A 208,362-nucleotide genomic window follows, 5' to 3' on the forward strand; every position below is an offset into this window, starting at 1 on the left:
TTCTACCCATTTCTGAGGAAACATACATAGTTAAAAAAGTAAGTTATGTTACAAATATGTGGAAGAACAAAACTAAGCCCCTTACAGCACAGCAGTCTTCAAAAGAATTCCAAACAAAATTTAAATCATTACTTAGGTAGTAAAGACCGTGTAAATGCGAAACGTTTAGAAAAGCAAAGATGAATGTGTTCAATTACGAGCGTTTCCTTTCAGCGGAGACTCGCGTCCATTCAATCGGCAAAAAGAAACTTATCCCGATACAAGAAACCTGAAGTAAATAACTTAGGTACGAAGTTGCTGGCGGTGTGTTGGAAAAACTCCCGTTTTCGTTAACGAGCCCCTATTTTAGAGGAGAATCGAAAATGGACCACCTTTACTGCCATCCAATAAATATTGCACAGCTCCGGACCTGGTCTTTTTCACACCTCACCGTTTTAAGGAAGTTAGGGCTTTACGGCGCAAAGTTGGGGGCAGATTAAGTACTGTTGCCTTGAAATATAGGGCCTGTATTGCGAATGGCCCGCACATAAAGACTCCTTTTTTATTGAAGTTCTGCAACTCCCGTACTTTCTTGATTTCCCGTCGCATTCAGTACATAACAATACGCTGAAGTCGGAAGGTCAACTAAATTTAGTTCACAACTTCTAAAATATTGTATTGCAAGGCCAAAGTTTAATTAAAATATACGTAAATGAATTGATTTTTCTAACTATACCTTTACTATTAAAAACATAGCAACACAAATGTTGAAAATAATTTACGAATGTGTTAATTCCATAACCGTCTTACCTAAAATACTCCATAACTAATCGTATAAACTGTCCAACTCTACATTGTAGAACGTACCTATTTAAAAAGTCCGTTTTAAAATAATAACTAAGTAAGTCCATTTATAAACAACACTCCTTTGTTTTTATTAGTTGAGAACGAGGGTTGAGGAGTCACCACGTCGTCTAGTGAATGTCCCCATCGGTGTCTGTGGCTGTAAGGTGCAGATAAAGTTTTTTAATTTAAATTTGTTTAGTTCAGCCGCGGAAATGGCAACATTGTAAAATTGTATTACTATTTCTATTTCGGAGACAACCGTTGTAACATTGTATAGTGTGACAAACTTATGTGTTCCGGTAAGAGCGAACTAAATTGATCCATATCTCATTACTTACTAATGAATTGTATATTGTAAATGATTAGATGGGTTTATTAACACCGCAAGAGCGAATTAACAATACGAGCAAACTTAAAATCTTATAGAATTAAGAAATATTAATCATTTATGTGAGCTGTCACCGGAACAGATAAGTTTGTGGCACTGTAACTATTTGATTTTGTAACTAAATTTCATACAATAGTTGAACTAAAGTAGAACAGTTGTACCGAGCCATCGCACACCATTCCTTACCTTAATCGTAGAATAACAAGTACAGTAGTACTAGTACTCGTTATTCTATGCCTTAATAAATAGGCATCCAAAAGGTATCTAATAAGCAGATATGTAATATGTGGATGTTCATGGTACTCATGGTTCAAACCATGTATGGCTGGTGTGCGAATTAGAACAGTTGTGCCGAGCCATCGCACACCATAACTTTTCCTTACCTTAATAAATAGGCATCCAAAAGGTATCTAATAAGCAGATATGTAATATGTGGATGTTCATGGTACTCATGGTTCAAACCATGTATGGCTGGTGTGCGAATTAGAACAGTTGTGCCGAGCCATCGCACACCATAACTTTTCCTTACCTTAATAAATAGGTACCAAAAGGTATCCAATAAGCAGATATGTAATATGTGGATGTTCATGGTTCAAACACAGCAGGCATGTATGTAGGAATGGAACATTATCATTTAATATTATTTGGCTTAACCGAGTGTGTGAAGAAAGAAAGAAAGCATCTATTGTCTATGAAAGGAAGTTTGACTCTATGAATGGAGGATTAGCAAAATGTAGTTGTGCTCAAATATAAATTGTATTAAAAGATGTTTTAACTGAAATAAATGTGATTTAGTGATTAGGTAAATCGAATTGGTTCTCATTTCCACCGCCTGGTCCCACATGTATGGTGGAAGATATCATTGTAGGAGATCTCAAAGGAGACCTTACATCTCAGCTCAAAGCCCATTCCCATAAATGCCTAAATAGCATCTCACCGAACGTATGTGATGCCTGCTGCGACCTGATTGAAGTGGTTGAAGCTCATACCTATTTGGGACTAACTATAGATGATAGATTTAACTGGAGTAAGCACATCGAAAGTGTCTGCAACAAACTGAGAGCATTCTTGGCTAAACTGTATGTGGTTAAAAATAGAATTCCATTTTCAGTTCGTCTCACGCTGTATAACGCTATGGTCATGCTATGGTAGATTCTGTTGTGTCATATGGCCTCAGCAGCTACGGCAGAACGTATAAAACATACCTGGACTCCTACAAAACTCATTGTTTCGCCCCAGATTAAACTTAAATATGATGACAACCCACCAAAACTCTTCAAACATTGTAACGTCTTACCAATTTACCAAAAAGTAGAAGTAAACCTCCTCAAGGAACAATTTTTCTGTCTAGACCACCTGAAAAAAGTATCTCACCCTATACATACACGAAAGGTCACACAAAACAAGTATAGCATGATTAGAGCAAACAATGTTTACGGCGAACGGCACTGTGCGTATTTAATGCCAAAACTTATTAATAAAATGGACCAAAATATTAGAAATCTAATTACACCGAAAAATATCAAGCACAAAATAAAATCATACTATATATCATTACTTTAACTTAACACTGTTCGAATATGCACCAACTATCTTGTATGTTTGGCTGATGGTTTATTATTAAACTACCCACTATTGTACTTATTTAATTAATGTGTAATATTGAATAAGTTTGTGTATTGTATAAAATATAAATAAGTATAATTAGTTATTAAGTACCTAATTACGTAGAATGATTCATCACGGACAAATCTCTGTGATTTTTGTGATGCAATGATATAAGTAATCAATAATTCTGTAAAATAATTTGATAAATAAATAATAAAAAAAAAATAATAAGGAAAATAATTCCTTACAAAAATAGTGTTTTCTTAGTATTTTCATTTTCAGTAATCCAAGCAACTGGTAGGTAATATTTTCGATCATTGCAATGATGTGAGTTTTCCCCTTTTTCAGCCATCTATAGGGTTCCATGTGAACTAAGTACTGAGCGACCAACGGATAGAACACGAACGTTCGTCCTAACCAAGAATTAATTAAATTTCGCCAGTCTGCCACCAGAGGGCGTTCCCTATCAGAAAAAGTTAAAACTACCTATACAAATAATATACACAAAAGTTTTCCCGTGTTGGAAATTGTATAATAATCCTAGGACATATTGGGTTTACATTGGTAAAATAAAATAGGGTTAACCCAGACATATGTGGATTAAAAGGTTGGTAGGTATTCAGAATGTTGCAAAAAGGGTATACTAAGCCGAAACTTACATGTGCTTAGACATAACATGCTGCACAACATGTAGGTTTCGGCTTAGTATACCCTTTTTGCAACATCCTGTGTATGCCAGGAAATCAGAGTCAATAAAATTGAAACTGTACCTATTTTACTGTGTCTCGCGCGGATCCGCGTTTCAAAGGATTCTACACACTCCCACTTGCAAAACCGACTGGTCACTGGAAGCTACAGCAATTAAAGTAGCCTAATGACTATACACTTTACTATCTAACGACTTATGTTGTAAGGGGCCGTCCATTAATCACGTGAGGTCGTTTTTCTCATTTTTTGACCCCCCCCCTCCCCCCTGGTGATATTTGGTGAGGTTTGAGACCAACCCCCCCTTCCCCCCCTGGATCACGTGTATTTTTTTGGAAGTCTATGTAAACAAAGGCAATTTTTGACTACAAAAAATATAGGTCATACTACAAATCGTAAAAAATTTTGCGCCGTCCAAAATATCGGTTCAGATATACCTAATATTTGACAAAAAATTAATACACGTGATGTCTAACGAGAACCCCCCCTCCCCCCTCGTGATGTTTCGTGAGGTTTTCAGTACCCCCTCCCCCCCCCCCCTTTGAGCTTCACGTGATTAATGGACGGCCCCTAAGTATAAAATTCTTCCACTTCCAACTTTAACTCCGCGTAAGTTTATTACTTTAACGCTATTATAAAGTATCATATGCCAGAATTCGAACTCACTACTTCTCGTAACTGCATACAAATTTTGGTCGTAATTGCTGGAAGACAAAAAATACATTCGTAACTAGTTACGAACGTGGTTAAGAGCTACTGAAGTACTGAGCTGAAAAACCATGGATGCTTTTACTATCGTAGACGTAAAGAAAAGTAGATAGTATAAATAAAACGAAATATTAAAGCATATAATTTCTCTTATTAAGTAGTACCATTTATTCAAAATAACAATTATAATCAGAATCATCAGCGTAAATGCACAAAATCTATTTACTGGACACTTTTTTTTTCAATTCCATGCACCTTATTTAACTTCTATGTACTTTATAACTTAAACGTAATTTTAAAAGGACTTTTTAGACTTACTGCTAGTTTCACAATATATCTCTGGATAAAGGATTATTATTTATTGGTTTTTAAAGCCATTCTGACACTCTCTGAAATTATTATTGCCAGTGACATGACTGTCATAACAGCACGAATTTTATCACACACATAACTTGGATCCAGGCATTATGAAACTGGCTCTTAATCTTTTAATTAACCAAATATACATATTATTCTAGCATTTAGAATTATATTCCTTCATCATAAGCTCCATCAGTCTCTGATCATGATAAAACATGGTTACCGCTTCAACCACGGAACGTCACTATTTGTTATGTAAAATCATTTCTTTATTTTTGAGTCGAAATCGTATTCTGGTCCATTGACAGCCTTCGCCGTGCGCCTCGTGAGGTACATCTTCCCATTCTTGGAGTAGTCCCCGTAGGGTACGTTGACCTCGTGGGCCACGTCCTCCGTCTCTGATGCGTCACCGCCGATGTCTCCGCACCGCATAAACGGTTCCTTTGCCTCGCACTTCTCAAAGCCATTCTGAGCTTTGACCCCATTCTTAATCCCATTTTGCACTTTATTGATCCCATTTCTTTCGACTCCATTCCTGGTCTTTTCGAAGGGTTCCGTCTCGTCGATTTGGGGCTTCTTCTTGCCCTTGTAGCTCTTGGAGTAGAAGTTGAGGAAGAGCACGAGGAAGATGGTGACGTTGATGGAGATGAAGTAGGTGAAGCCGGTGGCGTACTGGCAGCGCGGCGAGTAGTGCGTCCACACGCAGTACGACAGCATGATCAGGAACTGCACCTGGAACGTGAAGAGCCAATTATTAAAACTTGCTTCATAACATAGCTGTTTGAGTCACTAACCACAAACCTACGGTCGTCTACCATTAATCAAAACAGATTCAGTAGATACTGCATAGCAAGACCGATAGATACAGCAATTCGCCAATGACATAAATCACCGCACTTGGAAGAGGTGTATAGGTATAGCCAGCAGTCGACGATTGTTGCCTGATTATAAAATATGATAAACAACACTCACGAGCAATAAATATCGTGTTACTAATAATAATAATAATAATAATAACGTTTATTCCGTGCCATCGCACACACACAGAAAAAAAAAAAATATTCTGACACCCTGTTAAATGTACTTCAATACTGCAGACAGAGATATTAAGCCACAGTAATTTAGAGTAATTTGGTGCTGTTGTCTCTGGAACTTCTTCATTGGTCGTGAGAGTTTTTCATCTCAACAGCTACCTTTCTAACAACAATATAACCTCCCACACTCACCAGCTGCATAGTAGTGACGTACTTCTTCCACCACAGGTACTTCTGGAAGCGCGGCCCCAATCCCGACAGGAAGTAGTAGGTGTACATGACGACGTGGACGGCAGAGTTGAGGAGCGCGAGGATGGCGCCCTGCCCGCCCGCCGCGAACTTGAGGTACGACCACGCGTACAGGGCCATCGTGGCGTGGTGGTACACGTGCAGGAATGTCACCTGGGAGGAGAGTTTACTTATTAATTCAAAATCACCAATAGATGGTACACATTACATTTAAAAGTAGCTAAACTAATTGAACAGAAAATGTTTCAGTATCCACTTATAAGTAACCACAGCTAACAAGTATAGCAACATCAAACCTCAGGAATTTTAGGTCTATGTAAAATAGATTTAGGGAGTTAATACTGGGCTGTAATGTACGGGTCTGTGTCTGTGTCACCACGTAACTCCAAAACAGCAAGGATTCTTAGAGTTAGGTACTCGGAGTTGTTGTTACGCTAATTATTCATCAGGTCTACAGGGATGTTGCAAAAGTTGGAACTATAGTAAGTAATTAAAAAATGGACTAATCTCGTCATCAAGCTGAATCCTTGTATCGTATAAATACCACTAAACAAAATATTAATATTTTATGACGCACCTGTTTGTCTTTTTTTCTTAATATAAAAAATACTGTGTCTAATAGTTCTGTGAACTTCGCAAAGAAGTACCACCAGCCCAGCTCCAGCAACTGAAATGTAAATAAAGTTTTATTTTAATTTCCATAACGTTAATGAACATACACGATGTACAAAGACGATCACAATTATTATTATTACCTTATAGTTCTGTGTATTCGACGGATAGCGACAACCTGCGTATATGATCCCATCACGAAATAGGTTCAAATTTAATGCCTGCAAAAAAATTATTTATTTTTATAACATTACAACTTATACAGGGTGTTGCAATACTCTTTTTGCAACACCCTGTAGAGCTTACGATAGTAAACATTTCATATTTTTAAATAATATCTTTCTTTATCATCATACATGATCAATGTTCTATCTTATGCTCCTTGGATGCGGCCCTACTCCTGTGTAAAAAATAAATCCACTACTACTAAACCACGGCGCAGTACAGGTACAACACAATAGGCTACAAACCCATCTACAAAAAGACCAATCAAAAATCACCTTAAAACATATCATAACAGAGAACAGCACTTGCACAGCGTTGTAATACGTGAGCAGGTTGTACATCTTGAGCGGGGGGCGATTCTTCATCAGGCGGGGGCCGATCCTGATGACGAGCAGGTAGCCCAGCACCACCGACAGGATGGGCGTCGGGCTCGACATCATGAACCATGAGTCTACTAAGGCACCTGGAAAAGGAAAGAAGAATTGTTAATGTGACGGCAGCCCCTCTAGTCTTGAACTGAGTCTGTCAAGCGTTCTCAACATGAATTTTGGAATTTATTATTTTATTCTCGGTGGGGGTGTGAGTACCTGCCAGTAACGTGCCCTCTCAAATATGGAAACGAATATGTTAATTTAGAATCCCGAATCCCTGTTTCTAAAAGCTTTAAAGAGATTTCAAGGGCCATGTGTATTGGTTATGTTTTTTCGTACTGCTGGCAGGTCTGAATTGTTAAGATAAAAGGTAGATAAAACTACGTTATAGGTACTTACTTTTGCCAACCTTAAGGGAATCCAAATAACTATCAACCTTTTCGAGGTACGTCATTTTGTGTTAGATTCCTGAAACAAACAAAAGTAGTTTTAATTATTTAATAGTTATATCATTTTCATATAATTTCATTGTTTCGCAGAAAATTTATGACTTATTTCAAGGTCACTAGATGTGCCAAATAAATCTTTTTTAATTCTTAAAAGACAAATACGTAGAACCAGTAATAAGGTTATGAAACTCATGAAGCAGTGTTATTATTCTGAAATCAAACTAAAATGCCATCGACAAATAAAATTAGTCAAAACCTTAAAACCACAACATTCACGTATGGTACAGTCTGGGACATAGAAACCTGACCCCTCTCAGAGCGATGATGCTACCTAGTTGCCTTGCTTTCCAGGACATATAACCATAAATCAAACCCGCTTTTTAAAACATCTAGGGATACCAACATATTGTGTTATGGATCTACGGATACCAAATAAAATAATTATTATAAATATTATGATTGTCACATACAATCAGAATAAAATAAATATATAAATAAACCCTCGCCGACTAACAGTGACCGTCAATTTCACACCGGTGCTTGTACGGTCAGTAGGACAATCAAAACGATTCCGTCTCAATGAGGGCCAGCCCTTTATCCCCACGCATTAAGGGCTATTCGCATCTCTGACACTCGATGATAAATTGACATGCTAACTGTATCCTGTATTATGGTTGCATTCAAGAGGTTTTGCTTTGTGCAGGGCTGCTTCTTGATGACCAGCGTTAAATGTAAGGGCTTGTTCTGAAAGTAACGAGAGATTTTGCATTTTATCACTCTTGAATCTTGATCACAATCGGAATCGATTGGACATCAGGAAGTTTATCAAATGAGTAGATTTTCTTCAAAGGTCTGAACCGATTGTCCTAAAACATGGCTATTGACACTCGGGGCTCACTTACCTATTGCCCTAAAACAAAATGTAAATATGTTCAGCCACGTTAAACTTTTATAATACCCCTCTTTTTACGCCGCGGATAAAAAAATCCTATACCTACTTTTTATCAGCTTAGTCTAAAAGAAGATATTTTCCATGTACTATAACCATTAAAAGGTCATACCATAATAACAACCGCTGAGCTGAATAGAATCAGAAACTACAATAATAATAATAATCCTAACAGTAATAAACAGCATAGTGCAATTGTAAGACACACGAATAAAACACAGCCTTAGAAAGAGGCTTTGAGTGAAAATTAAACGGAACCGTTTCGCTCAACACCATTTGATTATTCTCACCGAGTCAGCTATCAATAGGTCGTCCATGTATAAATATGTCAAGTTACTAACAGGTGCACTTTAGAAAATCAAAGTTGCATGAATGAAAGTGGTTGGTTATTGTGATTACAGCTAAAGAGGGGTTTATTATGCCCAGAGGGAAAGGTTAATGCCATGGGATTTCCAACGTTATGGTATTGATCAAGGAAATGTGAAGTGTACACAATGCAATCCAACTATCAATTCATGAAAACGGAAATGGAAGCTATATTTTATAAGCGTTGTTTAGTTTAATTGATGTAGGCGTTACCTTTATCTAAGCACAGAGCAATCTGTTCGATAGAGATTATCAATCGGTATTATATGTATTTATCATATTATATCATATCATATGAACGTCTTTGCCGTCGGCCCATCAGACTCTTTCGTGACTTTTCTGTAAAGTTTAAATTTTCTAACATAGCACTTAACTTACATCTTTGAAATTAATAAACGTCGATTATAACTCACAATCATTAATTAAATCACAATAGATGAGCTGAAATGTTGTTAGTTTTTTTTGTTTTATAAATAAACTACCTCACCAATAACTTTATCAGAATCACAAAACTTAATTTTAGTGAGTAAGTAGTTATCTACCTTTAATAGAGACAAATGATAGATGGAAAATTATTACGATATTAGGCCCAAATTGATAGAGCTAAATATAGGGACTTATTTATAGACAACGAAGAAATAGTTATGAATTTATTATAAATAGAACACCACTGTTTTATGTAGGTACATCATTGTGTAGATTACTGAAAGCTGAAGCCCACGTCATCTTCATTCGATGTTATAACACCTTGTCTGGTAGAGATTGCTTTAAGCAATAAGACCTCCTTTTTTGAACTATTTTATATACCTATAAGTTGTGAAATTGTAATGTTTTTTAATGGTGCAAAACATAGAGTATTCTATTCTATTCTATTCTACCTACATACATGTATATATAGGTACTTACTATATTTATTTAAACAATTTGTGATTAATGATAATGAGTTTTTTATTTTAGTAAAAAAGGTAAAAATTAAAATGAAGAAGGATGAGTTATGATTATGAAATTTTCAATCGATTAATTCGTCGTGTGCTTTACAGAGATTCGGGAGGATATTGAGGTTTTTTTTTCCAAGAGTTGTGAATATTTAAAAAACACATTATTATTAGTTCCCCCGTGTAATTGTTTGCCTCCCTTATATTAAATTTGTGAGCTATGCAGCCGATGTATACAGGGTGTTGCAAAATTGGTATACTAAGCCGAAACCTACATGTGCAGCATGGTATATCTAAGCCCGAAACTAAAATCAGAATTTGGAAATTCGCGAAAAAAAATAATATTTTCCATAGTAAAAAGTCACAAGACCAACAAAGTTTCTATGAAAAATGAATATTTTTTTTCGCGAATTTTCAAATTCTGATTTCAGTTCCCTTTTTGCAACACCCTGTATGGTTTTACTTTTTATTAAAATGGTTTTATTAACCTATTGAACGTAAAAGGAAAAAAAGTACGACCATTTAATAGCTATTTTTCTAATTAAGGTAAGTACCTACTTGCTACTAATCTAAAAATAACCACATAAAATATTTATTTAAATATTGGACACGCAATTTCAGACTGTATACTTATGCTTACTACTGGTATAATAATAAAATATGACCGGCTTAGTAATACCAAGACCGGGTTTCATTGTACTACATTCGTGTGCTTAAATTGAGGTTATCTCTGAAAGGTCAAGCGCCGGAAAAAGCTAAAGACTCCTTGCTTTGTTCCATGCTGAACTTTCGATAGCCAGAAACACCATGGATTATGAGCCGTTCGTCCTACGCGTTTTTCAGAGTTAAGACTGCGAATCTTTTTTACGTTCCATGCAGAAAAAGTTGACGCAAAATTTCAGAGTCACATGGTACCTGGTAGTACGGTGGCCTGCGCCTAAAAGTATACAGGCGGAGTTTTTAAAATAGCGATCTCAAGCTCACATGCTGCTCAAGCACATCCACATAAACACCACTGCTACACACATCACACACAACACGTCCCCGGATTTATAACAGATGTAGCTGGTCCCTTCATCATCAGGGATCTATTTTAAAAACTCCACCTGTATACTTTTAGGCGCAGGCCACCGTACGTACTACGTATATATGTTACTGTAAAAGCCCGAACAACGGTAAATCCTAAGATTTACGCGTAAAACCTAAGATTTACCCACTCTTAATGGTAAAAGCCCGAAAGATTTTGCGATTCGCACTTTTACCACTATTCACTTGGTAAATCTTAGGATTTACATTAAGGCACGGTAAATGTTGAAAAAGCCAGGTTATAACTTATAACCTCCGTAGTCGAACAAAGCGTCCGTAGTCGAGCGGGCTTCAGTGATCGTAACTGATCACTGAGGTTTAGCAACAACCAGCATGGTCAGCCATTGGATGGGTGACCGATTTCAAGTGGTTCTTTTCTGGATGCTTTCGTGCTTCGGACGGCACGTTAAGCCGTGGGTCCTGGTTGCTGCTTCGGCAGCAACCAGGACCATACACGCTTAACGCCCTCCACGCAAACGAAATGTTCACTGTCCGATTGAACGATGATAAAAGCTCGTACTAGGCCCCTGTGTCAAATTGGAGGAAAATCAACCTGACAGTAGCATAGTTACTTACTTTTATCTAAATATCATTAAAAAAATTGCTATGGTATAGATGTAAAGAAAATCTTTGGATCTAAAATGTGAAAAATCGCACAATGTTGCATCGTCGATCTCAACAAACATTGACGTCATAGTTTCGTCTCCACGTCACATCACGTCAGATGGTCAGGATTGTAATTAATGCCAAGAAAGATTACAGTACAGAGGGTTGCCAATTAATTGAAGTAAAAAAATATTATTACGAACTCTGCTTTTTATTCACGAGACCAGTACCCGTATCACGAAAATTCGAGCTAACGAATAGAATCGAATGCGAGTGCGACTATTGTCAACTTGACAGCACTTTCGAACACTTTTTACCTTTCGAATGAGTTTCGAAAAGAATGACCACAGAGTACATAATATTATTCTGACAATTACCTATGGAATGATAGCTGTCAAACTTTCGCAAATCTATACACCGCCATTTTGTTGTTGACAGGTTGACAGCACTTTCGAATAGACTATCGAATAGAATGTGCTGCGTTTTTTCCGGATCGCTCTACAGCAAAGTGAAATAAGCAAATATTTTCTACTTATGTAACTAATGTACCTCCTTGTAAGTTTTTTTTTTTTGCATCAACTAAATTTAGCTTATGTAACAGTTAATTGGTACCTCCTATTAGGCAAAGCCTATGGCAGGAGGCACCGCCCCTTCCTTACTATGTATACATTGCTTATTGATTTTGATTTTCAAAATTCTTTATTATCAATAAGTATAATGGTAACAAAACAGTACAACTAAAATATTATACTATTTTATGACATTGTGGTTTACACACTTAATTAGGCTGCAGACACCTTTGTAAGTTTACAAATTATTTGACTTAATGCTATTTACATCGATAAGTATTTTAGTGACAGAGTAGGAATGAACTAACTAGACAACAGTATTTTAAATGCGTACGATCTCATTAGTGTTGAAGACCATTTTTTGCCGGAGATGACATGATTACACTAATTACTTATAAACTAAGTAAATGACACACAAAACAGCTACATTACATAGCGTAAAGATAGCTTTTTAAGCTATTTAAGATGTGAATTCCTACGCATTCTTACGGCGCATCGCGGGTAGTGTGCACAATATTTTGCGATACACACAGTGGCGGCGAGCGTGAGTCACCGGCCGGCCAGTCCAGTCGCCGCGTAGTGATGGGGTAAGCGGTAGGTACCGTACGTGTCGATGTAAGGTAGCTCGTTGATATTGGTTTTGCCTATTGATGAAACCAGACTATTTGTGTGGCAAGAATTGCTATCATAAAATTTACGTGTTAATCTTAATATGAATTCCCGCAATAAAGGCAACTTGATTTTAATATGTAAGTTACGAAGGTTGGTGTAGAAGGGCGTATTAAATGCAATTTTAACGGCTTTGTTTTGGATGACTTGAAGGGCATCATAGTTTGTGCTACAAGTACTGCTCCAGACAGGTGCAGCATAGGAGAGGCAAGGGCGTACTAATTTTTTGTAAATGCGAAGTTTGCTAGTGGCACTTAGGTTGCTTCGACGGTTCAAGATTGGGCTGAGGGAGTTCATAGCGGTCACTCCTTTGTTTCTTATTGTGGAACAATGTTTCGTCCAGTTCAGTCTCTTGTCAAGTGTAACGCCTAGATAACGCACTGATTTACTCCATGGAATAGTATGGTCACCAATTTTAAGCAGTTTAGCAGGCTCTTGCCGCTGACGAGAGAATATAATTGCTTCCGTTTTGGCTTCATTCAGCTTAAGTTTCCAACGAGTGAAATATTCACGAAGACTATCTAAAGATAGCTGAAGGCGATCAACGATTAGTCCAGTGTCTTTGGCTGACGTGAACGAGGCTGTGTCATCCGCAAAGCACGCTAGGCTAGTACGAGTTTGGATCGGGATGTCATTTACATACAGCAAAAACAGATATGGTCCTAAGATTGAGCCCTGTGGTATTCCTGCTGGAACCAATCTGGGAGTGGATTTTGTGTTATCACCAATAGAGACTGAGAACTCACGATTTATAAGGTAAGATTTTATCAATTTTACCAGTCCTAAAGGGATGTCACACTGGATTAGTTTATGAATCAGGCCGTCATGCCAGACAGTGTCAAATGCCTTTTCAATATCTAGCAGTATCATACCAGTTGATTGTTTTAGGTTTAAATTATGGCTTATATGTTCAGCGACTCTGGCAAGCTGTTGGGTAGTAGAATGGCATACTCTAAATCCAAACTGCTCGTTTTTTAAAAGATGCTTCGTTACTTGCATTAGTCTTGAGTAAATGATGGACTCAAATAACTTTCCGAGCGCCGGTAACAAGCTAATGGGACGGTAGCTACTAGGGGTTTTTTCATCCTTACTAGGCTTTTTGATGGCTATTACCTTAGCGAACTTCCAGACCTTAGGGAAATAGTTTAAGCATAGGCAACCATTGAATATCTTTGTCAAGTATACAACAGCTTTTTGTGACAAATTTTTAAGCAGAGCATTGTGGATATTATCGTCACCAGGAGACTTGCGTCGCTTGAGGTTGCGGAGGAATTTCCAAATATGTTTGGGTCTCGTTGGTAGCTCTAATTCTGTCTCGTTAAATGAGTCAAGTTTAGCAATAGACTGTTCAACCTTAGCCAGGACCTTGTCGTCTGTCCAGGACAGGGTAAGATTCATATTCGCGTAAAATGAATCCGCTAACATTTCAGATTGTTCCGACACAGTTGAGGCTACAGTTCCATCTGGGGATATCAGCGAGGGAATAACTGTAGGCTTTGACCGCAGTGATTTTGCTATGCGCCATATGTCAGAGCTAGGATTATCAACCTTGGCTAACTTGTTGTTCCAGATTCTATCATAATGTTTACGAATACTGTGTTGGATTTCAGTGTTGAGAACATTTATACGAGCACGAGTACGTCTTTTAGCATTGAGATCAAGTGAGTAGAGGTCCTTACGCCGAAGATTGTTCTTTTCCCTGATAAGTTTTTTGATATATCGGGGAAGTTTATACTCCTGATAGTCATTTTTGACCCCAAGAGGGACACATAAGTCTCTCGCCTTCATAATGGTTTGATGGAAAAACAGAATAGCCTCGTCAATTTCAGATTCAGTTTTGAATACCTTAGATGTTAACGTTAAATTTTCGTCAATGAAGGCTCGATATCTAGCCCAGTCGGCCACGTCGTACCTGAAGAAAGGTTTGGGTGGTTTAAGGCAGGGTGAGCCTCCGATGGTAAAGAAAATCGGCAAGTGATTAGATGACAAAGCAGGGACAGCAGAGATGTTGCTCAATTTGTTTATGTTTAGAGCAAGTGCAAGGTTAGGATTGGTGGGAGTATGGTTAGCACGATAGTGCGTCAGGGTTGGTGAGCTTGAAGCATGAATAACATAATCATGATTAAGCATATGTAAAAAGAGCATCCTACCGTGTGCATTGTTAGTTCCTTTGATCCAGTGATCGTGATTTGCGTTGAAGTCGCCAACTAATAAGACTCGAGGACCTAGGCCAAATAGTTTATTTAAATCATTGGCAAGTAATGGAAGGTTTGGTGACTGATATATAGATACAATAATATGGTCTATCCCTGATAAAATTATTTTGATAGCAATAGCTTCTATGTTTTCTATCTTGGGTATGTCTACAACCGAATGATGGATGTTGTCTTTAATAAGAATAGCTACGCCTTGCCCACGACCATTCGTATGCTTATCTTGCCTATAAAATGCAAAACCGGGGAAATTTAGCTGTGATTTTAGAGATAGTCTGGTTTCGCACAATGAGATTACATCGGCACGTAGGGTACTCACCGCTAGGTCCATTAGCTCATGTCGTTTGCTCCGCACTCCATCGGCGTTCCATGAAAGTATTCTTAGCTCTTGTGGTTCAAACATACTGACCAAGATGGGTAAGCACCAGTATGACCTTATCTACCATTGAGGTACAAGTTGTGAATTCATTTTTCAGGTTTCTAATGATCCTGAGTATGTTAAGCATTTCATCAGTCGCTGCGTCATTATCCTGTATCAGTGATTTTTGTTGCGGTAATGGTGCTTCTCCAGCCGCGACGTTAGCCCAGGATCTTATGTTGTCGACGGTCTTAAAGTTTCTTACAGGGTGGGAATTAGACTTGGCTTCAGCACGTTTCTGCTCAATGCGTTTAACGTAGGCAAGACGAACACTGCATTGACGATAGTTGGCAGGATGGTTTTCGTTGCAATTAACACATTTGGCAGGTTCAGTACGATCCTTCTTCAAACATTCGCCAGCCGCGTGAAAATCGACACATTTCACACAGCGTATAGGCATGTTACAGTTTCTAGAGGAGTGGCCGAAGCCCTGGCATCTGAAGCATTGGGTACCCAATGAACGGTTCGGCTTATATTTAGCCATAGTTATCACGCAATTTAGCAGGTATTTGATCTGGCGAAACTTATTAAAGTCGGCCTCTGCGGGGAGTTGTATGAGAAATGGTGGGCAAGGTGACTTCCCTGGTCTGGATGATTTTAACATTGTAACCTTGGCTCCATTAAAACCGAGAACTGCCAATTCTACAGCTATTTCGTTTTCTACGAATGCCGGTAAGCCGCGTATCACGATTTTGGGGGTCTTCTCATCTTTGCGAGAGTACGTCACGTATGATGCGTTCTCGTTTCGAAGACCTTCTTTAACTGATTGATGTGCTTCTGTAGAATAGCACTTTACAGCAACTTTATTCATTCCGCGATACTGGAGGTGAAATTTCTGGGTGTAACGTGATATCAAGGTTCTGATAGTCTCATGTGTCCAGTCTTGTTTGATTTCCAATACTATCGGTGGTATGTGTCCTGGTTTCTTCACAGGAATTGAAGCTTCTTGAAAAGGTTTTGAAGCGGGATCGTCTTCAACATCAGTGGGCAGGTTTCTGTAGCGATTTGCGGTACTGAGGCTTGGGTCCGGCTTGTTTCGATTTTTACATTGCTTATTAAGAAATACGAGTAGTGTTAAGTTTACAATTGTAATGTATCATATTACAATAATATACCTACCCTTGAACCAATACCTATTAAACATGTTACTTACCATGATCTTAATCAAAACCTACATATAGGTACCTATATACTATCCAGTCTAAATCTAATAAATCACCGATCAGACGCCGAGCTCAACCACGTTTATGTACTTCCTTACGTTCGTTCCTGAGCTTCTTTATCTCTGCGGTGACGTCATCGATTTTCGATTTAACCTTCAAAATGTCCTTGAAGGTAGCGATAAATCTACCCTAATAGCTCCTGAATAGGTTCACTTGACATTTGCATGGCGCATTATACTGTGCCTGCTTGACCTATGGTCAACAAATTAAAGTAGTAGAGATTGATTGCATTCTTTATTGATTACTTTTTACCGGCAACTAAGTAAACAATTCTGTAGCTATAAACTGGTACATATAATCCTACGCATACATTGGTACTCAGGCAGCATTGTCACTCTGAGAGGGGTTAGGTTTATTTACCCCTGACTGTACAGCCGAAAAGTCACTCGGTTCATAGTAGTTCATGTTACATTCCTTTTTTTCAGAAGTTATCGGATTCGAACATTGAGTATCACCCGAGTCCGCGTTGTTCTATGGATTCGAATGTCGAAGCGAACATTTGAACGTTCTTAACAACACTTTGTGGAATAACTTTATGACGGTATCACTACGAAAAAAATACTTTTGAAGCACTGCTGCGATAACCCCGATTTTGTAGGTATCGTTAGGGGTAATCACCCGCTTTTCGCTATACATTTGTACTCATGTGATAGGTCGCGTGCCGTATCGTCGTTTTTGAATGAGTTTATGTTCATTCATTAAATGAGCATTAAGATTACACATCTAGAATCTAGATGTGCAGGTTTCCTCACGATGTTTTCCTTCACCGTAACAACGATGATAAACATTTTACTTAAATTCTAAATTAGGACCCGCATCTCTGGCGTGAGAAGCAGGCGCTTACCCGACTGGGCTACCACCGCTTCTTCCATAAGTATTTTATAATTTCACTTATTTTACAGTCGACCGAATGGCGTAGTGGTTAGTGACCCTGACTACTGAGCCGATGGTCCCGGGTTCGATTCCCGGCTGGGGCAGATTACATTGGGACTAACATAACACTCTGGCGAAAAGTGGGTGCAGCAATGCACCTCTGCCTACCCCGCAAGGGAGTACATTAGTACAAGGCGTGAGTGCGTGTTTTTTTTTTATTTTTTTTTTATTTTACAGTTAACACGAATTAAGTTTGCCGCATTGCGAAAAATATCCTATTCTGATCTAGTTTAGGTTATTACGTTGCATGATACTGAATAGCGTCGAAAAATTGTAACAATTGTTATTTTGTAATTTCAGTTTGAAAGGGAAACATGCAAACAAAATAAATGTTTTTCTTATATACTTATATAAAATAATAATTGGGGATTCAGTATGTTGCTTGCTTAATGAGAAAAACTACAATCAAAAACTCTATGTTGAACCGCTCTACCTCGAATTCGAAATTATTAGTGTGTCGATTACAAAAACTGAAGCTGGACTAGGGTTTCCCGTGGAATCTGAACATCCAAACCCAGTCAGATAAACTGTCAGTCGCTAACTGCCCAGGGTGCGTAGCACGTATATCTATATCTATGACCGGTGATACAAGGGTCGTTTCATGCAGCCTACACAAATACAGAGATCTACGAACAACAAAGATAGATACATAACTATTTTAGATAAACCAGAACCAAACACAGTGCTCATTCACAAATGTTTGCTCCTAGGTTGGATTCGAACCGGCGAAGTATGTAAGTACATAATGGGGTGGAGGTGGAACATTATGTCAGGCAGTGTCACTGATCTACTTACCCGTCAGCTGTCAGCTAAGTAGGCGATCACCCCACTGCGCTGACATTAGTGCGGTGTTGGTGCGGTGCAGTAATGGATATTTGATTTGTCATATTATAACCTCTTCAGTAAGACTGTTCACTGATTCTCATAGGTATTTTTTCGAATCGTGTTGGTGATAAACTTTAGAACTTGACGAGGGTTTGTCATCGTACCGAGAAGATTGCCCAGTCAGTGGCCCAGGGTGTTCTAGACTTATGTAAGGAACAGGCGCTATGTTATTGAAAAGGGGACGGCCACAAGTGCCTCATTCCCCACTGTGACCTTAAAGATCTATTGTGAATCCAAGTGACATGTTACTCGGATCTTTTCGTGCACCTCTATGGGCTACTAGTAGTTGTTCATAAACGCTAAACTGTCGCTAAACTTAAAAGACAACAGTTACAAACTACTTTTATTCATTTTTAAAATGGTAATAACGTAGCATAATTTGAAATATACCAACATTGTGGACGTATTTTTGTTTGAGAATCACATTTATGGGCGCCTTTAAAATAGATCTCCTGCAAATACAGAAACACATTCTGATCTTCGGTGACTGGACAAAGACGCTGGCTCCGGACGCTACATAAATAAAACATGACAATAAAAGAGCGAAAAGTCTTGGCTGCAGCAACTTACAGTGTATCCAAATTTGTCAACATAGTGAATAAATTATTTGAAAAACCACATAAAACCGAGGGTAACTTTTCAGGTTTTCAAATCCCAGCCGTGTCAGATAAATTTGTTCAAGTAAATACATTTAATTATTCCCTCGGGTCTGTGGTGTTAAAATGATTGTGTTATGTATTATCTCCAACCTATGAAGAGTTACTGTGGATGCTCCATCTAGGATACAAAGGACACTAAATCAAGTAATTTATTATCTACAACCCGGCTGCCAAGCATTGATATTATGGGAATAACCTTCCAGTCTTGGATGACCTAAGTAGGTAAGTACTAAAATACTTGCACTGGACTATTTTATAGGCTGTGAATGTGTTTTGTTTTTTATCAGACTCAAGCACAGAGTTTCAAACAAAAAGGCAGAAAATTTTAAACCCTCGTGCAATAATATTGTATGTAAATGACGGAAGTGTGTGTTAAACTATTGTAGCATTACGCCACTAGATCGGTGTTAGTAGGCTGGCTTGAAAATAACGCGCCATTCTGTATAGTGAGCCCAATAACCTATTTATTCTATAATTTAATGCAAGTTTGTCCCAGTTGAAGCCCTAAGTTGAAAGGTTTCACATCCGTTCAGCATTCTGAATAAATTTTCAGCTGTCTGAGTCATTATTTGTTGGTAGTTACAACTATTGTATATCACGATAGATACTTATAAATGAAAAACAAGTAGGAACCTATCAATAATTTTAACCCTCGAAAAATTTACAGGCTTTAAACTTGTAAATTGGAAAAATTTCTAAATTAGTCATTTTATGACCTACTGTTAAATAATATTATTTTAATAAGTTTGAAACACAATGATCATCATCTTTACACGACCTACGTTTTGAATTATGTACCAATGCATAATACTTTTGGCTGGTGTTCAGCGTTCCTTCTGTGAACTAATTCAGAAATAGATAGCAGCTTTATTAGCGGTAGTCTAATGTCAACGAACTGTAAGTATTGGCATATTCAGCTGTTTCAAAGGGCCGTTCATAATCAAATTCATTTACAGTACCACAAACTTATCTATTCCGGTGAGAGCTCACGTAAATGTCAAATATTTCTCCATTCTATAAGATTTTAAGTTTGTCTGTAGTGGTAATTCGCTTTTGCGGGTTTAATAAACCCTAAAACATCTTATCTATATCAATATATAATTCATTAGTAAGTAATGAGATATGGATCAATTTAGTTCGCTCTCACCCGAACAGATAAGTTTGTTACACTGTATTTACATCATGGTGATGAAAATCTTGAAAAAAAATATTTTTCAGCGACATTCAAGGAATGGCTGTAAAAGTAGGCAAGTTTCATGGATAAATACGGAATCATTCATTTATTCATACAATTTCGTGGTTGGAATAACTTTCCAGGAGATGTTTTATTTTACAATATCAGAATGCTGAAGTATTTACTTCAGTATACGGATGGTTTATTTGTGAGAAAGTGAGTCCAAATAACGTTATTCCATATATATTTACGTAAATATCTTTTTTTGAAAGAAACATCCAATACAAGTTGTTTTTTTTTCTACATCTACCGACTGCGTTTTAGTTGGTGAAGCTTTCAGGTAGTGGGCTGAGGTTTCATTTCCAATTTGTTTTTGTCCAAATTTATCAGTTTTATCACAAATTCATAATTTTATAATATCTGATTGTAAACTTATTTCCTTTGCAACTTTCACTTTGAATAACTAAAGTCAATATTAGCTGCCAAAGCTTTTTTGTATAATGTTTATTACTATTGCTATTGCCTATATGGAAAGCAAACAATATAAAAAAGTTTAATTGTTAGTCACGCTAGAGTACGATCTCCGTTTGTTTTTGTATGTTCATAAGTAAGTTAATATTCTTTGTAAACAATATTCTATAAAGAAACCACAAACTATCTCATATTGGATGGCATTAAACTAATAGCATCGACCACACACAATAACAGCAATCACCTCGGATTATGAATAGAATAGAATAGAATAGAATATGAACTAAAACGAAGATCCGTTGTGTTTTTCACTGTTGTCATAATTTTCAAAGATAACAATTGTTTAGATTACCTAACAACATAAATCCCTAACAAATAATCACAATTTTAATACTCATCTTCTACATTCAGGTACCTAAGCTTTTAATTTCCAGTTCTACAGAAATGCGAATTATATATTTGCCAAGTTTTGTATTTGTCCCGTAATTGGTGACATAATCGGTTTATTTTCAGTAAGGGCTGATGTTTAATATCTCAAGGTCGTCGCACCGCCGCCCGCCCCGAGCCGGCCCAAAATGTTTACATAATACAATACTGAAAGGAACACTGATTTTTCACATAATCTAACGATTTTTTCTCTACCGACTGTTTACCTAACTAAAATAAAGTCTGCACTAAACTTTTCCCAACTTGAAAAGTGCGAAAACTGCCCAAATTTTCACAACAAAACAAATTACATAATTTATTTTTCCTCCGAAATTCACTGCGGCATTCGAAACAAAAAAAGCACGATTGGTTTAAAAAGTACTGTGTTATTTGTGTCACTTTTTTGTCTATTAATAGTAGTAGAGAAGTGCGTGAAACTCACCGATTCCGGTCGTCGTGGGCTGGCTCGGGCGAGCGGGCGCGCTGGCTGTCAGTCTCACACTCACTAGTCGCCGCCACCACTGCAGTGGTATCGACCCAGGCGTACGCTTATAATATAGGCTAGCACGGCACGCGATACACCTAGCCACGGCTTACACTGAAAACTAGCACTTTTTCTCAGATCTATGTTTACTTAGACGACTGTTACGAGTGTTCCTTAGGTAAGATAGAAAATATATTTGCAAAGGGTTGTAGTTTTTTTCCTGACTGTCTCCGTTACGCCGCTGCCTGGCGCAGTGGACTTGTTCATTGAATTTTACAGAAAAGGAAATTAGAATTAATGTGTGTTGATACTTCATATGGTAATAGTATAAAGTAATGTTTGGGTTCATTGTTCTAGTTGCATAATGCGAATGCTTCTATAAATTAAGTTTCATGCTGCATCAGGCACTTTTCCTTTGTTTTGATTTTTCGGTACCTACCTACGCAATGCTGCGTTTTTTTTTTACATTTAAGTCAGAAATTTTAAGGGGGCTCATTCACTCTGAGGTCTTTTGGAAGTAAATCCCGCTATTTACACCTTCATGAATTGATTGAATATTAACTAAGTAAAATATTTAACCTAGCAGCCGACAGTAGGACATCAAAGAAGCATGTTACAGTCAGTTTGCAAGAGATTCAATGCGAAATTCGAATACATGAATTAAGACTTTTTTATGTTACTAAAGACACGTTTTTTCTCGCTAATTTCCAACAAACTCTTTATAAGTTCTATGAACAAAGGGGAAACATTTAAGCAATGGCGAAGCCAGACGAATATGATTTTCCAAATTTATCTTTGATCTGCTATCAGTGTGACCTATCTGTGATTGTTGTTGACAGATATTAAAAAGATTATTCTCTCTATCCCCAGCAAGGCGGTTGGCAGTGACGGCATCGGCCGTGACATGCTGCTTCCGATTCTCCCTTCTATCCTTTCTTCTATTACCTCTATCATCAACTTCTCTTTATCCTCAGGCATGTTTCCCACCCTCTGGAAATTGGCCTTCATGGTTCCCGTCCCAAAAATTTCGAGTCCTGTTGAATTTAAACACTACCGGCCCATATCAATTCTCCCGTTCCTTTCAAAGGTACTTGAACGCGTCGTGTTGCGGCAGTTCTCGAATTTTCTCTCCTCTAACAATCTCCTAAACCCCCTTCAATCGGGATTTCGTCCATCCCATAGTACTTGCTCTGCTCTAATTAAAATTACTGATGACCTTCGTAAGGCCGTGGACGATAGCCGACTAACCCTCCTTACGCTTCTTGACTTTAGCAACGCCTTCAACTGTGTCGATCATGATATCCTCTTGTCCATACTCCGTTCTCTTAATATGTCTGGCTCAGTAGCCGAGTGGTTTTCTTCCTACTTGAGTGGTCGCCGACAGCGCATCCGGTCCGATGACATTGAATCTGACTGGTGTGATGTCACAGCCGGCGTGCCCCAAGGCGGTGTCCTTTCCCCTATCCTTTTTTCAGTATTTATCAATACGCTTGTATCCGTTCTCAAGTTCACCTCTTACCACTTGTACGCTGACGATCTGCAACTGTATGTTTCCTGTGGTCCCGGTGATGTTTTGGAGGCTATTGACAGGATGACTGCTGATCTCGATGCAGTCAAAAATTGGACAGCAAACTACGGTCTCCTAGTTAATCCCTCTAAAACCCAGGTTATGTTTGTTGGCAGCAGGTATCACTTGGCTAGACTGCGAAACGGCCCACTACCACCAGTAATCTTCGATGGGGTTACTTTGCCTTACTGTGACAGTGTTAAAAACCTTGGTCTTCATATCCAGAATAACCTGTCATGGGAATTGCATGTCTCAGAAATTAGTCGCAAGATCTATGCCTCGATGCATGGACTAAAACGGTTGCAGAATTTCCTGCCATACTCGACCTAAGTTACGCTAGTCAACTCCTTGTTGCTCCCTATCATTGACTACGCAGATGTGTGCTACCCTGATATCACCGAAGAGCTACTTGATAAACTCGACCGTCTGCTCAACTTATGCATTCGCTATATTTTTGGCCTGCGTAAGTATGACCATGTCACCGATTTTCGTAATAAACTCAAGTGGCTCAACATCCGTCATCGAAGGAATGCTCATATTGTTTCCCTAGTATATGGTATAGTCTATAATCCTTGTGCCCCCTCTTACTTAACCGATCGCTTCTCATTCTTTGACTTTACTGATCGTCCTCAATGGTCAAGTCGAAATTTGCTCTTTCGTACCCCAGAGCATAATGCGGCAGGGTATTCGGATTCTTTCACCGTGTCAGCGGTTCGCCTGTGGAACGAGTTACCATTGCATATAAGGCAATCGCACTCCATAGAAACCTTTAAGTCTAAGGTTCGTCTGCACTACCTCCAGAAACAGAACAATCAGCAGCAGATCTAATATATAGTTTATCTGTTTTGTTGTAGTTTGTAAGTGTGACGATGATATTATTATTTTTTGTTATAGTAACTATATATTTTATTTATGTATGTAGGTATATATATATTATTTATTTATAAGTATATTTTTTACGTTTATTTTATGATATTATGTATAAGTAAGTATATATTCTAGTTTTAAACAATAGATATTAAACAGAATTAAACTTTTCTCATTGTCTTTCGCACTACCTATCATTTTCTCCACAACGCCCAAGGTTAACTGGAAGAGAATGCTTTTAGCATTAAGTTCGCCTATGTACAAATAAATTTATGTGCAATAAAGAATTTAATAATAATAATAATAATATCTGTATCCACTTACACTACGAGTAGAACTTGATGTCGAAGGTACTTTAATTAAGAAAGTGATAGTATGTTTCTTTTTAATTGGGTGATACTGGCTGTAGTTGCAAGTGGCACCACACAAGGCACAAATTACTGAAACATTACGTTTGCATACTTGTAATTTGACAGATACGATCATTAATTTTATTCGATGTCAATACGAGTGGAGTATCTTAGAAAGATCATTGAGGACCGAGGAGAGTGAGGAGGGCCGGGTACACCCGAGTCCGCTTTCTTCTATGCCTTATTACTCTCTACTTTTCATATTGGCTGCTGTTGCAAATGTCATGACATACGAATAGCAAGCTCCTGATAAGCCTAGTTTAGGGTGTTTACAGTCAATGCATGACAGTCATTAGATTAAATCTCGATTTAATTTTGGCGCAAAGCATCCTATAACACATACACGTACCTTATACGTTTTAGAATACGCTATAGGTAAAGCACTGAAAAGTGTGTGACACGCACACACACACACTTTCCTCCTTATTATAAAACATAGGAACTGGTTATAGTTCACAGTTTTCATACATATCCGTAGCCTAAATCTGGCCCGAAACCAGAACTACCTTTAGTCCTCGTTTTATAATAAAGGGGTTTAGGTTTTTCACCTAAACTCGACGCATGATCCGAAGAGCTTTCTATACTCTATCAGCAGATGGCTGATGATAATGATCTTAACGAGAATAGCCACGCATTCCAAATTCGGCTACAATATGACAAACACACACAGCCTGTGACAGTCCCCTGCAGGGCAAGAGATTCCTCTTTCACTGAAGGACTTAAGGAGGGGCCCTTCCCGACGCTTGGACAGCGGGTTTGAAATATCAGAGAACACAAACATGCCCCCATGACGAGAGAACAGACAAGATCTTGAACTTGTTTGTTCAAGATTTGGATTCGGACCCGGAATCTTCAGCACAAGAGTCAATGTTTCTAACCAATGCACCTATGCATGAAGAGCTCTAACTGTGACCTACTTTCGGATGTGCGAAAGACTCATCCTGTATATTACTATTGAACCTGAATAGACGTTGAAGTGAAGAAAAAAGGAGGCTTATGTGTTTGATCGGCGGTATGTATTTTCTCTACGGCACCTTTTAACCGATTTTTATGATGTTTAGAACCTTAATATAGACCTTAAAAGCAAACAATATGATGGACCTGGAGCTGATCTGATGATGGAAACGGAATGCAGTCAAGGAGATATTACAATGATTTATTTAGACTAGTAGGACTTATTGATATATTTTACAGTTTGAAATTCACCCAAGAGATGCGGGTTCGAATTCTGGCGCTGACATGTAACAAAGAGATCTTTGAGTTTAAATATAATGTTTACCATCGCTCTTACGGTGAAGGAAAATATCGTGATGAAACCTGCATATCTAGAATCATCTCATTCAAAACGACGATACGGCTCGTGACCTATCAGACAAATACAAATGTAGGGGAGACCGGGGACAAAAGTAACAGCGGGTAGAAAGTAACAAAGACTCTGTGGACTTCCCCAATAGCCTTAACGTCCCAAGCGACAGCTGGTAGTCAGCATGCGATGCTCCCCGTGCTTGATATCATTTTCCGCGCCCGTGCCTCGGTGCAAGGTTGTTTTAGTGAGCATTTCGTGATTTTACACACCAAAAGTAAGTTTTTTGGTGTTTATTCATTTAATGTTTACGTAGAATTAAGATGCCAAGAACCATATGACTACCTATTTGTTAATTGATTAATTATAAGATTGATTTGATTGATTTTTGGAATTCTTTATTAAATAAATATAAATACAGTTGACACACAAAAAAAATACAAAGTGAGTCGACACACAACTTCAAAATGATTGTTTTTACCAGGCTAGGCACCTACAAAAAACTTATAACATGAACATGACCTAACAACTTAAATAACAATAACTGTTTTAACTTACTAAGCGGTTGCACTGTTTATTAATATTTATTACACATGTACTATTAGTTTTTTAGTTACATTAAGGCATTAAAAAGAAAAGAGAAGAGAATAAATAAATATTATTAAAGTTTTGTTACATTGTAACTTAGGGTAGGTACTTGCACAAAATACCAAACTGCGATCGTGAATCGTAACGGTGTAGTCATGTCACGATTCTACTAATTAATGAATTGAGAGTGAAGTTCTTAACTCCAAAACAAAACTATTGCAGATATTAGTTACATATGATATTATAAAGCTATACATTTAATGAAATCGGAACCAATATTATAATGCTAATTTATTTATATAAGTAATTATTATAGTTTTATACAATATAAAATTTTACCTACAGGATATTATACAATAACTTTCATTATTTATTATATTTTACACCTGCTTTTAGTATGAACAATAATGTTAGGATCTTAATTCTTATACCGTAAGCTATATCCAATATACATTAAGCAACTACCTAGCTAACATAGGTAGGCAGTTAAAATAGGAATAGTGGAATGACGACAGATCACGCGCAGTGCGTGTGGACGCTTTGTCTACTAGACGTGGAGCAATTATAAGATTGTCTGTAGCATGTCATACATTGTTTTCGAATAACACGTGCTGTTTTAAAGTTATGTCAAATGATATTTAAAAAATGGGGATGGGTACAAAAGTAACAGCTCGCGGCAGGACAAAAGTAACGAATTACTTACGTAAGTTTGCCATGTCACATTATAAATTTTTATTTTTTGTTGTTTTGATTAGATATTTGTGTCATAATATTGTATATTATGGCACAAATAAAACAACTTCTTATCAGTTAGTCAGTTTAAATGATGGATCTCATTTACAGTTTATATTAAGAAGTTTTTTTTAGTTTTGTCAATAAGTCATAAGTTTTTTTTAGTTTCGATAGTTTTTTAAGAAGTTTTCTTAACTAAATAATTTCATTGTTTTTTTTGTCCTTTCTTTTTAATCGTATTTATAACATTGGGCAGAATTTATGGGTTGTTACTTTCGACCTATGCCTTGTTACTTTCGTCCTGACCATGGGGTCGAAAGTAACGATTTCCCTTTTTTTTGAGGCTTTAGAAATGCTAAAATTAATGATGTATTAAGTAAAGTAATAATGGATATTTGTAGACTATATACGAAAGTTTTATGTGACTATATTTATTTTATCGTAAATGTTATTAATAACCAGAAATCAGACAGAATCTACAAACTGTTACTTTTGTCCCCGGTCTCCCCTACACCGAAAAGCGGGTGACTGTCACCTCTGACTACCCCTTCGGGGACTATAGTCGTGAGCATATTTATGTTTTTCAGCTTAGTAACAAATTCAGTTTTCTTTTATAAATAGGTAGTTTATTAACTTAAAACTTATTTATAATAATAAAAGTTTCTTACCACTAATTATAAAACTAAAATTTTTAGTTACAAACTATTTCTAAACCTATAATTATACCTATTACGACAAATAATTTGGTGCAATCGAATAGCTGTAAACGTCATTCAAATGATTTTTTGTTTTAAAAAGCGCCTATAATATTAAATCTGATAACTAATTTCGTCGATAATACCCAAATCTGCACAGATACTAGACATCCTTCTTTCCGTTGTTAATATTGTTTTTGTGGTACCCATTCTCGTGCCCCAGAGTTTTGTTCCCATTTTGAATTCCGTTCTTTTTTATTCCATTTTTGAAACCGTTTTCTTTTACTTTTCCGTTCGGTTTCGCGTCACCGTTGAGGTCGGACTTCTTTTGTTTTTCTTCTATCGCTTTCTTTTCGGCCTCGAGTCTGGGTTTCTTGATGTAGGCCTTGATGTAGAAGTCTATGAAGAGGATGAGCATGAAGAGGTTCTGTGGAAGGAAGACGGCGGAGATCCAGCGCGGGTACTCGCAGTCCGGTTTGAACACGATGGTGGTCATGTGCAGCACGCACAGGAAGAATTGTAGCTGAAATTACAAACCATGGTGTTAAAGAAGTTGAAGAATTATGGAATGTGAGAATCTGTAACGAAATTATTACATGTTAGATTTTTATCCACCTCACAATAAAGAAGGTCCTTCATGGACTGTTGTGTGTATAAAATAAGTCTATAAGAAACAGATAGAAAAATATTCCCCTTCGTGAACCTCTTGTACCGATTTATCGAGGTTTTCAATGGGAATCGTGGTTTTAAATATTCTGAATTATAAACTTCGAGTTACGGGTATGAATTGATTACTTACAATTTGCAACTGAGTGATGTACTTTTTCCACCACAGGTTGTTCTTCTTCTCGGGATAGGCTACAGTCAGCAGGTAGTACGAGTACATAACGGTATGTACGAAGCAGTTGATCACACCAATCAGAGTCCCGTGCCCTCCTGAAAACAATATTTACACGTACATGAATGATGTGTTTTTTTCAGTTGACGTCTGAACACACCGTGACCGTATAGCTTTAGAAGGGCCCGGTATAGCATACGCATCAGATAAACTTATATGCTGGATATTCACCTGGTGCTATTTCTGTGAAAGCTCTTTTCATTTTCTGACATTGTGAAACAGGTATTTAGTAAAGCGCTACTAAAACTCAAATTCAGTTTTGTATTAAGAATGATAGAATAAATCTAAAACTATAAATAGGTATTAGCAAATCACACGTGAGTGATATTGCAGGTGGTAAATTCGAGACACATATTTTCCAGATGCAATACAACACAGGGCGAGTCCCCATTCCTCCCGTACGGTTTTCCATATATATACTCGCATACAAAGTGGCGCGTCTAGAAGAAATAGACATGAAACTTTTGACAGATAATGCATGCAGCTAACAGAAAAAGAAAACCTATTTTTTTTTCGTATTTGTAAATTGCAAAACCCGTACTAGAGACTCTGGAGCACTGCGGTATGCTAAAATGTGGCTAAAATACGCTCACGAGCAATTAATAAGTTTCAGTGAGATATGGAACGACAATCAGGTGGAACTTTTTTATTGCTCGCGTGTTAGTTCATAATATTATGTAATAATCACCTGGATAATATGTGGCGGCTGCCCAGATCAGCACCACCATGCCAGTGTGGTGGTACACATGCAGGAACGACACCTGGTTGAATTTCTTCCGTAACACGAAAAACACCTGAAAATAAGGGGATATTAAATTTGAAAAAAAGCTAAAGAAATATTATTTGCAGTAAACAGAAGTTGACAAAATAAAAATGGCGACTTAACAACAAATATGAGCTAAATTTTTACGCCAAGTAGCTAATCTAGTAAACTAGGCGCGCGAACATCATCTCAGAGGGATTTTCAGTAGGTTTTTCTTAACCGTACACGTAGTGAAAATCAATGCGAAATTTGATGGTGCGTCACTACTAGAACGAATAGAACGATGTCAAAACTCCCACTCTGCATGCAGGTAGCACGCAGTTTGAACACTTTGAACCAAAGTATGTGAGGTAAAAGGATGTTCATCTGCCAAGCTTGCCAGCTTAGACAGCTTATGGTGGGGTCTGCGTAGTAGATTAAAAAATATCAATGTTACTTACTGTGTCTAATAAATCTAAAATTTTAGTTAAGTAGTAGAGCTGCACTATAGATGCTTCTCGGATGGCCTTGGGTGTGTCAGAGTAGTCTACTGGTTGACATATCCACTTGTAGTCCCAGCCCCAGCCAAATCTGATTGCCTGGAACAAATTACACACTTTTGTTTAAATGTAATAGGTATTATTTTTTCTTAGATTTTTTTTTGTATTTGTATTTTGACGCATAGTATGTTATAATTTGATTGTATTATAACCCTCTTTTAAATATGAAACTATAATAATATAAGCGATGTAACATGTAAGTAGGTACTCCATTCTTGTGATGAAATCAGATCGACCTAAACCTCTGATTGGCAAAAGAAATAGAGGAAGACAGAAAAGACGCTACATATCGACAGCACGCAAAAACTGGTAGTGGCTCTAGACAGATACACGTGGAAAATACTGGAGAAAACCTACCTAAAAAATCATAAAGAAAAAGTCGAGGGAGGCTTTTTTTCGTATTTGTTATATCCAAATTCGTACTATTACTGCGTATTATTAGTGAAACATATGGAAATAAATTTACATAGTATATAATTATACAATCATTCATCAATCAATCAATCATTGTAGTTCCTTATTAATTAATATCTACACTTCATATTACTAGCATTTTGTACTACCTACATAGTTTCTCGAAATTCACTAACCATTTATAAACCCACGTATTTTTCGCAGACTGACTTGACTACAATGATTGATTTATTGGCTAACGAAATTGCGCTCGGGGCCAATAGTAACTCCGGTGGAAGATATGTCGGTGAAGTTCGGAAGCAGATAAAAAATTGATGAGGGTCCGTTGTATACCACCCACCTACAGATTTGCTGGCTAATTTCTGGGAGGGTTTCCAAAGTTAACGTTTAATAAAGATAAAGCGTCATTACTTAATAATCCTTCAATTAGATTTTCCAAAAATCGATAAATGATAGACGGATACAACAAGAAAGAAAATAAATTACTCACTCCCCGTAAGTAAACATATTAAAGAAAATTTAGCCCGTATAATTATGTTGTATGTAATTTGATATGCAAGCGCTTGCTTTTAGCTGAAACCCTCAGTAAGTAAATATCAAAGATGGCACCATATCTGAATACAAAGTTCATGAAAAAAAAGGACACTTTATTTCAAGTTTCTTATTGTGACTAAAGAAATAAATTGCATATACAAAAAACATAAAAAAAGAAGGTAGGTAATGGAATTATGTCAAATACTTACACAAACAAATATGTAGGCACACAGTACGACCTGTATGGTATTATACACTATTAGTACTTTATCCAGGTTGAAGGGTTGTCTCTTCTTCATCCAGGCTGGGCCCCATTTGAACACGAACATAAGGTACATGCCCAGAATGAAGGCACCTTGGTACGGCTTCGCCACCAGAAACCATGATTTTGTCCTTGGATCTGGAAAGCGACAGCGAGTTCATCATGATGATCAACGAACCTTAACTGCGAATATAATTGGATTTCTCATTCTCAATCTGAGATGCCTCACTGGGAAAATTAAGTTTTTGTTGGCCAATATATTTTCTTACTAGAAGGCATATTATAATATGTCCTCCCTTTTATCTTCCCCTGCATTTCTGGATACTGTGCAGTGATAGGCAAAACCATCCAGCAAGTAGCAATTAAAGTTCACTGTGGAATAAATGTATCATGTCACCATGGCATGGCATCACTCTACCTGCTATTGGTGATCAAGTAAATAGAGAGGCAAAGAGTTTTTTTTTAAATCATTTCAATATTACTACGATTCCCCGTTACATTTGCTTTTACTAAACAATAGACAACAAACAATAGTTTCTATTGCGTTATAATTATCATTAATTAATGCTTGATTAAAAAAAGCATTCCTTAAAAGAACTTTGTATGAGCATTTGAATAAAATTCCTCGGTGGGTTGACATTTGGCACCAAGCATGTGCAAAGCATCGAGTGGTTATTTTGTATCGCATGTGAACGTCCTCTGTGAACTAGTAACCTCTAGGGCTAGTACTTGCTACTAATCAAGGGTTCTTGGTGACGCAACTCGATCTAATTTTATAGCTAAAACATTATTATTATTACATGGTTACAAAATGAGGTTGGTATTGGGTGGAGTAATGGCAAATTCTGGTATGTCCCATCTACATTAGTTTATAATTTTATTATAGATATTTAAAGAGTCAAGACAAAACAAAATTTTCGCTTTGTTTCAGCGGTCAAAGCTTTGCATCAGAATCTAAATCTAAAGGTTCGAATCCCGGGTAACACTTTCAAATTTGATCAGACAGAAAAATAGAGATGGATGATGTTGAAACGGCATTTAAAACCGTCGATCCTGCGATTCGAGTGAGCTTTTTCTATAAATACTTGATTGATCATCTGTTTCTGTTTTCCTTTGTGATAGTCAACAGATAGTTGACTAACCTATTTAGTTTATGAGTAAACCAATGACGTAAATCCAATTAATTGGAAGATATTAATAGATGAGTTGTTAACACATTATTTATGTTGGAGTACATCATACATGCATATTAGGCATACTAACATGCTTGCGTAATTATGTAGATATTGATAATATTATTTTTATGATCTGTAACATGAACCATGTAACCATATAATAATGGTTACAATTACTATAGTTACTTTTAATACACATGTTTTTAAAGATGAAGATGTCTTTTGACAAGGCTTTGATTCTTCATAATTATCAGTAAATTAAATCATCACATATAAGTTTTAATTATATATTTTACTCACCCGGCCATTCCATAAACAGCAATTTGTAGCCCTGATACGCTTTCCTTATTATTTCAGCCATTTCCTATCACTACGAGTGAGTATCCAAAACACTTAATTAATCTATTATTAAACTCAATGACTTGCTTTTTTATACTTTCAACCAACTACATAAGAAGAAATTTATATTTTAAAATTATTTTTATATGTATAAAAAGTTTTTTATATTTCTTCTCATCACTATTTCACCACGCTGGTATATATTATACTAATGTATGCAATTTAAATTAATTTAGTTATTGATAATTAAATAGGATCGCAAAACAATTTGTAAACTGCTTGTCTATAAGAGTTCTAGGGTGGAACTAAGTGTTTCTTCACTACGTTGTTTTAATTAAATCAGGAATGAATGCTCATAAATTGTATTAACATGCGATTGAAGGGTACCAGGCATAGTCAACAGTCATTGTATACAGTGTTCATCATGTTAATTTTCGGTTTATTCGACTTAAACTGGCTTTTGTATTTGGCTTCACTTCGTTAATAAGCTAGACGATTCATGTCATACATATATACGTCGAGAGATGCCATGAATGTAGAGTCGGTGCTTTAGATATCTTATAGGTTAGGTTTGCCAATAGACATTAAGCAACCTGAGGGTTTATTGGTCGGCCGAACCTCGTTATGTCACATAGACTTCCTGACCCTATAAATATTAATTTATAAAAAAATCTATAACATACAGGTGGAAAGACATACACCTACGACCTACATACATTAGGTAAGGCAGTGGGTAAAAGTGTGTGCATTAAGTGTGTGCTTTCATCGAGGCAAAATATTGACAAACATACGGAATCGTATTATATTCTATGTACATAATATATTTTGGTAGAAATATTCTATTCATGCCTACTAGAAATCAGTGGCACTACTGAATCTCTAATTTTAAAGTAAATTGAAGGACCTGAGTTTTGAAGAGTAGTAGATTAGTAAAGTATGCCATTATGTTGAGCCTCTTTTGTGTGACAATATACCATAGCATTATGGTAGGTACTACTGCAATTTTTAGCCATAAAACATAACAAAAAGTTTATAAAATGTTTTGACGTCTGACAGGTTTTTTCTGACAGATTTTATTGCATTAGTTCAGGTTTCGAATCCCGCCCGTGGCAAACATTTGTGGTGTTATAAAATTAAGGATATTTTTTTATGAGTGGTGGTTCGCATTTCTTTATATTACATACAATGATTTCAAAAGGAAGGATACGCCCGTCAGAACGTTTTGTCAAAAGAAAATGGCACCCGCGCGCTGGCCCTAATTTCATACAAATTATGATAGATTTATGAGGTTTTAGGGCCAACGCGAGGGTGTCATTTTCTAGAGCGGTTGGGCCTGTCCTTACGCTAGTAATATATAAGTCAATGATTACATAATACGTGCTATTCATTCATTCATATTTCGTGCAGACATTTGTTCTCTGGTCTTTGGTGTCGAATGTTTGCGCTATGTGATACCTTCAGCCCGCCGCCGCCGCCGGCTAAGCCTGGAGATTATGGCAAAAGCCCCGGAGTGTTGCAGGTGTGTCCGAAAAAGTTAATATTTTGGTATAATTGAAAGTCAGTCCTGTTTTATTTCTCAACCTGCTCACTTATGAAGCTGAAAGAATTTTAGACTTTGTTATGAGTTATTGAATTTGCATCTTTCACCAATCACATTGACGTATTTATCGCGCAAGGCTGTTTATATCTACGTCGATAATACTCGATAACGGTGCCGTGTAGAGGAGCCAGGAGCTTGACTCTGGAGGTACGGAGATAAACTAAAAAAACCTGTTTGAAATATCTCCTAACATATCCGCTGCAAATCTTAATTTAATGTCTAAGGGCTGATTTTTCAATGGTCAGATAAATTCTATCTGAGGGATAAACTTGTTCCTGTCATTGTCTTATACCAACCATACCAACATTCACATATGACAGCATCAGAATTATTCCTCAGATAACTTTTATCTGACTATTGAAAAATCAGCCCTAACTCAAAGAGAAAGAAGAACAGCATTTTTCTTTGTTCACCCGAGATAAACGTCATCTCGGCGAAATCTCGGCATTCACAGCTCCTTACGACATTCTATCCTTGAAAGAGACTGCAAGGATCGATCTTTGCATAGTTCAATGTCTGACTTTTTGTCTTACTATTATTATAATTGATCATAATGTATGTATTACTTCAATGATAAACTTTTGTTTTCAGTAGCCGTGAGAAAACAAAGACTCGTTGGATAACAAAGGAACATAAGTAGAACAAGGCATAAGGACACCAAATTTCGACATCCGCCTCTGAAAAAGCTACCAGGGTGATTCAATTAAATTCTTATTTGTTAACCTCTATGCAATAGATAAATTAAGAAAACCGTTGACCGCTAGGTTCATGTTCAAAAGTCTTTCCTAGCTAGATATATAAGTCAATGGTTTGGTAGCCAAACTTAGAAAACACTTCATTAACAACGTTTATCTGGTTAGCACTGGCTGCAGGCTGGAACCGCTGAAAACTGAAACCAACTTTCCGGTAGTTCGTGTATAATAAATTGAAACAATAAGTGTCTGCTACATAACAATTTAGTGTATCATTTTTAGTAGTATAACTATAATAATGGCTGTAATCCCCTCAGGAGACTGTACTCTGACTATACAGTCAGAGGTGACTTGCAAGCCAATCATTTTCGCTGGTACTCACATGATATGTCGCGAGCCGTATCGTCTTTTTGAAATGATATTCATAAATAAATGATGAAATAACACTTTTTTATTTTGATATAATTAGAATATGAAAATTGTGTTTAATCACCCGGGTTAGTAACTATAAAGAGTATTTATAGGTATGTATACTAAAATCCAATTAAAAAAATGTTTAAGCCCTTTCAAAAAGTTACATTAGTAGTATAAGTTTAGTGTAACACCTCAAATCGTTTTATAGTTGTAATAGTGATAAATTCCGAATTACCTGGTTAGTACTAACTACTTGACTGCGTTTGTTGAGTTACAAAGTTTCAAGATTCATTAATAAAGTGACATTGATTGTTATAAGTAATTAATTATACATTCTTCAACAATTCTTTTGATTTGGAAGTCAAATAAAAATACTTTTGGGGTCGCTGAACCCTAAGTCTACCTTGCGTTTAGTATAGATTCCTTGACTTTGTCACATTTGAGACCGTTTTTTTTTTCAGTAGAAAAGTGCTATTCTCTGAAGTAACCAATTTTAATTTGAGTGCTGTCAAAACCTTAAATTCCTTGTTTGGACTCTTTTTGGTGTTACGTAAAAAACATTTTCCACTGGCAAAATTTATAGTTCGACATCGCTAAAATAAGATTTTGTGCCTTCTCAATCGACATCAATGTAATTATTATTGTTTAAAAAGTTTTCCCGTGGGAATTCCGCGATAAAAAGTAGCCCTAGTGTTTATCTTCTTAAAAATAAAAACGAGAATTGTCAGTCTGTCCATATTTTCGTATGTCTGCCAAGATACTTTATCTCTATTAATTATATTAAAGTTCCTTTAGGGCTGTGAAAAAATCATCCGTGTTCTTCCTCACCTTTTCCACAGCTGACGTAGACCTCTCGCAAAGCTCGCCACTGGATTCAATCCAAAGCTTTCCGCATCCAATCTTTACCAGCCACTTTTTGCAAGTCGCCACCCCACGTAGCCAGAAAGCATCTTAAAATTTGCGGTTGTCCACTCCAAAACATGATTACCCCATCGTTTATCGGTTCTTCGACAGATACTGGTTACAGCCCACTGCCACTTAATTTTACTAACTCGGTGAGCTATGTTAGTCACTTTAGTTCTCTATTGCGGATGCAATCTTTCAGAGGGACACCAACTTTCCATAGCTCGCATTTTTTCTCTTTTGTTATTTTAGTGATCAATAAATACGTATCCTACTCTAAGTAAAACTGCGAAATTATAAAAATCATCAACTTTATTCGATTATAATTATCTGTTATAATAATTCTTATTATTCAAAGTCATTTTCATTATGTAACAGTGAGAATGCGACTATAAACAAATCGTTTGTTTCATAAAACTGAAGATGTATAGTATGTACCTAATGTAAGTATACCAAAAAGGTATATAAGACATGCTTTACAAAGTACAGGGCACAGATCTACCACAAAGTTCAGAGTAAGTTTGTGACAGATTTCAAATTTGCAGAGATAAATAGAATGTAGTTAATAATGCACATTCAATTGAAAGTTAGGGTACACTCGCGAGCAATGAAAAAGTACCAGTGACATACATAGCAACAAATTACTCCTCAAGGGAAAAACTACATAACTTTATGAGACCACCTGCAATTTTGAAGTACGTACATTTAGAAGCACATCAGAATATTAGCAACAAAATACGTATCTTCTATATTTTGTTTAAATTGGGGTCGTTTGGTGTCGTCATTTTGTTATTGGAACTTTTTCTTTACTCGTGAGTATCTGTTGCTTCTTTATTTTCGAACAGTACCTGCCATATCATCACGACCCATCACGTCCTCCCTGCTGGGACACGGGTCTCCTTCCAATGAAGTAAGGAAAGGTTTTAGACCTGTACCGTTCACTAACTAAAAAATTACACAAGTACCTAATGTTGCTTCTGTATTTAAACTTATTGTAGGTTCCGTAGCGTATATTACTATTTACATCCACTTCTTGCTCTAATCTTAACTAATAATATGTATAGGTATTATTCGATAAAACTTAATTTTAAGAGGTTACAAATGCATTTCCAAAATTTTATAAGGTCCTTAATATTTAAGTAATTATTATTACATGATATACATAATATTAATACTACAAATTTTGTGATGAATCTGGACCTAATATTCCTTACGTTATAGTAAAAATATAGCATTGGATCATTAATCTGATGACAACGGAAGCTACGTAGTACAGTTAAGTATTCAAAGATATTTTTTAAAATAAGCTGCCTTTAATACTGCTCTTCTTGTTTGTTGCATACAGACGTTAATTTGTTATTATAGGTATGGGCACTACACAATAAAATCGGAGAACCGTAAGCGTAACTATAATGATAAAACTTAATAAATATTGCGATCATGATAATAAAGATCAAGTGAACCGAAATTAAACTTGAGAATTGATTGACCAAAGAAAGTACAATCCACTTTTGTAATTATTCCAACATCTTTTACAATATTTTTTTTTTCTTTCTATAAGTGAATTTCAATGTCAATACAAACAAAATTCTTAAAAAACAGTTAAAAAACAGGCTTTATTTTTATCGTAAATTCCTTGACCATGTTATATTCTCATTGTCTTTCTTTAAAAAAGGATTCGGAATTCAACTGAATCTATTACTTAGACCGACATAGACGGATGACAATCTTAAAAAACATGATTTTAATGAACTTATAAAAAAAATCTATGAATTGAGCATTTCCACAGATCCCAAACCTTACGCACTCACACTTTACCTAATTACAACTACAACAGTACTATCTTATCACAAAATTGTATGAACAGTTAAGGTAAGCTAATTTTGCTAACAGTCTTTAGATTTGCCGTTGACGGTAACAGGCTTAGGGTCGGGTCTTGTGGTTTTGGAGTTCTTGATGTAGTTGACATAGTAGAACCTCCCGAACATATAGAGGAAGAGGCTTGCGTTGAGAGAGAGCAGGAAGTTGATGAACTTAGGGTAGTTACAGTCGGTGAACATCACCGTGAAGTTGTGGTAGAAGATTATGCAGAACTGGATCTGAAAGGAACGAAAAGAAACATTTTACTCGAGGTCCTTGATAGAAAGGATAAATTCAATCATTTATTTTATATCCATTACGGATCCTGCGATAAAGCTGAAAAAATTTGGGCCGTTATGTGTAATAATAATTAACTGATTTCTGCCCTGCTGCGGTGCCTGTCTTAACTACTCGACCACACGCATAAACCCATACAAATGGCCTATGTTATTATTTAAGGATTAGCTCCCTTTACAGCGGCGTCTGATGACGGCTGCTGATTACATCTTATTTTGGCAATGAATTTCCTCACTAAATCATAGCTATGTGACAGTAACATATGGCTATAGCAGTTGTCGAATTGCACACGTTAAATTCAGCAGCCATGCCAGCCTAATCTCGTCAAGCGTTACCAGCGTAATTTTTATACAGTGTTGGTCTTGTTCCAAGAATCATCGCCATAGTGAAATATGTTCGTAATTATCTCTTTCATCCAAAGGTTGCCTGGTAGAGATTGCTTTAAGTTTAAGGCCGCCTTTTTGTACAGTTTTTATTAAAGTAGTTTTTGTGTTATTTACTTTTGATGCAAATATACAGGCTGTTGCAAAAAAGGTATACTCAGGGGGTAATTCTAAACAACTTTTGTTCTACGAGAGTTGAAAATTCACGAAAAAAATTATCCTTTTCCATAAAAACTTTGTAGGTCACGTGACTTTTTAAATTTTTACCATACACTTTTTGTAACACCCTGTACAGTATTGTAATTGTATCGTGAAATATGTAACAGTTCTCACCAGCTGCAGTGTGGTGACGTGCCTCTTCCACCACAGGTACTTCTGGTACTGCGGGCCGAGCCCGGAGATCAGGTAGTACGTGTACATGATGATGTGGATGAACGAGTTGATCACCCCGAGCAGGGTGCCGTGGCCGCCTGGAACAAATAATATGTCATGAAAAGAATATACATTGCAGATTTAACAACTCTACGTTTAGATTGGTGCCGAACAGGATAGTGGAACTATTTTTCAGAACCTTTTGATGTCGCTTTACAATCTGCTTATTACATACCACTGATTCATACTCATGAGCCAAATTTTATTGTAATTTTTCAATATCCTAATCCTAATCCTAACTAATATTATAAATGCGAAAGTAACTGTGTCTGTCTGTCTGTCTGTCTGTTACTCTTTCACGCCGAAACTACTGAACGGATTTGAATGAAATTTGGTATACATACGGTCTAGACCCTGGGAAAGAACATAGGCTACTTTTTATCCCGGAATTCCCACGGGAAAACTTTTTAAGGCGAAGCGAAGCGCGCGGGAACAGCTAGTATTTAATATATTTTTAATAACACCTTTGCTTTCTCGGGATGAAATTGGATTTAATTGCATTTAAACAATATTTAAAATTATTTAATATGTATGTATTTATTCCATTAAATCAATTCGCAGGGTAAGGCAGTTCTCCATCACCATGTGGCGACATCTATATGAATACGCGCAAGCATAGAAGTCAAGATATAGATCCAGCAAAGAGATACCAAGGACGACCAACAGATGGCATGGAAGAGTGAAAGCAAAATACCAAATCCTACATCGCGGTATCTAAGAATTACAGCTACTCAGTATATATACAGGATCCCGACATGTAACCGTCGGGCAGTTGCCCACCAAGCTAAACCGCCCAGCTTGGTCGGAGGATCCTCCCTTTTCAATGGAGGAGTGGCAACACCTTCGCTCCTCCATATTGGTGACCCCTACAACCTGAACACGACCTGATGATGACCATGCAGAACAGCAGCAGCAGAACATCTTCCACCATGTCGATGACCTCACAGACGATCAGCAGACCTTCCAGCAGCTACAAGATGAAGTCCAGCAGTACCATCACCCCCACAGCATCCTTCAGCAGCCACACGAGTCAACCAGCATGCAGATTCCATGGGCACCGTGACCACCAGCTTGCAGCGGAAATGCACGAGCCTGGTCACACCCTCGAGCAGACAGACTGCAGCGACCTTGCAGTGCACTTCGGCCAGCCGTAGCAGCGTCGGTCCAGGGTCCACCTCTCCTGGTCGAAGAAGCACTGGGGCAACGCACCGGAACAGTCGTAGCAGAGCGATCCTTGCAGTCCACTTCAAGCCGGTACGATCGAGCGTCAACTCTCCCGGTTGAAGCTGGATTGGGGACATCGCCACGCGCCTAACCATGCACTACTCTTCAAGCCGGTACGATCGAGCGTCAACTCTCCCGGTTGAAGACGAAGTGGGGTTACGGCGAATGAAGACCGCAGATAGTCCTGAAAGGCGGACTAGCGGCAATCTGGCCTGGTGAACAAGACGTATCAGAAGCACTGAAGAATATCGACCTACGGTCTCGGGGGGGAGTGATGTGGCGACATCTATAATGAATACGCGCAAGCATAGAAGTCAAGATATAGATCCAGCAAAGAGATACCAAGGACGACCAACAGATGGCATGGAAGAGTGAAAGCAAAATACCAAATCCTACATCGCGGTATCTAAGAATTACAGCTACTCAGTATATATACAGGATCCCGACATGTAACCGTCGGGCAGTTGCCCACCAAGCTAAACCGCCCAGCTTGGTCGGAGGATCCTCCCTTTTCAATGGAGGAGTGGCAACACCTTCGCTCCTCCATAACCATAATACCTTCTATCACCTTCTGGCAAAAGCCTCTGAACTAAGCGACCTAAAGGGCGTCTAACTGGTATGTCCTAAGGTTCATCAGTTTTTTTAGCAGATACGACCATGACCATTGGCATTGCATTTAATTTTGCAAATTTGAAAGCTTCCACTTTTGTGGACTTACCAGGCAGGAACTTCGTCCCGATCCAGGCACAGATGGGCATCATGGTGTGGTGGTACAGGTGCAGGAACGAGATCTGCCGGTTCTTCTTCCTCAGGACGAAGAATATCGTGTCCAGCAATTCCACAATCTTCGCGAAGAAGTACCACCAGACTGCGGCTGCCATCTGAAATTGATACAGAGTTCACCGCGTTAGAGTTTCATTTTTGTTTAGTTAAGTTACTTAGTTACTTTGTCTTCTTGACAAATAGAACTTTGGAAAGTTGGTTGGTTTTTTGGCAACGGAATTTAGATTATTCCCATGTTTTATAGCCAGCTCCAGTTTTCCTGTGCTACATGTGGGTTTTTTGTTTGTTTTTCTATTACTTCGTTACTTACCCGGTTTGCTTTTGGAGTGTCCGAATAATCAACAGGTTGGCAAGAGAAGTTGTAGTCGTTCCACCAGCCGGCCACCATACCCTGAAATATTAAAAAAAAATACAAATTAATTCCAGAAAAAGCGCCTGTCTGTTTTGTAACAGCAATGAGTATTGACCAATACGTTGTTATAAGTTTTTATGGCAAGGCAAGAACGCCTTTGCCATATTTTTATCATTCAAATTAGTCATCAAATTATAATATCTAAGGAGGTTAAAACTCGTTCACATCACATAGGAGTTTACCAAGCTACGAACTTAGATCTTATTTCAAGTGTATTAAAGAGTGTAAGAGGTTATTTAAGATTGCGTGTCAGCCCTGAGCAAAATAGCCCCATCATATTAAGTATAACAATCAAAGTCCAAATGCATATTTTACTACTTGGATATTATACGGTGGACATAACAACTAACTAACCAATATAAAAAATATATATTTGAATATATGTGCGAAAGAATAGGTGTGCTGAAGGTCCTAAAATGTATGTTTCGTAGTAGAGCGGCTTAGCTTAAAAATTGTGCTACAAAATGGTTAGGCAGCTACGGTTCTACCTTTTTTGGCATAAGATTTTTTTGCCTAATCTCGTATTGCATAGTAACGTTTGGTCAAAGTCTCGTTACGCCGAAAATCATATGGCATAAATCTCGTTTAGTAAAAAGTTATTTCGCATAACATTGTTTAGCCTAATAATGGTATGGCCAAATCTTGAATAGCCTAATAATGCTATGGCATAGGTTTATACAAAGTAATAATATTCGTTTGGCTTTAACTTTGACGGAGCGTCTCCCTACATAGCGCAAACTGGTGCCTTGTATTATTTCCGCTGTTTGGAAAACGCTCCGCTCCGCTTCGCTGCGCTCCGCTTTGGTTTTGATGAACATGTGCACCTAACACGCTCCTCCTCGCTTTGCTCGTCGTCGCACCTATTTTTAGGTTTCGATCTCATGGGGTTTGTAATAATTATATTGGTCGTTAATTTTCAAGTTTTTGATCATACAATATCGTGATTTTCGGGATGTAGGAGAAAAATACCATAATTTGTACATTTACTACATACTTAATATATTATTTGTAACTTAATATAACATTAGGAGAAACAAGATTATACATAGGTATAGATGAACATAAATTTGAGCAAACGAAACTTAGGTGTTTAAAGATTGTGCCTAAAGAGTTTTAGACGAAACGAGCCTTATGCCACATAAGTCTTGGCAAAGTGATGGTTCGGCCAAAAAAGTTTAGACCATACGAGTTATGCGAAATGAGTTTTGGTCAATAAAGATTATGCCAGATGAGCGGAACCCGGCAGCTACACATTACCAATATTTTATTTTCAATGATTTTCTAATAAGTGGTAATTTCAATGACTTAACTTCAGACCATTTATTGATCTGAGTACTTTTGATCGTACCTATCTAGGTTGTATATTTTCCCAATTCGTCACTGTACGTAATACATACGTACAATGTTAATGTTTAAATGAGTTGGTTATAAATACAGTTTACTTGTCATGTGATCGTTAATATCAATGTGCGATTTTCCGGCATTGTTGTAGTACAACAGTTTACTTACATAGACATATACAAACATTTCACATTTGTGTAAATTTTACAAAGCAAGAAGCAAAAGTAACCATTTCAACCGTGAAAAAAACTGTATTGACCTTACCAAAAAAAGTTTGACACCCGTTTAATAGGTGATTATCATGGTGTATTTAACTATTTAACACATTACTCAGGTATTTGACAGCGATAATAGCCTCTGTTGAACCTGTATAGATGGCAAGGCCGTAAGTCTTTTACATAGATTTACTAAACTAAACTTCAAATCTATCTTCAACGCTGTGTGTGACACAACCAGGACCATAAACTATTAACCTCCCATGCTAACTTAAATTCTTCATCTTAGTACCTATGTCGGTGAGAGTTCCTATGAATTGTACCGTTTGAATAATTAATAAGTCCCTCCAGGAGGCTCCTGCAGGGCTAGCATGGGGCGCAAGACGTGACTAAAGTTTTCCGTCGCTCTCGTTGCCGCGCCATATGCCACGTGTTGGCGTGCGCGTCTTGCGGCGTGCTAGGCCTTCTCCATGCAATATGTTTCACCAGTACTCACCTCATAAACCAAGTAGACGCTCATCAGCACCTGCGACACATTGTACGCCACTATCGGGTACTTGAGGTCGTAGGGCTTCCGGTCCCGCATGTAGCGCGGGCCCACTGAAGTGCAGAAGTAGAGGTAAGAGATGAGGACCGTGATGAGGGGACCCGGGCCCGACATCATCCACCAGCTCTCCGTGCGGGGGTCTGCGGAACATGTATCATCATCATCATTACAAGTTTACAACCCATCACGTCCCTACTGCTGGGGCACTGGGGTAGGAGACCCATGAAGGAAGGGTTTTAAGCCTAGTGCACCACGCTGGCTTAGTGCGGGTTGATGGACAATAATACAAGGATATAAATGCTTAACTGTAATGATATTCTAATATGGAAAGGAGAAACGTGTAACAATATTATACAGGTTGTTGCAAATAGAGTATAGTAAGCGGAAAAAAAATTAAGCGTCCGTAGTCGAGCGGGCCTCAGTGATCGTAACTGATCGCTGAGGTTAAGCAACCACTGACACGGTCAGCCATTGGAGGGGTGACCAATTTCAAATGGTGTTTTTCTGGACGCTTCCGTGCTTCGGACGGCACGTTAAGCCGTGGGTCCCGGTTGCTGCTTCGGCAGCAGTCGTTAAGCCTAGTCAGAGGCCTTCGGGCGGCTTGAAAACATCTGACAGTCGCGTTGCCCACTTACCCGACAACTCTCTCAGCACAAGCTTGCTTGTGTTGGGGTCCACCAACCCGCACTTGGCCAGCGTGGTGGACTAGGCCTAAACCCTTCCTTCATTGGAAGGAGACCCGTGCCCCAGCAGTGGGGTCGTAATGGGTCGTGATGAAGTGGAAAATGGTCCAGATCCGACGGTAAGAATTAGTAACAACTTTTGGAAATTTTCGAAAAAAATATGTATAACTGCTACCCATAGTATTATTATTATTATTAAATTCTTTATTGCACATAAATTTATTTGTACATAGGCGAACTTAATGCTAAAAGCATTCTCTTCCAGTTAACCTTGGGCGTTGTGGAGAAAATGATAGGTAGTGCGAAAGAAAATGAAAACAGTTTAATTCTGTGTAATATCTATTGTTCAACACTAGAATATATACTTACTTATACATAATATCATAAAATAAACGTAAAAAATATACTTATAAATACATTATATATATATATATATATATATATATATATACCTACATACATAATTTAAATATATAGTTACTATAACAAAAAATAATAATATCATCGTCACACTTACAAACTACAACAAAACAGATAAATTATATATTAGATCTGCTGCTGATTGTTCTGTTTCTGGAGGTAGTGCAGACGAACCTTAGACTTAAAGGTTTCTATGGACTGCGATTGCCTTATATGCAATGGTAACTCGTTCCATAGTAAAACGTGTTTCTATGGAGAAACAAAACAAAAAGGTTCTATATATAGGAGAAACACAATTTTAAAAGTCACCGATCATAAACTTTTTAGAATAACCTACTTCTTCATCCTGTATAAACAACTTGCAAAAATGAGATACTTCGCCATTTATGACAAATGAAAAACAAAAAATATTCACTTTATACCCAGAATGAGAGCCAAGAGACTCGCGTGTTTATTTATGTACTTAAACAATAAACACCTTAAACATAATAAAAGAAGTAGTAAAATTATAATAAAGTTATTCATATAGTTTATAATTCCGCGTGTATAGTAAACAACAGCGTATAATGAGTTGAAGAGACAAGAAACTCAACCAAGCAAGTTCAAGATTTCAAGATGATGCATAAATCTGCCAAGGACTATCTATGTATACTTACGTGTGTAAATGTTGTGTCTTATTGTGCAGGGTCGGATATTCTAAGGTATACGTAGTAAGTATGTCTATATTATAGTATCTATGAAAGTGTACAAATATATAGGTAGATACACTACCTTTCTTACTAAAGCTGTCGGTAAGACTCTACTCCCGAAGATTTAGATGAAAAACTGAATAGTAGCATTAGCGGCATAAACACTAATCTGTCAATTTCCTCTGGATGTTTTTCTCCATCGTAAAATCTAGAACACCAGAGATAGAATCGTGATTCGTGACCATCTAAACAAACTGAATAACTTAATTATAAATACTCATGGTTTTACGTAGAACTAATTTTCAGCCCATACAAAACATATTATCTTCTTTTGATAATTTTCTTATGGAGTAACAACAAGGAAGAAATAATGAATATAATAATAAGAGTTATACGTGAGGATGTTCATTGATCAGTGAAGTGCAGAGTGCAGGTATGCGATCAATAGTCGGAGCCTTCCGAAACCGTCACTCATTTATCTCTTTACAACTAAGTAATTTGATTTTGGTCAAAGAAATTTCTCAAGACTAAGCAGACTCACTACAATCAATAATTTGTGGGTCGGCACATCTATTTCAGATTAACATTGACCTGAAGAATACTACACAAAATTCCTCCATCAAAGATAGATTATGAATGGATTTCTATGCCTTAAACTATGTCGCAACATTTATAATATCTTTTGTTGAATATTTTTAGACTATTTTCGGAATTTTGAGTAGCGGTGAATGTTTTTCTGCATCATAAGAAATTCATCAGGTATCTAACCGTTTATCCATTTAGGAATGCACCATAATCCGCAGCCATTGTTATTGACAATGACATAATGACCTCTCGGTTACACGCTTAACGGTTTGCGAACACACTGCACTTACATAATGCGATCGGGTTCCAATTTATCACTATGCGAGGTTTAGTGACTAAACTACTGATAATAGCTTTGGAGTTGACGAGTTCTCTAGGAGCGACCAGCTTTGGAACCACCATCGACATGTTAGCAATGAAGCAGTCAAACAATACCATTTGTTAGTCGTATACCTCGAAATCAAAAAATCCTTGTAGCTTTTCACCTATTCGCATTTCGCCGCGATAGCGTTTTTCGTTGTAGCGTATAATATCGGTAGTATATTTTGTTACTAGCATATATTTTTAACAGATTTTTACAACAGTAGCAAATTTTTATTGCGCATATATTTTGAATAGATTTTTACAACAGTAGCAAATTTCGATGTAGCATTGGGTCGCATATTGTTGTAGTGAACTGTATTAACCGTAACTTGGTTATACCATCATCAGCCTATAGCAGTCCACTGCTGGACGTAGGCCTCTCCCAAAGCACGCCACTGGATGCGGTCTAGCTTTCCGTTTTGGTTATACCACTGGAGGTAATGGTAACAGTAAACAGGTGGGCAGTTCTTCTTTTTAACCTACATAACTGTGTCTCCACCAGTTGTGAGGAAAATATCATGAGTTTTACAAATATTTATTTATTTATTTATATTTCAACGTGCATTGTACTAAAAACACAACGGCTGTGAACGTTTACAAAAATATAAATTTATATTTTTGTATTTAAAATTACGTTACAGAGTGGTAAATCCGCGTGACAGAGGTGTATTTCATACGAATCTTGGCTGTCTCCTGCCACTTCATCCTGCGTATATTTCATAATGTTAGAAAAAAAATATATGACGAGATAAAATATAAAATTTTATTTAAACTCCAGAAGATATTACTTATTTAGTAAAACAAAATATATATTTTTAAAATATTTCTGAACTATTTGAAAAAATTGTAAAAAAATTGTCTCTCACTACCCAATGTTTTAGTAGTTGGGCAGTTCTTCTTTTTAACCTACATAACTTAGTCTCCATCAGTTGAGAAGAAAAAATCATGAGTTTTACAAATATTTATTTATTTACTTATATTTCAGCGTGCATTGTACTAAAAACACAACGGCTGTGCACGTTTACAAAAATAGAAATTTATATTTTTGTATTTAAAATTACGTTACAGAGTGGTAAATCCGCGTGACGGAGGTGTATTTCATACGAATCTTGGCTGTCTCCCGCCACTTCATCCTGCGCATATTCGATAATGTTACAAAAAATATATATGACGACATAAAATATAAAAATTTATTTAAACTCCAGAAGATATTACCTATTTAGTAAAACAAAATATATATTTTTAAATGATTTCTGAAATATTTAAAAAAAATGTTGAAAATTTGTCTCTTACTACCTAATATTTTAGTAGTTACATTCTGTCACGTAGGTTGCCATTTAAAATATTAGTTTGAGCCACTCCTCCTTATTGCCATCGATCAGAGTTTAAGGTCTCCTTTTCCCCTTGGTAAGATTTCCCCTTTGAGATCCAGACACCGCGTATCGGCCACCCGCAAAGTGTGACAGGAGGTGCGTGTGTTTATTCGGCGACAGCTTCGTCACGTAGGTAATTGTTAAAATAAAATACAATTAAATTATTATTTTGTTATTTACTCATTGGTAATAACAAATACTTTGCAATCAACATGTGAATATTACACTTTATGTTACTGTTTAAATGCTAATCGACTTTGCAACACATTTTACCCCTCTGTCACACGACAAATCTGTCACATTCTTACGAAACACTCCAACCTGAGGAAATTCTTAAAAGAAAAATTGAAGAGAAACTACACGTTTTGGTTAAAGTAAGAAGCGAAAGGAACGTCCAATACACTTGCGCTGCATTAATAAAAAGTTTCGTTGGTGAAAAAGGTAATTTCGTGCTATTGTTCTCAAGAACAGACGATGAATGTGGTAGACTGTTTAATATGGTGGAGAATGATTTATGGGATGTTTGATGATAACATTAAAGTCCTTCCAGCTTCTAAGGTAATTAAAAAAGGAAAGAGTATTTTTTTCAAGTTGTTAGAGTCACTGCAATATTTTCGAAATATGGCTGATTAAAACTTTAACAAATTACGTAATTTTTCATTATGTTACTTAAATTTTAGGTTGCCGAAAATATTATTTGTGCAAATAAACATTATTTTATGAAGTTGGAACAAATTTGTCCTTTAAGTTCCTGAAATACGGATATTTCACTCTCCAGAGGTTCTCAAGTGTGATTTCATTAGTTATACTAATAATAAAGATATCTCCAGTAAATTTTTTGACTAACTTGAAACCATAATGATTTATATGTAAGTTACTAAATTATTATTTTTAAATAAAACTGTTTTATTCCACAACGCTGCCGCATATTTAATAGAATAACAACTATGTCACATCGTTTACCACTCTGTAACGATTGGTGTCTCCTGGTAGTCAACTTATTTTTGGTCGTTTATATGTTATGTTATAAATAGTGCAACTTTGGAAAAATCATATTAAATTTAGTCATTGATGTTAACGTCTATGCTGTTAATTTTTGACTGTAATTAGTAGCGAAAAAATATTTATAGCAAAAACAAGCTTCATTTTAGCTGAAATTGTGACAGAGTGGTAATAACTACTTAATAAATATTTTGTTATTACTAAAAATCCATTCCTTCATATGTTTTCTAAAATGGTATTTTGTTTATTAACGTATCAAAAAAGTTTCATTTTAATCGACGAAGACTATTTCGTTAAAATAAAATAAAAGATTCTGTGACGAAGGTGTAATTTTCTTTGCCTTATTCACGTATCATGTTCTGAAAATCTTGAAAAAATACTTAAACTTCGCGGCCAACCACTTTTTTCGATAGAATAGAAATGTAGCTATCATAAAAATTATAAGAGTTCACTAAAAAGCTAAAGTTATTTTTTTCAAAATCGGGATAATTTTTTATCCATTATGTAGCTTAAAAAGAAGAACTGCCCAGTTACACTCTGTCACGTAGGTTGCCATTTAAAATATTTGTTTGAGCCACTCGTCCTTATTGTCATCGATCAGAGTTTAAGATCTCCTTTTCCCCCTTGGTAAGATTTCCCCTTAGAGATCCAGACACCGCGTATCGGCCACCCGCAAAGTGTGACAGGAGGTGCGTGTGTTTATTCGGCGACAGCTTCGTCACGTAGGTAATTGTTAAAATAAAATATATTTAAATTATTATTTTGTTATTTACTCATTGGTAATAACGATTACTTTGCAATCAACATGTGAATAATACATTTTATGTTACTGTTTAAATACTATTCGACTTTGCAATACACTTTACCCCTCTGTCACACGACAAATCTGTCACATTCTTACCAAACACTCCAACCTGAGGATATTCATCAACGAAAAATTGAAGAGAAACTACACGTTTTGGTTAAAGTACGAAGCGAAAGGAACGTCCAATACACTTGCGCTGCAGTAATAAAAAGTTTCGTTAGTGAAAAAGGTGATTTCGTGCTATTGTTCTCAAGAACAGACGATGAATGTGGTAGACTGTTTAATATGGTGGAGATTGATTTATCGGATGTTTGATGATTACATTAAAGTCCTTCCAGCTTCTAAGGTAATTAAAAAAGGAAAAAAAATGGTTTTTCAAGTTCTAAGAGCCACTTCTGTACTTTCGAAATATGGCTGATTAAAACTTTAAGAAATTACGTAATTTTTCGTTATATTACTTAAATTTTAGTTTGTCGAAAATATTATTTGTGCAGATAAACATAAATGTATGTAGTTGGAACAAATTTCTCCTTTAAGTTCCTGAAATACGGATATTTCAGTCTCCAGAGGTTCTCAAGTGTGATTTTAATTAGTTATACTAATTATAAAGATATCTCCAGTTAATTCTTTGACTAAATTGAAACCATAATGATTTATATGTAAGTTACTAAATTATTCTTATTAAATAAACCTGTTTTATTCCAAAACCCTGCCTAATATTTAATAGAATAACAACTCTGTCACATCGTTTACCACTTTGTAACGATTGGTGTCTCCTGGTAGTCAACTTATTTTTGGTCGTTTATATGTTATGTTATAAATAGTACAACTTTGGAAAAATCATATTAAATTTAGTCATTGATGTTAACGTCTATGCTGTTAATTTTTTACTGTAGTTAGCAGCGAAAAAATATTTATAACAAAAACAAGCTTCATTTTAGCTGAAATTGTGACAGAGTGGTAATAACTACTTAATAAATATTTTGTTATTACTAAAAATCCATTCCTTCATATGTTTTCTAAAATGGTATTTTGTTTATTAGCGTATCAAAAAAGTTTCATTTCAAACGACGAAGACTATCTCGTTAAAAAAAAAAAAAGATTATGTGACGAAGGTGTAATTTTTTGTGCCTTATCCACGTATTATGTCCTTAAAATATTGAAAAAATTGGTAAACTACGCGGCCAACCACCTTTTTCGATAGAATAGACATGAAGCTATCATAAAAATGATAAGAGTTCACCAAAAAGCTATAGTTTTTTTTTTCGAATTTGGGATAATTTTTTACTCATTATGTAGGTTAAAAAGAAGAACTGCCCAGGTAACAAAAATAACGTTCGCCCTGTGACCTCGTTGTTACAGCCATACACTAACTAGTTTTGAAAAATTTATAAGCAGGAGATAAGCTAAAAGTGCGAAATGCATTTACAAAACAAAACTATAGAGGTATAGTAGTGCTTAAAAGAAATATCGCGATATGTAATAACGCATTACAAACAAATATCATATCTATCAAGGTGAAAAGCGACTACAGTGAAGATAGGCAGGAAAGTAAATCTACTATGAATTTTTCAGACGTATCAGAGTAAGTAGCGATCAAAAATTATACTACAAGAATAAAAATCTATTCAGAAATTTTGATATCGCGGCGAAATGCGAATAGGTGAAAAGCTACAAGGATTTTTTGATTTCGAGGTATACGACTAACAAATGAACAATACAGCTACTGATCATATATTCAGGGCCCGAGGTCTGATAAATTAGTAGTAGTCATAGATCTATGTCAATAGCATGGTGATTTAAACATGATCAAATAATCATATTTAACAATTATTTTCAACCAAATGAAATTTTCTGGTGTTTACATGTATACAATTTAGCAGAATTCGGGCACAGATCTATGCAATTTATGTCAGATTGCAATGGGCGATTGTTAATCATCATCATCAGGTACAGGGAAACATAGCGATGAAGTCCGATACGTACGATGACCAGGCAGATAAACCTTCCTCATTTAACCACCATCTGTCTAATTACTTCGAATGGACCAGAGGACGTCCCACACATTTGACTTCTTTACCACGCCAACGGGTATCGGCCCGTCAGATATAACTTATAAAATATAGATACTTGGATGAATAATTAAAACATACCATGTTTACCATACTGTGGTGTGTTTACCTACATAAACATGTAAGGCAGTAGTGTAAAATGTACAGGGTACACTCTATATAATGAGCAAAACCAGTTCCACCACACTCTCATTGCGTCAGAACCATATGAATGCGTTAATAATATTCAAAGCGTGATGTATTTTTCCAAAATGGTCTCATATTTTTAGAATATTTATATACCAATAAACAATAACAAGTATGAATAAAAATATGTTTGTCACAAATATTTTTACTGTTCTTGATTGTTCTAAACTTAAATAGCAGGATGTAGTACGACCTAATTTTTGTATGGTGTCTATTAATAAATGGTAAAATGATTTTTAAAGCGTGGAAATTATTTTAATTTAATGATACTAGTATTTAGATCTCCACAACTTTACTCAATTGGATTTTAATTTGGACAAATTCCACTTGTAAATGATACCTAATAATTCATAATCGCCTGGACTGGACCCTACTTTGGTTAAACCAACAAATGTCTAATTAAGTTGTTATAATTACCAACAAGATATTTGATTATAACGATGACTTAAATGATATTTCCTGTTCTATTAATTTAATTAAATCCTGAAGGCATGGCAGAGAGAATTTATGCTGTGGAAGAAAATTTACCTAATCATAATTTTACAAAAGTTACAGAACAAAAAGTTGTTCAGAATGACGAGCTAAAACCAGCTTACTTAGTATTACTTTTTACCGTGTATGTATTTGTTAAACATGAAAAACTCTCGCTTAACACGTACTTAATTCTTGTTCGTATAAAATATTTGCAGATCCAAAGATCATGATGACTCTAGTTAACCACGTAAAAGGCGTCAATCATTGTTAGCACATCCAATAATGTTGTTGACTGAAGGATTATTTAAACTTCTCTACCAATATTGAATCTTTTTGATTTTTAGACTATGAGTAAGTAAGGATTCATATACAAGGATATAGCTTGGCAGCGATTCAGTTCAGTTAAGTAATTTTGTTCTAATTTCCTACTTGTATCTAAGTTTCACAGTGACATTACAGAAGTTACAAAGCTCAACTGAAAGTAACATTATAATTGTCCTTATTTTAAGCGTGTCGGTGATCAACATTAAACTGGTCTAGGGTTTGTCACCGTGTTCAAAGGACTAGCCAGGGTGATCTAATGTAAGTATATTTCTATGCCTCAATACTTAGTTCCGAAACGATTGGGCAAATTCGCATAATAGGGTTTTCATTGGTGACTTCATCTTATTTTACTTTCACCAAAATTAGTGTGGCAGGATTATACCGCTGTGGTTCCTAAAAACTTGGTATGAATGTGAACTAAGCCTTAGGGTGACGTTTGTTAGACGCGGAGTTTACTCACTTGAAGTTGGTCATGTGTTTGTTGACTTGTTGTATGTAAGTACAACAAAGTGTGAGGAAGGTACATAATCTACAAAGTGAAGATGTGGTTTTCCCTCATGAAAAGGATCTTATGAAAAATTTGGATGTCATCAAATTCATCATATTATTATTAAAAGCCTTTAAAAACCGATTGTTCTGTTAGTCTAACTAATATCTTCTTACAATGTAAAGTCCGAATTCAGGTTGACTTTTTAATATATATCTAACTACCTAACCATTTTTAGATATATTTTTTTATGTACCTAGATAAATAAATATTTATAAAAAAAATATAATAAAATTATAACTTACCGCTGTTTCGGTCCATGAAACTTTTATACGAGTCCACAATAGACATGTTGATACCGGTCGGACCCCCTGGAACAAAACAAAATACAGCCATAATAAACAAGATTTTTTTAAACACTAATAATATTTTTCCTATTTTCCTTCCTTGCCCAGCAGTGGGAGTAGTACACTTAAGACTTCAAAAAAGAAGTTTTCATTTTCTTTTCTATATAAATAATCTGAAATAATGGAAATATAGAGCCAGTTATTGCAATTTTTACATTAATCATATACTTATGTACCTATGTAACATCTGCTGCGTACATAGGTAAGTACCTACCTTGCCTTATACTTATATTAACCTAAACACTTCTGGCTGGTTTCACCGATCTGTCACAGAAACTGTTGTACTTATCACAACGACTTTGCGATACTAACTTGGGACCACGATGAATTGATTACACAAAAATGCAATATTTACGAACGAGATCGATTTCTAAACAGGTCACATAGTTAATTATTCAACCTCATTAGTCGTGACATTCTTTTCGCACAGGCTGCCAATGAATGGACACATTGCACAGACACAATTAAAAAGATAATGGTGGTAGTTGAGCGGTACCTCTGTACTCTGTGGTATCTGATAGGTGAACGAAAACTTTGTTGAAGATTAAATTAAATATACTTATTACTCAAGTAACGGGATTGAATGATTCCTTCGTTATTATGTACCTAGGTATAAAGCCAGAAAAAAACATGGCAGGTAAATTAACCGAATTAAAGAGATTACTTAGTCCAAAATCAGGCATTTCATCTAGTTTGAAGACTTGTTAGCAGGGTGTTACTGATAGAATTAAGCACATTAACATTATAAAATCCTAATCCTAATCCTAACTAATATTATAAATGCGAAAGTAACTGTGTCTGTCTGTCTGTTACTCTTTCACGCCAAAACTACTGAACGGATTTGAATGAAATTTGGTATACATATGGTCTAGACCCTGAGAAAGAACATAGGCTACTTTTAATCCCGGAATTCCCACGGGAAAACTTTTTAAGGCGAAGCGAAGCGCGCGGGAACAGCTAGTCCTAACTAATCCTAATCCTAACTAATATTATAAATGCGAAAGTAACTGTGTCTGTCTGTCTGTATGTCTGTTACTCTTTCACGCCAAAACTACTGAACGGATTTGAATGAAATTTGGTATACATATGGTCTAGACCCTGAGAAAGAACATAGGCTACTTTTAATCCCGGAATTCCCACGGGAAAACTTTTTAAGGCGAAGCGAAGCGCGCGGGAACAGCTAGTATTTTATAAAATATCACCCATAAATTGTTAAAATACGGCCACCCGAATAAGTTGAAGTGTATGTACATTCTGAAGTAGTACGAGTATGTTTTTAATCTTAATTCTAGTGTATTTAAAGGAAACTTCTACCTGGTCGAAATATAATATAATATGACTGAGATACTATAGTTTAATAAAATGTAGAGATAACGATATTTAGGAACCTGTAGGTATTAGTGAATATATTATACGCTTCTTCTAGTTACTAAGTCTCCTTTTAAACGATTCCGAAATTATCAAAATTCACTATTTAGATTATTTTTTATATACACAGACCTACATAATTGAGACTAAAATAAATAAGGATAACAACATCAGGTATATTGCGGAAATACTCTCATTTAATCACAGTTTTGGTATTTTAAGTTTACATACATATATGGGAAACACACAGGTCACCGCCCCGTTCAGGAAATACCAAAGTTAATGAAAATTATATGACTTTATAATTAAAACTGTTAAAACTCTATTCGTTTTTAGTATTGAGCCAATGGCGTGAAAATATAGAATACTTACTAATAAATTAGAACATTAGCACTTGGTTTACACGATGTGTAGTTGGTACCAACAAGGGTACAAATAAGACCGAGATGCAAAACTGCATCACAAAAATTATGTTTATTCTATACCATGATTCATAAATGGAGAATTTATGTATCATCATATTCATCATGCACTTTACGCTCATAATAAGATAATAATTGCACAGGTTAATAAATAGTGTAACTGTTATCGTGACGCAAAACCATACCGGTAGGTAAGCTGAATGAAATATTAAGCTCTTTATTTAAGGTTGGCCTAACCTATATTTTAAACATGGCTGCCATATGCAGTAAAGTTAACAAAAATCATATTTATACTTTGTATGGGTTGGAATATTACCCCTGCTGTCCAGTCATTCACAATTTACCAATTTACAAATCTATTTTACCTAATTAATGTAATGAATTCAATTTGTTCCCGTTTTCACCAACTTAGACTCATTTACAAATGTGTAGTTACTAAACATAGACTCGCTAAACTTTCCTTGGTTCAATGTCACCCATATCCCATATTTTATATTGCAGCAGAGGTAATTAAATTCTTTCACAAAAACGCAATGGGAACTGAAATACGAAATCTATATCATTTGTATACTAACAAGTACATGTTCACCATTATAAAATTCATTGTGAAATGGCAATTTGTCATGTGAATACGAAATGTGTGTACGATTTGTTATACTATTTGTATTGTTCCTAGTTCCGTATATTTGTCTTAAAGATCTTTGAATCAAATAATCGAGATAAGTAGAGCTACAGACTAATAATACCAAGTCTATGGTAGAGCCAAGAATCTATCATCAAATTGTAACTTATAACATATGTAGCACATTTCGTTGGTTCAATAGCATATTTGACCGTCACTTACATAGAAATTTTATAAAAATATAAGCGCTAATTCAGTTAGCTGCCTGGCTGTAAGGGAGATGCAGCCTAAGAGCAAGAGATAAGACTGATGGTGAACTCATTTTGACCACTAAACCGGATCTGAATAATTAAAGAATGAAACTTTTGAATTTTGAGTGACTTTGATACTCAATACTTCGAGCTGTCGATAGTCCTCGTGTACAGTAAATTTAGTAGCACTTACATAACAGATACTATGCGCCTTCATAATGTTATAACTGCGCGTACGTGTGTACTGAGGTGTTTAATCTCTCCTTTATATAGCCCTTGGATCAATGTCTCTGCCATTGGGCCCACTCATTAACACATGCCTTAGTGTACAAGCTATGGACTGTTTTCCTAATTCGCCCTATGCAGCCTCGATTAAACAGTTACATGACTGGATTTGCTCTTGAAAATTTTGCTCGATACCAAGTGACGTGTGAGAAACCTATTACAGCATTGAAGTGTGATGTTACGGCTTGTTATAAAATTTACCGATTGTTAAGTTATTTATAGCAACATGAGAGTATGTACCGTCCCGTGAAGTGACAACAATATATTTTTAGTATGTTTCTAATTTATAATTACAAGTGTAGTCGTAAAAATACGTCTTGACATACCAAGAAAATTGCTTAAAAGGTCTTTGGAATAATGTAGTTAGATATTCCCTAATAAAGGGCTGAATCATAGCAAAGTGCAGGCAATTTGTAGTGTTTAAGTACTTTAATTGCAGTAACTACATCGCCTCGTGTTTGTCTCCATTGTTGAACAGATGTGATCTAAGTATAGAGGAGTCTCCTAAGAATGCCTTAATGCCTAGTTAGACGCAAATGATGAATTAGGCATTCCCATGGTTAGATAGATACATATTATAGGTGCCTACCTTTACCTACCTACTTATTTTTTGTCACTCTAACTCTAATGTAATACGACGATTACATAGGTTAGGTATATTGATAAGTTTTTTTAAATGTTTATACCTACATTTTGCTGTTAATTAATTTTACAAGTAGGTAGTACTTACCTACATAATATTATCATCGTCAGCTTGTATCCAATAGCCCACTGCTGGACATTATAGGCGCATCCCAAATCGTAATATTTTAATATTAATATTAATTCATGAATTCCATCTATTACTTACAATAGTTTTATCATTTGAGCAGAAAAATAAGGCTGTTTTGCCGGATTGGATTAGTTGTGCAAAATCCGTGTCAATTAATTATATATCAATATGACTCAAACAATAAATTGACAGACATTTTGGTATGAGATGTCTATAAAATCGCAAAACGACATAGCAATCATCTTAGCTCTGAGTAAGTATAGGTGTGTACATAACTACACACCTTAACATTACCAAGACTAAACCGTGATCCTACTGCCTGATCAAGTGACAAGGTTCTGGATCCTAAAGTGGTTTGGTCAGCTCCTAAAGTCATTGAACTGCATAACCCCAGGCATTCCAAATCCGAAAAAAAATACGAACAGGCTACAATATCCGATATTACATGACTAACACTTGTTTACAAACAAAAGAGCACTTACCTCATTATAAATAATAAATTTTTCTTTACCGATTTTCCAGAACAATTAAATTTATTAAAAGTAGAAAATAAAACTTCTGCAGAATCTTATATTTTTCCGTATTTTCCCACCGTTTACATTACGTTTACTCATCACTTACCTGAAACTTTCCTTTAGGGTTTGTTTCCATTATAATTATAACGTATATTTTATGACAATATTTTCCGTTCTATGACGATCTGAAGATATTTACTGAGTAGCTTCTATAAAATGTATACTTATATTATACTGTCTGTGTTCATTCATATCAGACACTATCATATTCTGTAGTGTAGGATTGACTGTGGATTGAAATAAGTAAATCAGTTGCTATTTAGGTACTGCCAGTTTCAATAACTCTATCTATAAATTGTTTAGTAAAGCGTTTAGCGTTTTCCTAAGTTTAATGCATTCGAGCACCAGTGTTTGTTTTTATCTGGAAATGCCTAGTTTTATTGTTCTGTGTAAATGACAACGTTTTTATTAAAATTAAAATGTATATTTTTATTAAATATTTAAACTTATGTAGTACCTACTTAGATACCTACTTTAGAAAACAAAAGTAAAAAGTCTTACTTGAAATCCTGAAATAAAGTCAGATTTTTCCATTTGTTCAAAGTTAAAATTGTGTTTTATCATGGTCACCCAAAAACTTCAATAAACATCGAAATCAGAACGATTGAACGAGTTATCAATATGCCTTCGGCAAATTACAAAACAGCGAGCGTTTGTAAACTGACGACGCCGTATGTAAACGGCGAGATCTTACAAATTGCCTGCGACATATATACCTGTCGGATGGGTTCTACCTTTTTTGGTCTAAGATTTATTTGTCTAATCTCATATTGCATAGTAACGTTTGGTCAAAGTCTCGTTTCGTCGAAAATCGTATGGCATAAATCTCTTTTAGTAAAAAGTTATTTCGCATAATCTTGTTTAGCCTAATAATGGTATGGCCAAATCTTGAATAGAGGATACACGGCTGGGGGTTTTTAGTCGGTTAACGCCCGACACTACCTGGGTCCTCTTCCCAGGTGTCCATGTGGATTTTCCCCCAGCAGTGGAAAAAAAAGGGAAAAAAGAAAAAGAAAAAAAAAAAAGAACAATATATATATAAAAGATAGAATATATATACCTATATATAAATGAAACTTCCTTACCGAGTAGAAAGTAGATAAAAGAATTAAAAACTATCTCATAAAAATTACCACTCTTCAAAAGGCACGGACATAAAGTCTGTGGAGTGATAACAATTTCTTAAAAAAAAAAAAAAAAAAAATCTTGAATAGCCTAATAATGCTAAGGCATAGGTATAATATAAATAATAATACTCGTTTGGCTTTAACTTTGATGGAGCGTCTCCCTACATAGCGCAAACTGGTGTCTTGTATTGTAGTCGCTATATGGAAAACGCTCCGCTTTGCTTTTGACGAACATGTGCACCTAACACGCTCCTCCTCGCTTTGCTCGTCGTCGCACCTATCTTTAGGTTTCGATCCCAGGGGGTTTAATGGCGTTTGTAATAATTATAATGGATATTCACTTTCGATATTTTGATAATTCAATATCGTGATTTTCGAGATGTTGGAGAAAAATACCACAATTTGTACATTTATAACTACTTAATATAGTATTTATTAAGATAATATAAGGAGAAACAAGATTATAACAATACGAACAATTTGAGCAAACGAGACTTAGGTGTTTCAAGTATGTGCCGAAAGAGTTTTAGACGAAACGAGTCTTATGCCACATAAGTCTTGGCGTAGTGATGATTCTACCAAAAAAGTTTAGACCTTACGAGTTATGCCAAAAGAGTTTAGGGCAATAAAGATTAGGCGAGATGAGGGGAACCCGTTGAGTAGGTATACTAATAACTCGGTATTAAAGTTTACAAAATGCTCGTTATTGTTCCGGGGTATATCAGATCTTGTTTTTTCGATTATAAAGGTCTGTTACCAAGTTAACTGCCAAAACACAAAAAAAACTTATCTGCCTCTTACTTTAAAATAAAACTGAAACAAAGACAAAAACCTTCAGAGGGCTAACTAGAGCTAAAACAAGTTTAAGATTGATATTTAACAGTATGTTGATCTCTCTGAAGTAACTAGTTTCCAAGGTTTAGCTCATCAGCAACATGGATAACTGCTGGTAATAACAAAAAATGCTATATTTTTTTCAATTTTAAAAGTTTTTTTAACTGTTAATGGTACCTATTTATATTTTTAAAATGCTATCGAAAATTGAGTATTTCTTTTAATCATTAGTACTCGTACAAACTTGTGTATTAGGTAGGTAGTTCCGTGGATTCCATTTTCCAAATCGTAATCGAAATTTGGATCACGATTACATAAAAGGCATTTCGCATAATTGTTCTTTTGTATTTAAATTATTGAATATTAATTTCCTTACATGGCATTATTTTCAAAACGCAGTGAACTTCCGGCAGTTTGTTTGTTTATGCGATGACACCGTAGCTCTGGTGATAGTGAACCCACTTCCAAAGCTCCGGTTCGACTCTCGCTCAGACATAAAAAAACTAATGAGTACCTACCTATCTATCTAAAAAAAAACTTACTTTATTTATACATAAACAAAACATTGAATTATCAAAAAAAAGAATTATCAGAGGACGTACAACAAAATGTATAGGTAAGTTTAACATAAACGAAACTACCAATTCCGTCGATCACAAATTTTAAAACACGCGTAGAATAAAATATTCGTAAGCACTAGGTAGGTATTAATTATGTTATTAACATCCGTGATGTTAAATCCACATAATTCTTGTTCAAATATAGGTAGGTACTTAGCAAATATAAAAATCTATAAAAATGCGTAATGCCAGAATTATTTGCTAATCTAAGATTTGGCGAGATTATTTTTGCCGTGTGATGTCTCTCCTTATAAAGACTATATTATGGGGCCTTTTTACAATCATAAACTGTAATATCCTTTACTTACAATAATAGATAGATAGATACTTATAAATACAACATCCAGAAACAAATGATAAAAACGAAACTATTTATTTATACGTAAAAAGTAAATTACTGACTTATGTATTTATATTTAAAAGGCGGTAGGTGGGTAAGTACTGACATGATAAAACAGTTTTTAAAGAAAAAATGTAATCTAGGTTGGAAGGTAAGTAGTAGTTAGTTACTAGAATCATCTCATAAAAGAATAGCTCTCATTGTTTCACATTGAAATCAATTACAAGGTCTATATTATTAGGTTAGGTCAGCCATGAACCTACAACATTTTCTCTGTGGCCACATTTTTATTGATTGAATTATTTCTTATAGGTAATAAAACTTCTAAAAACCTATGTGATATATGTAGAGAGCGGTGGTAGCTCAGTCGGGTAAGCGCCCGCTTCTCAAGCAAGAGATGCGGGTTCGAATCCCTGCGCTGACATGTACCAATGAGTTCTTTTAACTTAAGTACAATGTATACCATCGCTTTTACGGTGAAGGAAAACATCGTGAGGAAACCTGCATATCTAGATCTAGCACATCTAGATATGTGAACCCACCAACCCGCAGTGGACCAGCGTGGTGGGAAATGGTCCAAACTTAGGAAGGCAGTTTAGACCTTGGGGATATGCACAAAGGGTCCACCCGAGAGAGCCAGGTGCAGGTACTTACACCCCACAGAGAATAGAATAGGTAGTTATATTTGTAGTGACCTAAGAACGCTCAACATCACAGTCAACTGGGTCAATTTTCCTTGGCCTTACACCTGATACTGAGATCATTTGACACGATCGTCAATGGATCGCAGGAGGGTTACTCTATACTGACGGAAAACGAACGAACGAGCAGTAGAGTTTATTACACTTCAGTACCTCGGAATGAACCCTTCCCTGATGCTTTGATATAGGTACTTGAGCTGTAAAGCACGCTCAAAGTAGACCTACTCATTTTAGTTGAGACACATTGAGGAATGCCGCTTACTTCCCTCTTGCATTCCTCGTCTTCATCATCGACCGCATCGTGTACTCATAGACCTCTCCCAAAGACCACTACAACACTCGGTCCTCAGCCCCTCAGCCCAAAGTCACTAGTTCTTGGGCGCATGATATTCTATTGCCACTTCAGAACCTCTATAGTCTCTAACGAAAAAGAAAAAAGTTATGGTTTTTGTTCTGCATACATTATCCGTCAAAAGTGGAATGATAGTTTCCGCTAGAGTTTTTGACTGTCAAACTGCTGCTGCAGTACTAGACATACAGATGCTTTCATAAAACGTCTATAGTCGTTTGCAATAGAATCCAACAACCATGTAAACAAACCAAATTGTCACGATTACTCCGTAATCACATACATTTGACGAGCAATTATGAACATAGTCTGATTTCAACGAACGCACCGTTGTTTTCACATTATCTTCAACACGGTTTAACTTGTATTTATAAGTTAAATTTGTTAAAACATTTGCAACGTAAAAATTTCGAAGTATTTGACAAGCTGTCATCTTAGTTTTTTACTCATCGAACTCTATAAGTCATTGAAAAGTTAGTGTTGTTCGTAATCTGAAGTTATCTTTTATTTTTAATTTAATAAATTATTTTAATTTAATATTATTTGAATACAAAAAATTTTTTTTTTCAAGAGCTTAATATAATTAACCAAAACGAAAAAAGGAAGAGGAAGAAATGAAAAAGCTCGACGGCATTTAAGACACGGCAAGCGATGACACAGTGGTTCCATTTATAATTACGGTCACCGGCGACACTTCTGATAGTGATGATGACGAAGACGAAGATTTAAATTTGTTTTAATAAACACTTTTTTATATATAATCAGTTTTATTTTATAGTCTATGGCTTATATATTTAATCTAATTAGAACACTATGACATCACTATGGGCATAAACAATACGCTGTCAATGTCAGCCCGCCATATTTGTTTACATGATTGTTGGATTCTATTGCAAACGATTATACTCACTAATGTGGTAGGAAACCCAACCTTTCATTTGAGATCGAAAATAAAAAATAAAAAAAAACACACTGGTACATCATAAAAAATATAGATATTTCTGACGTAAATGATTATCATTTTTTATGCATAAAATAACTCTTATGGATGTAGATACTCGTTATTTACCGGGCATGTGTTAGTGAGTGGTTAATGAGTGTAAACAATACGCTGTAGGTATGTCTATTTACATGACACGTAATCTCACATAATAGAGCCGATATCGTTTAACAATTCATGACGTATATAAAAAGTCTTTAATTTTACATGAGATTCCCAATCTGTAAGACTGGATGTAAGTACTTAAATAAAAAAACTTAATTTTGGACGTAGAATTACGTACTTACGTAGAATTTAGCTGACTAAGTGCGTTTTATCTTTGTGGAATAGTCAATTATTAAATTTATTTAACCTAATCACGACTCTATCTCGTTACAATTAATGCATGATGGACTGCATGACGGCCATTTCGTTTCAGGAAATATAAAGTGAGCCGGTGGTTCAGTATGTGGTATACCCATTAGTTTATTACTTCTATGGGTATACCGCTTAATATGTTTATTGTTTAAACCAACAGTTTAAGAGCGGCCACTAATATCGCGTGTTCCAACTTAAACAGTGTCCCACGGCCTTGCCACATGAAGCAAATTCGATTCCCGGGTCAGCCACACTGACTATGTCAAATAATTTTAGTGCAGTATGCATTCTTAAAATGAAAATCTCGCAGCAGAGTGTGTAAGGTATGATGGCATAGCTTCCCTGGGACATCCTATATATACTTTATGTGACTGATAGGATAAGTGTCAAGCAAATGCGTATGTGTGGATATAAGGTAAGATTTTTCCACCAGCTATTAATTAATTAATAATGTATGATTGCATATTTCTCTTACAGATCGATATTAATTGTCTCTAGCAACTAATTATCTAATAAATAATTAAAGTTTATAGGTAGGTGACTAATCGAAAGAAAGAAAGATACATTTATTTGACACACTGAGACAGAATAATAAGACAGAAGAAGAAAAAGAAACAACAACAAAATAAAGAGAATACTCGAAGCAGATACAAGAAAGTAGATAACAGCAACCTCCATCTTCTTAGCTAGATACATTGACTTATATATTACTATTCACACCGGTATAACAACAGGCATAGTTTTGCTTGTATGGGCTAAAATCTACATGTACTTAACTAAGTATGTATTAAATTTTTATGTTCGAAATATATAAAATAATTAAATTTAAATATTATACAACAAAAAAATACGTTCCTGGAGTATTTAGAGAAAACTCTGATATGAAATCTTAAGAATCAAACTTTTTTTAAATATGTATTTCCGTCCAAAATGTACAGCCAACAAAAGTGGGAGGCTGGCTCGGTGTACGCATTATAGAATTCTCATGTTGTAAGATCAAGGCTTTTTATTGTCGTTTTGTAAACTAGTTCCTTAAATTCTTGTCTTTTTGTACTTGACATTAGTGCGAAAGTGTTTTTGTATCGAACTGGATTTTGACTCAGACGAATAAAAAGGTCATGTAGGTAATGGTTGAATGAACTGTTGAGTTGAGTACCTAACATTGTATTTATTATATCAAATTTAATATATAGAGTGTTCCGTTAGTCAATGATATGCTGGCAGGAGGTGATATAACTCGACATATTAAGCAACTTTTGTTTTTGATATTTTTTTTGCGAGTTCATTAGCACACCTATGTATAAAGTATATAAATATCACACCTCTCCCTGCTGACGGTAACTCTTGTTACCAAATACTAACTTCACACATGTCAATTACGTAAATCCAAATTAATTGTTTTACACACTGTGCATATTGTAACTAAGGTAGCTATCAAATATTCGATTCGAAAGTTCTTTTTCTTATTTGTTGTTAGGTATCTATACATTCCCAGGGCTTGTAGATACAATAGTTATGGAGGTATATTTTTTGAAAAAATATATAAGTATCGTAACCGTTAAATTATTAATAGTTTTCCGATCGTAGGAAGGTATGGTAGGAATCTCTGTTTATTAGTAGTTGTAAATAATAGTTTATGCTTACCTTTAGATAATTTTACATAGCACAGTGTTAATTATTTCATGTTAATATGTAAAAAATGGCATAATTATATAATTTAACGTCAATATCGTTTTTAATATATTTATTTATATGTTAGTAAATAAGAATATTTAGCGGAAGATCTACACAATCTGCTCTGGGTTTTGTCTTTTTTGGAGTTTCTTCCTTGTAGGTTCTAATCTCTGAATTTTCGAAACTTATCGTGAAAGAAAAACAAGATTAACTTTACTAACATACTGCATATTCATTGCTCTGTGATTTTATTGTAGTTTTCCTAGTAAATTAAGTATTTTTTTAATGGTTAATGTACTATGTAATATACTTAGTATGTATGCCAATTTCTTTTAAACAAAGGATGTTTTCGTACTCAATATTTTTACGGGTAGTTCCTCTAAGGATCGGTTCAATCTTCATCAATATACTATGCATAATTATGTTCTTATGCTAAATTATTAAATAAGTATGTAAGATTATATAGGTATGATGTAAATATATTGCATGTAGGTACAGTGTGTACAGTCTATGATATATTGATAAGGCATGCGCCTCACTACCTACGTTATACTATTACCATACTGCACTTTATCATAGATATATTTTATCGTACTTATCTTCTGCAATGCCTCTACACAAGATCATCTAACAAATTGAACTAGGAATCGCACATAAATTGTTACATGTAGTTACGTCTATAGGATTGGTACTTAGGTACCTTCCTACATCATTATATATTTTTTAAATTATGTTTATCATAGTTAACTTACAGGGTGACTACTTATTCGTATCGTGGCAAAAGCCATACCATTTGTCACCGCCGCATTGCTTGTTATAATCGTGGCAGTGGCAACACAAAAGCCAAACCAGGGTTTGTCAATTGTCATCAATGTGAAAGGATTTGGCAGCCGACTATAGGTGTAGTGGTTATAGTGGCCCTGACTGCTAAGCTCGGGTTCGATTCCCGGCTGGGGCAGATATTTTTAAAGACAGATATTTGTACTCGGGTCTTGGGTGTTGATCTGCCAGCAGTCAAATTAGCGTTAGACTACATGTAGAGCCCTGGAGGTACTTATACATAATAAGGAGCAAATGATCCGTCACTCCAGTAGGGTCCTATTGTGCACCCCAAAGCTCTTTACGGGTAACTAAACTACCCTCCGTTTGCATAATGTGGATAGTCGTGAGCTTAATGTAATGTAATAAAACATTACAAGGATCACACTTAAAATTACTTAACAGGCCTTTGTAGGATCCCTACTGGACGAAGGAAGTAGGAAAACATATTATTATAAGTAGGTATAAGTACTGTATTACCTCATTTTAAAAATGGTACGAGTAAGTAAGTACTTAGCTATTTCATAGATGCATTATGGTATTTGAGGCGCTAAAAACTGTTGATCTGTAGTTTTTGATGCAGGTATACCTAAGACCGATAAGATTTATATTGCAGTTGTTTTTAGGCAGTGGGTCGAGAATGTAGGTACTCGTATGGCACGGTATGAAAATCTATAGCAACTTACCGTTCATTTTGTAGTTATTTTTTCTCTTCACACAAAATACAAACAATACTGCCCGTTTGTAATCACAGCACTTAAGTCCTTATCATGCACAGTACACTGCTGCAATTAATTCCTTTTTTCTTAAATTACTGGCAGTTAATATTTATTTTCTATTTTAAAATTCAAATTTGGAATTATGGATATTCGCCTTCGACCGCGGTCTTCGAACTCCGGGTATGCGCGCGCACGATCAGTCGTTGGATTTAAAATGCATCGCGCGGCGCCCGCGCAGCCATAATAAAAGAATCAGACCGCACGCTGGTCTCACTCGATCTCGATAAACAATCAATAGACCATTGACCAATCAGCCGACGATCGGGATTTTAAATATCTACACTTCAGTGTTCTGGTCGGGTACATTTTGAAAGCAGTTTTCAGGAATGCATGCTGTTGTTTTGAAGGTCGAGCAATCAGAAGGTTTTGAAGTTAATTTTATTAACACGTTAATGTGTATTAATTTTTCAATGTTTGAAGAATACAATACCTACTTATATCTTGTTATTAAATTTTATGACAATGGTTATTTTATGACATAAACCTATGTTAAGAACCATATTATTATTATATGCAAATACAGAGTGTTACAAAAATGTTATAGTAAGCCGAAAAGGCTCGTAATTCTTAACATCTTTTAGAAATTGTAGGTAAAAAACTATAATAGATAGATATTTTTATTTCATATTATTTCTACACAAACAAGAACATCAACACTATACCTACTAACACATAGTGGCAATGACGGTCATATCGCTTGAGGCGATTTTTCCACCTTCCTTTTTTTAAGGTTTTTTTTCTACCAAATTTCTCTAGCGATCCGATCATAAGGCTACCAAGCCTTTTCATGGTCCTTCGAGCCGGATCCAGGTGAATGTGGTCACTGACCACACCACCCTAGTAGAGCCACTTTTTGAGCAGACACTATAGAAACCAGAGACGCAACGTCTCTGAAGGTGTCAACCAGGCGATCCGAAGATCGTTTTGGTTGGGATGGCTGCATCAGCTATACTTAACTACATATAATACGAATTTCTTTTTTAATAACTATTGTAACCTACATTGTTAACCAAATGTTTCTGTACAGTTAATTATGCCGAAAATCCAACGACGTCTTGTAACATTGCTCATACCAACATACCATTTAAGAAAAACTCTATAGCTACCATCTATATCTATACTCATTAATATGTACTTACCTAGTAAATTAAAGCCTGTAATCTTAGGTGCTAGAATAAATTACTTGACCACCGCAGGAGGATAATATTCTAGCTTTACAAAAAACGAACGAGAGGTAATACTGCATTTTTCGTCACCCATAGTGAGTCAGTGACCCATAGTTTCCTAGATAAATTAGAAATAGGTTAAAATAAAAAAAAAAGGAAAGCATTGTAAATACGTATAAAAATAACTTATTTTGATAATATCACCAAGGTCTGTTTATGTGTTTTTGGTGTCTTCTAGATCTTAATAAAGTTGTTTTTATCATTGATGCTAAATGCCAAGAATAGCACCGTATTGATTAATATTTATAACGCGGTATTAATTTATGAACTAAAACAATTGTGTTGTGTAAAACTAAAAATATGTTGGTTGACTCTACACAGACCTAGATATGTACGTAAGTAGGTGTGTTCACTGTACTACAGGGGTGAGCGGTAGTAGCTGAGTCGGATAAGGACCCGTTTCTTCGCCTTCGTAGATAATAAGACAAATTTAGATAAAATAAAAAAAATAAAATAAAATATGTTGGGACATCTCACACACGGCCATCCGACCCCAAGCTAGGCAGAACCTGTGTTATGAGTGTCGGACAGCTGATATATCTACACAAATACATAGATAGATAGATACTAAATATAAATATCAATACCCAAGACCCGAGTACAAATATCTGTTTTTAAACAAATATCTGCCCCAGCCGGGAATCGAACCCGGGACCTTCGGCTCAGTAGTCAGGGTCACTAACCACTACGCCATTCGGTCGTCGTGTTACGAATGTTTTCAGTCGATAAAAAAAAATCTTATAAATATCCTGAATTATAAGAAAATTTATCAGCCTATAGAGTTAGGTAGTAGGTACAACTACAAATCTGCCCAATTATTGTGATTATGATTCTACTCCCGTGCGGTCAGATTATTTTATAATTATCTAAAATTCATAAATATGAAGATTATTTTAATTTATTTAATGTGTAAGTGAATGGGATCCTTGAGAAGTCCCACTGGCTACCTAAGTGATTTAGAGAGGTGTCTTATACGATGATTGGATTTAGGTATGACATGGTCTAACGTGCTTAAAGGCTCGAGGCTCTGAATGCAACTAGGTACGGGCGTAGGCTATTGTAATAGCAACAACATCGACCCGTTTCGGTTGCTTTCACAAATGTAATAATTCTTAATAATCGCCCTGTAACATCTTATGTGGAGCAAAACTTCCTAAAGGCTATTCCGTTCGGATTGTTCGGGCCCAATAAATTTCGGTCAATTCACTCTTTCTTGAGCTCTGAATTTTCTTAGATACCTATAGTTACTGATCTCAGCGTTTCTACTCGCATCAGGATATTGAAATGACAATATAGCCACAATGGATTCACTGTGTAGGTTTATCTGCCTATGTAGAATAATATATTATATAATGTGATAGGACACCACCTTTGCCCAGCTGTGGGACACCTGTATAGATAATTAAAAACTAGCAAACTTTGCTGATCACGTAACTAAGAATAGACAAGTAGCCAGTAGCCACTACCCACACACACAGGGACCCATAGGTAGGTAGGTCTTTCAAACTTCAATATTATACGATTCTAATTTTTTTTTTTTTTTTTTTTCTAATTGAATTTATATATAAGTACCTAAATATCTACCCAGGTTGTACTTAGGTTGGGGAACCGGGTCCAGCCAGACTCGTCCCATTCCACACTCGACCCGGCCACACTCGACCCGAATTTCATAATTTCGATAAGGTTCATTTTTGTTTGTATTTTTTTTCTTATCGCAAAGTACAGTCGACAGAAAATGTTTATGGATTTCTTAATTGATTGCATATAAAGTGATTATCACTTAAATTTAAGAAATATGTTGACTAAACTAGCCTAAGTTTGACCTCAGTAACAGAGAGAGGTAGTTTACCCTTCTCATTGTTTTAGCCTGAAATAAACGGGTTATCGATAACAATGGTCAAGATTTGGATGGCCTGCATCCATCTCTTTCGCGCACTTACTTGTATTGTAATTTATACATTTGATAAGCAAGGGCTACTGCGAAGTAATTATAATTTTATAAACAGCAAACGGATTTTATAAAAAGGATTTTATACATATTTCATTGTAAAGATATTTTGTGTAACTGTGATTTTATCACACATAATTATTAATAGTTACTTATTTTGTTAGTAGGTATTTATTATTACTTATTACGTTTATAATTCAAAACATGTGTTACCTACTAATAATGTTTATAGAAAATGATAAATAAATGATTAAAAGTACAAATTATTACTTTTGTTTGAATTAATCAGCACATAAAACACCTAACTATAATTTCAGTAAAAAAACTCTTGTGGCTGACAGTACATTTCAACAAAAGTACCTAGACCTTATCGTATTTTAGAAATTCGGGTCGAGTGTGGCCGAGTCGAGTGTGGAATGGGACGAGTCTGGCTGGACCCGGGGAACGGGTCGCGGTCCACGCCATGCAATCGATCGTACGCGTTGGAGGGCTGCCAAATAAACAATAATCTAGACAAAACTAGAGAGGGAGCCATGAAGATACATCTGGAAAAATAGGCGATTTTCAATTAAATTTCACTTTGTAATATTTTACAGAGTTTGATGAAATGTACTACTAGAGGTAAGTACCTATATAATGTGCTAAGTAGGTACTATAACGTAAGAAAAAGTTAGAGTTAAACTTTTAAAATATAATAAAATATACTGCACATTATTATAATGGTACTTAATGGTATCATATGCTTTATGGTTTATGGCAATAACTCCGGCATAAACACAATGCCTGAAAAATCTAAGCTACGTCTCTGAAATATCTACGCCAGTACAGTGCCACAAACTTATCTGTTCCGGTGAGAGCGAACTAAATTGATCCATATCTCATAACTTACCTATGAATTATATATTGATATAGATTAGATGGATTTATTAAAACCGAAAGGGTGAATTACCACTACAGGCTAACTTAAAATCTTATAGAATCAAGAAATATTAGACATTTACGTGAGCTCTCACCGGAACAGATAAGTTTGTGGCACTATACGCCAGTATAAGACAGTCGTCAGCTGCAACGACCAACGACTTTTATAAAAAACCATGGTCAATAACTCAATAACCAATTGTGTTTTTTTCCTCTGTGAAACAAAAAAACAACAACCCAAGGATCGCAAATCGCAAAACATAACAAAATTGTTTACAATGTGGTAGAGAGCAAACAAATTTTTAAATTAAACATGTTTTTATATGTTAAAATTTATTATGGACCATGTGAAGATTTTTACACACTATCACATAAACCCCAAAAATTATTGGGTTTAAGAGGTATTTTCTATTTATGTAGGAGTTAACGATATTTTATGTAATTTTTATTACAAGTATAGCCAGATAAGAACATCCCAAGAATGGGAGATTTTGTTTGGAAGGTTGTCCGTATTGTCTATCAAAGGGAAGGTTCTATTAAGTACTGAGTTATTAAACTCTAAGTACCTGCTATATGTAACTTATTTTAAGTGTGTGTCTTTGTCTCACTCTATTTCTGTGCAAGAAATAAGAAGGGTGTAAGACAAAAAGCCTTCATCAGTCTAACATTCGACGCACCAAAATGCGCCGTTTTTCTCATAGAATTAGTGAGGTATACTATATCAATGATTCCAGATCAGCTCCTTAAACTTGGCTATCGTGTTGACTTGGTACCAGTGGAGTTCAGGAACTACTGCGTCTTGGAGATGTGTGGCTATGAGGTAAAAAGCCTTTTGGACGAAAGAAATAAAGAATAATTACACTGAATAGTACTTACATTGTGATACGAGTGCGGAAAGTGTGTACGCTGGTGTTTGCAAAACACGTAGTGGCGTCTTCCTAAGCTTGGACTCTTGGACCCACCAAGCAGGTCCACTGCGAGTTCATGTTTTAACACATCAAGATGTGCAAAATTACCTCACGACGTATTCCTTCACCGTATATAGTTGCACGTAGTATAGTTGTACTTAAATTCCTGTGGTGACCTTATTACCTGTAGTTCATAAAACTAATTATCTAATAACCAAAATGGACAATAGACGAGTAGGTAGACCTAAGCATAATATTAATAGCCAAATACATTTCCATAGCTCTCATCATCATCATCAGCCTAAATCGGCTATCGGTTCTTCGACAGATGTGACCAGCCCACTGTCAGCTCTATCTCGTATCTCTTTCAATAACCGAATGACCTTATTAATACCTATATACCTACCTATCAGATATTCCGCTGCAACATCTCCAACCTGTCGTTCAACACGTCCTGCGCGCCGGACCCGGTGTGCGCCCGCGCAGTCGCCGCCGTGGAGAGCGCCTCGCTCCGGCTGCAGCGTGCCAACACTTACTTGTGGCTACGGGACTATCTAGCTGAGGAGGTGAGGTCTTTGGCGTCATTTTCAGTATCATTTATCTTCACCTTAACTGACCCCTTAGCATGAATTTTCATCGTGAACGTGACGTGAAATTACTCGATGAATTTTGTAGGGAAATTTTAGTTCATATCATATCAAATCTTAGCGCTGTTCATATTTTCATACAAAATTACTCGATGAATTCTACTTCACGTTCACGATGAAAATTCATGCTAAGGGGTCTGATCAATGTACAGAAGACACTTAGGTCCCCTTGGCGCCAAACTGTGCGCCTCAAAGCAGCTGCACCATGCCAACCTGGCTATCTGGCTACCTCTTCATACGTTAAAAGAGGTGTTCTTGAGGTTTTTCATTTAGATAAATAGGTATAAGTACATCGTATCATGAAGAACAAAATCATATAGCTTTTATAATGATAACAAGAGGATTAGTCCAATACTAGTCGATATACCTAGCGTGCACGATTAGCGACGCGCGGTGTGACACAGTATTCCACCCGCGCCTCACCCCATACCACCATGGGGACCTAAAAGTGTCTTCTGCACATGGATCAGAAAAATCCGCTCTGCTCATCTCCGTCTTGTTTCATGTTCATGTGAAAAGATCTTCTTACGAAACCAACTCGGGCCCAAAGCGCACTGGCTCCCCAAAGTGGAACCCTCAACCAAGCCAGCATCCGTCCAAGATTGCATCAAGTGCTGCAGGATATTAACTTCTAAAAACAAATGCAATTAACTCTAAAATTTAGCGTCAAATCCTGAAATAAAGTCCAACGGTGAGCTTTAATAAAACAAGTATTATTTTTAGTCATTATATTGAAGTTACAAGGCTCAAGAATTCAGTCCGGAGACTAATTATAATTATTTACTTGTCTTGTTTCAGTCGCAATATAATAATAAGTTTGTTTGCTGTGGACTCGCTGTATTGTAACTATTTTAAGGCATTGTCGTAATATAATAACCCTCCTTACGGGCAGTTGGGTAACAACTAAACATGGTGCTAAACGAAGGTACAGCCTTAGTTCTCCTGTGAATCCTCACCAAATCTAAAGCTGTTTAACAGAATACAATTTTCGTTTCTCTATGAATAACAATCTCCTGATTCTACAATAAAATTAAAATAATATACTATTAGTTATCCAATAGCGTACAATTTGCTTTTTTGTAGAATCAGGCCAATGTTCGAAACTATGTAGCCGCTCTAAAGTTTGTAAATTGTATTGAATAGGCAAATTGTGAGCGGCTCTAGTACCTTCTTCTAATTTAATAATTATTATGTTGTAAACTTCGTGCCGTAGTCCATGTAACTTTAAAATTAGATAATTTTATTTTACATAGTTCTATTTTACATCTGAACCGAGCATAATTTGTATAAAACCCCCTCTACTCCCGTTGTCAATGGCGGTCCACTAAAGCTGCGTACAGACCGGCCAAACGAAAGCCAACGAACGGGTTTCGTTGACCTTCCTTGCTACAATCTGCCCTGTATTACGTATGATAAATATCCATCGTTGGGCGTTCGTTGGGCTGGTCTCTACGCAGCTTTAAGGGAACAGTGGCAATAACATTCAGTATCCACCGGTGGACACACGGTAGATCTTGGCAACGGGGATAGACGAAACCGACTAACAATAATTTCATAAATAATTATTTTAATTTATACAAATTGAAGTGATAATATCAAGTAAATACATGAATTAAAACTAATTTATTACAGATAATCTCCTGGGTTCAGTCGGGGTGCGACCGAGATATTAAGGTTATTATGCTAAACATATACTTCATTAACAGTGGTGTAGGTACATACATACGTAATAACTTGGACCATCTATACTTTTAAGTATATGGTAATAGCTTTTCATACATAAATGGCCATTGAATCAAACAGAGCCCTGTTTAAACATCACACCCCGTCTGCACTCAGGTTACAATTAAAAAGCAGGAATAAACAGAAACTGCGTTTCCGTCATGTGGCTACAAGTACTAGCCCTAGCCTTTGACAAAATAACGACAAAAAATCAACAAAAAATATTTAATGAAATATTTTCGTTAAACCGCAGTACACAGCCACTGGCATTAAATATCTAGATTTAACCTATTCCCGTGTATAATGTGACTGTGTGACGATACAAAATTAACCTTATTGCTTACACGCTTACATTCAATGAATAAATATCTACCAAACACTAGGGACAGTCCCGATACTATTCGCTTGCAGCCGATTGTGCACTCTTAGTACTATACCATATACACGAGATTTGATAAACAATTTCTACCCTTGTGAAGAAAAACGTATTTGGAAATTTGATCACCGCTATCTGGTTTGTTCTTTCCCTTCTGTAAATACCAAATCTCATGCTTGTCTGCTTATATCGGCAATAATGTGCCCATTTATACATTCATCGCCCAACAACATAAATACAAATTTCTAATACAAATTAAACCGATAACATTCCATTATTACTTATTTAATTTTTTCGTGAAACAGACGATGTCTCACATCCGGCAACCAATCGAATCACATTTCATATCTATGCTGTATATCACTAAGACCTATTTCACAACACCAACAACATTATGGCGATGTTTTAAGAGCTTTGTAGAATACTTATAAATAGGGATACTGGTTCTACCTTTTTTGGCATAAGATTTTTTTGCCTAATCTCGTATCGCATAGTAACGTTTGGCCAAAGTCTCGTTACGCCGAAAATCGTATGGCATAAATCTCGTTTAGTAAAAAGTTATTTCGCATAACATTGTTTAGCCTAATAATGGTATGGCCAAATCTTGAATAGCCTAATAATGCTATGGCATAGGTTTATACAAAGTAATAATATTCGTTTGGCTTTAACTTTGACGGAGCGTCTCCCTACATAGCGCAAACTGGTGCCTTGTATTGTTTCCGCTGTTTGGAAAACGCTCCGCTCCGCTTCGCTGCGCTCCGCTTTGGTTTTGATGAACATGTGCACCTAACACGCTCCTCCTCGCTTTGCTCGTCGTCGCACCTATTTTTAGGTTTCGATCTCATGGGGTTTTGTAATAATTATATTGGTCGTTAACTTACGATTTTTTGATCATACAATATCGTAATTTTCTGGATGTAGGAGAAAAATACCACAATTTGTACATTTACTACATACTTAATATATTATTTATTAAGATAACATTAGGAGAAACAAGTTTATACATAGGTATAGACGAACATAAATTTGAGCAAACGAAACTTAGGTGTTTAAAGATTGTGCCTAAAGAGTTTTAGACGAAACGAGCCTTATGCCACATAAGTCTTGGCAAAGTGATGGTTCGGCCAAAAAAGTTTAGACCATACGAGTTATGCGAAATGAGTTTTGGTCAATAAAGATTATGCCAGATGAGCGGAACCCAGGGATACTACCTAGATATTTCGTCGGTTCGAATTAGTTGAAAAACTTTAAAACATCGCTGCTTGCACAATCAAGAAATTTACTAACGCTTTCAGCACTAAAATTGTTAAAATGTGTCCCATCAAATTATTTAAAAAAACGTCTCGATTCTCTAAACAAATAAAACTTGTACGCAAAGCTAGGAAAGTGCAACGTTAGTATATCTGATGATCAGTTTACGTAACTATAGTTAACTATATTTTAGTCATCAAATGATAGGGGCAGTGTAGTAGCGTTGGATCGGTCCTTTGGCAATCTCCACTCACTCTATCGGCGCGTCAATCACAACCATCCATAGAATACTCACTATGCTATCATTACAGACTCTATTACAACTACAAGGTACTTAACGATTTAAATACTTTTTAATTAACAACGATCCGCGAACCGAAAAAAAAAACCTCCGTTAAAATCTGAAACCGTATTGTTTATTTACATTGCACTATAGACTACGAAACAAATTGTAATAAACGTGTAATGTCGATCGTACCCAACTTCGGACCGTTGCGATTGACGCGCCGTTCACTCAGCACTTGACTGGAGCGAGCTCAGCCGAGTAGTCCCGAGGGGCGCACGAACATTCCCGAACGCCGGGCGAACGGGTGTGAAGTGCGCGCGGGTCGCGACCGCTCGCTGCGGCGCCCGCGCCTCACTTCACTTGGCTCTTGATGTGTTGCAAGAACTCGTAGTATGAGAACGCCGATTCCACTCTGTCGTCCACGAGTCTTTCAGTGAACAGCATCCGGGATGGTGAGTTGTCCCTGTGAGAGAATTAGAGATGTAGTTGTTGACCAAATAGGATAAAAGGCGATAGAAAAAAAATCTCAGGATAAATTTAAAAGCATTAAAAGTGATGCACAAATCGAGTCACCTTGGCTGAGGTATAAACTTTATTTTATTTACTTTTGGCACATGCTGGACATTCATTTAGTGACGCTAATCTAGCTAACATCCTAAAAACAATCCTTACACAACGGTTTCAAAGCCTAGCTCTAGTCTTTGTCACCATTACTCTGAGAAGAAAATCGAGCAAAATATATCCCAACCTACTCATAAGACATAAGCAGTGCTTATTAAGCACACTCACCTCAAAACCAACATATTCGCCGGGTACGGCCGGTCATCGTTTAGCCTCTCTATAAACGCATGCAACACCTGGTTCCCGGGCGAGTCCAGGACCGGTAGTGTTCTAGACTCATCTGGCAGTTGGTTGAATGACGTCACTCCGAATGTGTCCGACAGGTAGGCGGGGCTGGCTCCGTGGCAGATGTAGAGGATTAGCGTGTCGCCGTCGTCTAGGAGGTAGGCGCCCGTTGAGTTTATTCTGGGGGTGACAAGATTGGTGGTTAACGGGTGGGTATAAATAAATAGTTACATGAAGAGTTATCACTCAGAAGAATCCGAAATTGACCGTATCAAGTACAATAAAGCCGTATACAATAAAAAACAATGGACTCTCAAAATCTTTACTAAATACAAGGCAACTTTGCCAGCTAAATGAATCCACATCAGAACACGTAGTACTACACATAGTACACATCAATCCATGACGCCGTGACAAAAGATTTCCGTCGCACTCACTCTCGAGACCGCGAGATGTAAGTGAGCGCGACGCAAAACTTTCGTCACTTTTGCACGTCTTGCGCCAGTTGTACCTCTCGGCAGTGAGCTGCAGGCGCGGCGGCTCGTCCTCCTCCGTGAGCTCCAGCACGGGGTACAGGTCGGGGTACACGCGGCGCAGCAGCTGGCTCAGCGGGGACGTCTTCATGCCGCACATGTCCGCCACTCGGTCGTCGAGGCGGGTCGAAGTGCCGGTGCGGAATGCCACCTGTGGGGAGACAGAAGGTTGTGGTTAGGTGATGGGTAGATATGGTGCCTACACTTATGAAAATACAGGTACACTTACAGTACCTACCTGTAGCCACGCATAGCTACTAACTCAAATTGCCCGGCACGGCAAAGCAATTTAACGCGCCGCGATGCGATAAAATAAATTTAATGTTATCCTACCGTATAAAACTAAGACAGCGACAGCCAAAATGGCGGATAACAAACCAAATGACCATAATCCTATAATATTATGGCGGATTCCGGTCTTACCCAGTTGAAAAACCAAAATATAATAAGAACCCAAAACGGCGGATTCTAGGCTATCATAGCCCGCAGAGCTAATAAGTCAGAATGCAACACACACCGAATGGCGGACGCATATCCAAAATGGCGTGTACTTACCCGCTTGAGTAGCGCCAGAAGATATTTCAATTTCAATTTCAATCCTTTATTGATAAATTTTACAATTTACACGTCATATTTTAAAGTAATAAAAAGAGGATACAGTATACAGTATAAAAGTAAAGACTTACAAGTATACAGACGTCACACATTATAATTACAAATCATAGTTACAAAAACAGTTCTTAACTATACAGTAGCTACCTCATTGGCAAATGATACATTAGTGAAAAATTCACTAGTGGAGTAACAGGCCATACCAACCAACAACTTTTTGAGCTTGGCAATGAATACAGCGTCACTCGGGCAGACTTAATGTCACTAGGCAGAGCGTTGTACACCTTGGGGGCCAGCACGCCCAGCGTCTTGTCGGACTTGGCGAGTCTCCTCGCGGGCGTGCACAGGCGGTGGCGCTGCCTAGTGTTTATGTTGTGAGTGTCACCGATTGTTTGTAAGCTATTAAGATTCCGTCTCGCATACTTCGCTACCTCTAATATATAGAGACATGGCGCAGTTAGTATTTTGTACTTTATAAACAAATCTCTTGCGTGATGGTCCCAGGTAGTCCCAGCAATAATACGAACAGCTCTTTTTTGTTTCTTGAAAATTTTATAGACATCAGCTGCATCACCCCACACGTCTATTCCATATGTTAGGATGGAGTGGAAGTAGCCGTAGTACGCTTTTTTTAAGTTTTCAAGTGATAAGCTAGGCGTTAGACGTGATAGGGCGAAGCAAGCCGATGCTAGCCGTCCACAGGCGAGGTCAATGTGTGCCGACCAAGTGAGCGCGCTGTCCACCGTGAAGCCCAAGTATTTCACTTGGTCAACTTGTGGGACAGGTTGTCCATTACACATGACATCCAGATCGTGACCTCTCACTCTTCTTAGTTGGAAGTGCATAATGTTAGTTTTCTCCACATTGAGAAGCATCCCATTCGCACCAAACCAATTAGCGAGTGACGCCATTACCTTGGTAATTTTGTCTTTTAGTTCGCAGTGACCCTCTCGCCAAATTCTAAGAAATCTCCACTCCAAAATACAATAACAACTATTACTAACCAGCGTGAAGAACGTAGAACCAGACGCGCACAATATGCTCCTATTCCTATTACTGATATACCTGGGAAAAAAGTTCAAAAAAGGGCCCCTAAGAAAGAAACTGAAGTAGCGCCTTCCGCTCCCGCTGCTGCGTCTACGGCGGCGCCCCCCGCTCCAGCTCCCGCTGCTGCGTCTGCGGCGGCGCTCCCCGCTCCCGCTGCTGCGTCTGCGGCGGCGCCCCCCTCTCCAGCTCCCGCTGCTGCGTCTGCGGCGGCGCCCCCCGCTCCCGCTGCTGCGTCTGCGGCGGCGCCCCCCGCTCCAGCTCCCGCTGCTGCGTCTGCGGCGGCGCCCCCCGCTCCCGCTGCTGCGTCTGCGGCGGCGCCCCCCGCTCCCGCTGCTGCGTCTGCGGCGGCGCCCCCCGCTCCAGCTCCCGCTGCTGCGTCTGCGGCGGCGCCCCCCGCTCCAGCTCCCGCTGCTGCGTCTGCGGCGGCGCCCCCCGCTCCCGCTGCTGCGTCTGCGGCGGGGCCCCCCGCTCCCGCTGCTGCGTCTGCGGCGGGGCCCCCCGCTCCCGCTGCTGCGTCTGCGGCGGGGCCCCCCGCTCCCGCTGCTGCGTCTGCGGCGGCGCCCCCCGCTCCAGCTCCCGCTGCTGCGTCTGCGGCGGCGCCCCCCGCTCTTGCTGCTGCCTCCACCACTGCATCTGAAGGATGGACTACCGTCCAGCACCAGAAATACAAACGTAAACCACCCAAAATTTTCACTGGATCAGGCTCACGTGATGAGAGTTTACAGACAGTTGAGCGAGTTAAACACATCCAAGCTTGGTCTTTCAAACCTGAAACTACGGTGGAAACAGTAAGAGACTATCTAAACAGAATTGAGAAATCAAATAACTACACTGTTGAAAAACGAAGCCTAAATACCACGAAACATGCCTCGTTTATAATAGGTATACCTGAGTCCCTATTTACCAAACTGACAGACCCTTCGATGTGGCCGCCGGGTATCAAGTTCGTGGAGTGGTTTCTGCGACGACCCCGTGAACAGCGGGGCCAGCCGCAGCACTAGATCCCCCCCGACCCCGCCGCCCCTGCAGCCCCAGCGCCCTACTAATGACGACGCTGCGACTGCGGACAGTACTCGACACCTGACACTGATCCATCAGAACATTAACAGGCTGGAAAATAAAACATTTAGACTAGAATGTGAACTACAACTACAGAGTGACGTCGATGTTCTCTGCCTAACTGAACTATTCCTAAATCCTAGTGAGTTGCCAAACGTACGCATAGCGAATTACAAGCTGGCGGCGGGCTACTGCCGGGCGGCGCGTGGCGGCGGCGGCGCCTGCATCTACGCGCGGGACTCGCTGCTCACCATGGAACGGAAAGAGTTCGCCGAACTGTCTGTAGAACTTCACTTTGAAACCTGTGCTATTGAGTGTGTTGGATTAGATGTGATCATAATATGTATTTATAGACCTCCTAAAAGCAACGAAACTGGGGATTATTCCATTTTCTTCTCGAAATTAAATACTTTACTTAGCCAGAATTCTGTAAATAATTATAAAATTATAATTATGGGAGATATCAACATTGACCTGCTAACTAAATCGCCAAATTCACAGAAACTAATCTCACAGCTCAAACAATATGGACTAAAATCAATAGTAAAATTTCCAACAAGAATAACTAGCAACTCCAGTACATGTTTAGATCACGTCTACACCAACATACCCAAGCCTGATATTTCTAAACTAGCGCCACTTGAACTTAATGTTTCCGACCACTCTGCTGTTATATTAACTGTTAAGACCAGTAATCAATGCCCTACAACCAGCAAAGTTATAACAAAGAGATTATTTTCTGAAAATAACAAATCTAGTTTCTCGCAAAGCCTAGACCTATATGACTGGGACACACTTCTTAGTAAATCTAATTGCCCAAATACTAACCTAGAGTCAGTTCTAAATGTAATTAATCACTTCTTCAATGTCCACTTTCCCTTAAAAAAATATCCAGTCCGAAAACATGTAAGCTCATGGGTTAATGATGATGTGAAGAAAGACCGTCACAGGATTCGCGAACTGAAGCGAGCGCTCATAGAAGATCCTGATAACGCCACACTAACCAACAACCTACTAGAGTCTGAAACATCTTACTTTCTCAGTATAACCAATGTTCGACGTAACTTTATCAATGATCAGATCTCACAAACCCAATCAGACATGTGTCGCAGCGTGTGGCGAGTCATAGCTACTGAGACAGGTCGAGCAGACCGCAAGGGCGGGGGCCCGCTGGACGTGCTCGTCAACTCCCGCCCCGGCGACACCGCCACCGAGCGCGCGCGCTCCGCGGCCGCCGCCCTCAACCAGTTCTATGTACAAGCCAACGATAATCCCAGTGCGCAGCCTGACCCTCCATCTGCCATTCGTTACCTAAACATCTATTTGGACAACAAAACTATTTCGAAGTTTAAACTTGAGCCAATAACATTAGCTGAATTATCTAAAGCTATAAAAGCTATTAAGCGGAAACAATCGCAAGATATCAATGACATGAACACCAAAATCTTAGATTACTTTCCACCAATTTTAATATCACTGTACTGCTCACTATTCAACAAATGCCTTACCGCCGGCCTCTACCCCAATGCCCTTAAAAAAGTTAAAGTACAACCAGTATATAAGGGCAAAGGCGAGATGCACGTACTAAAATACTTTCGCCCTATTTCACAAATACCTATTACATCCAAGATATTTGAACGTTTGATCAGTGACAGGCTGATGAGACACTTGCAAGACAACGCGCTCATGAATGAGCAACAGTACGCGTATCAGTGCGGCAAGTCCACTGTGGACGCGGCGCGTGACATGTTGTCTCGAGTGATGAGTCACCTGGAGGGGCGCCGGCAGGTTGCAGCTATATTTTGTGACTTGTCGCGTGCCTTTGAACTGGTGAATCACTCACTGCTATTAGAGAAACTTAAGGCGTATGGCGTTGAAGGCAATTTCTTCTCAATAGTCAGTGAATTCCTCCAAAACCGTCAGCAATGTACCAGTGTTCGTAACATTAAATCAGACCTAGAATATATCGGCGACAGTGCGGTGCCACAGGGCTCTGTAATGGGCAACAATCTGTTCCTCCTACTCGTCAACGACCTGACGACGGCATCGGACGATGCCGAATATGTCCTATTCGCTGATGACGGCTGTGTCATTGTTGCGGCAGACAAATTCCACGAACTAAAAGACAAAATTACCAAGGTAATAGCACAAGGGCAGGGCAATGATACAAGGGCAGGAGGCGCAGCGAGGCTGGCGCGTGAAGAGCCGAGCCCGCGGCGCCGGCCGGCAGGTTCTGCGCGAGTCGATGCGCCGAGAGAACGTCTATAGCCACCTTCATTATAGCTTCCCAGGCAGCAGGCTTTTAGGATTCAATATTATTATGGTGTCTTGCCTCGCAGAGCAAAGAATCCAAAATGGCGGATTTTACACTTTTATAGTGTCTTGCCTCGCAGAGCTAAGAATCCAAAATGGCGGATTCAATACTTACTATTTTATAAAAGTGTCTTGCCTCGCAGAGATAAGAATCCAAAATGGCGGATTCCAGACTACTGTAGTGTCTTGCGTCACAGAGATAAGAATCCAAAATGGCGGATTTTACACTTTTATAGTGTCTTGCCTCGCAGAGCTAAGAATCCAAAATGGCGGATTTTACACTTTTATAGTGTCTTGCCTCGCAGAGCTAAGAATCCAAAATGGCGGATTCAATACTTACTATTTTATAAAAGTGTCTTGCCTCGCAGAGATAAGAATCCAAAATGGCGGATTCCAGACTACTGTAGTGTCTTGCGTCACAGAGATAAGAATCCAAAATGGCGGATTTTACACTTTTATAGTGTCTTGCCTCGCAGAGCTAAGAATCCAAAATGGCGGATTTTACACTTTTATAGTGTCTTGCCTCGCAGAGCTAAGAATCCAAAATGGCGGATTCAATACTTACTATTTTATAAAAGCGTCTTGCCTCGCAGAGATAAGAATCCAAAATGTCGGATTCCAGACTACTGTAGTGTCTTGCGTCACAGAGATAAGAATCCAAAATGGCGGATTTTACACTTTTATAGTGTCTTGCCTCGCAGAGCTAAGAATCCAAAATGGCGGATTTTACACTTTTATAGTGTCTTGCCTCGCAGAGCTAAGAATCCAAAATGGCGGATTCAATACTTACTATTATATAAAAGTGTCTTGCCTCGCAGAGATAAGAATCCAAAATGGCGGATTTTACACTTTTATAGTGTCTTGCCTCGCAGAGCTAAGATTCCGAGATGGCGGATTTAACACTTTTATAGTGTCTTGACTCGCAGAGCTATGAATCCAAAATGGCGGATTCAATACTTACTATTATATAAAAGTGTCTTGCCTCGCAGAGATAAGAATCCAAAATGGCGGATTTAACACTTATATAGTGTCTTGCCTCGCAGAGCTAAGAATCCAAAATGGCGGATTTTACACTTTTATAGTGTCTTGCCTCGCAGAGATAAGAATCCAAAATGGCGGATTTCACACTTTTATAGTGTCTTGCCTCGCAGAGCTAAGAATCCAAAATGGCGGATTCAATACTTACTATTATATAAAAGTGTCTTGCCTCGCAGAGCTAAGAATCCAAAATGGCGGATTTTACACTTTTATAGTGTCTTGCCTCGCAGAGCTAGGAATCCAAAATGGCGGATTCAATACTTACTATTATATAAAAGTGTCTTGCCTCGCAGAGCTAAGAATCCAAAATGGCGGATTTTACACTATTGTAGTGTCTTGCCTCGCAGAGCTACGAATCCAAAATGGCAGACGCATATTAAAAATGGCGACACGAGTCCACGTTATTACCGAGCTAAGTAATCAAAATGGCGTGTGCTTACCCGCTTGAGTAGCGCCAGAAGATACAAGGGTAGGAGGCGCAGCGAGGCTGGCGCGTGAAGAGCCGAGCCCGCGGCGCCGGCCGGCAGGTTCTGCGCGAGTCGATGCGCCGAGAGAACGTCTATGGCCACGTTCATTATAGCCTCCTTGGCTTCCGACATGGAGGCTGACGCGCAACGGTCCACAGCTAGAAGGGGTTAGAGTGGTTAGCTGGTTAGAAAGATTGGGCCTAGATTTGATGGGATGCCCTGCGATAGGGTATTGAGTAAATTATCGCGAAAGGGTATTGAGTAAATTATCTGTCTCTACTTCAATGAAGGTAAGGTCGCCCCCTTTACGGAGGTCCTCTTCGCTCGCAATGGAAGGCTGGCATTAAAATATGAAGGTACTCTGGATTAAGGTTTTATTCAAGCACAGTTTATTTCAACAATTACACAAAATTTTAGGACTATAGGACTATGTTTGTATTTGTAACTTTAGACTATAGACGATATTTAAGTTTTTTTTTTATTAACTTACCCATTTTACTAAGTAGTCCTATGATACACTGTTGGTCGGCTGAGTGTAGTACATCAGGCAGGGTGGACGCTATCGGCAACGCTAGCGTGTGAACTCGTATCCTTCTTTCACCTGGAATCAAAATACAATGCTTTTAGTTAAAGTATTACAAGCGATGTGGACTTTAAATTCAGTATGGTAATTAAAGGATTCTTGATGAGAGACATTTTTATCTACTGTGTATTAGCCATAATTTGTAACTATTCTACCAGACCCTGTTGTAATAAACGGGCGGATAAACTGCCATACGGTTAATAAAACTTGTTGCGGACCACCGGCCTAAGGGTCAGGAGATATAAACATTGATCGCTAAACTACGGTAAACTCGCCGGATGGCTAAGAAAAAGTGCTGTGGAGTACAGACCTTAGGATCCTGCCAGAAGAAATTTTATGTGACACCAGATTACAGCTTACCTTTACTGCTAGTATACAGCAGCGCCGCCTGGAAGCACACCTGCTGCAGGTCAGTAAGGCTCTCTTCTATAGCGAGCTGCATGCCGAAGCCCGCGTCGGGGCTCACGTTGGGCAGAGACAGCAGGTCCGTGGAGCGCACGAAGAAGTTGCCGTGGAACGTGTGGATTGTTATGCCCCTGTGGGTAGGTTAGTGTTATTTATTTCATTTATTTATTTATTTATTGAGCTGTATGTACAATTTGATTATAATTAAACGACAACGATATCTAAATTATCTAAGCGATCGATAAATAGCAAGCATAGTAAAGTGATGAAGAGCACCATAGCGACATGTCAGTCTGTGCGATGCCGAATGGAGCTATCGCATATATTAGTAAATCGCCTTGAATACTGCAAAAACTTTTATGGCGAAGACTTCTAGCCAGCTCAACTTGAACGATCTTATAGACATGTAGCCAGTGGTGGCCAGATGAGGAAGACCGAAGACAGAGTGTTGAGGAACTATGTGGACGCCTAGCTATGTCTAACAGTGGACGATTATAGGCAGATTATTATAGGCACATAGGCAAAAGTTCTCATTACCTAGTGCACCGCACCCTCATGACCGCTTCAAAGCCGATCTTCCTGGTGAGGTATCTATTCAGCATCCGCTTGAGCTGGTCGGCCTGCCACGCGCGCGCCGCGTTGAACAGCGGGATGTGGTACACCGTGCCCGCGCTGAACTTGCTCATGCCGCCTGAAATGTAAATATAGTGTTGAAAAAGGATATAGTAAGCCAAAAGGGGGTGCCTGAGGGGGTAATTCTGAACTCGTACAACAAAACAAGTTCTCGCATTGCCTGAACCTCGCCCGCGCCGCGACTACGCTACGACTCCGCCTCGACTTAAATTCTGCAGTAAGCATCGACGTGGGCTGACTTATAAAGGTGAAAGTTTGTAAGCGTCAATTCACACGTACCACAACCACACCACGTCGCAGCGACAAAATGTGGTCAAGCTGTGGTTACGTGTGAATTGTGTGACAGCGGCTTTTTGCAGTTGCGTTGTGGCAGCGACAAAATGTCGATGTGGTTGCGTTGTCGCTGTCATTGCGATGTGGTAACCACATCGTCGTGTGCAGTTAATACGGAAAACAGGTTGCCGCGGTGCCGCCGCCGCGTGGCGGCGTTGCCGTTGCGATGTGGTTGCGTTGTGGTTGCGATGTGGTTGCGATGTGGTCGTATTACACAGGTGGTCTATAACAACGGCAAAATGTGGCACGTGTGAATTGGATTATTCATTGTCAATACAAAATATACGCCCGACCACACCGCGTGGTTGTGGTGTGCTTGTGGCTGTGGTGTGGTTGTGGTACGTCTGAATTGACCCTAAGTATGTGTGTGTGTGTGTATGTTTGTTACTTCGTCACGTCAAAACGGCCGAACCGATTTTAATGAAAATTTATATGGAGTAAGTTGATAACCTGGATTAGCATATACTTTTTATCGCAGAATTTCCACGGGAAAACTTTTTAAGTCGCAGCGTAGCTCGCGGGAAAAGCTAGTAGAAAATATAGTTTAGTCGTGCCTTTGCGTTAGACAAACTAGCTCGACATATGCACTGCCAGTGTCAGTTTTTCCCACTACATAGAAGCCAAGTTCTAATTCCGTATACACTCACTGAGCGTGCCAGGTCTGCGTACTGCGAGTTGAGCAGGAACAGGTCCACGGCGACCTGCGCGCCGCTGCAGTCCAGCGCCAGCCGCTTGTAGAAGTACTGCTGGCTACTGAACCATCTCTACAAACGATGCTTAACTGCCTTCCAAAGTGACATAACTAACTAGGTTCTAACAGATAAGAAATGCTTTAATATTAACTGCCATGAATCGACGCTAGAACATCGAAATGGTGCTTGCTTAACTACCTTCCAAAGTGAGATAACTTACTTGGCTCTAACAGATAAGAAGCGTTTTAATGTTAACTGCCATGAATCCACGCTAAATGATCGAAATGTGGGAAGCGTCCGTCGAAACACGAACTAGGCATAAAACCACGCATTATGCTACCCTTGCGTTCAAGTCAACCAAAAAAGCGCTGTATGTGAACTGTTTGCACATTATGACTGGCAAATTTCTAACTCCGTATATACTCACTGAGCGTGGCCAGGTCTGCGTACTGCGAGTTGAGCAGGAACAGGTCCACGGCGACCTGCGCGCCGCTGCAGTCCAGCGCCAGCCGCTTGTAGAAGTACTACCGGCTACTGAACCATCTCTACAAACGGTGCTTAACTGCCTTCCAAAGTGAGATAACTTACTTGGTTCTAACAGATAAGAAACGCTTTAATATTACCTCTCATATATCGACCCTACAAGATCGAGATGTGGGAGGCGTCCCTTGAAACAAGAGCTAGGTATGAAACCACGCATTGTGGTACTCTTGCGTTCAAATCAACCAAAATAGCGCAGAATGTGAACTGTTTGCGCGTTCATTCATTCTAGGGCCAGTGACAGATCTTCCAGACCACAGAAGCCAAGTTCTAACTCCGTATATACTCACTGAGCGTGGCCAGGTCTGCGTACTGCGAGTTGAGCAGGAACAGGTCCACGGCGACCTGCGCGCCGCTGCAGTCCAGCGCCAGCCGCTTGTAGAAGTCCGTGGCTGGGTTCAGATGTGCGACTTCTTTGGACGACCGCGCGTTCGGGTCCTCTCTGAGAATAATAACCATCATTTATGCTGTGATAGTTTATGAGATTGTTGGTTACTCGTTATCAAAACGATGATTTTTCATGAAAAATGGCATGTACCTAGTAAAAGTAGACTCCCTGGATAACACATAGGCATCCCCTGATTTCCGACGGGAATACCTTTTAAGGCGAAGCGAAGGGGGCTACCGCTGGTTTTATCCATATTTAAAGAAAGAAAGAAAGATAAAACTTTATTTGACAATGACAGCAATCATACTTAATTATATACACCATAATACAGAAGTTACGTATACATTTGCTGTCCGCCAAAAAGGCGTCCACTCAGCTATTGCAGCGCCCTTGGCCACAGCCAAGGACACCGCGCTGGTGTTTCAGTGGAGGCCTCTTTAGTATTTTAAGGATGAATAGAGGGATGATATAGCTGCGAAGTATATTGTCGAGTAGAAAAATATATTTAACTCTTGTTTACAGCGCGGTATTTTCTAAAGCCATTGGCCGAATGGATTTAAGATCAAATTTAAGTTGTGTGCTGTATTGAGGGAAGTGTTAGTTTACCTTGGTTGTAGCGCTCCTGGTCCAACATTTGGAAGACATGTCTGGAAAACTGTGATGCGCCCTCCAGTCGGTGCCTAGAAACAAGATATAATTATTTTAGAGAATAGTAACAATACTAAATGCATGGAGAATGACACGAATGAACGCTTGGGCCTTACAAAACTCCGGTAGTTGCTGGAAAATTGCATCCCTCATAAACCGTATGGGACTGAAGAGTAGCTATACTATGAGTGTTGATATATATCTGGCGGCGCGACAACTCAAAAACTCCGTGATGAGCTCGACTCTAGAATGTTCCTAATAGATAGCCAGCCGCCTGCCCTAACTATGTACCTAGCTCTGGCCCGTATTATCATGACCCTAACTAAAATGAATCCACCTATTCTCTTCCCTGCAGGAGAACGAAAAGTAGCTCTACTATGAGTATAGGTACATACCATGAGTTTGTAAGCGGCCTGCAGCGCGGCGGGCGCGGCGTGGCGGCGCGGCAGCACGCTCAGCAACTCCGTGATGAGCTCGCGACGCTCTAGAATGTTCTCTATAGACATAGCCTTAGGCCGGCACTAGCCATGCACTGCCCTATTTTGACTTGAGCCTTACATAAGGGCCCATACACAAAACTGCGAACTGTCGCGATGCGAGCTCGTAACACGCGCGATGCCACACTCTCTCTTTATTTGTGCGAGCCCTAACTCCGGAATAATGCAGCTACAAAAATGCATGTAGGTATCTTCCGTATACCTCCTACGGAAGTGAAGAACATCTGTACTATGAGTGTAGTTATATGCCTCCTCACCATGAGTTTGTAAGCGGCCTGCAGCGCGGCGGGCGCGGCGTGGCGGCGCGGCAGCACGCTCAGCAGCTCCGTGATGAGCTCGCGACGCTCTAGAATGTTCCCTATAGACATAGCCTTAGGCCTGCCCTAGTCATACCCTACCCCGTATTCGTTGGATCCGAACATAACTCCGTGATGAGCTCGCGACGCTCTAGAATGTTCCTTATAGAGATAGCCATGGGCCTGCCCTAGCATGACCTGCTCCGTATTGACTGGATCCTAACATAACTGCGGTAGTTGCTGCAAAATTGCGTCCTTCGTTTACCTATGGGACTGAAGAGTAGCTTTACTATGAGTGTAGTTATAAGCCTACGTACCATGAGTTTATAAGCGGCTTGAAGCGCGGCGCCGAGCGCGGAGGCGGGCGCGGCGGGCGCGGCGTGGCGGCGCGGCAGCACGTTTAGTAACTCCGTGATGAGCTCGCGACGCTCCTGCAGGTTCACGAGTAGTGACTCGGGAGACGGGAGGAATACGTCTGTGGAGGGAGGGTACATGTTAGTAAAGCACGGTGATTGTAACCTTCTGCGAGCGTGAGGGCACTATTTCTGTGCGCGAGTGACAAAGACAAATATAATATAAAGGCAATGACCGTTTTTCCCTGTGCTTAGCGACCGTGCTAGAGGTTTTAGAGGATGACCGTGACAAGTTTTTGTAAGAATATGATCTTGAAGTTGACGATAGGGATTTTTGGAGTGAACCACAAATGGAGGAGGATAAAGTAAAAACAAAATGACGATAGTTATATGAAGTGGACATCACATGACGTATGTCGTACCACACCATGTTTCCCTGAATCCTGATTGTAATACCGACAGCTCCTCTACCTACGGCTTTATAGATTGGCAAGTTGCTTGGCGACCCTCCTTGCGGGGTGAAAGACGCGGAGGGGACGAGGTACCCAAGACGACAGCGGGTAGCGGGAGGGTAGCGGGGAAGGGCAACGCGTGCACTGCATGTCATTGTTACGGCAGTCTCGGCCGCGCAGCCGAGGCGGCCACATGTCTTATATAGTCTGTCATAATTTGAGTGCGACCCACATGAGATCATTGATCCTGAGACCATTAGTCTTAGGATGAGTGTTGAGGCCTTTTTAATATTATCATTATATTATTATTAGGTATCTATAATTCGTCAACAAAATAACGTTAAAAACAACAAATCGTATAATGTCTCAATATAGGGGCTTCTTGTAGAACAGCGTACCGGATCAGTCATGCTACGCGGCTAAAGGTTGGTACTGCGCAGTCAGATACGAAAAAGTAAACAACAAAGACGAAGAGTCCATATGACAGTGCGTCAGTTGTCAGTTCTTGTAACTAGGAAAGCAACCAAAATTTATGTGATTGAATGAAAGTAAATGAGCAAAACACAGAGAAAAATTACAAAATTGATGAAATTTTGAAAGAAAATGCTCATATCGTGCTTCGCCTACCCCCATACCACCCGGAATGAAATCCTATTGAACTTGTGTGGCGGTACGTGAAAGGCGAGCTCGCAAGAACGTCGATTGACTCTAACTTAGATAAAGAGATAAAAGACTTAGAATTGCTTTTCTCTAATTATTCGCCTAAAAAGTGGAGAAATTGTGACGACCATGTCATAAAAAATTAAGACGAATATTATAAATCTGATAGAGTATCTGACGATGTATTGGACAGGTATGTTATTGTTTATTTATAATTTATTGTAAATTAAACATAAATTGGTTTTTGTCTTAGATTTATAATTGAAGTTAATGAAAACGATGATGAAGATGAGGATGACGACGACGATGAACAAGTTCAAACAGAGAGTGAACATGAAAGTGACATGGAAATTGATTTATAAAATAAAACACTTTTACATAAATAAATTCAAATTGGTAGATATTCTGAAGGTAAACATCCAAATTTTAATGCTGTCAAACTATAAATTTTAAGCTAAATATGACATTTACGGGAACACTCATAGAATAAAATTTTACTGACGTCAGAAATAGTTACAAGCTATCGCGAGATTAATCCGGGCACACTTTTCTACGTGTGTAGCATGTCGTGCTACCTCGCCCCCGCCACTTCTTTCACCCCGCAAGGAGGGTCGCCAAGTAACTTGCCGCATTATAGTTTAAGAAACAAACATTTTCAACTTCTCTATTTTAAATTATAGCCACAGCCACATAATTTTAGTAGAGCTCGCTCAAAACAACATTTTTTAACTTTTACCGTCAATATCCAGCACGGTCATCTCCTTGGGCCGCGTCGCGTCGTCGCTCATGAGGTAGTAGTGCACGTGCGCGGGTTCATAAGATTTTTTTGCCTAATCTCGTATTGCATAGTAACGTTTGGTCAAAGTCTCGTTACGCCGAAAATCGTATGGCATAAATCTCGTTTAGTAAAAAGTTATTTCGCATAACATTGTTTAGCCTAATAATGGTATGGCCAAATCTTGAATAGCCTAATAATGCTATGGCATAGGTTTATACAAAGTAATAATATTCGTTTGGCTTTAACTTTGACGGAGCGTCTCCCTACATAGCGCAAACTGGTGCCTTGTATTGTTTCCGCTGTTTGAAAAACGCTCCGCTCCGCTTCGCTGCGCTCCGCTTTGGTTTTGATGAACATGTGCACCTAACACGCTCCTCCTCGCTTTGCTTGTCGTCGCACCTATTTTTAGGTTTCGATCTCATGGGGTTTGTAATGATTATATTGGTCGTTAACTTTCGATTTTTTGATCATACAATATCGTGATTTTCGGGATGTAGGAGAAAAATACCACAATTTGTACATTTATTACATACTTAATATATTATTTATTAAGATAACATTAGGAGAAACAAGATTATACATAGGTATAGACGAACATAAATTTGAGCAAACGAAACTTAGGTGTTTAAAGATTGTGCCTAAAGAGTTTTAGACGAAACGAGCCTTATGCCACATAAGTCTTGGCAAAGTGATGGTTCGGCCAAAAAAGTTTAGACCATACGAGTTATGCGAAATGAGTTTTGGTCAATAAAGATTATGCCAGATGAGCGGAACCCACGTGCGCGTCGAAGCAGATGAAGCCGACCTGCGTGCGCGCGTCGCCCGGCAACTGCTCCAGGCAGCTCACATCATCATCATCATCAGTCTTCTATCGCCCACTCTTGGGTATAGACCTCCTTATTCGTACGCCAATTCTTCCGGTCCTGTACTGCTCTGGTCCACTGCTTCCCCGCAACCTTGCAGATGTCATCGGACCATCTAGCGGGTGGTCTGCCAACAGCTCTTCGTCCGTGTCTAGCTCACAACAACTACTAGCTAATTTCTACACTCATCGATTCAAGGATAATAAAAGTTACCGTCAATATCCAGCACGGTCATCTCCTTGGGCCGCGTGGCGTCTTCGCTCATGAGGTAGTAGTGCACGTGTGCGTCGAAGCAGATGAAGCCGACCTGCGTGCGCGCGTCGCCCGGCAACTGCTCCAGGCAACTCACATCATCATCATCATCATCATCAGCCTTCTATCGCCCACTGTTGGGTATAGGCCTCCTTATTTGTACGCCAATTCTTCCGGTCCTGTACTGCTCTGGTCCACTGCTTCCCTGCAACCTTGCAGATGTCATCGGACCATCTAGTGGGTGGTCTGCCAACAGCTCTTCGTCCGTCTCTAGCTCACAACAGCTACTAGCTACTGCCTACAGTGATCGATGTCAACGGGTAACTGCTCCATGCAGGCAGCTCGCAACATCTACTAGCTAATTTCTACAGTCATCGATTCACGGGGCCGATGGTCGTATCACGCTATATTTTTTCTTATTGCAATCTCCGCTGTTTCCGCTGCACATGTCTGTTGTCGACTTAGATAAATGTCACTATATTTCGCGCTTCGTCATAAATACGACGGTGTGAATTGTGAAACGCGCATTTAAGAGTTTATCGACGTTGATAATGGACCATGCTACCGGCATGGTTCATAAACTTCAGGAACTTTAAATCATTACTAAAAGCTCTTAATAATAGTTACCGTCAATATCCAGCACGGTCATCTCCTTGGGCCGCGTGGCGTCGTCGCTCATGAGGTAGTAGTGCACGTGTGCGTCGAAGCAGATGAAGCCGACCTACGTGCGCGCGTCGCCCGGCAACTGGTCGAGGCAGCTCACTGCTACTAGCTACTGCCTACAGTGATCGATGTCAACGGGTAGCTGGTTCAGGCAACTCATTACAGCTACTAGCTACTGCCTACAGTGATCGATGTCGCCGGGTAACTGCTCCGGGCAGCTCACTACAGCTACTAGCTAATGTCTACAGTCATCGATTCAAGGGGCCGATGGTCGTCTCACGCATCTTTTTTCTTATTGCAATCTCCACTCAACTCTGTTTCCGCTGCACAGGTCCGTTCTCGACTTAGATAAACGTCACTATATCGCAATTCGCTATAAATACGCTGTGATTGACGAAACACCCAATAAAAGAGTTTATCATTGTTGATAAAGGTCCCGTGCCGCGGGGCATGGTTTATGAACTTCAGGAACTTTAAATCATTACTAAAAGCTCTTAATAATATTTACCGTCAATATCCAGCACGGTCATCTCCTTGGGCCGCGTGGCGTCGTCGCTCATGAGGTAGTAGTGCACGTGTGCGTCGAAGCAGATGAAGCCGACCTGCGTGCGCGCGTCGCCCGGCAACTGGTCGAGGCAGCTCTTGAGCGTTTTGCAGAACACCTGTGAAATAATATTAAAAGTTATGATTTTGTTACCATCAAAAATCTCATGTTCGGTGTGTAACTTTCGGTCCTGCTCGGCCTAGGACAGTAGCACAAATGAAGTTGGAGCTCGATTTAAATACGCTAAATACGGTGGTACTGGGGTATCTGTGTAGATGTCGCAGCCGGATCGTGTAATCCGCCGTATTACATTACGGCTGGCCGCATTACAACACAGGGCCGCTTTGTAATGCGGCGTATCAACGTTTAGCCGGATTGTCATTTCAATACGTTCTTCAATACGGCGGCCCACGTTTAGCCGCATCGTACTACTACTGAATTGTAGGGTAACCATGTCCATACTAAGCATGACATTACAGGTGAAGGAATTTTGTAATCATAATAGAGTAAATATATCTGTTGTAGTTGATAGTTTGCAGTAAATACTCGTATGTAGCTATAATAATTTATTCCAAAATATATATGTCGCAGGCATCTGGTTTAATCTCCTGTTTGATTGAACCGCTAGCCCGTTCATTGGATGACGCTATTCAGTTGTATGACTAGGCCGAACGTTGATTGTACAAGCGTCACAAAACGTCCAACTAGTTAGTGGACTTAAAATCAGTCAGGTGGTGAATAAAACAAATATGGCGTCTAACAGCGAACAGCTGACACAAAAAGCACTTGTATTGTTATTTTTTGCAAATAAATTAGTTTTAAAGTGCGTTATTTATGTTAAAATAGTGTGACAACATGGATTTACCTATTATTACACCGCCGACGGATAGTTTCAAAGAAAAAAATGTGCTGAAACTGGATAATTATGAACAACAATATCAAGGTACGTTTATTGTTATTATTTAGTTAATTTGTGAGATGAGAGCTTTGTAACATAGTCTTTTTGTTGACTCTTGTCTGGTCATGTTCATCCTAACCAGACATTACAAAGTTGCTATACTATATCCCATTTAACGACTTGGCTGAATAACGTTCAGTCAAGACGTTGGACGTTACAGTCAACCACTTGACGAGTTGTTCTTTAGTCATTCAACTGAGTAGCGTCATCCAATGAACGGGCTAGCGGTTCAATCAAACAGGAGATTAAACCAGATGCCTTCGACATATACATTACAATTCCGTGACACTCTTGTTTTCACAAGTCAACGACTTAAGTCAGGCAGACAAAAAGGCATAGAGGCGAGTGCTCTTTCTAAGCTGCCAGCACAACAATATCATATGGACTTCCAAGTATCAAAATACTGTTCATGGGTACTACTCGGATTGTAGGATCTTCGGAATTATTATTCTTCATCATCAACATCACTTCTGGACGTAGGCCTCTCCCAAAGCACGCCACTGGATGCGATCTACAGCTTCAGCCAATCATAACCAGCCACCTTTCGCAAGTCGTCACCCCATCTAGCCTGAGGGCGTCCCACACTACGTTTGCCTCGTCGCAGTCTCTTCAAGATCAAATAACCTTTGCCGGCCACATTTATATTTTTTGACTCAGTAGTATTATCTGGAAATCCGCCGACCAGCAGAATCCATGGTCACTTTATCTGATTGATGTGCGTTATAACTTTTGTACGTTTTTCACTGTACCGCATTGATCGGAATAGAAATTATTTAATTTCACGTGAAAATTGTTCTTGAAGTACTGTTTACTAGCATATTTAACACGATTTCTTCGTTTTAATCATCATCAAATATCTGTATCCAACGCCATTATTGTTGTTATGTCAAGCAGCGCCACGAGTGTTAAAAATCAAAAGTAAAATCTTTCAAAGCGGCGGCTAATCTCTCGCCGTATTACATAACGGCCAGCCGTATTGAATGACGTATGATGTCGAATACAATCCGGCGCATTTTCATTCAGCCGTATTCAATACGTTTAAACGTTGATCCGCCGCATTACAATGCGGCCCTGTCTTGTAATGCGGCTAGGCGTCATGTAATACGGCGGGTTATACGATCTGGCTGCGACATAGATACTGTTATACGCCACAAAGACGGGCATTTAACTATTACATAAATTAGGTACCTACCGATAAATGAGAACTACAATTATATATAAAATGGTCGTCACTAAAATCGAAAATATCCGAATGATGAGCCCTTTATCTTAAAAATGGCGGAAAATTTACTAGTAGGTATGTATGTCAGGCTACTTGTCTGGAAAAGCCATACTTTGTTGGCATCACTAAAGTTCAAGTCAACGCTAGAATTACGTTACTTCTTGTGCCGCAGATTAGCTCTGCCGTGGCATTGAAAGGGATTTTTCAATACCACGGCATCATTTTAAAGCATAGCAATTTATGTCGTATTTCTGCAACATTACGGTTGAATATCCATTAATAAAAAATAAAATCCCTTGCCATGCCGTCCCGGCCTGCTTAGGCCAAAAGGCTACAAATGTCACTATAACTAACCTCCAGATACCCCGACTCTCTGGCCAGCTGGCTGACGTCCATGAGGAACAGGTAGACGGCGGGCTGCGGCGGCCGCAGCATGTATTCGGCCGGCGCTATGAACTCGATGGTGGCCGACTTGATCTCCGGCCGGCGCGACGGGTCCCCGTAGGATTTCGTCACCGGGTCGTATTGGAACTCTTCGGGCACTGGGGGGAGATGGTTGGTTGGTTATTTGTGGTTTTGATGGATAGGTTTACTGAAAAAGTTCTTGCTTGTCAAATACTCTTCAGAAGGCCTAGCCCCTTTGCCCCTTGCAAAAGACGTGACAAAAGTTATCCGTTGCACTCGCTCTCGAAGCCGCGCGTTTTGAGTCAGCGCGAAGCAATACTTTTGTCACGTTTTGGCGTGCTAGTCTTCCCCGTGCTCTTTGTGTTCTCACTCGAAAAAAATGACTTATATCCCAACGATACTAAGTTACTTATTAAACATGGCATTTCAAAGTACATAAGCCACAACATTGAACACCGGTGCCATTTTGCTTTCAAAATAGGGTTTGCTTGTAAGAGATCGCTCTCAGCGATAAGGCCGCCTATTGTTCAAGTCTATAAGTATGTTTTGTATGTCTGATTTAGGTGTTCAATAAAGTAATATTCAATTCTATTCTATGTTTATGAAAAGCGGAGAAACTCACGGTCGTTAACCCGGAAGCAGAGGTTGCACTTCCATCGCTTGGAGTCGAGGAAGTAGACGAAGGGGTTGATGTACGTGCGGCACGCGCGGCACCGCACTATCGACGCGCACTGGATCACCGGCAGGTGCTGTGGAGGAAATGTAGGTTGTTAGTGTTGAAATAGGGCACATGACAGGAGCATATAGGTCGGGCGCACCCTGGGCAATATGCGACAGTTATCAAGCGAACACCGGCTTCCTGGCACCATAGCGTGAACTGTGGTGACAGAAATCTGGGTCGATTACTCTTAGACCTATTTTAATTAGAACATACTGTGTGAGGCGTGGTATTGAAGAATAAATGGCAATAATTGTACAACATTCTGGTGTTTTTATTTTTACTTTGTTGTCCATCCACCACCCGCAACACTGTAGAAAATATACTTACAATTACTGGCCAATGTTTTTACTAAAATGTGCTACTCGTTAAATAAAGATAATGACAGATGATTGTAGCGATCGTTGAGAGGTGTGCCCAGAGTGAATGAGCATATAGACTGGTGATGATGCTGATTATCATGATTCATGATCATACCAAAATTTAACCCATAACTATGTATTATTTTAATTATTTTGTAACTCAAATCACAAGTCATTGTACTGTGTTGTGCCATATTCTATTATGTTATCAATGCCCGCACATACATTATGTACCTATTGTACCTAACGCCCAACCGTTCATTATTCTATCTTGTTAACATAGATAACTTTACAACGTTCCAATTATAGTAGTAGGTATCATCAAAGGTCATTATTCGAGCAAGCGCTAATTTCAATTTTGGAAAATCTGCAGATGTTCTATGCATAATAGGCTTCCGCTGCTCAGTTTCCCATAAGTACCTACATATAATAACTTTGGTAAACAACGAGTAATAAGCAAAACGCTTCCTCACAGGTCGCGATGTAATCAGGTGATCTATGCATACCTATACATTACATTTATCTTATTAAAATCATAACTAGGGTAGAATTTCTTTAATCAAAACGATTACTCTTTGTTAAATAAAACAGTAACTCAAATAAAATGTGATCTACGACTAATCATAGCTTACATTTAAATCCTTGAAGGGGTGGATGAGAATTCCTAGGGGCAATCTAGACTTTTGCAGGAGATTGTTTGTTTCTGGTATGCGGTTCACCGTACACCGGAACACACTGGAAACAAAAAAAAATACCCAATGAATATAAATTATAACAAAAATACACCATAAATGATAAAATGTTTCCGTGACTCTTTCCATCCATTATATTATACCAGATTAGAAAAGTGTTAGAGGAAAAATATGATTTCCCATCTAAAGCCTAAAATGTTTGAAGTCTCAAATATTTTATCTAATGAGATATTAATATCTTTCGACTATAACAAAGGATTAACTCTACAGCGTTAAGTTGTGACGTGATTTATTGCATTTACGTTTAAGATAACAGCCAATAAACGGTTGCTCTACATTATCAGTATCAATAAAGATTTATCATATTTATCAAAAAACATATTGCCAAACCATACTTGTACCACAGCTTGTATAAAATCCCTATACAGCTATCTAGATACATTTATATTATGTATGTATGTAAGTATAAAGGTAACAACGCACTTCACTCATTAAACTTTGATCCTTTAATTTAATCTTTATTGAGCTCAGTCCTACTTCTCACATTAAAATAAAATACAATATTCAAATGTCGTATAGTAGCTATTGCACTGGATAAACTATAAATATGACAACATTTATTCCATACGAATTCAGCATGCCAGCAGCTCACCTAGAGCATCGCAAATTGGATAATAAACCTATTCAATACAGAATCCAATTCATGTTCAGTTTGATGTGATTTATCAGTGGTACAGGCATAATTTCGAATTAAGTTTGAGTCCTGGGTGGTAATTCTTTCATAGTTGAATACAGCTGAGTAAACAGTTGTATGTCTATTCCATTGTTATCTTTTGAATAACAAATTATTATGTTCAGTAACTTATACTTTATACTGAAGCTATCTACACTCATAAATATCGAACCTAGATAGGTGAGGGAATATGTTTAATTATTATTTATAAAATCAGCATATCAACAATATACATTATAATGGAAATCCATAAACTTTACCTACTTACTAATTACTCAAAAAATATAATTTTATAATTTTTACATTCATAACTGCACTAACCAGTTAAGTACCTCTTTTTCAATGCCAAATCTGTGACAATAAGGTCACCTAGTCTCAATGGAAGGTGAGTGTCAGGAAAAAATACCTTAAAACCTACCAGGAAAATAAGTTGTTCAGTATTATTAAAAACAATTGTTATAATTCGTGCCACAAAAATATGTCATACTAAAAGTTCCCACGAGCTTCGCTTTGCCTTAAAAACTTTCCCCGTGGGAATTCCGCAATAGTGTTAATCCAGGATGTCAGCTAACTCCATACCAAATTTCATTAAAATCGGTTCAGCCGTTTTGACGTGAAAAAGTAACATCACATACACACACACATACTCAAAAACTTTCACCTTTATAATATTAGTAAGATTTTATATGGTAATTAATACTCACTCAGGGCTGCAATTTGGGGCGTCAGCAAACTGTTGTCCAAGTCTTATCTCAGGGAGGTCTTCTGGATATTCTGGCAGTATATGCCTCGTCTGCAGTAAGTCAACATTCTGATGGCCCCAAAGCTGGTCAAATCCTTGTTTGGTCACACTGAGGTTGCCCATCTGCTGTGTGACTCCATGGGCATTGTACTGCTGTGAGTATGGCCTTGGTGGCTGGACCTGGCCCTGGTTGTAGTTACTCGGTGGCATTGGGGGATACCGCGGCTGCATGTTGCTCATAGGTTGATTACTCATTGGCGCTCCTGGTACTGGCATTTGATTTCCCATTGGGGGTAAGCTCTGTGGTCCCATTGTTGGACCGCTTTGGAGACCAGTGGGACCACTTTGTAGACCAACTGGTCCACTCTGGAGACCAGGAGGGCCCTGTAAACCCTGAGGGCCAGGTGGCATAGCTGGATTCATGGGTGGATGTCCTATTGGTGGGACACTGGGACCCATACTTGCATAACTAGGGGGACCCATGGTTGGGCCACTTGGTAGTCCAGTCTGACTACTTTGTACAGGTCCTCTTGATATTCCTGGAGGTGGTCCCATGGGTGGTAAACTTTGTGGTCCAGTTGGTGGACCACTAACTTGTGGATTAGATGGTGGAACTAATGGTCTCGATGGTGAAGCTCCTGGCTGCATTGTTGGTCCTGGAGGCCCATTCAATGGAGGACCCAAACTAGGACTTGGCCCAACTGGGGGCATACTTGCTTTCGGTCCCATGGGTCCCAAATTTGGTTGTGGTACTTGCGGAATGCTGGCAAAAGGTGATCCTCCGTTTACTCCTATTGGTCTTGCAGCACTTGTAACTGGAGGCGCCACCCCCACTGGCCTTTGCACATTTGGTGGAGGACCAGTTACAACTGGGCTACTTCTTTGAACTGGTGTAGGTGGTCCAGTTAATGGGGCATTTCCTCCTTGCTTCAGTCCAGGTTGAGGTGGACCATACATTGAGTTCACCTGGCCAGGGGGCCCAAAGATAGCTGATGTTGGAGGTATCACTCCCGGAGGACTGAATGCTCTGGATGAAGGAGGATACTGAGATGGCATGGAACTGGGAGGGCCTGGCATAGCAGGAGGACCAGAGGGCCCATTCATAACAGGCTGATGGAGAGACTGACTAGAAGGTATGAGTGGTGGTGCATTGTCATTAATTTGTCTACCTGGAGGAATGAAGCTGGGTGGGTATGGTGATGTGGTATTAACATTGGAGACTGGTTTAGGACTGGAAGTAGAGAGTGGAACATTGGGTGGAATGATTGAGTTGGGGAAATGACTGGCACTACTCGGCATAGGGTTGTTTTTCATAGGTGGGAGCATAGATGGAGGAAGGGCAGAAGAAATTGGCACAGCGCCTGGTCTATTGAAAGCAGGTGAACTATTAGAACTCTGATTATAGTTGTTGACACTCTGATGCTGTCCATATTGAGCGTTATCCTGGCGCAGGGAGACCGGGGCGTGAACTGGGCTGTTAGAGTTAGCATCAGCCTTCAATCCACTATAATTAGGCTGCCCCAATGGTGGCTGATTATGATTCATTTGCGGTCCTCCATAAGCATTCATTTGAGGTGGTCCAGGAATGCTGTTATATGGATTTGGTGGTAGATTCGACATGTTTCAGCAATCTGGAAGGGCAACAAGCTAATATAAATCCCTAGGGTTACGGAAATAAATAGAACACAATAATCAAGTTCAGAATTTACATTTAATGTTTGTCTAACGATAATAGACTGATATCTACAAGGATGTCTAATTAAAACATGCAAAATCACGAATGTCTAAGATGACAGTGACAAAGAAAATTACATTTGCAAAAACTCAAACTTACCAGTTTTAAGAGGAAATAAAAGTACTAAGAATTACACTGTGCACTTTGTAGGTATTAAACCATTTTCACATGATAGCAAATATCACTAAATTGTCGTATTTTTAAATAAAATCAAGAAATACGACCCTGACTTACGTGGCCGAGCAACATAAAGCGCCCTCTGGTGAAACAATTTTGACGTTTTACGTCAACGCTGTCAAATCAAACGAAAAGCATTTACGAAGCTTGCTATTGCCTGTAACCTCAGAAGAAGGATCCATAATTTCAATAATTTTGAATGAAATGTGAGCTTTTCAGCCTATTTTCCGATATTGTGCTTTTTACCCGACTGCCGAAGGAGGAGGGTAATGTTTTTTCTTGTTAGCGTATCGTGAAATAACAAAGTCGCTGAATGAATTTTCCCAGGAAGCCGTGTGATATTGCACAGATTGCACTATACATTTATTTTAAAGTCTAGATATTTGCACCCTATACTTTTAAACTTCTAAAGTGCAAAGAAAAACACTGCGCTCACTATAACTACGAACTTTTATCTACCCTACTATCACAATACCTTCTCCTATGTGACTGGGACATACATGGTTTGTGTCCGTGTCGCGTCGCCATACAAGTGCACTTGTATATGGCGCTTATCACCAGAAAAAACGAAGTTTATGTTATTTACGTACATGGGAGGTAGGAATTAATAAAAAGATTGGTTAGAAATTCAAACGTCTGTATTTCAATGACAGTTCAAATTATAAATCAATGATTTTAGTCGAAAACAAAATTTTAACAAAGATCTGCGCCAGTTGCTATTTTACGATTGATTGGATAAAGCCACTTTATTAATAATTAATAAAAATCTATAATAACAAAAACAATGCAAATGTAATTGATAATTTTATGAGGCTGTTATCGTAAGTGCATGAATCTTTTTCCAATCAATGGCTGGACACAGTTAGGTACAGTCTAGCAAGTCTACACTTAAACATTACTCCAACACTTCATTCTCTCAGCATATAAAAGTATTCAAACTGATCACAAGATATGGCAGCTCCATGGAACCCCATGCAACACTTAATGTACCAACACAGTTCAAAATCCACAAGTACATGACATTTTATCAACCAGCTGATAAGTCCTATTCATTATTATGACTTTAAATTTACAAGCAAATTTATTGTTACAATCCAAAATGCGATCTACCACTTGCACTCATAGCGAAAATGTCACATATTGCCCTTAGTACCTTACATAAAAACAGGTTGATTCATACTTACTTAATTAGGTGTGGTTTTCTATCGTTGGTAAAATGCAAAAATCAAATCACAAACAGACTAGTATCCGAAAACGCTCTCGAAAAGAAAGTATTTTTATACATTGCTAGGGATGCGGATGGTCACAAACGAAGTTAACAAATAAGCTCAAATTTTAAGATGGATTTCATAAATCCCAAATATATCTGTTACAATACATACATACATAAAGAAGATCAGCGGAAATATCTCAATATAATACGATGTTTATTGACCGTTGGTCTGGCGCGGCGCTCCTACTGCGCCGCTAACAAAAACTCACAATACTCTATCAATAAAAACTATTCAGTCGTTTTTATTTATTCATAAAAATATATCTTTAAAAGGCTCAAATAAAACTGTTCATAGCTTTATAAGTATTTCTTTCTCTCTTATTTAATAAATTGCGATTGGGTTTCTATCACTGGTGTCGGAAACTTTTCCGTTGGCACAAAACGTCTAGTTTATTCTGTTGTAGTGCGCTGGGGACACTCGTGTGAAACGGAACGCAGCACCTAGTGGGTTATTGTACTGGACGCTCGGTGGAATGTGGCCGCGGCGCCGCGAGCGGCAGCCAAGCCCTGACTTCGCTCAACAAATGCTTCGCTTTACATACTTCGCTGTGACTCTACTAAAAAACATTCACAGAAGGTGTACACGAATCCACGTGCGGTCGAATTCATTCAGAATATCGCGTCTAACACTAGAATCGGTCGGTGGACAAAATAGTTCTATACTCAACTGCGACTAAGCTCGAGTCATAGACAGCGAAAGTATCTAATTTATACTTTTTTTTTGGAAACTTACTTTACAGGCGTAACGTCATTTTTCCGAATTACTTTTACGAAGTACAGCCGCACAGTACTATAGCGTCACTATCTAAGAACAATAGAAAGTGTTTGTAAATTGGATTCACTGGCAAGGCATCGTGGTAGCCAAGTAGACTTGCCACCGCCATTACTCAATGTCCATTCAACCAGCAACTGTACTTTGTAAAAGTGCAGTGGGACTACTATGTATTTCACCTGGAAAATAAGTTTTTTTTTGTTTTTAAAGTTATGAGATCGCGTTATGTTCAAAAACCTCACAAGTTATTACTTTGGTCGCGTTAACTTTACAAACTTTTTGAGTAGGGCTACAAACAAAATTATGCAGTTACTTAATATTATGAGAGTTCCATTTATGTTTCTTTAAAAATATAATTATTTATTGCTTTCACGAAGGCGATACGGAGGAAGGCCTTTATCTTTATCAACGCGTTTTCTCTCATAAAACCGATATATTTTGTTAGCAGCCCTACGTGTCAACTTGATTACAATAATTTAACAATGTTTATATCCTGGATAACTTTACCCATCATTACCTTACAAGCACAATCACAATACACGAATCTACGCTCACAAATCTATATTTTCTTTTTTTGAGATTTTTATTACTGGCCAGTTGTTAATCAAGTTGACGTGCGACCTCTTAAAAATATTTTTTGTTTCTGGCCAGAGCGCTGTAGTGATGCGACAAACCGACTATAATACAAATAAATGTCATTGCAAAGAAACAGACGAGTCTCCAAGCTGTTCCTCTTTCAATACTGAGCTAATTTATTTGCAAAAGCGCCCGATCGCTTCACTAGAGCGCCTTACTAAACTCCGACAATACATCTTAGGTAGTAAACCGACTCAAATGCTTACAATTCACTTCACCTATCACTGTCTTCACGGTTACTGTAACCCGTCGATAGTCTTTATAATCTTCCATCACTATAGCACAACCAATGTCCAAAAAGTTTGACGACCAAAGAGTTGCGGGTTTAGTTGCATGCAGCCTCCTTGCTCAAGCTTCGAGTAGTATGCGACCTCCTTGCTCGAGCTTCGAGTAGTATGCGACCTCCTTGCTCTAGCTTCGAATTCGGGTGATCGCGGCCTCCTTGCTTATAGTTAGAGGCGGCATGCGTGGTGCGAGGTGGCTAGTGCACGGGCAGCGGCTTGTCGCGGCAGTGCGAGCGGCGGCGCAGCAGCTCGGACTCGGTGGGCGGGGACAGGCCGAGCGGCGCGCAGTAGTCCTCGCCGCAGCGGTCGCGGATCGCCATGCGCTGCAGGCCCGAGCTCGCGCGCTCGATCTGGAATGGAAGGAAATGGTGTTATAATCTAGCTTTTGAAATCGCGTTAACGGTGTATAGGGATATAAGTAGGGGTTCGTTGGGAGAGCTATATATCCAGCTGTGGCACATTATGGTAGCACCCATTGGATCCAGACACAGTAGTTCATAGTGCTGCTGCGACCAATAGCGACCGAGCGGCATGGCACGCGCCAATAGCATCGCGCCGTTTTGACACATTCCACCCGCGCCTCACATTACCCTTCCAACGCTGCGCTGCATGTACGAGTAGTTCATAGCGCTGCCAACTGACCAATAGCAACCGAGCGGCATGGCGCGCTCCATTGACGTGTTCTCTCCTCGCCCGTCCAATCTAAACAGCACCTTCTCTCCATCCATATTCTCTTACCTCGTCGGCCTCGCTGAGCTGGGCGTCGGGCGGACTCGGGTGGCAGCTCTTCGTGTTGCGTAGCGGCGGCCGCTGCATGTACGAGTAGTTCATGGAGAAGTGCTGCTGCACCACGCGGTGGCACGCCATGGCGGACGACGCGAAGCTGGAGAGGTTGCGCACCGACATGTTGCTGGGGGGGAGAGAGGGGGGTTAGGTTATGATATAAAAAGAAGTCATGGGTGGCCAAAAAGTCGACCTTAGTAAACTATTTTTTTCGAGCTTAGTATTGAACAGGTTGTAGATTGCAAAGAGTTTCATCAATAAAAGGATCGATGGAATTAAAATGTCCACTATTAGCCCCTCTTGAATCACCCCGCATCTAATTAAATAATAATGACGGGACCACTAATACAAATTAAACAACGAATAATGGCTATTTTGTACAGTTTTCGGTAAAATTATGTTTTAAAAAACCGGCCAAGTGCGAGTCGGGCTCGCGCACAAAGGGTTCCGTAGCAGCAAAATTACAGTTAAATCAACCTATCTTAAAAACTATAAGAGATACTTTGATCAAACCAAAAATCGTTGAAAGAGTTAATTAGCATGCATCACCTCTATTTTTTTTAGAATTTTATACCCCGTAGTTATAAAAATAGAGGGGGGGGGACATACTTTTTACGACTTTGAGAGCTGATATCTCAAAAACCGTTCACTTTAAGAAAAATGTTTTTTAGAAAACTTTATATCATGTTAAAAGACCTTTCCATTGATACCCCACACGGGTATGTACATCGAAAAAAAAAATTTCATCCCTCAGTTACATGTATGGGGGGCCCCACCCCCAATTCTTTTTTTTACTATTTAGTGTCATATTTTTGTAGCGGTTCATACAACACATATTCCCATCAAATTTCATCACTGTAGTACTTATAGTTTCCGAGTAAATCGGCTGTGACAGACGGACAGACGGACAGACGGACAGACGGACATGACGAAACTATAAGGGTTCCGTTTTTGCCATTTTGGCTACGGAACCCTAAAAACAAGTTTAACCTCTCGACTAGTCTCGACATACCGTTTAATGTTGAGTTGGGGGCGGTTGTCGGCGGCGGGGTCGGCGCACTTGAGCCAGGCGTGGGACAGCACCCGCTCGGCGGACAGCCGGTGGGACGCCTCCCGCACCAGCAGCTCGCGGATCAGGTCCTTCGCCTCGGAGGAAATGTGCGCCCATTCTTCTTCGGGGAAGGAGTAGCGGCCCTCCTGCGGAAATAAGGTATAGGTTATAATCTATTGCCACACAGTTATCATTATCATTGGTAATTTTTTGCAGAAATAAAAAAATCCTACAAACAGCCGAGGTACACGGGCGGTAATTAATGCTCGGCAGCTGAACTTTAGGCCTCAAACCCTTCCTTCATTGGAAAGAGACCCGTGCCCCAGCAGTGGGGACGTGATGGGTCGCGATGATGATGAGTTGGATTAGGAGTTTTATTACTAATACACTCACAGCAACCAATCTTATCGCCTACTACCACTCCTAACAATAAATTTAACTTCCTATTTTATTTATAGATTGTCAGAACTAAATATATTTTCTTCTGTCTTCATCTTAGCATGTCAATAACAAGCACTACATCTAAACCATGATTTACAGAAAACAAGGAAATAATTTTAGCCCAACGCACCTGTATAGAAGTGAACAGGAGATCCTGACAAGCTCGACAGTTCTCTCCCCGCTCCCAACCGCAGTCTAACCCACAGTCGGCGCGGAACGGCGGGTAGCCACAGAGCAGGATGTACGCGATCACGCCCAGGGACCACAGGTCGCAGCGCTTGTCGTAGTAGTTGGCTGCGGAACCAGCGAAGAGGGACACCACTTCTGGCGCCATGAATTCTGCGCTGCCCACCTGGGGAATGGAGGAGGTGGTTAGTTGGTTGCTGAGGTTATCGAAAGATTGATGTAGGACAAGTGCTAACCTGAGCCGAATTCTGAATAACTTTTGCAAGCGTGGAAAAAGTGATGTACGAAATCTCGTACCTAAAGTCACCTATCAACAAAGTTAATTAAGCTGTAGCTTTTGGACTTGCAATATAAGTGAGTATTATATCAAATTGTGTGTAGTCTACAGTACAGTGGATTTGTTAAATTAAATGATTGTATTTAGTATCATGTTGATTTACAAGTGGTAGCGTTATAAGAGCATGACTAATGCCCGCCAGGTGGTAAATCATTCCACGTTACATTTAGCGCAGGTATATTTAATAATTCGCAACACATGTGGTTCATTTCAATGAATCTCTGAATGAAAAGTACCGTCTAAAAATATTATACTTATTATTCATTATAATATGTAAAGCCTGAGTGTTGTTTGCTATGAAAATATAGGTTTTTCCAGAATGTATAGGAAGAACCTGTATTATTTATTTATGCGAGTTAATTAGTTCATACACGTAGGTGGTACGATATTCATCGATATTAATATCCTTCATTTATGAATTTTATTAGTATTATAGCTTCTTTGTAAGTATAACATATTTTTATAAATACAACGAGCTAGAGAGGTTTATGCTAAGTCTCCGGTCGTCTACCTAAACTAATATCTCACACACAAAGCCCGTAAAAAGTTCACCGCAGGACATGAGTCTCCTCAAAGACGGGGGGTTATTCTCATGACGTCCACACTCAACTAAACGTAAAAATACTTACAGGCGTCATCAGCTGCGGCGTGGCGAGCGGGCTGGCCAGGCTCGACGTGAAGCTGATCCCGCTGCCGAGATCGAAGTCGCAGATCTTGACCGGGCACAGGCGGTCTCTGTACACGCACAGAATGTTCTCGGGCTTGAGGTCCCGGTGGGCAACGCCCTTGCCGTGAAGGAAGTGCAGGGCGTTGGCGATCTCGCGCACGATCTCGGCGGCTTGCGGCTCCGAGAAGTAGTGGTGCTCTTGGATGCGGGCGAGAAGTTGGCCGCCGTTGATCTGCGCGCAAAGAGAGGCGGGTTGTAGAAGAGTTTATGACCCAGTTGTCGAGAATTGCAGGTCACTATAGCATAAATTATAGCAAATAGGATAAATATAGCACTTAGTTCAAAGAGCAGGTGCTTTTAGAAGAGTGTGGGAGTTTGTTGTGGTATAATGTTATGGCTTCAATTTAAAGAACTGGTGTTGCCGTTTTTGGTACAGGCGATAGAGTTGTAATCCGTGAGTTTTCTGTCCTGTATTTAACCTCGAAGACCCAAAAGTATAAATCATTTTGTGTAAGCATTATTCATATTTTATAACAATTCAATTTCATCAAAGAAATGAAGAAAACAAACTAAATACCTAGAGGAAAATAAATATAATGTACAACAAAGACGCCTACAAACTTTGTTTCGATAAAAACAAGTCACAAGAGATTCTATTATATTCGACCAGTTGCTCATTAGAATTAATTAGTATTGATGAGTCGTTCGTAGGCAAAACAAATTTTATGCCGTCCGACAAACGACTTCATTCAATTTAAATTTATAGCATTGTCCATATGTGTGCAGTAAAAATACTGTATACAGAATGAGCCAATAGGAGACGAGCATTTCATTTGGAGTCGTAGTCGTGTTCAGAATAACAACTTCTAGAATAAACTGAAACTACGTTTATAAAATGTTAGTTGGTGACACGCAACTATAGCTTACAATGACTGGATTAAAAAATCTGACTCAATTTAAATAAATATTGCATGGATACTTATTTACAGTTTACCACGGGAACTGGATATAATCGGTTTAAGTACCTTTCCTAGAATGTTAATTGCATACCATTGTTACACTGTAGCTAGCTATACATCTGTATACACCTATTTGTACCTATTGTGTTCAGATTGTTTTATGATTAAATTAATTAAATAGTTATTTTAGTTACTTTACTCATAGTTCTACTGATGACTTAATTACGTTTTTAGATTTGATATTCATTATTAAATGTAAAACGTATGAAGGCATAAAAAGTAGTTAAATATGTATATGAAATACCATATACCTACTGTTTTGTTACAGAATTCCTTCAGCATGTGTCACGCGAATATTTTTAAGTCTAGCCGAACAATAACATGAAAAAGCGATAACAATTTGTACATTTGCATAGAATGCGTGAAATTTTATATTTACCTTTATCAAAGTCAATATTTTTTTTTTATAAGACTTATAAAACTCAAAAACGGTTATATAAAATACACCAATTGGAACCTTCATAATTTATATTGCCATTAGATTTAGTAGGCAGACAGATAGGTAGATGCCATAAAAAGATGCTACACATGATGTACGTTCATATATGTAAGTACGGATACATAATTAACAAAGGCTTGTATTTAAACCTCCACCAAAAAATATTCAATTCTGCCTCCAATAAATTCGAAATCTCCGCCAAAACGGATAAATCGTCACCAAATCATGTGTCCTATAATATTGCAGAAATGTACCAATAATTTTTTTACTGTATACCATAAAATTATATCGACACCATTTAAATTTATTTCAAACTAGATAAACTATATTGTCGCTAAGTAGATGTAACCAATATATTATTTTATGAGTACCAATTTAGTAACCCTGCTAAGCCAAAAAAAAATAATTGTACCCTAAACCAAAGTTACTAGTTAAAATACTTTTAGAAATAAATAATTAGTAGGTACCTACTATAATATCTTCAAATAAGGGTGGGGATAGGGATGCGAATTAAGATAAGGATGGGAATATGTACGGGGACGGGGATGGGGACGGGGACCTTGGTAACCTTGGTGGCCTTGGGGATATTGGGTACCTTGGCGACCTTGGGGACCTTAGGCACCTTGGATACCTTGGCGACCTTGGCGACCTTATGCACCTTGGGGACCTTAGGCCCCTTGGGGCCCTTGGGCATCGTGGGGAGCTTGGCGACCTTGGAGACCTAGGGTTACCTAGGAGACTTTGGGGATCTAGGAGACCTTGGCGACCTTGGGGAACTTAGGCACTTTGGGTAGCTTGACGACCTTGGGGACCTGGGGGACTTTGGGCATCTTGGGGACCTTGACGACCTGGGGGACTTTGGGCATCTTAGGGAGCTTAGCGACCTTGGTGACCTAGGGGACCTAGGGTTACCTAGGAGACCTTGGAGATCTAGAAGACCTTGGGGACCTTAAGGACCTTGGGAACCTTGGGGACCTTGGGGCCCTTGGGGACCTTGGGGACCTGGGGACTTTGGGCATCTTGGGAACTTTGGGCAACTTGGGCACCTTGGGCGCCTTGGGCGCCTTGCGCACCTTGGGCACCTTGCGCACCTTAGGCACCTTGGGCACTAAGAGGGCACCTAGGGCACTTTGGGCACCTAGGGGAACTTGGGCATCTTGGACACCTTGGGGACCTTGGGGACGGGACGGGGACGGCAACTTTATTTGGTTTGAAATAAATTTTAATGATGTTCATATATTTTTATGGTGTGTAAATAGTGCCAACATTTCTACAATATTATAGGACACATGATTTGGTGATGATTTCTCCGTTTTGGTGACAAAAAAGATTATCTGTTGTAAACTTGCAATGATTTGGAGGCGTTTTTATTTATTTTGGAAGGTAAATGTATTTTTTTGGGATTTCGATTTTGGAGTTGGTTTAATTAATTTGGTTTTGATTATTTTTTTTGGTGCAATGTATTAGCGGACAAATTTTTTTTTGGTGATGATTTAAATTGTACCCATTAACAAAAGTAAATAAAAACCTGAAGCTTGCAACTAACCTTCTCAAAGACAAGGTAGAACTTGTCCGTGTCCTCAAAGAACTCAATCAGCTGGATGATGTTCGGATGCCCCTGGCAGTAGTGGAACGTCTCCACCTCCCTGAAGACCCGAGCCCGCGCGTGGCCTGGCACCTTGTCTATGATCTTCACTGCGAATTCCTGCCCCGTGTAGATGTTCACGCAAGTCTGGACTGACGCGTACGCTCCCTCGCCGAGCACCTCGCCTGTTAGTTTGTACAGGTCTGCAACAAGGAATGAGGGTGTTTAGGAAAGAGAGAAGGGCAAAAAATACATGCAGCCAAAAGGGCCTGTGATGTGTGTTTGTAGAAATAGGTTGGAGAGAAGTTGTGCTGCTGCTAAGCTGCAATACTAACGCTATAATTGGTGACTGTCTGTCACCGCATATTCTTATTGAGGAAAGGCCTAGATGCAGATAATCACTAGTCTTGCTCGACTGTAGCGAGTTGTGACCCCGTCTAATGAGGTTGTATAGCTGTCGATCGCTACAGCTCCACCAATGAGGTTAGATAGCCGTCTCATGCAGATCGCTTTAACCTCAACAACGAGGTTTCATGTAAATAGGTAAATTCACCAATGAGGTTGCATACACTGTTCCACCAAAGAGTCCGCGTCTACAAATGTTTACGAACCTTGTTCACCAATGAGGTTGCATACACTCTTCCACAAAAGAGTCCACGTGTACAAAAGATTTAACAAACCTTGGAAGCACGAGGTGACCACAGAGCTGCCGGAGCGCTTCTTCCTGCGGCGCTTCCTGCGCGCCTCCTCCTTGCGTCTGGCCAGCTCCTCGCTCTCGGGGATGGCCACGGGGGCGCTGGGCTCCGTGCCGGGCGGCGCCGCGCGCAGCTCCTCCGACTCGCGCTCGCTGCCTGATTGGCTGCTGCAGCGGCCGACGCCTGGGGACAACCAATGGGAGCCGTTTAGAGAGAGGTGCGGTATGATGTGATTTGTGATGTGTTCGGAAATGAATGTTCAAATACCTAGATAATTCATGAGGTATGTAGGTACCTAAAGCATCAAATAAGATTTCGCCATAATGATTGCTTAAAGGGATTTTTCAGATCAGTATTATATTTAAAAGGGAAACGACCTAAACCAGCAGCATTATATTGGTATCAGAAGAAATCCTTGTGTTGATGTCCTTTTACAAATGGAGTAAGTATAAGATAAACCCAACCGATATGAGCACGATAAGATAAATAATTTGAAGATAAACATTATCAAGGATATAGGAAAGCTAATTGAGTCATGATCCAATAAATTGGCCATTGTCCATTAAAGAGATGTAAACAAGCTTTAAAATTCAATGACAAATAAATGATCCCACAAAATCCCGGTAAATGAATAACAGTGTCAATGTGTTTATTTCAATGGATTAAAAGACTAGAAGCAAGCACAGATTTTTTCAAGCAACAACTCGACGTTAACTCTTCGAATATAGGTACCTATAGTAGATACATATAGTTTAGGAAAGGTGTACACTGCATATTATGTACCATCGTTTGACCTATAATGGGCATGAATAGCGTTCGTTTAGTTACGTGTGCCGCATCCGCACAATGACACGGTGTCAACGGCTCTCACTTCTACAAAGCACTTCAACATTTAGCCAACACCCATTGTTACAGTGTTTTCACCCGTGCCCGTATGAATTTTTAAACTAAACCATTCGGATCTGCATCCTTTCTAACTTGAAACGTGAAACGGCTCATTAACTCCATTAACGGAACAAAGAGACACAAGCGCAAAGAAAAAGCTGCCAAAATCGTCAAGTATACAGCTGGAGCACAAGAGCAGTAAATTTCGGACAAGGTAGTCAGCTGTCACCGATAATAATAATCCCGCGTCAAGCTGCAAGTCAGTTACAGCGCTCAGCTGAGTTGGCAAACAAAGCCGGGTCGACGACCGCCGCGGCCGCGCCGCACCCAGCGCGTATGCGCCCACGTTACGTGATGCTAGCCCTGCAATCTTCGCTCTACCACCGACGCATTCCGAAATAGCATTTAACGTAAACTATTACGATTCACCGACACCAAGGAAGCAGCCGGCGCCTATTTGTTGTTGACATGTGTAATGTGCAACTGCATCGCAAACAGATCAGTTAATGGGATACGTGACGATTCAGTAAGTGGTAAGAGGACCCTAATTGACTATAGAATCAAAAACATAGCTATCGTAAAGCCTAAATGAGGGCTTAATCACTCAACATTACGCGAGGAGGAAGCAGGCAGTAAACAAACGCACTTCTTGCTTCTGGTCACGTAGACAATTTTCCTACTGCGAGTAGTTCAAGAAGTGCTTTATCTTCATCGGATGCATATGGCGCATTGCATAGTTATGTTAAACGTGGTTTTATAAAAACGGTTTATTTGCGTGTGTTTGCGAAGTACACCGCGTAGAATCAGCTCACGCAATGACCTCAGCGCCGCAGTAGCATCGAACTATAGACGCGCAATAATCGGCTGATAGCAGCAGTGTGTAAATATAACTGAGCATAGGCTCATCTTGCTCATCCATTCCTCTATGACTAACTTCCCATCTCTTACCAGCAATTACCCTCATGAATGTAATCAGTTGTAATTGAAATTCCCCTAGAACACAAAGAACCAGATATATGTCCTTCAGAAAGGGAGTTTAACTGTTCAATGGTGTGGAAAAGGGAAGTGAAAACAATTAACTACAAGGTCTACAAGCCACTGCATGGTTAGTTAGGTTGATGCCATCAACTACTTTATAAACAATCAAATTACGACTAAAATTTTTTCTGAAATCCGTTTAAAATAGTTACATAATAAATAAGATTTACGTATATTAGAATCCTCTTCAATCTTTAAAAAGTCATTCATACATACATATTATGTTCGTAGCAAGCCTCAAAAGTTGAATCTACCTTCCACTAACCCAAAATTGTGTCGCAGATTCAAACAAAACACGCCAATTCTACGATGACCTCGCCGACATTTATCAAAAATATTTTAAATACACGAATACCAGAGTCGATAGCAGAGATAACAATAATAATGTTGGAAATATAATTGGTGATAATGTTGACATATAAATGTGCGGTGGCTTCGTGTCGCGTGTAGAAGTTGTGGCGAGCCCGAGTCCACGTGTCGAGGCACCGGGCCCGCAACGTGGCGCCGACTGTTACACAACCACACAACCCACCAGCCAACAAACTCTGTCGCTACCACTTCTTCTACAGGCTTCCACACTTTCAGTATTACCATCTATTTCCGACCGCCTCATATTAAGAAATTATTTCCTTACCTAATCCAAAACTTGTTTGTCCACTTTCATTGCTGCGTTATTGTACACGACTGTTTTGTTGTTAAACGAATATATTATCATAGTATTGATAATTATACTAAATACCAACGCCCCTAAGTTATTCAAACACGCCACATTTTCTGGCAAGGTCAAATACAAAACAATAGTTGACCCAAATTATACTTGGCAAGCAAATTTTTAAAACTTCTTCGGTTTCAGAAACATAAAGTTTAAAACAGATGTTGTTCTAGAACAATTTTAGTAAAATAATAAAAACATCAGAAATAATGATAATAATTCAAACACAGTTTCAAACTGAAAAGTCCCCACGATCTTGTGCCCTCAGCCTCGCAGTTTCTACTTTCTAAATCTGGTTAGTGGCATTTACGCTTGGCCACGATCACAATTTTCTGTAGCCGATTGTAGGCCTATTATGCTTTTGTTTTATATTCCCTTAGGCAGTCGAACACGAGGCACTTTCTTTTGAATGCAAATTTCCTTGTCTTCGACGGTTTCGAACCATGCATGAAGAGAACCATGGAAGAAACTCTACTCTCTTGCACTGCTGGCTTTATCTAATTGTAGTTGGCAATTCATCATAACCTTTATGATTGCAGATAACAAAGTCGACTAGGTTAGAAGAAAGGTTAGGGCTGATCCTATTGCCAAGTTGGTCTGGCACAGGTATATACAGAGCCAAGCCCGATAAAATCTTGGTGAAACTTAAATGAGGGCGTTTCTGTATTGCATGCGAAACCACTTTCACTGCTGTATGAATTAGCCCCCCTTTAAGAGCAATTACTTAGAAACTGGCCAAAGGATAACATATTCCACAAGCCATATTTGGGAGCTCCACGACAATTGACATACCGTGCAGCAAACTAACGAAGATTTAATTTTAGATAAATCACTTGATTTAACCTCCAAACGCTGTTTATCGACACATGAAAATTGTTTTATTAGTGTTTCAATAAATCAATTCGGTGTGACTGAAATATTCGTCCTAGGGTGTTATTATTTTCAGTCAGTATATTTTCGGTCCAACAGTGGCAGTAGTAGTGCAATCGATCGGCGTCTCTTCGACGCACCAGGCCAGAAAGCAGGGCCTGAGGTGAGGGGAGCAGGGACCGTTATTGCGCCGAACTTATGTCACGGTCAAGGTTACGTTTATTTCAGGCGATAGACACGGATGGCCGATTTCTTATTTAAAATGATTGCATTCCAGAATTTTCTACAGATGAACCGATATTTTTAGTTGAAACTTGGGAATCTTGGGAAGATTTGAGTTGATATCCAAATTTTCTACATGGAAATTCAGGAAATGCACCTATTTGTATAAATATCTGATAATACGGAATATAAGTAGGTTCTTTGGCTCACCTTTAGTAACCGGGCGTGTTTAAAACCTTCAATCTTTTAAAATATAGACACAGGGTAAGTACCTACTCACACCAACAATTCTTCATACAAAAGAATAATTATCGGACTCTTCTAGTTTATGAGAAAAACATAAATTTACGAAATTTCGATATTTACTGTGGAGATTTGTTAGAATTCAGTTTGATTTTCACAAACATTAGACCATAGACTATAGGAAATGTTTTTTTTTTAAATATTGTGTTTAACGGCACTGGAAACATGTCCTTTTGAGCCATATAAGAAATCATGTGACCACAGACTATTATTTTATAGAGCTCAGAATAACAATGTTAAAATTCGATCAAAACCTAGAGGTAGGTGCGACGACGAGCAAAGCGAGGAGGAGCGGTTAGGTGCACATGTATGTTAGAAACCAAAGCGGAGCGCAGCGGAGCGGAGCGGAGCGTTTCATATATACTTTGTTACGATAGTAGGACTACAAAATCCCTAGAATCGAAACCTAGAGGTAGGTGCGACGACGAGCAAAGCGAGGAGGAGCGGTTAGGTGCACATATACGTTGAAAACCAAAGCGGAGCGCAGCGGAGCGGAGCGGAGCGTTTCATATATACTTTGTTACGATAGTAGGACTACAAAATCCCTAGAATTGAAACCTAGAGGTAGGTGCGACGACGAGCAAAGCGAGGAGGAGCGGTTAGGTGCACATGTACGTTGGAAACCAAAGCGGAGCGCAGCGGAGCGGAGCGGAGCGTTTCATATATACTTTGTTACGATAGTAGGACTACAAAATCCCTAGAATCGAAACCTAGAGGTAGGTGCGACGACGAGCAAAGCGAGGAGGAGCGGTTAGGTGCACATGTACGTTGGAAACCAAAGCGAAGCGCAGCGGAGCGGAGCGGAGCGTTTCATATATACTTTATTACGATAGTAGGACTACAAAATCCCTAGAATCGAAACCTAGAGGTAGGTGCGACGACGAGCAAAGCGAGGAGGAGCGGTTAGGTGCACATGCACGTTGAAAACCAAAGCGGAGCGCAGCGGAGCGGAGCGGAGCGTTTCATATATACTTTGTTACGATAGTAGGACTACAAAATCCCTAGAATCGAAACCTAGAGGTAGGTGCGACGACGAGCAAAGCGAGGAGGAGCGGTTAGGTGCACATGTACGTTGAAAACCAAAGCGGAGCGCAGCGGAGCGGAGCGGAGCGTTTCATATATACTTTGTTACGATAGTAGGACTACAAAATCTCTAGAATCGAAACCTAGAGGTAGGTGCGACGACGAGCAAAGCGAGGAGGAGTGGTTAGGTGCACATGTACGTTAAAAACCAAAGCGGAGCGCAGCGGAGCGGAGCGGAGCGATTCATATATACTTTGTTACGATAGTAGGACTACAAAATCCCTAGAATCGAAACCTAGAGGTAGGTGCGACGACGAGCAAAGCGAGGAGGAGTGGTTAGGTGCACATGTACGTTAAAAACCAAAGCGGAGCGCAGCGGAGCGGAGCGGAGCGTTTCATATATACTTTGTTACGATAGTAGGACTACAAAATCCCTAGAATCGAAACCTAGAGGTAGGTGCGACGACGAGCAAAGCGAGGAGGAGCGGTTAGGTGCACATGCACGTTGAAAACCAAAGCGGAGCGCAGCGGAGCGGAGCGGAGCGTTTCATATATACTTTGTTACGATAGTAGGACTACAAAATCCCTAGAATCGAAACCTAGAGGTAGGTGCGACGACGAGCAAAGCGAGGAGGAGCGGTTAGGTGCACATGTACGTTGAAAACCAAAGCAGAGCGCAGCGGAGCGGAGCGGAGCGTTTCATATATACTTTTTTACGATAGTTGGACTACAAAATCCCTAGAATCGAAACCTAGAGGTAGGTGCGACGACGAGCAAAGCGAGGAGGAGTGGTTAGGTGCACATGTACGTTAAAAACCAAAGCGGAGCGCAGCGGAGCGGAGCGGAGCGTTTCATATATACTTTGTTACGATAGTAGGACTACAAAATCCCTAGAATCGAAACCTAGAGGTAGGTGCGACGACGAGCAAAGCGAGGAGGAGCGGTTAGGTGCACATGCACGTTGAAAACCAAAGCGGAGCGCAGCGGAGTGTTTCATTTATACTTTGTTGCGGTATACAATTTAAAAAGTAAAAATTGGAACACACAAATTCCACTTAGTCGTGGAACACAATAAATTATACACAACACGAGAATGTTATCCATTTTCAGGTTGACATTATTATTCTAAGGTATTAAAAAAGCAACACAACAACAAAAATCTTATTACGAGTAGTCTGTGGTATTTTTGTCTGTGGTGATCTATGGTCAATGGTGTCTTAAAAACAAACTAAAATGAAAGAAATTTTCAAACAAAATTATAAAACTTCAGGATTTTTTTTCACGTGAACTATTAATCTCCCATTTTTTAAATTTGGCAATAGGTATTGTATTAGTAGGTACTATACGTGTGATTTTTTATAGGCAGTTTACTCGCAGTTATGTCGTAAGTCCGGTTTCTAAAGTCCTTCCGCGCGCAGTTTTGCTTTGGTCTCATGACCTTGACAATGAACGTTGCGGCGTCACGCTTGGCGGCCATTTTAGAACTAACCCATGAGGGGAATTTCAAATACCATAGAAAACCTACATTAGATACGCAGTAAACACATTTTGTGATTTTATGAATTCCATTTTAGGTAAGTAGGTATATTCATATGAAATAAAATTTCTTGCTTACAAAACGAAAGCAAAATCGAAACACCAATCTTCTTTCGAGTCTATCTGCAAAAATACAAAGTTAACATCTCTGAAAGCCTGTAATTTGGGATTCTCTGTCTCGTCCCAGTTTCTATCATGACGCGTCCGAAGGCAAATATTTTTTATCGCATTTGCTATAATTGCTTGTTTATGTCTACACGTCAGCCCATATTCAACTAAGTATATAAGCTATATGAACTGCGCTGGTAATCTCAATTAATGTGCTATGTTTATGCCGAGGATGACAAGACTTTAATTTCCGGACCAGTTTCGAAACATGTTTATGTTATGAATTGCGAAATAGTCCGTTACAATTACAACGGTCATTGATCGCTTGTAATAGAAACTATTCTTAATTGAATAAGTAAGTGTAGTATTTATGGATGCCATTGTTAATTTTTGAAATAATCTTGATATTAAATCAACAGAAAAATAAACTGTAATAATCAATGGTATTTCCTGAATAAATCAAATGAAACAAGGATATAAGCAGGAACATTGTTTTAAATTTTAACTTATAGAGTTATGAGCAAAACCGAGTGAAAAACTAAGGGTAGCAAATTTCTAGTCAAGTGATTAAGAACATAAAAAATTGTAATGACAAGACCATCCTGAATGATGGTTCTTTCTAGCCTGAATGGAATTAAATAAAATAGAATTTAAAAACAATCCTTTTCACAATCAAACCAACTGCAGTCATAAAATATGCAACTACAACAACGGTGAGCAATAATAGTGAGAATGGTCAGTTACTGAACTAAAAATAAAACTAAGTCTCCCTTTATTAATACACATTGGAGAGAATATTAAATAATGCAGAATTGAGGGTACTTAATTACGACAGAAAGATAACGTATGCAGCACCTACCTTAAAATATATATATTAATGAAAAAACAGTAAGCTCCAAAAGAAGACGATTTGGTTATTGGCGATAAGTACATCAGTAGAGTAGCAGTAATAGAAAATCAGAAGGCTATAAAACCTATATCAAACAATGATAATACGGACGACGCATGTATTCTGTATGGCAACAAAGCCGACTGAACTGCGCAATACCAAGCACAAAAAGCCGGCCAGTCAAATCAGGTGATTAAATCAACACAAGCGCTCGGGTGACTTCATCCTTAGTGCCTCTCAATGATCAATCATCTTATGCAAAGGACGTAATACAAAAAGGTACTCACCGCTGTCTACGCTTTCTTCTGATATCTTCTTCACCATCCTGATGATTGCTTGATGCTCAAACAGCGATTTAAATAATGGCGAGTAGGTGTACTACTCGTGAAAAGCCGCTTTCAAACTTGTGCGGCCGCCTCCTCGACGAGAAATCGGAACAGCGTTTTAAGGCACGGGAAAAAACAAACGCCGAGGTGAACAAAATGAAAACTGCAAAAGCACCACTGTCGAGAAGGATTTGCGGGAAGTGTGGCGAAAAGTATAAACAAACACTGTTGAAGACGGAATGAAAAAAGCTGCTGGTGTCCTTAGCGATCCATCCTACACGCCCGCCCGTCCGATGTTCTAAAATCCAACTGAAGCGAGTTGGCGTCGGGGCCACGAAGCCGGCTCGGCGCCCCTGCCCCCCGCGCCGCAGCGCCCCCGTCTCCGTCGTCGTGGCCTCTTGCGCCTGCGTACTGTATCACCCTACCGCTGACGTGTTTATATTTTTTGTGTGTGGATGATTTTATCTTTTTTTCGTAGGATTTGATATTCTGTGATAGCACCACTTTAAAGTACTGAATCAATGTATATCTTCCAACCATTTCAGTAAAATTTTCTTCCTTTTCTACTCCAATGAATTAACGATTTCATCATCACCAATAATTATAGAGAATATGGAACTGTCCTGTTAATTACTGTAACTTCTTGAACATACTTTCAAAATGTGCATCCTAAAATTATTTACCATCTGAAAATTAGCTACAAACTGCTTATCTTGACAAAGATTAATAAAAAGAAATCTATCATTAACAATAGGAAGAATAAAATGACTCTGATGTCAATAATAACAAAATTATACCTGATAGATCATTAATCGACGATACTGAACATAAATTTGATCAATCTACATTATAATAATCTGACATACTTAACCTAAGTCATTAAGAACCTAGGCACCAATAACACAAAAGAATTAAAATCTAATCGTTAATAGTACTAAAATAAGGCCGTTTACATAAAGATAATGCATAAAGAATCAGAAAACTGACAGAATTGTATTTAAAAAGGTTTCTTTAAAGAACCTTTACTGCAAAATTATTTCATAATTCTTATACAAGGGTTCAGTAAGCTGTGACGCAATAAGAATCCTTTGTCTCCCGTCCTAACCCTCCAAGGAATGACCTTCAGAGAACGTTTGTTGACAAACAAGATATGGGTGCTGCTTCAAAACTCACGCACGTGGTGTGGGCCAGCCAACCGGTTCGACCGGCAACCGGCGCCGCCATCTTTGTTGTCACGCCATCCTTCTGTCTCTTTCAAGCAATAGATTGTGCTCCTTTAAACATCTCCAGCTCACTCTAGCATCGTGCTTCTCGCTCACTTGCCTACGTGACTGACAATAACAAAAATATAGAACCCGTTCAAATTGATGCTACCATGCTACCTAGTGTGTTATGACTGTTATGTAGCACTTACCATTGAAGAACATTTCAACATCATGGAGAATGTATGAATGACATGTAAGAAAATCTATCAAAAGTCATGAACAACTCATGAGTTTCCTAAAAATTACATAATTATTTAACAATATCAGTGTACACAATCTAAGCAATCAGATTCATTAGTCTCATCAAAAAGGAGACAAGGGCTGACCAAGAAGTTATTCGATCATATCTGATGGAAAAATATTGCAATATCTTTCCCCACAGCGGAAAAATATCCCCCATGTTTTTTTTCTATACTTTTAATGTTACCTACCATAACTAAATCTATTCAAATAAGTATAAAATCAAAAAAAGATTAAATTTCGCCATAGCAACTCTCTCAATTTAAGTGATTAGGGGTTTTTAAATTCGGAACTCAAAGCTACTGCGTAAATTCCAAGAATCGTTACTACGAGCGCAGTGGTTCCCTTTTCGTATTAGTATTGGAAAGGGCCGAAGGGTGAGTGAGAGAGAATTATGCAACACCATTCCTTTGTTCCTGTTGGATTTAAGGGACAAAGGGAAGCTGGGTTTACTCCACGTAGTAAATTGTGTATTCTTTGTTTACATTTTTTTGTTTCTTTACTTTGTAGCTTAACCTGTTTGTTTACAAAATAAGTGTTACCTTTTCTTAGTAGGCGCAAAACAATTGCATCAATGTTTTCTTCTTCGTCGTACATTTTGATGGTTATAGAATCTGCAACAAACAGAAAATAAACTCAAATTATGAATTCTCCTTTCTTCCCATTCTGTACTTTGATTCCCCCTGATGTTATGTTATAGCTATAAATGTATTCACGTTTTAAATTTATTGTAAACTGAACTTCCAAAATTTCATCACCCCTACGAGCAATATACTGCTTTATAGCATAAACTTAGGGTTCCTTTTGTACCAACAGTAATCAAGCCATAAAGAACAACATCTGTGTCTGTGTGTATGAAAACCGTTTGCACCCGGGCATTCCCGAAGTGAAGGTTTTTTTGACGCTATAGGGAACCTTCGTAGGGAAGGATTCTAGGCTGTGCTGCGAAGTCTAAAGGCTTATTTTTGTTTGTAGTGGTACAGTATGGTCCTTTATGTAGGCCTTGACGGGATTTGAGTTGGAGCGTTCAGTTCGTCACGTACACAAAAACTACATCGTTGCACCTGACATGGGAACACAAGGGATTTTGTAATGTCTTTGGATCTATAGAGTACACCGGCGCTGTGACAATACAGTACTTAAGCGGGCAAAAACATCTATTCTAGAGAATTCAGCCCAAAATGGTGTGATTCTATGTAGGGCAGAAGATATGGACACCTACGTAGAGCTAGTAAAATGTTTTTAGATTTCATGATAAGATCAAAAACGCAAACAGCATTCGATAAAAATGTATTCACTTTGGAGGAAAAAAAATCATACAGTATAGGTATTATGGATAAAAATTTGCTTTTGCCGATACATTATGCTAAAGCCAGGGTACAAGGTTACGGAAAAACAAATTTGCAATGCCGATGTGAACTTTTGTGTCGCACAGATGTAAAATACATATGGGGCCTCAATCGATGGGGTGGTGTTCGTATTTGATATGAAAAAGCCTTGCGAACCCCAGTGTAAGAATCCAAATGCAACATAATATGCTTTGAAATCAATATCTCATATAAATTCAGTTATGGCACTGTGCTGCGATCGCAAATATATGAATATAGCCTATAGTTATGTTTTTCTATGAGGACACAAGTCTTCACAAGTCCTTCTGTTTACTTCATGTATAGCAATGAGTCATATTAAGACTGTAAATTATAATTTCCTTTCATAAAATCACTGGGTCACGTCGTCACACTAAATACAGAGACACACCTTTTCCGCTCCGTCACTAATTAAAACATCGGCAGGTAGTTGAGTGTTTGAATAAACAAGATATTTACATAAACGACGAGTATATAATTTAATCAATTTGTTCATAATAATCCAGTCCAGTTAAACAAGAAAACATTTTAGGTGAGTTCTTTATTGGAAAGATAAGTAAACTCGCCCTACTACCTTACAGGGTAGGCGGATTATGTTACATCATAAATATTATATACGTATACATGTATAAGTATATCCTTAATTTCATGAATAACATCCTACAGAAGAATGAAGAGTTCCGATGAATTCCGTTGAATATTAGAATAAGTTGTTTGTTAGTAACAAAAACCATGATCAGGTGATTTACCCAATATGGTGTAGATCTAACACTTGTTCTTCTGCAGAGCTATCAAACGATGCGATGTAAAGCCAATGCTTCTTTGCTTTGGACTACACAGCAAAGCTTCTAGAACCACTATCTATATCAGCTGTTTAGTTCTAACTTTTAAACTCGTTATTAAATTCAACGATGATTTACTAAATTATGTGATACGACTGGGTCTATGTCCGACCAAAATTTAAATTAGCATGGTGAAAAAGTACAACTCACGCTTAAAAATAAGTTCATCGCACTTTACACGTGTGTCGCTCACCTTCGCAGTGATCTGGAAGCCTCTATGCATCTTTCATGAGAGGCGTATATGTATTGTGGAAATGAGACGAATCTTTTGGTATATAAAACGATTACTGGACATTTCGATTATGCGCCTTTCAGGAGTAGGGACACTATACATATCTGTATACAAGAGACTGTGATACTGAACAGACAGACAGATATAACGATTCTCGAATCTAATAAATGGTAGGATAATTCACGAGTTCACGACTAGCTCAAGTAGATTCTCTCAAAGGTTATTATTATCTAGTCAAGTCATCTCTAGTAGTAGAACATTCGAGTCGTGGATGTCTCTGAGTCGTAGCCGTCATCGTCAGGCCGTACATATATAGATATGTCTTAACACTACAACTAATCATATGTTAACACCTTTGAACCTGCGTGATATAAAATAGTATAATTGACTTTGTTATGCTAAAGTTATAATTGAGAATCAAATACGATAGAAACTATTTTAATAAATTATATATGTACCAAAATACTGGTTTATACATAAATCCGATTATGTTATGTAGAATACATTATATCATTAGCGTCACATATTCATGCCACGTAACTCAGTTTAGGTGGTTTAGGCACCCACGCCGAAATAAAGCCTTATTATGTGCTCTGACCGCTATGAAGCTGAAGCATTAGAACTAACTAACTTATCTAATACTATACGATGCTAAGCACTAACAGGTTTAGATACAGTCAAGCTAAACAATTAAAAAAAACATTATAGACAAACAGACAGACAGATGGACAACAAAGTGATCCTATAAGGGTTCCTTTTTTCCTTTTTAGGTACGAAACCCTAAAAACACAACTAAAGAGTCAACTCCACGAAGTGTAGATTACAAACCAGTAGACATGAAAAGACAAAACACCAAACTAATCCAAAACCATGCAACTATCCTAATTTAAAATTGATGTTGGTTTTTGTGGCGGAGGGAGATTTTGTCCCGTGTTTAGCAGCAGTAGACGATTGATGGTTGGCTGACGATGATGTGTCAGGAAGAGTAGTAATTTCTCATTATTTCATATCAAATGAAGAATAATACTTTTGATCAATATTAAATAGAAAACTTTGTATCGTATGCATATTTAGGTAAATGTTAATATTGAAATCTGTATCGGTACAAGGGCTATCAGCGTAACTTTTTGATACGCCGTAAAAAACTTCATTTCCGGAATATTATTCCGAATGAGAACCATCTCGTTCTCACTAAACCGAGTGGTCATTAAGTTTATTATTGGTTATTTATCAGTAAAGTTGAATCGGCCGAGCCTGCGTAACCGACCCCATGTTAGTCGAATCCATGACCTGCTTATCCGACAAGTGAGCGATCTGCGTCAAGTAACTCTCGATAGTCGTTCTGCTAGGTATACTGATGGACTTACACCATTACATTGTACCAAGCACCTTCGACCTTATGATAGACGTAAGATGATATCGAACTGTGTTACAATAATATGCTAACTAAGCAGCGCGGAAAATTCCCTACAAAGCATATTTTCTTTGATATTTGGTTTAGTTTTTTGGTGCAACAAAAGCATTATCAATTCAATATTTTTACGTGTGTAAAAGGCTATATTGCATTTCACGAGTTCCAGCTTGGTGCCATCCTTAACCACTTCCTACCCTCAGCGTGTTGTAAAACCAAAAGACATACCTCAGCTTTGGTGTCTTGTCTTTTCTGTTTATTCGATTCCAGATAAGTTTCCAAGAAAGTTTGTAAGTAAATAAATTTTAGATAAGTTTAGTCACAAGTGTTTCACTCTCACGTCACACTCATATCATCCATCATCCATCAACCTCGTCAACCTTGTATAAAAAAACGGACAGTGCACTGCATGACGCGACGGTAAACCAAAAGTTATCGCCTATCCATTCGGTAGTTCGGTAAGTTTCCCAACAAATTTTTAAGGTTCCTCAATTTCTTATAACATCTGAAATCGGAATGGCGCGGATAAAATGTTCTTCCTTCTCCTTGATACACATTTAAAAAAGCGGATTAATGAATTACTTTACTTCCTTGAATAACAGAGAATTTTCAATATCAGATACACTTACATACAGCTTTGGCGATAGGTATTTATAGTTAGATATGTGTACTATGTATTCAGTATTAGATGTTTAATTTGTATCTGCCGTCGTCCTCCAGGCTAAAAATATGTTTTATGTCAATGGATTTTAATTATTATATAAGTAGAAATACGAATCAATATTGTTTACCAGCGCGGAGTTGTTATTGTAGTCTGTAGCAGAGTTGTGTGCATTGTGTTAGGTTAAACTGTTTTATGCCTGTGTTTGTAAAAACTAATAGATAAGGCGCTTGTTTACTCAACAATTCATTACGCTTCGTTATATAACGCTTATTTAAGTACTGCCACGATGTTTTCAGCTTCTTACATATGGGAATTCACATATAAGTAAGTACATAGCTTTAACTAAAAGACAGCTTTTATGATTTTTGATAAAAAAGATAATAAATAAAACGAAAAATGTAAGTCAGTGTAAAATAACAACACAATCTTGTGATACCACTGGGGGCCTTGAAACCAATATAGGTATGTTGATTAAACATATTAAAGATCGTACGAGCAAACATAATGTTATATAACATAATAAAGACCTAAAGTGACTCCGGCGTACTGCCAAGTAAGTATGAACTTAGCCGTAATATCCTAAGGTTTAAAATGAAGTGCCTCACAAACATATTGCCTATGCCAGAATGTCAGGGGCCAAAATAAACGAGTCTACACCAGACGGGCTGTTTACAATTCGCAAGTTCGCGACAAGATAAGATTACCCACTCCGCTGATGATAAAAATTGTGCGCAGTTAATAATCCAGTTTTAAAATTTGGACAACATTTAGTTACTTCCGAAATTATTGTTTAAAATTGTGATAATAAATTGATATCGGCGAAAGACGCATTGGCTTGACCCAACAACTGCGAGGGCTACGCTGTAGCCGAGATAACCTTTATAATTATGTATTTACGTACATTCACTTGTATTTGAGAATATAAAAAAATAGTGTTTTTCTTTAATGGTTTGCAAAAAATGGTCCAGAGCCGCGAGCATAGGATTCGAAACCTCCGTTTACGTTGCGTTTCGTCAAATGTCACTGTCAGAGTGTAAGACAAATTTGTTAGTTCCAAAAGTGGCATTTGTTTTTTCCATATGTTTGTGTAGATTCGAAAATGGTATCGAATCCTGTGCTCGCGGCTCTGTTAAAGAGACTACTTGGGCTTTGCGTGATATTTGTACGAAACCAAAATTTCTTTCTGCGTCCCTACACCACCGGTCACATTATCAATTTTATGAAATCCTATCAAAGAAAGGACAAATCTACAATCCCGCGTAGCAACATAACAGCTACAGACAATGACATCACAGTCATAGTTAGTTGAAGCAACAAAGAAACGCTGAAAAACATGACAATTCTTATTCAATCACTGGATAACAATGAAACTAGCGACGATAATCGTATTCACGTTATTTGCATAACAATTTAAAATATAAACCTAGACGACAAAACAACTTTCAAAATTACGACGCATTTTGTTGAGGTCTTACCTACTTGTACCTAAACGCGAATAAATTTTGCAGATTCAGATTTATTAGGTAGCAATATGCAAACTACTCGTAGCTAAGAAAATACATAGAACGGTTAGTATTTAAGAAGATTTCATGTTAAGTGTAGCGGTGTACCTATGTATACTTATTAAATCTCGAGAAAGTCGTTCATAGCTTAATTACGTTAATTATAGATAACATAATAATAATATCTTATCTTCTATCTATTTAATCTATTAGTAAACTAAATGGTTCAAATAAAAATAGACGATTACATAAAATTTGCACACGTACCTATTTATAATAAATTAAAGTTGTTTTTATCAATTTGGCTGTAAACTATCTACAGCCACGTGACTAGGTAGGTACCTACTACCTACCTAACATGTAGGTACATATGTCAGGCAGAAGTGCGTATATCTTCACATACACAACACAAATGATAAAAATACAATCCATATTATTAAATCTACTAAGTACATTATGTACCTCTATAAAGTACTTGTGCAAAAACATTATGTCACGAGGAATGCCAGGTGACATTATCATTTAAAGGATAATACATTGGTAGACTACCGAAATTATCTAATCAGACTTGAACTAGTACATACTACGCGTAAATAAAAAAACAATAACAATATTATCTATGGTTTCTATTTTTAACTGGGCCCAATCCCTTTGTTGTTACAGTAGCAATCGACAGACAAATGGTTAAATATTTAAACAATTAGGAGTGGCCGTTTAATAATCTGTGTGTAAACTTTAACTGGGTCGAAAGCGAGATGGGTGTAGAATAGAGCATGCAACATGCAACAGCTGATACTGCGGAGGTCATTGGCTCCGCCGCCGGCGGGGGCATCGACCTCTTACTTCATCTACAGCCCTTACTATTTGCATTTAGGGCAGATCGGGACGAGGGCCGTTATCGTCACATTCAGGTGTGAAACGTGAATGTGAACTGGCGACACGTGGGTACCCATGAATTAAATATAGTACTGGTTGGTCAACATTACTTTTACTATTATATCGAACGAATGCATTCATCATATTATTTTGATGAGGGAATTAGCGATTAGGTGCATGGAATAAGGTTACACGAACTCTAAGCAAATATTAGTTTAACAAACTAATGAGCCGTCAACTTAGTCGCTACGATAAATAAATTAGACCTCGTTAGAGCACATCACGCCACATCCTTCACTAACTAACATGAAATAAATTCCTCAATAGAATCATAATTATTTTCACTCATCGTTGTGTTCTTGTGCGTTTCGAATTTAGTATTTCGACCTAATTGATAGACAAGAACATAAACAAGCCCACATTGTCGAGAACACGTACGCCCAAAACGATGGCAATTCTGCTAACAAAAACACAAACACCGTGCATCATGCATGATTGATAATGGTAAGTAGTTCAAAAACATTAAAACAAATACATCGATAAGAAGCTTATCATGCTAATATCAGAGAGCTGATAGGTCATCTATCATCTACCGCTATTTGTGTCAGCCAAGTGTGATTTGCCGTCATATCTTGTAGATATCAAAGAACCGGCAAAAAATAGTAAGCACATCCCTGCCCAAGACAATTAACAAGCTCAGTGCATTCAAACTACTATAGTAGTTTATTTTGGATGAATTCTCCAGGATGTAGACGCAATCCAAATGTTTCTTGTTACTTATCACAATCTGCATACTATCCTGACATTATACGAACGATTACAATCACGATCCGTTATACGATTTGGATAGCTACGAAATAGCTATACCTATGTGGTCCTATTTGAGAACAATTCTAGTCTAGCTTCAAGTAACCCGCAGAACTGTTATAAGGGAGCAGTAAATATAATAATATTTTATATTTAGTAGAATCGGCTCCACTGGCCTTGTCCGTGTTTTCAACTATAGCACTTAAGCCTTGTAGCGATGTGGGATTATCGATTGACAAACGAATTACTACGTATATTCCTATAAGCTTAAATAACAGGGATACACGAAATAGGCCTCCCTTAAACATGTTTAACATCCCCAGCGCAGCACCCTGGGCAGTCAGCAACTGTCACTGATGTGCTGGTATTTCACTGCGATGACAAACCCTAGACCAAATAACGGAATCAAAGTAGTTTTAGTCAAAACAAAAACTTTGCATGGAAATATTGTATTCATTTATTTTGAAGTAAAATGAAGAATTTTAATTGCGAATCATCTTCAAACATTTTGGACACAAACTTATAAGGACGTAGCATCTTAAAAAATACGACTTTCACCGCGTGACATGTTATACCAAACCCAGATTCCTTCTGAATAAATGGAAGTGACCTTGCTTTGTTTATAACCTACGTAAACATTACAAATGGATGTTAAAAGTGTATTTACGGCTGGACTTCTTGCTTTGGCATCACAAGACGAAAACATGTCTGAATGCAGGCAATGTCTACGAAACGAGTTTCGGCTATATTCGGGTGTACTTATGTGCAATTTTGCAGTGCACATTGTTCACAATTGTCAGATGCTCCAGTTCTAGTATTGACGATGGGGCTCTGTGAACTTAGTATCGGTAGTCTATTTCATCTTAAATACAGTACCTAATAAGTTTTAAGCAACTACTGCTTACTCTTGCTTCATTCCTTTAAAAAAAAAGTATTAACTACCTGGTCCAGATTTAAAACTTATTTAAATTATGTTAGTTCTGTGCCTTAAATAACATAGAAGGCGCTGAAAGTCATAATGGCATATTGCCTTACGATACGCAGTGGAGGTCTCCTTGGGGTAGTCTTGATTTGATAAATTGCTAAGTTAGAGTCTATACATAATACCCTCTGATGAACAAGCACATCGCATACACGCCGCTATCAATTTGTGTGTTGATATATGGAGTGGATTGACGCATTTGTAGCGAGGAATCTCAGATTGCCGTGCCATCTTATGCATATAAATATTATGTATGATAACAAAGTTCGCCATTCTAAGCTGACCCCTGTCAGACTCAATTAATTATTATCAAGCTTACGACTGTATAAACGGTAATATAATAATATGTATAGTAAACCAAGAGGGTTGGCAGAGGCAACCAGTGGCGGATTAAGAGCATCGGAGGCCCTAAGCACAATGCCTGTGTAGGCCCCTAATTTAGAACTATTTGTTCCTTGAGAAAGAGTGACAAAACAGTTCAATAGCTAAAACGTCCTATAACTTTTATATAAAAAAGGATGTAAAACATTTTTTTTTAATTGCTTGCCTTAAAGGCCTACGAGGGTACACTACATAATTCCGAATTACTTTTTTACGTATATGAAAATAACGATTTTTATAATTACGAATTTCAAAGATCCGAATAATTCACAATCCCGAATTTAAAGTGTCCGAATAATGAAAATCACGAATAGTTGATAAAACGAAATTTCAAACAACAGATTCAGTCAAAATTTCCGAATTTTATCATTTCGATGTTTCAAATGTACGATTTTCTATTATATCGGATTTTAATATTGCGAAAATACAAATCCCCGAATGTAATTTAGTTGACAAGAAATAAGTAGTTATCTATTATGCATGTTTTTTTAAGCTATATTATGTGAAACGCTCCGCTCCGCTTCGCTGCGCTCCGCTTCGTTTTTCAATATCTATGTGCACCTAACACGCTCCTCCGCGCTTTGCTCGTCGTCGCACCTTTCTTTAGGTTTAGGTTCCAGGGTTTTTAAAGATATGCTTTGATGTTATGAAACTTAACAACAAATATTTTTCTATTTAACAATATATTTTTTAAGCCTGTAAAAGCCTGTAAGTATGTAAAACGCTCCGCCCCGCTCCGCTTTGTTTTTAGATGTCTATGTGCACCTAACACGCGCCTCCTGGCTTTGCTCATCGTCGTACCTATCTTTAGGTTTAGGTCCCAAGGTTTTTAAGGTAAAAATACAGTAAAAATCCGAGCAATTGTATTGCTTTCTTGTGTTACTTGACAACAAATACTACAAATAGTTTTCTATTTAACAATTGTTTTGCTCTATATTTGAAACTCTGCTTTGTTTTTCGATATCTATGTGCACCCAACAAGCTCTTCCTCGCTTTGCTCGTCATCGCACCTATCTTTTGGTTTTGAATCTAAGGTTTAAAAAACGTTTATATGTTTTTTTTGACAAAATTACGAATAATCATATTTTCGATCGGTATTTTAATTTTCGTATATTAAAGTAATCGTATTTTTTACGTTCGTATATTTAACAATCGTAGGTAATAACAAATCTTCGTGATTATAATATTCTAAATTATAATTTTCGTGATTTTTATAATTCGGTATTTTAAAAAATCGGTACTGCAATATTTCGTAAATTACATTTGTTATCCCTGTTATCAAATTCGAAAAAAAGTATTTCGGAATATTTGGGTGTTCCCGGCCTACGACATTCGCAATAACAGTTACAACTGCGCAGGTGTGCCGAGCTATCACACGGCACAGTTAAGTACGCGCAAGCCTAATTTTTGTCAAAATCGTCGGCGTGGAAACTGGAAATGTTTCCCAATGAGGAACAATTTCTTCTACTGGTATATTTTCAATGTTTGCAAACAACTAGAATTTCATCGCTAGAAAAAAGTCTCTTTGCCTTCTATTCCCAAAAATAAAACCGTACACGATCGAAGTGGACAAAAAAATTGCTGTAAAATTGAAAAAATCATTCACATGTTAAACTACTCAAGGATTTAAGAGAAGATTCTAATGAATGGCCAAACTATAAAAATTTCAAAAATGTCGAAAAATGCACAAGCCGCGCTTCGGGGTTGGCGCGGTATACAGTTTTACCACCCATTCGCACAGTGTTCCATGTACAGTATAAGCCGGCCTGCGCAGGCAAAACTGTGGTGATACTTACGCGTGTGGTAGGCCCTTTAATCCGAGCAAACTCATTACATCGGACATATTGTGGATGAATAAAATGTTGGTATAAAATGAAACAGCAGCAGAGGACGGGGGCCCCTGGAGGCCCGGGGCCCCAAGCACGTGCTTGTCGTGCTTATAGGTTAATCCGCCACTGGAGGCAACACATACAGCCATACAGCCCAATATTTATCTCTAAAACAAACTCAACGTATTTTCACTTTTGTTAGACTGGAAAAAAGTGTTCTGAAGGCTTAGCAAAGATTTTTTAAAATGCCCAAATGTTTCTAGTCAAAGTAAATTGAAGACATATCGTACTGAAGTGATCTTTCCTCAGTTTAGAAGACTACTTTTCGAAATAGGCCACCTAATTGTTCCTGCTCTATTAGCATCGTGGCCAAGTTCCATTTTCCCATTTCCTAATAGCCATCCCACGTTTAGTTGAAGAATGTAAATAAAATTAAAGTTTCAAATTGCTCCTTCTCTTCCTTCCCAGAAAGATGCTGATTATTTTCATGGGAACTGTAAGGACTAACGTGGAAGATCTGGATTATGAAATGTCTGGACTGAAATTTGTCTTGTGTCCTACCTTTAGTAGAAAGGAATGGTCGATGTAGAACACAGCACAATAGTGAACAAAATATAAAAGTAGACGGCGTCCTCCAGAATTCCTCCTCCCATATTCACCAGTATAAAGTGAACGATAGTTACTGATGTAATGAGTCGTCAATAGTGGTGACAGACAATGGTGTTGATGATGATGGGAGAAAAGGCGTTTACTATACAAGGTCTATGCACGTCACAAGAAGTACTTTTTTTTCTACATTTCAAAGTTGGTTGAGAAAGTAACAAATTATGCACATATCTATCTAACTCTACGTATAGGAAGTCGGTAATTACAATACGAGCTATAAACGGTTGTACATAATGCGTTGCGTATCGTCTATATTTATTCCTTCCTTTGCGATAAGAGTGCTGACATGGTAACTATACTATATTAGATAATAACGAACAAGGAACCTATATGAAAGCCAGGAAGTAGGTACTACAATGCCTGGGAAGTATCCTTTGATAACTGTATTTATTTAAAAGTTATAAATTCATGTTTGCTGTCTGTAATTACAATCAGTATTTTATTTTATTCTGTAATATATGAGTTCAACTTATCATTAACTAGACGGTCACTATCATTAAGCTGAAAAACTTGCATTCTTGCATCTCCTCGTGGGTCGTAAATGCAAGGGCCTGGTTGTGAACTATAAAGTTTGCGGATTTTATGATATTTTATATTGAGGAACCAAATGAAAATTTTAATATGTTTACTCCCGTGAATTTACACTTTCGTTGATCAAACTTTTGCCCATGAGTGTCCGTGAGAAATTATACGAAGAAGACACATAATTATGACACCCACGTGTCGAATTAAAGAAGAATAACAATAACATAACATTAAGATTTATGAGACCAAGTACAACTATGTTGTCTACAATAATCACTTTAATCCGTTTTGTTTGTTATATTCGTGTAATGATATAGAGATATTTTAATAGTGTAAGAACAGCCCGAAGGAATAAGAAAGACAAAGTGAAAGGATGTACGGATTTCTACATACATTTTTATAATGTCATACAGCTATCCCATTAATCCTAACACTGAGTACCTAGTGGTGGAAATGAAAAGAGATCTCCAACGTATCGATCGTCGGTCGTCGGTATAGTTACTGGGGTAAACTATTTCTCTCTCATTTTATTCTAATATTGAAGGGCTAAATATTGAAGAGAAAACAAGAGCATAACTTTAAAATCATTGACGTCATCTCGTAGGAAGATACGGATATATCAACCAGGAAACATTGCGAAACTGAGTCGACGAACTAAATTATTACAAGAACAGAACTAATTCCACGTCAGCGGCGAGTCACTGTACTCTGACGCACTCAACATTCAAAAGCACGTTATCAGATATCTAATGAATACCAAAAATATTCAACAAATAGCCGTTTCTCTTTAAATGCAGAATGTGCATTTCTATTTCGTAACATAATGTATTTTTGGAGTAACATGCTATTAAATTGATATCCAGAAGAGAGCGGTCTCTCACTGGAAGTGCGCCAGAACCTCTGCCAGATCGCAAAGAAAGTCGCTTGGAACCGACACCAAATGGACCAACTAGTATGTAAAGCAAATGAAATCACCTCACCAATAAGTCAGTTTACTCAGAACTTTTTCGTGACGAATTTTTATTTGATGCACGCGTGTGACTAAGAAACTAAAATACTAATTGTCTCCCAGTTGGCAACTGCAAAGTTGGTGACTAAGAAAGTTTTCAGAAGTCTGGTCTAAGAAACTAACGCGGTGTTGTAACGACCTCCTATTTGTAAAATTCTAACTAAACTATCACAAAAAAAAAAAACAATTTTTTACAAATGACTTAATTTGTTAGGGCCAGCTTTTATGTTGATATACTTAGTAAACTAAGTTAAGTTTTCTTATGGTTCAGGCCAAACACATACTTTCTATACAACTTATTTATCGTATGACTTCACTGGTTAGATACAATGATGAGGAGACAATACGTCAATTCAGCAACACTCTAGGATTCTTTGCATTTACATCTGGTGCCAAGTAAACAACGACTGATTATTTATTAGTCCGATAAAAAACTCAATAAATCCGTCTAGTGCATATCGAGAGCACGAGTGAGTTACTGTCAACGTTATTTATTTATACATATTAATAACAGATTAATTGCCGTTTATCCTATTGCGCAGTAGAAAATTTACAACAATATAGGTAAGTAGTTGAAATCCAAGCATGTCGCATTTTTCAGCTCCTACCACACATTAACATTGTTTCATTCACATTAATTCTGTGCTCACTCGGCAAACTAGGTCACTCAGTGTTTATGTGTCGGTTACTACGGCTTTTCAGTAGACAGAATTGACGAATAATTCGTAGAAAAATTGCGCAGAAGTGGACGGTAATCATTCATATTTTATTGCAATCATAAACGATGGTCCGAATGTATTTTTTCCGACAGTAGCGTCTAAATTGGGACTACCGGGAGCGTTGGTCGCCCCATCAATTAGTAGACAAGCAGTCTTCAAAACTCTAAGGACAATGTACGCTCGATGTGAGGTAATATTTTAAAATAACCAACATTCGGACCAGACTTGTACACAGAGCTGTATTAGGTACATATACTTATGTACATGTTGTTATTGTACCTAGGTACTTTGTAGTGTGTATTTGGAAGTCTGATTCGGTCCATCCGCCGCGCACTGCGCAGTTGGTGAGTATTTCGGGTGCTGCGAACAGCTGACACATGGCAACACGCGGCAGAGGAAGCATATGGCTGGAAACCACTGATTTTTTGCTGACGTTTCTTAGTTTTACTGTTTAATGATACATCGATCCTACAAAATAATAAAGATTTTAAGATTGGTTTCTTTTTATCAGTTCTGTCTCCGTTGTAGCATCATTTATTACAACAATATTGTGTTTCTTTTATGCGTTACTCAGGGATAGTCAGGTTGACTATTGCGATCAATTAAATCATCCATGGATGATGAAATAACACGTCATTTTTTTATTTAACGTAGATAATTTACATTACTCATACAATAAAACGTGTTGTGTACAACATATGAGTTTTTTTTAGCTTTTCGAATACTTACTAGGAATTAGCTAGGACCCCAATGGGTCTGAAGTATTTACTCTATTTCTGATGACATGCACTTACAGAAAAGATACCTAATCACTTTCCTTAAAAATGCTTAGTATGTAACATACTCTACTCTATAATACCAATACAAGTATTCTTCTATTTAAATATAGTTCAGCCCAGCTATACATATTATGTATGAAATAGAAACTGTAGTTGGGCTACAGCCAGAAAGGTCGTTTGCCGAGCGTTCAGTCAATCACCGCAATCATTTCATTATCTATAAGAAATCATCGCACTGACTTGACTATTGTCATTCCTTTCTTTCTTAATTATATTACTTAATTCATTTTTCAGCGTACCAAGGAGCGAGGCTATACGAGTGGCTCAATCTTTATAGGTAAGTAGTAGTAGATATCCCCTTGGTTTCACTGGTTCAGTCAGCCTAGCTCCTATCTAAATTGGAACAGAAAGCCAGGATGTCCCCTTCAAAACGTAATCTTTCGCCTATCACTTCATATGAAATGACTTGTAGTAATTCTCTAATTTTCCCTCCTACTCCTCGAAACCTGCAATACTTGTTCTAGGAGGGTTGGTGCACTCAAATCGATCGTACCTATAAATTTGCTCAAGGTACAGATTGACTTGATTTCAATGCTGCAGTCGGAGCTGCTAAAGTTGGGACCTTAATATAATTTTTAGTTTTTTGGATGAAACCTGAACAAAAACGTTTTTGCTGTAAAATAACCATAAGGTTACACTCGTAAACCGGGCTGCTATCAGTAGTATTTGGAATAATGTGTTTACTTCTAACTGACCTGTTAAAGCTCCTGTTAAATATCTTAATGATGTTCTAACGATGCTGCCGAAACTTCTAGAGTATTTCGGACGTCACCAGCTATATTATAATCGGAGTCAGGTAGAATTACATATAAAATTTCGAACAAATAACACAATATACGGTGAAAGGTTAGAATAAAGTGGCTGGTAATTTATAAACTACATCACGGTTAAAATTTTAGCCATTATAGGTTCCCTAAAAAGGACTAATTTTTAGGGAACCTATAATGGCTAAAAGTTTAACTGTGATGTATTTTATAAATTACCAGTCACTTTATTCTAACCTCTTCGCACAATATATTATGCACATACATAGGTACATAATATAATTATGTGGAACATGAGACTTATTTATACATTTTGGAGAATGAATAATGTAATCTGTAGTTGTAGCTTTAGTACCATTTCTGTCCGTGTAATGCTGCTACTGCCAACAGTCTGTACTAGGTTTGTTGTGGCAGTGTATTAGCATAGCCGGTTTAACCTTGGGCGGTCCCAGCACTTGCACAACTATTTCAATTCATTTGTGGTAAATAAGTGAAGTCAATAACTGTTATAAATTATGCTTTTGGTTGGAATAGTAGCAAAATAGTTGGCCTAACCTAAGCGAAGTATGCGAATGCTAATTTGCTTAACGTAGCTTTGTCTAAGAACTAGCCAAATGCTCTCTAGCATGATCAATAAGACAACGCAACGCTTAAAAAGGCAGTAAAATGGATCCTTCCGTTTTACAGCTACGGGACAAGTAACTTTAAACTTTAAACTTGTATACTTAACCAAATAAGAATATCAAAAATCGTATCACGCACCTTTCAGTGATAAATGATCCAACAGCGATCCATCCACAAATATTCCCATATAATATTCTCGACATGTCATTGTATCGGGTGCAAGCATGTGGTTTGAACTTATATTATAATGCAGTCACGTTGCAGGCCGACAACCAGGAGGGCTGCTAGTGTAGTGGTCAAGTAATACTATACAGAGACAGAAAGCTGTATAAAGGCTGCATAGTTATGTCATGCAGTCATGCTCGTGATCCAGAACCGTTCAGATACATACAGCTCTCAAAACAAACAAACCATAATGCCATGTTGTACACTTGGAAACAATGAAATGTAGAACCTTGTCAGTATACATTTACTTACGACTCGACTGCATGTTGAAATAATTATGTTGACAGATACACGATTTAAAGTGGCTGCCATATTGCGAGAAGGAGTACTAATTTGTTTACATTCAATGTGTTAGTCTGTATAGTAGTGTATAGTAAACGTGTAAGCAATACTCTTTTCAATTAAATGTACTTGTGTAAACGAACAAAATGTAGAAGTTCCGCTGAAAATCCTGTAATAGCTGCTAATGTATGTAGCTATTTCTGAGAGAACGTTAAATACAAACTTTTCCGTTCCTGTACGTTTTAAATAACCATTTAAATTTAGTTTGTATAAAGACTGCTAGCTTCGATCTTATACTGCAATTTATTCAAACATAGGAGAATTTTGTACTGCTGAGATTTTAAGTGATGAATGATGATATTAGTCAGGAAATAAACTATAACGACGATTGTGGACATTAATATGAGTTTAAGGGTCAGTAGGTGTACGTCTGATTAAAAAGAAGCCCTTATAAATAATGTATATATATGAAGATTATCAGGTTGCGTGTCTATAGTATGCTATCCACCAGCCAGCAGCAGTAGAAGTCAGTGGGCCACGCCTCCGTTACGGGACTCGGACAAAGGGCGAGAAGCTCGCGGCCCAAGACCAGCACCTGCTCAAACTGGTTCCACCGTGGCACCAGGGGGTCACTCTATGTGACGAAAAAAGAAGATGCGGAACTGAGCGAGCCACGACTCTGGTCTCGTTGTGTCGAATGCACGACAGCTCTCGTTTGTTCGTTTTTCGTCAGTATAGAGTAACCCTCCAGTACACTATTGAAGGTCCGTACCACGTATGTCGTAAGGGCTAAATTTCACCGCTATGTAAAACTGCTAGTGTCTGTGAGTGTACTCAGTACCGCACCTAAGGGCAACGGATACAATACAACTCTAGAGAGAAATTGATCGAGGGAAATATGTAAAATGATTTCGTACCTACTGGTTCAAATGATTTCGTACCTACTGATTTCGTACCTACTGGTTAAAATGATTTCGTACCTACTGGTTCAAATCAACTTAGGTAAGAAAAGTATGTGTGCTTCATTAATTTCAGCTAAACATTAAGTTAAATAAAACATCCATACGGGATTTACATTTCTTGGCAAAAGAACACTATATTCACAACCGAAAATCATGTCTTGGGCTACAAGTAATTTTACTTGTAAGCTGTTTTCATTAGAGCGAGTGCTGGCAAAAATTATTACGGAATCGCTAATTTAATTCCTTAACTCTGTGGAAAGTATATTATTTGCAAAAAAAATATGTGTATGATATGATAATATTGATAATGCTCAAAATGGAGCACGTTGGTATAATTGAACTTCAATTACTTATGTAGGTAATAGAAAATTAATAATTGCATCATGCCAGGATTCGAACCCTCTCGACTGAGAGGACCAGGTCTTATGCGTTTCGCCACCACGGCTCTTTCAGGCAAATATTTCAATGTGTTTATTGAATGACAGGTATGTAGGTACTAGGACACTGCAATTTGGGGTGCATAATGAAAAGGCCACAACAGCAGTTATAACGAGTAACGTCAATGGGATATCTGGTAATGGTCAGTTTGAAACATTAGAAATAACTCCTATTCTTATGATTACACTGTAAGTAAAATAGGAATTTATATTTTTTTATATAAACTAAATAAATATGTACATTGTATTTCTTTTGCCCATTGTTTTTATGAATAAAGCATCTTTACTCTGCCTACTCCACAGGTTTCAGTCGTTAGTAGATAAGTACCTATATGTATCTCTGCTCTTAGTTAATACATCCAATTTTGATTTAGCATCAGATTCAGAACTCCGAAGACAGCAAAGGGAAACTATTTGTCGGTTAATCGAGCAAAAACTTGAACAAGAAGAATAGTAGGTCCCAATTAATCATAGTAATTGCTTCATTTCACGCAAGAATAATTCTTTCATGCTGTTTTTCACCTCAGTAGGTATAAGTGCGAAAACGGACCAATGATGGGCTTTAAATTATTTCTAGGTTACAAAGACAGTTTTCATCGCATTGATCTATCTTGGGGACATGTTACGGGAGATTTAAAACAGACATAATACGTATCTCGGTATTTGAGATTATTTCCGTATCTCCAGAAGGGGCATCCATATCAGGCTGATTGAATTAACAAAATGCCTACCGAATCATCAAGGTACCTGACAGTTACTGACGACAGCTGCCCGTTGACCTAAGTTTCCTTAACCCATAATGATGGAGGCAGCCGAGGGCAGGTGTGGTTGAAATGCTTTGACCGGAGTCGTGTAGAGTTCACTGCGCGTGCGTCAGTGGTTTTCACTTCGCACGGAAATAGTATCCATCTATGAAACTTTGGCACCGTCTACCCCAGCGGGAGACACGCCGCATGTACCGCCAATAGCTATAACTTCTAATTATCCCAGCAGTGACGTAATCACAACTATTTTCAGACAAAGAAACCCTTACCTCTTTTTTTCGACGGAAGCCGAGTTTTGACTATGGAGTTGTGATGAAAACGCGCGGGGAAATTGAGGAGTCAGTTTGGATGAAGTACCTGAAATATGAATTCAACATTTAGTCAAAAGTTACATTTACAAGAGTGGTATTCATTTATATACATAGATACTTAATAAATTCAAATATTTGAGTTTAAAATATGTATTTACTGACTGTTTCTAATAAATTAACAGGACAGGAATAGAATACCTTCTTTAAGAGTATTTATTTATGTTTGAATACCTACCATGATATTTTATCGTAAGAGCTTTTAACGTATCACAATCTCAAGGAAGCTGTACCTACTCGTAAGTACATAATTTTATTATATCGATTTGGAATACTAAATTGTTTGGGCACAAAGCCAAGTAAAAAACCGGCCAAGTGCGAGTCGGGCTCGCGCACAAAGGGTTCCGTAGCAGCAAAATTACAGTTAAATCAACCTATCTCAAAAACTATAAGAGATACTTTGATCAAACCAAAAATCGTTGAAAGAGTTAATTAGCATGCATCACCTCTATTTTTTTTAGAATTTTATACCCCGTAGTTATAAAAATAGAGGGGGGGGGGACATACTTTTTACGACTTTGAGAGCTGATATCTCAAAAACCGTTCACTTTAAGAAAAATGTTTTTTAGAAAACTTTATATCATTTTAAAAGACCTTTCCATTGATAACCCACACGGGTATGTACTATCGAACAAAAAAGTGTGGACCCCCTTAAGGATCATTTTCCTTTGCAGGCATCAGCCATCAATGACTCGCTCTTGACCAATGGGGTACAAGTTGACCAAAAGTTACTGTCTCTATTGCCACCAGATGTGTAAACACAAAACAACATTGCATTGTCTTAAAGGTGCGAGAGTCCGAAAGCAATAAATAATACAAAGGGAGAAATTTAAAATAATGGGGTTGGTTAAAAAGACAGGCAAAGGCAAATTTGGGATTGCAAAGGATTTGTTTTAAAAGTGGCAACTCACTTTTTTGTTCGATAGTACATCGAAAAAAAAAATTTCATCCCTCAGTTACATGTATGGGGGGCCCCACCCCCAATTCTTTTTTTTACTATTTAGTGTCATATTTTTGTAGCGGTTCATACAACACATATTCCCATCAAATTTCATCACTGTAGTACTTATAGTTTCCGAGTAAATCGGCTGTGACAGACGGACAGACGGACAGACGGACAGACGGACATGACGAAACTATAAGGGTTCCGTTTTTGCCATTTTGGCTACGGAACCCTAAAAAAACACGTACACACGTTTTTACAGGCAAAACTGCCTCTTTGTTGCAGTGCTATACAAATCACTTGGCTACTAGTTCCTATCAGCCGAATGTGCAGATTCAACGACCAGGTCCAGCAGCAAAGGTCCAACAGTATCAAACCAGCCTATTAGATGGCTTGCAAAGTTTAATTTAGATAGATAGATAGATAGAATATTCTTTATTTGTACACACACACATAAAAGAAACTTACATAACTTAAATACTATAAACTATGTACAAAAATGGCGGTCTTATCGCTTAAAGCGATTTTTTCAAGACAACCTTAGGGTGGAATTTACCTTATTTCAATGAGCAGAAGTAAAGATTACCATAATACTGCGTAGCTAGATTAGCAGCGATAAAACCATACCTAAGTGGTTATTTATAGCATTTTGATCTCGGCAACCTACTGGTTATTTATATAAAAGCACACCTATCTCCGAGCTAGGTCATGGATTTAAATCTATGAGCTATGTAGTATAGATTGTAGACAACAAATAAAAGATCGCATAATGATTCGATTGTACGCAGTTCCGCAGACTCGGTGTCGCTCATCGGGTGGACTGCGCCACATCGTACTGTTTATTGGATCAGAACTGTAAACATTGCAAAAATTGAGAAGACGCACGCGGGGCACCGGGCCACGTAGATAAAAATTAAAATAGATTTTGGCTAGCAGCCCCGCCCGCGCGGCGTATCGGTGGGCCCAACAATGCTGGAAACTAGGTCGCCGCACTGTTTACACTCACAAAAATGCGAGCAATCCCTCTCTAGCCAAACGTCTCAGTGCGTATTGACAGGTGCTAATGCTAACCTGCCTGCGAGTGAGCAACGATTGATGGGTTATTAACTATTGAATTGGCTCAGAATCTTCTTTCATCGATGGTGTGAATGGACAAAGCTCGAAGCTTTTTTAACTTGTTACTTCTAGAACAGATCTTAAGCCACATTCCATCGATTTTCTTCAAATTTGATGGTAACAGCCCATAGTAGCTATGTACAACGTTATAAATTAACATGTTTTCTAGTGGACAGGTTAACTTTAATTAAACTTACAGACTTCCTCGAAGTCAAAAAGCATAAATTGTCAACTTGTGGACTTACCTTATTTAGTCAGAATCATGGACCACACTTTGTATTTCCGTGTCATACGATGCGCGCTTTATCGTACCATCGCAGGTCTGTAGGTTTACATTTAATATTAATAAAAGTATACTTACCTACTACTATTGGTTATGTATTTGTAACTTTTATTTTAGCTAGGTATTTATCAATTTCATTTCAAATTCGGCAAATATTGTAAGTTATCTTTATGTTATATTTGCGTTATTTATGCACAACTTATAAACAAAGATTGCATAAAGACTACCAAGCAGTACCTATACGTATATCAGACAGCACTTTTCTATTTTATATATTTCATAAGGATGATTGAATGCTCAATTTGCTCGGGCGGAAGGCGAACACATGACAATAATACCCAAGTGATGATATTGGGCTCAATGCCATTTGTCCCATTTTGGCACTCGTCAAGTGGACTCTTAGGTCTTCTAACTTGAGGTTGATCCGGGATCCCGAATTAGCATGAGAAAAATTCTCGGATATACTGCATGGCATAAATTTAATTTTAGCCTCGAAAGAAGCACTAAGTGTCTTCGTTAACGTATTAATTTTGCGATATCGATTCAGCCTTGGTTCAACATCCCGGCGCGAGCGTGCCGGTACTTGGGAATTAGCAATATTTATATCCACAGACTTGCAGAATTGTAGGAAATTTTCGCCAATCCAAGAATACACTTCCCGGTTTATTTACTGGACAGAGCTTTCTAGAACGCTTTCCTTTACGATAATGTTTGCTGGTTCAAAATGTTTATGTGTATACGAATGTGTGCAGATCACTCTCGGTTTAATAGTAGAATTAAATGTTTCTACGCAGCAATTAAATGATACAAAATAAACCATTGCCTATGATCGTAAAACTGCGTAAAGCGTGCCGGAAACATTTTATTTCGTATCGCTTGTTAATAATAAGCTCGTCCGATTCGCATATAATTTGTTATTTTTAAACACTCTGCCGAGCATATGGAACCGGTTTACGGACTACTATCATGGTCTATACCTATAGGTATTATGATGAAACCACGTAATATTATTATGATAGAAATCACACATTTTTGGAACGAAAATTTACCGAATGCATCTATAGTAGAGCCAGACTCGGGAGGTACAATAAGGAGAAGACAATATGGCTCAACGATCTCCAAACCAAGTTAAGGTAGCTCCGAGATAAACTATGATCTTATCCACAGACATGCTGACATTTAAAGACTATGGACACTCAAACTATCTAACTTCGTTCACGGAATATAACCTAAGTTTATCGCTCATTTGATAAACACTTAATTTTCATTGCAAAACTGCAACACAATCACTGAATATATTAACTACATACCATTTTGATAAAAACCTGGTAAAAACATCTAACTCTAATTTATTATGCCTAGTTACAGGGAACATCCGTGGAGGATACTAAAGTAGATATAAATTATAGCAACAATTTGCGGATTAAAGTTTATCAGGTCAGGCTAGCGGTTTAGTGCCAGCTGGACTTCTACTTTAATTGAATTAAATTCTTCATTTCTGATTTAGAACATGCGAAAAATTCAAGCTCAATTTTACGTCCTAACCTGCCAATAGTTAGTACCGCACTACATAAACTAATACCCGTACTTAAAAAAACTTACAATTTTCTTTTTACCCGACTTCGAAAAAAGAGGCGGTTCTCAATTTTTAAACCTATATTTCGTGCAAATTCTCGTTATTTTTTTTAAGACTTATATACCTACCTAGATTTGTATAGACTTACAGATTTAGGTAGGTAATATTTTTTAAGATTCCGTTGCCAAACAGGCAAAAAGGAAACCCTTACAGACTTAATTCGTGAAATCAGTCCATGAGTGCCATGAACGAATGCCAGAATTCAGTGCCATGTGTATATATACCGGTTTTTCGAATATAATATTGTTAGTCTGAAGTCTGAACTAGGTTCATCTTTTATCGGTGTGACGTTATAAATACCTAATATGGATGTCAATTTTATTATTAAAATACATGCAGTGGTGGAAATTATTATCATTGCATTATTACTTCGACTTTAAAACATATGAAGGTTGTAGCTACGATCTTAAACTGGGCCAAGGTCGGCAAAGGTAAATAAAACATTATGTACCTACGATCCATAAAATAAGTCGATGGATAATAACAATGAACATCATCATCATAACCCATCACGTCCTCATTGCTGGGGCTCGGGTCTCCATCCAATGAAGGAACGGTTTTAGGCCTAGTCCACCACGCTGGCCTAGTGCGGGTTAGATTTAATAATAATTTAGTCATATCAGTTATTTAAGTAATATGATAACAATGAATCGGTCTGTTTCAGATAATTTGTCGATACTGTAACAGTTGACGATGTTGCATCAGACATTGCACAATTAACTACACGACAGGTCACCAGTAATTATTCGCAAATTATTGTTAGGTACAGTGGCAATGTCACTTCTATCGCTTCGAGCATGACTTATCAGACTGCTACAAAATTGTTTTCTATAATATACAAAAAGCTACATAAATTGTACCGTGCCACAGCTAAACTTCATAATAACCCATATAAGGACGGTATATAACAGTATAAGGACGGTTTCTGAATTTAAATCTATTGGTATATTTACAAGGTGAAAAAGTGAAAATGCTATTACAAAAGTTAACTGGTAAAAATGTAGTAACGATAAAGATTTTAACATCACTAGATTTCTGGAAACGAATAGCTTTACTTGAAAAATTAAATTAAGTTACTCAAATATACTATACGTGTAAATAGGAACTAGTTTTACAGTAAATATTTTATATAAAAGCAATCAGCATATCCTAACTAATCCTAACTAATATTATAAATGCGAAAGTAACTGTGTCTGTCTGTCTGTCTGTCTGTCTGTCTGTCTGTCTGTCTGTTACTCTTTCACGGCAAAACTACTGAACGGATTTGAATGAAATTTGGTATACATATGGTCTAGACCCTGAGAAAGAACATAGGCTACTTTTTATCCCGGAATTCCCACGGGAAAACTTTTTAAGGCGAAGCGAAGCTCGCGGGAACAGCTAGTATATTATAAAAGGCTAGGCAACTTATATTAATATTGGAAAGAAAATTATGAGTTGGCTTTACTACCGGCGGCGGGGTACCATAGGACTGGTAGATAGAAAATTATCGAGTAGATACAAAATATTAATATTTCAGCATTTCAGTGGTGTGACTCATGCGACCTTGCGGAAATCGATTCTGCACCTTTATACCTAATATTCAACATACCTATATCATATGAATTATAATTATAATCCATACAATACGTGTTTAATCAAGTGCGGTCCATTCAGAATAATGTTACCACCCCCAATACTTTTAATTATCATGACAAACTCGATGCAGCCGTTCAAAGTCGTGAGGGCGCCAAAATCATAACCGGTCTCTATTTGTTAGTACTTTTCTAAGTACATATTTTCAATTTGTAGACTAAATAATTATAGAAACTAGGCCTTACACAGTGCGTTCAGATTCAGCACATAGTGACATGGTCTTATTTTAAACAAAGACAGAGTGGCAGTCATTGGTCAGGTAGCGTAGCAATAGCAACAGTGAATTCCTACACAATGTCAAGTAAGTAGAAAACAAATAGAGCAATTTCGTAAGGTATAGGCCGTGCAGTGTGCCTATAGGAAACACGGTTTTAATGTAAGTAATGAACTAGTTTAGGGTTCCGCAGGCAGACGAGTGGGTGCGCCGCCGCCGCCGCCGCCGCCGGGGTGAAAGGAGGGCACTGCACCGTTCTTTCGTGAGCCCTAACACGCTTAGAAAACCCATTTTGATTTACATCGTATTTCATGGACCACATCATAAGTTGCATATCTTACACTACATGGGCGCATTGTGTTGACGGTATATTTAAGACATTTATAATGTAAATTATAATATTCAGGCAGATCACTGTGAAATTCGAACATCACATATAAATATTTAAACAAACTTAAATGATCGGCTCGGGTCACTAATAAATTTTAAAACTGTTATTCAGAATGACGAGTCTTCAGGACTATCACCTTGTTGAAAAGAAAACAAAAAAATATCAATATAGTACATACAGATATCTACGCTGAATCTACTCGATCTACTGAGCTCATGACATTGCCTAGTTATTTTCTCTACAACTGATTCTCACGGCTTAGATTTGTGGATCACTATGGTCCAGTAGCAGTAGTCAAGCGCGTTCTAAATATCAAGGGAGACCTCACCGGCTACCAAACAGCAATATGTTGGTAGCTAAGTAAGTAAATAAAAATACAAAGATATTTAAAAAAATATACAAATGTTCAGATTCTGGCAATATTTTACTTTCAAGACTAAGGAAAATTATACGCGGAAATTGGCAAATGAAAAATTGCAAAAAAAGAGACTCGTGCTCTCGTATCTACTGTTTTTACGACGGATAATGTAGTTGGCAATTCTCAAGGGAGCGTGATAGCGTCATCACCAAATTACTGATTCTAGGAAGTGAAAGAATTCTTGCCAAATATTTATTTCAAACTATCGGTCAACACTTCTTTTTATTACACCACAAATATGTTGGGAGACAACTGTTGCAGCCGGAAAAGAACGTAGATAAGTGTTTTAATATTTAATAATTACCCTTTATAGTATTAGGAAACCGTATTTCGCGTATTAAATAGAACACATTTGCGGAAGGAAAAACGTGATGTTATAATTTTATCGGTACCCTACCTACATTCCTATGGATTCACTTTTGTCGGTGCATGCTAATATGCTTATTCTTATTATAAATGCATGGATACTTCGATCATCATGGATATCACTGATGCGGTGACATAAATCCCCTCCTATTTATCATTGGGAGCATTAGAAGTGGTCTTGAATTACCAAATTTATACCTAAAAACTCAATTTTACGTTCGTATAGTCTCCCAATAGCATGTGCGTTGCATGCTTAGGTTTTCACCTCGTGTGTCGATGGTTTCCTGACGCCCACCGTCGGAGCGACAACCGGCCCTGACCGCGATCCGCGAGACGACGACGGCTGCTGGCTCGCGCAGCCACCTCTCACAATTAGTTAACATAATCTGTGATACTGAAGGGTCAAAGAATTTTATAAAAATATGTTTCTGCGTGTCCCTGTGGAGTCACTTTACGTTTACGAATTATACATGTACCAGATTAAGCAGAGCATCTGCAGTAACCGCGATTATCTTGTTGCATTAAACATTTAAGTACTGATTAATAATTATTAAAGGAATATATTTATTTATCCTTAGTTTTAAAGTATTTGAACAAGTCACATGCATAAGTCTTATCAGACTTGAATTCAATAATGTGAAACTTTGACCCACCATAATGATTGAGTGGACCAAAACCAACTACCATTCGATAATTTCAATGTTATCATAAATATAGCTGCCCTTGATTCAGCAACAACATGTAAATTACAGTCTCAAGTCTGGCAATGAATTTCAAGAGAACTAAAAATAAAATCAATTCTAAATTGAAAGTGATTGAAAACAGCCACCACCCTATGTACATTACTAATGTTTTAGTTGAGATGTTATTTATAAGCGAGAAAAGATAATAAAATTAGTAAAATAAATTCCTTGCTTAGTTAAATACAATGTTTATTTATTATTATATTTTGTGCTGGTGCCTTGTACAACTGTACAGTACTCCATTAGGGGTTAGGCAGAAGTACATCACAGGTACCACTTTTGCCAATTTTAAAATGCATCACCATAGAATTGGCAAAATTTTGCAGAACAAATTAATAAAAAAGGGTTTTAGGGTTTCATACCTTAAAAGGTAAAAATTTTACACTTTTTGGATCCTATTGTTCACATTCTTATTAAATCTTACATCTCTCAAGACCATTTGACTGAAATTTAAACCATATTATCATATCCATCTATGGTCCCTAGAGCCGGGAGTACATCAAATCTGTTAATTTAAATAAAAGATACAGCCATCTATGTAGAAAAAGACACCTATTTCACACCCTCATCTAAATTGAAATTTATAGGGTACTTTTGGTGAACCTAGAATAATTAAATAGGGAAAATAGTACTGGAAAATACTACAGATTAAGGGAAAAAAATGCTATGTAACATCAAAATTAACAACTTTCTTTTACACACAAATACTATGTAAAACAAAGTTATTTGTGCTGACTGAAAGCATAGGATAATTTTGATTTCAAATCCTTCTTTTCAAGTCTTTCTATGGTGATCCTTGTGTATTACACAACACAGTCCAACTAGCTAGAAGGACTGTGACCATGTAAAATGCATGAAATGTTATCAACCAGCCTCTGTAGTATTTAATTTACTATATTGGCGGTGAGGCAATAATGATAGATGATACTTGACACCTACAGAAACACCAATGCCACTCAAGTGGACCACACCAACAAACTTATCAATGTATTTTCGGGTTATATAGAGTTTACTAATCTAACGTGGCGGCACTTAAAATATCGTTGGTCGGCACGGGCAGTATGGATTACCGCCGACTACCCTGCCATTCCTATTACACATAACCTTACCTACGCCGGATGAAATCGATTTTAAAATCTACGACTTAACTTCTGTTACTTACATTTGATGTGTGATGTATTACTGCAGCCACTACCGCTGCTAGTTCACTTTAATCAAAGCACAGAAAAGGAGAAGATAGGATAAATACTATTAAAACCGGCACTTTTCCGTTCTTGGTCTTAAATTTTGTATTTTTGTTTATTTTTTTGACATTTTGTATGTATTTACCGGATGTTGTTCTGTGTAGGTTTGTTTCCTCAGAATAAACATTTGTTTCGTATTAGTTGTAAAAAAATATTATTTTTTTATTTCTTATTATTTATGAGATGCAGATGCAAGCATCATACTATTCGTACTGGGACCCAAGTACGTCTACTTTATTTCTTTTTCACAGTTATAACAAGACATTTTTTCCTTATTTCTTAGAACAATGACTACCGTGCCTAAATCACAGATTAAATTCGTCACTGTCTTCTGTCAAATCCTTAGCACGTACACAAACTGACAGACTGCCACAGACTACACAGATTTGATTTTGTGTTGGATCTTGGAACTGTAAAATTGTAAATTCATCAATTTTACACAAATTGTTTAAGAATAACGCTGTTTTCTTCAATTTTGAACTTAATTTTACTTTTTGTAAAAGCACCTTATCATTCTAATCCATATAAATTGTGTACAGCTTCCATTATTAGCCTTTGAAACCTTCATTAGGTTAGAACCAAGCTATCTTCTGTTTGTAAATGAATAGTGAGAAGCGCAATGGACGAGGCAGGGGTCGAGGCCGTGGCCGTGGCAGGGGTCGCGGCCGGGGCCGGGGTCGCGGCAAGAAAGTGCCCAAAGTTATGTCTTCTGATGAAGAAGACTGCTCCATGGAGGAAACTTCTCAGGAAGCGGACGATACGCCTACTGAAGACATTAAAGAAGAACCGGTCGAGGCTGAACCACCTAAGTGTAAGTATCTTTATAAAATCTCAAGAAAGCATTGCATTTTATTGGTAAAGGTCAAAATTCCAGGCATGCTTTGGTGGCATTTGTGGCTATACTTAAATAATTATGTTTTCTCACGTTTCAGTGGAAGTGCCATCTGATATATCGCAACTAGAAGCACCGGTGTTCACAACATTGCAGCGAGGTCCTCCTGAACCGATGCTTCGCCTAGACTGGAGTCACCGGGCCACCCTTATTGGGGAGAAAGTGCTCAACCCCATGATCTATTGCTGTGATATTTGTTTCAAACCTATACTCATCTATGGGAGAATGGTAAGTTTTATAAAATATTTTAGTAGGCCTTATATTATTTTGATAGAAACATACATCTATGTGTACAACATAGAGCTATGTGAACCCAACTAAAGAATAAGCAATCATTCCATACCCTTTGACCCTGAAATCATTGCCACCCAAAAGTGTTCTGAAACTCTAGGGGTGTATCTGTAGGGCCTTGCTTACCTGGTCCCCTGTATATTTAACACACATTACCCAGGTAGCACACTGGCTGATTAGATGTCGAACCTGCCTCTTATTTAAGTGTAAAAACGTTATATAAGATGTTTAATGGTTTTCGTACCTTCCATAGGCTGTTATAACGCTTTGAAATAAGTTAGTTAAAAAATGGTTGGTAAGAGGTACATCTAAAATACGTAATTAAGCTATGGGCTGTATACGAGTTCATATTTAGTGTTTTATAACGTTTTTTGCTGTTGAATGGCTGAAAAATATTATTTTATAACGCCAACTGGTTAACAGTACGGACCAGTGGTGTTCTAACGCTAAAAGCTGGTGTATCATCTTGAGTGCATCTTCTATCAAGCCTTTACACTACTTGTGGTTTATTTTAAAACCAATAGCCAGACGTCTGGTTAAAACTGTAAAAGAAATACTTTAAACAACCTGCAGCTGCTTAAAATACGTCAAAGTATAATCTTATTACTCTTGAAGCTGTAAACGTGTATCGAATCGTTTATTTTAACAGCTTGGGTTGCAAAGCTGTTTTGTGTAATTTTACAAGTGGCTTATAATTCTTATAGAAACTTAGTGTCATTTATGCGTACTATTATAAAGATTTTGACATCCCGGTAAACCCCCATGAAACTTGTTGCTCTTGATGACTCCCTTTTACAGCTTTTCTTCCCAACATTACTATAATCTTTTTTTAAGACTGTATATTAGGTCAAGCACGAGCAGAAAATATTAATAATGGGTGTTCCGTAGAAATAGTTTTTAAAGTTCCTCTTTTACCTCTTCTCCATACCTACCTACCTACCTATTTAAATTAAATTATTTTAAAATAAAACAAAATTATACTTTGATGAACACTTTTATTATTAATTAACGACATTTCTAAAATGATGTAATTAGGGTACTTAAGCGGTAATTATTCAAAGCATATCACAGGATATTTTAAAATTCCTTTGTTCTCTCACTGGTTGGGGACAGTACACAGTTTAGCTTTACTATCTTCAAAAGCTTTCAGAATTTTGATCGGCGTCGCATGAGTGAGCTGAAAAAAATAGGCAATTAGTAAGGTAATGTATTATTCCGTTAACGTCATACTAGGCATGAAAGTTACACTTATTTAAATAATCATAAAAATAGTAAATTAATTTGTATTCTTTTTACGAGTACATCATTATCACTGCTTTATAGAAATTAAAAAAGTTTTATTTAAAATACGAGTTGTGCTTTTTGTTATAAGTAACACTATTCTTAATTAAAATTAAGGCGGTTTCTGTGTTCAATCAAACATTTCTTTATAGGTTATATTTTAGTAAAGCTAGTATTTTTTATATTTAATAATACCGGGTAAACGGATTTTATTATTTGCCAGAGGAGCCCCAATATGCTGCATAAAGTAATTGCTGAAATACGATATACCTCCTTAGTCATAAGAACTGCGTATCCCAAAACCTTGTAAAAACTAAAAGTGTAAATGAAAGTATCTTATGCAGAACATAAGCAGCCTGTGGCTGATTATTGGTATTCTTTTCGGCAAATAGAATCACAAGATCTTTTTTCAACGAATTAAGCTGAAAACCTTATGGACGCCATAACTAACCTAAAAAATATAGTTTGTATCAAATTTTAAAGCCTAAATTCTGCAAAAATACACATTTATTTCAAATTATAACTATGTCTCAACTTAAAATACGTTCGTAAAAGGGTATTTTATATGATTACAAGTAAAAAAATACCAAATAATTTTTCACTCGAAATTTATTTACACATTTCTTTCAATATATTATTATACTTCTAAGGGCGCATCAATTATTTGTTATAAATTAGTATAAACTACACGATAAAGTTGCACTCGCAATCAGAATCTGAACTTATTATTATATTCACTGGTTCAACTTACCGTAACAAACACAATATTTTATTCAAAATGGATGCACTGTTAAATAATATCAACTTCTTTCTTTTTCTTGTTATGACGTGACGTCTTTGGAAATATTTTAAAAATAATAAATATGTTCATATGGAAAGCTCCAAAAAAAGTCGTAATTGGATACCGCGTACGTCAAAAGCTGCACAAGGGCTGGATATGATAATCTTAAGCAGAATGAAACGTTTAGGAAGAGTTTATTGCAGCTTTAATTAAGCCTTTTTTAACGTAAACCACAGCCAATTTTCAGCCATTATAATACCAAAGGCTGGTTAATTTGGGGCTATAATACAGCCAATTTAAATACTATATTGCAGCATTGGTATTCTTATACAGCACTTGTTCAGCGCTTAAGCAGCAATTTTGTGCTACCTGGGTAAATACTTATTTGTAATTTTCAGATACCATGCAAGCATGTGTTCTGTCTGTCATGTGCTCGAGCGGACCACACTCACTGTCCACGCTGCAGAGATAAGGTAAGAAACTCATCATGAACCTAATAACTTATGATTATCTTTGAACTCCATCCTCCTAATCTTAAGTCTAAACAGTAATATCTGGTCAGTGTAGCACTAAATCTTATGCTTTATTCTTGTAACAAGAAAGGACCAATACCATAGTTTCAGTGGGTGAAACAAACCAAGTTCAAAGAGTTGCTGTAATATGCATGCATTCATCATTGACCAAAGTTTTTCCAGGAGTTCATCATAGTATGACAATTTCCAAGTATTAGTAGACAACTCATGCAACAGTGGCAAACATTGCTGTACTTAAACTTACTGATGTTATTCATAAAAAGGTTTGTAAACTGTTTTGTCACTCTCTGGCAAGAGAACAAATTGTTCTTACTGTTTTTGATACTGTTTTGTCACTCTCTAAAACATTCAATATTTTTTATGAATAACAGTATATTTATGTATACCTTCTTATGCCATTGAACACATTTGTCTATGTATTCTGTAGGTGCTGCGGGTGGAGCAGACGGGGCTGGGCACGGTGTTCATGTGCACGCACGCCGGGACTCGGTACGGGAACGACGGCTGCCGCAGGACCTACTTGTCTCAGGTATGGAAATGGTATCAATAAATAGCTTCTCCATAGAAAATTTGTTAGTCACTTGACTTTTTACTGGTAGAATTCTAAAAGTTGGTCACACAGCCAAGCTGAGTTACCCCCTTCCGGTTTACTTTACCACCTTAGTAACACCCTGTAGAATATATTATAAAGAATAACAAACATATACACATAACAATTTTGACGTGTATGTGTTGAACAATAAATTTTTTGAATTTTTGAATTTTGAATTTTGAATAATGTAGGAAAGTTTAAAAAGACACTATATGTAGCATCTAGTCATATAATGGTCTATTATTTTTGGTGTACAGTCAAGAGATACACTGATACACACAAACTTATAATCACTATTTCGCTTGGTTTCCAGAGAGACCTGCAGGCGCACATCAACCACCGCCACGTGTCAGCGGCCGGCGAGCCCAAGCCGGAGCCCGAGCCGCCCGCCGCCCTCACCATCGTCAAACCTATTTCGGTAAGAAAAATAAAGAAAATTGTTTTATTATTAGACGACCGAATGGCGTAGTGTTAGTGACCCTGACTACTGAGCCGATGGTCCCGGGTTCGATTCCCAGCCGGGTCTTGGATGTGCCCGTAAAATGGCAATAGGCCCGCCCCCTATTACATTGGGACTAACATAACACTCTGGCGAAAAGTGGGTGCAGCAATGCACCTCTGCCTACCCCGCAAGGGAGTACATTAGTACAAGGCGTGAGTGCGTGTGTTGTGTGTGTGTGTATTATTATTAATATAAGTTATAGGTGGCATATAAGGCCAATGATGATGATTATGATTTAAAGTGATTTTAAAATTTTAATTACGTATTAATGCTACATTTAATAACTAACACTTAGCGTCAATTCACACGTACCACAACCACACCACACCACGTCGCAGCGACATAATGTGGTCAAGCTGTGGTTACGTGTGAATAGTGTGACAGCGGCTTTTTGCAGTTGCGTTGTGGCAGCGACAAAATGTCGATGTGGTTGCTTTGTCGCTGTCATTGCGATGTGGTATCCACGTCGTCGTGTGCAGTTAATACGGAGAACAGGTTGCCGCGGTGCCGCCGCCGCGTGGCGGCGTTGCCGTTGCGATGTGGTTGCGTTGTGGTTGCGATGTGGTCGTATTACACAGGTGGTCGATAACAACGGCAAAATGTGGCACGTGTGAATTGGATTATTCATTGTCAATACAAAATATACGCCCGACCACACCGCGTGGTTGTGGCTGTGGTGTGGTACGTATGAATTGACCCTTATATTAGTTGGAAGGTACAGCTATAAAAGAAATTGAGGGATCACCAGTGATGCGATTAATAATTTATCTATGTTCAATTCAAGATTACCAATACAACAGCTGCTGAATAAAAAAGTAGATTTCTTTTTTAGAAGACTTATTATAGATGCAAAGTTTTATACCTTTTTCCCTTCCCGTCTCCCTACAGTTGCCGCCGTCAGCGAACGACCCCCGTGCCCACGGGTCCCACCCCGCAGACTCGCGCCCCGGCCCGCACCCCGAGCGGCCCGGTCCGCCGCGCGCGCGCACCAACCTCATCACCGTGCCCATACAGGAGACCGATAATGAACATAACAACTATTATAATTACTATCAGGTAACGTGCACCATAGTTCTTGCAGGTATTTGCTCTAGAATATTCGAGATATATCTGAGGGATGATTGGCCAAATTGGGTGTCTGGAGAGCAGATAGATCTTCCTAGCGTTTCGGAGGACAAACAATATGAAATGAAATGAAATGAAAGCCGCTTCGCGCCCCGGCCCGCACTCCGAGCGGCCCGGCCCGCCGCGCGCGCGCACCAACCTCATCACCGTGCCCATACAGGAGACCGATAACGAGCATAACAACTATTATAATTATTATCAGGTAACGTATTACGTTCTGGAGTTACGAACTTGTTAGCTCCAGAATAGTCGAGGTATCTCAGAGGGATGATTGGTCAAATTGGATGTCTAGAGGACAGATAGACCTTCTTAGGTTTGCTAGCGTTTGTGACCGTGGTGTAAAGATTACCTAGTTTGAGTAGTTTTCAGTCGCTAATCAAAAAATCAAAAAAAATCAAAAATGTTTATTTCGTTAACAATAATGGTTTACACAATCTATAATCAAGTGCTGAGACCAACCTAGTAGGCTATGTAATAACCTGTGACAGGAGGCCCCGCTCTTCCATATCTCTAGTAGGTACTTAATTATATCAATAATCTAATGTTTAATAATAATACAGTGAGTAAAAATAACTTTAAGATTATAACTTAGTAAGAAATATAAAGAAAAACATGCTTAGGTGAATATTAACATATTGTAATATTATGCTGATGTATGTGTGTGTGTGTGTGTGTGTGTGTGTGTGTGTGTGTGTGTGTGTGTGTGTGTGTGTGTGTGGGTGTTGTGTTGTGTTATGTTGTGTATGTAAATAGATGAATGAGTATGTCCAATACTTGTAATTTTAGATTGTTATGATATATATTTAAGGATTTTTTCAGTATCTGCATAATTTTGTGTCTTTAGCCAGTCTGTAACTTTTATTTTACATTCACGTGATGTGTTTTGGTAAATGTCCAGTATCTAAGTGGCCAGATATCTTGGGGCCCAAATGTATAGTTGATAATATATATGTCACTCGGGGCCCCTTCCATGCATGCCAAATAACTTTAAAACTGTTAACCAGGTGTTATGTTCAAGTTATTCAGTAGTTGACGATTGGCTGATCTTGATGATGAAGAAAAATATGCTAACTTTGTTTTATAACATAACTTTTCTTCACTTCCCAGGCGCCGCAGCCGGTGCCGCCGCCGGCGCTGCCACCCGCGTCGTCCGTCGCGGTGGTCACCCACAACATGAGCGTGCCTCCGCCCACTTACTATTCTGCACCTCCCTACACTGCCCAGCCGTATGTTATGCCTGCGCAACCGGGTGAGTAACTAGGAAATTACGAGCAAGGGATCCTTTATAGGTTTTCACAGCATAAACCTTTGGTAAGGAAAACTTCCCATCCATTGCTTCTTACTGAGGGATGAGGATGAGTGACCTATTGTAAACTATTGCTTATTTTCCAGGTGTAACAATGTCAGCCGGTCCAGTGGCCCCGGCGCCGGTGGAGGGCGCGGGGCGGTGGGGCGAGGCGGGAGGGTACAGCGCGCCGCCGCCGCAGTGGCAGTCGCACCACTACTACAGATAGCCCCTGTATCGCCGACGGGCGCCGCCGCGATACTGACGCCAGTCGCCGCGAGCGCCGCTATTTATACCCCCCCACCACCGGCACTACTTGCCCTGGAATTAAAGACCTACGGGATATAATTATGCATAATGACTTATGAGCTAAGCTAATGAGCTTTTTGTGAGATAAAACTCTGAAAGATATCGACAGTGGTGTGGATTACTGATACTCAAGAGTTGAATAGTGAAATTTATCTGATTGATGATATAAACTGTTGCTGTTGTAAATATTGATTAATTATGTGCTGGTTAATTATGAAACTAATGTGAATGCTGTGTGCTCATGTGACACTGGACGTCGATGATGAGGTGACTTTTTCAAGTATTGTGAATGTTGGTATGGGACAGACGAAAGTTGGTGAATCAATAGTATAATTAATCATCTACTGTGAAATTTTATAATGTAATAGTTTTATGTAGGTATTCGTAGTCGAACCACATATAAATTGCAATCAATTAACTGTTAAAAAAACTTTGTTAAACAACTTTGATGACTGGCTGTACTAATAGAAAGTAATTAATCCACTTTTCACTGCTCGAGTTGATAACAGCGTTGAGCGTATAATCTTTGGAAATTAATTTGTGAGTGTGCGTTGTAAAAAACTTATGTTTTATGATACAAATCTCTATCTGTATATTATAGTGTAGTCTATTATACTCAAGAACTTATTAATACGTCCTATGATATAGGGCATACCCCTGACTGGAAACTAAGTACTTTGAAATAAAATGTACTATTAAGTATTTGGATTATCATTTATTAACACTATGCAATATATTTACATTAATCTCATTCATAATCGTCGCATCATTCAACCTACAACCCATAACAACAAATGCATAAAAAATTGCAAAAAAATATTTTCATTTCCTTCAAACATTCTCGCTCAGACATAACAGGATTTAAAAAACAAATGAATACTTTACAAATTCACAGTTCCATTGGAGAAATAACAAACTGCCATTACCGAAAGTAATTAATAATTATGTGAGAAAAATATTAATAACCCTTCCTTCATTGGAAGGAGACCCGTGCCCCAGAAGTGGGGAAGTGATAGGTCGTGATGATGAAACATTAATAAAAAAATAATATTCAGGTGCAAGGCAATCGGCGCCAAAAAATTTAAAAATAAATGCATAAATAAAAACGCCCTGTAATACCACAAGTTCTAAAATAACCCTGCTTGTTTAACTGGTCTCTTTTATTTTGGAGTCATAAGTGCTAATGAGATACCAATAAAATATTAGGATCCTTCAGTCCACATGCTGGAATTGACTTAAATTTTCTCTGTACCTATACATACTGCTGGTTAGTTCGATAAGCAGGGTTACAGTGAGTTTGTGGTGACACTGCTGTGATTCCTGCATTGGCTCTGTGAACAGGGTACTATGCTACGGTATCATGTGACTGTGAGGATCATGACTGCCTCGGGCTTGGCTCAGCGATGTCTATGAGCGTGGCTTCAGGGGGCGGGGGCGGCGGCCGCGGCGCGGGCTCGGCTGGGAACTGCGGGATCACGTGGGAGCCCGCACTCTTGCGGACCGCATCCATATTCACTTTACTAGAAAGGTTCTTTTGCCGCGTTTGTTCTGATGTCTTCGATAATCGTTCACTCAATGCCTTGAGTGCTATTTGTCTAAAATACAAAGAGAAACATACATTTATAGTAGAAAACTTATTTTGGTATGTATCTTAATAAAAAAATGTAATGGGCAAGTGTGTCTAGCCCTAAAATTATGATTTACCTCCTCCTCTCCATATCCTGAGGCTCAACTCCAGGCATGGATATGGTGACTCCTCCTGGACTTAGTGCCAGATGAACTCTTCTTTGACTTGGAGCACAGAGTCCTAAGCGAACCAGGAGGCGGTGCGGGGGGCCGAGGATACCACGGATCACTGGCTGTAGAACCGTAGGAAAGAAACTGAAATAATATAAGATGTGAAACTGATTAAAATGGTAAGATGATTAAATGCTTGCTTATATTAGCTAGATTAATGTTACTGGGAGTCACAAATTCATAAAAATTAGAACTAGCATGATGAAAATGCTATTGTCGATTTTTAGTAAAGCAGCTTTGTAAAAAAGCTATAATTTTCTTTAATTGAGGACTCTACTTAACAGATGTGACAACCTTAAATTAACAGACTTGAGTAATACTGATGGTAATGTATTTTGATGAAACTAGCAGCATTTTACACATTGCTTGTTACTTGTTTCTGGCAGCAGTTTAAGGTAGAATGAACACTTACTTATCAAAGCTGAAGTTTTCAGCACTGTCTCCATAAGATCCATTGCTGTGTCTCTGCCAAAATCTTAAGTACACCCAGGAGATGATGGTACCGGACGCCCACATGCACGGGTAGGTCCCTTCCAGTGCACCCAGCCCCCACATTGCTATTGCTATTATCAGCAATAGTAAGGAAACTGATCGATTTGTCAACTTTCCTGTAAACCAATAGAAAAGGGTAATGTAATGTAACATATATTTGCAGATTATTATTACAATATCGATTTATATGTTACTTACCTAGTGGAGTTTTGACCAATAGGTGGTCTGGCAATATTTGTTTTACTGCAACAGTTATTGCTGCAATGTACCCAGCCAGGCCATGGACATGAATATCAAATAGATACGAGGTCTGTCCTGTGCAGGCAAATATCACCAAATAGTAGAATGTTGTCAAAAATGCCACTCCAATGTTTATCAACACAAAAAATCTCATCATCTCCAATCGCCCCCATAGTGGTTCGATTAATTTTCCACACAATCCTACACTGACAATATCAACGATCACCTCCCAGAAGTGTATCTCTAGGAACCAAAACGTGAAAGTAGACCAAAACTGAAAAGACGGTGGCAGCAAATACCCCGGTGTAACACTGAGGACCTTCACAACATCATCCGAAAATGATAGGATATAGCCAATAACAACAACAACACATATAAATTTTACAGAAGGCGATGTATTCCCTAATAATGCAGAAAATTGCTGTCGTAAATAGGGAATATTACGACTAAAAACTCTCAAAGCAGCCATTTTTGTGATGATTTCATTTTTTTTTCTAGTCACAGACTACAGTTGTTAATTTTGTGTTTGACATAACATTAACACTCTGTGATCGTGATTACGTGTTATTCTGGGACTTTTTGGCGGGCTTTTGAAAAGAGTAGGCGCGATTTTACAAAAGTTTTTCGAAAATTATTAAAACTTAGTTAAACACTGTAAATTAATACTGTAATATATTGTAATTAACTTGTATATACTTGGTGTATAAAATGGAGGAGCCTCCGGGGGCTGGGTCCCCTGGGGGTGGAGATCGAGCTTCCCCGCCCAATCTGAAGAGGGGCCGGGACAATGATGAGGAAGAGTCTCTGCAATCCACAAGGGACTATTCCGACATGTACATACCCTATACAAAACCTAACTACAAGAGAGTGTTTCCAGACGTGAGTACCGGCAGCGGCAGCGGTGAGTACCTCGTATTTGTAGAAAGCACGAAGGCGGGCGAGCGGCTCGGGAACAAGAATCCCCTGATGTTGGCCACATTATTTCGGAATGAAATTAAAGGAGTCACAAACATAAAGCGAATCAACGCAAGCAAAATAGGAGTGACCTTCTCTCAGACAAACACTGCTAACAATTTTCTGAAAAACGAGAGTTTCCTTCAGAAATATGAAATGAAGGCGTTCATTCCAGCCAGGTCTGTGGAGAAAATCGGCGTTTTAAAATTTGTACCCACAAACATAAGCAATGAGGAACTTTTTAGGAAATTACAGTCGTCATTAGAAATAGTGGCAGTACGGCGCTTTACGCGCAAGGTAAATGGTGAAGTTAAGCCATTTAATTCTGTGAGTGTGACATTTTTGGCAAATTCGTTGCCCGAAGCTGTCTACCTGGACATCTTCAGGTTCCAGGTACATGAGTATGTAGCACCGTTGTTGCAGTGCTTCAAGTGCTTCAAATTCAATCACGGAGCTAAAATATGTAAGTCGGCTCAACGGTGCTCCATATGTGCCGGGGACCATCATTATTTAGAATGTAAGAATGAAGCTGTCAAATGTATCAACTGTAGCGGAGAGCACCTGGCCATTTCAAGGGACTGCCCCATAAAACAAACTAAAATTAATGAATTAAAAAATAAAACATACGCTTCGGCGATGAAAAAAAAACAAAAATGACAACATTTTTAAAAATTATGAGAAGGACTTTCCAGCACCACGTGCCAGAAATCATAACTATGCCTCTTCCATGAAAGCACCAGCAGCTGCAACACCAACAGCTAAAACAATACTTAAAACTAATGAAAATATAACGGAAAAGTCTAAGGTACACGAAAGGGAGACTATTGAGAATAAAAAAAAAACAATTTTAAGCAACGAAAATTTAATAAATGAAATTTTATCTAATGAAATTGTACTGAAGGGTATGATTGCCGCGTTGGTGGCCATTGGCAATGGTGGTAGGACGATAACAACAACAGTAATAAAAGAAATTTTAACAAAAACACTAAAAAATGAATAAAGATTTTATTAGAATATCACAATATAATATAGAGGGCGCTATGAACAAAAAACCATTGTTTATAAAATATTTATATGACAACGACATTGATATTTGTCTATTAAATGAGACCTGGCTTAGAGATAAAAATACTTTTAATATACCCAGCTACAACTTCGTCTACCAAAACGGTAAGGACGGACGATGTGGTGTAGGTATATTAGTAAAAAACCATTTAAAATATACAGTTTCTCCCACACCCTTTTATGAATTCTTGCAAACCACGGCTATAATCTTATCAACTAATGCTGGTAATCTGACATTATTATGCGCATACAGTCCACCTACTAATAACAACCAACGTAGGTTTCAAGGAAGAAGATTAAAGCAAATTTTAAATGATTTACCTAAACCTATTATGCTATCAGGCGACCTTAATGCACATCATGTTGCCTTTGGTTGCCTTTCCACTAACTCCAGAGGTAGTGAGATATACAATATTATAGATGTATACGACTTATGTATTATAAATACTGGAACTCCAACCACAGTAGGTAGCCCTAATAAAAATCCCTCAGCAATAGATATATCCTGCATAAGTCCATCCTTAGCTTCACTCTGCCACTGGAGAGTTCATGATGACTCCATGGGCAGCTATCACTTTCCCACTATTATTGATATACAGACTTCAGTACATAAATATGAAATAGGTAGTCCCATTGATCGTTTTGTGTACAGCAAAGCTGACTGGTTGAAGTTCTTATCTGAAACAGAACATAAATTGGGAGACTTAGTAATAAATCATTCTTGTCCTCTTGAAAGTTACAATGAATTTTGCAATAAATTAAACGAAATAAAAGAAATTTGTATACCTAAATTTAAGAAAACTACACAATTTATATTAAAAAAGCCTGTTCCCTGGTGGGATACTGAATATAGTGAGGCCGTCCAAAAAAGTAAAGAGGCCTTAAATTTGTACAGATCAAACTCTTCAATAGATTCTTACATTCAATATAAAAAACTAGACGCATTAAAAAAGAAATTACTAGCAGAAAAAAAGAAAAATGGATGGAGTAAGTTATGTGAGTCATTCAATAGATATACACCAGTCAGTACAATTTGGAATTATATAAGAAGATTTAAACGTGTAGCCTTACCCAAAACACCCAAAAATGATGAGTGGATCCCCTCTTTTCTGGATAAATATGCACCTCAATCTCCTCCTGAGAAACAAATAGATGAAGCTTCATTAAATAAATACTTTTATAGAAATAATTATGATAGTAATGATTTTCTCTCTCAGCCATTCTCCTTCAATGAGTTCTTAGCAGCAATAAAAACACGGAAAGATACTTCTCCTGGCCTAGATGATATTCCATACAAACTTATTCGCCACATGCACATAACTGCACAGAAAACTTTATTAAACATTTTTAATTTGCTTTGGATATCTAATTCTATCCCTGACACATGGAAAACACAATGTGTAATACCAATTTTAAAGCAAGATAAACCAGAAAACGATTTTAATTCCTACAGACCAATCGCACTTTCTTCATGCGTAGGTAAACTATTTGAATTTATGCTTAAAACAAGATTAGATCATTTTGTAGAAACAAATAAAATATTACCTGAACAACAATTTGGATTTCGAAAGGGGCGTAGTGCTGCAGAAAGTTTCACTTCTCTTGTAGAAGACATTAAGAATTCCTTTCATGGTCACTCAGCAACTGTTTGTGCATTTCTTGATGTCCAAGGTGCCTTCGATAATGTTAATCCATCTGTACTAATACAAATCCTGTCCGAAATAGGCATTCCAGGTCATATCTGTAAATGGATATTTAATTTTTTATATAACAGGACAATGTATGTCAAATTTAATAATAATATACATGGACCAGGACATGTGTACAAAGGGACAATGCAAGGGGCCACAATTTCCCCTCTCTTGTATAACATATATACCTCACAAATCAATAAATACTTAACCCTAACAAATGTAAAATTTTTGCAGTTTGCCGATGATTTGTTAATATACACTGTAAATAGAAATGTTAATATAGCTGTAAATAACTTAAATGATGCCCTTGAACAGGTCCATTCTTTCTATTTTGGAAAACTCAAGTTGAACATAAGTCCTAATAAAAGTGGAGTCATGCTATTTAGTAAAAAACATACCATATGTAACTCTAGAGTTATTTATAATAATAGGGAATATGCAAGTGGTTCAAATAAAGGTCAAATATTATTTATAATAAACTTTCTTGTTTCTTAACTACGACTCCATCATTATTTTTGATTATAATTTATTTTTGAGCAAGTAAATGAAGTTGAAAAGTACAAAAAACTTCGGTAAATTCTAACTTCCGAGAAACGTCACCCATTTTCTTAGGGCGGATGTGACGTCATAATTTTTTATATATCAATCTCAGAATAATAACTTCTTTGCGTTTGCGTATAGTTAAATAAATGTCAAGTGTAAACAAAGAAATGTTAATGTCACCGAGTATTTGTGATGCTCGTTGTGATCAGATAAGATGGATCACATAAAAATTCTTCCAATACGAGTAGATCCTAGCCTCCTATAACCTCTCCACTTCTTGTTTGATATGCTTGTTTGTTTGCAAAGTTTAGGACTTTTTATATATTTTTTTTGGTAGTGTATGGGCTGCCACTAGTTGTTCTATTGTAATGAGGCGTAAACAGCCATTCGCTAGTCAACGAGCCACTCAAATATGCTCCATATTGCAACACAATAAAATTAAATTTGTATTGTAAGTATTATGACATGAACATGACACAAGTTGCTCTTTCTACTTTTAGGTTATAATGGCAGTCGTTAGTATATTTCAAAAGTTGTTATTTTTTTCTAAATTAAGTTATGGAAGAATTCTCGTAATCAGAAGAACTGGACACATTAAATTTATTACGCAGTATGAACGAGTAAACTGTGGCCAGCTGCGGAAAAGGACAGCAAAGACTATTGAAAAGTCGAGAGCCGTGTGCCCAAATATTAGGGAATATGCATATATTTTTATACTCTTATTCGATAGTTTAGATAAGGGGGTTTAGACCTTTGAGATATGCACAATGGTTCCATTCAAGAGAGCCAGGTGCAGGTTCTTACACCCCCACAGATAATAGAATAGAATGACCCACTAACCCTAGTCTCTCTTACTGAGAACCAAAGTTACAGTAAGTACTTACATACAATACAAATATTACTTTATATTCATATTGCCATAATAGCGTAATATTGTGTACAAAGGTCCTCTGGTTTGCGCGCTCCCATTTCAAAAGAGCTACTAGCAGCTATTTACGAGCTCCCATTACAAAACAGCCACTGATCACACTTTATACACTTCCTTTTTCGTTTGTTACCATGACAACATTGGTTTGTTGAAAATACAAAAGTACTCTGTGATTACTTGAATAGGTAAAAAATCTATGCCGACTGACGGGACTCATTATTCTGAGCCGTGAAATTAAACGATTATGACGTCACGACAGCCCGCCATCCTGACGGGAATTTCAAAGTGGTCGTGATGGTTGTAATTTTTTAACTTTCTTTAAAATACCTTAAATTACTTATTTTGGCGTTGATTTTTTTTTTTACTATAATAAAGTGATGTAAAACTATCCAATAAAAGTATAAAAAAAAATTACGCATATTCCCTATTGTCCATTACCATGGTTAGAAGATAAGAAATTTTTAGGGATATGGTTGGATCAAAGACTAACATTTCAACCTCATATTAATTATATAATTAAAAATGCTTGTAAAGGACTGAATATATTGAAATCTCTTGCTGGAGTTCATTGGGGATCTGACCCAAAGATATTATCAATGTTATACAAAAGCATAGTTCGTAGTCACTTTGACTACAGCTCATTAGCTTATATGAATGCAAATATTACTACCTTAAAGAAATTGGATATCATACAAAATAAAGCATTAAGAATAATTTCTGGTGCTATGTGCTCCACCCCCATTAATGCTATGCAATGTGAAACCTGCATTCCCCCTCTGCATTTCAGAAGATTTCAAATAGCTGAACGCTTTTGCCTTAAGATAATAGCATCAGATAATAGTTGTGTCTTAAATAGAATTCTTCCAACTCAACATAATATTTCATTTAATAGCTTGGGCCCATATTTAAATAGATCTCAATTATTATTGGGTAATATCCCAGAATTACTTCGTACCATAATTCACTTAAAGTCTATTACTGTAAATATGTACAAAGACTCTTTATGGCCATTTTACAGACATGGCTATAATATTCATTTTAATAGTATTATTGTAAATAAACAAAATTTTAATAGTCAGGCTGAGCTACTGCAATTTTTAGATACTAATAACTTGTATTCTCTGTATACTGATGGGTCTAAGTCAGCAGATAGAGTAACATCAGCATTTTATGATCCTCAAAATAAATCTACCAAATGTTTTAAGTTGGACAGTAAATGTAGCATTTTTACAGCTGAAAGCTATGCCATTTATCAAGCTCTTTTGTATGTTAAAAATATTGTATTTAAAAACTTTATTATTTTCTCAGATTCCTTAAGTGTTTTAACTGCATTAAAAAATAATTGTTCTAAATATTCTGTAAATTATTTAGTAATTAATATTAAGAATGTAATTAACGATTTGTACAACACTGGTAAAACTATTGAGTTTGTATGGGTACCATCTCATAGAGGATTCACTGGAAATGAGATAGTTGACCAAGCAACCAGAAATGAACACAATGAAGATCACTCCACAGACCTAAAGATTCCTTTTACTGACTACCACTCTCAACTGAAGCACAAAATGAAATTACTGTGGCATGATTATTGGAAAGAGACGAGCAAAGAAAAGGGAAGATGGTATGCTGATATCCAAGGAAGCCCGCCCGCCCAACCTTGGTACCACCGCAATAAAACAGCTGACTGTCGGAAATTCATTACCACCATAAATAGAATGAGATTTGGCCATTGCCAGACCCGGACTCACCTGAAGAGATTAAACTTAGTTCAAGATTCGAAATGCACTTTTTGTGAAGAAGATAACGCTGATTTAAATCACATCGTATTTAACTGTCAAAGTTTTGGTGTTCACAGACTGATACTCGTGACTGAACTACAAAGTGTTTGTGATGATGATGAAGTACCTACACGCCTCCAAGATCTTTTGGCTGACCAGAAGTTTTATGCACCGCTATATAAATACATCATAAATACAATAAACAAACTGTGAAGTGAAGTGAACTAACAAGTGTTGGCTCAAAAGGACACGTATCCAGGGCCGTTAAACCTAATATAAAAAAAAAAAAAACGTGTTATTCTGAGGGCATCATTTTTTTTTGTCTGTGATCGTGTTATGACTTTTATTTTGTTCAATTTTGTTTTGATTATTTTTATCTCTACACTTTTTTGTCGTAAACTTGTAAAGTAGGGGAAAAGGGGTAGTAACTGGCCACTTAAGCACCTTGGCCACTTTACGTGTGTGCTCCATCTAAATGCATGATCTGATTTAGGTGATTTATATATCTAATGATTCACTAGATCCTGTTGATTGTTTTTTTGATCATTTTGATAATCAATAAGAACTATTTATTTAAATATCTTTATTTAAATGAAAACTATCACTTTTGTGTAGTAACTGGCCACAAATTTTAGTAACTGGCCCCCTTATTTTGCAGTAACTGGCCACCTAATATAATTAATTAAAATGACAAGTTTTAACCTTATAACTACTGCAAACATTATAAAAAACCTATTATAATTAATGTGTTATGACGTAGTATATGTGTTAACACTTAATAATGAGAAATACCTTATATTTCTTAACAAATAAACAGTTCATCGTCATCATTACGTCCCCACCTGCCGGGGCACGGGTTTCCTTCCAATGAAGGAAGGATTTTCCAACAAAATTTAATATAAAAACAAAAATACTTCTACAATTCAATACCCCTTCAATGTAATTAGTGTAACAACGTCACAATTCACATATTATTATGACAAAAATAAGTTTCTTATCTTTAAATCATCGCAAATCTTTATTAACAATCATATTGAATTATTTCAAGTTTATATTAAGTCAAATCCTTAAATCTTAGCTTCTTCTTGAACTAATTTTAAGATTGTATAAAATACAACTTGCTACATATAACGCACGGACACTGAGAGAGGACGAGAAGATGGTGTAACACGAGGTAGAGCTGGGCAAAAAATAAGGACATCTTAGGGCTATCGGAGAGCGGTGGTAGCTCAGTCGGGTAAGCGCCTGCTTCTCACGCCAGAGATGCGGGTTCGAATCCCGGTGCTGACATGTACCAATTTGTTCTTTTGACTTAAGTACAATGTATACCATCACTCTTACGGTGAAGGAAAACATCGTGAGGAAACCTGCATGTCTAGATTTTGCACATCTAGATATGTGATCCCACCAACCCGCAGTGGAATGCCAGCATGGTGGGAAATGGTCCAAGCTTAGAAAGGCAGTTTAGACCTTGGGGATATGCACAAAGGTTCCATTCGCATTGCCAGGTGCAGGCACTGACACCCCCACACAGAATAGAATAGAATAGGGCTATCGGAAACCCTTAGATACGATAGCCCTGAAGTCTGGCCACATCCTCTACCGTCGGGAGGGTAACCAACTGTCCCAAGGTGGCGTAGGATTTCTTGTCAACAAGACCCTTGTCAGCAACGTAGTGGAGATCAGTAGTGTGTCGAATCTGGTAGCTTACCTTGTACTTAAACTAAACGAGAGGGATTCCTTGAAGGTCGTACAGGTATATGCACCAATCTCGACACACTCTGACACAGAAGTCGAAGCAGTATAGTTACGAAAGTATCTCTAGGGCTATCAAGTGTACTGCTAAGACCCAATACACCATTGTGATGGGGGACTTCAACGCCAAAGTGGGAGTACAAGAATGCAAAGAATTGAGGGTAGGACCCCATGGCTTTAGTAGCAGAAATCGGAGAGGGCAAATTCTTGTTGACTTCCTCGAATGAGAAAGACCAGAATGATGAATTCTTTCTATGAGAAACATCCCCGGAGGAAGTGAACATGGTCAAGCCCCGATGGTGTAGGACGAAAAATGAAATCGACTTAATTATGACTGACAAGCGGCACATATTCAGAGATGCCTCAGTGATCAATAGATTTTAAACTCGGAGTGATCACCGACTCCTTGGAGGCACTCTGAATATCAACTTCAAGCTGGAGAGAAGACGACTGATGAAGCAGGCCCTTCGTCCGCGCTGCACCAAATTGAAGTTGGCATGGCAACACCAGCTTCCAAAGAGAACAACAGAGCCGATTCGAATCGCTGCTAACCACTACGGATATTGACGAGGCTACAGTCCAAATAGTGAAGACTGTTTGTGGGCTGGGTCACCATTATCTTGAAGAGATTTTAGCATATATCCTGAAACATAAAATAGTTCTCAGTAACTGGCCATGTAGTAACTGGCCACTAGAATACCTATGCCAGTTACTACTAAATATTGAACGATTTTTACAAAATTTATACCGCAGAAAATGCTATTTAAAACCAAGGTAATAAGCTGTATTTTAAGTAAATTTACTTGCAAGTAGCAAATTGGGGTAACTGGCATAGGGGGGCCAGTTACTAAAAATACTAGAAAACTGGAACCAGTAACTGGCCAAGTCGAAAAATGCAATAAAAAATCAAATTAAGGTTTAAATCAGTACAAATTATGATTGCTTGGCTCAAAATCTATCGTTGTCACTATTTAAAGTCACTCACAGAAGCTGAGGACAAAAAATATCGCCTCTCGAAATAATGTCTTCGCTTAACGTTTTCTTAGCGCACAACCATTTTATCAGACGCACTGTCGCCGACTGTCAGAAAATTGCGGGTATTTTGAAGACCAATCCTTCAAGCGGAATGAGTGTGAACTAAAATGAACGACAACTTACTAATGGTTAGTGTCAAGCCGTAACAGATGGCGTGCTGTCATCGTGTTTCTTATTTTAGGCGAATAAAAAGCTGTGTGGCCAGTTATTGGGGGTGGCCAATTTCACCAATGTTTACCCTAATTCTTATTTTTAGCTGAATGCTATGCTATTTTATAGACTAATCAGTAGCGCATTACTGGTAATTATGAACTCTGCTATAATTAAATAAGTATGGGTATTGTTATCGTTATAAACTCTTATCACATTTTACATGTTCCGTTCATAGTCCAATAAACTGTTTCAGCTACCTGTCGTAAAGGTTTTGAGTAGCAGTTCAGCAATGGCTTTGTCCAGCAATGTGGAGAAGCAGTGCCGAGGGATGAGCGGTATGACGAGGTACTTGAACCAGGCCGAGGCGGCGGCGCTCGATCAGGAACTGTTTACTGAGTACAAGTTCAGTGTTGACCAGCTCATGGAACTGGCGGGGTTGAGCGTCGCCACTGCTGTAGCGCAAGCATACCCACCAGCCTCGTAAGTAGTCATCAATATGACATTCTTGTAATTTATAAATACTTGCCTGTGCAGTTTATATTACCTACATGTATAATCATTTCTTTAACAGGTATTCATCAGCATTAATTGTATGCGGTCCCGGAAATAATGGAGGCGATGGACTAGTAGCTGCTAGACATATGGCCCTGTTTGGATACAAAGTAGCAGTACATTATCCAAAGCGAACCCCAAAGCCTCTGTACGAAAATCTCCTTGAACAGTGCTGTAAATTTGGCATTCACATTGTGGACAAACTGCCAGAACCTAATGAGTTAAAGAATGAATACCAGGTGTTGGTGGATGCACTGTTTGGTTTTAGTTTTAAGCCTCCTGTTAGAGAGGAATTGAAACCTGCACTGGATGCCTTAATTGATGGGGGACTCCCAGTTTGCAGGTTTGTTGAATCTATGTTATATTTCTCTGTGCCTATGTTTTTTTTTCTATAAGATACACTTGTAAAAATAAACTTTTCACTGCTATAATCCATAAGGGCTACTAAGTCTATGAATAAGGTTTGAAGCTATGCATCAAATCAGATTATAATAATAATTACTATTCATTATCTTTTCAGTGTGGACATCCCAAGTGGCTGGCATGTGGAGGATGGACCGAGTTCAGACCACTCTTTGAAGCCTGCTCTTCTTATTTCTTTATCAGCACCAAAACTATGTGCTAAAGATGAATATCTCAAAGGGGCTAAACATTACCTTGGAGGCAGATTTCTTCCTCCAGCTATTGTAAAGAAATACAATTTAACTTTACCTGAGTATCCTGCACAGGACCAAGTGGTGCAGCTGTGCTGAAATTAATATTGTAATTATGTATAGTTAATGGTTCTTAGGATTGTAATATATTCACTTACCTATTTGTAAAATGTGAAGTCTTAAAATAGAATAAAACTGTTATTTAAGATTTCAGGCAGTATTTATTTTGTGGGACTCAACTAATATAAGATAGACGCCATTTCCCTAACAAAAATGCATGAAAGCTATAGCTGCAATATACAGCTGTAAGTAAAGCTGTAGTTCGTCAATCTCAAGACAACAATTGTAGTCATAGAAAAACAGCGCAGCGCTAGCACCACCATGGCCCATTGGACAAATTTTATTAATAATGTGCCGCCCGACTCCGTATTCTAATGGACTCATTAATTCGAACACAGATAACCTTATAACCATTTTGACATGACAGACAGTTCGGCGAATCCGTTTTTAATTTGGCGCCTTTTTTCCCCGCTTGCCGCTTCGTGAATCGTGAACTATTTTGCTACTACTAGCAATAATCTTTAATTTACGAGGATTTACTCTTAATACGTGTATTTAAAAGTTTCCATTTGTGTGTCCTTTACTTTAGTGCCTTTAAACCTTAAATGTAAGTATTAATGAGCAACCAATTGATCGTTAGTTTGTAAAAAACTTTGTCGTCTCCTTTTTCTTTGTTTGATCTTGCGAAACCTCTTATTTAACCAACGAACTTTCTTGTTTAATCATAACAACAAAGTAAGCGTGGTGATATACTAAATTGCTTCAATCCTCATCATAAATAGCATTTAAATTAATAACCTATTTATAACTTGCAGAAACCGCAAACATGTTTGAGGCACGATTACTCCGAAGCTCAATCCTCAAGAAGGTGCTGGAAGCCATAAAAGATCTCCTCACACAAGCTACATTTGATTGTGATGACAATGGGATTCAACTTCAGGTAAATATTTTTAGGTTATAATGCTACAGCATTTATTATTTTCTTAACTCACAAGAGTCACAAGTGTAAACACTCGGTTAATGTTTGATGAAATATTTTCAGGCTATGGACAACTCTCACGTTTCCTTGGTATCCCTGACTCTTCGAGCTGATGGTTTTGACAAATATCGGTGTGACCGCAATATCTCCATGGGAATGAACTTGGGAAGGTAATTCATTAAAACATGCTATGATATCAACACACCTCACTGATCCCTTTAAGAGTATGTGTATTGCTGCACCAAATTCTTAACAAGGTGAAGGTGATAAAGCCAATCGAGTTATCACCCCCCCAGCTAATAGCAAAATTACTTATGAATATATTTTCTTAATATGCACTTGCTTTTTGTTCCCTTGTTATCTAGGTTGACTTGCAGAAAATTCGTTTAACATTAATTCCACCAGATTGAACATTATAAAATTTATTACATTAAATTGTGAAATAATTAAATAAATGATTTAACTTAACCTTTCCTAACAGTCAGTATTAACGTAACAATGAATAATTCCAGCATGTCCAAGATCCTGAAGTGTGCGGGTGACAAGGACACTGTGACCATGAAGGCGCAGGACAACGCCGACACCGTCACATTCGTGTTCGAGAGCCCCAACCAGGAGAAAGTGTCCGACTATGAGATGAAACTTATGAACTTAGATCTGGAGCATTTAGGTAAAAATATTTTTGAGGCTAAGGTCATTTTGTATAGGGTACTTGTGGCTGTGTAGAAAGCACATGATTGTGTATTGTAGGAATTTTAGAAAATTCTTCTCTCTGCTATCACTTTTCAGTATTTCTACTACAGTTTTTGCAATGATCAAAAATCATTGTAATGTTTATTTTTGATTCATGTTTTGCGATTGAAAATGTTATGCTCACATACATGAAAGTGTCAAGATTAAATCAGATTTTACTATTATGATTGGCAGGTATCCCTGAGACTGAATACAGCTGCACCATCCGGCTGCCGAGCGCCGAGTTCGCGCGGATCTGCCGTGACCTGTCACAGTTCGGTGAATCCATGGTCATCTCATGCACCAAAGAAGGTAAGTTTTTCATTTTAAGATAAAGCTGAAAAAGTACATACAATCCGTTAATAAAATACCTACACCATTGGCCATATTCCACTGTAAACATTAATCCCCTTATGCCTTATGGTGTTCAAATCCTAACTAATATTATAAATGCGAAAGTAACTGTGTCTGTCTGTCTGTCTGTTACTCTTTCACGCCAAAACTACTGAACGGATTTGAATGAAATTTGGTATACATATGGTCTAGACCCTGGGAAAGAACATAGGCTACTTTTTATCCCGGAATTCCCACGGGAAAACTTTTTAAGGCGAAGCGAAGCGCGCGGGAACAGCTAGTACACTATAAATATTAAAAGTATTATCACTTATTATGATATTGCTCTATGTCTGAACACATTATCACAAGAATATTTTTTTGGAGTCAGATCTTTTCAATTTTTTTTTATCTTAATTAAATTTTCCCCACCCCTCAGGAGTGAAGTTCTCAGCGACCGGCGACATCGGCTCCGCGAACGTGAAGCTGGCGCAGACTGCCTCTGTGGACAAGGAGGAGGAGGCGGTGGTCATTGAGATGGAGGAGCCCGTCACGCTCACCTTCGCCTGCCAGTACCTGAACTACTTCACTAAGGCCACGTCATTGAGCCCTCAGGTAAGGAGAATAAGGAGATGCACCTTTTTATCTGTTATTTGAGGTTCCTAGGTAATCGTCATTATAGACATAGGACTACCATTGCGGATACCTACTTTATTTGCCCACAATGGAAAGTAATATTATCTAGTTTGAACTTCCATTTAATTAAACGGCTTTATTTACATGTACCTAACATGGTATTTAATCAATATCCAGGTTTTTTTTTATTTGACTGGTATCGCAGTTCCAAAATAAATTTTTATATAATCTGACTGGTATCTTGTAGGTAGATGTTTCGTTCCAGCTTTGACTCATATTTCAATTTCTCACAGGTACAACTTTCCATGTCGGCTGATGTGCCGCTCGTGGTTGAATACCGCATCCAGGACATCGGCCACATCCGCTACTACTTGGCTCCCAAGATTGAAGAGGAAGATAGTTAAATAATCTGTTAATTTGTAAGTCATCAGCGCACATCCATCCTTGTATTCCATTTGTGGTTATGTTATGTTCCATTTTCTATGTTCATGTTTACATCTACAGTTTACACTGTGTATTACGATAAATTGTGATAATAGTGTTTGTTAATTAAGGCACAATAAACATATTTTTTATGATAAAGACAACTACTATTTTTGTACTTAAAATAGCTTCCCTGATAAACAAGCTTGATGCAGTAAAGTATACTATCCTTATTCCTACTCGTACCAATGATATCAATGATTCCTACTCGTACTTATGGAACGGCCGCCATTTTTATAATGTTTGTTTACCTGCGCGCTTAGACTAGCAGAAAGGAGTCAGTCACCCACTCACTCAGTAAAATTTCCCAACAAGAGGTATTCGTGTTTTATAAGTTTATTCTCCACGTTGGACATGCAGTATCTTAAAATAGTATCAATTTTATCTTAAAATTACAATAAAATATGACTTAGATTCTGAAATCAATACGGTAATTGGAATGAACATTGAATGAGCAACTTAAATACATTAATAATAGCAAATACGAGTAAGTGAATAATAAATATTCCTACTTGTAGGAAACATCAATGGTAACTTAAAATTACATTCTTCTTAAAAATTATGCACTCAAATATATTATATTCATACACTATATTCAATAAATGAAGTTACATGCGGCGGGATTAAGTAATAATTATACATATTATAAAGTACCACCTATCGTGGTGAGAAGTACTTTTTGTACCATATTTTAATAGGTAAGTCATAAAAGGTAAAAAACTAAATGAGATCAAGATCAATCATCAAATTATTCCCATAATGACTAGGTAATACAAATTTGAAATTATTACAATATAGAGTTAGTAAAATAAAATACTTAAAATCTAAATGAATTAAGGAGGGTGGAGAGACGAAGTGTTACAATTTTGAACCAAACGAGACGACCGACACCGCTACACGTCGAACGAAAGTTCAAATTAACAAGTAGAGCGTCGAAATGTTGGAAACTGGTTAGTGAGGGCATGTTCGTATTGGTTAGTACTAGTAATTATTCTGTGGTTAGGGCAAGCACGGATAGGTATTTAGTTCTCAAGGTCCTCCAGGCAAGACCATGCATGGTTCTTGATGATGTTGATGAGTTAGAGGATGCGGTTATACAAATAATGTAGTATGAAAATTGGTTAGTATTGATCACATATTAGGTTCGAATACTTTGAAGTGGGTTAGTTAGTTGTTGAGTTATATTATGTACTTACTTTAAGGTGGGTACTGACCAACGTTACGAGGTGTAATGTAACATTCGCATCGAGCGTGTTACGCATCGAGCATGTTACGCTGTGTTTTAAAATCAGCGTAACATGCTCGCCAAAACTCTGTGCTCCGCTTTCGCCGTCAGTTCACTCAAGATGGCCGACAGTGAGGACGCGTTGGTATCTTTGATTCTAATTAATTATTGTTTCATCCAAATTAAGAAGTAAAAACGTTACTGGACATCAAACTTATTTAAAAACAGAGGCATATGTGGTGGTTTGTCATTGATAGCATTCTTTCTTGAGTTTGTTATAATGCTCTGGATGAGATGGGTTCCACAAGACTTCCTCTTCTCTGTATTTTTCTATAAAATACAGAGTTTTTTCTCTGTCCCACTCCATAAATAAATCCGACAGAAACGGCGTGTGATTACTCGCAACGCGCGTGCGCTCGGGACGACTTGCAAGTGCGTACTGACCGAACCGCGTAACGCTCAAAGGATTCGCCAAAAAACCGACAGCCGGGTGGAGCACTCAAAGCGAGCAACGAACGGCTCGTTGCTCGCTGGTTTCCCCGTAACACGACGTACTGACTGCACGAATGCTCGCTGTGTAACATGTTACATTACAACTCGTAACGTTGGTCAGTACCCACCTTTAGAGTAAAATACACAAGTAACACGGTAGTCTGATGTGAGTCACTAAAATAGTATCTGAATTTTACTACTCCAGTGAAAAATCTTACCATCTATACTTCAAAATCTTTCTACAATTTCCTTTCAGCATGAGTCAGCCAGCGGCCAAAACATTTAATTTTTATCCATAACTGTATATATCATTTTCCAATTGTATGAGTATGGCTCATCGTTGAATAGAAAAAAAACGCCTCATGGAGGAACCAGGAACCATTTTGAAGAGTGTACCTATTACTTAGCCCACAAGAGAACCCACAATAACAACAGACTTCTTTCTTTACCAATAACCAATACGAACATCCCCGCCTAGCCTCTAGCAGGCCCGCGTAGCGAGCGCCGCGCCGCTCATTGCTTCCACTTCTTGGCCGAGAACAGAACCGCCCGCTGCTTCAGGAACAGCGAGTAGCTCTGCTTGCGCGGCGACACGTCGGTCGGGGCAGGCGCATGCCTAGGGAATATAAAAACATATTTAATAATTAATTATGACAACTAGTAACAGAGCAGGTCAAACAAATGGACCTTCTGGTTATGAGCCTTATAGTTATCAGCCTTCTTAATCCTGGACCTATGTACTTTCATCATGTAAGAAAGAACGTCTGTCTTGGGGAATAAATTATAAGTTGAATAGAAATCGACTGATGATGTGCTGAACAAAATAATAATTTTGACTGAAATGTGTCTAATTGGCTACAATAGATTAAATTTTAAGATGTTGGTAAGAAGGTAGCACCTCCGAAAATCCTACCGTTATTGCTATATTTCGTACGCTAGCTATCAAATGGGTATCAGGGCTACATAGAGACTGACCTGTGTCCCCGTCCGCGGCGGCCGCGCCGGCGCCCCCGCCCCACCCCCCCGCGCCCTCACGCCTCCCGCTTCACCTCCGACGGGCCCGGCTCCTCGTCGTCGTCCAGCTGCGTGGGGCTGATCATCTGGTCGTGCAGCGTGCGCAGGTGCCGGAGCAGGTTCGACTTCACGTTGAAGCCCTTGTTGCAGAGGCCGCACACGAATGGGCGCTCGCCTGGGGGTTGTTGGTTGGGGGCTAAGTTTAGGTTTGATAAAAGTGATAACGTGTTAAATATTATATTAATTATTCAAAGATTATTCGTGTGTTATTGACAGATGATTCAATAGAAAGGGATTACATACAGAAGGGTCTTTCAAAGGCGGTAGAGTTATATGATAGAACCTTTAAGCAATACTTTTGATGCGAGACCTCTATTAACTTATAACGAATACACAATATTCAACTGACCTGTGTGCGTCCTCAAGTGTATAAGCATGGAGGCGTGCGACGGGAACAGTTTCTTGCATTGTATGCAAGTCTTGTTTTGCACGCCCTCTGTGAAACGATTGTGACGTTTTGGTGGGGCACTGTTGTTTGATAAGGCCAATTCTAGACAACCGAAACCGAGCGTCATTTTAGAATCAAGTTCAAAATGCAATTCAAAGTGACAATGCTTTGTTTTAGTTTTCTCCCGGTTATTTACTAAGTGCATGGTACAGAAGTTAAGGCATTGTGCTCATATACCTAAGTTTGGCCAGAGGTAAACACAAACAAAGCATTAGGGATTTAAAATTTTCCTAACGAACATAACTGAAGTGATTATCATGGTTGAAGCGTGTTGTGTTAAAAAATACAAAAATAAAATGCAGGTGAAACTCATTAGAATAGGTAGTAAATAGTGTCGAAGCAGTTGTTTTTTACGCGGGCAAAATCATTTTGATTCATAATAAAGTAATTGAGATTTGAAATGTTTCAGATTGTCGAGAATTAGCCACATACATAACAATCAATGTTCAGCTATGTCGTTACTGATTAGAATTACACATTAGACTACATTACACTAAAATTAAATCATAGTTATCTACGTACATAAAACACATTCAAGTCCGACAAGCACCAATTGTTTATATAATATATTTTAGAGAAGAAACAATTAAAACAAAACAAAGTGTAATTCAAAGCTTTATCAGAATTTTATAACACTGAACACCCTGTAAGTAGTCTTTTTCTAAGCTGGAGTCGTAGCTAAGTCATTTTATTAGCAGTAAAGCACATCACATAATGTTGGTGCTTATCGTTCTTCGAAGAATATCAATTTAAATATGTAGTAGATTAGACAAACAGTAAGATGCATTCATTCAGAACAAATATGCTAGTATTTTTTTCAGTTACTCTTGTCATTCAACAAATTTCTGGATAAATCTAGTTTTTTTAATATTCTTGACCTATCCTCAGCCAACAGTCATGCACTGGACATAATATAGGCCCCTCCTAATGGCACAGTAAATTACTTAACAAAGAACATTATGTAGCTAATAATAACTTAATTCACAGGTTGTTGCAAAAGTGATATAGTAAACCCAAATACACTCCGTATTTTATTTTTATTTTCCAAAAGTTGCTATTTACAAACAGCCTCTTAGTAACCCCGTATAGTATACCACTTCTACAATACCCTGTATACACAATTATATAAACAATCAGCGTCATGTACTGACCTGACTCGGTGTGCGTGTTCTGTATGTGGCGCACCCACTCGGCGGGGTTGGGGAAGTGCTTCTGGCAGAGGTCGCACTTGAGCAGCGCCATCGTCTCCTCTGTGTCGTCACTCTGAAAGTGGATAAGTTGGTTAGTATGTAAGGTAAACTCTTATGGATTGTTGTTGTGGTATACGTAATCCTTTTATGAATAATATTAAAGTGAGGTTGGCTTACAAGTCGAATGGCAGCTATTAGTGTTTTTTTACTGGACTATTTTTTAATTTATCTATAATGGTTTCTATAAGAAATTTTTGAAAAGTATGACCGCCGAAATCCGACAAGGCAGCCAGACTGAGGCAGTCACAATAGCTGCGCAGCCATTTAACAGTCAGCGTCGACCGACTAATAGTAACGTGTTATTTTTTGGACACCAGATACATCAGCTATTACACAGTGCGAACGGACAGAAAGTTGTGGCTGTCAAGTACTACTCGTAGTATAGCTATGTATAAGTTTATAACTCACATCGGAGCGGTGCTTCCGCTTGCGCGCGTGGCGGGTGTCGCTGGCGTGTCCCTCCACGTGGCGCACCCACGCCGCCGGCACCGTGAACACCTCCGCGCACAGCTCGCACGCCAGCGGACTGTACATCTGTTAACACAACATCATGTTATGTAAAGATAGAGAAATAATTATAAGAAACACTGGCAACAACAAAAAATACAGGAAACATAAGAGGCTGCTTTGGAGCTTCGAAAAGGCACCAGTATGTGCTGTAAATAAAATATGTGCTGAAAATAAGGCCACAGCGCTGGTTATCAGCTGAGCCTTACATTAAGAGAGGATTCAGAACGCGTTCTTCCCGCAATAGATCAATCGTGTCGCACTTTCATTATGCGTTGCAGAGAGTGGATTGGAGAGCAGTATTGGATGAAAGGAGACGAAGGTTCAGAGAAAGCTCACGAAGTTCATTACCAGTTGATCAACCTCATTTCTATGCAAGAGTCTAGCCTAAGTCATGAACAAAGAATAAAACAAAGTACTCACCAGACTCTCTTCCTCAATATCCACTTCATCAGCGGGCTCGGACTTCATGTTGATCTCGGCCTGGAACATCTCAGCGATGGACCGCTCTTCCTCTTCTATGCTGCTGGCGTCCCAGTCCGGCTCTTCCTTCACTGTCACCTCTGTTGTCGCGTCTACATTGATGATTGTACTCTTTGTTGTTGGTTTCTCTGTAAAGTTGTAATAATACATTTATGATTATACAAGTGCTGACAAGGACAAGGGCAAAAGATTCAAAAGAAAAATAAGTGTACTTTTAATTAAGATTTTGATTAAATTATATCAATGAACAAAAAAAGCAATGTCTAAATAAGATAAAATCCAACTTACTTGCAGAGCCATTGCTTGAACTTGAATCTTGAACCTCCTCAGATTCTTTTTCTTTACTCTCCTCATCGTTGTTTGTTTCAGTCCTTTGTTTTTTTCCATATTTCCTTTCAGCAGCCTGTCTCCTCAGCACCCTGGGCGTGGTCTCTACTGGAGACTCCCTGTCCGGTGATGGAGTTGCAATCACCTGGACTGTTGGGGCCGGGGCGGGGGCCGGGGTGGCCTCAGGAGTTGGGGCTGGTGCCACAAGGATAGTCTGCCCTTTAGGAGCCCCTGGTCTGAGAGCTGTCTGACCACCACCTTCAGTTGTCTTGATGAAGACCAGCTTTGGTGGCCCAATGAACATTGGCCTGAAAATTATTATTTAAAATTAATAAAATCTTAAAAGTTTTTTTTTCAATTCTTTATCATAAGTTACACACCATAATACCTATATTATTATGTTGCTATCCCATATCTAATGATGCTAAAAATGTTGCAGTAGAATCTTTAAGTTGAAGCTAGATAAGTTCAACTTAGAGAACCAAAAGAAGTTAGACATCTATTGATGTTTTAGAGGGGATGCACTGTATTAGAAACAACAATAATTTGTTTAATAAACTACAAATAATAATATGACTCTACAATAAAAAAATGACTCTACCTGCCAGTCCCGCTCTGTGGCTGCAGCGGGTTGAAAGCTTTGAGCAGCTTGTCATCTTTTTTGACTGCAATTTTCTGTTGTACTTGAACTTGCACTGGCTCTTCGGGTTTCTTGGGCGGGGGCTGCTTGTTGAGGCTGGTGGTGGCTTGTTGCTGCTGCGGCTGCTTCTCCGCGGGAGTGGAGTCTCCGCCCGCCTCGTCTGTCTGCCTCCACAAGCCACGGATTTTAAGTACCTCTCCAGCTTTCAGGACAGTGTCTAACACTTCATTTGAAACTGTGGTTTCACCTGAAATAGTAATGTAGAGTTAAATATTTAAAGGCAGGAATCCCTCTTATCCAGGCTTACACACAAGTTTAATCAACTAAGATTAGATAAGAACAAGTTTAGGAAATAGGGTATAGAAACTATAAACTTTACTTGAACAAAAACTTAAAAGAACTTGTTGCTAAAACTAATAAAAAATCATCTACAACAAAGAGCCAGTCATATTGAGAAGTATGAAACACCTATTCCAACAACAAAAGTGTCCCTAACTCAATACAAACAACAACAACATACCTTTATACATATACTCGACTAGGATCTTGAGCGCCTTGGTGGAGATCTCGGACGGCAGCACGACGTAGAGCATGCCGCCCATGCGCGTGACGGAGCGCTGCCCCTCGAACAGCGAGCTCAGGTACACGCTGCACGAGCTCAGGATGAACTTGTGCGCCGGGATCTGCGAGCCGTCGATGGTGCACAGCACCACGTCCGTGAACCGCTCCGAGCGCAGCAGCGCCGCCACCGACCCGTTGAGATGGGAGCTGTGCGAGTGCCATTTCAACTGATACGTGTCCGTCGAAGTCATTTTGGCTCACTCTTTATTCCCACATTGTTTACGCTGTAATTAATTGAGTAGTTTCATTTTGATTTCGAAGCCGAAAGCACAACAAACACTGCATCAAAACAAACACCAAACAAAAGTTGCCGCTGCCGGCGCGCAGCTTGCGAAAAACTTTTTTTCGTTTGACAGACCGATCGATAAATATCAAAGTAGTGACTTTTTATGTAAATTATTTAAAATAATCGGAAATTAAAATATATTCTAATATAAACTTAAATATTTATAAAAAAAAACTTTATATATAATCTTTTCTATTTAATCTTTTTTATGTTAAATTGAATTTTTACAATTAATTAGTCCTTAATTTTATTGTAAAAAAAAAGTTTATTTTTTTTCGTCAAACGGTAATTATGCCAGTATCAAATATATACTTTGAAAAATATATGTATAATTTATTAGTGAAAATTTACCTTCAAACGAACTGCAGTAGTCTAATTTAAAACTCTAACTTTATGATTAATACAAATATTATAGATAAACATTATAAATATGAACCCAATTAAGTATGTGAATCACCTATAAACTTATTTGAATTCTACCAAAATATTGCGCGCACCCACCGCGTGTGATCTTCCAGTTCGGTGTGCGGCGGCTGCGTCTACAAAAATCGATATGTATGTTATTGATTTAACGCGTGAAATGGCGTTGCGCGTTTATCTCATCGATCCATGCCGGCGTCGGTAGCGGCGCGCGCCTGCGCCCTCTACCGGAGGGGTGCAGGACGGTCGCCGACGAGCTCAAGCGGCGGCGCGGCGCCTCACCCACCCTGTGTTCACGCGCAAATTGCGGCTCACCCTTGCTTTTTTACCTTGTCCTATATAGATTCATAATACTTATGTATGCAGGAACTCACACATAAAAAGAATAGTGATCTAACTAGATGAAGTAAGTTTGAATAATTATACGATAGATGGGAATGGAACTTTATGGGACCCCGCGATTTTCATAAAGACCAACAGTCAAGGTCGGCGCAACGACATAAATAGCTTTCCTCGAAATCAGTATGCGCCTAACTCAACATACGTTGGATTTGAGGTTGAAAAAGTTATTGAAGAGTAACCAGCTTACAGCGGTGAAATTCATAATAAGTAGTAGGTATTATATTTCCATAAAAAATCGGAATAGGTTTATAATAATGTAAGTATCTGATTACTACTTACTTACTCCGCTTGCTCAGCGACCCGAAGTGTTTCTTGGCCTCATCTTCCAAGAAGAACGAACATTTGAGTTCTTTTGTGGGGGAATCCATTTTATACAAGGTGTTCAAAAAGGGTATACTAAGCCGAAAGGGGGTGACTCAGGGCGTCATTCTGAACAACTTTTGGCAAACGCAACGTGGGACGCCCTCCTGCCCGCTGGATGTCAATCGACCTTAGGCGGGTAGCCGGTAGTGGACAGTTGTGGTTTGATGAGGAAGGCTGAGGACCGAGTGTTGTGGCGTTCCTTGGGAGAGGCCTATGTCTAGCAGTGGATGATTTATTGGCTGATGATGATGATGATTACTCTCATTACTTGAGAAGAATTATGTTGCTGATTAGGTACGTACTAAACGTCGATCACCACATAGTGTGACATTTAATGCATGCATTTCCATGCTACTGGGTTCGATTTCCAACCGGGTCAAAGTTAAAAACAGATTTCCGGCCTTGCATGTGCTCGAAACTGCCAATAGGCTCACCTCCAAAAATTAAGTAAGTACTCAATAGCATTGCAGAAGTGAGTGACAAGTGACAATGCAACAAGTCCCCAACATAAAAAAGCATAAACATGAAATAAGCTCCTGGAAACGGTGAGTGGCTATCGCTACGCACTACGAGTATTATGACTTGCTTGTCTATGTATAAACAAAGCACGGAGCAGGGGTACGCTGTCCGCGTCGTTTTGTGGGGTGAAGTGGGAAATCAATAACATCTGCGCACGCGATCACAGCGCACGCCCCGACCCCGAACACTCAGAGAAAGGGGGTGCATTTACGTATGTAGTTGTTATAATACATGTATTGTCGAGCTACGCAAAAAGTCTATGATCATTATATTTGCTTATGTATGTATGTATTTATTTTTGAAGCATCCGTAGTCGAGCTGGCTTTAGTGATCGTAACTGATCACTGAGGTTAAGCAACAACTGGCACGGTCAGCCATTGGATGGGTGAACGATTTCAAGTGGTTCTTGTCTGGACGCTTCCATGCTTCAGACGGCACGTTATGCCGTGGGTCCCGGTTGCTGCTTCTTCAGCTGTCGTTAATCCTAGTCAGAGGCCTTCGGGCAGCTTGAAAAATGTGACAGTCGGTTTGCCCACTTACCCAAGAACTTCAGTCCATTGTACTCCTTCAAAAACTGCGATACGGCTCGTGACTTATTACGTGAGTGCAAATGTACACCGAAAAGTGGGTGGGTCGCTTGCGAGTCACCTCTGACTACCCCTTCGTGGATTACAGTCGTGAGCATAGTATGTATGTATTCTTCCCATCCATCTAAGAAACCCTATAAGTACCTCCTTTTATAAAAATATTTCAATCAGAGTAGTTAAGTAATAGGTACGTAAGTGTTATGTACCTTTCATTTTCACGCTAAGCCCAATAACAAACATCTACAAAGGCTACTCTGGCTGGGATTTGTATCTTAGCGCTCAACGGAACAAAATGGAACTTATTCATCAAACATGAGTGGTTTGGATGTAATGGACTTCGCAAAGTCCAAGGTTTTTATCATTGATGTTGTACACTAGTCGTACAGTGAACACTGTTTGAGTGGTGCACTCAGTATCATTGTGGTACGACATTATTTTGGCCGAGGGCGCTACTGTACATATTTTTATTACATAAATAAAAATAAATTTGTAGTTGGGTATAATTTTTTTTTTGTACAATCAGTCGATCAATAAGATTCGACCATAATTTGCCACTGGTAAAATCAAACTGATATCAGCCCTGTAGTCCCGTTGTCCCCGTTACTGTGTCCCCGTTACGGGGACAACGGGACGTCATTATATTTTCGTTCCGTTGTCCCCTTTGCGGGCAATAGTGAACGGGGACAACGGGCCGTCAAAATTTGACGTGTCGTTGTCCCTTTCCCTATCTATTAGAACGAAAAGGACAAAATTAAAATCAAACAAAATGTTACATGAGCGGCTTTAGGTAATGGGCAATGTCCGAAAAAAATCTACAATTCTCATAATTTTTCTGATGATAGGAATAACCCTCCGTATCATCCAAAAAAATCTCAGATTTTTGCAAATAGCAAAAAACATTTCAAGTTTCACAAAACGGGGATTCTACGGACTTTAGGACTTTTTCCATTGTCTCAATGAGCAATAAAAAAAAATGTGACAGGTATGAATGTTCAAAAGGGTAGTGTAGTTACGGAATCTCTCATTGGTTGACTGATTTGGAATAAGCCAATGAAAGTAAGTAAGTTTTGCAAACAACATTCTTATCTGTGCTTTTGTTTCGCGGCAGTATTTCGTCGTGCCGTTAGCGCATCCTTTAAAATTTACACGTTCATCAATTTTGCCAAATTATCACCCAGGTTAGTTATGAATTGGTCTAAGCTAAAAAAGCGATTTGATGTGAAGATACTATATAAAATTCATGAAATAAAAAATATACTTGTGTTTTTTAAAGTTTATTTTGAGAACGGGGACAACGGGTCTGAATTTTTATTTTTTTATTAAGTGCCGCTGTCCCCGTTGAGGAGCTCACGTCCAACGGGGACAACGGGCCTGATTTTATTTATTTTCTGAAAGTACCGTTGTCCCCGCTTAACGGGGACAAGAATTACGGGGACAGCGGGACTACAGGATATCAGCAGAGACCAAGCAGAGACCACAAAATGCCACAGATTGTAAATTTGATTTGATTTGACATTTGACGTTTGATGTGATGATGTTTGATGTTTGTGTTGCTCTTCTAGTTGAATTTGCGGTGTTTATTAATTTAATTTTCATTTCATATCAAAATTAGCACTGTTATGCGGCTTGTGATACAATGAATACTACTACGAAGTCTAATGCTTTATCCACGGACTTAAATAGCTTCATTTACGGTGTCTCAAGAAGGAATTTTCAAAATGCTCCCGAGTTGACGAAGATTGGCATAACCTTGCTGAAGAACTTTCCTGCTGCTCGAGATGCAGTTTTGGAGTATTTTGCGATGGTTTTCCATGAAGCTGTTAATGTTTCACTTAACCAATCAGATTATGAAGTAAGTATTTAATATCAAGCAGAGGCTAGCATAATGTATCAATTATATTTGCAAAGTTTGTATGGAATCTATCTATCCTTAGGGTTGCAAGAATCTTGCCTTTTAGTGTAAGTTCGTTTGAACCATGTCTGTCAGCGGTTAGTGAGTCATTGTGCTCATCTTAAATATTATTGTAAAGTTATAGACTTACAAAATATAACTATATTTAGAATATTTATTTCAAAATATTGCTTTATGTATGTGGATTATCTATTTCAAAATATTGTTATATTACAGCCTGACAGTGGAGCAGTGAGTTCACTAGAGAGTGTCAGTATGATTGGCCCGGAGCTGTGTGGGCTGGGCCCGGCCTGGGCGCCCTTCATTGCTCCGTGGTGCATCAAGCTACTTGTTGACATTGCTACTGAGAAAGCTAACCTGCCTAGTAAGTACCTACTATATGTATGTTTTAATTATTGTTACTTAAATAATATACATGTCATGATTGTACTTACATTTTATAATTTTATGTCTGTAACTATTCAAATCTGAAGCACCAGTTTCTTAATAATATTAAATTTTCCCCCTCTAATGAATCATTTTCTTTTTGCTTTCTCTATGAAGTCAATGTGGATGTTGGTAAGAAAAACTAATTAATTTATAGTATATCAAAATATAGAGTTTTCACAAAACTACCTTGTTTAATGTGATTGAAAACTATAACTATCTTTACTGATTTGAGTTCATTTTACTTCATCATATTTCTTAGTGGGTGGACTCTCCATTTCACACTAAAATTTACATACAAGACCTTAGATAATTAGTCATAGTAGGTAGTTAACTAATCAAGTGGTAACTAATAAATGTACCTTACATAATCATTAGCATTTTACAGTACTAAGTACAAGCATTTTACCAGTTTTTTCAGTACCAAGTTTATTATGTCAAAATAACTCAATTATAACTTTTTTCAGATGTGACTCTACAAAATTCTGATCCAGTGAGAGTGCTGCTTGATATAACAACACAAAATCTCACACTCTTGGACTCTGAGGAAAGATCCAAGTGTATTGACATGATGCTGAGTAAGTTTCATTTTATATTTCAGAATGTTGTTGATAGTAACCAATATAAAAAAAGAAAGTATGGTTTTGGTGCCTTGGATAAGAAATAAGGGCATGATAGGTTTTCACAACATTTGAAGTTCATATAATGAAATCAAATACCTAAATAATGTAACAACCAGTCACATAAATCATTTCTTGAAATCTTCTTAGTGTTTATAAATTAAAACATTTGAACTACTAACACATTTTTTGGTGATGGCCAAAATTCACAGATGTATTTCTTGTCACCCTTAAAAGTGCCACTTGGAAAATCCCATTTCTGTGTAAATTTTCTTTTCATCCCTTCACCACCGAATACATGTGTGTATCCCAGGTTGCCGCTTCTGTTCCTGGGCGGTGGGCTGGGTAGGGCGGGCGGAGCCGGCATTAGTCGCTCCACGCGCACTGGCTCTGGGCGCGGATGCGGCGCGCGCCGTGCTGGCCCACCTGGCCAATCACGCGCCCGCGCTGCTGCATGTGAGGGAAGCACTGCTGCAGCTGTTTCATGTGAGTTGTGAACTGTGATTGGTTGGTTTTTCTAAGCCTCATAGGTTACGGAGAATGCAGTGTGTGACCGATGCTTTAGGAGGTATGTGGATGAATAGGGTTTGTCATCTTCGTGAAGGGATCGATGACCACCCTGATTTTATAAGATTAAATTTTTGTTTCAGGAAGCAATAAGCACAGATAGCAAACCAGACAAAAGGCGGGATGTAATCCCCTATCTACTGAACTTGGCATCGAAATCGGATATAGTTTTAAAAGCCCTGATTCAAGACATCGATAAAACGTGTAAGTATAAAAACACTGTAATTAAAAAAAAAGATATCACAAATACATGAACCTAATCAAGTTTAACTACCTACCTACATACTTTCTGAAAACATACACAGCCAACCTATACCTCTCAATAGTGTTCCTTTACATAGATCGTTTCCGATAGGAGATCACATTTTTTTCACATACTTGAGTCATTGAAACAAGGTTTCTTTTTACATGTTCAGTCTTTTCCTTCCATTTCATAATGTAAAAAATCTCAAGGATCTATTTGCAATGCATACATTTGAGAATGTTGTCGTTTTACGTGATAAGCACTGCACTTATTTTCATATGTATGTTTTCCCTTGACAGTGACCGACGCCGTCATGGAGCGTCTCACCGCCGTCTGCGCGGCGGAGCGCCACGGGCCGGCGTGGGAGGCCGTCGGGCCCGCTGCACTGGTGGCGCTGCTACAGCGGGCTGATATACACTGCTTCCTGCTGCTGCTCAGGCAGGCCGCCAAGTACTTGTTCTGTCGGCAGCTTACTGGTGAGTACTGGATTTTATGATTTTAGAGAGAGAGGTTATGATTCCGTGCCAGTAACCGACGCCGTAATGGAGCATCTCACCGCCGTCTGCGCAGCGGAGCGCCACGGGCCGGCGTGGGAGGCCGTCGGGCCGGCCGCACTGGTGGCCCTGCTACAGCGGGCTGACATACACTGCTTCCTGCTGCTGCTGAGGCAGGCCGCTAAGTACTTGTTCTGTCGGCAGCTTACTGGTGAGTGCTGGGTTTTGTGATTGGAGAGCTTTGGCTTTGGTTATGATGAGGGCCAAGCATGACTATTTAGAGCAATTTTAATAGTTCTGTCTGGTGCGCAATAAAAGGACCTCCACGTACGAAGTATCGTAGGAATTGAACCTAATATACGTCAAGCGCACCCTGGCCAGTCGGCAACTGACAAAAGATCTGACTGGCTAATTTTTTTACCATGATGACCAACGCTATTTCAGCTCAAGTACCTAGTATTACCGACACGGAGACGACACTTCATAAGAAGAAGATATAAATATTTCTTTTTTTTATGTCTTATTCTATCAATCTACTTCCCTTACAGAATACCTGCTCCAAAAGTTGGAAATCGAGAGTTTGCTACCCGACAAGAAGATCCCGCTGCTGCAGAGCGCCTCCGAAGAGATGTTCGTGCTGAGAGAGACCGTGCTCACCGGCACGCAGCTCGAGAAGTACTCTGCTGCCCGGATCATTATATTAGTCTGTGAGTTGTTTGTAGTTTTGTGTGTGTATACAGGGTGTTCTAAAAGTGGTATAATAAGTGGAAAGAGATAGACCTCAGAGTTGTACAACTTCGCAAAAAATTGCGACAGTTTTTTTTTTAAATACTTAATGATTCAGTGAATTATCACATAGTTCGTCTATCTATTCGTTTATCTGTTCTGTTTATCTATTCGAGTTTTAATAACCTGTAATGCTATGACTGTAACTACACCATATAGGTTATTGCGAGGGCCAGAGTTGAAGAAATAATATTTTATTAGAAACCCACCAGCCAGCGCCCTTATATTTAAACCATAAGCCAAATGAAAGTGTAAAACGAACAACAAAAACTCCTTCCAGGTTACAATCTACCATCAGAGTTCGTCAACACAATCAGCTACCTCCTCCAGTACTCCAGAAACGACACAACCCTAGCTCTCCTCGTCCGAATCATATCCGGAACCATCACAATGCATACTCCAAACGACTCTCCAGACATCAACATGGACACTGAGAGATACCAGAATCTAATCAAGACTGGTATTGAGTACGCGTTGAGAGAGTCCATGCACTCAGACACGGTAATAAAGAAGTGCTATGTGGACGGGACGGCGCCTAAAGATCGGAAGACTTATACGCATCACTTCTGCTTGAATATTATTAAGCTTTTGAGGTAAGACTTATGTTTAATATTTATCCCTTAGAAATATTTAATTAATTATCGACCTGAATTTCGGTGAGATGTTGAGAGGGTTTGGCAGATATCATCAATCTGTAATGCATTTTTTTTTGCACTTCCATACATTTCTGCTCCTGTAGGTTGACTGGTAGAAAATGCTTTTAGCATTAGTCCACCTGATTGTACATAATGACTGTTGTATACTGTGCAATAGAAGAATAACATCATCTTGACAGATGATTGTTACAGAGAATACAGAGACTGCGGGTTTTGGGAGCCACATTTTGTCTTGTGACTGAACAGGCCTATACGGGCCTAACACTGCTTGCCACATCAAGAAATAAATAAATAATCTCACCTTCATCCCCAGATGGGAGAGCTCCGGTCGCGTGCCCCACATGGCGGTATGGAGCGTGTCTGCCAGCGCGGGGGCGGGCGCGGCGGCGCTGGGCGGCGCGCTGGGCGGGCGGGCCTCCGCGCTGCGGGAGCGTGTCCCCTGCGAGCCCGCCGGACGCATGCAGGCGCATGCGCTGGCTGAGGTACTTTGTTAAATATAGCCGTATGACAGCTGTCAAATCCTTTTTTTGTCATTTGTTCGTTTTCAAGGGAAGACCAACTTTATTTAGGTACCTAAAATAACGATCGTCATAGGGCTCATGCTATGTTTTACAACGTATAACTGTATACATACTCAGTATACACTAGGCAGTGTGCGGGGGCGGGCGCGGCGGCGCTGGGCGGCGCGCTGGGCGGGCGGGCCTCCGTGCTGCGAGACCGCAGCCCCTGCGAGCCCGCCGGACGCTTGCAGGCGCACGCGCTGGCAGAGGTAAGTCTACTATACTACATAAAAGCAAATCCATACATATTTTTTGGAATTTGTTCGTTTTCAAGTGAAGACCAACTTTATTTAGGTACCTGAAATAAGGATCGTCATTGGGCTCATGCTATATTTTACAACGTATAACTGTATACATACATACTCAGTATACACTGGGCGGTGGGCGGGGGTGGGCGCGGCGGCGCTGGGCGGCGCGCTGGGCGGGCGGGCCTCCGCGCTGCGGGAGCGCGCGCCCTGCGAGCCCGCAGGACGCATGCAGGCGCACGCGCTGGCTGAGGTAACTCACTACCCCAAGACCACCGAGCGACGTGATTGGCTGTGTGACCCGTAGTTCGACAAGTTACGGCCAATACCACCGAGCGACTTGATTGGCTGCGTGACTCGTAACTCGAGAAGTAACCGCCGCTTGCGCGACTAGTTTTACAGTAATTTCAATAAATAAGCAGACAAAAAGTGAAAGGCGAGTCTACGAATATGCCATGATATGCAACTGTAACGAATAAGCCATGTTAGATTCCTCTTGTCTCACATAAATTTGGAATATTTACTAAATGTTATTTAGGCTTTGAACATATTATAGCAGAATCCTAACTAATATTATAAATGCGAAAGTAACTGTGTCTGTCTGTCTGTCTGTCTGTCTGTCTGTTACTCTTTCACGCCAAAACTACTGAACGGATTTGAATGAAATTTGGTATACATATGGTCTAGACCCTGAGAAAGAACATAGGCTATTTTTTATCCCGGAAGTCCCACGGGAAAAATTTAAAGGCGAAGCGAAGCTCGCGGGAACAGCTAGTCCGCTATAAATTTCTGATGGTATTGCTTTGTCCACAGGTTTTAGATAAGCTGGACTTTTCCGGAAATAAATTGCCGCCTCCGAGTGTCGAGGTGATAATCAAAGTCATCCAGGCGACGGTCAAATATTTCTTCATGTGTCTACATGAAGAAGGTAAGAACTTGTAAAAATGTTTTCAACTTTGTTAACCATAATTTAAAAACGTTAACCGAAACAGAAGTCAAGCTACTTTCATATAAAAGTTTCTTAGCCAATGTCCTAAGTTATGAATTATTGCCTTCGCAAACTCGCGAACGCCTAATTGACAGAAGAAAAGAAAGACGATCCGTTTACGTTACGTTTGTATGTGCTGTGACCTTAAGGGCCTTACCACAAAAACTTAGACAGTATTTTACAGATGTTTAATGCTGTCAAATGCCTACAAAATCTGTTAATGTCGTTTTAAACACTTGTTAAACCGTGTTTAGTTTTTTTTGTGCTAGTACAGTAAGGATCTTGAACTTGTCCACATACATTTAACTTTACCACCCTCTTCACCAGAAATAATGGACAAGCTCCGCGGCACGCAGCGCGCCTGTCGCCTGCTGCGCAAGCTCTGTCTCCACAGCAAGCTGGCTCGAGCTATAGCGTTGAGGGACCTTCTAGAAACTGCCATGTTTAGAGAGGAGGCCACGTTTGGAAGCAAGAACTTCATAGGGAATACTACTAGTGCGGCCTTGGATTGGGCCAATGATGACCTGTTGATGCACTTGAATCAGAAACATGTGAGTAGTAGGTTGATTGGTGAGGTAGGTATAGAAATTTAAGACACATCATCATTAGCCAACAATCATCTTGACATAGGCTTCTCAAAAGAAGCACCGCAAAAACTACGAAAACTATGGCGCGCGCCATAGCACTGAGGGACCTTCTAGGAACTGCCATGTTTAGAGAGGAAGCCACGTTCGGAAGCAAGAACTTCATAGGGAATACGACTAGTGCGGCGTTAGATTGGGCCAACGATGACCTGTTGATGCATTTGAATCAGAAACATGTGAGTGTTATTAATGCTTAATGCGAACAGGTTGATTGATGAGGACCTATATGTAGAAATTTCAGACACATTGTCATCATAAGGCAATAATCATCTACCTATGAAAATACATATATTAACCCTTAATCAAATGGAAGTTTTTTTTTAGAAAAAGGTAAACCATGTATTGTTTTTAGGTAAGTTGGGTCCGTAGATTACGAAAAAAATGTTTTTAATTTTTTTTAGTGGGGGGAAAGGGTGGTTTTGCGATGGGAAATAATTTCCCACTATTCGTAATTGCTAAGCAAAATAATATCAAGTGGGAAACTATTTCCCACTAACCGGTACAGATCACAAATTTTGATCAATATTTACTACAGTTTCTATACAAGCTACTTTGCTTGTTTTTTTATAAATTATTTTTTGTGTTAGAAAAAAAACTATAAAATGATACAATAGTATTAAGAACAATATTTTAATAAGGAAATATGCAGTCGTCAAGTTGAAAGGAGAATTAATACTGTTGACATATCATGAGTCATCTTCCGAATCTGTGCGTGACAAATCAATATCAGCTATGTTTTCGACAGTCTCTTCTAAATTCTTCGTATAAAAAAAAATAGTAAGCGATATTTTACGTTTCTTTTTGTCCATTTTTTCAAAATGCTGCAAATAAATAAGAAGAATCAAATCATAAACCGCTTATACTTATCAAAAACAATACATATTATTTCGTTCAATAAAGTAACATTATATTAAATTTTATGTATAGATAAATTTAGTATATTTTTACTGCAGGAACAAACAGTGGGAAAATATTTCCCACTTATTTTGAACCTATGAAAAAGCAAGAAACACCAGTTTTACCGTGCCAATCACCATAAAATCCATTTATATAACAAGTTTAGTTTACCATAATATTGTGGTTAGGTAGTTAGCAGATTTTTTTCTCCAAGAATTTTGAAATTATGTCACGAGAACCGGTTTTTGCCACAGAAAAATTGAAATCGTGATTTTGACATTGACGTACGATGACAACTTGCGGTTTTTTTTTAAGTGTTGCCATTAATCAAATTTAAAATTTAATCAAGATTATTTTGTTTCTAATGTTGTTATTGATCAGAGCTACCAGTAAAAAATTAAAAATATTTTTTTCGAATCAGACTAAGTGGGAAATAATTTCCCTATATTTGATTAAGGGTTAACATGTAGGCTTCTCCAACGGTGAACCCATCCTAAAAAACTCGAATTAAAAAAATTACGTATTCATTCACTTTCTAACAAACGGTCCTTAAAGTCATTTCATTACACGGACCGCCATTTTCCTTATTATGTTTTTACATAGTTAATCTATAAAATCCCTTTCTCCTCAGGGCCCCATAACGCAACTGACGCAAAGTCACACGTCGGTGTTCCACGCCGGCATCATCGGCAAGGGCGTCCGACGGGTGAATGCAGACGAACAGAACGAAATACCCGACATACTGACCACGAATAATGAGTTGCTGATGGGCGCTCTTATGTCCTGCATGGTAAGCCGTGTTCACCTTGAATATGATCACCATAAGTGGATAAACTGCATCTTGCAAGCATGAAAGGACTCAGAGAACATACCTATTATACTCTGGCCTTTCCCATCCAGCCACTATCAGCTATCAAGTTGGAGTATCTTGGTAATCTTGGCTTGGTTGGACATGTGATATTTGCAGACTCAACTTTTGTACATATACTTTATTTAATTTACGGCTTGTGTGTGTCACTAAAGTGTTTAGTATTGAAGATTCATCGTCGTATCACAGCGCTTTACACGGAGAACTATAATGTCACCTGTGACAAATTAACCCATAATTCCTGCTTTTCCCACAGGACGGCAACAGCGGCATAGTGGAGGGCATGACGGCCGTGTCGCTTCTACTGGTGGAGCTGATATCCCCCGACGTCATGTACAACGGACTGCCGTGGCCAGACGAGGACTTTACTAAGGTCAGTCACAGATTATGAGTTTATCTGCAGTCGGCTTCGTGAAGTGTTGTTAAAATGATTTATTTGCATTATTTTTTCCTATTCTGACGCAAAAGTCGTTTGATTAATCAGAAAACATACAGAGCGCACTTTTCATGCGCCGGCGCAGCATCAGATAAAATATTATGTTTCTGACTTTATTGCATGTTTATCGCTATAAATTCAATACCTACATACTATAGCAAAAAAATATTAATTGACAACATTTTACTCCACAGCAAGTGAGCATAGAACGCGAGCTGTACATGCGCGCCGCGCTCGAGGGCTGTGTGGTGGCGCGAGCCGCGCTCCGCCGCGCCGCGCAGCACCGGCCCGCGTTGTGCCTCGCCAGCGCGCTGCTGCGGGCCTGCGCCGCCTCCGCGCTGCACCGCCACCGCGCCGCCGACGGTAACTATACCCACTGTGTGCATCCTGCTCCACTGTAATATACACGCCGTGCCATAGGTTCACTTGTTCGTTTGACAAGGGAAAAAGACCTTCGAGCCATAGCGCACGACGTATTTCAAACGAACAGACGACTAGCGCAGTAGTAACGCACGTCTTCTGCGCCGTAGACCCTACTGTTTCAATGTTTCACATAATCTTACACAACATTAATATCTTTCCACTCTTCGCAGACCGCTACTGCATGTCGGCGGAGATGCGTCGCGAGCGCTCGGCCCTCTCCGAGCTGCTCGCCACCATGTCGCTGGGCCAGCTGCTGCCGCCGCCGCTGTGCCACATGCTGCAGCTCGCGCCCGCCCTCACCTCCAGCGAGGTATGACATACAGGGTGCTCCGTGTGCGAGCTGCTCGCCACCATGTCGCTGGGCCAGCTGCTGCCGCCGCCGCTGTGCCACATGCTGCAGCTCGCGCCCGCCCTCACCTCAAGCGAGGTATGACATACAGGGTGCTCCGTGTGCGAGCTGCTCGCCACCATGTCGCTGGGCCAGCTGCTGCCGCCGCCGCTGTGCCACATGCTGCAGCTCGCGCCCGCCCTCACCTCCAGCGAGGTATGACATACAGGGTGCTCCGTGTGCGAGCTGCGAGCCACCATGTCGCTGGGCCAGCTGCTGCCGCCGCCGCTGTGCCACATGCTGCAGCTCGCGCCCGCCCTCACCTCCAGCGAGGTATGACATACAGGGTGCTCCGTGTGCGAGCTGCTCGCCACCATGTCGCTGGGCCAGCTGCTGCCGCCGCCGCTGTGCCACATGCTGCAGCTCGCGCCCGCCCTCACCTCCAGCGAGGTATGACATACAGGGTGCTCCGTGTGCGAGCTGCTCGCCACCATGTCGCTGGGCCAGCTGCTGCCGCCGCCGCTGTACCACATGCTGCAGCTCGCGCCCGCCCTCACCTCCAGCGAGGTATGACATACAGGGTGCTCCGTGTGCGAGCTGCTCGCCACCATGTCGCTGGGCCAGCTGCTGCCGCCGCCGCTGTGCCACATGCTGCAGCTCGCGCCCGCCCTCACCTCCAGCGAGGTATGACATACAGGGTGCTCCGTGTGCGAGCTGCGAGCCACCATGTCGCTGCGCCAGCCGATATACAGAACCGCCATTTTGGATAACTTTATTTATTCGTATGGATTTCATCAATTGCGATGCGATTGTATTGACCACAAATTAACGATACGACAGTACGAACGGATTTTCAGTTTTATTTGTCTATTCCAGTTGGTGCAAATTCTGCGAGACTGCCTCTGGAACTACACGAGGGATAACGTGCCTTCACCCGCCCTCTTCGAGTGTGACGCTACAGGTTCATATACTTCTTTATACTTACTCCATAATTTAATCACATATATCAATGATCAAAGTGTTACCAACATCCATCCATCCATATTTACAAACCGTTTTATTATAACCGTAATATTTGTAGAATTTTCAGTAATATTTCGCCGTCTGTATTTATAGTAAAGTTACGGAACGCTCCGTGCTTGAGTCGGTCGCATTTTGCCGGTTTCTATTTAATCTGTGCAAGACAATTTTTATTCTGTCTTCTCCAATGTTAATTTCGTGTTTGGTTCCAGGTCTCCACTGGAGGGACCCTGCTTCATGCGTGCCGCCCCCCAGCTACACGGACGCGCTGCGCATCATCATACAGAAGAGGATCGCCAGGCTCGGCCACCTCTACCCGCTCATGTTCCTCAATCTAGAGAAGAGTGATAGCAACTTAGCTTATTTGAAACAGAAATGAATATAAATATAAAAGTATTTTGTAATTGAAATTGTGGTTTTATTTTGTTTATCTCCTGGCCGGGTATACTGAAGCTCGCTTAGTTTAAAGGTTCATTGATTCTGCTGACGAAAAAAACGATTCCATACACATAACAGCTTTAAAATCCGGCCAAGCCGACGTATCCAAGTAATCATAATTATTAGTATACAGCTATATTTTAGACAGACAAGCAGCCGCTTACAATAAAAGTTCAAGAGTCAACTTTCAGCTTAAATCTACTTTTAAAACATTCTATAACCAGAGATAGTGGTTTACTTGTGTAAGCCGATAACCCTCAACATCTCACCTCACATCTCGGCTGTCCCATTTTAAAACACAGTAACAGCCATGAGACAAAATGTTCAGGAGAGCCAAAAAACGTTTTTGTACCTTCATTTCAATGCCCTGGTAAAACTATGATAGATATCTGAACAAATGTAAGCTTAAAAGAAGCGGCAGAACCTAGGCTTTATATACAATACTATTTCATTTAAATATGACTAAAATTGTTGCTGTAATGCACAAAAGAAAACACTTACTAGGTTTTATATGGTTTTCTCACCCTAAAACCGCCCTCACTGACCATTTAATAACCTAGTAAGGGCCATTATTGTGTCATTTAAGACAAGTTAAGTATATTGAAATTGCAATAATTGCGTAATAATTTCATTTTTTATATGTTTGGGATCCTTCACATATTATAAATCCAATTTTGCAGCACTTTTACACGACGGCACTATAAGTAATAAAGTAATAGCTGAAATACGGGCATATTTTTATGTTTGTTTTTTTGTTTTATGTAAATGAATTAAATAGCCATATTCAGAAGGCTCTAACATGAAAATTATTTATGGCTGCCTTCAATTAGACAATATTTCCTAAATTTCTATCTAAAAAAAACCGGCCAAGTGCGAGTCGGGCTCGCGCACAAAGGGTTCCGTAGCACCAAATATAATATTACAGTTAAATCAACCTATCTCAAAAACTATAAGAGATACTTTGATCAAACCAAAAATCGTTGAAAGAGTTAATTAGCATGCATCACCTCTATTTTTTTTAGAATTTTATACCCCGTAGTTATAAAAATAGAGGGGGGGGGACATACTTTTTACGACTTTGAGAGCTGATATCTCAAAAACCGTTCACTTTAAGAAAAATGTTTTTTAGAAAACTTTATATCATTTTAAAAGACCTTTCCATTGATACCCCACACGGGTATGTACATCGAAAAAAAAAAATTCATCCCTCAGTTACATGTATGGGGGGCCCCACCCCCAATTCTTTTTTTTACTTTTTAGTGTCATATTTTTGTAGCGGTTCATACAACACATATTCCCATCAAATTTCATCACTGTAGTACTTATAGTTTCCGAGTAAATCGGCTGTGACAGACGGACAGACGGACAGACGGACAGACGGACATGACGAAACTATAAGGGTTCCGTTTTTGCCATTTTGGCTACGGAACCCTAAAAATCAGTTTTATAACTTGTTTTTTTTTTTGTTTATGCAAAATAGGGCTAGTAGAAAGGTTCTAACGAGAAAGGTCTCTATAGCTTTTATAAAGAAGACAAAATTTACTTATGTTCTACTTTTAATTCAACTCTCTAGGTTTCATTGGTGTAAAGATACAGGTTCTGAAATGTCTGATATTTTGTTCGAAAAAAGTGTTAGTAATAATGTATGCCATTTGTGACTTACTAAAATTAACGGACGAAAATTGTCCTTTGCTGACCATTTCAAAACCTAGTAAGCGCCATTGACCATTTTAAAACCTAGTAAGTCATTTTCACTTACTGTGTTTTAAAATGGTTGGTGGCTCTTACTATGTTTTGAAATGGTTTTCGTGGCATTTTTGATTTCGCAGGGTGGAGTTACTAGGTTTTTAGAAATTTTATTTTCGTTTCTAAGCGGTTTTTTGATATTCTGACAATGCAGTTTTGTGCGGAATCGCCTAAAATAATGTATAAATCAAAGACCCGTTTTTTTTAAAAGTTGGCGGTTACTGTGTTTTGAAATGGGACAGCCGATCTGTCCCAGGCCTCCACTGGCGCGACCCCGCCTCGTGCGCGCCGCCCCCCAGCTACACGGACGCGCTGCGCATCATCATACAGAAAAGGATCGCCAGGCTCGGCCACCTCTACCCGCTCATGTTCCTCAATCTAGAGAAGAGCGACAACCTAGCGTATATGAAGCAGAAATGATAATGAATATAGCAGTATTTTTTTATTTGGTGAAATTGTCGTTTTATTTGGTTGATGTCCTGGTAGTGAAGCTGTTGAACATTATTCTCAGGACACAAGTACCATAGTCTAATAACTATAATATTCGATATACGAATTACCTTATCTGTCATGTGCACCTTTTGAAATATACTCTGCGAATATATTATTGTTAATAAATCCTTAAAGATCTTTTCAATCCTCGACCTTTAGATCAATTTATAATTACAACAGGTTATGGGCCCAGTCCTACTTGCATTTGGTGAAAGTTTGTAGTAAAAAGAATAAAAAATAACAAAATAACAAAATCCCAAATTTTCATAACCTCAAAAGGCGCTGTCATACCGGTAAAGCATAATAATGGGATCCAATATGTTCTCCATACCGAAGCTTACCGGACGGGACAATTTTGCAAGCTGGAAGTTTGCTGTGGAAGCCTATTTACAGCACGAAGAACTCTGGGACTGTGTGACCGGGGAAGGAGCAGATACGAAGAAAGATATAAAAGCTAAGTCAAAACTTATCTTACTAATCGATCCCCAGCTATATGTCCATGTTCAAGCTGCAAAAACATGCAAAGAGGTATGGGACAATTTGAAAAAGGCTTTCGAGGATTCCGGCCTGCTCCGTAAAGTGGGTTTGCTTAAGGATCTGATTAACACTAATTTGAATTCGAGTACAAACGTAGAAGACTACATAAGTAAAATAATGTCTTCAGCACACAAGTTACGTGAAATTGGGTTTTCTGTTGATGATGAATGGCTTGGGACATTGATGTTAGCCGGGTTGCCTGATGAATATAGGCCTATGATAATGGGTATTGAAAGTTCTGGTATAAAAATTAGTGCAGACTTGATCAAGAACAAATTGTTGCAAGAGATAAAGTCTGAGGGCACTACTGTCTTTTATACAAACTCTGGAAAACCACAACATCACGGGAATAAAAATAGCAAACAGAGTAAACCCAAAGGACCCCGTTGTTTCAACTGTAACAAATATGGCCACATAAGTAGTAAGTGCTGGTTTAAAAATAAAAAGACTGATGATGATAAAAAAGGATTTGTTGCTGCATTTTCAGCGAGCATGGTGAATGAGGCTGACAGCTGGTATGTGGACTCCGGTGCCTCATCGCACATGACCATGTGCCGCAGTTGGCTGCAGGACGAAGCAACACCGACCATCAAGAGCATCCGAGTAGCCAATGGCAAGACTCTTCAAGTGGAAAGTTCCGGTAATGTTCCTATTAAAGTCATTAATCATAAAACTGGAAATGTTGAGAAGATTCTGATTAAAAATGTTCTGTATGTTCCTGAACTATCAACAAACCTTTTGTCAGTCAGCAAAATAGTAAACAGTGGCATGAAAATTGAGTTTAACGGTAAGGGATGTGAGTTATATAAAAATGGACAAAGGGTAGCTACTGCTACAATAGTTAATGACACTTATAAGTTGAATACTTACCGGAGTGAAGAAAGAGCAATGATATCTATAAAAGAAGAAGACAGATATCTCTGGCACCAACGAATGGGTCATCTGAATTTTAATGACATTAATAAAATGGAGAAATGCACAATTGGTGTTAAGCTGACTTCACAGGAAGAAGATGTTATATGTAAAACCTGTCTGGAAGGTAAACAAACACGGCATCCATTTCAAAATGAAGGCTCCCGGGCAAAAGAATTGCTAGAGCTCATCCACACCGATTTATGTGGACCGATTGAGAACCAATCACTAGGTGGTGCCAAGTATTTTATAACATTTATAGATGATTACTCACGAAAAGTTTCTGTCTATTTTCTGAAACATAAGTCTGAAGCACTACAAAAGTTTTTGGAGTTTAAAAATAGATCAGAAAATGAGTTAGGCAAGAAGATAAAAACTATCAGAAGTGACAATGGAAAAGAGTACATAAATACAAACTTTGACAAATGCTTGAAGAGTTTTGGCATTAAACATCAAACTAGTAATCCATACACCCCTCAACAGAATGGTTTAAGTGAGCGTATGAACCGTACACTTGTCGAGCGAGCTAAATGCATGTTGTTCAATGCTAATTTATTGAAGTCATACTGGGCGGAGGCTGTAGCAACTGCGGCCTACATAATCAATCGATCCCCAACACGCTCCATTGGCAACATAACACCAGAAGAGGTATGGACAGGACAAAAGCCAAATTTAAGTAACATGCGAGTATTCGGCTGCAAAGCTATGGTGCTTATACCTAAAGAGAAACGAAGAAAGTTTGATCCCAAGTCACGTGAGCTCATATTCGTTGGATATAGTGACTGTACCAAGGGATACAGGTTTGTAGACCCTAACAGCAAGGAAATTATAATGAGCCGAGATGTAGAGTTCTTGGAAGCAACTGTCAAACCAAATAAAGTGAGTAAGAACATAAATAATGTTAAAGACTCAAAGAAAGAAGAACCAACCGATATAAAAGATCCAAAGAATAACACGAAACTGAAAGAAAATGTACACTTGCCACTTGCTGAAGCTGGTGAACATGAGCCGCCATTATCTGAAACATCAGAAGATGTAAATGATAGTGAGTATAGTAATTATGAAGATATAAATGATGAAACATACGTACCTGAAGAGGAAGTATCTGGAAGTTCATCTGAAAATGAATATGAACGTCGACCACAACGACGCCGTAATATTACGCCTGAATTTAACTCATTTATGTGCATGAGTGCTGAATCAACTATGAGTTTTCTGGATAATGATCCACAAGATCATATTGAAGCTCTGAGTAGTGACATGGCTGATAATTGGATTAAAGCGATGGACGAGGAGTATCAGTCACTGCTAGAAAATGAGACATGGTCTATTGCGGACATACCGAAAGGGAGGAAGGCTATACCATGTCGATGGGTATTTAAAACCAAACGAAACCAAGCTGGTGATGTTACTAGATACAAAGCGAGACTTGTCATTAAAGGCTTTAAACAGACAAAAGGTGTTGACTACAATGAAGTTTATGCTCCAGTTGTTCGCAGTACATCAATTAAGTACCTGACAGGACTGTCTGTGAAACATAAACTAAAAATACACCAAATGGACGTAACTACAGCGTTCCTTCAGGGTGATCTAGATGAAGAAATATATATGTCACCACCGCCATGTTATGAAAAAGATAAAAAGGCGTGCCGGTTAAACAAACCCTTATATGGGTTAAAACAAGCAAGTCGACAGTGGAACAAAAAGCTTGATATGGCGATACTGGAAATCGGTATGAAGAAATCAAAAATAGATCCCTGCGTGTATTACAGGATAGAAAATGAAAATGATATCTTATTTCTGGCTGTGTACGTGGATGATATTAGCATATATTTTAATAATGAACAAACAGCATTAGATGTGAAACAAAACCTGAGTAATAAATTTAAAATGAAGGACATGGGTAATGTTAACTGTTACATTGGAATGAATATCAGTCAATCAGAAGAACAGGGTGTAATAACTATGGACCAGTCACACTATATTAAAAAAATACTGCACCGTTTTCAAATGCATGATTGCAATCCAGTTTCAACTCCAATCGAGGCAGGAACGAAACTCGTCAAGGCAAAGGATGACACTGAAGTCCTGAAAGACGTTCCATATCAGGCAGCTGTCGGGTGCCTGCTGTACCTAGCACAGAATACACGTCCTGATATTGCCTATGCAGTAAGCTCAGTTAGCAGATACAATAACAAGCCTACAGCGTCACACTGGGCTACAGTGAAGAGGATATTTAGATACCTAAAGGGTACAATGAATATGAAGTTGATTTTTAAATCAGATGATGAAAACATTATTGGATATTGTGACGCAGACTGGGCAAATGATTCAGAAGATCGAAGATCATGCACAGGCTATACCTTTCTTTTTCAGGGCGCCGCAATCAGCTGGAACTCTAAAAAAACAACAGACTATAGCCTTATCAACCACTGAAGCTGAATATATGTCATTGTCAACAGCTGCACAAGAAGCTATATGGCTAAAACAGCTTGAAGAAGAATTTTGGCCTAATTTATCATGTACTCCGATTACAATGTACTGCGATAATAAAAGTGCAATTAGTCTTTCAGGTTCCAATGGCTACAACCCTCGAAGTAAGCACATAGACATCCGCTACCATTTTGTGAGGGAGAAAGTCGCTGCCAATCAAATCGACGTGAGGTACATGAGCACAGAACACATGGTGGCTGATGTGTTGACGAAGGCCTTACCACGTCCGAAGCATCAAGCATGTATAGCAGCTATGGGATTGCGTCCAGGGGAGGATGTTGAACATTATTCTCAGGACACAAGTACCATAGTCTAATAACTATAATATTCGATATACGAATTACCTTATCTGTCATGTGCACCTTTTGAAATATACTCTGCGAATATATTATTGTTAATAAATCCTTAAAGATCTTTTCAATCCTCGACCTTTAGATCAATTTATAATTACAACAGAAGCTCGCTTAGTTTAGGTTTAAAGGTTATAGAGCTCATTAATTCTGCTGACGTAAAAATCTATTCTCTATTCGATTCAAACAACTGCTTTAAAATCTGACCAAGCCGACTCCAGGTAATCATAACTATTAGTATACAGCTATATTTTAGACAGACAAGCAGCCGCGTGGAAAAAAGTTCAAGAGTCAACTCCTTTCAGCTTACTCTACTTTTACAACACCCTGTTACATAGAACAACGCTGACTCGGGTGACCATCCATAGATAAGCCTTGTAATCCTGAACTTTTCACCTTATGGGTGAATTTCCCGCGGCCAAAATTTGCGTGGCATCAATGAAATCGGTACTAAAAAACAAAGTTCTAATTTTCTAATATTTTTTTCCGGTTATGTTGAATAGTAATCTATATGAAGCACTAAATATTTTATCAATAGGATTAATGGATACTTTACAAAAAAATATTAAACCTCCAAATCTTTCATTGCCGTGTTTGTCCCCAGGTCATCTCGTTTTGTATTATTCTTCACTGATGAAAAAATATTGAGTGTTTAGAGTTAAACTTAGTTTCATTTGATACATTAATAGTTAAAGTATTGTTACGAAATACATTTATTCAAATAAATAAAGAATATAACGAACGGTAAGTGAAAATTCATGTGTCCCAGAACTACATTTCATCGCCGTGACCTAAACATGATCAAGGATATTGTTTTATCTATGAACTTGGGTCCCCCCCTCGGTGCGCTAATCGTTTTTTACAAGTGTTGCCTAACTACTCGACGTGGAAAGAGGTACACAGGTGTCCACGTTTTCGCGCTATAGTGAAAATTATATTTGTTTTTGGTCACTGGACATTTTTTCTTTCATCGCCGTGGATAGATATAACTTCTATAAAATTAAGTTTGTCTTCTTGAGTAAGCATTCAAAAGAAAGCATTTTGAAAATATTCATCTTATAAAGTATTTGTTTCTTCGAATAGTAAATACATTTTTTGTTATTTATATTTAATGGCTTGATTTTCATCGCCATGCTTTCATTTCCGTGGTTTCCGTGGCCAAAATTTGCTATGGCAATGAAAAAAAGTCACGGCAATGAAAAAAATTTCATCGCCATGTCTTGTAAAATAATATGTATTCATTGCCGTGGCCTGGTTATTCATTTCCGTGGCCAGGTTATTCATTTCCGTGGCCAGGTTATTCATTTCCGTGACATATGTTTTTATCGCCATGGCATGTACGATTAGGCAAATAAAAATATATTTACCATCTTTTGTAATACAGTTAATAATACCGATCACTGAAATTACCTACAGGACTTGTCAAATTACCTTTTTTTGCAGTTCGATAAAACGGGCGCGTATCGCGATGTATAAAAACTAAATGTATAATTTATCATTAATAACAATCACAAAATAAGTATTATTATCGTCACAGGACTAAGGTTACCGACATAGCTGTCAAAATGTGCAAGCTTAGGCAGGTAGCCGGTAGTAGCTGGATTAGGAAGACTGAGGACCGAGTGTTGTGGCGCTCCTTGGGAGAGACATATGTCCAGCAGTGGATGATTATAGGCTGATGATGATAAAATACATTTCATATTATTATATCAATTAAAATATACTTTCATTTAGCATAGAGCTCATAAAATATTCTATCATATCACGTATAGTGCCACAAACTTATCTGTTCCGGTGAGAGCGAACTAAATTGGTCCATACCTCATTACAACTTACTAATGAATTTCATATTGACATAGATTATATGGACCAATTTAGTTCGCTCTCACCGGAACAGATAAGTTTGTGGCACTATAATCTGTGTAAAATCCATCAACATCCACAACACCATCAAAACCCCTAGCACCAAAACCTTAAGATAGGTGCGATAACAAGGAAAGCGAGGAGGAGCGGTTAAGTGCACATGCTGCGCCCCACTTCGCTGTTGACGAACATGTGCACCTAACTGCACCTATCTTTAGGTGTTCGTGCTTTTGGTGGTTTGTTCGGTGATTTGTAATTCAGCACAGATCATGTCACATCATAATATATTTTAAAATTAACAGTTCGTATACTGTATAATATTATCATCATCATCATCATCATCATCTCAGCCATAGGACGTCCACTGCTGAACATAGGCCTCCCCCAATGATTTCCACCTTGTCCGATCGGAGGCGGCTCGCATCCAGTGCTTCCCCGCGGCCGGTACGTGGTCTCCACTTGAGGACTCTTCTGCTCCACTGACCATCAGTCTTTCGAGCAATGTGTCCGGCCCACTGCCATTTCTGCCATTTGACTCGATAGGCCATGTAATGAAGAGATCCGTAGAAGAACCAAAGTAACCGTACTTTGGTTCTTCTACGGATCTCTTCATCTCTGATTCGATCACGTAGAGATACTCCGAGCATAGCCCTTTCCATAGCTCGCTGGGTGACTCCGAGCCTATTTAAGAGGCCTAAAGACCACGTCTTGGCACCGTAGGTCATCACTGGCAACATGTATAATATTATACTTTATGAAAATATAGATGTTATACTAGGTAAGGTTAATTATATGTTGTGAACGATATTAATGTGAAATTAAACATTTAGTTTTTATAAGTTGCAATACGAACCTCATAATACTACTTAAAGAATTCCATACTACATTCTTTATTATTTTATACATACTGTCGTTCTTTCTTTCGTTTCAATATCTATCCAAATATTTCTACCATACATAATCTGTCTAAGTTTGCGTTTCCCTCACAGTTTTTTTTTTATTACAGTGGATTGATTCTTTCATATCCATAGCACAGTTCTTTCATTGCCGTGGACGTTAGTTTCATTGCCGTGGATGTTTTTTTCATTGCCGTGGACGCTTATTTCATTTCCGTGAACGCATGTGTCATCGCCGTGGCACGAAATTTTTGATCATCTGTATCTCGTTAAGTTTTTAACTTATCTGATAGCCATTAAGTAAGAACACTAACATTAACAAAAACTTTAATAAAAGCGCTTTTTCAATATAAAAAACCTAAAGATAAAAAAGTCCACGGAAATGAAGATTTTTTAGGACTTGTTGAAATCCACCCTTATAACTTATTCCAGGCCTCCACTGGCGCGACCCCGCCTCGTGCGCGCCGCCCCCCAGCTACACGGACGCGCTGCGCATCATCATACAGAAGAGGATCGCCAGGCTCGGCCACCTCTACCCGCTCATGTTCCTCAATCTAGAGAAGAGTGATAGCAACTTAGCTTATATGAAACAGAAATGAATGTAAATATAGCAGTATTTTGTAATATGGTGAAATTGTGGTTTTATTTCATTTAAGTATGTCTGGTATAGTTAGGTACCGAAGCTCGGTTAGTTAAGAATTTATAACGCCGTGGTGGCATTCCGTACCATAAATAAATTAATAAAAACGTAATAGTACATTAGATCGCAATGGTACATAATATCATTGACATATTTTGGGTGGGACACAATAGGTTCATTAAAAAATATACAAAATGTACCATAACCATACGATTTATACTTGCTGGTTAAATCACTCTACTAAAAAACTATATTAATTTCCTTAAAAAAGAGATGGGGGTGAAAAAGAAAAAAAAGCTCTTCTTAGGTAACCCGTTGAATTCTTTTGTATGAAAATCCACTATACACGAACTTTCATTTCGATATCATGAAACACCATGACGTTGAAAGGTGGTAGGCTATGTTTTTTAATATTCATATTCCCTTTACTTATGCATAAAATTTATGTAAAAGTATATAATTAGTAAAACGATTTTAATCATTACAATTTAAACTTATCTCGAAAAGCGCTACTTATTTAAATGCTTACTACATGGTACTAGATTGAAACCGTTTTCACACATGAATTAATACGGATCAGCTATATCATGTCGCTTGCAGATTTACCGGCAATTACTGATGTAGAATTGCACATATTCTAGTACAAAGTGGACCTGATCCATGATTAACTGTAGGGTGATTACGATTTATTACTTTCCATACAGATATAACAAACTAGTCTTGAGGCTGACCCATTTAAGCAATTTTGGGTACACCAATATTAGTGTTTCGATAAACTATCGGCTAGCCACATAAATCGAGATAATCTTTCTGAGCAATAAATAATAAAATACTCTAACTCTTAACTAAATGTATAAGCTGTTTGAACAATGAGGATAGCTAAATACTTACAAGATTTTATCTTTAAGTATAAGATCTTATCTAGATTATTAAAATCTATTTTTTTATGTTCCTCAGTACCTTTGACTAAATTAGGCACGTAGCTTTATATCTATCACATAATAAGTATTTCAATTTAAAGACGGTCATATTTATTTACGAACTTAAAATAAATAGCCTCCAGGCACATTTAACGAAACCTCGTTGATTGATCAAATTTCAAAATATTGCTAAATTAATTTTAAGTCGGTATATCTATATATTAAGTAGGTAAGATACCTAACTACATTAGGACAGAGACGCATTTCATAGTTTTTTTTACTAAAGCTGTTGATTTTAGCCAATTTTGTATAAAAGTAACTTACTATAAAATGTATTCGTTTCGCACCTATTGACGAGTGGGTGCAGGAGGTTTAAACAACCTAAGATGAACGGATATTACACTAAATTAATTTTCATGTTTATTTTATGAAATCCTTGTGAAGCGTTATACATAATTACGACTTAAAACCAACAATAAAATACATAATCCCTTGAGATTATGTCGAAACGAGCTCAGTTGTCAAGAAGCCCTTTGAATGGAAAATAGATCAAATATATGACTTCCCACACGTACCTACGTAGATACCTACTTTACAATTTGGCAATGATCTTGTTCAGATAAAAATCTACCATGTTTGTAGGGACTTACAAAATAATTAATTATCAAGAATACAATGATTTTTTTTCTCACGGTAATTAATAACTGTCCCTTTATCAACATTACGGTAGCGCTGTTGACTGTTGTGTGGGCGGTCCAACAAAGTTTCAATTATTTTTTTATCTAACAGTAGATTGGTACCTACTTAAATATAATGTACAGTCGGGGTCTTGCTTGACGGTAAAATTTGTCTTTGAGCCGCTCTTATGTATTTCGTGTGTTGCAGGATTTTATGATTGCACCTGTTTCTTTTTCAAGTTGTCTTCTACTGTACCTATAACGGCTTCTTGTAGGTGTGGACTATATGCAGTTACCAGTAGGTAAATAAGGAGACAAGAGTTGAAACATGTGATAATACAATGACAATCTATCAGCTCACATTATCAATGATCTCAAAAAGTGCGAGTCGTGAACAAGATAATCGATCACAACCGTGACATCGAGATACAACGACCTACCAAACATCTCCTTAACACCATTGAACACCTTTTCTAAAGACATAAGTGTCAGTTTAGATTAACAAAACTGTACCTTTAAGTAAGTTGAACTCGGATGCACAGACAATAATCTCAACGCAATATACCTACAGTCATTTCAAGTTGAAGCGTGACCTTTGAGCTTGCCAATATTGCATTGTGTAAAAAGGTCGCATTAATAAAAAAACAACAATAATTTCTTTAGTACCCATTACACTGAGATTAAACGCTTAAGTGATATACTTAATTTATTTCGTCAACAAGATGTTAACATGACGAGAAACCGCAAATCGTACATTCGTTTAATATGCATTTCAAGAGCAATCGTTAATTATGAAACTTTTTACAGGTTCACATTGAAACTCCTTACCTTGTAGCGGTCGTCTCAGCTTATTTTTAGATTGCGGACCTAACAGCATCATACCTATCTACTTTGTTGCTCAGAATTGCCCAATGGTGTCGAAGCGGAGAAAATGTTGATGTCTGATTAAATGCGTCGAGATGCCTGCCTCAGATCCTGTGATATTTGCGATACCTATCTGTATCTGACAGCACGTGTTATGTAAAGTGGAGCACATAGGCTCGCGACTGGTACGCCTACTTATGTGCTACATGCTAATTGACACATGATAAACGGCACTATTTAATTTGTGTGCAATTTTACTATCACTAGCACACTCCCTTTTACATAATTGCATATAACACCTGGGTAATGAAATAGATACGAGTAGGTTATGGATTGCCAATATTGCCATTAGGTACGAATTAACTACGGGCATAAGTATCCATCCCCAGCACACCGCAGAAAATAGTATTATATTAGAATTAATTGACGGGTGATAAGTAACAATACCTGATACCTAAGTAGTATCTACACGTACATAATATGACATGTAACACAGGATGAGTGTAGCACATGCAGGACCGTGGGACTTGGCATAGGTACTTAATATGGAGGAGGCCTATACTCTGCAGTGGGTTGACATAGGCTGATGATGATGAT

General features: G+C 38.4%; 13 protein-coding genes and 1 long non-coding RNA gene across 18 annotated transcripts; 6 read left to right on the forward strand and 8 right to left on the reverse strand.

Annotated features, from left to right (window-relative positions):
* Window positions 1-4,365: 4,365 nt before the first annotated feature.
* Window positions 4,366-21,692, reverse strand: LOC105382831 (elongation of very long chain fatty acids protein 7). The gene is made up of 7 exons (XM_048629117.1): window positions 21,559-21,692; window positions 7,485-7,553; window positions 6,990-7,177; window positions 6,633-6,710; window positions 6,455-6,544; window positions 5,821-6,030; window positions 4,366-5,326 (listed from the first exon to the last, which is right to left on the reverse strand). The coding sequence occupies exons 2-7, from the start codon at window positions 7,537-7,539 to the stop codon at window positions 4,856-4,858; spliced, it is 1,092 nt and encodes a 363-aa protein (XP_048485074.1). The 5' UTR covers window positions 7,540-7,553; window positions 21,559-21,692; the 3' UTR covers window positions 4,366-4,855.
* Window positions 21,693-27,671: 5,979 nt separating this feature from the next.
* On the reverse strand, window positions 27,672-32,997 carry LOC125490296 (elongation of very long chain fatty acids protein 7-like). The gene is made up of 6 exons (XM_048629118.1): window positions 32,648-32,997; window positions 31,120-31,310; window positions 29,864-30,001; window positions 29,349-29,454; window positions 28,562-28,698; window positions 27,672-28,285 (listed from the first exon to the last, which is right to left on the reverse strand). Exons 1-6 carry the CDS (start codon window positions 32,706-32,708, stop codon window positions 27,926-27,928), a joined length of 993 nt encoding a protein of 330 aa, XP_048485075.1. The 5' UTR covers window positions 32,709-32,997; the 3' UTR covers window positions 27,672-27,925.
* Window positions 32,998-36,589: 3,592 nt separating this feature from the next.
* On the reverse strand, window positions 36,590-66,726 carry LOC105382815 (elongation of very long chain fatty acids protein AAEL008004). Its single transcript, XM_011552768.3, has 7 exons — window positions 66,462-66,726; window positions 53,558-53,623; window positions 43,739-43,929; window positions 41,585-41,665; window positions 41,210-41,372; window positions 39,169-39,305; window positions 36,590-38,394 (listed from the first exon to the last, which is right to left on the reverse strand). The coding sequence occupies exons 1-7, from the start codon at window positions 66,466-66,468 to the stop codon at window positions 38,182-38,184; spliced, it is 858 nt and encodes a 285-aa protein (XP_011551070.3). The 5' UTR covers window positions 66,469-66,726; the 3' UTR covers window positions 36,590-38,181.
* Window positions 66,727-70,840: 4,114 nt separating this feature from the next.
* Window positions 70,841-73,205, forward strand: LOC105382795 (UPF0728 protein v1g117062). The gene is made up of 4 exons (XM_011552748.3): window positions 70,841-71,047; window positions 71,381-71,466; window positions 71,968-72,120; window positions 72,721-73,205. The coding sequence occupies exons 1-4, from the start codon at window positions 70,960-70,962 to the stop codon at window positions 72,850-72,852; spliced, it is 459 nt and encodes a 152-aa protein (XP_011551050.3). The 5' UTR covers window positions 70,841-70,959; the 3' UTR covers window positions 72,853-73,205.
* A 2,739-nt stretch (window positions 73,206-75,944) lies between these two features.
* LOC105382804 (protein transport protein Sec24A) lies at window positions 75,945-101,174 on the reverse strand. Its single transcript, XM_048628918.1, has 16 exons — window positions 100,998-101,174; window positions 99,126-100,794; window positions 97,629-97,731; window positions 96,539-96,665; window positions 95,866-96,053; window positions 93,296-93,449; window positions 89,084-89,241; window positions 87,932-88,005; window positions 87,228-87,379; window positions 85,277-85,430; window positions 84,695-84,870; window positions 84,242-84,352; window positions 83,725-83,909; window positions 77,194-77,366; window positions 76,626-76,862; window positions 75,945-76,299 (listed from the first exon to the last, which is right to left on the reverse strand). Exons 2-16 carry the CDS (start codon window positions 100,781-100,783, stop codon window positions 76,188-76,190), a joined length of 3,762 nt encoding a protein of 1,253 aa, XP_048484875.1. The 5' UTR covers window positions 100,784-100,794; window positions 100,998-101,174; the 3' UTR covers window positions 75,945-76,187.
* A 521-nt stretch (window positions 101,175-101,695) lies between these two features.
* LOC105382784 (MAP kinase-interacting serine/threonine-protein kinase 1) lies at window positions 101,696-127,053 on the reverse strand. Of its 2 annotated transcripts, XM_048628896.1 has the most exons (9): window positions 127,032-127,053; window positions 121,203-121,274; window positions 111,229-111,426; window positions 110,510-110,751; window positions 107,468-107,737; window positions 106,446-106,667; window positions 105,836-106,020; window positions 104,779-104,950; window positions 101,696-104,390 (listed from the first exon to the last, which is right to left on the reverse strand). In XM_048628896.1, exons 1-9 carry the CDS (start codon window positions 127,036-127,038, stop codon window positions 104,238-104,240), a joined length of 1,521 nt encoding a protein of 506 aa, XP_048484853.1. In that variant the 5' UTR covers window positions 127,039-127,053; the 3' UTR covers window positions 101,696-104,237. The 2 variants fall into 2 exon arrangements, with proteins under 2 accessions (XP_048484853.1, XP_048484854.1); XM_048628897.1 differs by lacking the exons at window positions 121,203-121,274; window positions 127,032-127,053 and adding an exon at window positions 119,117-119,477.
* A 22,045-nt stretch (window positions 127,054-149,098) lies between these two features.
* LOC105383393 (E3 ubiquitin-protein ligase Hakai) lies at window positions 149,099-157,019 on the forward strand. Its single transcript, XM_048628906.1, has 8 exons — window positions 149,099-149,537; window positions 149,659-149,846; window positions 152,370-152,444; window positions 152,932-153,033; window positions 153,410-153,514; window positions 154,487-154,654; window positions 155,831-155,972; window positions 156,116-157,019. The coding sequence occupies exons 1-8, from the start codon at window positions 149,327-149,329 to the stop codon at window positions 156,235-156,237; spliced, it is 1,113 nt and encodes a 370-aa protein (XP_048484863.1). The 5' UTR covers window positions 149,099-149,326; the 3' UTR covers window positions 156,238-157,019.
* On the reverse strand, window positions 157,013-159,350 carry LOC105382765 (transmembrane protein 115). The gene is made up of 4 exons (XM_011552705.3): window positions 158,805-159,350; window positions 158,527-158,722; window positions 158,022-158,198; window positions 157,013-157,912 (listed from the first exon to the last, which is right to left on the reverse strand). The coding sequence occupies exons 1-4, from the start codon at window positions 159,313-159,315 to the stop codon at window positions 157,693-157,695; spliced, it is 1,104 nt and encodes a 367-aa protein (XP_011551007.1). The 5' UTR covers window positions 159,316-159,350; the 3' UTR covers window positions 157,013-157,692.
* Window positions 159,351-160,791: 1,441 nt separating this feature from the next.
* LOC125490262 lies at window positions 160,792-162,982 on the reverse strand. Its single transcript, XR_007267578.1, has 4 exons — window positions 162,769-162,982; window positions 162,411-162,606; window positions 161,937-162,002; window positions 160,792-161,543 (listed from the first exon to the last, which is right to left on the reverse strand). It is a non-coding gene; the product is annotated as an uncharacterized LOC125490262 (long non-coding RNA).
* Window positions 162,983-166,148: 3,166 nt separating this feature from the next.
* LOC105382755 (NAD(P)H-hydrate epimerase) lies at window positions 166,149-170,169 on the forward strand. The gene is made up of 5 exons (XM_048628913.1): window positions 166,149-166,216; window positions 168,839-168,899; window positions 169,005-169,231; window positions 169,323-169,646; window positions 169,824-170,169. Exons 2-5 carry the CDS (start codon window positions 168,864-168,866, stop codon window positions 170,053-170,055), a joined length of 819 nt encoding a protein of 272 aa, XP_048484870.1. The 5' UTR covers window positions 166,149-166,216; window positions 168,839-168,863; the 3' UTR covers window positions 170,056-170,169.
* Window positions 170,170-170,463: 294 nt separating this feature from the next.
* Window positions 170,464-173,283, forward strand: LOC105382745 (proliferating cell nuclear antigen). The gene is made up of 7 exons (XM_011552684.3): window positions 170,464-170,623; window positions 170,832-170,956; window positions 171,059-171,165; window positions 171,508-171,665; window positions 171,923-172,039; window positions 172,500-172,675; window positions 172,990-173,283. The coding sequence occupies exons 2-7, from the start codon at window positions 170,843-170,845 to the stop codon at window positions 173,098-173,100; spliced, it is 783 nt and encodes a 260-aa protein (XP_011550986.1). The 5' UTR covers window positions 170,464-170,623; window positions 170,832-170,842; the 3' UTR covers window positions 173,101-173,283.
* A 2,019-nt stretch (window positions 173,284-175,302) lies between these two features.
* LOC105396752 (zinc finger and BTB domain-containing protein 17) lies at window positions 175,303-181,132 on the reverse strand. 4 transcript variants are annotated; one of them, XM_048628900.1, is made up of 10 exons: window positions 181,034-181,132; window positions 180,146-180,470; window positions 179,587-179,872; window positions 178,947-179,293; window positions 178,599-178,786; window positions 178,077-178,202; window positions 177,570-177,681; window positions 176,320-176,460; window positions 175,872-176,085; window positions 175,303-175,512 (listed from the first exon to the last, which is right to left on the reverse strand). In XM_048628900.1, exons 2-9 carry the CDS (start codon window positions 180,435-180,437, stop codon window positions 175,928-175,930), a joined length of 1,650 nt encoding a protein of 549 aa, XP_048484857.1. In that variant the 5' UTR covers window positions 180,438-180,470; window positions 181,034-181,132; the 3' UTR covers window positions 175,303-175,512; window positions 175,872-175,927. The 4 variants fall into 4 exon arrangements, with proteins under 4 accessions (XP_048484857.1, XP_048484856.1, XP_048484855.1 ...); XM_048628899.1 differs by having other exon boundaries at window positions 180,990-181,066; XM_048628898.1 differs by lacking the exon at window positions 181,034-181,132 and adding an exon at window positions 180,884-181,027.
* Window positions 181,133-184,359: 3,227 nt separating this feature from the next.
* LOC105383378 (integrator complex subunit 5) lies at window positions 184,360-195,341 on the forward strand. The gene is made up of 17 exons (XM_048628919.1): window positions 184,360-184,675; window positions 184,952-185,099; window positions 185,629-185,739; window positions 186,095-186,267; window positions 186,432-186,552; window positions 186,892-187,068; window positions 187,635-187,793; window positions 188,153-188,465; window positions 188,842-189,010; window positions 190,147-190,261; window positions 190,649-190,872; window positions 192,494-192,652; window positions 192,987-193,103; window positions 193,361-193,529; window positions 193,760-193,899; window positions 194,794-194,878; window positions 195,150-195,341. Exons 1-17 carry the CDS (start codon window positions 184,460-184,462, stop codon window positions 195,314-195,316), a joined length of 2,763 nt encoding a protein of 920 aa, XP_048484876.1. The 5' UTR covers window positions 184,360-184,459; the 3' UTR covers window positions 195,317-195,341.
* A 3,031-nt stretch (window positions 195,342-198,372) lies between these two features.
* On the forward strand, window positions 198,373-199,555 carry LOC125490289. Its single transcript, XM_048629103.1, has 2 exons — window positions 198,373-198,860; window positions 199,546-199,555. The coding sequence occupies exons 1-2, from the start codon at window positions 198,373-198,375 to the stop codon at window positions 199,553-199,555; spliced, it is 498 nt and encodes a 165-aa protein (XP_048485060.1).
* The last annotated feature ends 8,807 nt before the right edge of the window (window positions 199,556-208,362 follow it).

This window comes from Plutella xylostella, chromosome 22, assembly GCF_932276165.1.
Source record: "Plutella xylostella chromosome 22, ilPluXylo3.1, whole genome shotgun sequence".
Classification (NCBI taxonomy): domain Eukaryota; kingdom Metazoa; phylum Arthropoda; class Insecta; order Lepidoptera; family Plutellidae; genus Plutella; species Plutella xylostella.

Bases quoted from the DNA above. Each gene is read 5' to 3' on its own strand.
- LOC105382831 (XM_048629117.1), bottom strand. From the start codon at position 7,539: ATGACGTACCTCGAAAAGGTTGATAGTTATTTGGATTCCCTTAAGGTT. The intron at 6,545-6,632 runs GTAATAATAATA...TTTACATTTCAG, and splicing joins CGAATACACAGAACTATAAG to TTGCTGGAGCTGGGCTGGTG. The intron at 6,031-6,454 runs GTGCGTCATAAA...CTCTCCTCCCAG, and splicing joins TAAGAAAAAAAGACAAACAG to GTGACATTCCTGCACGTGTA.
- LOC125490296 (XM_048629118.1), bottom strand. From the start codon at position 32,708: ATGGCTGAAATAATAAGGAAAGCGTATCAGGGCTACAAATTGCTGTTT. The intron at 30,002-31,119 runs GTAAGTATTTGA...AATTTGTTCCAG, and splicing joins GTGCCTACATATTTGTTTGT to GCAATCAGATTTGGCTGGGG. The intron at 29,455-29,863 runs GTAAGTAACATT...CCTTATTTTCAG, and splicing joins TTTTAGATTTATTAGACACA to GTGTTTTTCGTGTTACGGAA.
- LOC105382815 (XM_011552768.3), bottom strand. The intron at 41,373-41,584 runs GTAAGTAACGAA...TATCAATTTCAG, and splicing joins ACACTCCAAAAGCAAACCGG to ATGGCAGCCGCAGTCTGGTG. The intron at 38,395-39,168 runs GTGAGAACTGTT...CGTTCCTTTCAG, and splicing joins ACGTCACCACACTGCAGCTG to ATCCAGTTCTGCATAATCTT.
- LOC105382795 (XM_011552748.3), top strand. From the start codon at position 70,960: ATGTTTTTATATGTTAAAATTTATTATGGACCATGTGAAGATTTTTAC. The intron at 71,048-71,380 runs GTATTTTCTATT...CAATGATTCCAG, and splicing joins AAAATTATTGGGTTTAAGAG to ATCAGCTCCTTAAACTTGGC. The intron at 72,121-72,720 runs GTGAGGTCTTTG...TCATGTGAAAAG, and splicing joins GGGACTATCTAGCTGAGGAG to ATCTTCTTACGAAACCAACT.
- LOC105382804 (XM_048628918.1), bottom strand. From the start codon at position 100,783: ATGTCGAATCTACCACCAAATCCATATAACAGCATTCCTGGACCACCT. The intron at 93,450-95,865 runs GTTAGTTATAGT...ATTATTTCACAG, and splicing joins GAGAGTCGGGGTATCTGGAG to GTGTTCTGCAAAACGCTCAA. The intron at 84,353-84,694 runs GTAAGCTGTAAT...TTTTGATTCCAG, and splicing joins GCTGTATACTAGCAGTAAAG to GTGAAAGAAGGATACGAGTT.
- LOC105382784 (XM_048628896.1), bottom strand. The intron at 107,738-110,509 runs GTTAGTTGCAAG...CTTTGCGCGCAG, and splicing joins TCTACCTTGTCTTTGAGAAG to ATCAACGGCGGCCAACTTCT. The intron at 104,391-104,778 runs GTAAGAGAATAT...CTTCCATTCCAG, and splicing joins AGCTCAGCGAGGCCGACGAG to ATCGAGCGCGCGAGCTCGGG.
- LOC105383393 (XM_048628906.1), top strand. From the start codon at position 149,327: ATGAATAGTGAGAAGCGCAATGGACGAGGCAGGGGTCGAGGCCGTGGC. The intron at 153,515-154,486 runs GTAAGAAAAATA...GTCTCCCTACAG, and splicing joins CCATCGTCAAACCTATTTCG to TTGCCGCCGTCAGCGAACGA. The intron at 155,973-156,115 runs GTGAGTAACTAG...CTTATTTTCCAG, and splicing joins TGTTATGCCTGCGCAACCGG to GTGTAACAATGTCAGCCGGT.
- LOC105382765 (XM_011552705.3), bottom strand. From the start codon at position 159,315: ATGGCTGCTTTGAGAGTTTTTAGTCGTAATATTCCCTATTTACGACAG. The intron at 158,199-158,526 runs GTAAGTGTTCAT...ATATTATTTCAG, and splicing joins GAAAACTTCAGCTTTGATAA to TTTCTTTCCTACGGTTCTAC. The intron at 157,913-158,021 runs GTAAATCATAAT...TTTGTATTTTAG, and splicing joins CAGGATATGGAGAGGAGGAG to ACAAATAGCACTCAAGGCAT.
- LOC105382755 (XM_048628913.1), top strand. From the start codon at position 168,864: ATGCTATTTTATAGACTAATCAGTAGCGCATTACTG. The intron at 168,900-169,004 runs GTAATTATGAAC...AAACTGTTTCAG, and splicing joins TAATCAGTAGCGCATTACTG to CTACCTGTCGTAAAGGTTTT. The intron at 169,647-169,823 runs GTTTGTTGAATC...TTATCTTTTCAG, and splicing joins GGGGGACTCCCAGTTTGCAG to TGTGGACATCCCAAGTGGCT.
- LOC105382745 (XM_011552684.3), top strand. From the start codon at position 170,843: ATGTTTGAGGCACGATTACTCCGAAGCTCAATCCTCAAGAAGGTGCTG. The intron at 171,166-171,507 runs GTAATTCATTAA...GAATAATTCCAG, and splicing joins ATGGGAATGAACTTGGGAAG to CATGTCCAAGATCCTGAAGT. The intron at 172,676-172,989 runs GTAAGGAGAATA...AATTTCTCACAG, and splicing joins CCACGTCATTGAGCCCTCAG to GTACAACTTTCCATGTCGGC.
- LOC105396752 (XM_048628900.1), bottom strand. From the start codon at position 180,437: ATGACTTCGACGGACACGTATCAGTTGAAATGGCACTCGCACAGCTCC. The intron at 177,682-178,076 runs GTGAGTTATAAA...ATCCACTTTCAG, and splicing joins AGCGGAAGCACCGCTCCGAT to AGTGACGACACAGAGGAGAC. The intron at 176,086-176,319 runs GTCAGTTGAATA...AACAACCCCCAG, and splicing joins ACACTTGAGGACGCACACAG to GCGAGCGCCCATTCGTGTGC.
- LOC105383378 (XM_048628919.1), top strand. From the start codon at position 184,460: ATGAATACTACTACGAAGTCTAATGCTTTATCCACGGACTTAAATAGC. The intron at 185,740-186,094 runs GTAAGTTTCATT...TGTGTATCCCAG, and splicing joins GTGTATTGACATGATGCTGA to GTTGCCGCTTCTGTTCCTGG. The intron at 193,104-193,360 runs GTCAGTCACAGA...TTTACTCCACAG, and splicing joins CAGACGAGGACTTTACTAAG to CAAGTGAGCATAGAACGCGA.
- LOC125490289 (XM_048629103.1), top strand. From the start codon at position 198,373: ATGGGTATTGAAAGTTCTGGTATAAAAATTAGTGCAGACTTGATCAAG.